The 271675-nt window shown below is 44.1% G+C and overlaps 6 protein-coding genes and 1 pseudogene across 14 annotated transcripts; 6 read left to right on the top strand and 1 right to left on the bottom strand.

Moving 5' to 3' along the window:
- Positions 17067 to 44490, top strand: CGN (cingulin). The gene is made up of 21 exons (XM_018046081.1): positions 17067 to 17176; positions 23713 to 24587; positions 25323 to 25423; positions 25567 to 25636; positions 25741 to 25830; positions 27761 to 27888; positions 28804 to 28936; positions 29442 to 29654; positions 30091 to 30239; positions 30488 to 30620; positions 33439 to 33639; positions 33971 to 34177; positions 34948 to 35205; positions 36216 to 36386; positions 37468 to 37629; positions 40863 to 40952; positions 41413 to 41496; positions 41610 to 41728; positions 42046 to 42154; positions 42545 to 42708; positions 42988 to 44490. Exons 2-21 carry the CDS (start codon positions 23727 to 23729, stop codon positions 43127 to 43129), a joined length of 3585 nt encoding a protein of 1194 aa, XP_017901570.1. The 5' UTR covers positions 17067 to 17176; positions 23713 to 23726; the 3' UTR covers positions 43130 to 44490.
- TUFT1 (tuftelin 1) lies at positions 45833 to 93486 on the top strand. Of its 3 annotated transcripts, XM_005677592.3 has the most exons (13): positions 45833 to 45984; positions 70858 to 70932; positions 71344 to 71445; positions 76043 to 76129; positions 76683 to 76772; positions 78750 to 78815; positions 81912 to 82025; positions 86042 to 86170; positions 86917 to 87011; positions 89090 to 89195; positions 90035 to 90118; positions 91042 to 91142; positions 91967 to 93486. In XM_005677592.3, exons 1-13 carry the CDS (start codon positions 45925 to 45927, stop codon positions 92028 to 92030), a joined length of 1173 nt encoding a protein of 390 aa, XP_005677649.1. In that variant the 5' UTR covers positions 45833 to 45924; the 3' UTR covers positions 92031 to 93486. The 3 variants fall into 3 exon arrangements, with proteins under 3 accessions (XP_005677649.1, XP_013817868.1, XP_005677650.1); XM_013962414.2 differs by lacking the exon at positions 76683 to 76772; XM_005677593.3 differs by lacking the exon at positions 70858 to 70932 and having other exon boundaries at positions 91967 to 93485.
- Positions 114518 to 115909, top strand: LOC102168504 (40S ribosomal protein S27-like). The gene has a single exon (XM_005677591.2). The coding sequence runs from the start codon at positions 115507 to 115509 to the stop codon at positions 115756 to 115758; it is 252 nt and encodes an 83-aa protein (XP_005677648.2). The 5' UTR covers positions 114518 to 115506; the 3' UTR covers positions 115759 to 115909.
- Positions 122704 to 205845, top strand: SNX27 (sorting nexin family member 27). Of its 3 annotated transcripts, XR_001917871.1 has the most exons (13): positions 122704 to 123228; positions 149444 to 149675; positions 170910 to 171102; positions 172664 to 172728; positions 174796 to 174900; positions 177857 to 177935; positions 183879 to 184042; positions 193255 to 193344; positions 199675 to 199824; positions 200146 to 200274; positions 200647 to 200706; positions 201952 to 204907; positions 205063 to 205845. XR_001917871.1 is itself a non-coding variant. In XM_018046083.1 (12 exons), the coding sequence occupies exons 1-12, from the start codon at positions 122918 to 122920 to the stop codon at positions 201997 to 201999; spliced, it is 1626 nt and encodes a 541-aa protein (XP_017901572.1). In that variant the 5' UTR covers positions 122704 to 122917; the 3' UTR covers positions 202000 to 205845. The 3 variants fall into 3 exon arrangements, 2 of the variants coding, with proteins under 2 accessions (XP_017901572.1, XP_017901573.1); XM_018046083.1 differs by having other exon boundaries at positions 201952 to 205845; XM_018046084.1 differs by lacking the exon at positions 201952 to 204907.
- Positions 187246 to 188677, top strand: LOC102174991 (annotated as a pseudogene).
- CELF3 (CUGBP, Elav-like family member 3) lies at positions 210887 to 226100 on the bottom strand. Of its 5 annotated transcripts, XM_018046090.1 has the most exons (14): positions 226035 to 226076; positions 225173 to 225278; positions 223884 to 223966; positions 218713 to 218761; positions 218248 to 218376; positions 218048 to 218127; positions 216549 to 216692; positions 216293 to 216434; positions 215800 to 215949; positions 215322 to 215387; positions 214903 to 215031; positions 214534 to 214677; positions 213474 to 213611; positions 210890 to 211896 (listed from the first exon to the last, which is right to left on the bottom strand). In XM_018046090.1, the coding sequence occupies exons 4-13, from the start codon at positions 218759 to 218761 to the stop codon at positions 213484 to 213486; spliced, it is 1161 nt and encodes a 386-aa protein (XP_017901579.1). In that variant the 5' UTR covers positions 223884 to 223966; positions 225173 to 225278; positions 226035 to 226076; the 3' UTR covers positions 210890 to 211896; positions 213474 to 213483. The 5 variants fall into 5 exon arrangements, with proteins under 5 accessions (XP_017901575.1, XP_017901579.1, XP_017901576.1 ...); XM_018046086.1 differs by having other exon boundaries at positions 210887 to 211896; positions 214903 to 215028; positions 225173 to 226100; XM_018046087.1 differs by having other exon boundaries at positions 218248 to 218373; positions 225173 to 226100.
- RIIAD1 (regulatory subunit of type II PKA R-subunit (RIIa) domain containing 1) lies at positions 232527 to 240581 on the top strand. The gene is made up of 5 exons (XM_005677589.3): positions 232527 to 232637; positions 233136 to 233212; positions 238611 to 238657; positions 239754 to 239880; positions 240463 to 240581. Exons 1-4 carry the CDS (start codon positions 232554 to 232556, stop codon positions 239822 to 239824), a joined length of 279 nt encoding a protein of 92 aa, XP_005677646.1. The 5' UTR covers positions 232527 to 232553; the 3' UTR covers positions 239825 to 239880; positions 240463 to 240581.

Here is a 271675-nt window from a genome sequence, read left to right on the forward strand (position 1 = left end):
CATGCAGTGTAGGAGACCCAGGTTTGATTCCTGGGTCAGGAAGATCCCCTGGAGAAGGGAATGGCAACCCACTCCTGTATTCTTGCCTGGAGAATCCCGTGGACCAAGGAGCCTGGCAGGCTACAATTCCTGGGGTCGCAAAGAGTCAGACATGACTGAGCGACTAACACACACATGTATACCTACATATATATATTTACTAGCATATATAAATTCATCTAATTTATCTTTCCAATCCAAGAGAAAGTCATTTTGAAATAAATTATTTGAGGGGAAAATAAAGGTCAATCTAGGGAGACAAGACACAAAGAGAAACACTGTAAGATTTCCAGCCACATCCCAGGATAAACTAAGGAATTCCTTCTCTCAGGGGGAAGACTGAAAAGGAGAAAGAAAGTTTTTGGTTAGCTGGGGGTGAGAGTGTTGTGTTCTTTTTGTAAACTGTTTGTAATTCTTCTTGAGGTCATGCTCTCCTTATTATCTTCAATCTATAGAAGACCCTCTCTTCCACAGCCTGGAGAGAAAGATGGCTTTTTCCTAGGAAGGCCTGTTGCTCTGCCATTCTGCTGCTGCCAAGGGTCACATTCCTGCATCCTCCTGATACACTACAGAACTCGAGAGATACCGGTACGACTCGCCACATAGATGGGTCTGGGGCCTCAGCGGTGAACCAAATCCTGGCTGAGGCCAGTTCACTTTAAACTTTTCTGAAGAGGTTTTGTAAATCATTTCCAAAGGAATTAAATTTAATCAAGTAAGGCTGAAATTACTCCCACTGTGGTCTCTGCCATCACCTGGCAGTCTTAGGGTTTTTATGCCAGACAATATGCCTGAAATAGTGCTGGGTGCTGTTCTTATCCCTAAAGAGGCAGGCTTGGTTCTTGATCTCGACTTGAAATTCAGAAAGCCTAGAGAAGAAAAATCCCTGGGGTGGGGGTAACAAATCAATATTTACTTTGTGAGTTGGAACTGGTCTGCTTAATAAAGCTCGTTCATAAGTGAGGAGGGTTAAATATCAACTCACTTCCTGAACTAACAGGCCCCCCAATTCACCAAAAATCTCCAAAGGACTAGAGGGAAAAGAGCCAAGTGTGCTAGTAATTGCTTTCTAATCCTTCAGGCTGTGCCTCCAAAGCCAGTTCCTGCTTTTGGTCAGATCAGTCCCCAAAACTTGTCACCATCATGATGCCCTTTAAAAATTGTCTTCATAGCACTTCCAGTGTTTCGTCAATTACTTTATCTGTTTATTTTCTGTCTCTCCTACACTGGAAGAGAATCTCCATGGGAGCAGGGATCTTACCTCCTGTTTTTGACATTGTATTGCCACAATCAGGTAGTGTAATGGCTTCCCCAAAATGGGCTTCCCTTGTGGCTCAGTGGTAAAGAACTTGCCTGACAATGCAGGAGATACAGGTTTGATCCCTGGTTGGGAATGTTAGGTTGTTAGAATAGGAAAAAGGAGTCCAAAATGGTGGTGGCTGAAAGACAAAATGGGCTTCCCTTGTGGCTCAGTGGTAAAGAATCTGCCTGCAATGCAGGAGACCCGGGTTCGATCCCTGGGTTGGGAAGATCCCCTGGAGAAGGAAATGGCAACCCACTCCAGTATTCTGGCCTGGAAAATCTCATGGACAGAGGAACCTGGTGGATTGCAGTCCATGGGGTCGCAAAGAGTCGGGCACAACTGAGCGACTAACACACACACACACACACAAGACAAAAAGAGGAAAAAGTCCTTGAAAAGGGAGCAAAGGAAAAATTTATGGACCCAGAATGGGAACCTCCGGTGAAATAAACACTCCCTCTTCCTGATCATTGATAGGTGTTACGCTAGTCTTAATTTGCAAAGGGCAGGCTCAGGGGGTGGAGACAAAAGGTATAAAAAGAGGGAGCCAAGACAGGCTGAGGCCTTTCCTTCCAGGGTTGGCCTGCCCTCATGCCTCCGGGGTGTATTATCCTTTGTTTACCAAATAAAACTCTGAGCTGTAACCCTGGTCCTTCGTTTCAAATCTTCGTTGTGGCAAGGCTGAACAGAGGAAATTATGCACTCTCCCGACAGGAAGATCCCCTAGAAAAGGAAATGGCAACCCACTCCAGTATTCTTGCCTGGGAAATCCCATGGACAGAGGAACCTGGTGGGCTACAGTCCGTGGGGTTGAAAAGAGTCAACCATGACTGAGCGCGTGCACACACACACACACACACACACACACACAAACACACGCGCGCGCGCGTACAAGTCCCAGGGGGAGTGATGGGCAGGGTTCTTTCCTCGCCTGTCTTGTTCAGTACTGTATATCTGCAGTCCAAGGGTCGCAAAAGAATTTGATGCAAACTTAGTGACTAAACAACAAACAAAAGACAGCCACGTCCTAATTCTAGGACCTCCTGAGTATGCTACCTCAGGTCATTAAAGGGACTTTGCAGATTTAAGTTAAGGATGGGGGTTTAAAAGTAGGGAGAATATCCTGCATTTTCCAAGTGGGTCCAATGTAATCACAAGGGTCTTCATAAGAGGGAAAGAGGATCAGTGTCAGAGGAGATAAGACAACAGAAGTAGCTAATCAAAAGTGGGAGAGGGACTGGCAGGTGCTGTGCTGCTGGCTTTGAAGATGGAGGAAGGGGCCACGAGCTAAAGAGTGTAGACAGCTCCTAGACGCTGGAAAAGACAGGGAAATAGATTCTCTACTAGCCTTTAGAAGGAATACAGTCCTGTGACAACATGATTTTAGGATTTCTAATCTCTAGAACTGTAAGATGATAAATTTGTTTGTTTTAAGCTGTTAAATTTGTGCTAATTTGTTACAGCACCCACGGAAAACTAACAAATGATACCTGATGCATAACAGACTCTTAACAAACATTTATCGGTTGACCAACTTCCTTATATATGAGATTCCAGCCAACAATACAAACAACACTTTGCAAACTTCATGGTGGTGTATAATAGCCAAGTGTGTTCATAATCCTAAATTCATTTTATTTTCACAATTATTCTTATGTTACAGACAGGGAAATTAAAACTCAGTTGTCCAAATTCCCATAGGTTTTAAGAGGCAGAAAGTAGACTCAGAACCAACATTCTTATTTTCTCCTTATTTTTGTGTAATCTATAAACAATGTTAACAGTAAAGGACAGGTTGTTAAAAATTCGTTTGCAATCCTATTATTCTAATAGATCAATCAGTTTTATTTTTCTATGTTTTCTTCCAGGTTTTATCTATGTAAATGTAAAAAATCTTTGTAATTATAGTATGTGATATATACATATGTAGTTTTAATTTTTCCTTGTTAATATATTTTACTGCCTGTGTGTATTGGTTTGGGCCTTTTGGGAAACAGATGCTAAGACAAAGTTAACCATAGAAGAAGTTTATTGGGGATGATACCTGAGAAAGATACAGAGCGAGGAAGCAGGATTGGGCGAGGAGAATCCCAAATCATGGTGCAGCTCTGACAATCTCAGCAGGCCCAGCAGGGAGGTCTGGGACAAAGATGGCCAGTGAGAGGAGTCTATGGTGCAGAAGCTCCATGAAGCTAAAGCTCTAATACCTTGGCCAACTGATGTGAAGAGCTGACTCACTGGAAAACACCCTGATGCTGGGAAAAATTGAAGGCAGGAGAAGGGGATAACAGGATGAGATGGTTGGATGGCATTACTGACTCAATGGACACAAGTTTGAGCAAGCTCCAGGAGATGGTGAAGGACAGGGAAGCCTGGCATGCTGGAGTCCATGGGGGTGCAAAGATGCGGACATGACTGAGCAACTGAACAACATGGAGCAGAAATGGCCAGTCCTGGTACCCACATTGGGCTCAGTCATTCCTGGGGGCTGCCTGGGAAGAATCTGGTCTCAACCTGAATATAATAATGAATCCTGAAGCTGCTGCAGCTGGAAGCTGTGAGGTCATTGTATTCTGGCAGGTGAACACAAGTACTTTCCTGAAGGGAATCCACGTGGGGCACCTCCAGGGTTACGACAGTCCACTCCTTATGTCATGAGGATTCACTTCTCCCTACATATTAAGTGTTCCCTGGACCTCTCCTCCTCAGGAGAAACTTGGACAAGGGAGGTTAGTGCAGTAATGTGCAGTCCCATCGCTGCAGCTGGTCTCAGGGCTGCAACTTGTGCTCACTGTTTCCTTCCTCTGCTCCAAATCCCCTTTGCTCTCAGCCATTACCTCTACTGGTCTCAGTGGCTTACCCAGTGGCGCAGCCCAAACCCCAGCCCCTGAGGGGTGTGAGGTACCTTCTCAGGTCAAAATTGCTACATTTGTCCATTCAAGGTCAAAACTAGGCAAGATGTGCCCGGGTGGGTCACTGCACATATTCCTCCCTGCCCAAACTGGGTAGTAGCAGGTTACCTCTTCCCTAATCAGGGCCAATGACCCCCAGACAACATGGTCATTTCTCTTCTTGCTTGCTGCTCCCTGTGTACAAGGAATCCAAAGTGACCAGGCGGCAGCCATAGCATGAAACTCAATGTTACCCTTCTGGGAAGAATATAACCCTCTGGGGATTAGAACCGCAAACCCTGCAGAGCCCAGAGTTGCAGAAACAGTCAGTGCAAAGTGCCCAGTGAGTCACTGAGAGTGATGGTGATTGGGTGCTATTGTCTGAATGTTTTCGTCCCTCCGAAATTCATAGGTTGAAATCCTCCTGCCTGGTGGTGATGGTGTTAGGAGGAGGGGTCTTTGGGAGGTGAGTAGGTCAGGAGGGTAGAGCCCTCATGCATGGTATTAAGTGTCCTTATTAAAGAGGTCCAAGAGAGACACCTCCTTGCTTCTATGTGAGCACACAGTGAAAAGACAGACATCTAAGAATCAGGAAGCCCTTACCAAATACTGAGATCCTGGGTTTCCCAGACTTCTGAATCATGAGAAATAAATGTTTGTTGTTTATTAGCTACCTGATATGTGGCATTTTATTATAACAGTGTGAACTAAGATTTTGGGTCTACTCCTTTCCTGCTCTGGGCCCCATTCAGAGCTGGCAGTTTTTCGTCACCCAGTATGTGGGCCAGAGCACTATTCCTAGTGTGGAAAGCATTGTCTTCACAAGCTGAAGAGGCCTCCCAGGTCTGTGATCCCTTCTTTGCGATAAGGCATGGAAGATGAAGCAGTATGTCTTTTCCTTTGGAAGGGATGTCCTGGCATGTCTCTTCAACACTGGAATCTTAAGAACTTGACTGATGTAGTAGGCTCCTGCATTTCTGTAGGGATTATCTTCCACGCTCTGGTGTGCATGTGTCTTCCCGAGGCTTTTAGAGCTGTGCCAGCTCTTCTTGCTCATCTTGACCGATCGGCGTGATGTCATCAATGCAGTAGACCAAACGGTGCTCCGCAGGATGTCCACACAGTCCACATTGCTTCTGACTAGACAGAGTGGATCCACAGGACCCTGGACTTTGACTGGGACTCTACTTACCATCTGACTCACACAGGGTCCCACCCCAGCAGTGGGGTAAGGATGATGCTTTGAGTCTCCAGGGGTCAATGTCAAATGAGATTCTGTGTCCCACAGTCCTCAATACACCAGGGGGTTCTTTCCGATCTTTACAGTCACCTGAGTAAATAGTCATAAGTCCCTTTCTGGAAAGACTGGGGAATCACTACAATATATACGTACTGTGGTGTTGCCAGTCTTGGAGACATGGACATCTCTTTAATCAGTGAATTCTGGGTCTGGAAACTGACTAAGGCTGGGGAACTAGATAAGAGATCATCATTTCTTTTTATTTACTGGGACCTCCATCTTGAGTTTCTGCTAATTTATGTTTGCTTTCTTTTGATTACATATATTCAGTAATACCCTTGTTTTGACTGCCCCTAGGGATGCCATGTTCTATTAGCCATCTACACAACTCCTTGTGTCAAGCTCCTGGGCTGTCACTATGACCTTGCTAGTCATTACGATCATTATAACCCCCAGCCTACTGGCAGTTAAATGTTGCCATTTGGCCTCGATTGCTTTGGGACCCCATTATCCCTGTTGTTGTTGGAGAGCCAGACTGTGACAGCATCTTCTCTTGCTAGCTCTGGTTTGCAGAAGAAAACTGTCACGTGAGTATATGTTCCTCGGTTCTTTGTCTCGTCACAACAAAGATGTGGAGCGACGGACATTAAAGTCCTCGGCGCGTCACAGCTCTCGGGTCTTGGACAAACCGTGTTATAGCTCTTAGGCAAATCAGTGTTACAGCTCTATTTTATTTAGAAGATAGCAGGAGAATCCATCCTTGAAGTGTGAGGGCATGCCAACCCAAAGACTTGAAGAGAAGAGAGTGGAGGAGCACGTGGGAGAGGGGGAGAGAGAGAGGGGGAGAGAGAGAGAAAGAGCGCACGCATGCAGGAGAGGAAGAGAGAGAGAGAGAGCACACGCACGCGGGAGAGAGCGAGCGAGCACTTTGGCTCCTCCTTTTATATGTTTTCCTCCACCTGGGCCTGCCCTATGCAAATTGGGCTTAGCCAGGAGCGCTGTTCGTTCTACCTGAAGTCTTCACTCTGGTCCTCGGACCTTCTTTTGTTCTATTTTCGCGGGCTTTTCCCTTCCTTGTCTTTTAGCCACCGCCATTTTGGACTCCTTTTCCCTATTCTACCTACCTAACAAAAAACCAACACCGAGCTTCTTAGCAATGCGTGACTCCTCTCACCAGCACATTCCTGATGGCACTGGTAAAGGGACTGTTCTAGCCCACTCCAGTATTCTTGCCTGGAGAATCCCATGGACAGAGGAACCTGGTGGGCTACAGTCCATGGGGTCACAAAGAGTCTGACATGACTGAAGTGAATTAGCATCCATGTAGACCTTCCATGGAACATCCTTTGGTAGGGTTTTTGGCCTCTTATCATTGACTCTGGCATGATCATTTCACTGAGCCATTTAATCCTTTCTTCCCCCAATTGCTGTGGCAATCCAGGCAACTGAACTTCACTCAGCAAAGGTTATCACATCCTCCATATTCTTAGGAGCCACTGAGGCAGGTCCTTAAGAGGAAGTTAAATTCTATTGCAGGAGAGGGGCGGGGTGGTCCCAGTCAATAACCTCTTCTTTACCCAGTCTTGTATTGCAGCCCCTTGATTAAGCACCATCAAAAATCCAATTCTATAGATAGTCCCCAACTCTTACAGTTCATATTGGTCAGTTGTCACAGCTACTTTGGGGGTATGTACTTTTTTTCCCTCATCAGGACCAGTATGTTCCCACTGGACTATGCTGTAACTTAACCTTAATAAGATCCTGGCAGTCAAGAGAGGAGGTGGAGACAAATTCTGAGGGCATGGGGGTGGAGGTGGCGGGAGGCCTCTGCAGTATCTTTCCACATGAAGGGAATGCTAGGTCCTAATAGGAAAGGGTGGGCCCCCTCTTAAGGCACTAAGGAGTTCAGAAGATTGTAGGGAGTCAAAAATCTTTGAGGGAACCCCCTAGATACCTCCATTCAGTGTGTCAGGGTCCTGGGTTTTCCTAACTAGGATCCTGACCTTGAGTACAGATCTACCTCCCAGAATTCTCAAGTCCTGAGTTTGGTCTTCAGCATTTTTTCTTTTTTCTTTCCTCCCCCACTGCAATAGATAAGGGCCTCTTTGTAACCCATCAAAGAGGCTCTCTGGCCTTCACAGTCAATTTTCAATGTTTGGTAACTGCTCTCAGCTTTTCATTATCTTTTGGCAGGGCTCAACCCTACTTAATAGCAGTCAGCCCATTCCATTGTCCTTGGATTCACTGCTATCCCTCCGCCTACCACATATGTCCGAATTGTTGCACCATAGGAATATTTTCCTGCTTCACCATCAGTGAAAGTTTTAGCAATTGGATTGCCTTCTTGTCTCAGAGACTATCTATCTGTACCCCCACAAACTATCCAGGAGGGGTTCTTTTTTTAAGGTTCAGTGAGGCAAAATGGCAAAATGTTTGTCTGAGGAGGCCTTACAAATAGCTGTGAAAAGAAGAGAAGCCAAAGGCAAAGGAGAAAAGGAAAGATAAACCCATCTGAATGCAGAGTTCCAAAGAACAGCAAGGAGAGATAAGAAAGCCTTCCTCAGTGATCAGGGCAAAGAAATAGAGGAAAACAATAGAATGGGAAAGACTAGAGATCTCTTCAAGGAAATTAGAGATACCAAGGGAACATTTCATGCAAAGATGGGCACAATAAAGGACAGAAATAGTAAGGACCTAACAGAAGCAGAAGATATTAAGAAGAGGTGGCAAGAATACACAGAAGAACTATATGAAAGAGATCTTCACAACCCATATAATCACGATGGTATGATCATTCACCTAGAGTCAGACATCCCAGAATGTGAAGTCTAGTGGGCCTTAGGAAGCATCACTACGAACAAAGCTAGTGGAGGTGATGGAATTCCAGTTGAGCTATCTCAAATCCTAAAAGATGATGCTGTGAAAGTGCTGCACTCAATATGCCAGCACATTTGGAAAACTCAGCAGTGGCCACAGGACCAGAAAAGGTCAGTTTTCATTCCCATCACGAAGAATGCTCAAACTACCACACAATTGCACTCATCTCACACGTTAGTAAAGTAATGCTCAAAATTCTCTAAGCCAGGCTTCAATAGTACATGAACCGTGAACTTCCAGATATCCAAGCTGGATTTAGAAAAGTCAGAGGAACCAGAGATCAAATTGCCAACATCCGCTGGATCATCAAAAATGCAAGAGAATTCCAGAAAAACATCTATTTCTGCTTTATTGACTATGCCAAAGCCTTTGACTGTGTGGATCACAATAAACTGTGGAAAATTCTGAAAGAGATGGGAATACCAGACCACCTGACCTGCCTCTTGAGAAAGCTGTACACAGGTCAGGAAGCAACAGTTAGAACTGAACTTGGAACAACAGACTGGTTCAAAATAGGGAAAGGAGTACGTTAAGGCTGTCTATTGTTACCCTGCTTATTTATCTTATATGCAGAGTACACCATAAGAAACGCTGGACTGGATGAAACACAAGCTGGAATGCAGATTGCCAGGAGAAATATCAATAACCTCAGATATGCAAATAATGCCACCCTTATGGCAGAAAGCAAAGAAGAACTAAAGAGCCTCTTGATGAACGTGAAAGAGGAGAGTGAAAAAGATGGCTTAAAACTCAACATTCAGAAAACTAAGATCATGGCATCTGGTCCCATCACTTCATGGCAAATAGATGGGCAAACAGTGGAAACAGTGATAGACTTTATTTTCTTGGGCTCCAAAATCACTGCAGATGGTGATTGCAGCCATGAAATTAGAAGCTGCTTACTCCTCGGAAGAAAAGCTATAACCAACATAGACAGCGTACTAAAAAGCAGAGACACTACTTTGCCAACAAAGATCCATTTAGTCAAAGCTATGGTTTTTCCAATAGTGATGTATGGATGTGAGAGTTGGACTATAAAGAAAGCTGGGTGCCAAACAGTTGATGCTTTTGAACTGTGGTGTTGGAGAAGACTCTTGAAAGTCCCTTGGACTGCAAGGAGATCCAACCAGTCCATCCTAAAGGAAATCAGTCCTGAATATTTGGAAGGATTGATGTTGAAGCTGAAACTCCAATACTTTGGCTACCTGATGCGAAGAACTGACTCACTTGAAAAGACCCTGATGCTGGGAAAGACTGAGGGCAGGAGGAGAAGGGGATGACAGAGGATGAGATGGTTGGATGGCATCACTGACTCAATGGACATGAGTTTGAGTAAGCTCTGGGAGTTGGTGGTGGACAGGGAGGTCTGGTGTGCAGCAGTCCATGGAATCACAAAGAGTCAGACATGACTGAGCGACTGAACAGAGCTGAACTTCAAAGTCACTTCAACATGTCAAGCTGTTTGCAAGTCTCTGGACTGTAGTCCACCAGGCTCCTCTGTCCATGGGATTCTCCAAGCAAGAACACCAGAGTGGGTTGCTGTGCCCTCCTTCAGGCGATCTTCCTGACCCAGGGATCGAACCCACGTCTTACATCTCCTGCATTAGCAGGTGGGTTCTTTACCACTAGCACCACCTGGGAAACTACCCAATAAATCTCGTGCACTCCTAAATTTGTCTCAGCATCTGCTTACCAGACCACCTGAACTGACTCACTTGGTTCCAGGACAGGTCTGAGAAAGCAGACAAGATGGAGTTTGGGAACTATATTATTCACCACCTGGCTGGCAAAAAGAACCCCTCCTGGGCACTTCCCCGGCAGTCCAAGGGTTAAGACTCCTCATTTCTAATGCAAGGGGTACAGGTTTGATCCCTGGTCAGGGAACTAGATTTCACATTCTGTGGGTGGCCAAATAAATAAGTCAGTCCTTGCCTCACAGTTCAGTTGCTCAATCGTGTGTGACTCTTTGTGATCCCATGGACTGCTGCACACTAGACCTCCCTGTCCACCAGTTATCTGTGGTTATCTGAATTATTAAAACCTTTTTTGTATACTTCTGTGTATTCTTGCCACCTCTTCTTAATATCGTCTGCTTCTGTTAGGTCCTTGCTTTTCTGTCCTTTATTGTGCCCATCTTTGCATGAAATGTTCCCTTGGTATCTCAAATTTCCTTGAAGAGATCTCTAGTCTTTCCCGTTCTGTTGTTTTCCTCTATTTCTTTGCCCTGATCACTGAGGAATGCTTTCTTATCTCTCCTTGCTATTCTTTGGAACTCTGCATTCAGATGGGTATATCTTTCCTCGTCTCCTTTGCTTTTTGCTTCTTCTCTTTTCACAGCTATTCATCCCCAAGGAAAAGAAACGCAAAAAGGCAAAATGGCTGTCTGAGGAAGCCTTACAAATAGCTGCGAAAAGAAGTGACTTTGCACAAAGGCACAAAGATATAGGGGAATGAAACACGAATGGGTAAGTTAAGTTTTCGGATGGTGATACAGATTTGATAACTGAAAGAAAAGGAAGTAGGAAGGAAAATTGGGCAAAGAGAATCTCAAACCATGATGCAGATAGAGCCTCCAAAGTTGCAGTTGACCCAATGGGCTAAGAGAAAGGCTTAATAAGAGAACACTGAGCAGAAATGAGCAGTGAGCAGAGAACAGTGAGCAGAACCGGCCAAGCCCTAATGCACACACAGTGCCTAATCATAGGCTGAGAGCTGCTCAGGGGGAGTGGGGCCCCAGCTCTAACACTGCGAGTGCAGTTGCTCAGTTGTGCCTGACTCTGCGACCTCATGGGCTGTAGTCCACCACTCTCCTCTGTCCATGTAATTTTCGAGGCAAGAATACTGGAGTGGGTTGCCATTTCCTTCTCTAGGGGTTCTTTCCGACCCAGGGACTGAACCCAGGTCTCCTGCACTGCAGGCGGATTCTTTACTGTCTAAGCCACAGGGGAAGGTGATAGCTCCTAAGATTACGTCACTGAAGGCTGACGGCTAACAGCATTCTGGCAGTTGAATGGCATGTTTTTCTTAAAGGGAGATCTCAGTTACATTTCTCTGTGGCTGCTGCCTCAGGTGTTTTGTTTTCGAGTCTAGTGCTCTGTCCGTGTGTCATCTCGCCTCTGTATTTAAGACATATACTTTGAAAATCATTCAGATAAAGAGCCTAAGTAAATTAACGTGAGACTCTGCTGAAACTCTTTGCCACAATGGACTGTGAGAGAAAGTGGGGCTTCGGGAAAGTGTGTATAGGTTTAAGCTGTCTAGCTTCTGCTTCCTTCACTGATGAGGAAAGGAAAGGAGGGTGGGAGGTGGAATCAGCTGTTGTTTGGGTGTATGGAAGAAAGCTGGTTCTCTCCTCAGAATGGCGATTTACCAGCTCAGAAAAAAAAAAAAAAAAAAAGTAAAAAGTATGCAGAAGGAATCTGTTCCATTTAGTTTCCATTGGAATTGCAAGTATGTAGCTTTCTTGCTCTATTTTTCTTTTAAATGATACTCATGTTTTGAACGAATGCTGGAGACTGAACATACTGGAGTTTCATTGCTCAGAGCATTGGAAGCTGGGACTGATGAAAGGGTTTGAGGTTAAGGGGTCACGTCACAAGCTGGGAGAGAAGTCTTTCCCTTATCAGGAAGTGACTCTGATTAGACCCAAAATGTTGCTTGGAATTCTTTGTCCCAAACAGTTACCTTGTTATATATCAGATATTGTTACACATATTCATGTTTCCAGCTGATAATAAAAGGAGGAGCTGCAAGACCAACATGATTTTTTCCTTCCAAGGAGCACAAAAGAAACAATATAATTAAGGAATTTTAGAATTATCTTAATTTCTCAGAAGAAACTGAGCTCCAGATTTAGGAAATTTGGCTAGGATTATAGTACTCTTGCCTGGAAAATCCCATGGACAGAGGAGCCTGGTAGGCTGCAGTCCACAGGGTCACTAAGAGTCAGACACGACTGAGTGACTTCCCTTTCACTTTTCACTTTCATACATTGGAGAAGGAAATGGCAACCCACTCCAGTGTTCTTGCCTGGAGAATCCCAGGGATGGCGGAGCCTGGTGGGCTGCCGTCTATTGGGTCACACAGAGTTGGACACGACTGAAGTGACTTAGCAGCAGCAACATAGCTTTTTCAGACTCAAAATTAGAATACAGGTTTCTTGACTCCTGACTCATGCTCTGCCTCAGTGATGTCCACTCATAAAATCTCTGTGGACAGAGTGGAAGATGTGAGTCAGAAGAAGTGAAATATCTCTGGGGGACTCTTGGAAATCCTGAGCCCCAAGATTGGAAGAGTGTATCAAGTGAGTATATGAAGTGACCATTTCTTATCTTCCCTAACAACACCCATAATAGAAATTTTACTCAACCAGGAAAAGCCCTAAGCATGAGTGCAATTACATGTTGTTACTGCTGTTGAAGAGCAAAATATTTGTAATGAAAGTTGTAAAGAAATGATGAGTAATGTGCTAAAAGGACATTCCTCCCTTGGTCTCTACTCTAGCGCAGGGCTTACCACCTCAATCAAGACTTGCCATTGCATTCATCATCCCAACCTAGGTTCACCTTCTGAAGTACACCTTCACTTTCTTGTTCAAAATTCTACAGTAGCTCTCCGAGATCTATCAATAAAGCCCACATTCCTTACCTTGATGTTCATAAAGAAAGTGAAAGTGAAAGTTGCTCAGCTGTGTCCTACGCTTTGCGACCCCATGGACTAATTCTCCAGGCCAGAATACTGCAGTGGGTAGTCTTTCCCTTCTCCTGGGGGATCTTTCCAACCCTCGGATCAAACCCAGATCTCCTGCATTGCAGGTGGATTCTTTACCAGCTGACCCACCAGGGAAACCCAGGAATACTGGAGTGGGTAGCCGTTCCTTCTCCAGCAGATCTTCCTGGCCCAGGAATCAAACTGGGGTCTCCTGCATTGCAGGCAGATTCTTTACCAACTGAGCTATGAAAGCAAGGCCTTGAATAATTTGCCCTACAATTTACCTTTCTGGTCTGTTTTTCAATACTCGTCAGTCCCTCTGCTCAGCCTGCAGGATCTCCTTCCAGTGTCCACAATAAACATTGTGCCTTCCTGCTCCAAGGCCTCTCCCTACCCTTTCACCTACCTGCTTTTTTTTTTTAAGGTCCATATTAGATACCTTCCCATTCTAGTTGAAAGGAAGACTTTTCAGTAGTATTTCACTTGTGCCATTCATTTGGCACTTTCCATACTCTTCCTTAGGCTTATGGGTAATTCCAACAGCTTCCAAACTTATTTACAAAGTCTCCAGGCCTCAGAATCACTCTGCTTGGGACTTCCCTGGTGGTCCAGTGTCTAGGACTCTGTGCTCCCAGTGTAGAGGGGCAGGTTCAGTCCCTGATCGGGGAACTATATCCCACATGCCACAACTGGCAGTTCATGTTCCTCAGCTAACAGAGGCTGCATGCCTCAACTAAGACCCAGCACAGCGAATAAGTAAACATATAAATATGAAAATAATAATAACAATAAATAATTTAATTTCTCCATCAATCTGGTGGGCTAAAGTTATCTGACTCAGCTTCTGCAACTCCTCACTCCTTCATGTCTGGTCTTCCAATTTAAGTTCCAGAACACAAAATTTACCTTTTCTTCTATGTCCATGCTTCCACTGCTCTCTATTTCTTGAATCTTGCTCACTCTTCTGGCTTATTCTTAAAATACAACATAGTCTCTCTTTCTTGAAAACAAAACCAACATAAAACTTCCCCTTTCTTTCACCCTGTTTTTCTTTAAGTCAAGGTACATTTTCCTCTTTTCTTGATATACTTCTGTTATTGCAGTTTGCCTTAAGGGTCTGCCACTCTGCTGAAACCAACATGTAGAAGATCAGCCATAATTTCTAAATCCCAAATTTCAGTCTCTTCTACTTAAACAACCCTCTTCTATGGACTTTTTCATCTACCTCTCTGCCTACTCCATCACTGGTTTTTATTTTTGCTTTTATCCACCTACTCCATACTTCTCAAGGTTTGTTCTTTGGTCCTGCTTAGAAACTTTCACATCTATGAGGAGGATTCTTAGATCCGGTCTCTACCACTAACTCTATCTTCATTTCTAGTTGTCTGCTAGACTGTGTTTGTGTGTGAAGAAGTCTTTGGGCCTAGAAAAGAAAACAACAGTCTCAAAGGCCCTTGCTGAACCAAACTTTAGGTCCCGCCCTGATGCTCCAGGCGGGTTGTATCTACCTGGGACTTATCACTCCCTGTCCAGAAACCTTCCACCCCCTACATCTGCCAGGGACTTATCACCCCTTGCCCAACTACAAATGCCATCTCAACTAAAGAATACCCAAAACATCCCACCTGACTAACGTTTCCCTTATTGCTTCCACAAACCTCCCTTTAAATATGAAGCTTCCCTGATCCCTCTTGTGCTCAGTCTGGTCTTTGGCTATCTGTCGCCCCTCCTTGCCTAAATAAAGGTAACCTACCTCTGTTGAGGTCGTCTCTCATCTTCTGCCTCGGCCTGAACTATACCTTACAGTGTGTGTGTGTCCCGCCTCCCAAGATGTAATTTCCAAAGCTAATTTATTTTATTCTTCCTCTTTTAGGTTATCCCCAAATCCCTTCTGTCTCCTGTCCTTTTAAGCTCAGCCAGTGGCATCACTCCTTTTCAGTTATTTACTTAGATTTAATTACTCTTCCTGTTGTAGCCTTCCTGCTGCTCCATTCAGGAACTGGGCACAGAATAATAGGTGACCCCCAAGACGACGATTTCAGCAGAGTTGTTAGTGGTAGTAGTGACAGGCTTGGATAACTCAAGAAGAACCGAGGAAAGAATTGTAGGATAAGAATTTGGCTCCAAATTCACTTTTCTCTCATGAAGCCTTCTCCAGTTTACCTATATCATTCTCTTCTATTCCATTTCACAAAAGTAAAATTGCCCTCTTGAATATATACCAAAGTAATTCATTTCTTCTTCCTGGATTCTATGTTTTGCTCTAATTTTCTGCCTTTGCTGTATTTATAAACTGGGGAGAGAGAACACAAACTCTGAAAAAGGCCTTAGAGTCACCTTTGCCCGGTGTGCCTGGGAAGAGTCTCTCTGAGATTGTGTGCTTCCTTGAGGAACAGGTGACTATCACTGTGACTCAGAGGCCTCCTGGTTTTTCCCTGTAATCTGTATTCATACGGTTGGGGTGGGTGTCTCCTTTGTCACTAACTTTACAAGTACACTAAGTAGCCTAATGATTGAGGCGTTACCTTAGGAGAGTTTAGGCATTTCCATTTCCCAGTATTTAGGACAGTTAAACAATCTTATATTAAAAAAAAAAGAATCTCTTAAAAAACCACCCCAGGGGTTTGAAGGTACTAGGTCCTGAAGAGGCACTTCCTTTTCCGATCCCCAACCCCCCTGCTTTCCTTTTCTGTCCCACCCTGGGGCATGGGCCAGTTTGATGACTCTAATCCCCACCTTAAGCTTCCCTTGGAATGCAGATTTGCTTCCCAGCCTAGGAACCGGGAGATGGACTTTACTCTCTAGGACCTACACCTAGCCTTCAAAGCTTGGGGGAAGGGGAGGGAAATGAGCTCCCTCGAAAGCACTACACTGTCAGCAGCATATAGGATTCCTCTTCAACGCCAAATAGGTACACAATCAATATGTGTTGAATAAATGCGAATATCGGAACCTAGCAGCGCAAACTAAGTCTATCTCTTTTTCATATACCTCAACCATTAAAATCTCGAAAGTTAGCTTTCCCGCTGTTTAACTGCAGCTAGCTGATTAGCCGGCGTGTCTGCAGTTTGCGGAGCACCCCGACTTTACTGTTCCGGGTTCTGGGATCAATTTCCCCACTTCTTGAAACGCTAAAGTCTAAAATGGATTTACAATCTGGGGTTGAGATCCCCTTCTGTTTAGAATGAGAGTCATTCGTAGTCCATGTAAATTTACCCCGCCCCTTCCCATTCATTCACTCGACAAATATTTACTAAGCGCCTAACAGATGCCTGTCCCAGTTGTAGGCATTTGGGATAAAGCAGAGAACAAAACAAGAGATTTTTGCTCTGGTGGAGCTTAGAGTAGGGCGAGAGACGAACGACGAATACGAATTTTAGATTATATAATCTGGAAGGTGATACATACTATGAAGAAAAAGGTGCCAGGCTGAATGGTTTGTGGAGGCCAGGAGATTAGGGAGAAGAATCCAAGATTGGGATCCGGCTCAGGTTGGGGGAAAGGGAGACGGAGCTGAAGCGGAGGGCCTGCTGACGTCTGGGGACCGGGAAGGTATCTTCCGCAGGATGCCACGGAAGAGTATTCTGGTTTATGCGGAGGTAGGGGAAAGGCAGAAAGGAGTCTGGACAGAGGTTCCGGCCGAGAACCCGGCAGCCGAGGCACTGCTCCGCAGCTGAGGCGACAAGATGCTCTGGCGGGCGGCTCCCAGTCCAGCGCCCGGGCAGGGGCCGGTCAAGGGCGACCAGCCACTACGCCCCCAAAATGGCCTCCCGATGCCCCTCGCCGCCCCACCCCCGCCCCCGCGCTTCACCGCCCGCCGGCCCACGTGACCGCCGGCCCCTCCCGCCCCACCCCGGCTGGCGACCCCGGGTCCCGGTCCCTGCGGCGGCAGCCCCGCCCCTCGCGGGAAACGGACCAACCGGAGGAAGGGTAGGGCGGGGCGGGTGGTGACGGCCAATGAAGGTGGAGCTCCGGAGGGGAGTAACAGGTTGGTGGGAGGGGGAGAAAGAAGGAGGGAGCGCCGAGGGACAGAGGGGGAGGGCCCGGGAGCTGATCGTGCAGCTCTCCCCGAGCCCGAGCCCGAGCCCGAGCCCGGGAGCGCCGAGCCCGGCTAGGGTGAGTGAACCGGGCGGGAGCGAGGGCACCCAAGAGGCAGGCGAGCCCTCAGGTGTACCCTTGAGGGGCGGGAGTCAAGGCGATCAGAGATACCCAGGGCACAGGTGCTGTGTTGGCGAGAGGAGGAGGGGAGGTCAAGGTAGGGTGGGAGTACTACTGATAAAGAGCTGGCTTCTGCTCTAAGATGCCAGACGCAGGTGCTTGGGAAGGTGCCAGGTGAGGGGCACCTGAGGCTAAGGCTATTCCCAGGGCATGAAAGCGTTTCAGGGCCAAGATATCTCTGGAGGTCAGACGCCAGTCCCTGGGGCAAAATTTCTCCTGGAGACCGGAATGGTAGGGGGAAGGAGTCAGTCTCGGTAGGGTAAAGGGGACTTGCTGTCTATGGTTCAGAGACGGAAGGGAGAGGGCGTGGAAAGGTGCTGTTTCTCTGAGGTTCTTTCCCCGACTGCCAGTCTGAGCCGGCCCTGATACCTCTCTTCTGGCTCTGAGATGGCTCTGAGGTGTGGAGTCTTTAACCTTTCACCTATGGGAGGAGACAGGTGCAATTAATAGACACAGAGGTAAGAGGAGAGGATACCCCCATCTCTTTGCTAGGTGTGAAACTAAGGCTTTCGACATTTGTCCTCCTTTGCTTTCTTGCCAGAGAGGATTTTTCCTTCTTCCTCTTGAGAGAGTGCTCTATGAGAGAGGGATTTGAGTAAGCACTGATCCCTAGGCCTACAAAATATGTAGAAATACTTTTTTCTAATGAGGCCTTTTTCTGGGGGCTAATGTCAAACCCTCCCTCCAAGCACACATACTTCTGGGGTTCTAGATGGAGCCGTTGGGTGAGGTTTGGGAGCCTAACCAATTTTCTTGATGCCTCTTGGAAATTCTCCATTATTTGCTGAGACCCCACCAGGCATCCCTGACAGCTGGACCGTGGTGGCTGTCAGACTGGCGGAAAGCACTGGTGCAGGAAATAAGCAGGGCTCCTCGGGAGATCCCAGGACTAGGAGATTCAGCACCTCCAAGTCTTCAGGCTGGATGAGAGGTGCGCATGAGGGCCTAGACTAAACTTCTGAGGCAGATTTCCTTGCCTTAGGCGGGTGAGGGAACCAGAGCCAGCCATAACTTGGCCCCTTTGATGCCCTGCCTGAGAAGAGTTGTTGTAATTGGGCAATAATTAGCCACCGCTATGTAGTCGACAGGCTGCCTACACATGCCTCCATACCTCTTTTTTCATCCTGGGTATTTGGGAATGGGGGGCTGGCCCTAGGGGACTGCTAATCCCGAGATTTGCCTGACCCTAAGAGGATTCTGGCTTCCTAGAACCCTTCCTGCTTTCCCCAGGCTGACCTGCTTGTCACCACCCTTGTGTGAAGTGAGGAGAAGAGGAGGGCAGCTGGTTTTCTTCAGGCTAGGCGAGGGAGAACCAAGAGCCAGGGAGGTGGCCCAGGTTATGTGGGATGTGGAATGCAACCTTGGGAACTCTCACGAGGGAGGGGTAGAGGGAGACAGCCTTCCTGTCACACACTGGGCTGTCGGCTTTCTCTCACTCACCAGGCTCATTGTGTATCTGTTCGTGTCTCTGTTCCTCCTGCCTGTTCCCTTCCCACCTTCTGCCTTGGCATCTAAGCTGGACAGAGTCCCTGCCCCTGGTTTTGCCCCTCTGCCTCCTCTGTGGTGTGGAATTTCTCTGATTTGCTTCACAGACTGCCAGTGGAGTCTCCCTGGCCCTCCCCTTCCTCTTGCCTCTCAAACCTGTCCAGCCAGTTTGCAGGGGCCCAGTTCCTCATTGTGTCCCCCCCCCGCACCCCCCCCCCCCACCGCCCTCGCCACTGGCCCAGCAGCTCCAGCCTGGCGCTCAGGTTTGGCTGTTTCAGTGGACTGAGCCAGGAGTACACTTGGCGGGTTCTTTTTGGATCCTCAGTCAACCTTATCTCATTACCTGTATGAGAAAACAGGAGCCAAAAGATCAAGGTCACTGAGTGGTCCTTTTCTATTTTGTTTTCCTCGTTACCTCCAAGGGGGGTCTAATCAGTGTACCTCTAGTTTACCCATTTTCTGCATCTGCCAATTATATAGCATCTAGTATATTGCAAGGCCCTCTATATACCAGTTCTTCCTGGGCACACCCGAAACCACCCCACCCCCACTTCTGCCAGGAGTCCAGAGACCCTGTCACTCCTAGGTGGAAGCCAGACGCTTATGGCTGGGCCAGAGATGATGGAATTGGGGCAGGGCAGGCTAATGAGTAACTCAGTGAGAAGTGGCTGCCTGATACAGATGCTGTGTCCGCCCCCTCCTCGCAGGCAGGAATGACAGGCACACACATGAAGCTGAATTAACTTGTGGTCTAGTCTTCTTCCCAAGTCCAGTTGGTGAAGAGCGCCCTGGGCACTCCCTGGAGGTGGGAAAAGCAGGGTCAGGCATCCGGTGAGAGCAGAGGCTCTGGGCTCCCTGTTGCCTGGCACTGGATCACTGTTTACCTGCCTCTGGCGCTTACGCAAGACCTTGGAGCTGCCCTGCTCCCTGGACCCGCCCCGCTGTCCTCTGTAACTGAAGGCGGATAGGTTTCGGGTTTTCCATGTTGAATCATTTAGAGCCCTGCTTTCTGACCCACCTCAAAGATCCCTTCAGCCCTCCTGGCCCTGGATTCATATGTTCTGGGGCTGCAGAAGATTGAGTTTTGGGAGTCCCTGGGACCTAGAGGTAGGCTTGGTTCCACCTCTGAGCAACCTGATGCTCTTGGGTGGGCAAGGGGCTATGTATTCTCTGGGACTAGGCTGAGAACTCCTTGACCAGAATCTGGAAGATCAGTTGATACACTATCATGGTAGAGCCACATCATGACTTCTGATAGCTGGCAGTCTAGGCACATTTGGTTCCAAAATTATGACTGAAGAGGGCAGGGAGTCCAGGCCAGGAAAAGGTTCTGTTACTAGGGCAAACAACAAGTGGCTGTGTGGGATCCTTGGGACATCTCCCCACTGCTGTGTGAGTTCTCCTTGGTTCAGGATACAACTTTTAATAGATATATGTTGATGTCTGCTATCTGGTAGGCCCTGGGGACACAGGAGTCAGCTGAGAGCAATGTTTTTTTCCCCTCCAGGAGCTTATAATTGAGTGGAGGAAACAGGAAACAAATTGTCACTCTGATAAATATATAATTATGGTACATGTATACAATGGAATATTACTTAGCCATGAAAGGGACTGAATTTGAGTCAGTTCTAGTGAGGTGGATAAACCTAGAGCCAGTTATACAGAGTGAAGTAAGTCAGGGAAAAATAGATATTGTATATTAATACACACATATGGAATCTGGAAAAATGGTACTGATGGACCTGTTTGCAGGACACGAACAGACGTGGATGTAGAGAACAGACTTAGGGACATGGCTGGGAAGAAGAGAGCGGGATGAACTGAGAGAGTAGCATGGAAACACATGTGTTACCATATGTAAAACAGATCGCTCATGGGAAGTTGCTGTATAATGCAGGGAGCTCAGCCTGGTCCTCTGTGGCAATCTAGGGGAGTGGGATGGAGTAGGGCATGGGAGGTAGGTTCAGGAGGGAGGGGATATACATATACTTACAGCTGATTCATGTTGTTGTATGGCAGAAAGCAACACAACATTGTAAAGCAATCATTCTCCAATTAAAAATAAATTAAAAAAATAAATAAACTGAGGCAAACTCATGAGGCCATCTGTGGAGCATATAATGTGCATCTGATCTAGTCTGTGGGAGGGAAGGGTCAGGAAAGGCTTCTCTGAGGAGTGACATCCTTTTGTAAACCAAAGTGAAGCCAGGAAGGCCCTCTTGGAAGAAGCAGCATATGTGCAGGATAACATTTGTTGACAACTTTGTGACAGGCTTTTGCTGCTAGGTGATGTTTACCATCTTGTCATTTTCTCTATTTTTACTGAAGTAGAATCTAAGTAAATAAAGGGCAAAAAATCTTAAGAGTATAACTTAATAAATTTTTATAGTTGCGTATACCCAAATAATTGTTATTGTCTAATTCTCATGGGCAGCTACCTTGTGAGGTAGTATCATTATGTCCATCTTACAGATGAGGAAACAGGCTTAGAAAAGTTGCGATTTGTCCAAGGTAATATACATTGAGTGAAGAACAGAAACGAGGATTCCAGGTCAGATCCGGAGTCTGGTCCAGAGCCTTTTCTATCGGATGAGTGGCTTGGAGAGCTTGTACCTTTGCCTTGTAGCTCCTTTTCTGGTCCCATTTCTTTTCTTTTTAAAAAAGAAGTATTTATTTATTTTTGGCCATGCTGTGTCTCCGTTGCTTCTTGAGCTTTTTTCTAGCTGTGCTGCATGGCCTTCTCATTGGCTTCCTCATTCCCTTGTTGTGGAAGATGGGCTCCAGGCTGCCTGGGCTTTAGTCATGAGGCTCCCAGGCTCTAGAGCACAGGCTAAGTAGTTGTAGCACATGGGCTTAGTGGCTCCACACCCTGTGGGATCTTCCCAGATCCCTGAATCTGTGTCTCTTGCCTTGGCAGGTGGATTGTTTATCATTGAGTCTCCAGGGAATCCCTCTGGTCCTGTTTCTTACTTGAATTCCAGCATAGGGTCCTACCAACTAAGTATCTTGCTTTCTGGGGTGTCTGAGTCAGAGGTTGGTTGGTCCAGAGAGGTTGGTCTACCCCATTGTCTGGACAGTGGAAGGATGGGGTCCTTGGGTTCGTGGGTGGGCTTTGAGGACCTTTTGAGATGCTGTGCCAAAAGTTTGGTAGAGCTGTCACCTGGGGGAAGGGTGCATTGCTTTCACATTTTCTCAAATACCAAAAAAGGTGAAGAACCATTGCTGATAAGGGGTTCCGCCCCTCTATATCTTCCTCTGGAGGGGAGGGACTGGGAATGTTAGGAATGCTCTTCCTCCAAGCCCTGTCTCACCTAGAGCTCTGCCGCTCCTTTCCTTGCTCCTGCTGGTTCATGGGCTTCTTAGCCCTTCTATAGTCCCTGCCTGAAAGAGGCCTTGCCAAGTTTCCTTGGCCCAGAGCTCTTCTGAGGGGTTGAATTGGGTATGTTTGCCTCTCTGGCACTTCAGAGGCTCCTCCTCCAGTTTGGTGCTAGGCCCTGGTGGAGGTTAGCAGAAGGGGCGGGGGAAGCTGGTTTTTTATTTACTTAGAGGAGAAACTCTCCTCCCCAAGTTCCTGGAGCCAGCGCATACCTGGACTACATTCCATCTGCTGACTCTGGGCTTAGGCAGTATGGACCCAGGGAGGCAATCTGCGGGTGGTCTTGGCCCTGGCCCTCAGATGGACAAGTCTGCCTGCCCTGGGGCCTCTTGGACTCATCCCACATGGCCTGCAGGATCTCAGTTCCCCAACCAGGGACTGAACCCTGGCCCCGGCAGTGAAAGCATGAACTTCTAACTACTGGACCGCCAGGGAACTCCCTGGACTGGTATTCTGTTAAATGTTATTTAAATCTTTTCTTGAGTGGGCTTCCCTGATGGCTCAGATGGTAAAGAATCCTCCTGCAGTGTGGGAGACCTGGGTTCCATCCCTGGGTCAGGAACGTCCCCTGGAGAAGGAAATGACAACCCATTCCAGTATTCTTGCCTGGAGAATCCCATGGACAGAGGAACCTGGCGGGCTACAGTCCATGGGGTTGCCAAGAGTTGGACTTGACTGGGTGACTAACGCTTTTTTCTTGAGTAGGCAGTACTCAAAAGGGACCAGCTTCAAAAGGTAGCAGATACAAAAGGAACCAAAAAGTACTTTCCTGGTGGTCCAGTGGCTAAGACTATGTTCCCAATGTGGGGGGCCTGGGTTCGATTCCTGGTCAGGAAACTAGATCTCATGTGTCACAGCTAAGATCCTGCATGCCACAGCTAGACCCGGCACAGCCCAGTAAATGAATAAATAATATAAATAAACAAAAAACCCCAAAGGGACAAAAAGATGTCTAGGAGAGAGCCAGTCATTCTCCCAGCCCTGTCCCCTATCCTCACCCCTGATGCCATCACTGCTATCGGTTTCTTTGAGTATCCTCCCAGAAATGGGATGACATACCCTGGGGTCTGCTGTATTTGAAATCAGCTCTGGGAATGGAGGCCCCTGTTCTCCACTGGGCTGGAGGCATTTGCATATGGGGGTTGTGCCTTCCTTGGGGTTGGGGGAAGCATATGGTAGTGCTATATGTATATGTGTGAAGATGAAGAAAAATCTTTAAATTTTGGCAAAGCCAAGCTCCTCAGGACTGTATTAGAGGAAAGGAATTCTTCTGGGTCAGTGGGTCTCAAAGTGTGGAATCTGGATGCGGCACCAGCATCACCTGGGAACTTGTTAGAAATGTAAATCTGCCCTTGGGGGCTACCTCCTGAGGCTGATACTCTGCAGGGGGTGGGGGGGTGGAGTCTGTGTTTTAACAGCTCCTTCAGATGATGCTGCTCCAATGAAGTATGAGAACCACTATTTTGTATAGAGGGAATTGGCAGGCAGTCAGCCTCATAGAAGCTGGGCAAGAGGAGGTTTCTGGGTTTCTATTTCTAATCTCTCAGCTTAAGCTCTTTCCTTTATCTTCCAGGACCCCTCCTATCCATGGAGCAGGCGTCCACCATGGCCGAGCCCCGGGGCCCTGTTGACCATGGAGTCCAGATTCGCTTCATCACAGAGCCAGTGGGTGAGGCAGAGATAGGCACCCTACGTCGTGGTGGGCGACGGCCAGCTAAGGATGCAAGAGCCAGTACTTATGGGGTTGCTGTGCGCGTGCAGGGCATCGCTGGGCAGCCCTTTGTAGTGCTTAACAGTGGAGAGAAAGGCAGTGACTCCTTTGGGGTCCAGATCAAGGGGGCCAACAACCGAGGGGCGCCAGGAGCTCTGAGCTCTGACTCAGAACTTGCCGAGAGCCCCTACTCTCAGGCCAGGGAGTTGCCTGCCCCCTCGCAGGGCAGCACCTCAGATGAGGAGCCCGGGGCCCACTGGAATGGAAGGCTACTCCGCTCCCAGTCCCAGGCCTCCCTGGCAGGCCCTTCCCTGATGGATCTGGACAATAGGAGCACCAGCCTGCTGGAGCTGGCCCCACAGGGGACTTCCCTGGGCAACACCATTGACACTGCCCCCCTGTCTTCGGTGGACTCACTCATCAACAAGTTTGACAGTCACCATGGGGGCCAGACCCGGGGCCGGACTGGCCGCCGCGCGCGGATGCTGCCCCCTGAACAGCGCAAGCGGAGTCAGAGCCTGGACAACCGGCTGCCACGGGCCACCCTCCAGGAACGGGAGCGCCAGTCCCCCGATCACTGGATCCCTGGTGCAAAGCATGACCAGCGCATGGGCAGCTCGAAACCGTCAGCCCAGAGCTCTCTAGGCGGCTTTAGCCGTGCCCGTCAGACCCAGGACTGGGTCCTTCAGAGTTTTGAGGAGCCACGGGGGAGGCTACAGGACCCTGCAGTGTTACAGGTCAGACCCCACCCTTCTGTGGCTTCCAACCCCTGGCCCCTTCTCATCAGTCCTGACCCACCAGCCCTGGGCCCCCAAGTGGACTCATGATCTATAGCAGTCTACATTTTGTCTTCCACTTTATCCATCTGCTTAACATGATATTCACGTGTACAAGATACTTCCATGGGCAGAATTCTAAAGGAAGTGGAAGTAACTGTGAAATCACCATTCACAAGCCTGGAGAGCTAACTCGTTCTTGCCAGACCACTGTGTGTGCCTCAGTCACTAGCATTTGCTAGGGCTGCCACAGACGTGAAGCAGGCTTGGGGGATATGAGTGGCTCTCTGCTGCTCTGGCCAAAACTCCCACCTTTGTCTCCCACTCAGGAATGTGAGTGAGTAGGGGAGTGACGTTACTCTGAGACAAAGTTAAATCTATTCTAAAAGTAAATCATTTACACATTCTAGTACATTAACTGCCATTAGTGACAAATAGCCTGTGACACAGCTCACAACTGGTTGAGAGCTGCCTGTCGAGCAAAATCTGGTTTGCAGCAATAGTGAGAGGTGGCTCCTTCCTGGCCTGTTGCTCTGGCCTCAGAAGTATTGCCTCTGTACCCCCTTTTCAGGCTCGTTCTTCATGCTTGAAGGGCCTCATCTCCCAACTGCCACTTCTCTTCCACCTGAACCCCATACACGCTTCTGGCTTAATCTTCTCAAGCTCCCAATTTCTTTGGGTTTACTTCTTGTGTAGTTCAAATCAACTCCAGACCTTCTCCGAGACCAGCAGGAGGCCGCCCCACCAGGCAGTATGGATCACGTGAAGGCCACCATCTATGGCATCCTGAGAGAGGGGTGAGTGGGGACCCCTCCCAACAGCAGAGTCACTTTCTTGTTCTAGCTTTGTTCCCCATCTTCCCTGCTCATAACCCTCCCTTCCCTCCTCTCTTCCATCCCTTGCCTCCCCTTACCTTTGCATCTGTCCTTTCATCCTCCAGAAGCTCAGAAAGTGAAACCTCTGTGAGGAGGAAGGTCAGTTTGGTGCTGGAGCAGATGCAGCCTCTGGTGGTGAGTGGCCTTCTCATGGTGGAGTGAGGGGGCAGGCTTAGGGCCTTGTGCGCCTCAGGATCTGGATGTGGACTCACTTCTTTCCCCCACTGTGTCTCTGGCAGATGGCTTCTCCTGGTTCTGCTAAGGCAGTGCAGGCTGAACTCACCCAAAAAGTGGAGGAGCTACAGAAAAAGCTGGATGAAGAGGTGAAGGTGAGGAGAGGATCAGAGGTGCAGGACGGGTAAAGGACCGCATGGGAGAAGAAACTTGGCCTGGATGGGCCCTTCCAAGCAGTGGGAAGAGCGCTTGTGTGTCCTGTGAGATGAGACAAGAGTGTGTGCTAGTCCCAGGAAGGACTCTGGGGGTTCTCCGGAGCTCGGAGAGGAAGAACACATTCAGCAGGGGTCCAGCTACTTTTCTTTCTGTTCCTCTGGACGGTCCTGTCCTAGCTCCGCCCCTTGTGCTGTGCTTAGTCGCTCAGTCGTATCCGACTCTCCGCAACCCCATGGGCTCCTCTGTCCATGGGATTCTCCAGACAAGAATACTGGAGTGGGTTGCCGTGCCCTCCTCCAGGGGATCTTCCCAACCCAAGGATTGAACCCAGGTCTCCCGCAATGCAGGCAGATTCTTTACCATCTGAGCCACCAGGGAAACCCAGCTCTACCACTTACTGACTGTATAAATCTTGAGCAAATTATTTACCTCAGTTCTTTTCATCATTATCATAATGATAGCAGTAATAATAGCTGTCATTTGTTGAGCTGAATTATTGTAGTAGGTACTATCAGAGAAGGCAATGGCACCCCACTCCAGTACTCTTGCCTGGAAAATCCCATGGATGGAGGAGCCTGGTAGGCTGCAGTCCATGGGGTCGATAACAGTCGGACTTGACTGAGCAACTTCGCTTTCACTTTTCACTTTCATGCATTGGAAAAGGAAATGGCAACCCACTCCAGTGTTCTTGCCTGGAGAATCCCAGGGACTGGGGAGCCTGGCGGGCTGCCGTCTATGGGGTCGCAGAGTTGGACACGACTGAAGCGACTTAGCAGCAGCAGCAGCAGCAGCAGGTACTATCCCGAGTAATATATAATGATTATAGTGACCCTGTAAAGTAGGTATTCTGGACCCTTGTATGATAAGAAAGTTGAAGATCAGAAAGATGAAGTGAATTGCCCAAGGTGGTAAATTGTAGAGGAATTTTAAAATTCAGGTCAGTCTTATGCTCAAGCCTTTGTACTCATTTTTTTTTTTTTTAATACTGCTTCTGCCTTGGCACAGTGGTAAAGAATCCGCCTGCCAACACAGGCGGTGCAGGAGGTGGGGGGTTCTTCCCTTCCCAAGGGTTGGGAAGATCCCCTGGAATAGGAAATGGCAACCCACTCCAGTATTCGTGTCTGGAAAATTCCACGGACAGAGGAGCCTGGTAGTCTACAGTCCATGGGTCACAAAGAGTCAGACCCAACTGAGCATACACACACAGTTATTACTGTGTAACAAATTACCTCAAAACAAACATCACCCAGTATCTGAGTGTCCAAGATCTGGGAGCCACTTAACTGGGTAGCTGTGGCTCAGGGCCTGTAATGAGCTTCCAGTCAAGATATTGGCTGAGGGTCTAGTCATTAGGATGGAGTTGGAGGATTTACTTCTAGCATGGCTTACTCAGTGGTGGTTAGCTGGAGGCCTCAGTTCCTTGCTACGTGGACCTCTTCATAGGGCTGCTTGAGTGTCTTCACAGTACAGTAACTACCTTCCCTCAGAATGAGTGATTCAAGAGAGAAGGTAAAAAGGACGCTGCAGTGCCTTTTTATGACCTAGTCTTAGAAGTGATACATCCCTTCCTCCTTTTTCTGTTTGTTAGAAGAGATAGACTCCCCTATACTATACTAAGTCCAGCCTCTGCTCAAGGGGAGAGGTTTCGCCTTTTGAAAGGAATGGCAAAGAATCTGTGGACATATTTTAAACCATTACAAGTACCAAGGTTTCATATGAGGCTTAAATGCAGATAATATACATAAGGTTCCTAGTTCAGCGCCTGTCACATAGTGAATATCAATAGGTGTTAGACATTTCCATTATTCCTGGTCCTTCTGAGAGGCTTGACTTACCCTTCACCTGTTTTATTCTCCTTTCTTTTTCCAGAAACGGCAGAAGCTAGAACCGTCCCAGGTGGGGCTGGAACGGCAGCTGGAGGAGAAGGCAGAAGAGTGCAGCCGATTGCAGGAGCTGCTGGAGAGGAGGAAGGGGGAGGCCCAGCAGAGCACCAAGGAGTGAGTGCAGCTGCTGGCGCACACAGGGCCATGTGGGGACCTCAGCCAGATTCAGAGACTCCCCCAGCACTGGGGGAGACAGGCAAATCTCCAGAAGCTGAAAGGGGCAGACAGAGATGGTTAAAGATGGGGCCTTTCTCTTTACCTTTTCTATCAGATATGCTAATAGTGCATGAGTTAGGCTGCCTGGGTTTGCCTCTGTGGATCAAGATCTTAATCTGTAAAATGGGGTTAATAATAATACCTGCCTCACTGGATTGTTGTGAGGATTCAATCATTCATGTAGCAGAAGTTTTGCGATGAGTATTATGTAGTAGGTACTGATCTAGATTCCTGTGGTTCATCTGCTAAGTCGCTTCAGTCGTGTCCAACTCTGTGCAACCCCATAGACAGCAGCCCACCAGGCTCCTCTGTCCCTGGGATTCTCCAGGCAAGAACACTGGAGTGGGTTGCCACTTCCTTCTGCAATGCATGAAAGTAAAAAGTGAAAGTGAAGTCGCTCAAGTCATGCCCGACTCTTAGCGACCCCACGAACTGCAGCCTACCAGGCTCTTCATTCCATGGGGTTTTCCAGGCAAGAGTACTGGAGTGGGTTGCCATTGCCTTCTCCATGTGGTTCATCAGTGAACCATAAAGATGAAGCAAAGTTTCTAGTGAGGAAAAACAGACAGTAAACAATAAGCATATTATATAAGTAAATGTGTAACATGTGAGAAGGTGGTAAGTAGAGTAGGTTAAAGAACCTTAGGAGGGCTGGGTTGTAGGGGAGCAGGTTACAGTATTAAGTCAAACAGGGGAGACATTGTTAAGATTTGAACAAACGCTTGAAGGAAGTTTAAAGGAATTAGTATATGTATAGTGTTTAGAAAATGGACTGACACTTAATGCTCAATAATGTCTGTGATTGATTATTAGGCTCCAGAACATGAAGCTTCTCCTGGACCAGGGTGAAAGGGTACGGCATGGGCTGGAGACCCAGGTGATAGAGCTGCAGGACAAGCTGAAACAGGCCCAGGGTCCTGAAGCTGCTAAGGAGGTGCTAATGAAGGTAGGGAGGAGGGTGTGTGTATTAATTGCTTCAGTCATGTGCAACTCTGCGGCCCCATGGACTGTAGCCCCCACCAGGCTCCTCTGTCCATGGAATTCTCCAGTCAAGAGTACTGGAGTGGGTTGCCATTCCCTTCTCCAGGGGAATCTTCCCAACCCAGGGATCAAACCCAGGTCTCCTGCTTTGCAGATTCTTTATCATCTGACACCAGGGAAAGCCCAGGCATATCTGTAGTTTCCCCAAAGTATGGGGAGGAAGTAGCTGACTGCCTCTTTAGGGTGCTTTCAGGCAGGCTCAGTGGTGGGGTGATCCCAGAGACAGAATGGTGGGTTTCCTTTAGCCTAACTAGGCATTGTAGAGGGCAGAGAGCACCTGTTCACGTGCCTAGCAGATCGGAGGTGCTCAATACATATTTTTTGACTGACTGGATTAATGAATGGACGAATGAACAGACAGGTGGATTCTAATGTGGTCACCTCTGTACTTCCACCTTCACTTTCCCCAGGACCTGGTAGAGACCCGGGAGCTTCTGGAAGAGGTCTTGGAGGGCAAACAGCGGGTGGAGGAGCAGCTGAGGCTGCGGGAGCGGGAGCTGACGGCCCTGAAGGGTGCCCTGAAGGAGGAGGTGGCCTCGCGGGACCAGGAGGTGGAGCACGTGAGGCAGCAGTGCCAGCGGGACACCGAGCAGCTTCGCCGGAGCATGCAGGACGCGACCCAGGCATGTGGCGAGAGCAGGGCTGGGAAAAGAGGGCATCCCGGGGAAGGGGGCTGCCTTGAGGCCTTGGTATCTGGGGATTTTTTTTCCTGGTCATCACCAGAACTCCTGCTAAAAGACACGTGTGAGATGTAATGAAAACCTTCGTCAGGAAACCTGTAAGGGTGGAGAGAAGGAGTGCGGGCCAGAAGTCCCACGAGGGTGTGTGATCGGAGTCCCGTGGGGAAATAATGGAGGAGACTCCCTCTAGATGACAGAGGCACACTGTGTCTTAGGACGAGAGCCTTGTACCAGCACTGCGCCAGGCTCCCTGGGTGTCAGGGTGTGCAGCTGGCACAGTGCCTCTGGACCTGAGCCTTACCATCTGCACTCTCACACTTTGCTCTAGAGTTAGCTCTTGCCTCTGAACCTCCTGGCCCCCGACTCTCCTCTTCCTTAGGACCACGCAGCGTTAGAAGCCGAGAAGCAGAAGATGTCAGCCCTGGTGCGGGGGCTGCAGAAGGAGCTGGAGGAGACCTCAGAGGAGACCGGGCATTGGCAGAACATGTTTCAGAAGAACAAGGAGGAGCTTAGAGCCACCAAGCAGCAGTAAGGATAGTCCCCCCCAGGAAGCTTGTCTAGGATTCTTCCATCCCTGCTCTTCCCGGTCAGCGCTGTGCTTTTCCCTCTTCCGTTTCTCAAACTGCCCTTCTCCATATCCACCTTCCTCCCTCCTGAGGGTGAGGGCCCAGTGTATTAACCTCCAGGGAGGCGGTGCTCATTGTTCTGCTAGCCTCTCCCCAGCAGGTGGCCTCACTCTGTTCCCCTTCCCTTTTATCTCACCTTGCTGGGCTCAGACTCCTGCAGCTGCGTATGGAGAAGGAGGAGCTGGAAGAGGAACTTGGGGAGAAGATAGAGGCCTTGCAGAGGGAACTAGGGCAGGCCCGAACTGGTGCTGGAGAGACTCGCCAGGTGGAGGAGCTCAAGAAGGTACTTGGAGGCTGGGGGACAGCAGGGCAGGTCGGGGTGATGGGCGCATGCCTCACGCATCCACGAGGGCCTTCATGCTGCCTCCCACGGCTTTGTTTTCAGACTTCCTCCTGCCTGCTCAGCCTTATCTTCCCAGCACACACTCCGGCAGCACTGGTCTCCTCATTCACTGTAGACATTTCTAATGGAAAGAACTCTCCGTGGCCAGCTTGGGTTATAGCCAGAGGCTGCTGGCTGACTTCCAAGAGACCTCATGCGTAGCAACACTGAGGTGAATTTGTGAAACTCCAGGCTCATTTTTGCAAGCTTGGAAACCTCATTTGGTCAGCATAGCAAGGGTTACTTCATCTTTTAGAGGGGACTCGTTAACTACACTTATGAAACTAACATTTACAGTTAGAACACTGGCTTATTAACTCACAGTGAGCAGTGTTGTCACATGGATTGGAACACTGGCAGTACATGGCCAGCTGACCTACATGGGAAGCCAAATTGTAATTTGAAGGCTGCTGCAGAATCTAGACCCAGGGAACTAAGTGTTTTTATCATGCGTGGATATTTTATAAACAATCTCATAAAACTGAAATGAACACAGAAATAATTTCTTCATATTCCTGGCATTAGTTTATGAAGGACAAGAAAGCAGTGCTGTATTTCAAATGATTTGAAAGTTAGAAAATATTTTCGTTAATTATAATTATGGAGAATTGGCATTTACAGCCTCTTGAGAAACCTTCCTGGTCTACATTTCTTTGATGGTCTGTGCTTGGTATGTAGTAGGTAATCAGTTAACAAGTATTAATTAATCAATGCTTATTGATCGTGCATTTACTATGAGGCTACCTAACTGTAATCAGTAAGCATTGTATTTTTAAACGAGTAAAGAAATATACCTCTGAGTGATGATTTCCCAGATAAGTAAAAGCTTGAGCTTATAAAAAAAAATTATGGTGGAGAAAAAGATAATAAATGTTAACCAAGTATACTTTGGTGGTTGTCAAATCAGAAGTACTCCTAGTTTTTACTGTATTGTTATTAAGTTAACAAATAAAGATAGTCTGAAGTCTGTTCATTATATTAGCTGACATAGTGAACTTGGACATTCCTCTGGAGAATCTCAATTAATTTATTATGCTAGGTAAAGCTAAAAAGTAATAACTACTGTTTCATTTATCTCATATATTAAGTACATTTTATTAAATATTTAATCAGCCTATAACATATACATTAGGAAAATAAACTAACCCAGTCCACTGTAAACCACACACTGGTAGTTTTCTTTTTGTTTGTAGTTAGTATGTCAGAGTCTTATATAGAAGACTCACTATATATATATATATAAATAACCTTTCAGCCTAATTGTGATACTTTCTGAATTTCAGAATTAGCTACTAGATAATTAGAACCAGAAATCATATTTTAATATTTTAAAAAAGAAATCAGAGCAGCAAATCACACTAATATTTATTGTGTCACATACTTTGGTTTTCAGCATTTGAAAAAAAAATAGCTATTTTTATTTTATTCATACACTCATCTGTTCCACATAGATTTTTTAAAGTAGAGATTTAGTTCATGTACCATAAAAGTCACCCTTTTAAAGAATACAGTTTAGTGGGGTTTTGTATACTCATACAGTTTTACAACCATCAGTTCAGTTCAGTTCAGTTCATTTCAGTCGCTCAATCGTGTCCAACTCTTTGCGACCCCATGAATCGCAGCAGGATATTCTAATTACCCCAAAAAAGAACCCTGTATCCATTGGCAGTCACTCTCCTCATTCCCAGGAGCCACTAATCTACTTTCTCTCTCTATGGATTTGCCTGTTCTGGACATTTCATATAATTGGACTCCTATAATATCTAGCCTTTTGTGTCTGGCTTCTTTCATCTAGTATGTTTCTCAAGGTTTATCTGTGTTGTACCAAGTAACAGTATTTCATTACTTTTTGTGGCTGAATAATATTCCACTGTATGGATATACCATATTTGTTTATCTTCATCAGTTTTTAAATATTTTTTAATTTATGGCTGTGCTGGATCTTCATTGCTTTCCTTGGTGTTTCTCTAGTTGTGGCAAGTGGGGGCTACTCTTTGTTGTGGTGCGGTGGCTTCTCTTATTGTGGAGCATAGGCTCTAGGCAAGTGGGTTTCAGTAGTTGCAGCACACGAGCTTAGCACTTGTGATGCATGGGCTTAATTACTCTGTGGCACGTGGAATCTTCCTGGACCAGGAATTGAACCTGTGTCCCCTGCATTGGCAGGTGGATTCTCAGCCACTGTGCCACCAAGGAAGTCTTATCTGTTCATCAGCTGATGGACACTTGGGTCATTTCTATATTTAGCTATAATGAATAATGCCACTATGAACTTTTACTTACAGGTTTTTTGTGAACATATGTTTATATAGTTCTCTTGGGTATATACCTAGGAGTGGAATTGCTGGGTCGTATGGTCACTTTATGGTTAACTCTATGAAAGTGGAAGTCTTTCATTCGTGTCTGACTCTTTGTGACTCCCTGGACTATGCCGTCCATGGAATTTTCCAGGCCAGAATACTGGAGTGGGCAGCCATTCCCTTCTCCAGGGAATCTGCCCAACCCAGGGATCAAACCCAGGTCTTCCGCATTGCAGGCAGATTCTTTACCTGCTGAGCCACAAGGGAAGCCCAAGAGCTCTTGGAGACATTGCCAAATTATTTTCCAAAGTGGCCATACCATTTCACATTCTCTCCAGCAATGTATGAGAGTTTCAGTTTCTCCACTGTCTGGTATCCCAAGCGGGTTCTCTCTGCCCTGTCACCATTTCCCTTCCTTCTAGGAGCTGCGCCGGACACAGGAGGAACTTAAGGAGCTGCAGGAAGAGCAGCAGAGCCAGGAGGTGGCAGGGCGACACCGGGAGCGGGAGTTGGAGAAGCAGCTGAGGGTTGAGGCTGAACGAAGCCGGGGGCTGGAAGAGCAGAACCTCCAGCTACAAAAGACCCTCCAGCAACTGAGACAAGACTGTGAAGAGGCTTCCAAGGCAAGGGGAGTGGGCATAGGGCTTAGGAGGTGGAGGCTGAGGGGTCTGGAGGGCTGAGGAGCCAGAGGGCATGGAAAATTACCTATCATGGGTATGTATAGACCAAATACCACGGTCCTAGGTGTGTGCTTAAACGTAGCCAGGATGTGGCTGGGGAGGCCGGGCTGTACCTTGTGACACCCACTGCTTCTCTGTAGGGTGGGGTTCTCAGGGAAGCCTCTGGCTGGCGGTACCACCCCTCTTTCAGTCGCTCTCTGTGTGGTGGTTTTCCTGGGAGTCGTCGATGACTTTGAGCCCCGGGGTCTGAGCCACCTCTCTGAACCGGCCTCAGGCTAAGATGGCAGCAGAGACAGAAGCGGCAGTGCTGGGGCAGCGTCGAACAGCAGTGGAGACGACGCTTCGGGAGACCCAGGAAGAAAATGACGAATTCCGCCGGCGCATCCTGGGTCTGGAGCAGCAACTGAAGGAGGCACGAGGCTTGGCGGAGGGTGGGGAAGTGGCGGAGGCTCGGCTTCGGGACAAGGTGCAGCGGCTAGAGGTTAGTGCTTTCGCTAACATGTTTGGCTTCCTCCCTGTCCTCTGTCCTCTCATCCCTGGCTACATACTGGTGGCTTAGATGGTAAAGAAACTGCCTGCAATGCAGGAGACCTGAGTTCAGTCCCTGGGTCAGGAAGATACCCTGGAGAAGGAAATGGCACCCACTCCAGTATTCTTGCCTGGAAAATTCCATGGATAGAGGTACAGTCCGTGGGTCGTGACAAGTCAGACATGACTGAGAGACTAATACTTTGACTCTCATGGCTGAGATGGTAAAGAATCTGCCTGTAATGCAGGAGACCTGGGTTTGATCCCGGGGTCAGGAAGATCCTCTGGAGAAGGGAATGGCGGCTCACTCCAGTATTCTTGCCTGGAGAATCCCATGGACAGAGGAGCCTGGTGGGCTACAGTCCATGGGGTCACAAAGAGTCAGACATGACTGAGCGACTAACATGAACATGGGAATACTCAGCCGTTGCTTTTATTTTGCCTGTAATGTGTTTCTGTTTGCCTCCCTAACCCTCTGTTGACCTTGGGTTTGTTTCCGGAGTGTGCTTTGGTGTGCATGTCTCAGCCTTTGCACTAGTGTTTTTGTCCACCTCCCACTCTACATGGCCTCTGATCTTGGTTGGTTCCTTTGAGCCTGTTTTCATTGTCCACCTTTTTCAGAAATATCTCTTCATCTTCCCTCCCTTCTGCTCACCTCCAAATGGCTTGAGCCTGAGCTTTGCATCCTCTTGGTCCAACATCCCTTACCTTCCCCTCTCCCAGGCAGAGAAACAGCGGCTAGAGGAGGCCTTGAATGCAGCTCAGGAAGAGGAGGGGAGCCTGGCAGCAGCCAAGCGGGCACTGGAGGCGCGGCTAGAGGAGGCCCAGCGGGGGCTGACCCGCCTGGGGCAGGAGCAGCAGGCGCTGAACCGGGCGCTGGAGGAGGAGGGCAAGCAGCGGGAGGTGCTCAGGCGCAGCAAGGCCGAGCTGGAGGAGCAGAAGCGCTTGCTGGACAGGACTGTGGACCGGCTGAACAAGGAGGTGGGGCACGGGCTGGCCCCCGCTCAGGAAGAGGCTCAGCTCATACAGAAGCTTGCCTGGAGCAGTGGGCAGGGGAGGGAATGGGGTCACAGCGTGTGGTGTTTGCTTTCCTCAAGTTCATTGTTGGGGAGGCCAAGGCCAAAGAGGCAGAGTGGCGTCCTTCCTGTGTCCCCTGAGTGTTCTCGCCCTCCCCTGCCATCCCATTCCTTTATGGTCTAATCCTCGGAGACCGTCTGTCTCCTGGAGTTCCTTTTAGAAGTTTATAAGACCTAAACATAGGAATCTTCAATGGTAGAGTTTTATATTTAGAGGAAGGGGAAAAAAAGGCCTATGGTCCCTTCTTAGACATCTGTAAGACCTAAAAACAGGAATTTTCATTGGTAGAATTTTATATTCAGGGGAGGGAAGGAGAAAGGAAGAAAAGGAAATAAATTGCTATTTTTTCCGGTAAGGTTATCCACCTAGTCTCTTATTTATAAAAATGGAGCAAACACCTGTTTCATCAGTTCTAAAATGTATATTGTATCATCTCTGGAATTGATTTGTCTTATAATTGATGGTATGTTATAGTTCAGTTGGCAACTTTTCCTTTCAGTGGTATACCTTATAATAATCATTGGTATCATGGGTTTGCTAAAATATGGTCATTTCAGGCTTACTTTGTATCAGGCACTGCTATAAGTATGTATATAATTAATTAACATAATTCTCGCAATAACCTTGTGATGTACTATTATTATCCCATTTTACAGATAGGGAACTGAGATTGAGAGAGGATAAGTAACTTGCCTGTCGTCGCACAGCTAAGTGGTAGAGCAGGATTTGAACCCAGGAGATCTATATATTACTCCCAGACATACTAGGGACCTAGATCCAGGAGAGAGCAAGAGAGGGCTGCTTGGGCAGGAAAGAGGCTCTGGGAGAACCTAGGGAGTCTGGGCCCAGAGAAGGGACAGAGGCATCTGTTAAAGAGCTTCAGGGTTGAAAAAGCTCTTCCCTCTGTGTCTTAGCTGGAACAAATTGGGGATGACTCAAAGCAAGCCCTGCAGCAGCTCCAGGCCCAGCTGGAGGATTACAAGGAAAAGGCTCGGCGGGAGGTGGCAGATGCCCAGCGCCAGGCCAAGGAGTGGGCCAGTGAAGCTGAGAAGACCTCTGGGGGGCTAAGCCGGCTTCAGGATGAGGTAGGAGCCTAAATGGCAGGATACTGGGAATCCTCCCAGTGTTCTTATATTGAAGGTCATTCATTGCCTCTTAATTAAGTGTGTCTGACTCTTTGAGACCCCATGGACTACACAGTCCATGGAATTCTCCAGGCTAGAATACTGGAGTGGGTAGCCGTTCCCTTCTCCAGGGGATCTTCCTGACCCAGGGATTGAACCAGGGTCTCCTGCATTGCAGGCATACTCTCTACTTTCCGAGCCACCAGGGAAGTGAAGTGAAAGTTGCTCAGTTGTGTCCGGCTCTTTGCGACCCCACAGACTACACAGTCCATGGAGTTCTCCAAGCTAGAATACTGGAGTGGGTAGCCGTTCCCTTCTCCAGGGTATCTTCCCAATCCAGGGATTGAACCCAGATCTCCCACATTGTAAGTGGATTCTTTACCAGCTGAGCCATGAAGGAAGCCTGCCTCTTAATTAAAGCTGTTGCCAAAGGATCCTAGGATCTGGGTTTAGGTCTAATCACTTATGTGGAGGAGGGTGGAGGGAGTTGTCCACCCTAGATGCAGACAGAGGATGCATTCCCCAGTGGCTCAGCGGTAAAGAATCCGCCTACAATGCAGGGGATATAGGAGATGCAGGTTCGATCCCTAGATTGGGAAGATCCCCTGGAGGAGGAAATGGCCACTCACTCTAGTGTTCTTGCCTGGAGAATCGCATGGACTGAGGAGCCTGGCAGGCTATAGTCCATAGGGTCGTGAAGAATCAGACATGACTGAATCAACTGAGCATGCATGCACTTAGGTAGGGCTGTACTCTGTAGTGATGCACTTAAATCATTCCTGTACAGACAACACATCCTCTACTGATGCGTTTTCAAACCCTGCTGCACATTGGGGCACCTGGGGAGAGCTTTAAAAATCTCAATACCCAGGATGCATCCTGTCCACTTAAATCATAAACCCTGAGGCTTGGTTTCAGGATCAGTTGTCTGAAAACTCAGGTGATTTAAAGTGTTGAAGAATTTTCCCCCGCAGGGTAGACTGCTCCCACCCCACCTCCACCTCACTTTATCTGAGCTGCTGCATTTTTCTCTTCTAACCAGACTCAGAGGCTGCGGCAGGCCCTGCAGGCATCCCAGGCTGATCGGGACACAGCCCGGCTGGACAAAGAGCTACTGGCCCAGAGATTGCAGGGGCTGGAACAAGAGGCAGAGAACAAAAAACGCTCTCAGGATGACAAGAGTCGGCAAATCAAGAGCCTTGAGGTGAGGGGTTGACATGTGGAGGCAGGGTGGGGGAAGATGGGGGGAGGTCTGGATCCTGGTGCAGGTGGGACTCCTGTGGGAAAAAAAGCCAGAACACTCCCAGCCTCTTTCTGTATTCAGTTCAGTTCAGTTCAGTTCAGTCACTCAGTCGTGTCTGACTCTTTGCGACCCCATGAATCGCAGCACGCCAGGCCTCCTTGTCCATCACCAACTCCCGGAGTTCACTCAGACTCACGTCCATCGAGTCCGTGATGCCATCCAGCCATCTCATCCTCGGTCGTCCCCTTCTCCTCCTGCCCCCAATCCCTCCCAGCATCAGAGTCTTTTCCAATGAGTCAACTCTTCACATCAGGTGGCCAAAGTACTGGAGTTTCAGCTTCAGCATCATTCCTTCCAAAGAAATCTCAGGGCTGATCTCCTTCAGAATGGACTGGTTGGATCTCCTTGCAGTCCAGGGACTCTCAAGAGTCTTCTCCAACACCACAGTTCAAAAGCATCAATTCTTTGGCACTCAGCTTTCTTTATAGTCCAACTCTCACATCCATACATGACCACAGGAAAAACCATAGCCTTGACTAGACAGACCTTAGTCGGCAAAGTAATATCTCTGTTTTTCAATATGCTATCTAGGTTGGTCATAACTTTCCTTCCAAGGAGTAAGCATCTTTTAATTTCATGGCTGCAGTCACCATCTGCAGTGATTTTGGAGCCCCCAAAAATATAGTCAGCCACTGTTTCCACTGTTTCCCCATCTATTTGCCATGAAGTGATGGGACCAGATGCCATGATCTTCGTTTTCTGAATGTTGAGCTTTAAGCCAACTTTTTTACTCTCTTCTTTTACTTTCATCAAGAGGCTTTTTAGTTCCTCTTCACTTTCTGCCATAAGGGTGGTGTCATCTGATATCTGAGGTTATTGATATTTCTCCCAGCAAACTTGATTCCAGCTTGTGCTTCTTCTAGCCCAGCATTTCTCATGATATACTCTGCATAGAAGTTAAATAAGCAGGGTGACCGTATAGTCTTGACGTACTCCTTTTCCTATTTGGAACCTATCTGTTGTTCCATGTCCAGTTCTAACTGTTGTTTCCTAACCTGCATATAGGTTTCTCAAGAGGCAGGTCAGGTGGTCTGATATTCCCATCTCTTTCAGAATTTTCCACAGTTTATTGTGATCCACACAGTCCAAGGCTTTGGCATAGTCAAGAAAGCAGAAATAGATGTTTTTCTGGAACTCTCTTACTTTTTCGATGATGCAGCAGATGTTGGCAATTTGATCTCTGGTTCCTCTGCCTTTTCTAAAACCAGCTTGAACATCTGGAAGTTCACGGTTCACGTACTGCTGAAGCCTGACTTGGAGAATTTTGAGCATTACTTTACTAGCGTGTGAGATGAATGCAATTGTGCGGTAGTTTGAGCATTCTTTGGCATTGCCTTTCTTTGGGATTGGAATGAAAACTGACCTTTTCCAGTCCTGTGGCCACTGCTGAGTTTTCCAAATGTGCTGGTATATTGAGTGCAGCACTTTCCCAGCATCATCTTTCAGGATTTGAAACAGCTCAACTGGAATTCCATCACCTCCACTAGCTTTGTTCATAGTGATGTTCTAAGTGACTTCACATCCCAGGATGTCTGGCTCTAGGTGAGTGATCACACCATCGTGATTATCTGGGTTGTGAAGATCATTTCTGTATAGTTCTTCTGTGTATTCTTGCCACCTCGTCTTAATGTCTTCTGCTTCTGTTAGGTCCATACCATTTCTGTCCTTTATCGAGCCCATCTTTGCGTGAAATGTTCCCTTGGTATCTCTAATTTTCTTGAAGAGATCTCTAGTCTTTCCCATTCTGTTGTTTTCCTCTATTTCTTTGCATTGATCGCCGAGGAAGGCTTTCTTATCTCCTTGCTATTCTTTGGAACTCTACATTCAGATGCTTATATCTTTCCTTTTCTCCTTTGCTCTTTGCTTCTCTTCTTTTCACAGCTAGAAAACTGGCAGCCCGCAGCTGATGGGTTTTACTTGACTGCAGTGCTTTAAGCACTACTGTATGTAGTCTGAATTATTTGCCACTGTTTAGAAGTTTAAAGATGGCAAGTAAAATTTTGGATTTCTGGCCTCTTGTTTACCTTTGAAAAATATAACAGCGAGGGGCTTTGAGTCCCCAGTTGTCTGCATGGTAATAGTTGGCTGGAGCTGAGCAGCAGCTTCTCCCCTCTAGAGTCAACAGTGGTCTTCAGTTTGCTGTATTTGGCAATAACAACAACAGTAATCATAGCAGCAGCAGCAAACACTTAATATATTGTGCTATGTGCCAAGTACTTAAGAATCATTTAGTCCTGAGCAACGCAGGAGGCCCGGGTTTGATCCCTGGGCCTGGAAGATCCAATGGAGACGTGAATGGCAACCCACTCCAGCATTCTTACCTGGAGAATCCCATGGACAGAGGAACCTGGTGGGCTACGGTCCATGGGGTCACAGAGTCAGATATGACTGAGCAGCTAACACTCATTTACTCACTCAGTCCTGAGAATAGCCCTTTGGAATGGGTAGTTTTGTTTTATCCATTTTACAGATGTTGAAAACAGACACAAACAGGCTAAGCGACTTGTCCTTGGCTCCTTTGCTAGGAAGTGGTGAAGTGAAATGAAGTGAAAGTTGCTCGCTCATGTCCAACTCTTTGCAACCCCATGGAGTATACAGTTTATGGAATTCTCCAGGCCAGAATACTGGAGTGGGTAGTCTTTCCCTTCTCCAAGGGATCTTCCCAACCGAGGGATTGAACCGGGTTCTCCTGCATTGCAGGCGGATTCTTTACCCGCTTAACTACCAGGGAAGGAAGTGGTAGATCTGATTTTTAAACCCCGGCAGTCTGGCTCTGGTGCCCATGCTCTTAGTCTGTATGTGGTACTGCCTGGCTTGAGTTTAGAAGCTTGGGTTTCTATTTTCCCATTAGGGAAATAGGGCTGCCCCAGTGAGAAACAGATTCTGGGGTTTGTCCTCCTGCCAAGGAGTCAGGATCAAAGTGGGCCTGCTCCTTCCTCTTGATGACTCACTTGGGCAGCAGAGGGCGCTAGCTGCATGGAGGCTCTGGGCAGGGGGCGGGACCAACGGGTTGTGGGATGGGGAGAGACAAGACTCTCTGGAGGCTGGGGTCTGAGAGAGTCCAGGTGAGAGTGGCATTGTGGTGTCCAGCATTTGGGGCAGAATTAACCCAAACTGTTGGCCCTCTGCCACAGGAAAAAGTCTCACGGCTGGAGGCAGAGTTAGATGAGGAGAAGAGCACAGTGGAGCTGCTGACCGACCGGATGAATCGTGGCCGAGATCAGGTAACCCCTTCCTGACCCCTCATCTATGTTTATGCCTCTCAGCCCTTTCAAAAACAACCCTACCTTCTCATCTTTCATGTCTGGAGAGATCTAGCTGCAGAATTGGTGCGTGACTAGTTCTACTGCAGAGTCTCATCTGCTTCCGGGAGGGGTTGGCAGGTTTCCTCAAGTGGAAGGAAGCCAGGAATTTGAATGGAGGAAGGAATCCTGGTGGCCTGGGCTACTGACCTGAGTCTGGACCATTTCCATTCAGAAGGGATTCTGGTTCCTGGTGAGACTGAGGAGGCCATGTTTCAATCCTTATGGCTCCTCCCATTTGAGTAGGCTGTGATTTCTTAGTTGCCTGGGAATTTGGGGGATTCAGAGAGCACCCTCCATTTACTCTGCCCAGCTTGGTTTCAGCTTGCTGGTTCATCACCAGTCCTCCCCAAGCCCAATTCCTCTGGCCTACTCCTGCTAGGTGGACCAGCTGAGGACAGAGCTCATGCAGGAGAGGTCAGCCCGGCAGGACCTGGAGTGTGACAAAATCTCCTTGGAGAGACAGGTGTGGGGGTGGGGTGGGCAGTCTCAGGGAGAGACCTTGGGAGGTGGGTAGAATGACCGTGGAAGCAATTGGAAGTAGAGTGCAAACCAAGGAGGCTTCCTGTCCCCTCTCAGAACAAGGACTTGAAGAGCCGGTTGGCCAGCTCAGAAGGCTTCCAGAAGCCCAGCGCCAGCCTCTCGCAGCTTGAGTCCCAGAATCGGGAGTTGCAGGAGCGGCTGCAGGCAGAAGAGAGGTGACACGAGCCATCCTTTCTCTCTCCCTCTGGGCTTTTCTCCTCTGGGGACCCCCACCTTCTGCCTCAGTCATGGCAATCTGGCTTGATCTTTCGGGAGCCCTCTTCTCTTGATAGGGAGAAGAGAGAATTATGGAAATTCTGAAATGTGAATGGCCTCTGTCTACCCAGTTCTTTGGATCTGCCCTGGATCCTTCCCAGCCTAATGGTGGGGCTTGTGGCTGAGCCCTTGGAGCCCTTGGAGGCAGTATGGGGCCAAGTAGCAGCTTCTTTAGAAATGACAACAGCCTAGACATCCCCCTACCCCACCCTTTTAGGGAGAAGACAGTTCTGCAGTCTACCAACCGAAAACTGGAACGGAGAGTTAAAGAGCTATCCATCCAGATTGATGATGAAAGGCAGCATGTGAATGACCAGAAAGACCAGGTAAGGATGGCAGCCAGGGCCAGGCAACCATAGGGCAAGTATATACTATGCATTTTCTTGAAGTCCAGGGGAGGGCCTACCTCATATGTGTTCTATCTTAGACTTTTTTTCCATAAGGACAGAGAAACTAGAGCAAAAGAACTAGATTAGTGCATAGTAAGCGTATGTACTGAGTACTTATGATACACTGGGTACATTTTCTAAGTGATGTATTAACTCATTTAATCCCCAAGACAAACCTGTGAGGTTAGGGAACTTGCCTATGGTCACAACATTTTTCTAGGGGCAACTACATATACCTTGTCAAGATTGCTACGGGGGGGGGGGGATGTCTCAGGCCACGGTAGCAGCAGCTGCTTTTCTAATGGGGGGACTTGGTATCCTGCCTAGCTAAGCCTGAGGGTGAAGGCTTTGAAGCGGCAGGTGGATGAAGCCGAAGAGGAAATTGAGCGACTGGACAGCCTGAGGAAGAAAGCCCAGCGTGAGCTGGAGGAACAGCATGAGGTCAATGAACAGCTCCAGGCCCGGATCAAAGCCCTGGAGAAGGACTCTTGGTATGGGTTGCTCTTCTGCCCCCTGCTCCGTTGGGAATGAGCACTCCTGAGCTGGGTGGGGAAAAGAGGACTTCACAGGCACTCATTCCTGGATGAAAACCAGGGTGGTTGTCTTTTAGTACCTCAGTATCCATCCTGTACCCCATCTCCCCTACTTCTTAGGGGAATCTTACGGGTAGTTTTAGGCTTTAGGAGAACTGAGTTTCTTTAGCATGAGAAGGGAGGCTGTTTAAATCTTTCTGTCATCTTCTCTGACTGGTATTCCTCTCTTTGACTCAGGCGCAAAGCTTCCCGCTCAGCTGCTGAGTCAACCCTCCAGCACGAAGGACTGAGTTCAGATGAGGAATTTGACAGTGTCTACGATCCTTCCTCCATTGCCTCACTGCTTACAGAGAGCAACCTGCAGACCAGCTCTTGTTAGCTTGTGGTTCACAAGGGCCCATAAACCACACCTGAGGCCTGGCCAGTTCTGCTCTGCTCTGTCCAGCTTCAGATTCCTCATCTCTGGCAGGGAACCAGTTATTAAAGACCTAAGATGGGAAGGGGTTTGAATGATGGTGATAAAAAAATGCATCTGCGCTAAACCAGTAGAGGGACATTCCCCTTCCTCTGGGGGGAGTGGGCTCTTTAGGCCAACTGAGCCCCCTCCTTAAGTGCCGATAACCCCCTCCTCTGCTCCCTCATAAAAGCAGGCTGGTCAGGGGGATTGAGTGGGCTAGGAAGGGATAGAAATTGCCATGTATATAAAGCTTGCTTTCTTTAGCCCTTAACCCTAGGCTCAGGGAAATACCCTATGTGATTCTGCCCCCTTGACTCCTGCAATTCATTTCCTTCCTATTCTGGAGTGGGGTTAGGGGAGCATTATGGGTAATGGACATGCTGGCGTGACTCTGCCCACTTCTCACATGCTCTTCTTTGCACAGTCATGGGGCCCATGCGGTAGTCCCCACCTGTCTCCATTACTATATTTTTTGTCTTCCTTAGGCTAGGATCCAAGGGACCCTTTCTCCTTCCCTTCCCATCTTTACCATTTCTATGTTCCTCCTTCTCAGTGCCTTAGCCAGGGTGAGGAGATACGGATGCTCTTCTTGCCCTTTATACCTGCACATTCATACCTCTCCAAAGATCACCTTTTCCCCAGCTGGGGCCCTCTGCCTTCCCTGCTGCCCCAGTGACTGGTTGAGAGATCTGCCGGCTTCTCTGCCTATGAGCCCCTGTGAGAGGGGCTTTGGTAGGGCTGTAATAAAGTGGTGGAGCCTGCTTCTGCTCAGGGTTTCTATCCTTCCTCCTCTCCCTCTGGACTATGATGTGTTTATTAGATGGTTGGACCTGGGAACCCTGACAACTCTCTACACAACTTTGAAAAGCAAACGTTTCGGTCTCTATGGCCGTACTTGTGGTTTCTCTTATCAGAGGTGCCCAAGCCCAGTAGGGAACTGAGGGACCCTCATTAATCTCAGGAGCCTGGACCTGATACACAGGGGCTAGAAGCTGACTCTTGGTAGAAATGGGAAGAGGCAATGGAGGATTTGTTCCTGTTTTGGGATTTGGGGAGAGCCAAGTTCTGGTGGGGAGGAGGTGAGGAAGATGATTCACCTCTCTTATTTCCTAAGCAGGCTCTGTAAGGAGCCTAAAGGAGGGAGAAGCCTGTTCTCATCAATGACTTGTAATTTCATCATTTAGAAAAATTCCTCTATTCTGCAAATCATATATTCTCTCCCAATCCAATCAAGCATTGAATTTTTATTTTAAATTAAATAAAAATTATATATCTATACTGAAATCCTTGACTTGTCTTCTCATTCATTTTCCTGATTTATTTGGAGGTCTAAATTATATGAAGAAACCCATCTTACTCTGCAACTTAGAGGCTGAAACTGGAGTTTTCTTACCTCACTTTTAAAAGGTCTTTTACAACAGATCAGATGGGATCTAGGGAGACTAGAAGTTTATAGCAGCTCCATTCTTGGGAATAGCAAGACCAGTAAATGCCTTCTTTGAGAATTAAAGAAGACAGGTTAGAACTGAGTTTTATTCCTATGGAGCATAAGGATACCCTAAATATTTGCCTTCCAGGTGCAAAGATACCATCCATTCCTACATTGCATGTGACCCAGTTCCTACCTGGGAAGTTTCTGTCATCCCTGTCCTTGTGTTCCCTTGAAGATGGGGTGAGGTGTTCACCAAAGTCTATTGCCAGATTCAGAAGTTCTGCCCACTCAAGAATGGGTCAGACCTCCTCCTGTCTGATGTCCATGAATATCATAGCCCCACTGAGAAGCCACCTGCCAAGAGCGGTTGGGCTGGAAGAAGCTCCAAGGTCCTGCTTGACCAACCTCTCTTATGGGCCCTTAAGATGCTAACCTGGGCTTAGGGAGCAAATGCCACTGGAGAAATTGAGATTTATCCCTTCCCAAGAGTACAAATTCCTTTTAAGGCAATGTGTCCCGCCTCTCCCTTCTATATAAGGGCAGCTTCGATATAATAGCTTCTGCCAAACAAGCCCCACCCATAGCCAAGCTGGCATTGACTTTGGCCTGGGCTTCCTGCCAGGGAAGGGCACTTGCCAGACTGGCTTAGGCCAGTCTGAGTGAGCTGGTCCTGGAAGTCTGTAAGGTTTGCTCAGCTCCGCAAACCCTACAGGCTGGCCTATATGCAGGAACAGGACAATGTATGGGAGATTTTTCAACTCCTCATCCGCTAGGGGCTGGCAGGGTGATTCTATCTTACAAACACTGGCCTTAGAATTGAAAGGTGAAGGCAAGACTAATGTTTGAGGTACAGCCATACACACATATGTGCTTACTTGCTCAGTCATGTCCTACTCTTTGCGACACTCTGGACTGTAACCCATCAGGCTCCTCTGTCCATGGGATTTTTCAGGCAAGAATACTGCAGTGGGTTGCCATGTCTTCATATAGGCGTAAAATGCTATACAAAACTTCAGTTAAGCAAATAAGTTGCTCCCAACCCATAAGCCCCACCTCTACGTAAATCAGGCCGAGCTCAGATGGGCGTATCCTGATACATCTAGACCACACCTATTGCACCCTTTCGCCCACTCGTTGACCAATGGAGTCTTCGGGGCGTGTCCTTTCTTGCCCCCGCCCCTGACGCGACTATACAAGGTGGGGCGGTTAGGCGCGCGCCCGCTTAGTAGGAGCCGGACTGCAGGGCAGAGGGTTGGCCTTTGTGCTGCGACCCCCGCAGGAGAAGATGAACGGGACGCATAACTGGTGTACATTGGTGGACGTGCACCCGGAGGGGCAGACCGCGGTAAGTAAAAGTGTTCGCGCCGCCTACCTAGCTTGGTATTCTCGTTTTCGAATTCTTCCTTTCCAGTGCCCCGCGAGGAGTTCGCTGACATCACCTGATGCCGCGCTCGGTGTGGTCAGCTCCTCGCGGCGCTTCTCTTTCTTCTACCACTTCGCGGCGGGCAGTGGGGTCAGCAGGATAAAGACTCTTCTGAGGCTCGAGAACACGGGGCTTCCCTGCCCTTTGGGAGGACACTGCGGCTCCTGCCCGGGACTCGGCGCTGGTCGCCGGTGCGCGCTGCTGAGGGGTCCTATGGGCTGTTAGGTTGTGTCGTAGTAGAATGAGCTCCAGGGACGGGATTCCTGTGCTCTTTTGGACTTTGGTTCCTATCGAGGGGCATTAGGCTTTTCTGTGGGTTCTGGTGACTTCAGGGGCTCTTCAAAGAACTTCGTAGTGCTTTGGGCGAGCAGTAGCAAGACAAAGGATACAAAGTGAAATTCTAGGGCTCGGACTGGAGGGTAGGGGAGGTAGAACTCCAAGTACGCCGAGATTGGCCAAGGACTCTTACCTTTCGCTAGGAGGCTGTCTGCTTGGGGTCGCCTCTCTGCTATGATTTCTGCTCTTTCCCATGCCGCTTTTCGTGCTCCCCTCCTCCCATCGGTCAGCCGATAGCTTCCTGGGACTTTTGGTTGGTTTTGCCTCCGTCTCCAAGCACGGAGCAAGCGGATGGAAAGGATGCCAGAACCTGGGCTGAGAAGGGGAGGGAAGTGACCTGCACGAGCTTCTAGATGGAGTGAGAGTAGGGGAGCGAGGAGCCCTTCCCATCTGCTCCAGTGCTAAGCGATCTGCCCAGCTCCCCTCACTCCCTTGGTCTCCTCCCCACCACAGCAGACCGTATGATTTTTCCTCATACCCTCAGAGGAGGGTAGCTTGTGGCTCTGCTGCGAAACCTAACCCAGAATGAACGTGTACTATTTCATCAGTTTTCGAGCTGTTCTGGAGGAGAATGAAACGGGAGCCAAGGTGACAGGGAGTTTGTATCCATCCCTTTCCCCCACTGCACTCTGATTCCATTCTGTCTTCCTGTCTCAGCATGCTCTTGAGATAGAGCTAATCCATCTGCACCTGGATTATGGCTTTTCAAAGTATATTTGTAGAACAGTTGGTCATTTCAAGTTTAGGGTATAAATCATCACTTAATTCGCCTCACAGTCCCCTCTCCGTTTCTGTCCAGGCTGTGTCTATCAGATTACAATTTAAGTATTGCTACTGCCCAATCCCAATACCCCCATCCGTGTCTTCTGTTACTTACCACTCCCCCAGTTCTGGGACACAGCAGAGATGGGGAAAAAAATCTATCCTCTATTGTGTTAGACCCAAGTCCTTTTCCACATGCTGGCTCACTGTTTTGGAATGGCTGAGGCAAGGAACAGGATATGAGGGAAATAAAGGAGAGGGATGACTGGACTTTTTGCTTGTTGTAGAAAAGAGATTCAGAGAAGTCTTAAGTCTAAGGCATTGGCAGTGTTGAGAATGAATTGACACTCTCTTCTCTCCCTTGATGTTTTGCTGCTTATCTGGTGGGGCAGAAAGAATGGATTGGAAAATAGCAAGAAATTCAGACATTCTCCAGCTGTAGATTAGTTTGAAGCTAATCAGAGGCCTCTAGAACAAGAGAGAGACAGAAATTCTCTTTTATTCCTTCTTACCAGGCTGAACTTGAAAGTTATTTGACTTCAAAGGTGGGAATGAAATCACTATTGCCCATATCTGGTGTTGGAGACATTCCTGAGCTCTTACGGAAGAGGAGATGGTAAACAATCAATCAGTCAGGAGACAGGCTTTGTCCTGGATTCCTTTCCTCTGAGCCATCTCAAAGACGGAATTTATGGCTCTGGACAGTCCCCAGAAACCTCTCATATATTCACACTGTTGAATGAGTGCTCAGTGCATGTGCAAAGTCAGTGAGTAAATAAATGAATGAAGAAGTTGTTTCTTTTGGTGTTAGCAGTGCAGACAATTTAATTGACTGGTGTGTCCTGCTGAGCGTCAGGATCCTGGGACTGTGTTGGTGTTTCTCCAACAACCAGGCCATGTGCCTCAGTGCACCACACATGGTCACTGGAAATATGGCTGCTGCATTCTCTGGGTTGTTTTTATTGTCGGAGGCAGTTGCGGCAGGTACAGGGAGCCAGTGCTTTCCAGCTGCTGATCATAATCACATAGTCACTAAAAATCAACTTAATGGGTCAGAACCAGCCTTAAAAAAGAAATAGATGTGCTCAGAGCAGGAGGCCTGAAGAAATGGCCCCTCTATTTGTAACACACCTAACAGGGATCTGGGTTCATTGTAACAAGAGGCACAAAACTTGTGGCCTTCCTGTGAATAAATACCCTACACATGTCCCCCTGCATCTCCACTGGGCAGGGACAGTGGGACAGGGCTTAGTATTGGAAGAAAAGTTGCAGTATTTAGTGGAAGAGCTTGTCACCTACAGCCTGTCTAGCCTGTGCATGGGTGAGCCATGAATGGTCTTATAGTCATAAAAGCTTTGAACCTCTCTTTTCAGGAAAAAAGAAAGAAATTTCAACTGTATGCTATTCTGGAAACGGTAAAATCATGGTAGAAACAATAAAAAGATCAATGGATGCCAGGAATTTGTGGGGAGAGTACAGATGAATACACAGAGTACAGAAGTTTTTTAGGGCAGTGAAAATACTTTGGTAGTATGATGATGGATATATGTCATTATACATTTGTCCAAACCCATGGAAGGTCACTTGACTTAGAGTCACTTGACTCTTAAGATGATCTGTGGATCCTGGGTGGTTATGATGTATCAGTATATGTTCATCTTTGGTTGTAAAGTACCATTCTGGTGAATGATACTGATAATGGCTATGTATATGTGTGGGGAGGGGTATATGGGAAATTTCTATATCTTCCTGTCAATTTTGTTACAAACCTAAAGCTGCTCTAAAAAGCAACAAACTTCTTATTTCTTAAAATAAGAAATAAGAGTTAACGGGCTCAGAGTGTTAGGGTAGACATTTTTGGTGAAACTTTTGTTTCAGTTATATCTTTGTTTACATATTATATATGTGTATGTGTATTTATCTGATTGTGATGTAAAATGTGTTTTTTAAGGCTAAAAAAACTTTGCAAGCCACTGTACTAAATTGTACTGGCAAATAAAAGCACAGATTAACCTCATACTCATTTTTAAAAAGACATTTCCATTAAGTTCCGTTATTATAAACAACAGAGAATGGCTTCAACTAACTTAAGCAAAAGAAGAATTTATTAGAAGGAAATGGGCAGCTCACAGAATTTAAGTTTAAAAAGTCCAAACCAAGGGAGTCCTGGGGCCTGGGTAAATGGAAGGAGAGAATGGAGGGTTTCTAGTTCTGGGTGCACTGTTTCCAGCTGTGTTAGGTCTTTTTGCCATTCTGTTCAAGATTCCAGGGAGAAAGTGTCATTGGCCCCTTTCCCGCTTGGCCAGGGCTTGGGGTTCCTTGATTAACAGGCCCACCAGATAACCCAGTAAAGGAGGGAGATTCTCTGAAACAAAACCCAAGTGCTGTTATCAGTGGAGGAGGATGGAAATTGCTAACAAGGGCAGCAATAGACTTAATTTAAATGATCTCTGATTGTCTTTCTTTTCCTTTTTAAATCATTTTTAATCAAAGGAATGTCTGTGTATGATTTTAAAAAGATCTAGTAATATCAAAGGCCTTTAAAAGAAAATAGTAAGCAATTCCCTACCTATGGCTGGCTGAGCAGTAAAAAATCTGCCTGCTGAGGCAGGAAATGCAGATTCTATCCCTGGGTAGAGAAGATCCCCTGGAGAAGGAAATGGCAACCCACTCCAGTCTTCTTGCCTGGGAAATCTCATGGACAGAGGAGCCTGGCAGGCTACAGTCCATGGGGTCGTAAAGAGTCAGACACAACTTACACTTAGCGACTAAAACAATAGCCACCCAAAACCACCCAAAGTGGAAGTTTCCACTCTTAACTCTTAGTTCTGTCTAGTCTTTATGGCCATGTTTCCAAATAGTTTGCTTATGATTTATCAGTTTTAGACATTGTTGACTTCTTGTTGTAGGAATTATAGGAAGGTTTATACTGGCACCCCTTACATGCTTCCTTTTCCTTCTCCCTTCTTCCCAATGAAATTATGTCACAGTTTTTGAGTAAATTGTGGTTCTGTTCATAGCATTGCAGGTAAGAGCCTGGTTCTGGGAGTCTGACCCACTGGGCTATAGTCAGAGCCTCAGTGTTTGCTTTGCCCCAGATCACTTTGATAAACTACTGTATCTCTTTAGTCTCAGTTTCCTCATTTGTAAAATGGGGGTAATAATTACATCGTTTTCATAAGGTTGTTGTGAAGAATGCATATGAAATATTAAGTACAATGCCTGGCGCGTGGTAAGTGCTCAGACGTTAGTCATTATTTTCTCTTTGTTACTTACGGTGAGACTGTTTTAACTCCCCCTGGTCAAGGGATGGAGAAAGAACACTCTGGTCTGGTCAAGTTTTGCTCCTTCTCATTATGTTGATGTCTGCTCTTACCTGTTCCTTTCCCCTTTCCTCTGCCAGTGGAGGGTCTTGAGGGTCAAAAGGGACATCTAGATAGACCCAGAGTGAAGACCTGAGTAAGCTCGGCTGGTCTCAACTCAGCTGGGACTGTCTTAGAGTGATGGTCAGGGTTCATGTTTTAGCATCCTGTTCTGGTCTCTTTTCCTCCTCCTCCTTTTTCTGAAATCATAGCCAAGGCAGCTGGTGTCCCATGATGCTCTGGACTCTGATAAGGTCCCTTTAAGCGTCCTATCAGTGTTACCCTTCCTTAGAATATCTTCTCCCCACCTCCACCCCAGGACTTCCCTGGTGGCTCAGATGGTAGAGAATCTGCCCACAATGTGAGAGACCCAAGTAGTTCAGTCCCTGGGTTGGGAAGATCCCCTGGAGAAAGGAATGGCTACCCACTCCACAATTCTTGCCTAGAGAATTCCATGGACAGAGGCTACAGTCTGTGGGGTTGCAGACAGTTGGCCAGGATTGAGCAACTAACACTCTCCTCCACCAGCACCCAGTCCTCTACGTGTTTTATATTGGTCAGTCTAGCTAGAGAGGTTTTCTCAATATCTAAGTGGATTTGAAATTTTATATCAGCTGCAGTCTGAACCTTTGTCTTTACCCTGAAATAGGTGTCATTCCTTTAGGACCTCAGAAGCTGCATTAGTTTAATGCCAAGTCTTTCCTAACTTAGAGTTTTTTTTTTTACTAAAGTTATGATTTACTGAAGCCTCACTATAGGCCTCATTTTCATTTTCTTTTTATAATAGCTTTATTAGTTCCCAAGCTTACCAAATGGCTCAGAGATTAAAGTGTCTGCCTGCAATGTGGGAGATCTGGGTTCGATCCCTGGGTTGGGAAGATCCCCTGGAGAAGGAACTGGCAACCCACTCCAGTATTCTTGCCTGGAGAATCCCATGGACAGAGGAGCCTGGTGGGCTACAGTCCATGGGGTCGCAAAGAGTCGGACACGACTGAGCGACTTCACTTCACTTCAATAGCTTTATTGAGATACAATTCACATGCCATATATATCACCCATTCCATATACAATTCAATGGGTTTTAGTATATTCACAGAGTTGTATAGTCATCAACACAGCTGATTTCAAACATATTTCACCACCCCATAAAGAAATCCTGACCCGTTAGCAAGCACTCCCCATTTTCCTCCAATAGTCCCTGACCCCAACGCTAGCAGTCTACTTTCTTTCTCTATGACTTGCCTATTCTAGATATTTTATGTAAATGTAATCATATAATATGTGATCCTTTGTGACTGGCTTCCTCTAGTTGGCATGTCTTTAAGGTTGACCCATGTTGTAACGTGAATCAGTATTTCATTCCGTTTTATGACTGAATAAAAATATTACATTGTATGAAAATATTTTGACATGTTCATCATGGATAAATGTCAGTGGGCTTTTGGGTTGTTTCTTTAAAAAAATGTTTTGACATTGGAGTATAGTTGATTTACAGTGTTGTGTTTATTTCAGGTGTATGGCAAAGCAAATCACTTACACATATATCCACTCTTTTTTAGGATCTTTTCCCATGTAGGCTGCAACAGAGTATCGAGCGAAGTTCCCTGTACAGTAGCTTCTTATTAGCTGGTTGTTTCTTCTTTTCTTCTTTTATGAATAATGCTCTTGTGAACATTTGTTGACAAGTTTTTATGTGGACTTATGTTTTAATTTCTCTTGGCAGGAAATACCTAGGTTTGGAATTGCTGGGTCTGAATATTTGCATTTTAAAAGAGGATTTTTCTGGAGCCATTGAGGCTTACTCCGAAGGAATGAATGAACTCTAAGCCGGTGGCAGCCCTGGCTCTGTGACACCTGGGTGGGGAAAGAAACTCCTGGGCAGAGGAACTGCTCAAGTTCAGTGACTGCCTGTTCTTTTCACTCATAAGCTCTGCCACAAGCTCAGCCCGTAAATTCCTCCTCACACCATTCCATCTCCCCCATTCGTTGCCAATTTCTTACCTTTAGGAGCACTACGGGCGGCTGAGGATGTCTCCAAGCGTGCTGGGAATTTGGGGAATGCTGGGCTCTGTGGGAGGATCTGAGAGGGGAGGCTTGCGGAGCCACCAGGCATTGGGCGCCAGCGTTTGTACATACTTCTCGCAGGTGGGAGTGGTGGGGTGGAGTGTGCACCCAGATGGTTTCGGTTCCATACCCATGTACTCAGAGCAGGTGGGACAAGCTTCCTCGCCTGCTGGTAATTATGGTATGTGCCTCTTTGGGTCACGATTCAGTCTTGTGAAATACCTTTGTCTCCTGGGGTGGGGAGGTTTAGTTGAGGGAACAAGGATGTGCCAGGGAGACTCTTGGCCCAGATTGAGGCCTGGCCAACAGGGGCAGGAAGAGGAAAAGAAAATAGAGAGGAAGGAAAAGGAAATGGTCTTCTAGGGCTTGGGGGCAAAGAAAGCAAAAATCACAAAGCAAGGTAATCAGAGACTGGAGAAGGGCAGGGGGTGCCAGGGAACTGGGGATTCCAGGCTGGCTGGGCACAAGGTGGGTTTCCTAAAGGAAGATTGGCTGAGCAAAAGGGTGTCTTCCTCAGAGTTGAGAGCTCTGGAGCCCACCTCCCTCTCACTGCTGGCCCCTGTGTTTTGCTGTGCCAGTGGTCCAGAGCATGAGAACAGCTGCCCTGACTTAGGGTGCCACCCTAAATCCCTTTTTCTCATTCCACCTCCTAATCACCTTGTTCAGCTCTCTGCATAGAGCTTGTCCAGCCCATGCCTTTGGGCAGGGAACCAGACAAAAAGCAAACAGCTGTTTCGTTGGTCACTCTGCGGGGAGGAGCAGGAATGCAACAAAGGGCCAGCTCTGACCGAGAGAGAGAGCCCTGCAAGCGGGAGGACAGCAGTGCCCTGGGAGACCTGGGAGCCAAGTGGGTAGGAGTCTCGGCCGGGAGAGAGGGGTCCCCCAGTCGCTGCACCTGGCCTCTGGCTTTTCTGGGGCTTTCCTCGACCTGACCTCTTGGGAACCATTGTTTCAAGAGGCTGGCTATTTCTATTTCTCAGAAGGGAAACATTGAGGTGGCTGCTTGAGAGACCACGGACATTCCAAGTGGAAACAGGGAACAGGGTCAAGGGTGGAGGAGTGGCTTATAGGGTGTGGATAAATTAAGGATGCTGGTTTCCAGCTGAGGGGCAGTCTTACTCAGAGGCCCTCTCACCTGCCGTTCAGTCCTCATGGCCCTCGTAGCAGCCTGGGGTGTGGGAGCTGGGGAGACATATTTTCCCATGGATCTTTCCACTATTCACGTGAGCCTGAGGTGTCAGAACCTCTGGGGCCTCCCTGTTTATCTCCCTATCACTGTTCCTTAGCGTCTTGATCTCTAAGCCCTTAGCTATGTGTTTACCCCCTCCCCGCTCTGAGGAGTGAGTCACAGCTGGAGATTTGTTTGAACAGAGTGGAGAGGCTGCCTATAATTTAGAGGTGGCTGGGCTTCTCCCCAAGAATGTTTATGAGGTTAGAGGCTGCTTACCTTGTGATTAGCTCTGTTCCTTTTTCCCTAGAGAAGATGGCTCCCCTTCCTATCTTGCTGTTCAGAGAGTCCCCAGAGGGGACCCCCCTGCTAGATATTTTGGGGTATTCCTAAAGCTCCCTGAGGCCCGCTCACAGCCCTGGGGTCCCTCCAGCCCCAGAAACCAGTGGCACCAAATAGAGAGGGGCCTGGGTTTTCCCCCTTGGCTATGGTTTGGGGTTGTGGGGTGAAGTCTGTGGTCTTACAGACTGGATCCTCTGGTTCTGGAGGATGAAGTGCCAGAAAGAACCCTAGATTTATTCATAGGCTCCTTTTATTTTTTTATTGTATAAGGCGCACAGGCTTAGTTGCTCCATGGCGTGTGGGATCTTCCTAGACCAGGGATAGAACCCGAGTCTCCTGCATTGGCAGGCGGATTCTTTACCATTGAGCCACCAGGGAAACCTTCGCAGGTTCCTTTTAGACAGTTGGTTTCACCTAATCCCCTCCCTTGAAGTTTTCCTAGAGCTCCTTGGGAAAGTCAATGCTGCCTCACTTTTGGGAAGTGATTTATGGTTTGCAAAGTACTTTCACACTGTTTCTAAACATCTACTACCTACTTGCCTAAAGTACAGGCAAGGTAGGTATTACCCCCTATTTTGCAGATGGGAAATTTCCCAGAGAGATAAAATGATTTGCTCAAGGATTAGTAGGTGCCATTTGTACTCAAACCCCACCTCTGTCTCGAAGTTTAGTACTTTTTCTTTCCTTCTCTTTCTTTTATGTATTTTATATAGGAATGTCACACAAATACATTTTTGTTGCAGACATTTAAAACGCAATAGAAGTATTGATATATGAACTGAAAGTCCCTTTACTCCTCTGACTTTTTCTGTGTGTTCAGTCATGTCCAACTCTTTGTGACCCCACGGACTGTGGCCTGCCAGATTCCTCTGTCCATGGGAGTTTTCAAGCAAGTGGAGAGGGTTGCCATTTCCTTCTCCAGGGGATCTTCCCAACCCAGGGATCAAACCCGAATCTCCTGTGTTGCAGGCAGATTCTTTACCACTGAGTAGACTTTTTCTAGCTTAGTGTGTGAGTTCAGTGCTTTTCTGTTGTGCTTACTTTCAAGAAATGTCAGTGTGGCATGGTGGTTAGGAGTGCAGACTCTGGAATCACAGGGCCTGGGTTTGAATCCTGACTCTTCTTACTAATTATGTGACCTTGGGCAAGATACTTATGTGACTCAGTTTTCTCATCTGTAAAATGGGGATTTATACCTAACATATAGTTGTCTTGTGAGGATTAAATGAGTTAATACCTATAAAGCACTTAGACCCAGTGGGGCTGAGCATGTAGTATTTGCTTTATTTAGGAGTTGACAGTTACTAATACTCTGAACATATACATGCACTTAAGTAAATAGGAGGTCATATTTTATGAATTAAGTTGTGACTTGCTTTTTTCACTTACTACGCCTTTTTAATACCTATGTGGCTGCATCTGGTCTTAGTTGTAGCCTGGGATCTTTGCTGCATCACGTGGGACCTTTGTTGCGGTGCACAGCCTCTCTGGCTGCGGTGCATGCAGTCTCTGTCTGTGGCGTGCAGCCTTCCTAGTTGTGGCGCTGGGCTCCAGAGCACATGGGCTTCTGTAGTTGCAGTGTACAGACTTCGTTGCTTCATGGCATGGGATCTTAGTTCCCCAACCAGGGATCTAACCTGCATCCCCTGCATTGCAAGGTGGATTCTTAACTACTGGACCACCAGGGAAATCCCTCACTTAATAAATCTTGGAGGTCTTTTCCTGTCAACTTGCAGAGATTTATTTATCAGCAGTGTAGTATTTCATAGCATGGATATTACCGTACTTAATTCACTCACTTGAGACTATTTGTGCTGTTTCCAGGTCTTTAAGTATTGTGAAGAGGATTGCAGTTAACGTTTTTACACACATATCTTTGGGTAAATGTGCATGGATTTCCATAGGGCATATTCCTAAAAGTGGAATTAGTCAAAGGGTTTAAAAAAATATGCACTCTTAATATTGGCCAAAGTGAAGTGAAGTCGCTCAGTTGTGTCCGACTCTTTGCGACCCCATGGACTGTAGCCTATCAGGCTCCTCCATCCATGGGATTTTCCAGGCAAGAGTGCTGGAGTGGATTGCCATTTCCTTCTCCAGGGGATCTTCCCAACCCAGGAATTGAACCCAGGTCTCCTGCATTGCAGGCAGACACTTTACTGTCTGAGCCACCAGGGAAGCCCATTGACTTCTAAAAATACTTTAATAATCTCTGATGATATACATGTGAAATTAGTCTTTTTTCCTGCATCCTCACCAATCCTAGGTATTATCAGTATCTTTAAAATTTGCCATTCACTTGATCTAAAAATGATATTTCTGCAGGATTTACATGAAGTAACTCACTCACTTTACTGAAAAGCAAGAAAGGATACCTTTGTATATGGGAAGTTTTTTTTTTTTTTCCTGTCACACCATGTGGCATGCAAGATTTTAATTCCCTGATCCCCAGGGATCGAACTCATGCCCGTGCCCCTGCAGTGGAAGCGCAGAGTCTTCATCACTAGACCACCAGAAAAGTCCCTATACAGGAAGTTTTAAAACATAGCAAATAAAATGGTCACCTGTCTACTGAACAGCCACCTTCAGAAACAGAACATTACCAATACTTTGAAGCTCCCTGGGGTCCCTTGTGGATCCTAACCCTTCTGCTTCCTCCACAGAATTTTGGAATTTTGTGTTTTTATATTTTTGCTTATTATTATACTTTTACTCCATACGCAAGTAATGTATTGCTTAGTTTGATGTGTTTTGAACTTTGTATACATGGTATCATCTGTATTCTACTGCTTACTTTTTTGCACAATATTAATTTTGAGATTCTTCATGTCGATGCATGTAGCCGTAGTTCATTTATTTTCACAGCTGAATATACTGGTTCATTGTATCACTGTGACGGAGTTTATTCATCCATTTCCTTGTCAGTGCACCGTTTGGGTTGTTTCCAGTGTTTTCCCGCTGCAAACAGTGCTGCTGTGAGCGTACGTCTATGTGTCTTATCTTACCCTTTTCAAATCAAAATTTGATGAAATTCCCCCCAAATGATAACTCATTATTATTTTAATTTTTGCATTTCCTTTATTACTGGACTTCCCTGGTGGCACAGACGGTTAAGGTTAAGCGTCTGTCTACAACGTGGGAGACCCGGGTTCGATCCCTGGGTCGGGAAGATCCCCTGGAGAAGGAAATGGCACTCCACTCCAGTACTATTGCCTGGAAAATCCCATGGACAGAGGAGCCTGGTAGGCTACAGTCCATGGGGTTGCAAAGAGTCGGACACGACTGAGCGACTTCACTTTCACTGTATTACTGGTAATGTTGAGCATCTTTTATATATTTTTTAGCCATTTGTATTTCTGTTTTAAATTTATTTATTCATTCATTTATTTATTTGTTGGCTGTGCTGGGTCTTCATTGCTGCCCGTGGGCTTTCTCTAGTTGCGGCAAGCAGGGGCTACTCTTCAGCTGTGTGCATGGACTTCTCATTGCAGTGGCTTCTCCTGTGGGAGAGCACAGGCTCTTGGGTGCCTGGACTCAGTAGTTGCCGTACACAGGCTTTAGTAGTTGTGGTTCATGGACTCTAGAGCACGGGCTCAGTAGTTGTGGTGCATGGGCTAAGTTGCTCTGCAGCATGTGGAATCTTCCTGGACTAGGGATTGAACCCATGTCTTTATTGGCAGGCTAATTCTTAACCACTAGACCACAAGAGTAGTCCCTGTAGTTTTTCTTAGTGTTGCCTTTCTTGGTCTTTGCTCATTTTTTCTCTTGTTTCCCCCCTTTTCATGTCTGCTTTTTTCCAGTGTTCCGTACCGCTTCTCTAAACTGAGGAGTCTAATGTTCTCAAAAGAAAAGGAATTGGGAAGATCCCACATATTCTTTGACGTGCCTACTCTAAGCAAGGCACTGTGCTAAATAAGCCATCAAGGTCTTCAGGAGCTTATGATTTTATCGGGGAGAAGAGTGAATAAGTAGTGATGAAGGAATGGGGCCTGTGTTACAGTGTAGGGTATGTAGGATGCAGTGGGTGCAGGAGCAGGCTCTGACAGAGGGGTGCTGGGGTGGGACTGTTAGAGCGGAGCCTTAAGGTTGAGTGCAGTTCTCCAAGGAGGCAAGGGAGGGGAAGGGAATCTCAGCGGAGAAAACGACGGGCACACCTTTGGGGAGGTGGAAACATGTATTGCATTGGAAGGCTCATCAACAGAAATTTGGATTTGGGTGCTTTGCTACCGTTGGATCAGGAAAGTTTGGAATAGCTCGTGTCGGGTACAGGTGAGGTCCTGGTGGGAGTCAAGACATTATGTGATGCAGACAGTGATAATAGGTCTGATCATAAGGGAATTTTAATGCTATGATGAGCAGTTTTTAATTTTTTTGTTTGCTTTTAAAAAAGGCATACATTTATGTATGTATGCAATAACATACATACATAAATGTACAATCAAGTACTTTTCACAAACTGGACACTAACCATCACCCAGATCAAGAAACAAATCATTACCAGTATCAAGGAGTCCCCTTCTAGTTATTACCTACCCTCTATCCTCACGGGTAACCACAGTCCTGACTTCTGAAAGCATCCTTAATTTTGCTTGCTTTTATGCTTTTTGTAGAAATGCAATCATACGGTATGCTTTATTGTCTGACTTCTTTTGCTTAACCTATCTAAAAACATCTCCATAACATATCCATGTTGCATGTCCATTAGTTCCTTCTTTTCCACTGTTGTGCAGTGTTCTGTTGTGTGGATGGCTATGTCACAATTAATCCATTCTACTCCAAAACATTGCTAATTTTGGCTATTGTGAAAAATGCTACTCTGAACATTCTAGTGTGTGTATTTTATGGGGAAAGTATATGTGCATTTCTATTGAGTCGATAACCAGGGCTAGAATTGCTGTGTTATAGGATGCTTATACAGAGAAGACAATGGCACCCCACTCCAGTACTTTCGTCTGGAAAATCCGATGGACGGAGGAGCCTGGGAGGCTGTAGTCCACGGGGTCGCGAAGAGTCAGAGACGACTGAGCGACTTCACTTTCACTTTTCACTTTCATGCATTGGAGAAGGAAATGGCAACCCACTCCAGTGTTCTTGCCTGGAGAATCCCAGGGATGAGGGAGCCTGGGTGGGCTGCCGTCTACGGGGTCGCACAGAGTATCGGACATGACTGAAGCAATTTAGCAGCAGCAGCAGCAGGATGCTTATAAGATTGAAGACAGGAGGAGAAGGGGACGACAGAGGATGAGATGGTTGGATGGCATCACCGACTCGATGGACATGAGTTTCAGTAAACTCTGGGAGCTGGTGACGGAGAGGGAGGCCTCGCATGCTGCAGTCCACGGGGTTGCAGAGAGTCAGACACGACTGAGCGACTGGACTGAGGGAGTCATTCATGTGTTCATCAGTGGTAGATACTTCCAAAGTGATTGTGATTGATTGTGATAATGAGCAAACCCTCCATCAGTGTATGAGAGTTCTGATTGTTCTACAGCCCCTAACACTTGGTTGTGTTTTTTTTTAACCCGTCATTCTGATGGGTATTTTGTGGTATTGCCTTGTGGTATTAGTTCCTAGTTCTTTGATGACATGGCTAATGAGATAGAACCCTTTTCATATGTTTTATTGGCTATGTGAATATCCTCTTTTGTGATGATTCTATTGAAGTGCTTTGCTCATTTTTCTTTTGGGCACCACTCTTTCTCCCCTTCATGTTCCCTCCCTCCCCTTCTTTCTTCCTTTAAATATGCTCTTTATTTTGAAATAATTTTAGGTTTACAGAAAAGTTGCAAAGATAATACTCATATACTCTTCACCCAGTTTTCTCCAATGCTAGCACATTTGTCATAACTAAGAAGTTTTTAATTGATACAATATTAGTTATGTAAATTGTAGACTTTAATTGGATTTCACCAGATTTTTCACTAATGTCCTTTTGCTGATCCAGGATTCAGTCCAGGATATCATGTTGATTTTGTCTTATAGGAATTCTTAATGTATTCTGAATATCCTTTGTCAGATAGTCATAGAATGAATGTCTTCTACTCTGTGGGCTGTCATGCACTCTCTTAATGGTGTCTTCTGATGAATGAAAGTTCAAAATTTTAATATAGTCCAATTTATCAATTTTTTACAAGAAGGATTTTTTAATGCTATGTTTATGAAAAATTTTACCTTTGTCAAGGCCATAAAAATGTTCTGAAAGAAAGAAAGTAAAGTTGCTTAGTTGTGTCCAACTCTTTGTGACCCCATAGACTATAGCCTGCCAGGCTTCTCCATCCATGGGCTTTTCAGGCAAGAATACCAGAGTGGGTTGCCATTTCCTTCTCCAGATCTTCCTGACCCAAGGAGCCAACCCAGGTTTCCCACATTGCAGGCAGACTCTTTATCGTCTGAGCCACTAGGGAATCCTAAAAAAAAAAAAAAATTCTATGAAAACCTTTATTTTTCTGGGAATTCCCTGGTGGTTCAGTGGCTAAGACTCTGCTCTCCCAATACAGGGGGCCTGGGTTTGATCCCTGATCAGGAAACTAGATCCCATGTGTCACAACTAAGACCCAGTGCAGGCAAATGAATAAAAATTTAAAAAACCTTTATTTTTCTGCTTTTCACATTTACATCTGCAATCCACTCAGAATTAATGTTTGTATATAGTATGAAGTAGGAATTAATATGCATTTTTCCCATAACAAGGCATGTTTACTTTAACCTATATGCTTATGGAAAATATTTTAAGGAGGAGCATTGTCAAATTTTGAGGAACTGGCATTTTTGTACGTCTATGTGTGTTAGTCACTGTGTTCTCACTTAAATGTTGTACTGTCCATCTTACCAACTAGTAAAGTAAGGCTGAGGGAGAATAAAATTAATACACGCAACAAATGAAAGTCAGAGCTAATGTTTGGGCCAAGGTCTAACAGTTCTAAATGCTATTCTTTTTCTGCAAAGAAGGTGGAAAATCAGTTTGGGCTTGAGGGATAATGGACTAGGCAACAGGCCTGGTGGTGATTTGGGTACTGTTTCTTACGTATCATTTCATTCTATGGAAGTAAAATATATTTTCTAAAATAAAAAATAAGTATATGAAAAATAAAATGAAAGATTTTGATCATATCCTACACTGAAGCTGGGGGTCAGTTAGGCTGAATAAATTAGTCTGATCTATTCATGGAGTATTAGTACTAATGGTCATTAAAAGCCAATTCTGAAGAATGCTTAATGTGATGGAAATTAATGATGAAATATTAAAGGGGGGAAAGCAAGCCTCTAACTGTATATAGTAGTATGCCTTTCAAAAATGTGCATAGAAAAATTGTAAGGAATACATCTTAATAGTGGCTATTTTAGAGTAGTAGGATAAGAATTACTTATTTCCTTCCTTATTTCTTTAAGTTTTATCTCTGTAGGTATTTTTTTAACAGTTGTAGATTCACGTGCAGTTATAAGAAATAATAGGGATCTTTTGCATTTACTTGGCATTCCTCAGTGGTAACATCTTACAAAACCATAATGCACTGTCACAGCCAGGATAGTGCCATCAATGCAGTCAAGATACAGACTATTCCCATCACTACAAAGATACTTCAGATTGCCATTTTAGAGTCACACCCACTTCCTTTCCACCTCCTTCTTCTCCCTAACTCTTGAACCCCTTTGCCTGTTCTCTGTTTCTATAATTTTGTCATTTTGAGACTATTAGAGTTATGGAATCATATAGGATGTAACCTTTTGTGATTGGCTTCTTTCATTTAGTTTAATTCTTGGGAAATTGGTGTTGCCTGCGTCAGTAATTAGTTCCTTTTTATTGCTGAATAGTAAGCATTCCATAATATGGCCTTCATAGTTTGTTTAATCATTCACTTACTGAAGGGCATCTGGGCTGTTTCTGGTTTGGGGTATTACAACTAAAGCTGCTATGAGCATTAGCATGCAAGTTTTTAAAAAATATTTATTTTTAATTGGAGGATAATTTCTTTACAATACTGTGTTGGTTTCTGCCATACGTCAACATGAATCAGCCATTGGTATACATATGTCCCCTCCCTGTTGAACCTTCCTCCCACCTCCCACCTCAAGTGTGCAATTTTTTTGTGTGAACATAAGTCTACATTTCTTTGGGATAAATGCCCAGGAGTATAATCCTGGGTCGTACGGTGATTGTATGTTTAGTTTTTAAAGAAGTTCCAAACCATTTTTCCGAGTGGCTGTGTCACTTTATACTCACACCAGCAACGTGTGAGTGATCCGGTTTCTCTGCAGCCTTGCCAGCCTTTGGTGCTGTGGTCTTTGTTTCAGCCATTCTAATAGGTGTGTGATGATATCTCACTGTGGTTTTAATTTGCCTTTCCCTAATGACCAATGATGTTGAACATCTTTTTACATGCTTATTTTCCACCCGTATATTTTCTTCGGTGAAATATCTTTTTATGTCTTTTACCCATGTTCTTACAAAATGTTAGGGAATAAAATCTTTGTATTTATGAGAGATATTGGTTTGTAGTTTTTTTTGTTTTTGTTTTCTTTTTAAAATTGTCTTGGGTCTTGGTGCCACAATAAGATTAGCTTCATAAAATGAATTTGAAAGTGTCCCTCCTCTTATTTTCTGGATGAGATTATGTAGAAATAGTATTGGTGCTAATTTTTAAAATACTTCATAGAATTCTCCAGTGGAGCCATCTGGGCCTGGATATTTCTTCTTAGAGAATTTTTTTTTTTGGCTGTGCCACGTGGCTTGTGGGATGTCAGTTCCCCAACCAGGGACTGAACCCAGGCCATGGCGGTGAAAGCCTGGACTCCTAATGACTAGGTCACCATGGAACTCCTCTGAGAATTTTAAAATTATGATTTTAGTTTCCTTAATAGTTATAAGGCTATTCATATTACCTTTGTCATATTAGATTAAGAACTTCAATACTTCATATTTTTTTGAATAATTGATTCATTTTTCTAAATTGTCAAATTTATGCTCATAGAGTTGTTCATCATATTACCTTATACTTTTAATACCTCCAAGTTCTGTAGAAATATTGTGTTTTATTCCTGATATTGGTGTTTATGTCTCTCTCTCTTATTCTTTGTCAGTCTTGTTTGAAGTTATGCATTTCATTGATCCTTTCAAAGAATAGCTCTTTGTTTCATTGGTTTTTCTGTATTGTTGTTCTGTGTTAGATATTATTTATCCATGCTCTTATTTTTATTGTCTTTTTCCCTGTTTGCTTTGAGTTTTAGTTTAGTTTTTTTTTTTTTCTAGATTCTTGTAGTGGGAGCTTAAATTATTGTATTGTATCATCTAATACATACATTTAGTGCTATGAATTTCCCTCTCTTTAGAGGGAGTTTAGAGAATTTCTCTCACTTTCCCTCTCTAAAGAACTACTTTAGCTATATCTCACAAAATTTGATGTTTTGCTTTTTCATTTTCATTTAGTTCAGCGATTTTTAGAAATTTCCTTTGCGAGTGTCTTTTTGACCCAAAGATGATTTTTAAAAGTATATTGTTTAGTTTCCTAGTGTTTGGAAAATTTCCCATTATCCTTCTGTTATTTATTTCTAGTTTGAATCCATTGTGGTCATGTAACGTACTCTGTATGATTTCAGTTCTTTCAAATTTGTTGAGATTTCTCATAGTCCAGATTATGGTCTGTCTTGGTATATGTTCCATAGATCCATGAAAACAATGTGTATTCTGCCGCTGTTGGGTAGAGTATTCTATAAATGTTGATTAGATCTTGTTGGTTGATGGTGTTGTTGGGTTCTTATATATTCTTGCTAATTTCCCCCACCCCAATTGTTCTATTAGTTGTTGAGAGATAGGTATTGAAGTCTCTAACTACAACTGTGGATTTGTGTACTTGTTCTATCAGTTTTTGTTTCACATATTTTGCAGCTTGGTGTTTGGTGAATATACTTTTGGGATTGCTCTGTCTTCTTTGTGGATTACATTACATAATGTCCTTTTCTATTTATGGCAATTCTCTTTGCTCTGAAGTCTACTTTATCTGATATTAACATAGCACTCCTGCTTTCCTTTGATTAATATTTGTATGACATATCTTTTCCCATTCTTTTACTTCAACCAGTCTATATTTTTATATTTAAAGTGTTGAATATGTTTCTTATTGACAGCATGTAATGAGTCATTCTAAAACATCTATTCTGCCAATCTGCTTTTTATTTTTTGGTTGTGGTTGTACAGCTTACTGGAACTTAGTTTCCCAATCAGGGGTCTAACCTGGAGGAAAGTATGTAGTCCTAACCATTGGACCAGCAGGGAATTCCTGCCGATCTGTATTTAAGTGACGTATTTAGACTGTGTACATTTAGTGTAATTATTGGTATGGTAAGCCTGCTATTTTATTTTTGTTTGTTGTTTGTTTTCTCTGTCTCTCAGCCATTATTTCTTTCAGCAGGTTGAGTACTTCTTCAACTTTCTTTCTTGTCTCCAACTGAGATTCTGATGACATGAATAGAGGAGATGACCTCTCAAGGCCCAAATCCAGACTAGTCGTCTGTGCTTTTCCAGTTAAAATGCCATGGCTGAACCCGGGACATGGCAGTGAAAGCATCAAATCCTAACCATTGGACCATCAGGGAATTCCCGAGACTATGCTTTAGTCAAAGTGCATGTCTGTGTACTGGGGAAAAGAGTTAGCAGCCACTTTGGCTATTTTGGGCTTCACTGGTGGTTCAGTTGGTAAAGAATCCGCTTGCAGTGCGGGATACCTGGGTTCGATCCCTGAGTTGGGAAGATCCCCTGGAGAAGGGAATGGCTGCCCACTCCTGTTTTCTGGCCTGGAGAATTCCATGGACTGTATACTCCTTGGGGTCACAAAGTCAGACACAACTGAGTGACTTTCACTTTCACTTGGCTATTTTGAAATCATTTCTTCTTTCTTTTGCAATGTTCTCTTGACCTAGATGTCATGGAACACTCACTATGCATTCAGAAAAGGCTTACCTTTGTTAGGGGCTGTGGCAGGCAGCTGCCCACAAGGAGTTGACAGCTAGAAGATCACATGGCTCACAAATCAGTGAGAGGCACTTGCCCCCAGAGGCCTTGTGAAGCAGAGGGAGCACAGGGAAGGCAGTACGTGTTTCCCGCAGGATGTAGGGAAGTGTCATGGGAGGTGTGGCAATTGAATGCAAACTCTTGAGGGACTCACAGCTGCCCCTGGTGAAAATGAGAAGATAGAACATTTAGGCAAAGGAAATTAAGAGAGCGAAGTTACTCAAGTAGGAAAGCATGGGGCGTTTTGGACCAGGGGCAATGAAGACCAGTGACAGCAGAGGCGAGTTGACTCAGATTGTAGAGAGCCTTAAATGCCACACTAAGGGTCTGGCTTTATTTGGTGGGAATTAAGTGTTTTTGTAAAAGCTAGCTACATTGCCAGATTTGGTAAGTCTTAAGGGCCATGTGGGAGTGTCTTCAATCTTTCTTACATCTGGGCTTGTTCCAAGAAGTGGGAATAGGCTAATATTTGAATACTTTCCTCCTATGTGGCTTCCCCAACGGCTCTGCTGGGAAAGAATCCACCTGCAGTGCAGCAGACGCAAGAGACTGGGCTCCATCCCTGGGTTAGTAAGGTCCCTGGAGAAGGAAAGAGCAACCCAGTCCAGTATTCTTGCCTGGAGAATCCCGTGGAGAGAGGAGCCTAGCGGGCTATAGTCCATGGTGTCTCAAAGAGTCAGACATGACTGAATGACTAAGCATGCACTGTTATGTGGCGGAGAACAACCTCCATATATTTTCAGTTAATCTTAAACAAAAAAGCTCTCAGCTGGATGGTAGCTTCCCTGGTGGCTCAGAGGTTAAAGCGTCTGCCTGCAATGCAGGTGACCTGGGTTTGATCCCTGGGTCGGGAAGTTACCCTGGAGAAGGAAATGGCAACCCACTCCAGTATTCTTGACTGGAGAATCCCAAGGACGGAGGAGCCTGGTGGGCTACAGTTCACAGGTTGGCAAAGAGTCGGACACAACTGAGTGACTTCACTTCAGTGTAAACACAGTCTATCTGATTACAGAGACTGATTACTTCTCCACCCATTTGTTCTTTCTTGTGTAGGAAGATCTGATGCCTCCCAGAGAAGCTTTTCTCAGCCTTCTGGGCAGAGTCTATTCTTTCTTCCTCCTGTTGCTCCATCAAATATTTCGAAGGTTAGGAGGATTCCTCAAAACTGTTAAGAGTTCAGTTAAGTTCAGTCACTCAGTCATGTTTGACTCTTTGTGACCCCATGAACTGCAGCACACCAGGACTCCCTGTCCATCACCAACTCCCAGAATTTACCCAAACTCATGTCCATTGAGTTGGTGATGCCATCTAGCCATCTTATCCTCTGTTGTCCCCTTCTTCTCCTGCCTTCAATCTTTCCCAACATCAGGGTCTTTTCAAATGAGTCAGCTCTTCACATCAGGTGGCCAAAGTATTGCTGTTTCAGCTTCAACATCAGTCCTTCCAATGAACACCCAGGACTGATTTCCTTTAGGATGGACTGGGTGGATCTCCTTGCAGTCCAAGGGACTCTCAAGAGTCTTCTCCAACACCACAGTTCAAAAGCATCAATTTTTTGGTGCTCAGCTTTCTTTATAATTCAACTCTCACATGCATATACAACTAGTGGAAAAACCATAGCCTTGACTAGATGGACCTTTGTTGACAAAGTAATGTCTCTGCTTTTTAATATGCTGTCTAGGTTGATCATAACTTTCCTTCCAAGGAGTAAGCATCTTTTAATTTCATGGCTGAAATCACCATCTGCAGTGATTTTGGAGCCCCCAAAATATAAAGTCAGCCACTGTTTCCACTGTTTCCCCATCTATTTCCCATGAAGTGATGGAAGCAGATGCCATGATCTTCGTTTTCTTAATGTTGAGCTTTAAGCCAACTTTTTCACTCTCCTCTTTCACTTTCATCAAGAGGCTCTTTTCTTCTTCACTTTCTGCCATAAGGGTGGTGTCATCTGCAACTCTGAGGTTATTGATATTTCTCCCAGCAGTCTTGATTCCAGCTTGTGCTTCATCCAGCCCAGCATTTCTCATGATGTACTCTGCATGTAAGTTAAATAAGCAGGGTGACAATATACAGCCTTGATGTACTCCTCTTCCGATTTGGAACCAGTCTGTTGTTCCATATCCAGTTCTAACTGCTGCTTTCTGACCTGCATACAGGTTTCTCAAGAGGCAGGTCAGGGGGTCTGGTGTTCCCATCTCTTTCAGAATTTTCCACAGTTTATTGTGATCCACACAGTCCAAGGCTTTGGCATAGTCAAGAAAGCAGAAATAGATGTTTTTCTGGAACTCTCTTGCTTTTTCAATGACCCAGCAGATGTTGGCAATTCGATCTCTGGTTCCTCTGCCTTTTCTAAAACCATCTTAAACATCTGGAAGTTCACGGTTCACGTATTGCTGAAGCCTGACTTGGAGAATTTTGAGCATTACTTTACTAGCGTGTGAGATGAGTGCAATTGTGTGGTAGTTTGAACATTCTTTGGTATTGCCTTTCTTTGTGATTGGAATGAAAACGGACCTTTTCTAGTCCTGTGGCCACTGCTGAGTTTTCCAAATGTGCTGGCATATTGAGTGCAGCACTTTCACAGCATCATCTTTCAGGATTTGAAATAGCTCAACTGGAATTCCATCACCTCCACTATCTTTGTTCATGTTGATACTTCCTAAGGCCCACTTGACTTCATATCCCAGGATGTCTGGCTCTAGGTGAGTGATTATACCATCGTGATTATCTGGGTCGTGAAGATCTTTTTTGTACAGTTCTTTTGTGTATTCTTGCCACCTCTTCTTAATATCTTCTGCTTCTGTTAAGTCCAGACCATTTCTGTCCTTTATCGAGCCCATCTTTGCATGAAATGTTCCCTTGGTATCTCTAATTTTCTTGAAGACAGCTCTAGTCTTTCCTAGTGTATTGTTTTCCTCTGTTTCTTTGCATTGATTGCTGAGGAAGGCTTTCTTATCTCTCCTTGCTATTCTTTGGAACTCTGCATTCAAATGGGTAATGCTGCTGCTGCTGCTGCTGCTGCTAAGTCACTTCAGTTGTGTCCGACTCTGTGCGACCCCATAGACAGCAGCCCACCAGGCTCCCCCATCCCTGGGATCCTCCAGGCAAGAACACTGGAGTGGGTTGCCATTTCTTTCTCCAATGCATGAAAGTGAAAAGTGAAAGTGAATTTGCTCAGCTGTGTCCAACTCTTCGCAACCCTGTGGACTGGATCCCACCAGGCTTCTCTGTCGATGAGATTTTCCAGGCAAGAGTACTGGAGTGTGGTGCCATTGCCTTCTCCGTCAAACGGGTATTTCTTTCCTTTTCTCCTTTGCTTTTCGCTTCCCTTCTTTTCACAGCTATTTGTAAGGCCTCCCCAGACAGCCATTTTGCTGTTTTGCATTTCTTTTTCTTGGGGATGGTTTTGATCCCTGTCTTCCATACAATGTGACGAACCTCCATCCATAGTTCATCAGGCTCTCTATCTATCAGATCTAGTCCCTTAAATCTTTTCTCACTTCCACTGTATAATCATAAGGAATTTGATTTAGGTCACACCTGAATGATCTAGTGGTTTTCCCCACTTTCTTCAATTTAAGTCTGAATTTGGCAATAAGAAGTTCATGATCTGAGCCACAGTCAGCTCCTGGTCTTGTTTTTGCTGACTGTATAGAGCCTCTCCATCTTTGGCTGCAAAGAATATAATCAGTTGGATTTCGGTGTTGATCATCTGGTGATGTCCATGTGTAGAGTCTTCTCTTGTGTTGTTGGAAGAGGGTGTTTGCTATGACCAGTGCGTTCTCTTGGCAAAACTCTATTAGCCTTTGTCCTGCTTCATTCTGTATTCCAAGGCCAAATTTGCCTGTTACTCCAGGTATTTCTTGACTTCTTACTTTTGCATTCCAGTCCCCTATAATGAAAAGGACATCTTTTTCGGGTGTTAGTTCTAGAAGGTCTTGTAGGTCTTCATAGAACCGTTCAACTTCAGCTTCTTCAGCGTTACTGGTTGGGGCATAGACTTGGATTACTGTGATATTGAATGGTTTGCCTTGGAGACTAACAGAGATCATTATGTTGTTTTTGAGATTGCATCCAAGTACTGCATTTTGGACTCTTTTGTTGACCATGATGGCTACTCCATTTCTTTTAAGGGATTCCTGCCCACATATTGGTCTTCTGAGTTAAATTCACCCATTCCAGTCCCTTTTAGTTAGCTGATTCCTAGAATGTTGACGTTCACTCTTGCCATCTCCTGTTTGACCACTTCCAGTTTGCCTTGATTCATGGACCTATCATTCCAGGTTCCTATGCAATATTGCTCTTCACAGCATCGGACCTTGCTTCTATCACCAGTCATATCCACAACTGGGTATTGTTTTTGCTTTGGCTCCATCCCTTCATTCTTTCTGGAGTTATTTCCCCACTGATCTCCAGTAGCATATTGGGCACCTACCAACCTAGGGAGTCCCTCTTTCAGTGTCGTATCATTTTGCCTTTTCATACTGTTCATGGGGTTCTCAAGGCAAGAATACTGAAGTGGTTTGCCATTCCCTTCTCCAGTGGGCCACGCTCTGTCAGACCTTGCCACCATGACCCCTCTGTCTTGGGTGGCCCTGCATGGCTTGGCTTAGTTTCCTTGAGTTAGACAAGCTGTGGTCTGTGTGATCAGATTGGCTAGTTGTCTGTGATTGTGGTTTCAGTCTGTCTGCCCTCTGATGCCCTCTCTCAGCGCCTGCCGTCTTACTGGGGTTTCTCTTACCTTGGATGTGGGGTGTCTCTTCACGGCTGCTCCAGCAAAGTGCAGCCGCTGCTCCATTCTTTCTTCCTCCTGTCGCTCCATCAGGTATTTGGAAGGTTAGGAGGATTCCTCAAAACTGTTAAGAGTAAGATGGCATTTATACTTCTGGACCTCATGGCAGGATATGACCAGATGACCTGAAAGTCACTATTGTCTTGGCTAGTTCAGCACCCATCTTCCCATCTAGCTGCGAGAGGCATGTACTCCTCTTTTGTGCTGTTACAATATCAAATATGGAAGGAGCCTTAGAGATACTTAGTTCAAGCCTTATTTTTCTAGTTAGATCCACAGATCCAGAATCGCTAAGCCTCTTGTCTGCCTGTGCGTGTTACACGGGTTCCTGGCAGGGTTTAGTGCGTTCTGCCCTGCTGATCCTCTCTCATGTTATCTCCCCAGATCTCCAGCCCCCCACTTTCCCCTCTTCTTGCATGTTTTCCCCCTCAGGCTTTCTGTTTTCCTCACAATGAAAAGAAGGTTTTTAAACCTTCTTTAAGTTATGAAAGAACACCTGCTTCTTCCTTTGAAATTAGGCTGATCTATATTGTATTGCCTGCTTTCTTCTGGATAATTTCTGTGTGGCTCATAGAAATAAGGGTTTGGATTCAGGTACCTTCCTATGATTTGGTTCAGGAAAGATATCCTAGTCTTGCAAAGGGAATCAGTAACTTCGTGGGTGGATGTCAGGTACATAAATTCTGAACTGGGGATGACCAATCCAGGGATGCCTTCCAAACAGTGGGGAAAGGAGAGCACACACAATGTGCTGTGTAAAGAACACTGTCAGAGTCCCTGGAGACATCCTCATCACCCAGGAGTGAACTGACCTTGGGCAAGCTGATGTACCTCTCCAGACCTCAGCTTTTCTTGCCTATGAAATGGCAATAATAAAACCCACTGTACAGGACTGGCAAAACTGCACGTGTACTGGTAGCAGACTGTAAAGGTGAGAGATTATTGTTGCTGTGATTGTCATTATTAGGGCAGCGTGGACGTGCTCAGGCTGACTCTCCAGAGTGAACTGACAGGAGATGAACTTGAACGCATAGCCCAGAAGGTATCGAGGTTGCTGGTGGAGCGAGGCCTCCTCATCTCCGCCAGTTCTCCTTCCTTGCTGCTGACCTCTCGGCCCAGTGCTGGCTGGAACCATCTCCTCTGCTGCCTGGGAGCATCTCCTTTCAGACACAGCCAGCCGACCTCAGCATCGTGCCTTGCTTTGGGGATGTACAGGCCCCCATTACAATTAAAACTAACCTGCAATTTCAACTAATTCTCCCCATCCTGTGTTCTTGCTGCTGCTGCATTCATCCTGTGGCTTTGGGTTGAGGTTCTGAGATGAATTTTTGGCGGGAAACGTTGGACTAACCCTTCAAGTCTTTTGAGCAGCAGTTCTGTATTGGTTGAGGGGCAGAGGTTCAGCGCCGGTCGTATGGTTTCTGATCCACTTTTCTTTCTCTCTCCCTGGCAGGCGGGCAGGAAGACCTATGCCATGGTGTCCAGCCGCTCAACTAGTCATTCCCTGGCCTCAGAACTGGTGGAGTCCAATGATGGACACGAAGAGATCATTAAGGTAGGCTTAGCTCCCCTCCACGGTTTCTCCCTCCTCTCTTTTTCCCTGCAGGCAGAGGAGAGGAAGTGGCTGCCTTCACCAAAGGGCCCTTGTGGTTTGACTGGGAAGAACCAGATCTGTGAGGCTGGGTCTTGGCTGTGTGTCTCCTGGAAAGATCTTAATTAACACCAGGAGACCACAGTCAGGCTGTAGTGGCTCTAGTGCCACCTGGCACTCGGCAGGGGAATGGATGAGATCAAGGTGCTTATCTACTGTCTGTATTCATTTCAGCTGCTGAAAGCTGTAGAGACAGGGAGAAAGTGTGTTTACGGAACTTATTATTTTTAATTAAAATAATTTGTTTAATTAAGGCAATTAAAACAATTTTAAAAAATTAAAAGTTTCTTTCCTAAAAACAACTTTTTGAGATGTAATTCACATACCATACAGTTAACTCAGTTAAAGTGTACAATTTAGTAGTGGTTTTTAATATATTCACAGAGTTGTGCGGCCATCACCACTACTAATTTCAGGACTTTTTCAGTCACTCCTTGTAGCCCCTGGTGATCACCACAGTCTATCAGTACCTTCTGTCTCTGTGGATTTGCCCTTTCTAGACATTTTATATGGGCCTCCCTGGTGGCTCAGAGGTTAAAGCATCTGCCTGCAACGTGGGAGACCTGGGTTCGATCCCTGGGTCGAGAAGATCCCCTGGAGAAGGAAATGGCACCCCACTCCAGTATTCTTGCCTGGAAAATCCCATGGACGGAGGAGCGTGGTGGGCTACAGTCCACGGGGTCACAAAGGGTCGGACACGACTGAGTGACTTCACTTCACTTCAGACATTTTATATAAACGGAATCACAGCGCAACATGTGGCCTTTTGTGTCTGGCTTCTTTCACTTAGCAGAGTATTTTCAGGGATCAGCCATATTGTAACATACATCAGTACTCACTGCTTTTAATGGCTGAATCATATTCCCTTGAATGAATATATTATATTTTGTTACCCATTCATAAATTGATGGGCATTTGGGTTGTTTCCACTCTCTTGCTTTTATGAATAATGCTGCTTTGAATATTCATGTACAGGTTTTCAGGTGAACATGTGTTTTCAATTCTCTTGGTATATACCTAGCAGTAGTGAAATTGCTAGGTCATATGGTAATTCTATATTTATATTTAATCTTTTGAGAAACTACCAGATATTTTTCCAAAGTGTCTGCTCTATTTTATATTCCCACAAGTTATATATGTGGGTTTCAATTTCTGTATATCCTCATTAACACTTGTTATTATCCATTTTTTTGATTATTGCCATCCTAGTGGATGTGAAGTGGTGTCCTATGGTGGTTTTAATTTGCATTTCTCTAATGGCATCTTTTCACGTGTTTATTGCCTGTTTGTATATCTTCTTTGGAAAAATATTTATTCAGATCCTTTGCTTTTTAAAAATCCAATTGTGCTTTAATTGTTACAGTGTAAGGGTTCTTTTATATATTCCAGATAGTAAGTGCTTATCAGATAAATGTTTTGGAAAAAATTTTTAATTTTTTCCCATTCTGTGGTGGTTTTTATTTTTTTTTGCTTGCTTGATGATGTCTTTTGAAACAGAAAATTTTAATTTGTTAAAATCCAATTTATATGTATTTTTTGTTTTGTTACTGTGCTTTTGGTATTGTATCTAAGAAGACTTTGCCTAACCAAAGGTCACAAAGACTTATCCCCATACTTTCTTCAGAGAGTTATAATTTTAGCTCTAATGCATAGGTCTATAATCCATGTGGGTTAATTTTTGTGTATGATGTGACTTCATTCTTTTGCACCCATTTTTACCAGCCTCGGTTGTTGAAAAGACTGTTACTTGGCACACTTGTCAAAAATCAGTTGACAAAAATCAGAGTATGTAATTATTATTTCTGGATACTTTATATACCATTGATCTACATGTCTATCCTATATCAGCCCCACACTGTCTTGACTTCTGTACCTTTGTAGTAATTTTGTTTTTTTTTTCAAGAATGTTTTAGCTATTTAGGGTCCTTGGCATTTCCATATGAATTTTAGGATTAGTTTGTCAGTTTCTGCAAAGAAACCAGCTTGGCTCTTGATAAGAATTGTGTTGAATTTGTAGTTCAATTTGGGGAGTATTGCCTTCTTAGCAATATTAAGTTTTCTAATCCATGAAAATAGGATGTTTGTTCACTTTTTAAGGTCTTCTCTTATTTCCTGTTCTGTAATTTCTTGCCTCTGTTATGTTCTATAATTTTCAGAATGCAGGTTTTGAACTTTGTTAGATTTATTTCTAGATTTTTTTTCTTTTGGATTGTTCATTGCTATTAATAGTGTATAGAAAAACAACTTTTTTTCATATATTGTGCTTGTATCCTACAACCTTGCTGAATTCATTTATTTGTTCTAATAGTTTTTTATTGAATTCCTTAGGTTATTCTGTAGACATGATCTTGTTATCTATGAATAGTTTTACCCTGTCCAACCTGTATACTTTCAATTTTTTTTATTCAAAGTCATTACATGGCCTTTACGTGGCCATTACATTACCACCCCATAATTCTATTAATATAATCATTGTTAACATTTTATTGTGTATCCTCTCAGACATTTTCCTATACATTTGTAGTTTTAAAAAATTGTATTGTCTATTTATACTACAATTTTCTTGCCTCCAGGGATTCCCTGGTGGCTCAGACTGTAAAGCATCTATCTGCCCACAATGCCGGAAACCTGGGTTCGATCCCTGGGTCAGGAAAATCCCCTGGAGAAGGCAATGGCAACCCACTCCAGTACTCTTGCCTGGAAAATCCCATGGACGGAGGAGCCTGGTAGGCTGCAGCCCATGAGGTCGCCAAGAGTGGACGCGACTGAGTGACTTCACTTTCACTTTCACTTTGCTTGCCTCCCTTTAACGGTAGTTTGTAATAGCTTCTGTATCCATAAATGACTTCATAGTATTCTATTATACACATACCCTATAATTTCTTTAATCCCCTATTGTTGAACATTTTGTCTATTTCTACTTTTTGCAACCATAAATGATATTTTGTCAAGTATATATATTACTAACTTGTGTATGTGTTTTATAGTATGAATAATAAAGAAATATTTTCTCAGTTGTAAAAAATTCAAGCATGGTATACAGAGAAAAATGTGTAAATCCCCTTTACAATCCCCTTTTCATGAGTTTACATGTATGTATGTAAGTATTTATACTAGTTTTTAGCTAAATTTATTTCATTAGGATAAATTTCCAGAAATAGCTTTGATAGGTCAAATATAGTTTTAAGTCTTCTGATCAGAGCCACCAAACTACCACCCAGAAAGGTGGTGACAATTTACCCTCCCACCAGCAGTGTGAGATTCGGACACGACTGAGCCACTGAACTGAATGGCAGTGTATGAGGCTACCTGTGTGGAGTTAATTTAACTGGAGGTTTCTTTTCTTTTTCTAAAATTTTTATTGAAGTATAGCTGATTTATAATGATGTGTTAGTTTCAGCAAAGTGATTCGGTTAGAGATACATTTTTCAGATTCTTTTCCCTTATAGATTATTACAGAATATTGAGTATAGCTCCCTGTGCTATATAGTAGGTCCTTGTTGTTTATCTGTTTTATATATACTAGTGTGTATATGGAGAAGGTGATGGCACCCCACTCCAGTACTCTTGCCTGGAAAATGCCATGGATGGAGGAGCCTGGTAGGCTGCAGTCCACGGGGTCACGAAGAGTCGGACACGACTGAGCAACTTCACTTTCACTTTTCACTTTCATGCATTGGAGAAGGAAATGGCAACCCACTCCAGTGTTCTGGAGAATCCCACGGACGGGGGAGCCTGGTGGGCTGCCGTCTATGGGGTCGCACAGAGTCGGACACGACTGAAGCAACTTAGCAGCAGCAGCAGCAGTTTGTATATGTTAATCCCAACCTCTTAGTTTATCCTTCCCTCCTCTCCTTTGCTAACCATAAGTTTGTTTTCTATCTGCAGGTCAATTTCTGTATTGTATATAAATTCATTTGTATCATTTTGTTTTTCTAATTTTCACATGTAAGTGATCTCATGATATTTTTCTGGCTTACTCCACTTCGTATAATCTCTAGGTTCATCCATGTTGCTGCAGATGGCATTATTTCATCCTTTTTTATGACCGAGTCATATTTTACTGTGTGTGTGTGTGTGTGTGTGTGTGTGTGTACCTAACACCTCCTTTTCCCCCCAATTTTTATGTTTTTATTTAGCTGTGGCTGTGCTGCGTCTTTGTTGCTACTTGGGCTTCTCTCTAGTTGTGGCAGGCGGGGGCTACTCTCTAGTGTGGTGCGTGGCATTCTCATTGCCGTGTCTTCCCCTGTCGTGGAGCACAGGCTCTAGTATGTGAGGGCTTCAGTAGTTGTGGCGCATGAGCTTAGTTGCTCCATGGCACGTGGGATCTTCCTGGATCAGGAATTAAACCCGTGTCTCCTGAATTAGCCGGCAGATTCTTTACCACTGAGCCATCAGTGAAGGCTCTGTACCACATCTTCCGTATCTGTTCATCTGTCAGTGGACATTTAGATTACTTCCACCGGAGATTTCTTAATTAGTGTTGTTTTCCTTATTTCAGGTGTACTTGAAGGGGAGGTCTGGAGACAAGATGATCCATGAGAAGAATATTAACCAGCTAAAGAGTGAGGTCCAGTATATCCAGGAGGTGGGCATCCCTTCCCTTTGTGGAGATGACCAAAGTCGTTTCTCTAAACCTCACATTTTTTGGCTCCCTTCTTTCATAGGGTCTGATGTTCTCCCTTCTGCTTCCTTCATATCTCCAAAGTGCCACCATGCCCCCTCATGTGTTAATATCATTTCTGACCCTTCCATTAATCAACAAATACTTATTAAACACCATACGCCTAGCGCTGTCCTCCAGTCATCCTATCTAAAGTGCCAGCCTTGCTTCTTCACTTTTCTTAAGCCTTAACCAGTCTCGTATTTCTTCTTGGCACTTGTGGCCATAGCGTATCACGTTGGGTTGTGTGTCTCCCCAACTGGAAAGTTAAATACACCGAGGCAGGATTTTTTATTATTTTGTTGCTTCTGTAGGAGATACTGGACTACAGCCCCACTTGAATAGAGTCTCTGCTTTCCCAGCCAGTACTGAGAACAGTACTTGACTCATCGGAGTATGGGCTGGGAAAGGGCACAGAGGTGGGTGAGTTGTTGTGCTCTCTTTCCCGAAGCTAAAGCCTCTTGCCCTCTCCTCCCAGGCCAGGAACTGCTTGCAGAAGCTCCGGGAGGATATAAGTAGCAAGCTTGACAGAGATCCAGGAGCTTCTGTCCATAAACAGGAGATACAGGTAATAAGAAATGGTCCATAGTCGGGTCCAAACTAAGGAGGTGGAGTTGTGCCATTTACCAATCACCCATGGGTTGCCAAATCTAATGCCAGTGCTGGGAAAGTTGAGAATACAGGTGATGCTGGCTTCTCTGAGCATTCACACCTTGTTAGGGCTGTCCAGAAGATGGACACTTGTAATCACACATGTCAGCCTATATACAACCACACCTGTCCCTAAAATATGTACAAAAGAAACTGGATATATATCAATAAAATTATCATTCAATTAATGGCAAGCCATCTTGTCCATAGGGAGTCTGTGACCAATCTTCTTATAATACAAAGTCTTATAAAGCAGACAATCACCTAGAAATCCAAACTTCTCGTAAGTTGATCTTGCTTAATTTGGTGATGCTTGTGGTGTAAATTGGAAGTCTTGGTCCTGGCCTGTTACTGTATGTGTCTAGAGCTATCTCTACCCTAGCACTGGAAGCTTCTCCAGGTGAGAGTTCATCCTCCCACCCTCGTCTCTGTGCCCTCACACCCCAGCCCAGGGTCTGGGATACACAAAGTGAAAGTCTCTCAGTCGTGTCCGACTCTTTGCAACCCCATGGCCTATACAGTCCATGGAATTCTCCAGGCCAGAATACTGGAGGGGGTAGCTGTTCCCTTCTTGAGGGGATCTTCCCAACCCAGAGATCGAACCCAGGTCTCCCACATTGCAGGCGGATTCCTTGCCAGCTGAGCCACCAGGGATGCACAAGGTCATCCGTAAATGTTTGTTGGACCAGACTGATTGGAGAGTCCTTCTTGGCATGGATGGTCCTGGGATCCTGCTTTTCAGTCCTTCAAAAATTTGAGGATAGAAATGTCCCCAGGAGAGCAGAACTGTCTCTTCCATGAGTTCACCCTCATCCTCCCTTAGATTCCGGGCAGTGTCTCCTTCGCCTGCTTTCAGTTTGGGTGGGGTGGTCCTTCTCCAGTGGCCCCTGCCTTTGTTCTCCTAAGGGGAACAGTGACCTTGCAGCTAGAGCCAGCACAATTACCCTTCGCCTTGGGGATGTGCCAGGCTCGTGTGGCGGACACCCCCTAATTCACTTTGCTTTGGCTCAAGGTAAGACTTTCTCTGCCTGAGCTCACATCTAACTGGTGGGTGGTGCCTTGTTTTGTGATTGAAGAGCCTAATGTGCTCAGAGCCCAGAAGTCCAGGGCCCTTGTTTATATAAACCAGCAGTCATATGATGACTAATTAGGCTTTGGGTTGGAAAGAATGGCAGCAAACTCCGCTTCCCATTTGATTTATGTTTTGTCAAACCTTGTCAGGATCCCCGAGGGGCAAGGAAAACTCTTTGTTTATGACAGGCAGCTGCTTGTGTTTCCTGGGCTTCGGGGAATGGGCCGGCACATTTTCCAGTCTGCTGAAAGGTTTTAGCCTGGGGTTTCCTTCCTCCTCCTGATGAGGCTCAGGTATTTTCTCTCAAGGCTGTGCGTGTTTCTCCACTCCCTCTTTTCTCCATTTTCCTACAGAGCACTAGACGTCTTTTCTTCTTTTCTTTCCTCCCTTCTTTTCCTTTCCTCTTCCTCTCCCACCACTCCTCCTTTTCCCTTTTAATCTTTCTAAGATTTGAACTCTTAGAAAAATAATGTTCTTCAAGATATCATGTAATATGGTTTATATGGAATCTTTAAAAAGTGATACAAATAAACTTATATACAAAACAGAAATAGACCCACAGACATATAGAACAAACTTATGGTTACAAAAGGGGAAAGGAGAGGAGGGATAAATTAGAAGTTTGGGATTAACATATACACACTACTCTATATCCCTGGAGGGGAGAGCATGGCAACCCACTCCAGTATTCTTGCCTGGAGAATCCCATGGACAGAGGAGCCTGCTGGACTCCAGTCCATGGGGTCACAAAGAGTTGGCCATATCTGAGTGACTAAACAACAACAGCAATTTTCACTACCAATCTGATTTTTCTTTGAACAGGTGGTGCTAGAAAAGCCAAATGGCCTTAATGAAGGTCCCCTGACCACGGATAGCAGCCCACCCGAGGTAGGTAACAGGGAAAGTAGTGGTAACTACTGGTTAGCCAAGAGGCAGGAAATACACCTTCCTTATCTTTCTGTTTATTGCTTGCTCTCTCTGTCTCACTAAATATGAAAGTGATGTTTACTGGCTGTAAAATGCAAACAAAGGAGAAATATATGAAGTGGAAATTCTGCTTCCCCAGTTCCACTCCTTCTAAATACCCGTGGTTAACAGAAGTGGGTAGGTCCTTTTATTTATTTATTGTTTTGGCTGCACTGCATGGCTTATGGGATCTTAGTTCTCTGACCAGGGATCAAACCTGTGTCCTCCTCAGTGGAAGTGCAGAGTCCTAACTAGACTGTCAGGGAAAACCCATGGGCAGGTCCTTTTAGAGCAGTGCTCACCGTTCATTATTATGATGGCCTTGGGAGCTTTAAAGGATGCAATACCTGTGTGCCGTCCCTAGAGACTGTAATTTAACGGACCTGAGATGTGGCCTATGCATCAGGATTTTAAAAAAATTTTATTGACCACGCATGCCACGCAGCATGTGGGATCGTAATTCCTGACCAGGGATCAAAACTTCACCCCTGCAGTGGAAGCAGGGAATCTTAACCACTGGACCACCAGGGAAGTTCTGCACTAGGACTTTTAAAAGCTCTTCACTTGATTCTAATATTTAGCCTGTTCTATTAGTTCTAATATTCTAGTTTAAAGTTCTAGAGTGTTTTTCTGTTCATAGGGATCCATATTTAAAAGCCATGTGTGTGTGTGTGTGTATACTAATATATAAACATGTATCATATATATATAAATATATGTATATAATATGCACATGCTTTTTACAAATACAGGGTTGTGATAAATAATACATTATTTCTTCTTGTTTTTTTATTTCTTTAAACTGCAGAGTATAGCCTCCTTTCCATGTTAGTACATGTAAATCTGGGGCTTCCCTGATGACTCAGAGGGAAAGAATCTGCCTGCGATGCAGGAGACACAGGTTCGATCCTTGGGTGGGGAAGATCCCCTGGAGAAGGAACAGGCAACCCACTCGAGTACTCTTGCCTGGGAAATCCCATGGACAGTGGAGCCTGGCAGGCTACATACAGTCTGTGGGGTTGCAAAGAGCTGGACACGACTGAGCGACTAAACAACAACGATATATAAATCTGTCTCATTCTTTTGAATAACAACATAGTACTTTTAACCCCCCCCAGCTTTATTAATGTATAATCAACAAACACATGGCTATACTTTTTTAAAAAGGACTTTTGTTGTTGTATTTCTTGTGATTATGTAATAATATAAGACATGCACACTGTAGAAAATTGTGAAAGAAGAAAAAGATATCAATTGTAATCTACTCAGAGAAAAATCGGTTTGGTGAACTTTCCTTTGTTTTCCCTCCAGTGCAAATATGTATTTACGATATTGAGATTAGACTGTCTATAGCAGTTCTTTGTACTTATTTCTTAGGCAGTTATTTTTTGTGTTGGGTGTGTCTGGCCCTCAAGTGCAGAGCTGACTCAGACCTTCCCTTCGGTTCAGGGCTCGTTATCATCACTGGGCCCACAAAGGCTTCTCACTGCTTCGGTTTTTTTTTTTTTTTTGGTCTCCCTGACCGAAAGGTGCTCACTCTAACGTATTTAATATATAATTTAAATATGCCTATTAAGTATGTTTTTAATTTTCAAAATAGACTTGCACTCTATTTCTTTTTTCCTTTTTCATCCAACACCATATGTTTTAGGGCTCTGTTGACATTGCTGTGTTAAAATCTGTTTTGTTGTCTTTAGCTCCTACATGTAAAATTTTATAACTCCCTTTTATTCTCTTTGTACTGTATCATGAAATTTTTCCATGTCATTAAAGAGTCTTACGAGAATGACATTTGGATGAATTTTTTTTTTAATTAATTTTTTTGGCTGCCCCAGGTCTTGATCTCTATTTGCAGCATACAAACGCTTACTTGTGCCATGTGAGATCTAGTTCCCCGACCAGGGGTTAAACCCGGGACCCTGCATTGGGAGCACAGAGTCTTAGCCACTGGACCACGAGGGAAGTCCCTAATGGCTGGATTGGGAATGTTATGAGTCTGGCCACTCACTTTAGATGTGCAGTTTGGATTTTTCCCTTCCCCTGAGTCATCATATTTAGCAAATATGCTGTTAGCAACAAGTTTTAGTAACACCTGGCACTGTCTGTTCAGCCTTTCTGCTTCCAAGCTCCAAGATATTATCTGGCTTAGTTTTGAGGCAGCCTTGAAGGCAGGGTGTGGTAAGGAGTGTTCTCCCTGTTTCCCAGTTAGAGAAGCAAGGCCCACAGTACTCAGTGATAACACACCACCTGGGACACTGTCCTCTCCTCCCCGCTGAGCTCTGTGCTCTGGTTTGAAGGTGCTGCTGCCTCCCACTGTGCAAGGCAGGGAGAGACTCTCCTGTCAGACTCGAGGGAGCTGGTAACTGTGTGGCAGAAATGGAGGCGAGATCCTACACGCCAGTTCAGCCTTAACCACCCCCAGTTTGGGTGTGTCTGGGGGAGATACTCACAGTAACATCAGTGAGATACCTTTTCCTATATCGCATCTGATTCCTGGATTCACTGGGTCTTTTGCCCTAAGCTGCCTATCTGTCAGTAACCCTTAATCTGCTGATCTCTGTGCTCAGCGCAGAGAACCACAAAAGATGTGCCTCGTGGGCTGCGCCCCTCTTGACCAGCATGGCACAGCCCTTGCCCTTGGGGACTGAAGTCTAGAGAGGATCATGGTCCCTGCTCTCAGAGGGCCCTAGTCTGGAGGAAAAGCAGGACACACGTGTAAAGGTGGGATAAACATACCTGGTCATCAGTCCGTTGACAAGTATATAAAAACTACTGCAGTGTGTCCTAAAATAATGAGATGATTGGAAGCTAGTTGAGTTCTTTAGGGCACAAGTATGTTTTCACATGAATAATGTAGAATGCCTGAGTGCCTCAGACTAACTTTACTCCCTTATGCGATGTAAATTCCTTCACGAGGGTGGTCTGGGCCAGTCAGTCTAACAAGTGTGTATTATGGGGCGACCTTGTCTTACCAAGTCACATAGTGGTTTCAGCTTCTCGTCCCTCTCCTGGCTATAGGTGGACACCTATATAAATGAAGATGTTGAGAGCTTGAGGAAGACGGTTCAGGACTTGCTTGCCAAGCTGCAGGAAGCTGAGCGGCAGCACCAGTCAGACTGTTCGGCTTTTAAGGTGAGATTTGGGATTTGAGGAGAAAGTGCCCTAAGGGCAGGGCCACTGGATGCAGGTGCAGATGAATTTCTTCCTGGCGGAATGCCGTCAATCAACTGGAAAGGCTAGGTTTGGTGGCCCGGGGCACTTCCTGTCAACTTTGCTCTTTCTTGGATATCTATAGTTTTTGCTGTCCAAGGCTAGCCCATAGTTTGAAGGTCAGCTTTTGAGTCTCTGCTCTACTGGAGTGGAGAAATGGCGCTGATTTAGGAGAGCAGGTAAGTCAGAAGTCCTTTCTGTCAATTCATGGAAAGAACTGCTGGGCTGGATGTGCCATGCAGGCAAAGATTGTTGCTGTAAAGTTCACCATTGTATCCCCAGTGTCTGGAACAATTCTAGGCATCGGATGGGTGCCTCTTAAGTGTGGATGGGATGAGTGGATGGATTGGTGTGGTCTTAAGAAGAAATGTGCCTGTGGAATCAGGAACCTTTAGATCAGTCTTGGCTTTACTACACAGAGCTCTGTGATTTTTTTTAAAATTGAGGTATAATTTATTAACAGTGTTTCAAGTGAAAGCAAAGTCACTCAGTTGTATCTGACTCTTTGTGACCCCATGGATAGTAGCCTATGAGATTCCTCCATCCATGGAATTTTCCAGGCAAGAGTGCTGGAGTGCGTTGCCATTTCCTTCTCCAATGGATCTTCCCGACCCAGGGATTGAACCCGGGTCTCCAGCATTGCAAGCAGACAGTTTTACCGTCTGAGTCACCAGGGAAGTTCCCCAACAGTGTTTTAAGTGTACAGCAAAGTGATTCAGTTACACACATACACATACACACACATATATATATTCTTTTTCAGCTTCTTTTCTATTATAGGTTATTATAAGATATTGAATGTTCCTGTGCTATATAGTAGGCCCTTGTTGTTTATGTGTTATATATAGTTAGTGTGTATCTGTTAATCCCAAATTCCCAATTTATCCTGCTCCCCACCCAGAGCTCTGTAACCTTGAGTATCTCAATTATTGTTATAAAAGGTTATTATAGAAGATTTTAAAAATACAGAAATCTATATGTATAAAGCCCCTTCCCCAACTATTAAAAGTGTGCGAGATGTTCCATGGTTTCCAGAAAATTCTTGGGGTAGAAGATGAGGTACTCAAGACGAACATAGAGCAGTTTCCCTACTGCTATGTGTGAGAGGAACCATCTGGTTGTTCACTCAGTCATAAACAAGCGATGATAGGATTCTGCCCTGCCCAGGCTTGCCTGGGTCTGATGGAAGGAGAACTCCCAGCCTGAACTCTTCTCTTTCATGGACTAAAGAGAGAGAATTTTTGAGAGATGTTTTGAGGGTGTGGACCAAAGGTAGTGAGAGTGATTAACTGCCTCAAGAGTAGTTAAAGTCTTATCTGGGTAATTTAACCTCCCTAACCATCAGTTTTAACTTTCGTAAAAAGGGGTCATGAGTCGTGATTATTTAGGAATATAGTATATGATGGAGGTGTCCTTTTAAACCAACAGAGATAGATGAGAATATTCAATAAATGAAGGTGGAATTAACTAGTATTAAAAATAAACTACATAGATCCTTAATACGTCACTGTTTACAAAAATAGAATCCAATTGGATTAAAGAGTAAATGCAGAAAAATAAGATTATGAAGATATTAAAATATATATAAGGATGTTTTTTTTTAAAGGGTCATGAAATATACCTCGCAAGTTTGGTGCACTGATTGAGTGAGGTAATATTTGTAAATATATTTATTACTTGAAAGAGTTTTAGAAATAATAAATATTCTACATTTTTCTTAGTCATCAGTTCAACAGGTGGGTTTTCCTGTCCTAAATAAATTAGACTTAGGCTCCCCAGTGGCTCAGTGATAAAGAATCCATCTGCCAATCCAAGAGAAGGGGGTTCAGCCCGTGGTTTGGAAAGATCCCCTGGAAATGGAAATGGCAACCCACTCCAGTATTCCTGTCTAGGAAATCCCATGGACAGAGGAGCTGAGGGCTATAGTCCATGGGATCACAAAGAGTTGAGCACAACTTAGTGACTAAATAACAATGACAACAGGGTACTACTAAGATTAACTTGGTCTCAGAACAAAGTAGCTGTGTGGTAAAGGAGTTTATTGAATCTACTTCAGATTCTACAGTTTGGATAGTTCCGTCGATAATGAATCAGTTTAGTGACCCTTTCTTACTTTCCTAGAATAGAACAGGAGGAAGGGGAGGTTGAGGCTGTAGCACTGACCAGACTGTGAATGTTGGAAATAAATTTCTACATTGAGAAATACTGTGAAGTACTAGTTGGTTTTGGCAGCAAATGGGAGAGCTCTGCTAACCCTGGGTTTCAAAACTTGAGCAAAAGTATCCTCAGTAAAAGCCCAAGGCTGTAAGGCCTGTGACTGCTGGTAGACACACACTCGTGGCTTCTTACGAGGAGCTGCCCTTTAACCCCGTGATGTGTAGCACAGATCCACAGTAGGAGATGGTCCTTGGGTCGCTCCCACTACTGGGGTAGGTCCCCACACCCTCATGATTAAAGGGTTCCTTTGGGCAGGGCTGGCTGGAACTGTGGGACCGACGTAGCAGAGTCTGGCTTTTTTCCTTTGTGACTTTACAGCTGCGTGTGAGGATCATCTGTGGTCCGTTGGTGCTGTGCTCCAAGCACACAGCAACCTGGGTGCAATGTTTGTGTACAGAAATGAGAGGCCTTCTTTTTATACTTCTGCCCAAGGAACGGGCCTGTTTCAGGCTAATATGGGACGTTGGAAGGCTTTTCTCAGTCTCTCTGGGTGGATTAGACTCTCTGGTCTGTTTTTCTGAAGCTGGGGGGCAAGAAGGGCAAGATTGTCTATTACCACGAAGACAACCTGTCATTAAGCGTGGGTTTCCCGTTCTACTGGCTCCTGGCTGTCAGGAAGGATTTACTCTGGATGGGGCCGTGTACAGTGTGGACAAGTCCCATCACACGTCATCCTTTGCTTTGCTTTCTTCTCCTTGATTCTGACTTCGGGAGGAGCCAGACAAACTGGTTGCTGGTGTTTCGTTTTACCAGGCCTGGTTAGGCTTTCCAGAGGTTACCCGAATTCTTTTAGTCTCTGACTGGGGAGTCAGAGTGGGGTACCTGGAAAGCATTGAAATCGATGATGAAGCAACTGAGTTTACTGTCATTTACTGGCCGTGTAATCTTGAATAGGTCACTTTTCCTTTAGTTGTGAAAGGAGAAGTTTGGACTAGATGGTCATCCAGTCCATTCATGATGTTACAGAGCTCTGGCTGTGTGCTCAGTGCTGTGCTAAGCTCTGGAAAGGGAGTGGTGCCCAGCGTCTCTGCCGTCGTGAAGCTGACGGTCTCCTGGGGGGTGCGCACAAGCGACCAGGCAAAATCTGCTCGGTGCATAAGAGGGTAGACACACAAAGGACACACACCTCATCCGAGCTCCAGCTCCCTGGAAGAAGGGTGTCTAAGCTGAGACCTGAAAGATGATCAGGAGTTGGCAAAATGTACACAGGAGGAAAGGAGGCAAGTTCTTATTTTACTTTTTTACTCTAAATTCCACTTCTATGCTTTCCATATTGCAAAATTCTTCCTGGTGCTAGTAACGCTCTGGGTGCTGTTTTGGCCTTTCCAGGATTGCTGGAAGTGAGGATGAGGAAGAGTGGGAGACAGAAGGAGGGACACAGAGATTCCTCCATTGGATTCTTTGTATTAGAAAGAAAGTCATGGCACTGGTTTAAGCTTGGGTGACCCTGGAGGGCTGGTGGGGATGCTGAAGACGTCAGCTATCTGGAAAGCAGAGCTTGTGGGTTCCAGGTGTCACTCTGATTATGTGACAGTTTTCCTTGGGAGTGGAGTTAATCTGCTGGTCTCCTGAGTGGTCCTGGAACAGTGATGGGGAGACGGCGGTGTGCCCATCAGGGTTGCCTCCTCCTCCCATCCCTGCACCCTCATTCCTGGGTTTTTTCCTTTTTATCTACGTTTGTCCTTCCACACAGTTCACAAAGTCCCCATCCTGTGTCCCAGGTCACACTCGGCCAGTACCAGAGAGAAGCCAAACAGAGTCAGGTGGCCCTACAGAGAGCGGAGGACAGAGCGGAGCAGAAGGAAGCAGAAGTCGGGGAGCTGCAGAGGCGCTTGCTGGGAATGGAGACGGTAACTGCTGGGGTCTTGCTCTTCAGCACCCATACTCCTGGGCTGGAAGGTGCGGGTGGACTGCCTAAGATGGTTGCAGAGACCTTCCTTTTCTTAGCGGTTCCAGAAAAGCACATTTCACAGCTTCGTTTGGAGTACTGTTTAGCCCTTAAGGAATGGGAAGATTTTTTTAAATCTTTTATTTATGTATTTGGCTGTGCTGGGTCTTAGTTGCAGTGTATGGGATCTTTAGTTGTGGCATGCAGGATCTAGTTTCCCAACCAGGTATCGAACCTGGGTCTCTACATTGGGAGCACAGAGTCTTAGCCACTGGGCACCAGGGAAGTCCCAGGGAAGGTCTTTCTTTATCTAACTTAGCTCTTGGTAACTCGACTTGAACCCATTTCCATTTTAGGTGGGTTCTGGTAGAGCTGCCCTTTGGCCTTTGAAGACAGTTCTTCAGGAGCCACTCAGCCTAGTTCCCTGGGGATCGGTAGCCAGAGCTGGCAGGTGGACCCAGCTGATGCAGGGCCAGATTCTCCCTTCGGGCAGCTGGGCGAGGCTGAGAAGTTTCTATGTGCTGAGGGTGGGAAGGGTTATCCCTGTTAGGGGAGAGCACCCCATCAAACCAGCTTGACCTGCTGCTCCCTGGCAGCTGTCCCAGGCCCCGCAGGGGCTGAGTCCCAGCCCTTGGTGCCCATCTTACCCCGAACACAGATACCGTCACCGTCTCCTCATTGTAGATTTTCTTTCCTTTGGCCCACCAGGAGTATCAGGCCTTACTGGCGAAGGTCAGGGAAGGGGAGACAGCCCTGGAGGAACTTCGGAGTAAGAACGTTGACTGCCGAGCAGAACAAGAAAAGTAAGGGCCCTGGCTCAGCGTGAGGTCGGGGTGCGGGGAGGAGAGGGTGCCGTCCTGGGGAGGAAGCTGGTGCTGATGTCAGGTCTTCCAGCTCTGACTCACTGTGTGCCTGCTCGGGGTGGGGCCCTGCCCAGGGAGATACTGTGGGGAGGCTGCCATGTCTGAGGCACTCATTTTCCAATACCTGAAGAAAAGGCTTCTGTGGTTGTAGGGACAGGGGCAGGTGGGAGCGGGTGAAATGTCTACCGTTGCTGCACATCATTTTGAGATTCTGAGGTTGTTACACTGGATGTGTTACTGGATTGCACCATAGCCTACTCCCCCCTAAACACAGTGTTAGTTGCTCAGTCGTGTCTGCTCTTTGTGACCCCACGGACTGTAGCCTCCCAGGCTCCTCTGTCCATGGGATTCTCCAGGCAAGAATACTGGAGTGGGTTGCCATGCCCTGCTCCAGGGGAATTTTCCTGATGCAGGGTTTGAACCCACATCTCTTACATCTCCTGCATTGGCATGTGGGGTCTTTACCACTTGCGCCACCTGGGAAGATCACAAATGGTTAATCAAATGTAACATTAGCATATTGGGGGACTTCCCTGGTGGTCTAGCGGGTAAGACTCCACGCTCCCAATGCAGGGGGCCCAGGTTCTATCCCTGATTGGGGAACTAGATCGCACATTCTGCAACTAAGATTTCACATGCCACAGCTAAAGATCCTGCATGCTGCAATGAAGACTGAAGATCCCGAGTGCCGCAACTGAGACTTGATGCAGTCAAATAAATAATTAAAAACCTGGACCTTTCTAAGCTCAACAGACATTACCTGTCGGGCCTTCTAAGGCATTCCAAGACGAACAGACCCAATCCTTGCCTTCTTGGACCCTTGGTCTGCTAGGGTCATCTTCTCTCCTTTGGGATAACCTGATCTAGGCCTTCCTGGCATGGTAAATGCAGACCTCTTATTGTAACCTTCTTTCAAACTTCGTAGCAGAATTGCTTTAAATTACTCAGCGCTCCCTCACCACTCCTGTGGTGGAGGTGCTCACAGGCGGGAGCCTGAGTGGAAGGAGCAGGAGAGACAAAGAAGACCAGATAACTGAGATTTGGGGTGGGCAAGTGACCGTTGCACATCAGAAACACTGATTTTCTCAATAAAAGGAGACCAAGGAATAGAGTGCTGGAGAGCTGAGGGTGGGAACTTAGAATGCTTGAAATTAGGAAGCGTGAGTTGGGCTCGGATTGCATTGTCCCCCACCCCTAGAGCTGCCCATCTTCTAGCAATGTGCTCTTGTCTGCTTCCTCAGGCAGACCCAGAGAATAATGGGTATCAGCAATTCTTAAATGCCCTGAACTCCTGGGCATTCTCCCCAGCTGCCTGATCTTTGGAGATCTTGACCCAGTTTGCTTAGAAGATGGAAAGGAATCAGCAGTGTCTGGGAACTAAGAGACTTAGACTTGGGACTTCCCTCGTGGTCCAGTGGTTATGACTTCTCACGCCCAGTGCTCTGCACTGGGCATGGGTTTGATCCCGGGTCAGGGGACTAAGATCCCACATACTGCCCGGCACAGCCGAAAAACAAAACAAAACCAGACTTGTGTGAAGAAGTGTTAAGGGTCCTCAAATCTTATCTCCCTCTTGGTATAAAATCCCTGCTAACAGCTTGATGGTCTTGGGTATCATAATCCCAGCTCGTACATGAATCTTTCCAGGAATAAGGAGCTCATTAGACATGAGGCAGTCCACTTTCTGACAACTTTAATTCTGAGAATGTCTTTCCTATGTTATTAAATAACATAAGAACTGCTACCTTGGTACATCTACCTATCGGCTCTAGTTTTACTGGTGAAACTTTCCAGAATGATTTATCCTGTCTAACCTTTCTGAGCCTCAGTTCCCTTGTTTGGACTGGATGATCTCTAGTATGCTTCTGATGTGTGTTCCCACTGCCTCCTCCTTAAAGCAGAGCTGGGGTAGAAGGAAACACACCTGACTGGAACCTCCTGAGCTCAAGGTCCTTACTGTGACCAGGTGGAGAAGGCACCTTTTCCTCTTACCTCGGCCTTTCGGTCTTAATTCCCAGGGCTGCTAACCTGGAGAAGGAAGTGGCTGGGCTGCGGGAGAAGATCCACCACTTGGATGACATGCTTAAGAGCCAGCAGCGGAAGGTCCGGCAGATGATAGAGCAGGTACATGGGTAACCCTGCTCTGGGGGCCACTCTGGGAGTCTCTGCGTTGTGTCTAGCCCTGTTTTCCTGTCAAGCCTACACCTTTATTTATGTATTCTCCTGGGTATCTTGTCTTACATTCTTGAGTGTCCCGTAAAACACTCAAGTCTGCCTATTAAATTAGGGTGATTGGGATTCGCTGTTCTTCCATCTTTCCCCTACTTTTTTGGTCATTTGCCTTGTGGTTTTCCATGGGAAAAGAAGGAAAAGGTTAGTCTTCCTTGCTCGTTAAAAAGTGCTGGTAAATAAGTAATTAAGTCGCAATAAACTCACTTATCTGTGTGTAGATTTTCAACCTTTGCACCTCGTGATGTATTTTCTGCTTTTCCTTGCCTGAACTTCCGGCGGTCAGAATGTGCTGTTTTGTGGAGTTGTTCTGAGAATTTCAGAGCCCCTAGTTGGGGGGCGTAGCTGTGGCACGCCAGCTCCATGCGCGCTAGGATTTCTTCCATCTTGTTCACTGCTGTTTCCCATTGTCTAAAATAGGGACTGTCATATAGTCTGGCATTCAGTATCCCTTTCTTGAACCAATACATCATTTGCATTTCCCAAAGGCAAATGAAATGGTTTTTGAGCCGTCCATTATTTTGGATTATGAGGGTGGTGTTCCCCCTCACCCCCCTCACACAAATCTGGAATAATCAAGAGTTTAGTGTTTACTGAAAAGCTAAGGAAGTCACGTGAGAGGTGCAGTACTCTGCCCTTTGTCTCCGCTGGCTCCCCCAGCAGCCGGGCAAAGTTGGATGAGTATGTCATGAGTCATTTCAGAACGAGCCCTAGTGTCTCCCACATCTTTGCAGCTCCAGAACTCAAAAGCTGTGATCCAGTCCAAGGATACCACCATCCAGGAGCTCAAGGAGAAGATTGCCTACCTGGAAGCCGAGGTGTGTGTTCCGGGCAGCCCTGGGAAGGGAACAGACTCTTGAAAAAGAATCTGGACACGGGGAGGGGGAGATTCTGGAGGGGTCTTTGTCGTGTCTTGCTGCTGCTCAGAAGTGAGTATCTGAGGTGGTTGGTTGATCTCCAGCTTTTCTGCTGACTAAACATTTTCTGAGACTCTTCAGGGATTGCGGGCAATGGTAAGACCTGTCCCCACTCTGAAGGGATCATCCTTGTGGTGCCACCCCTGTGCCACAGCAGCATGGAGGCCGGCCCTTCATTCTGATTCTGCAGGCTTAGCAGAGGAGCTGAGAGTAGAGCTGAGCCTTGAAGGAGAACACATCCTATAAATGGAGTCTTCTCCACGGCTAAGGTGATGGGCTCGACTGGCTAAGGAGTTCTTCTTAGTCTGATGTCCACCGTACTTCAGAGGCCTTCCTGTCCATTGACTGGCTCCCTGAGATTGCTTTGCAGCCATTGTGTGAGGGTGTCTCAGATAGAGGGGGAGATCAAAAGAAATAGGAGACAGAGGTGTTTATCTCCAGGGAGTCTGCAGTCTAGATTTAGAGATAAAATCCTTTAAACGTATACCTAAGGATACGTTATAGAAAAGCATATCAGCAAATGCAAGTAAATTTCTCGACAGACTCTAGGAGATTATATGTAGGAAATGTGTAGAGGGGAAGTACAGGAGATGATCGGTGTTTAACAGTTATCGAGAGAACACATCCTCAGGGAAGGAGGCTGGAGCAAGTACTGAAGGAGTGCAACCTGGAGTGCTGAAGATGAGGGCTTCCTGGTGGTGGCAGGCGCAGTGGGGTGGGGGTGACGGCAGCACCTAGAGCTGGAGACCAGGATGAGCTGGTTAGATGTGACCCACAGCAAACCGGAAGAGACCCAATTCTAATCTCGTAAACTTGCGTTACAGAATTTAGAGATGCACGACCGGATGGAACACCTGATAGAAAAACAGATCAGTCATGGCAACTTCAGCACCCAGAACCGGGCCAAGACCGAGAACCTGGGCAGGTGAGTGAGGGCGCGTGGAGCGGAGCCCAGGAAGGAAGTGAAGGAAGGCGGGGCAGAGCCACAGGAAGGAAACCTTCAGTACCAAGGCCAGGACGAGGCTCTCCAAAGTCCAGGTTCTTTCTCTCTGTCTCTCATCTGACCCATTCTCCACCTGAACCACTTTCTAACCAGGTTAGAGTAGAGCCTGATACCACAACCCCAGGGAGGCCCATGGACAACACGAGAGGCATATGAACCCCTGAAATTGGAGGCAAAAATTGTGACTATTCGCAAGGGCATATGGAGCTTCCCAGGTGGTACAGTGATAAAGAACCCACCTGCTAATGCAGGAGGTGCAAAGAGATGCAGGTTCGATCCCTGGGTTAGGAAGATCCCCTGGAGTAGGAAATAGCAACCCACTCTAGTATTCTTGCCTGGAAAATTCCATGGACAAAGGAGCCTGGCGGGGGACAGTCTGTGGGGTCGCAGAGTCGGACGTGATTGAGCACACACATACACAGCAATGGCTGATGTCTAGGGAGAGGGCTTTTTGTTTCTGCGAGAGTCATAGAAAGGTCTAAAACTTTGGAAAAAAAAAAAAAATCAGGAATCACAGCCATCCCGTTCCTTAGGTGTTCAGCTGCACCCTCTGTGTTCCCCACCCCTGTCATGAGATAAAAGCACCAGTCCCCTGGCCGCTTAGCCCTGGCAGTGATGGTTTCAGGACATTCAGGACCAAGAGATCAGTGGGCCCTGCAGGGTGGGACCTGGAGGCAAGCCAGAGGGGTGGCTCTGGGAAGGCTGGGCCATGACAGGGCACTTAGCATTTCTGACTTTCTTTTCAGCATCAGGATATCCAAGCCCCCCAGCCCAAAGCCCATGCCTCTCATCCGAGTGGTGGAAACATGAGCCCAAGGAGGTGGACGTTGCTGCCGCCTCTGGCCTGCGGAGGAGCCCACCATCCCTGGAGGCCGCCAGCCCTGACTTTGACCTTCCAACTGCTCCCTGGCTGTGCTCAGGCCCGGGCTTCACGGTTCTGTACGCTGGGCAGACGGAGGACTAACGCCCCTCTGGACACTGTGGCCTCTGGAGGCTGGTACCCGGCCTGCAGGAGCCAGGGTAGTAGCCTTGTTCCCGTATTTACTATTTCTCTCTGTAGCAGAGCCTCCCTTCTGTTGTAGATTGGAGTTCAGCTGCCCCAGAAGCAGGCCCTCCGTGGGTCAGGTCGAGAGAGGTGATGAGATCTGCCCTAGAAGCTGGAGTCCTGGGGGAGCAGAGTTCCTTCCGTAAACATAGCTCAGTTCTCAGCAACAAACTGTTTTTCTACTTGCTCCACCCTCAGCCCGTGCTGAGCAGGGCCTCCTGCAGACAGACTGTGGGGCTACCTGTCATGGCCTGGTCAGAGTCAGTGAACCTCAACTTTGACCAGATGGTCTTGTCTTTGGGGGAGGGGAAATGTCCTTCAAGGCGTAGCTGTGAGCAGAAAGGTTCTGTGAGGCCATGGACAGTTATGGGCAACTTCTCTCTGCTGTGAAGGCTCCCAGAACCTCTTAGGGTTTCCCCCATGGAGGTGCAAGATACACGTCATTCTTCTTGACTCAGAGCCTAAAAACTGTTTTCACTGGGTTACATCGATCTCAGCGAAGAAACTCTGTGGTATTTATTTTGCTAAGTTATTGGTGTTTTTCCTTCCATCTCACAACTGATTTAATCCCAGAGTTCTGCAGTCTTCTCTTGCGGTGTTTGGATTTACTTGACAGAGGGAAAAGAGCATTTCTAATGGACTCATCGATTTCAGAATGATGTTATAAGTCTTTTCCTCCCTTTCCTCTACCTGCTGCCTTTCCCTTCCTCCTCCAAACCTCAGGAAGGCAAGTATATTTACCCTGAGGCATCAGGGTTTGCATGTCTGTTGTTTGGGGGAAGACAGCAATCAGGAGGGATTGAATCCCTCTCTTAACCCTGCTGTGCCCGGGTGCTCCACCATCAGTTATCCTGGCTCTGAATGAACCTGCCACTTGTCTGTGTTTTCTTTAGGGCTCTTCCTGCAGCCTTAAGAAGAAGTTAAGCAGCAGAATGTGGTACTCTAGGACACAGAAAATGAAAAATAAACATTAAGTCTCTTCAGGTTCTCCTTGGCTCAAAACCAGAAGCCTTAAGTCTGTGGTTTCTGTGCATTGGGGCTGAGCTCCCATGCTAGCTTTGTTCATCGTGGTGTTCTGGTGTTCTTCACACCATTCCCATTTGTACAATGAGGGGGTTGCACCAGATAACTTCCATGGGTCCTTCCAGTTCTGATACTCTTTCCCATGGCATATTCTTTGTATGGTGAGTTTAATAAATTATGTTAATGTATCTCTTTGAGCTCCTGGTGTGGTTTCTTTTCACTTTTCAGGGAGGATGAAAGAACATAATTCTAGTGCTTCTTGCAGGTGGGCACCCTGTTGTCCATATCTGGAAGGTGTGGAGACAGCCCCAGTATTATGATTTGGGGACTTAGAGGCATTCAGAGGAGTTAAGAGTGCCTCTGTTAAGCAGCTCAGCTCCATGGTCTGAGTCCTTATTGTAGGAGGTAGCCCCTAACTTTTGCTCTGACCCATCTGGGGTTGTGGCCTTGTGGGATCCCTAAGCTTGGCCAGTTGGAAAAGAGCTGCTCGCAGACAGAGGTCTCGTGATTATTCGGAGATTTACCGATCTCAAAACTTAGAGATTTATTTGCAGACAGAGGTCCTGTGATTACTTAGAGTTTTACCAATCTCAAAACAGATTGACCGATCAGCACTGGAGAGAGGTGACTAACACCATATCCTTCGCAGAAATGAAAAGCTGACTGCAGCTGTTTGAGGCTTTAGGTTTTGGCATCTCTAGGTGTTGCATTCAGTTAATCCAATGATTATCTTTTTCTTTCTGCCAAAAAAAATGTAGTTGACTGCAGGGCCCAACTGACATAGCTAAATTTACAGGAATCTTCCCTGGACCAAAGGAACTAGAAACCCCCTTCATCTCTGGCCCCAGTTCCTCTCTCGTCCCCTTTCTCCTTCAGTCAGAAAAGTGTAATATTTTTCTCTTGTGACTTTTCTTCCCCTTTTTGTTTCTCAGCTAATTCACGGCTTCAGAATGCACAGGAAACCTCCTTCCATTCCAGACCTGGGTTTGTCTTTGAGCAGCCTGAGTTCTCTGCCTCCTCTGGCAGTCTTGCCTGGCATGGGAGTATCTAGACTGTGCTTGTTTTCAGAATATTAAGAGGGTGGAAGCAGGGTGGGGTTGCCTAAGGTGCCAAGATGACTTGCAGAGTTGGAAGAAGATGGAGTGAGGAAGAAGATGGAGTGAGGAAGAAGATGGAGTGAGCCCAGGGAAGAGAAGTTCTGGACTGAACCTCAAGGACCTGGTGAGACAGCAGAGATCGGACTTGCAGATAATGAAACGGCCTGGAAATGTTCTGGGGAACAGAGCTAGAGCTCTAACGGGAGTTCCCTGGCGGTTTGGTGCTTAGGACTCTGTGTTTTCACTGCCATGGGCCTGCGTTCAATCCCTGGTTGGGGAATTAAGATCCCACAAGCTACACAGCATGACTGGAAAAAAAAAGAGAGCTCCGGGAGATTCCTGGGACCAAAAAGTACCTGTGGTGTGCATTTCCCCAAGTTTAGTTGTACCACTGCCAAAAGGAACGGGCTAAGGAGGTTCTATGGGAAGAGAAATAGGCAAGGAAAAGACAGTTTATATCCTGGCAACCTTTTCAATTAGAGATGGAGAATGGGGACTGGAGAGCGGGTAGAGGCCCAGGCCTGAGAAAGGGCGTGGTGAGAAGCTGCTCCTGACTAGCAGCCTGTTTATTGCCTGTGTCATGTCATGTGTAAGCCCCTCCTCTGTGCTCGCTGAATGTGCTGTAGAGAGAACATTGAGTCTGACTCTCTGGGACCTTTGCCATGATGGCCTGTTTCTTTGAGCTGGGTGCTGAGAGCTGCCCGGACACGCAGCCGTCATCAGCAGCACCCTGTAAACTGGGAGTATCACCTCAACGTGGGAAAAGCTTGGAAGAGTGCTCCCTGCCTCCTGAATAACTGCCCCTGTCCTCCCACCTTTTTATTTGTCCCCTCCCTGGGTAGAAAAAAAGCCTAATCGGGACCTGGTATTTCAACTAAATGATGTATTGGGCCTTTGTTTTTAAACTTAATACCTGAAACCAAAAATTGATTGACTTATTTTCATCTCTGTTTCAAAAAACTTTGCATTATGAAATGTTCCACGATGTCCTCTGGAAAGATGCTTTGACATGAGGTGGCTAAAGCGACTTAACTTGACTGAGGAGGGTAATACTCTGTCTCTAATCAGCACTTTGATGTCTGTTGCTGGTTTTTGTGGGGCCTCTGCTAATCCCCTGGGCTCCCTCGTTCCTCAGAGCCAAGCATTGCGGAGCGCAGGCCTGAGTTTGTTCAGGCTCTGACCCAACAGCAGATGTTCGCCTAGGGCCCTTGGCCTCTTTTCCATGCTTCGATTTAGGACTCTAGCTTTGCATAGAGAAATCGTTTCCTATCTTCCTTGTCCCAGTTCTAAGCACCATGGCCTTGAAACTCAAAGTTGGAGACCTAAATATTCTCTCGCTCCTCTTTCTCCAAGGAAAATCCTTATCCAGGCTGAGGCTAAAGAAGATCTTTTTTTTTTTTTCAAAAGGTGAGAAATTCCTAGCTCTGTGTGCTCTTATGGATTGGCAGTGAGACCTACACTGAACTCTCAAATGTGTGGGCCTTTTCTCCTAGAATCTCTCTTCCTCTGGAGCCCTCTGGGACATGGGCTTGAGGATAGATGGTGGCAGGATAATTAATTTCCTGACCAGTTGTTGGCCTCCAAGTCTTAGACCTCAGGACCTCAACAAGCCGAGGGGAAGTCATTTGTCCTCATGACTTTATCTATCAATTCAGTGCTGATTACGCATCTCACCTTTCCTCCCCCTCACTAGTATTCCAGGCCAGACTCGTGCATGTCTGCAGGAGTTGGGGCACCCTTATGTCTGTTTTATATCTATTTCTATGTGTTTGAACTGGCCTACTATGTAAAATATATAATTATGGAGGAAAATCAGAAAAATACTAATATTTAGGGAAAATACTAGTTTTTATAATAATTTATCAGTTATAATTATAAAATAATATAATAATACTATCAGTTTTTATAATAATTGTTTGGCTGTGTTGAGTCTTAGTGGTGGCACACATGATCTTTGTTAACACTTTCTTTCATTGTGCATGGACTTGCTAGTTGCGTGCTTGGGCGTACTTGCTTCTCAGCATGTGGGATTTTAGTTCTCTGACCAGGAATAAACCTGCATCCTCTGCATTGCAAGGTGGATTCTGAACCACTGAACCACCAGGAAAAACTCAGTTTTCCACCTGTGTGTCTTCTTTATAACATACACAGACCACTTCACTTGTGGTCACCAAGTATGTGGGGTTTTCTGCCCCCCACAACAGGCAATTCTTAGCAACCACCAGCTGGGTTTAGCTCAATTCTGACACCATCTACCTGGAGATAAAGTGAAGTCGCTCAGTCGTGTCCAACTCTTTGCGACCCCACGGATAGTAGACTACCAGGCTTCTCAGTCCATGGGATTTTCCAGGCAAGAGTACTGGAGTGGGTTGCCATTTCCTTCTCCAGGGGATCTTCCCAACCCAGGGATTGAAGCTGGGTCTCCCACATTGGAGGCAGATGCTTTACCCACTGAGCCACCAGGGAAGCTCACCTGGAGATAAGGTTAAGGGCTAAATTGCAAGACGCTGCTGCTAAGTCACTTCAGTCATGTCCAACTCTGTGCAACCCCATAGACGGCAGCCCACCAGGTTCCCCTGTCCCTAGGATTCTCCAGGCAAGAGTACTGGAGTGGGTTGCCATTGCCCTCTCCAATGCATGAAAGTGAAAAGTGAAAGTGAAGCCGCTCAGTCGTGTCTGACTCTTAGCGACCCCATGGACTGCAGCCTACCAGGCTCCTCTGTCCATGGGATTTTCCAGGCAAGAAAGAGTACTGGAGTGGGGTGCCATTGCCTTCTCCTAGCCCGTGCCTAAATCAGATGCCAAAGGTAAGTAGCAGGTCCCTAGCTGGATTTTTGCCTGACTTGACTGCGAACCAGAGATTCCCATAACCCTCTCCTTAGGTTCAATTAATTTACTAGAGACTCACAGAACTCAGGGAAACACCTACTTACCTTTACCAGTTTATAAAAAGATATAATAAAGGATGCAGATTAATAGCCAGGTGAAGAGATCCATAGGGTGAAGTCTGGGAGGGTCCCAAATGCAGCTTTCGTTTTTGTGAAGTTGAGGTACATCACCTCCCTAGTGATGTACCCCAGTATAAGGGTACCCTAGTATAAGGATGTGTTCACATACCAGGAAGCTCTCTGAATCCCATAGTGTTGGGATTTTATGGACTTCCTCACGTAGGCATGATTAATCACGAATTCCATTTCTAGCTCCTCTCCCATCTCTGGATAAGTGGGGAATGGAGCTGAGAATTCCAAGTTTTTATCATGGCTCAGGCTCTCTAGTGACCAGCCCCCAACCAGCAATCCATCCAAAGTCTCCTCATTAGAGTGGAAGATGATCCCAGTGTTTTTATCACTCAGGAATTTACAAAGGTGTTAGAAACACTGTGCCAGGAACACTAGGTCACAGAGCAATACGTATGTTTTTTATTATTGGACAACTAGTCTATAGAGCTGTCTCCTAGGATATATTGTACTTTTTTTTTGACCACTCCATGTGGTGTATGAGATCTTAGTTGCCTGACCAGGGATTGAACCCATGCCCCCATATTGGGAGCATGGCGTCCTAACCACTGGACCATCAGGGAAGTCCCTGGATATACTGTAATTTCAGCATCAAGAGAAATGAAACCGACTGCCTTTGAAACAGACTTCCCTTTCCAACTCTCATACTTCGTCTTAGTAGAGAGAATCACTCTCTTCAGTGATTCAAACCAGAAATTTAAAGCCACTTTTGACTCTTATTTCCATTTCTTTATCCCTTCTATCTAGTTTGTCAACACGTCCTAATGTTTCCTCTATTGAGAAATATCCCAGACCTTCCCTTTCTCATGTTCGCAGTCTCGTTGCACCCCATCTCTCTCTCTCTCTCTCTCTCTCTCTCTCTCTCGGTCATGCTGCATGTCATGCAGGATCTTATTGATACAGTATTTCCCTGACCAGGAATCAAACCTGTGCCCCCTGCATTGGAAACTCAGAGCCTTAACCACTGGACTGCCAGGGCAGTCCCTGTAGCCCGTCTCTGTCAGCCTGGATTACCACCGAAACCTTACTGGCCCCTTGCCTCTAGCCCAACCTACCCCACATCTACTCTCCTCAGCACTGTCATTTGAATTCTTCCCAGATACTATTTTCATCCTACCAGATGGGTTTATTTAGTCAGGACAAAAGAAGGCTGATGGAGATATGATAGCAGTCTCCGAAGAGATGAAAATCTGTCTCATAGAAGGAGGTGCGGTTTTACTCCATCTAGCTCCAGAGGGCAGAACTCAGACGTGTGGGTGGTACCTGCAGGCACATGGCTAAGAAACAAAAGGATGAGTTGACAATGTGAGTGTCAACTGGACTGTCTTGACAAGTTAGCACGTTGCCCTACATGCACAAGTATTTTCCCAATTAGAAAGCAATCTAAAATAAATATTCAATACAATATACCAAGAAATGAACTTTATTTGAAGTGTCAGTGATCTATGTGAGAAAAATGAACATATTTTGTTGAGAAATATGGGAAACTTAATGAAGAAAAGCTTTCCCAGATGGCAAAGTTAAAATTGTAAAGATGTCATTTCTTCCTTAATTTACTTTAAGGCTTTGTGTAATTATAATGAAAATTCCAATAGAGTCCTTTTAGAATTGGATATAATTATTTTCAAATTTCATCTGGAAAAATAAACAAGGGAGATGGCAAAGGAAATTTTGAAGACAGAGTTTAATTAGGGGATTATTAGCCTTGGGGATACTGAAACATTACATAGCTTACACATCAATTTAACACGCTTGCAAAGGCGGAAGTAGACCCAATTTTATAGAAGCATTAAAAAAGGATAAAAGAAGCATTGCAACTCAGTGGGGAAAAGGTATTTGAACAATTGGTTAAGAATCTAGAGAACAAAAAAAGAATTCTAAACTTAAACAGTATACCTGAATAAGTTCTAGGTAAATCAAAGAAATTAAATATTACACCTTAACTGTAGGAAAACTGGAGGAAAATACAACTGAATGTCTACTCTGAGAGATCTATTTAGCATTTTACTATTAAAGGTCAAGAAAGTATATGTCAATTGCGTCTCAGTTAAAAAAACAGAAATAAAGGCCATGAATGAAAATATTTTAGTTCATAAAAATGTAAGAGTTCTAAATTAAAAAACTAAAATAGGCCAAAATATGAGGAATTATTGGTGGCAAATATGATGAAGAGGTAATGTTTTTGTTGATAAGCTCAAAATGATAAAAGTACCAAGATCCTTAGAGATCAACAGTGAGGATTAGAATGGATAATTCATGCAAGAGTTCATATTCTTTTTTCTGCACATTTTTATGAGGCTCCTACTCCATGTCTTGGACTGAGGATTGAGGTAGGGTTACGACAGTGAGCCAGACAAGCACCGTCCTGCCCTTGGAGTCCCTGCGTTAGGTGGGTTGCAAATCAGAGAAAATGCAGCTCAATTGGGTTAAGCAATAAAGGATCAGTTTGATTGGCTCAGGTGACTAGAAAATCCAGAGACTTTTTAGGCTTAAGTGAGCCTTCACGGAACAGTTTGAGGTCTCACCAAGGACCCATCTCCTTCCATTTCTTCTCTCTGCACAAGAGATTTGTGCTTCTTACATTAATAATAGCATAAAATGGGAAACAATGTGTCCAATATAAAAGAAATGGACAAGTACCTGTGGATGCAGCCACTCTGGAATAGTATGCATTTACAAATGGCCTTTATGTTACATCAGGGAACTGTGCTTAGAATGTTAAGTGAAAAAAAGTAGGACACAAAATTTTATGGATACTTATTTCAGCTTTGCAAAAAAAAATAAAATTTCTCCAAAAGGCTAGAAATAAACATACCTAACTACTAATCATATTAGTGTTCAGGCAGGATTTATTCTTCTGTTTGTTTTTTGTTATCTTTAATCTTCATTTTCCAAATTTTCTATAGGGTTCAGCCTTCCGTTTCCAGCAAGGCTGTTTTCCCACACTGCCTTCCACTCATGCCAGGATCATTACTCCCTTGTACATTTGCTGGTGTTATTTCCTTCACCAGAAATGGCTTCTTCTTTTGACCTCTTAATCCATTAAATATTTATGGATAATTGATACAAGGGTATTGTGCAGTTTATGGAGTATAATGTACATGAGAGCACTATGTGAAGTGTTTTACAGATGTTAATTGTTATTGTTAGGAGGAAAAAAAATGAGGAAGAAAAGGAAGAGAAAAAACTATTATTTAGACAATATTGTGCTGGGTGCTAGGGGAGGGCAGGATGGAAAAACAGAACATTCTGTAGTCCTCCAGAAGCTTAGGATCTTATCAGATGGGAAGAGGGGAAAAAAATACCATGTTGTGGAACAGAAATGGATAGAAATGAAATGAATAGAAATAGATAATGGAACATGTGAGGTGCAGCTATGAGAGAGGCAGTCTGTGCTATAAGAGAAAAGCAGAGAAGAAGGGTTGGAGGAGGGAGAGCTAGAACTAGACCCTGGGGGGTTGGGCACAGGAGGGTTCAAAGAGAAAGGACACAAAGAAAGCTTGAGTTGGAAATAAATGAGGCATGTGGGAGGGCGGTGAGCCTGGCTGAAGATCCCGCTGGAAAGTAGTAGGAGGTTAGGGGGAGGTAAGCCACATCGCTGGAATTTTTATTTTATTTAATTAATTTACTTATTTTGGTTGCACTCTGTGGCATGCAGAAAGTTAGTTCCTCTACCTGGGAGAGGACTCATGCCCCTTGCTTTGGGAGTGTGGAGTCTTAACCACTGGACCATCAGGGAAGCCGGGTCCTTTGGAGTTTTAAAACACTAATATGCACGTCCCGGGGTGGGCAGGGTTCTTCCTTGCCTATCTTGTTCAATACTGAGTACCTTAGTACATAAAGAGTGATGCCTAGAACCCAGCAGATGCTCAATAATAAATATTAGTTGAATGGAAGTTGGGATGAATGCATCATAGGAGTGACATCATAAAATACAAAGGTTAATCAAAAAAAGGTAGATGGCACAGACTGAAAAGGTAGAGGCTGGCAGCAAAGAGAGAAGTTAATAGATCATTAGGGTACTTCCAGGCATGAAATAATGAGGGGCTGAACTAGAATTATGGCCACTGGACTTGAAAGTAAAGGACTGGTGTGAGAATCATTTGGAAAGAACCGATAGGCCTTGGTGACTGACCAACCAGATCTACAGAGATGGAGAGAAAAGAATCAAAGACAATATCAGGAAACCTTAAGCATGGTTCAAGACTTAGCCTGAATTCCTCGTCTAGGAAGCCTTCCCAGAATTCTCAAGCCTGTGCTGTGTGTTCTGTTTCTGCAATCAATTAACACAAATAACCTATATCATCTTCTATTAGGATGTAATAATTATAATATTATAATCCAGATTTTGCATATGTTTGTTTCACCAACTAGATTGCAAGCTTTGAAAGGTCAAGGAAATATTTAATCCCCACAGTGCCTGGCCCTGGTACTGCCACAAAGTATATGCTCTGTAAATCCTCACTGATTAGAAGAAATCTGTATTCTCTTCTGTACTGAAGAGGGCACTTACCTCTGTTTTTTGTTTTGAATTGTTTTCATCTTCTCTCTTAATTGGTCCCAGGTAGTGTGGTAAATGGGGCTTCCCAGGTGGCACTTGTGGTAAAGAACCTGCCAGCCAAGCAGGAGACATAAGAGACATGGGTTTGATCTCTGAGTTGGGAAGATCCCCTGGAGGAAGGCATGACAACCCACTCCAGTATTCTTGCCTGGAAAATCCCATGGACAGAAGAGCCTGGCAGGCTATAGTCCATGGGGTCACAAAGAGTCAGACATGACTGAGCTCACCCCACCAGTTTTAATTTCCTCATCCATAAAATCAAGACAACCATGTCTACCTAGTGAGAACATTTACTGAAAACTTATGTGCTAGGCACTGCTGTTTAATTCTCATTTTACAAACGAGGAAACTGAGACACAGAGAAAGGATGCACACGTAGGAAGTATGGAACCAGAAGTCTGTCATCGACAATCTGGTCCCAGAGTCCCTATGCTTAATGCTGTGCTTTATTATTATTATTATTATTTTTTAATGCTGCGCTTTATAACCTCCCAGGTGTGGTGACTGTCAATACAAAACCATATCTAAATATCCTATGTAATGTTTCTGGCAGTGTCAGTATATACTGAATATGCTTATTATTATTATTGCTATTCTAAATATCTATTTATTTATTTGGTTGTTCCGGGTCTTAGCTGTGGGATGGGGGTGGTCTTCCTAGTGTCATGTGGGATCTAGTTTCCTGACCAGGGATCAAATCTGGGCCCTCTGCATTTGACACAGAGTCTTAGCCACTGGACAACCAAGGATGTCCCAGAATATGCTAATTATTGTTAACAAATATTTTCGAGCATGTAATATGTCTGTGGTTTGGGTTAGGCTCTGGGGATGTGAAGAGGAAAAGATACAGACTCAGCCCTCAAGTTTCTCCCAAGTTTAACAATGCCACCAGATATTCCTATGCCAAGAGGCAAACAGACAATCATAAACTGTCAATACTAAAGGAAACTTTAGAAAACATCCAATCCAAGAATAAACAAATGGGACCTAATTAAACTTAAAAGCAATGAAAGAAACTATACGCAAGGTGAAAAGACAGCCCTCAGAATGGGAGAAAATAATAGCAAACAAAACAGCTGACAAAGAATTAATCTCCAAAATATACAAGCAGCTCATGCTGCTCAATACCAGAAAAATGAACAACCCAATCAAAAAGTGGGTAGAAGACCTGAAGAGACATTTCTCCAAAGACATACAGATGGCTAATAAACACATGAAAAGATGCTCAACATCACTCATTATTAGAGAAATGCAAATCAAAATGACAAGGAGAAAAAAAAAAAAACGACAAGGAGGTATCTTACACCAGTCAGAATGGCCATCATCAAAAGGTCTACAAACAATAAATGCTGGAGAGGGTATGTAGAAAAGGGAACCCTCTTGTACTGTTGGTGGGAATGCAGACTGGTGCAGCCACTATGGAGAACAGTATGGAGATTCCTTAAAACACTAGGAATAAAACTACCGTATGAACCAGCAATCCTACATTACCATATGTAAAATACATAACCAGTGCGAGTTTGATGTATGAAGCAGTGTACCCAAAGCTGGTGCTCTGTGATAACCTGGAGGGATGGGGTGGGGAGGGAGGTGGGAGGAGGCTTCAGGATGGAGGGGACCCATGTATTCATACTGATGTACGGCAAAAAGCATCACAATAGTGTAAGTATCCTCCAATGAAAATAAATAATAAATTTTAAAAAGAGAAAACATCCAATCCAACTCCCTCATTTTTCAGAGGAGAAAACTGAGGCCCCAAAGTGGGAGTGAGGTATGAGTAATTAAAAAGTGAAGCTTGGACGAAAGTCCTGATCTCGTGCACTGGAGTGCTGCGTCCTTGGCATAAGGCAGTGTTCAAAAAAGACCTGTGTGAAATGACAAAGCAGCTTTCCTTGGCAAGTAGAAAATGGGAGGAGTGGTCACTGACGGATGGAGAGAAGCCCACCAGATCCTCCAGACTCAGCTGACTCACTGCATCTGCCACTCTTTAGCAGCCGCTGTCTTTCTAAATTTCACCTGGCAACTTCTTTTAGCTTTCTTGTCTTCTAATGAGGGTGAGTGTTCCATTCCAGATGACTTCTCTAACTAGGGTGTGTCCTTAACTAAATGACCAAATCTCTCTTATCCTTGGGCTCCTCCTCTTAAGAAAAAACAACCTCCACCATCAAAAAATAGGGCTGGCCCCAGGCCTCTTCCAGTTCTAAAATTACATGAATCTTTGTTGGGGTGAGGGTGGAAAGGGCCCTACAATGTTCAGCCAGTGAACTTGAAAACTAGAGGAGGTTTTTTTGTTTGCCAAGAGGAGGTGCTACTACACCCCAGGCTGCAACCACAAGAGGGCAGCAGGTCCTTGAGCACCGCCTACCGTGGGCCTCACAGGAAGAAAAGCATCCACTCTCCACAGACCTTGCCTGGTCCCTGGAGCTTTCCTGTTGTAAATCCCAAACTCACTTATTTAGTGAAGGGCAGCCAGCCAGGTTGTGGTGAGATATGGGAGCAGTTTTTCAAATTAAGTCTAGCACCAGAAAGATGAAAGATGAAAGACTGGGCCTAAAAAGAATTGGGATTCTAGGAAAGTAAATATTTTATGAAAAATTGAAAACGTATCTCTGTCCTTGCTTAAGTTGCCTACAGCTCACATCATCAGAGGCAGTGCTTGGAAAAGAGCTGGGAGCTGGGAGAAAAGAATTGGTGCTTTTCAACTGTGGTGCTGGAGAAGACTCTTGAGAGTCCCTTGGACTGCAAGGAGATCAAACCAGCAATCCTAAAGGAAATCAACCCTGAATATTCATTGGAAGGACTGATGCTGAAGCTGAAGCTCCGATATGTTGTCACCTGATGTGATTCATTGGAAAAAACCCTGATGCTAGGAAAGATTGAGGGCAGGAGAAGAGGGCGGCAGAGGATGAGATGGTTAGATGGTTAGATAGCATCACCGAGTCAATGGAGATGAATCTGAGCAAAACTCTGGGAGATAGTGAAGGATAGGGCAGCCTGGCATGCTGCAGTCCATGGGGTCGCAAAAGAATCAGACACGACTAAGGGACTGAACAAAATTTGTAGCAGGCAGAAAGATGATTGTTAAAACTCATCTGTAAGGCTTGTGTGTTAGACCATCATTTCTTAGAGTTCCTTGAGAAGTCTCTGTTCATTCTGCTCATGTTTAATAAGCTCTTACTCAAGAAAGAATTGGCTCTGGAAGTTTCCAGAAAGCTCAGCTAAACCAACACTTTTTTTTTATCAATTTTTCTGGAAAGGATGAAAATAACCAAAAATTATCATGTGTGTATTGAATGAAGAGCACCAGCCTGGGCACGTGAGGGGTCTGAAAGGATGGAGAGGGAGGGAGTTCAGTGAGGGTGGTAAGGACTGTGGGGCACTGGCCCGTCTTGTTCTCTTCAGGGTTCCATCCAGGAATAATCACATTTCAGATCAACTCAGCAGCCAAAAATTCCACATGGCCTGCTCAGGAGTCTTTTAAAATATATAAAAGAATTTGATTCCTTGAGAAGACAGTTTCTAGTAGAATATAACCTTGCAAAATACCTAGAACACCCACAGAAAAGGATATATAAGGATATGAGGTTTCTATAGAAAGATAACACTGCTTATTCACCAGCAATAGAACTAGAGCTTTGTCTCTTGCCTCCCTCCCCCAGGGTCAAGGAGGGGTCATGGTTGGGATTAAACTGCCCACTAGCTTACTCGCCTCATTTCTGAGCGTCTGCCACCTTGCCAGTTGTTTCCGAAACACACCACGTCCTTCCTCATCTCTCTGCCTTTGCATATGCCTCTGCCTGGAAATCCTTTCCCTGCTTTAGCTTTCCAGCAAACTTGTGAAAGGGAAAGTGAAAGTCGCTCAGTGGGGTCTGACTCCTTGCCATGGACTAACTATGGCACCCCACTCCAGTACTCTTGCCTGGAAAATCCCATGGATGGAGGAGCCTGCTGGGCTACATTCCATGGGGTCACTAAGAGGTGGACACAACTGAGTGACTTCACTTTCACTTTTCACTTTCATGCATTGGAGAAGGAAATGACAACCCACTCCAGTGTTCTTGCCTGGAGAATCCCAGGGACGGGGGAGCCTGGTGGGCTGCTGTCTATGGGGTCTCACAGAGTCGGACACGACTGAAGCGACTTAGCAGCAGCAGCAGCAGCATACAGTCCGTAGAATTCTCCAGGCCAGAATACTGGAGTGGGTAGCCTTTCCCTTCTCTAGGGAATCTTCCCAACCCAGGGATCGAATCCAGGTCTCCTGCATTGCAGCTGGATTCGTTACCAGCTGAGCCACAAGGGAAGCCCAAGAATACTGGAGTGGGTAGCCTATCCCTTCTCCAGCGGATCTTCCTGACCCAGGAGTCTACCCGGGGTCTCCTGCATTGCAGGTGGATTCTTTACCAACTGAGCTATCAGGGAAGCTCAGCAAACTTTTACCCATCCTTCAAAACCCCATTCAATGACACTGTTTGGTGAAAACTTCCCTAACTCCCCAGAGAATCCCCAGACAGTTAATCATCCTTTATCAGTGCTCCCAGAGCAGCTGGTTCAAAGCTTATCACCCTGTGCAGTCATTGCTTGTTTTCACGTCTGCTTTTCCCCCGCAGACTTGAGAATTCCTAAAGGGCAGGGGCTGAGAAATTCTCTCTGTGTCTTCAGTCCTGGCCCATTGCTTACTGTGCAACCTCAGTCAAGGCTGGCGGAACAGAAACGGATTCTCTTTCCTGTAACCAGCAGGGTGTTTTGCAAGGTGACCAACCAGGATCACTGAACAAAAGAAAATCATTCCTGGAGGGAGCCCTGGGGCGATTGCCTAGTACCAGGAGCTAAACGCATATAACTGATTGCTAACATTCAATTGCATTGGAAGGCACACATCACTCAAAATTTGATGGAGGCCATTTGCCCAGAATCCATTTTAATTACAGTAGAAAGTTATATGGAAGGAGACACCTTCTGATAGTGTGATTAAGCTCTGAGACATGAATTTAATGGAGTGGTCAGTGCTCCGTGTTGAAGGTCTTTATAATCTAAACGTTTTGGAAAAGACCATCCAGAGTGAGTAAGATAAATATGAATAAATGGTGGGACTTCCCTGGCAGTGCAGTGGTTAGGACTCCGCACTTCCATTGCAGGTAGCAGAGGCTCAGTCCCTGGTGATAAGATCCTGCATGCCCTGGCCAACAAAGTAACAAAACAAACAAATACGAATAGATGATCTCTGTTTTCAAGTTTATGTAATAGAACTGCCCAGCTCTGGGCATTGGACACAGGACGGAAGCTTTAGTAGCTGCACGTGGAATTACCTGGTCCTCCATAAATGGGTGTTGGGGTTGGAAACATAGCTACCACTTCTCTACACAGCTCCTCACAGCTCTGGCTCATTTGCAAACATCTGAGGGATCAGTAAATATTGGTACATATTTGCTGTCAGTAAATAGATTTTGCGAGAGCTGCCAACACCCGCTGGTGCTCTCTGCTTGTGCTTCTCTCTGGCTCCAAGTCTTCCTCTCTGCCTCCTTGTCCCAAAGCCTCTTGGCAAGGATGTGGGGAGAGCCAGTTATATGGAAGAGGACTAGAAGACAAAGGAAGGAAGGGGAAAGTAACCTTCAAAGGGCAAGTAAGTGGGCATCGTGGCTGATTGCATTCTGGGCATGTTTTGGAGACGGAATTTCTTGATCTGTGCCTTGGTCACAATAACTGCTAATGTGAGGTGAGAGGAGAGAATGGCACACGATTTGGACAGAAGTGATAGCTGAGGCTGGGAAATGGTTCCCACCCAGAATTCAAACTAAGCAAAAGTTCAACATTAAGGTACCAAGAATTTATATTGTACATTTTCAAGCTTAGCGCACTATCTTTGCTCTATCGATGCTTTCGAATTGTGGTGCTGAACACTCTTGAGAGTAACTGAACGGCAAGGAGATCAAACCAGTCAAGTTTAAAGGAAATCAACCCTGAATTTTCACTGGATGGACTGATGCTAAAGCTCCAATACTTTGGCCACTTGATGCGAAAAGCCAACTCACTGGAAAAACCGCTGATGCTGGGAAAGATTGAAGGCAAAAGGAGAAGGAGGCAGCAGAGAGTGAGACGGTTAGATAGTATCACTGACTCAGTAGACATGAATTTGAGCAAACTCTGGGAGATAGTGGAGGACTGAGGAGCCTGCAGTGCTGCAGTCCATGGGGTTGCAAAGAGTCGGATACAACTTAGCAACTGAACAACAACATATCTTAAATAGACTCACTGTTTTATAACATTTTTTGGTGATAGAATATACACAACATTGAACTTACCATTTTAACCCTTGTTAAGTACACCTTTCCATGGCATTAAGTATTTTCATGTTGTTATGCTGCCTCCAGAATTTTTTCAACCTCCCTTACTGAAACTCTGTATCCATTAAACACTAACTCCGCATTTCCACCCCCATTCAGTTCAGTTCAGCTCAGTAGTGTCCTACTCTTTGCGATCCCATGAACCGCAGCACGCCAGGCCTCCCTGTCCATCACCAGCTCCCGGAGTTCACTCAGACTCACGTCCATCAAGTCCGTGATGCCATCCAGCCATCTCATCTTCTGTCGTCCCCTTCTCCTCCTGCCCTCAATCCCTCCCAGCATCAGAGTCTTTGCCAATGAGTCAACTCTTTGCCTGAGGTGGCCAAAGTACTGGAGTTTCAGCTTTAGCATCAGTCCTTCCAAAGAACACCCAGGACTGATCTCCTTGAGAATGGACTGGTTGGATCTCCTTGCAGTCCAAGGGACTCTCAAGATCTTCTCCAACACCACAGTTCAAAAGCATCAATTCTTCGGCGCTCAGCCTTCTTCACAGTCCAACTCTCGTATCCATACGTGACTACTGGAAAAAACATAGCCTTGACTAGACGGACCTTTGTTGACAAAGTAATGTCTCTGCTTTTGAATATGCTGTCTAGGTTGGTCATAACTTTCCTTCCAAGGAGTAAGCATCTTTTAATTTCATGGCTACAGTCACCATCTGCAGTGATTTTGGAGCCCAAAAATATAAAGTCTGACAATGTTTCCCCATCTATTTCCCATGAAGTGATGGGACCAGATGCCATGATCTTCGTTTTCTGAATGTTGGGTTTTAAGCCAACTTTTTCACTCTGCTCTTTCACTTTCATCAAGAGGCTTTTTAGTTCCTCTTCACTTTCTGCCATAAGGGTGGTGTCATCTGCATATCTGAGGTTATTGATATTTCTCCCAGCAATCTTGATTCCAGTTTGTGCTTCATCCAGCCCAGCATTTCTCATGATGTACTCTGCATAGAAGTTAAATAAGCAGGGTGATAATATACAGCCTTGACGTACTCCTTTTCCTATTTGAAACCAGTCTGTTGTTCCATGTCCAGTTCTAACTGTCGCTTCCTGACCTGCATATAGGTTTCTCAAGAGGCAGGTCAGATGGTCTGGTATTCCCATCTCTTTCAGAATTTTCCACAGTTTATAGTGATCCACACAGTCAAAGGCTTTGATATAGTCAATAAAGCAGAAATAGATGTTTTTCTGGAACTCTCTTGCTTTTTCCATGATCCAGTGGATGTTGGCAATTTGATCTCTGGTTCCTCTGCTGTTTCTAAAACCAGCTTGAACATCAGGAAGTTCACGGTTCATGTATTGCTGAAGCCTGGCTTGGAGAATTTTGAACATGACTTTACTAGCATGTGAGATGAGTGCAACTGTGTGGTAGTTTGAGCATTCTTTGGCATTGCCTTTCTTTGGGACTGGAATGAAAGTTGACCTTTTCCAGGCCTGTGGCCACTGCTGAGTTTTCCAAATGTGCTGGTATATTGAGTGCAGCACTTTCACAGCATCATCTTTCAGGATTTGAAATAGCTCAACTGGAATTCCATCACTTCCACTAGCTTTGTTTGTAGTGATGCTTCCTAAGGCCCACTTGACTTCACATTCCAGGATGTCTGGCTTTAGGTAAGTGATTACACCATCATGATTATCTGGGTCATGAAGATCTTTTAAGCCCCAGGAAACTACCTTTCTTTTTGTCTGCATGAATTCAATAATCCTAGAACCTGTTTTTTAATTAAACTCTTTTCATAAAAGCGTTCTTGTGAAAAATCTTATTTCCAAAAGTATCTCTACATATAGATGAAGTAGATACTATCATGTCTAGTTTATAGTTGGACAAACTAAGTTAAGAGAAGTTCAGTGCATAAGAAACACGTGGCTACTGATCCAGATCTATTCTGCCCTTCCCTTTCCCCCTTCTTTATTTTGGCAAGTCCCAAATTTTGTCCTGCTATTCACAAGCAAGGTATGTACACAGGGAAGAGGGTACTTTTAGCCCTAGGAATAAGTCTGGATACATTTGAGTCATTCACAGTAATTTCAGTCCCTTTGCCAAAGATTGATATAGGGGATTAGCAAGTGATACACTTCGAGCCTATGAGACATGAGAGAACGCTGATGTAAGGATTCTAAAAAGGATTTCTTTGCTTGGACAAATACACTGTTCCTATTTTCTGCTTCTCAGTTTGGTGGCCATGTGTGAAGTGGTGCCTGGAGTTTAGCAGCCATCTTGCCTCCATGAGGAGAGTTAGCCACATCACCCAGATAATACACTGAAGATGGCAGAGGGGAAGATGGAAGGAATCCGGATCCTTTATGATGTGAATGAGCTTCTGAATTAACCAACTCTGGAACGCCCCACCTTTAGTCTTGCTGTTTATGTGAGATCATACATTTCCTTTTTATTTAAACCACTTTTGCATTTTCTGTACTTGCAGCCAAAAGCATACTGAGTAACTTGTTAAGGATTAAAGGTAAATAAGAACCAGTGCAGATGACCCAAGTTTCACAAGCTTTTCCACTGGATGATGCTATTGAGGCAGCATTGGTCTTTTTATTATGAGAGAGCCCATCCTACTGTATTATTTCTGAACTGTTGGCTCTGGGAAAAGATTTCTAGGAAAAAGTACTCCTGAAAAATTGAGTTTGATTTTGAAAAAAGAAAGATGTGGGGAGATATGGGAGAAAATGGAGAGAGACACAAATAATAGAGTGAAATTTGTGTAGGAAGTTGCAACTGGAAGGATGGAGAAAATTTTTATCTGAGAATGGTCCTTTGAAATACGATGGTCAGGTGTGGTGAGAGGGATAAAGAAAAAAAGTCAGTCAGTATAGCTGTAAGAGCCAGGGAGCTTTTCTCTCCAATGAGAAACCCAGGAAATCTCAGAGAGATGGTGTATGACAAAGTGGAAGACAAGGGCGTGATATGAAGATGACTAGGTAAAGGGCTTTGAAGTACTGCAACTACAGAAAGCTGACAGGGTCCTAACAGAATTACACACTGAGCTGACATCAGTGCTCACTTACAGTGAACTTGTGGCCGATTGGATTCTTTAGAGTCTACCCAGCAAACTTTCTCTTAGGCATGTGAGCTGGGCATGTGATCTAAGTTTGGATAATCATAGTTCTTCATTCTCCAGGCAACTTCAATCAGTCCAAGTGGTAGGCACATGACTCAAGGAATGGCCAGAGTCCTTCCCTAGAAAATGATATACAGATGCTGAGAAAAACAAGGTCGGTTTTTTTTTTTTTTTTTTGCTAATAGATAAAGAAACAGAATTGAGCAGAAACAAAAGGCAGAAGAAAAAGAGGGAAGCGACCTCGAGTTCTCTGTGTCAGACCTTAAGGCCCAGGCTCCTATAGCATTTGCTTTAAATCTGTGAACTACCCCAGAGTGGCAGATCATTTTCTTTAGAAATGGCCACCAGGATCTATCCCATCCCACGTACTCTAATTACAGTGCAACACTGACACTCCTTCTGTGGAGTGGTGGTGTCTGTATCCCTGCCTTTTGCACCTGGACAGACCTTTGTGACCACTTGATCTGAAAATGTATGGTGGAAGTGGTGCTATGTGACTTCTGACAGTGAATCATAAAAATGCCATACACTATTGCTTTATTTTCTGGGGACTTCTGACTTTGGAACCCAGGTACCGTGCTTGAAGACGCCAGGAGCTACATGAAGAGCCCATAGGGGTCATGCCAACAGCCCTAGATGAGGTCCCAGCAGACAGACAGCCTCAACCAGAAATGAGACATATCCAGATGAACACAGGCATTGAGTCACCTTGAGCCTCAGTCTTCCCAACTGAGGTTCCAGGCATCGAGGGGCAGGGACAAGTCACCTCTATGTATCCTATCTGAATTCCTGACCCATACAGTCCATAGAATAATAAAATGATGGTGCCATATCACTAAACTTTGGGATGGTTTGTGACATAGCTACATTTAACAGAAACACTCAGTGTCTTTCTTAGCTATGTGAACCAACAAATTCTCTTTTTTGCTTAAGCTAGTTTGAAATGAGTTTCTTTCCTTTGCAACTAAAGGAATCTTGACTCATAAACGCTCTGTGCTCAGTTGCTCAGAAGCGTCTGACTCTTGAGACCCTATGGACTGTAACCCACCAGTCTCCTCTGCCCATGGAATTTTCCAGGCAAGAATACTGGATTTCCTACTGCAGGGGATCTTATTCTTTACCACTAGCGCCACCTGGGAAGCCCCCATAAACCCTCTGTGCTAAGTCACTTCAGTTGTGTCAGACTCTTTTGCAACCCTATGGACTGTAGCCCACCAGGCTCCTCTGTCCGTGGGGTTTCCAGGCAAGAATACTGGAGTGGGTTGCCGTTTCCTTCTCCAGGTGATCTTCCTGAGCCAGGGACTGAACCTGGGTCTCTTCTGTCTCCTGCATTGGCAGGCGGGTTCTTTACCACTCGGGCCACCTGGGGAGCCTCTGTGCTGTGCTCAGTCGCTTAGTCCTGTCTGACTCTGCTACCCCATGGGCTGTAGCCCACCAGGCTCCTCTGTCCCTGGGGATTCTAGAGGCAAGAATATGGAGCGGGTTGCTATGCCCTCCTCCAGGCGATCTTCCCAACCCAGGGATCGAACCCAGGTCTCCCGTATTGCAGGCGGATTCTTTACCAAGGTAGCTTGGGAAGCGTCCAGTCTCGGAATTATCCGTTCTTGCAAATCAGTTACTGAGTTAAAAAAAAGGTGTTTTTTCACATGGTCTTCACAGAAAAAAAGTACAGAAAGATAGTGAAAAAGAAAGAAGAGTCAGAATTAGGGCAGAGGCCTAAAAAAGGGGTCCTCTTTCTGTTTTCTTCAATCAATGACTTCATGGGATATGGCATGCCTTATCTCCTCATTCAAATCATGTCATTTTTCTACTTAGGATTGGGTGCTAGCCACTGATTTACTGAGTGACTTTTGACAGTCATTGTTACCTTTCTGGGTCTATTTCCTTTTTCAAAGGGTGATAGTGGAGGCAGCTAGCTCTTTATGAGCAAGATGAGGAAACGGGCCTAGATGTGGTACTTATTAGCATTCTTAATAATAGCCTGTGCTAAGTATTATGTTAGGTGTTTCCCACATATTCCCATTTGCTCCCACCATGTCGCTAGGCAGCAGATATTATTAGCCACTTTATAGTCCTTCCCTTAACTAACACGCTATCCACCCTGTTGAACTTCTTCCCTAGTGCCTCTCGCTATGATACACTCTGAGGGCGTGACAAGTCACCTGGGACAAGTTCCTAATTTTTAAGAAGCTTATGTTCATATTGGAAAGGTAAAGCTAAACTAGGTAATACATTGTTACAATCTAAACTGACCATAGATGCAACATTTATTACCTATCATCATGGAACAGGTTACCACAAATCCAGCAGTTTAAGACCACACACATAATCTCACAAGTTTTGTGATCCAGGATTCTGGGTTCAGTTTAGCTCAGTTCTCTTTAGGGTCTCACAAGCCTGCAACAAGGCATTGGAGGGGTTATGTTCCCGAGTGGAAGCCAGGATCCTCCTCCAAGCTCATGAGGTGGTTGTAACAATTTCTTGCAGATATAGGACTGAGGGTCCTATTTTCTTGCTGTCCACAGGGGGCAACTCTCAGCTCCTAGAGGCTCCTGCAGTTCCTCCCACGAGCCTTCTCCACAAGCCGTTCACAACATGGCAGAGTCCTTCTTCAGGGCCAGCAAGGGACTCTCACGCCAGTCAGCAAGAAAGGAGTGTTATATAACGTGTCTGTAGCCTTGGGAGTGACACGCCATTATCTTCACCATGTTCCACTGCCTAGAAGCCAGTTACAGGTCCCGCCCACACTCAAGGCAAGGGAATTACACAAGCATGTGACTCACTGAGGGGGTGATGGGGTCACAGAAAGGTGTATTTGCTGCAGGAATTTAAAAAAGAGAGAGGGATCAAAGTAAACTGGAATCCTCGGGGGAGGTTTCGGGGAGGGACTTAGGCTACAGTTTGAAGGATGAGTAGAAGTTAGACCAGCAAAGAGGGGAAGAGAAGAGGCAGGCCGTCAAGGACCAAAGAACTATATGAGTGATGGTGTGGAGGTGGGGTTCTCCTCACAGTACACAAAAGCTAACGGAAACCTGCTGACTTTGTACATCATAAAGGATAGGAAGAACTTTAAAAAAAAAAAAAAACACCAAAAAGGAAGCTGGATAATGGAGAGCAGATTCAGTTGTGCTATTAGCTAGCAGTGTGATTGGGGTCTGCTGGTTATCCAAGTTTAGTTTCTCAAAAACGCTTTTATTTACCTGGTTATTGTGAGGACTAACCACGCGCTTGGCTAGGTGCTCTGCGAAGTGTCCTATTTCCAAAGGTAGCTTCATCAACTTTCGAGTCCCTGCTCTCTCTGGGTCCCCCAACTCTCTGACTCCTTTTTCTCAGTCTTTCCCCCGATCTCCTTCCTCTTAAAGTCTCCTAAATTTGACGAGGGAGAGCATTCTCTGGGCTCTGACCTTGGTCCTTCTCTCACTCACTACCCCTCTGCCTTGGGACTCTCAGGAGCCCCACCCCAGACAGATGGCTCCCAAATCTATGCTCCAGCCCAGACCCTTTCCCCCAATGCCAGACTCATGCATCCAACCAGTAACTGATCAATTCTTCTTGGGTCTCCTACAGGTCACTCAAATCCAACATACCCCAAACTGAATTCATTATCTTTCCGCCCAAACTTTTTCCTCTTCCGTTTCATATCTGCTCTTAAAGAATTCCACTGGTAAGTCATCATTCTTTCCTCCCCCACCCACCTGAGAGCCAAATGATCACCAAGTCCTTTTTCTTTAGCTTTTCTCCCCTCCATCACCACTGCCCTAGCTTGAGTCTCATCAATTCTCACCTGAATCACTGCAGTCGCTTCTTAACTGATCTATCTCATTCTATCTCCACACTACACAGAATAAACCTTCTGAAGCACAGATCTGATGATACTGCTGCTCTGCTCAAAAACATTCAGAGGCCTCCAAGTAATTTGGAATGACATGCAAACTCCTGGGCACCCTCTTCAGTATCTGAAACCCTCCCGGATCTGACTCTTGCCCACTTCCCCTGTCTCCTCTGTGCCTGCTTCCTCCCTGTCACCTCTGCTCTAGCTTGCAGTTCTCACACTGCTCCATGTTCTTACAAATCTCTGTGTGTCCTGCCACATTTAAAATGGATAACTTTCCGGCAGTGACAACCTCGTGAGAACATGCCTCTCGCAAAGAGTCTTCTTTATCCCTCTCCAGAAGAGGAGAAGAAACACAAGAAGTGCCTGGTGCAGAGCCCCAGTTCCTATTTCATGGATGTAAAATGTCTTGGATGCTATAAAATCACCACTGTCTTTAGCCATGCACAAACAGTAGTAGTTTTTTGTGTTGGCTGCTCTACTGTCCTCTGCCAGCCTGAAGGAGGAAGAGCAAGGCTTACAGAAGGCTGCTCCTTCAGACGGAAGCAGCACTAAAAGTACCTTCTATCAGGATGAATGGGAAACCATCCCAATAAACACCTTTTGGATACATCCTGTCTATTGTCTTATTTTACTGCTAGGAAGCTATTCAGGGGCAACCAGTAGTGTGGACTCTAGAGTCACTCTAGAGTCTGGGGCAAGCAAGGGGCCAAGTACTTAAAAAGTCCATTTGGGACATTGCTATCCCTAGGTTCATGGAGTAAATCTGCAGAGCTTGATTAAAAACTGGAATAGTATGTAAATGGGGCATTTCCTTTCACTTTTATGTTTTCTTAGAATTAAGAACTGAGAGTTGATACTTAAAACGCAATCCAACACACCACTTTAATATAGAACAGCTTAGGATACTTTATCTACAGTTCTCAGAAGCCTTGTTTGGAGGTGTATGAGTGCTGCTAGGCGCCTGATCTGGGGCTAGGAATCTCCAGTCCCCTATAGTTAAAGACTTGTCCAAGCAGAGGTTAGTGTCTTATACTCCACAGCCAGTGTTGCAGCTGATTCTGAGCTGGTGGGAGTTGTGGACTCATGAACGGAGGTGGAGAACGTGTGGATGTGTAAGAACCTAGAAGCAAAGGAGGAAAGGAAACAGAAGGATGAATAGAGGTGAACGAGGGTGATACCTGAACTTTTCAAGATACAGATGATGATTCTTTACCTGACTGTGTACCTAGAGTTGGTACGTAAACAACCAAAACTGTCTGTATCTTGTTTAGGAAGGCATTGTATGCTGGAAAAAGAATAAGAGAGATGTCAACAAGGAGATTTATTTTCACTGGAGTAAGGATTTAAGGGTCAAGTCCGTTCGTAAGTATTGCTATAAAAAAGTAATGCTTCAAAATAAATAACACTATATACTTAACAGGAAATTTTTATTCAGTGATTTTTAGAGGTATTCCAACTTTTGTCTGAAAGATGGGAAATGCATGTGTAGATAATGGTATCTGCTGTGTTGCCTGAATCATCTCTCACTATGCATTTGAGCAAAATTAGCTATAATCTACGGAGAAGGCGATGGCACCCCACTCCAGTACTCTTGCCTGGAAAATCCCAAGGACAGAGGAGCCTGGTGGGCTGCCGTCCATGGGGGTCTCGAAGAGTCGGACACGACTGAGCGACTTCACTTTCACTTTTCACTTTCATGCATTGGAGAAGGAAATGGCAACCCACTCCAGTGTTCTTGCCTGGAGAATCCTAGGGACGGAGGAGCCTGGTGGGCTGCCGTCTATGGAGTCACACAGAGTCGGATACGACTGAAGTGACTTAGCAGCAGCTATAATCTAAAGTTTAGCAGTGATTTCCACTTCTGAGTGGTAGCTGTTTGCCACATGCAGTTTATTGCTTCTCAGTAAGTTGGGCAGGATCTTTGGTCCACCAGGTGACTGAGGGTAGGGAGGCTACGTCAGTTTCAATTGCATGTCCCAGATTAGATGTGATAAATAGCTAGTTTGTGAAATAAAATGAAGGTAGTTTCCAAGTTTAAAGTCCACAGTGCTGAATATAAGGACTCCTTACCTAGAAAGAGGAAAGCTGTTGATGCCCACACCATAGAGTGGTAAAGAGGAGACTCTGGTAAGAAACTGTGAACTTCTGGAGAACACCTGAACCGTCACATTGATCTACGCACTGGCAGAATAAAAGAAGACAGTTTTTTGATATATCCAGGACAGATGTTGCATTTGAAAATTGTGTGATCCTGAGATGTCTAGCTGAAACACTCAAAACCTAGCCCTTTGGGAAATTCTTTTTGTTTTTTACCAGAGGAAAAGGGGTGAACTGTACTTGGTGCCTCTACCTCTTTTTGGCTTTTTACCACTCTAATGTAACAAACTACAATTCTTGAGCTTTTCTTTTCAGCTTGCAACTGCTAAGTCACTTCAGTCGTGTCCGACTCTGTGTGACCCCATAGATGGCAGCCCACCAGGCTCCCCTGTTCCTGGGATTCTCCAGGTAAGAACGCTGGAGTGGGTTGCCATTTCCTTCTCCAGTGCATGAAAGTGAAAAGTGAAAGTGAAGTCGCTCAGTCGTGCCTGACTCTTAGCGACCCCGTGGACTGCAGCCTACCAGGCTCCTCCGTCCATGGGATTTTCTAGGCAAGAGTACTGGAGTGGGGTGCCATCGCCAGGAATGTTTAAATGCTCTGCCGCTATAAAATGCCTGTTATCTTTCCTATGTACTTTAACTCCAGGTGACATCTTTCAACTTTTAATCCCTCTAATCTGGAACAATGACCTCTTAAATCCAGGAGCCACTTGTCCTTTTTTATTCTGCTGTCATTTCTACGGAACATAACTTTGTCCTCAATAAAACTTCAGACTTACACCTCTGGAAGTGAAAAAATAATAATAAAAAATAAAATAAAATATAAAATGGATAGCTGTCAAGGGCCGACAATACAGCACATGGAACTCTGCTCAGTGTTGTGTGGTGGCCTGGGTGGGAGGAAAGTTTGGGGAAGAATGGATACATGTGTATGTATGGCTGAGTCCCTTTGATGTTCACCTAAAACTGCCACAATATCATTAGTCAGTTACACACCATACAAAATAAAAAGCTGAAAAAAAATTCTCTCTGCCTTGGCAGAATGTCCTTCCACCACTACCCTTCCCTGCCTTGCTAACTCATCTCTGACCAGTCAGCCGTTCCATGCGGAAGCCCTCTCCAACGGGCACTCTTAGCAGCTGGTGCAGCCTCCGTCACAGCTCTCATTGCTCCGGAGTGCCAAGGCTTGTACTATAATCACTTTTTCTTTTGCTGTCTCTCTTGCTAGATTCTTGAGAATGGCAATGGTGTCTTACTTTCCGATATTGATGCTCTGATCACCTTTTCTTCTGATCTGATCCTTCTAAGTATCTTCTGTATTTATTTTGTGAGCAGGCAACACATTCATCTATCTAAAAGAACTTACAAAACGGCATAGAGTGAAGTGTCTCCCACTCCTGTCCTCCCTGCTCCCCACAGTTGTCCAGCCCCCCTTCCCAGAGGCAATCGATGTTATTGGTTTCTTGTAAATGTGTTGCGTATGGGCTCAGTCGTGTCTGACTCTTTGCGACCTCATGGACTGTAGCCTGCCAGGCTCCTCTGTCCATGGAATTTTCCAGGCAAGAATACTGGAGTGGTTTGCCATTTCCTACTCCAGGGGATATTCCCAATCCAGGGATTGAATCTGAGTTTCCTGCGTCTTCTGAATTAGCAGGCGGATTCTTTACTACTGTGAAACCTGGGAAGACCTTCTTGTGAATACTGCTAGAGACATAAACATATCTATGGTTCCCTTTTATGCAGAAGTGGTATCATACTCTACAGACTGCACCTTTTCATTTAACTGTGTATAGTGTCCGTGAGGTCATTCCTCTTTAGTAAAGAACTTCCTTATTCTTTACTTACAGTTTTTCAGTTTTCCACTGTGGCTGTATCTTAACCAATGAACATTATTTCCTAGCTTTTGTGAAGACAAACAATACGGCAATGACTAACTTCACAAAAATGTCATTTCACACATGTGCAAGTGTGACAGTAGAGTGAACTCCTACAAGCGGAACTGACAGATCAAGGAGTGTGCACATTTGTAGGTTTGATCATGTCATATCGCCTGCATGGAGTTTGTAGATACCATGTTTGGATCCCTAGCCACTATTACAGAGTGTAAAGCAGATAGACAATCAGTATATCTTTGACAAATACACAAATGAAGAAAAAACAGAGCCCAGCTCTTTTAGTGGAAGTCCTTGTTTCCTTTCTCTGATGCCTTGCTTTGTTGGATAAATTTCTTCCCATCCAGTGCTCTGTTCAAACCAAATGATTCATGTTCAATCTAAATGCCATTATTATTTTGGAGCAAGATTCTCATTCCAACTTCTATTCATTTCCATATTTATCTAACTAATCAAGATCCCTCTTTGTTAGCTTGGTTATAATATATGACACATTAATTTTGTTATAATATGATAACTGAGTCCTCATCCGACATTTTAATAAGATATCTTAGTTATTCTACTGCGGTTGTTTTTTTGGCTGCATCTCTTGGCTTGTGGGATCTTAGTTCCCTGACCAGGGGCTGAACCAGCACCCTCAGCAGTGAAAGCAGAGTCAGCAGGGAATCCCCTATTCTACTGCTTTCCCCCTGCCTGTGCCTGTATAGTCCATAAATTATTTGGAGGGGTTGCTTGTTGTTTTTACAAGTCATCAAACCTCTGTAAATTAACTTTTATTCTAACTATGTATCCCTGTTGTTTTTCCTAGATTCACAGCTTGTTAGCTGTGTGAGCTCTCTCTGCCTGTTTACTTAATCTATGAAATACAAGACATTAAAGAGTTGTGAGGACTAAATGAGATTATAGATATAAAGTGTTTAGCACTGAGTGCTTAGTGTTTGGCACATAATAATGTCGAGAGAGACAGTCCTTCATGGGTTTTTTATGCTTTTTACCCACCTTCCTGGGGCGTCGCAGGTGGCACATTAGTAAAGAACCTGCTAGAGACGTGGGTTTGATCCCTGGGTTGGGAAGATCCCCTGGAGTAGGAAATGGCAACCTGTTCCAGTATTCTTGCCTGAAAATTTCCACGGTCAGAGGAGCCTGGCAGGCTACAGTCCATAAGGTTGCAATAAGTCAGACACAACTGAGCACGCACGTACTCACATCCACCTTCCTGCATACGACAAGAACGCAAGGCCCTGACCAGTTTTTACCAGGCTCATTTCTCAGGGTTATGTTCACAGTGAGCAGATGTGAGGAACAAAATTAGCTCTCCCTCCAGAATAAAGAATACGTTTGCTTACTACTCCCTACAGAATGGTGTAGGTTCCCCAAGCTCAGTGTTCCTCAGCTGTGGAGTTTAAGTCCACCAAGTGCACAGCATTCATCTGAGCCTTCATGTCAGACTCGTGGCACGTGGTGGGGCAAAAGGAATTAATACAAAGGGGCTGAAGTTGTTGCTCCTGTCATGAATAAAATTCCTTTGTCTCTGACCCAGGAATCTTGGATCTTTTTTCAGCATTCATGAAACAGTAACAGACTTATTAGCTTGCCAGACTTGAGCAGTAAGTGCTTAAGCAAGCTATTTTTCATATTTTTGTTCTTGTTCTTCTTACTTGGCTTGCCAGGCATTCTGCACAATATTTGTAAGCTTGCGTTTGTGTAGTTAGCCAAAAAACATCAATTACTGCTATTTGCAAAGAACACTACTGTGCTGTTGGGGGAAACAAAATGAATTTGAAATAAAGGTAACTTCAAAATCATTGCTCAATACTATGTTATCATTTATATATGAAATCTAAGATATAAAACACAGTAGTGAATATAACAAAAAAGAAACAGATTCTCAAAAGAAAGAAAGAAACAAACAAACTCTCAGATACAGAAAACAAACTAGTGTTACCAGTGTGGAGAGGGAAGGTAGGAGGAGCCTGATAGGGGTTAGGAATTAAGAAGTACAAACTACTGGGTATAAAATAAGTAAGTTACAAAGATAGATTGTGCAGCACTGAGAATATAGCCAATATTTTATAATAACTATAAATGGAGTATAATCTTTAAAACTTGTGAATCACTATGTTGTATCCCTGAAACTTACGTAATATTGTAAATCACTATATTTCAGTAAGAAAAAAAATGAACATTTTAAAACTAATAAAAAAAAACCCCAATAAACAAAATCACTACTCAATTGAAATTATTACTTGGCCACTCTAATATCCAGGTCTAAATCACTGAGACTATAGTCTCCTCTACACAAGCTTTTTACATAAATGGGGCACTCTGGGTTGAGAAGATCCCCTGGAAAAGGATACGACAACCTGCTGCAGTATTCTTTTTTTTTTCAAAGCAACATTTATTTAAAGGTTAATCAAAATTCTTAGAATAGCATTTATTATAATATGATTTTTGATAATTGACTAAATCAGTGGCTCATAAGAAAAACACCCTTGTCTTGATCCTGCTCAGTATACACCCCAGTGCATGGTTTCCTTGGATACTGGATGATGCCATTCAGGTCTATGTTTTTATCTGAAAGCGGTGCCCTGAGGATGTAGATGTAGATTTGGGTCTGTCTCATAACTTCATATCCAGTGATTTTTGTTTTCTTCTGTTAGACTTAAACATGTGGACTGTCAAACCCCTGCGAGCTGCTTCCGAGCTCTACAAACGCTCCTAGGGAGGGAGCCTCCCCTCCCCGCCCCCTCGGCTCCGTCCGCGCGAGGGGGTGGGGGGTGGATCGTGGGTAGGGGGTAAGTGGAGACTCTGCTGTAGTATTCTTGCCTGGAAAATTCCAAGGACAGAGGAGTCTGGAGGGCTATAGTCCATGGGGCCCCACAAAGAGTCAGACACAACAGTTCTTATGTAGTTGCAATATAAGAAAAGAACGTTGCACAAAAATAACTGGGCTTTAGTTCCTGTTACTTAATAGCTGGATGACTTTGGTTCAGTTTCCTCATTCATGACCCAGTTGTCTCACAAGATTGTTGGAGTCCTGAAATACAATAATGTATGTAGGGACTTCCCTGGCAGTGCAGCGGTTAAGACTCCTGCACTTCCACTCCAAGAGGCACGGGTTCCATCCCTGGTGGGGGAACTAAGATTCTGTATGCTGGCAGGCAGGATTTAGGGAAGAAAAGAAAGTAATAATGATGTATGTCGACACAAAATACTGAGCAAACGAGTTATAATTTAAGACTGTGTTGAATAACAAATGTCAAATCTGTCCTAATAGAATTATTTTTAGAAGTTATGAAATGAAAAGAAAATTAAATTTGCCCCTCACCGAAAGATGATTCTGTCACCAACATTCTAGGCCGGATTAGGGACCCCGGTCCAAGAGGATAAAACGAACAAAAAGACGAACTACAACCCCCAGCAGGCTTTGCGCCCTGAATTGCGTCGTAAAACCTCAGCTCCGGCCCGGGCCCAGCCCTCTCCCCGCCCCCACCAACCAGAAACTACGTCTCCCAGGAGGCTTCACGGCGTCTAACCGTCCTCTTTTTCCCCCGCCCCCTGTCTCCCCTTAACCCGCGCCGGTAGCTCCGTGGCCGACTAGGGTCCCGCGGTCGGCGGAGCGGGCGCGCGCGCCGGGGGTCGCGCGGCGGCTGAGAAGGGCGAGCACGCGCGGAGGGAGTGGAGGTGTAGGGCGGTGGGAGTACGGCTTGCTAGCTCGCAAGATGGCGGACGAGGACGGGGAAGGGATTCACCCCGCAGCCCCTCACAGGAACGGAGGTGGCGGCGGCGGTGGGGGTTCTGGGCTCCACTGCGCCGGGAACGGCGGCGGGGGAGGCGGCGGCCCGCGGGTCGTGCGCATCGTCAAGTCCGAGTCCGGCTACGGCTTCAACGTGCGGGGCCAAGTGAGCGAGGGCGGGCAACTGCGGAGCATCAACGGAGAGCTGTACGCGCCGCTGCAGCATGTGAGCGCCGTGCTGCCCGGGGGGGCAGCCGACCGGGCCGGGGTGCGCAAGGGGGACCGCATTCTGGAGGTGTGAGTATTGGGGCTGCCCGCTGTCTCACCCCGCCCCCTCCCCTCCGTCTGTCCCTGCATTTCTCCTCTAACCCTGTCACCCTCAGGCCGCACCTCCCTGCAACCCCCGGACCGGCCCTCCGGTCCCCCGCCCCTCCACGGAGGTTGACCCTTTTACCTCCCCACACCCTGGGTTTCTGGGACCCCCACCTCCCTCCCTGTAATCTCCCAGCGTCCCTCCTGCTGTTACCCCTGCCCCCATTGCTTTGGCTTCTTTTCTGCCCCGCTTGCCTTCCCCCTCGGCATGCTGCCGCCTTCTCCGCTTTCCTCTAGTTGAACCTCTTTCTGCTTCTGACTGACAGCATCTCTTTTTCTGACCCAGCCACTACTGTGTGCCCACCCCCGCGCCCCCGCCCAAGTTCTCATCTTGAACATGATAGTTTCTTGCTCTCTACCGCTCTTTTCAGCCCCCGTGGACCGTCCCTTCCGTCCTCTCGACCAAAGAGGCAGGACCTTTGGTCTGCTCCTACTTTTCTCCGAAAACATATCCCTCCACGCCTCACTCCCTTTTCTTTCCTTAGTTACCCTATCCTTATGGTTAAGCACTCTCTGTATTTTTGTATCCTACCGTGTGTCCCCTCATTTTTTTGTATTCATACTCCAAGAATACCTTTTCTCTGACCCTTGCGTTTTTTGTTGGTGGTGGCGGCGGCGGCGTCTTTGACACGATGGTTTGTCTTCACAGTAGTCCCTGCATCACATCAGGATTTTGAATCTAGTGTTCCATCACACCTCTCTGAGAGCACCCCTGTTCTGGCCCTCGTCTTCACTCCTGCACGGTACTCATACTTCTTTTGAGTCAGAGCTTTATGGTAGAACTCTCCCTAGCTGGTACTTCCTCCAAACTACACCCTTTTTGTGTCTTTGACGTCCGCACTTTTACAGGGCATGCCGTTTTCATTCTCTGCTGTATTCCCTTGTTATCTCATGCTTTATTTTTTAACTTAGTCTTTCTCTTCTCCGGGTTGCTTTCGCTTTCTTCTCTTTTTAGGCTCCTTCTGCTGTTGCAGCCCTTCCTCTTTCCTGGCTGCAACCCCTCTCCCTTCATATTCCTTCATCCTTGCTTCCTCACTGCATCCCTTAAAACTCTGGCAGGATGCTGCCCTGTTTTGCAGTTTTTTTGCAGACCTCCTCCACTCCTTTAATCCAGCTGTTACGTTTGTGTTTTTATACTTTGTATTAAAATTTGTATAGTGCTTGCTGATTGACTGGTAGATGGTGTATACGCTGTCTCCATTCTCCTCAGCAGTCTTCAATCTTGCTGACTCTTGTATATTCCTTTTTTCCCACACTTCTGTTCTTCCTTTCAGAGTTCAGATTTGCCCTCATCAATCTTTCTCTTTTCTTATCTTTTTGACCTTGCTTTGCTCCTTGCAGGATCTCAGTCCCCTTACCGGGAATCTAACCCCCCGCCCACGGCAGAGAAAGCTCAGAGCCCTAACCACTGGACCGCGAGGGAATGCCCTCTTTCTCATTTTTATAAATGTTATTTTAACTATAATTTCCCTGACCTTCAGCCTTTCCTCTAGTAGAACAGTAGGTTTGATCAGAGTTTCAAGGGAATAGTGTTTTGAAGGACCTGTAGAGGGTCTCCTTTCTTATTCAGCTCGTGCCTTTATCCTTGACATTCTTACTCTGTGGTATCCCTTCATTGTTTCCTCTTACCTTACACTTCGAGAAAGAGTAGCTCACCAAAGTGTTTGAAGCTATTATACCTTTCCTCTGTCCTTTTTGTAGATGAATGAGTTATTTTTCTGTTAATGTCCTACAATTTTTCTGGTTCTCTCTGGCAGTATATTCTTAATCTTTTGAGGTTTTATTCTCAACCTTTTGTTTTATACCTGGGCACCTAATTCTTTGTTTTTTTTTTTTCCTAGATAACTCAAAGTCTGTGACTGACATTTCCTTCTGGTAGAAGCTCTTGGAATTGTCATTTTCCTTTCCTTTTCAAAGTTAATTTTGGATCTACCTGTTTATTTTTAAATTTAAAACTGAAGTGTATATTTAAAATTATAAATCTATCATAGAGTTCTAAATCATTTACTCTTTACTGGAGGTAAAACAACTAAACTGAAACAATTCTGTAGAAGACAACAGCTAACATGACCATTTTATATATACTAACTAGTGTAGTTGGTGGCTTCTTGCCTTTTCTGTGGTTTTTGCCACAGAGTTCAGATATAAACTAGGTATTGTAAAGGAGACCTCAGGTGATTCCCCAGGGAAGGACTTGCCTCAGGCACAGGTTCCAGTCTAGGCCCATTTCTCCTTCTAGAGAAAAGACATTACATTTTAGCACATCATTAGTGGTGAGTAGAGAACTTTATTTTCGTGGGCAGGGCAAAAAGAGCTCTCTTTGCTTAGAGAGCCTTTCTTGGAAGGTTGTGATGATCAGATATCTTCCAGACATTGGTTTCTCACCTTCCAACTGTATTTTGATTTCCAAATTCTTTGAGGCACCTCTGCTAATAGTGGAAACAGTGATAGCTGCACCACAGAGCCAAGGTAGTTGGTAAGTTGTTTGGGTCCTCAACTATACAGCTTCTTTCTCTTTCCTTCCTTCTAAAGTCTACATTTTCTCCTTAGTTTTCAAGTGAGAGGAGGAAATCAAAGACATGGTTCTTGAGGGATATCTGTATCTGGAACTTGTTTTGATCTTGGTTAGGTTGATGCTGATTTTCCTAAAGCATTCTTTAGGCAATACTTTTCTCTGTTCCCTCACCCAGGTTCGTTAATTAAGCTCTCTATTGTCCCAGGAAAGTTTTGGATGTTGATGAAATGCCAGGTAGGGTCAGGGTAGGTCTAGGTAGGTCTTGGTAGGTCTAGGTAGGTTATTATTGTGTAGATGTAGTTTGTATTGAGTCAAAGGTGGATGTTTGGACCTTGATAATTGCCCTTTCAGACTTTTCTGCTTTTTTTCAATACATAAATTATTACAATTTCCATATGTTGCAGTAATTTTGACAATTGACAGAGGTTTGAAATAACAGAATAACTTTGAGATTTAAGAGAATACAGGCTTGGACCAAAAAGAACATTATTTATGTGCATTTCTTACTATGGCTCCTTACTATGGCCTTGTCCTCATTGAATCCTGGAAAAGTCTTTAAACTGAATTCAGTATGGTTTGGTTTGTCGTCTTCACTTCAAAACTGATTAGATTCTTAACTGTTTTGGGAAAGAGTCATGTTGCAAGGCTAGATACTAGAGCATGAACAAGCCTCTGTGACTTTTACTGCAGATGGAAAGTTTTCTCAAATGACACTGTTAGTTTCCACCTTGTAATTTTTCACACTGTAATATATATTGAATGTCTTCCCTGTGATGTGTATATACCTGGAGGCTAGTGAGAAAGGATGCTTTCAGCAAGTAGAACCAAAATAAATACGTCTTTGCACTAATTATATAGCATATGAAATATTTGACTTCAGGTTGATTTTTCTTAAGGTAGTTTCATGGGCTCTTGATTGATTTCTTAAGAGATGCCTTTAGGAGGGTCTGAGTGTGCACTGGACATGGATATAGTCCTGTCTGTTTTTGAGAGATTAGGTCTGTCTGTTGGCTAGTTTGTTTTGTCCCTTTGGTACTTGTGTAATATGGTCTTTAATAAGCATGAACCCTAAGGCTGGCTTGTAAGCATTCAGTATCGTGATATGTTTATGCTAGGCGGAGGGTGTATGCCTTACTTCTTGATAGCTGCAAGGTAATGTAACTTTCCTGTGTTAAACCATAAGAAAAATTGAAGATGTTTGTGTGTATATATTTGTAATTTATTTTTAAAACTTATAAATATGTCATAGGCATTCTTTCTCTCTTTTTTTGCTTCATTTTATTTGAAAATTGACTAAAAAGAGGTTAGGGCCACAAGTATTTTTATGAGTTAAAAAGTACCTTCTTAAGATCTGCTTTCTCAGTTGTAGCTGAATTCTATTTAGCTTAGATTTTCAAGGTAGATTTTGAAAATGGTGTTTGAAATCATGGTTATTGATCAAAGGAAGTTTTTATGGCAGTGATTCTCAAGCTTTAGTGAGGATAAGAATCACTGGGTGTGCTTGTCAAAAGTATGGATTCTCGGGCTCACCCTTTAAAGATTATGAGTCAGTAGGTCTTGGATGGTGGCCTGAAGTCTTTATTTTTCACTTCCTTGCTAGGTGTGGTTAATACAGTCTACATACCGAACCTATACCTGGAGTGAATCTACAGGCCTTGAATTCTCAGTTCGTTTTATTGTCATGGTTATGTAGAGAGTCATTAGTCAAGAAACAAACAAAGTGAAATCCCAGCCCTTAGGACAATCAGTTCAGTAGATAATGGACTAACTATTATATCTAGTCATCTGTACTTTATTTATTGAATCTTGCTTGTAGTTCAGTTGCTTAGCCATGTCCAACTCTTCGTGACCCTATGAACTGCAGCACGCCAGGCTTCCCTGTCCTTCACTATCTCTGGGAGTTTGCTTGAACTCATGTCCATTCAGTTGATGATGCCATTGAATCCTGCTGAGCTGTTGTAATAAAGAAGAGGGTTAAGAGGTAGAACAAGGCAATAGTAATAATAATCATGTCACTTTGCAGTTTGTATAGTGGCTTTCCTGGTGGCTCAGATGGTGAAGAATCCACCTGCAGTGCGAGAGACCTGGGTGGGGAAGATCCCCTGGAGGAGGGCGTGGCGGCCCACTCCAGTATTCTTGCCTGGAGAATCCCATGGACAGAGGGGCCTGGACGGCTGTGGTCCATAGGGTGGCAAAGAGTCAGACACAGCTGCGCAACTAAGCACACGGCACACTTTGCACAGTGTTTTTATGTTTGATTTGATCTTCATAATAGCATTGTGAGACAGGGAGGTCAACTATTCTTGACTGAAGTCACTGAAAATTCTTAAAATTCAGTCACATTCCTGTGCAGCTGGGTAGCAATTGAACATTAGTTCTGTAGTTTTGAAGCAGAACTATTTTATAACTTTATTTACCCTGAATCTCTTACTGTTGAATTGGGTGGAAGACAGGGACAAAATAGTCATTCTTTGCTGTTATTTTTTGCTATCTTTATCAGTGAAGAGAACATGACGATTGTAACTGTAACCCCGAGAAATACTTTTAATTCCATAGGTGGTAGAGCAGCAAAATGATACAACTAAATTTAAAAATAGCATTGTCTTCCCCTCAGAAATGACTTCCACACCATTGCTGTTACCAGGAAAAAGATCTTTTGTTGGTAACATGAAGATTTTTGTCTGGGTCATGTAAGTCGCTGTGGAGGACAGTCCTCTTTGCAGCCACTACTTTACAGTTTGTTTCAGGAGAGAGTTTGTTGCCATGCTCTCAAGGATAATTGTGTTTTTAGATAAGTCCCATTGGGAATAATTCTTATGATCCGTAGATAAGCAAAGAGGCTCAGTTGACAAGCAAACATTTATGATTTATGATCACAGCAGGGCGCTTAGGGAGCATGATCTGTGGTGAGTTCATCTGTTAGATGATGGCACAAAGGATATTGTAGTGGTTTAGGTTAGAGCCAGTTAGGGTCATTCTGTTCTTCGACTGTCAGCTGTATAGATAATTTCTGTGCTTCCCTTGGGGGGTCTAGGAAGAGCCTATGTATGGGTCCACATTTGGGGAAAAAACTATTCCAGGCCTACATTTGGAAAAAACAGTATCTAGGCAGTTTAAAAATATTAATTGGAACTCATAGTAAGAGATAACATTTTGTATTTCAATCCAACTAAAAACGACAACAACAACCCAACAACCCACCTGAAACAAGTTTCCCCAAACTGTATTTACTAGTATCTTGCACTCTGGTATTTTTTAGTCTGTTCAGTGTTTTATTTTTTTGTTTGAATGCTGATGGTGACCCACTGCATTAATGTCGTGACTCATTAGGTTGTAATCCACTGTTTGAAAACAATGACTTAAGAGTGTCACTTTTCTGATATTGGCCCACTAACATCACCTCATATTCAGCCTGATACCACAGTTAAGCACAAGCTGTGTGTAAAATACTGTTAGCCTCATATGAGTCACAGAGTCCCAGCATCCCTGCCCTTGAGAAATCTACACTGCAGGTGGGTTAGATCTAACTGCTTGAAGTTAGATCAAACAGGGTTTTGAGGCATGCTAAAAAGTTTGGATTTTATATTGTTTTTGAGGTCAGAATATGGTTGTATGTGTATTAATATCCAGGATTCCCTGTGCATTTAGTTTTTATTTAATTATTGATCTGAAAAGGTTGAATAACATTTACAAGACCAGAGAGAATCACTGTGAGGAGAATTTCAGAGCATCTGCTCTCTCGGGCTGTCTTGTGCTACTGTATAAAGAAGGGAACGAAAGACAACTAAGTTCCTATTCCCAGAGGTGAGCGTGGCGGATGAGGCGCTCGGTGGCTTTCGTTATGTGTAGTTACCTCACAGCCCAGTTCAGCTTCTCAAGTGTCCGTTTCTCTTTCTCTTATGCTTTACGTGACTGTACTTGCTGTTGTGTTTACAGGTACTGTAGGCCCCCTTGTGCTCTGACCCACAGATGTTCTCTTTTAGCTGCGCTCCTCTGAGTTGAAGATGCCGCCTTTAAATCTTTTATTTTGGCATATACAGCATGTTTGGGAGTTGAGGGGGACTGAAGGAACTTCATACATACAGTACTAAGATTTATACCTGCAGTCTACCTTTAGAATGAAAAAATTCTTACGATTCTTCAAATAAGTTTTAAGAATTGATGGAGACTGTACAGTGAATTTCTGCTGTCAGTAATGTGAGGGGTACTTAAGAATTAAATTATGTGATATAACGTTAGTAAATGCTAAGTAGTATGTGTGTAGCTTCTTTTGTTTATTACTCATTTTTCCTGCTAACTAATAAAGCTCTCATATAGTTGAGGAAATACACCTGTCTGCAGGGTAAGGTACTGTATTTGAGTACCCTTGTGTGTACTTCCTTCAGTGAACTTCCGTTATTATGAAAACATCTTTTAAAAATGATTTGTTTTTGCTTAAGCTCTCTGAAACTGCAGATTCTTGACTCAGGCCTTAGAGCAAGACTAGAATGGCAGGTTTATGTATTCTGTGGACTTCAAGCACAAGGAACTAGTTTACTTCTGTTTGGAAAAGTGCAGAGCAGTCTGCAGAGAGTCAGCTGCTTGCGTGGATTTTCTCTGCGCTGAAAAGCTTGATTACTCTTAGGGAGAGCTACTCAGTGAATTAACCAGGAAGTTTTCTCTCTACTGCTCCACCTCCCCCACAGCACTTTTATATCTGTGTGTCTGTCTAGTTCTGGTTATATTTATTTAATATGTTCTGAAAATTGGGAGGTTGATTAGTTTAATGGTTGGAGATCTTGGAAAATTGTGATGACCTCTGTGAAAGTTCTGAAAACATTTTTGACTTCTTTTGCTGATCAGTTTAATCATGATAAAATTTGTAATTTATAAAGTATGTAGTTTTTCTATTGAATGTACCATGAAGGTTACTTAATTCTTTTTACCCGTTATGATTATTTTGATTCTGGTAGGGTTAAAAACGTTTTTGGATCTGTTTTCTCAAGGTATGTAGCTTACATCTCTTTTCTTAGAAATGACAATGAATTTTGTTCTGTTTGGTGTTTTGAATATAAAGAAATGTGATACTGAAGTTTCCCTTTATGAATTGTGTGCTGACAGATTATTTTAGATTTCCCTGGCCTAAAAAATTATCTTTTATGTTAACTAATTTGGAAAAAGTCTTACTGTAACTTTTTTCTCACTCAATATGTTGAAATAGATTATAGCTTACAAAAACTATACTGTAGTCTGTGTTCCTCAGCTTTCAAAAGAAATGGCACAAATTTAATTTGGATTAAAGGATGCATTTAATTGCTAGTGGGTCATTATCACTTCAAAAGTATCTCTCTTTTTATTAATTTCTAAGGGCTTCTTTCAAAGATGAAGGTATTTTGAGCTGCTTTTTCAATAGTAGTGATAGATTTACACTTCTACTCACACTCAAACACAGTACCTCTGAATACTGGTTGAATATTTAGGAAATGGGTGTTGGGATTCAGGGTGCCATCTGTCACCCCAGAATGGACTTATCCGATCACGTGAGGAATCATGCTTTTAATTGCTTTATGTGGTAATTCAGAAATAGTAATGAAACAGAACTTTAGAATATTAAGATGCCTTCTTTGGTAATTTACCCGAGTTGCAAACTCAAAGGTTGTTGGTAAAGCAAGTATATCTTATTCTTTAACTTTCACCGTATATCAAACTAAAAACATCTGGGAGTTGCATTTAAATTGGCTGTAAAGGCTATGGTTCAAATTATAGCAGATCTCAAGAGCCTGAGTTGGTGTTGAGAAATGATTTAGGGCTGATTATGTTTGTTTTGCTGGTGAATAACTGAGTGAGGTGTCCTCAGAAATAGGGTACATGGGAAGAGAATGAGTTAAGTTAAGGAAACTATTATGGCTATTAGCAACTTTCTTCCCTGTAGCATTCATTATCCCATGCTGCGAAGAGGTAACCCATTTTCACATCCAGCTGGTGGCTTAGACGGTAAAGAATCTGCCTTCTATGTGGGAGATCTGGGTTCCATCCCTGGGTTGGAAAGATCCCCTAAAGAAGGGAATGGCTGTCCACGCCAGTATTCTTGCCTGGAGAACCCCGTGGACAGAGGACCCTCTGAGAGCAGTAGTCCATGGGGTTGCGCAGAGTTGGATACGAGAGAGCAACTGCCAGTTTCACTTTCATAGAGCTGTGTATGCTGATCAAGTTTTTAAAGATGAAAATTGAAAAGTAAGTAAGCAAAATAATCTTACCCAGACAAAATAAATGTCTGTCTTTACAGCTTTAGCATCAGGAATTTTTTTTAAGACTTTACTGGTAATATTTAGCCTTTATTATTTGAGGAAACCCACTGTGTTTAATTTTTTCTTACTAAGTGTGGTGCATTTGTTTTTTATGAGATGAAACAGTATAATTATAATAGATTTTATTCCCAGAATTAACATAAAATAAAGGCTACTTTTTAAATATCAGCATGTTTGTTTCTTATTCCTTCTTCTTACCTCATTTTGCTATCCTTGGAATTAAGGTTTATTTTTTAAAATTAATAAAAACTTTTATTTTCAGTGTATTTCAGTAAAGGAAAACATAGCCTCACTTTGAAATTGCTTACATAATTGAATGTCATATTTTATTCTTAAGCATTATTTTTATTGCTTCCCATAATAGGAAACAAAACTGTCACTAATACTAAAACTTGAAAAATGTAGAGCTTGCATATTTTTAGTACTTCCCTCTAAATAGTGAACAGGATCTTCTGGTGGCTCAGTTGGTAAAGAATCTCCTGCAATGCAGGAGACTCAAGTTAGGTCCCTGGGTTGGGAAGATCTCCCGGAGAAAGGAATGGCAACCCACTCCAGTTTTCTCGCCTGGAGAATTCGATGGACAGAGAAGCCTGGTAGGCAACAGTCCACGGGGGTCACAAAGAGTCAGACACAAGTGAGTGACTAACACTTTGACACTTTCACTAAACAGTGAAACCAGTATAAAAATTAAAAATAAGGAATGAAATTATGAAAGTGCATGAAGGAAAACTAGTATGTGTTTATATGCTAGCCTTAATAATCACCTTTCATTCATTCAGGGACATTTAAAAAAAAATTTTGTTTGCTTATTTATTTTTGGCTGTGCTGAGTCTTGTTGCGGTACACAGGCTCCTCATTGAGGTAGCTTCTCTGTTGCGGAGCTGGGCCCTAGAGTGTGTGGGCTCCAGTAGCTGCAGTGCGTGCTCTCAGTAGCTGCGGTTCCCTGACTCTCGAGCACAGAGGGTCAGTAGTTGTGGCACTTGTGCTTAGTTGCTCTGCGACATGTGGAATCTTCCCGGACTAGGGATTGTATCTGTGTCACCTACATTGGCAGGCAGATTCTTTGCCGCTGAGTCAGCAGGGAAGACCCCCAGGGAAAATTTTTAATGAGTACTTACTACATGACATATACAATATTGGACACTGGGGATGGGAAGCTGAATGACAAGTAGTCTTTGCCCTAAGGAATTTTAGGTTTAATGGGGAATCTGGCAGCCTCAGGTCATTCCTTAAGCCCGGTTGACCTGAGGTCTCATTCCTCCTTGCTAACCTTTCCCATTCTGCCTCCCCACAATGCAATGAACAAGTTTAGAGCAATTCCTCCAAGTCCCGGTAAGTACTTTTCTACCCTTAGTATCAAAACTAGTAATGTAGATGTCCAGAGACCATGTGCCTATTAACAGGAGCCTTCCAGGCACAAAATGTACTAAAACTGGGAAGACTGTGTAGTACAAACCAAGACACTTGAGGATGAAAGGGACCCATTGGTTAAGCTAGGAAGGAACATGTAAACTAGTTGTGTCCTGGCCGCCTGGAACACAAATCTATAGCCTTGGTAATTTTAAATATAGGAGGCTGTTTTAAAATTCTAAGACTAGAGTTTTGTATTCTATTAGGAGGGAAATGAACCAGTTCATTTTTATTCTTGGTGTCAAGTTGTTCCATTGGCCTTGTAGGTAATTATCAGATAACAAATGAACTTTTCTTCTGAATAGCTCGATTATAATTTTATATTGATTTTAAAAAATGTCTGAAAACCTTAATCCCTATTATACTTTTTTTTAATTGAATGACAAATAAGATTTATTTATTTAGAAATAAGTCTGTCTGTGCCGATTATGTTTGTATCCTGATTACCTTGAAACTAAAAGGTTTGAGGAATCTATTACTCCTTCCCAAGTAATCAACCCTTGTTAACTGTGGCTGGAGGTATTATGGTTGAAAGTCAGATGAGGTTTATTTGTGCTTTTACTGCCTCAGACCGCATTCTTTGTGAATAGAACACCCAGCCAAGGTTAAAAAGTCCCAGTGATGATGAGTAGCTTATTTGACAAGTTATTTATTCTTTTTTCCCTCTTTAGGAAGACCAGATGCACATTGACATACCTCTCAGTTTCTCAGTCCCGACAGGGCATACTCTATTGTTATAATACGGTACTCTCTTTAGCCCAGCATTAAAATTTTGGATGCACTTTAAAATATTGGTGTAAATATTGCATTTTGCTTTTGATGCTTAGAAAAGGCACCAGGGTTTGTGATTTAGGGGTCTCCATAGAATGCATAACCTCCACCATTGTAAACATCCCCCACCAAAGATGGTTAGAATTGATGAACCTACATTGATACATCATTGTCACTCAGAGTCCATGATTTATTTTAGGGTTCACTCTTGGTGTTGCGTATTCTATGGGTTTGGACAAATTTGTAATGATGTGTCTGCCATTGTTGCATACAGAGTGCTTTTACTGCCCTAAAAATCCCCTGTGCTCTGCTTATTCATTCCTTTCTCCCCCTAAGCACTGGCAACTAATCTTTTTACTGTCTCCGTAGTTTTGCCTTTCCCAGGTTATCATATAGTTGGAATCATATACTGTGTACCCTTTTCAGACTGTCGTCTTTTACTCAGTAATATACATTTAAGTGTCCTTCATGTCTTTTCCGGAGAAGGCAGTGGCACCCCACTCCAGTACTCTTGCCTGGAAAATCCCATGGACGGAGGAGCCTGGTGGGTTGCAGTCCATGGGGTCGCTAAGAGTCGGACACGACTGAGTGACTTCACTTTCACTTTCACGCATTGGAGAAGGAAGTGGCAACCCACTTCAGTGTTCTTGCCTGGAGAATCCCAGGGACGGGGGAGCCTGGTGGGCTGCCGTCTCTGGGGTCGCACAGAGTCAGAAACGACTGAAGCGACTTAGCAGCAGAAGCAGCATGTCTTTCCATGGCTTGATAGCTCATTTCTTTCTAGTGCTGAATAATATTCCTTTGTCTAGTTCTACCACAGTTTCGGCTTCCGAGATAGTATAGTTCCCATACATATATCCCCCACTCCTCCCAAACAGTTTCTCCTTATGAACATCTTATATCAGTATGATTATTTGTTAATTGTTTTAACATTTATTAAAATAAATCAGTGTTGATACATTATTACTAACTGAAGCTCATAGTTTACTCTGATTTCCTTAGTTTTTCCCTATTGTCTTTCTGTTTCCGAATCCCATCCAGGACACCACGTTACATTTAGTTGTCGTGTCTCCTTAGGCTCATCTTAGCTGTGACAGTTTCTTAGTCTTTCCTTGATTTTGATGACCTTGACATTTTTGAGGCGTACTGGTCACGTATAGTACATCTGACTATTAGAATTTGTCTGCGTTTTTTTCCTGATTAGATTGGAATTTGGGGAAGACAGCCACAGAAGTAAAGTGCCATTTTCATCAGTTCATATCAAGGGTGTATTTTATCTTCATGATTTTTGACTGTTTATATTGACCTTGATCATCTGGCTAAAATAGTATTTGCCAGGTTTCCCTACTATATTCTCCTCTCCCCCCTTTTCATACTGTAGACTTTGGATAGAAGTCACTATATATGCAGCTCATACTTGGGCTCTTCCCTTTTAGTATGAAGTAACTATATAATTTATTTGGGATTCTACAGAGGAGTAGAATGTCTCTTCTTTGTGTATTTATTCTGTCATTCGTTTGTATCAGTATAGGCTAATGAATTATTTATTTCATACTGTGTGTTATGTAATGGGCTTCCCTGGTGGCTCAGACAGTAAGAATCTACCTGCAGTCCTGGAGACTTGGGTTTGATTCCTGGGTTGGGTAGGGAATGACTACCCACTTCAGTATTTTGCCTAAACAAGTCCATGCAGTTGCAAAGAGTTGGACACAACTGAGTGACTAACGTTTTGGCTTTTCACGTAGGTTATAAAATCTGATACTGCCCGTGTATTTTGTTGCTCCAGAATTGGCCACTGGTAGCTTTCTCATTTGGCTTGTGTGCTTTTCTGCCATCCTCTCATCAGTGTGTGTTTTTTTGTTTTGTTTTTGAGCACTTTCTTACTTTCTGGTACTACAGAATGCTCTAGGCTCATCTTGGGTGTTTCCTGCTCCAGTCCTAGAATCAGTCATTTCTCCAGGAGGCGCTGGTTCTTTTTACTGAAGCATATTATAAGAAACCAAGATCTGGGCATTAGGTATGATTCTTGGTACAAGGGTGTACCTTCTTTTAGACCCTCTCAGATGACAAAGCAAAGAAATATATGTGTTTATAAACCCCTGTGTATATTCATGAGTTGAGTTCAGTGGCTCAGTCATGTCCAACTCTTTGCAACCCCATGGACTGAGCACGCCAGGCTTCCCTGTCCATCACCAACTCCCGGAGCTTGCTCAAACTCATGTCCATCAAGTCAGTGATGCCATCCAACCATCTCATCCTCTGTCACCCCCTTCTTCTCTTGCCTTCAGTCTTTCTCCAGCATCAGGATCTTTTCAAATGAGTCAGTTCTTTGCATCAGGTGGCCAGAGTATTGGAGTTTCAGCTTTAGCATCAGTCCTTGCAGTGAGTATTCAGGACTGATTTCCTTTAGGATTGACTGGTTTGATCTCCTTGCAGTCCAAGGGAATCTCAAGAGTTCTCCAACGCCACAGTTGAAAAGCATCAAGTCTTTGGTGCTCAGCTTTCTTTGTAATCCAACTCTCACATCCATGCATGACTATTGGAAAAGCCATAGCTTTGACTAGATGGACCTTTGTCAGCAAAGTAATGTCTCTTTTTAATATGCTGTCTAGGTTTGTTGTAGTTTTATTTCCAAGGAACAAAGCATCTTTTAATTTCATGGCTGCAGTCACCATCTGCAGTGATTTTGGAGCCCCCCCAAAATAGCGTGTCACTGTTTCTGTTGTTTCCCCATCTATTTGCCATGAAGTGATGTGACCGGATGCCATGATCTTAGTTTTTTGAATGTTGAGTTTTAAGCCAACTTTTTCACTCTTTGAGTTGTAAGCCAGCTTTTTCACTCACCTCTATGTATCTATAAATATTTCTCTATGTAACCATCTGTATCTATAGAAACTTAAACATGACTTCTTTCTGATGTCTCTGGCTTTTCTTCATTACTATATGGATGTTTTGTCCCCCTTCCCTTGCTGATCTGTTCATTTTCACTCCGACATTGAGGAACTTGACTCCCTGCATACACCCTTTATTTACTTAATTGTTCAGTTCCAGTATACAGATGTAGCAATACCAGAATTGTTAACCTGTACCCCGTGGGAAACAACTTTATTGACGAATACAGTACTTTCGTGCAGTCCCTTTGGCCTTGAATTCATTTCCAGATACTTAGGTCTGTATCTCCCTGCCCCAACCCTGTTCAGTGAGACTTTTTGAAATAGATTTGAAATATAGTTAGACTCTCTTGTCACAACTGGAATTCTCTGGACTTACGACTTAAGAAAAAGTTGCAAATCTTAAGGTTTCAGTTCAGTCGCTCAGTTGTGTCCGACTGTTTGCGACCCCATGGACTGCAGCATGCTAGGCCTCCCTGTCTATCACCAATTCCTGGAGTTTACTCAGACCCATGTCCATTGAGTTGGTGATGCCATCCAACATCTCATCCTCTATTGTCCTCATCTCCTCTTGGCTTCAGTCTTTCCCAGAATTAGGGTCTGTTCCAATGAGTCAGTTCTTTGCATCAGGTGGCCAAAGGATTGGAGTTTCAGCTTTAGCATCAGTCCTTCCAGTGAATATACAGGACTAATTTCCTTTAGGATGGACTGGTTGAATCTCCTTGCTCCCAAGGGACTCTCAAGAGTCTTCTCCAACACCGCAGTTGAAAAGCATCAATTCTTCGGCGCTCAGCTTTCTTTATAGTCCAACTCTCACATCCATACATGACTATTGGAAAAACCGTAGCTTTTACTAGATGGACCTTTGTTGACAAAGTAATGTCTCTACTTTTTAATATGCTATCTAGGTTGGTCATAGCTTTTCCTCCAAAAAGTAAGCGTTTTTTAATTTCGTGGCTGCAGTCACCATCTGCAGTGATTTTGGAGCCTGACAAAGTAGTCAGTCACTGATTCCACAGTTTCCCCATCTATTTGCCGTGAAGTGCTGGGACCAGATGCCATGATCTTTGTTTTCTGAATGTTGAGTTTTAAGCCAACTTTTCACTCTCCTCTTTCACTTTCATCAAGAGGCTCTTTAGTTCTTCTTTGCTCTCTGCCATAAGGGTGGTGTCATCTGCATATCTGAGGTTATTGATATTTCTCCCGGCAATCTTGATTTCAGCTTATGCTTCATCTCATGATGCATTCTGCATATAAGTTAAATAAGCAGGGTGACAATATACAGCCTTGATGTACTCCTTTCCTGATTTGGAACTAGTCTGTTGTTCCAGTTCTAACTGTTGCTTCTTGACACACATACAGATTTCTCAGGAGGCAGGTCATATGGCCTGGAATTCCCATCTCTTGAAGAATTTTCCACATTTTGTTGTTTTCCACACAGTCGAATGCTTTGGCATAGTCAATAAAGCAGAAGTAGATGTTTTTCTGGAACTCTGGCTTTTCAATGATCCAGTGGATGTTGGCAATTTGATCTCTGGTTCCTTTGCCTTTTCTAAAACCAGCTTGAACGTCTGGAAGTTCACGGTTCACATACTGTTGAAGCCTGGCTTGGAGAATTTTGAGAATTACTTTGCTAGCATGTGAGATGAGTGCAGTTGTGTGGTATTTTGAGCATTCTTTGGCATTACCTTTCTTTGGGATTGGAATGAAAACTGACCTTTTCCAGTCCTGTGGCCACTGCTGAGTTTTCCAAATGTGCTGGCATATTCAGTGCAACACTTTCACAGCATCATCTTTTAGGATTTGAAATAGCTGAACTGGAATTCCATCACCTCCACTAGCTTTGTTCGTAGTGATTCTTCCTAAGGCCCACCTGACTTCACATTCCAGGATGTCTGGCTCTAGTTGAGTGATCACACCATCGTGATTATCTGGGTCATGAAGATCTTTTTTGTACAATTCTTCTGTGTATTCTTGCCGCCTCTTGTTAGTATCTTCTCCTTTTGTTAAGTCCATACCATTTCTGTCCTTTATTGTGCCCATCTTTGCGTGAAAAGTTCCCTTGGTATCTCTGATTTTCTTGAAGAGATCTCTAGTCCTTCCCATTCTGTTGTTTTCCTCTATTTCTTTGCACTGATCACTGAGGAAGGCTTTCTTGTCTCTGCTTGGTATTGTTTGGAACTCTGCATTTAAATGGGTGTATCTTTCCTTTTCTCCTTTGGCTTTTCTTCTCTTCTTTTTATAGCTATTTGTAAGGCCTACTCAGACAACCATTTCACCTTTTTGCATTTCGTTTTCTTGGGGTTGGTCTTGATCCTTGTCTCCTGTACCATGTCATGAACCTCCATCCATAGTTCTTCAGGCACTTTGTCTATCAGATCTAATCCCTTGAATCTTTTTGTCACTTCCACTGTATAATCGTAAGGGATTTGATTTAGATCATATCTGATTACTCTGGTGGTTTTCCCCACTTTCTTCAATTTAAATCTGAATTTGGCAATAAGGAGTTCATGAACTGAGCCACAGTCAGCTCCCTGTCTTGTTTTTGCTGACTGTATAGAGCTTCTCCATCTTTGGCTGCAAAGAATATAATCAATCTGATTTCAGTATTGACCATTTGGTGATGTCCATGTGTAGAGTCTTCTCTTGTGTTGTTGGAAGAGGGTGTTTGCTATATCAGTGCATTCTCTTGGCAAAACTCTATTAGCCTTTGCCCTTTTACATTCTGTACTCCAAGGCCAGATTTGCCTGTTACCCCAGGTATTTCTTGACTTCCTACTTTTGCATTCCAGTTCCCTATAATGAAAAGGACATCTTTTTTGGGTGTGAGTTTTAGAAGGTCTTGTAGGTCTTCATACAACTGGTCAGCTTCAGCTTCTTCAGCATTACTGGTCGGGGCATAGACTTGGATTACTGTGATATTGAATGGTTTGCCTTGGAAACAAACAGAGATTATTCTGTCGCTTTTGAGATTGCATCCAAGTGCTGCATTTTGGACTCTTATAGACTATGATGGCTACTCCATCTCTTCTACTACTAGGTTCTTGCCTAGTAGTAGAAATAATGTTAGTAGTAGTAGTAGCTATAATGGTCATCTGAGTTAAATTCACCCATTCCAGTCCATTTTAGTTTGCTGATTCCTAAAATGTTGATGTTCACTCTTGCCATCTCCTGTTTGACTACTTCTAATTTACCTTGATTCATGGACCTAACATTCCAGGTTCCTTTGCAGTATTGTTCTTTACAGCATTAGACTACTTCCATCACCAGTCACATCCACAACTGGGTGGTGTTTTTGCTTTGGCTCTTTCTCTTCATTCTTCCTGGAGTTATTTCCCCACTGATCTCCAGTAGCATGTTGGGCACCTGCTGACCTGGGGAGTTCATCTTTCAGTGTCCTATCCTTTTGGCTTTTCATACTGATTATGGGGTTCACAAGGCAAGAATACTGAAGTGGTTTGCCATTCCCTTCTCCAGTGGGCCACGTTTTGTCAGAACTCTCCATCATGACTTGTCCGTCTTAGGCGGCCTTACATGGGTGGCGTGGCTCATAGTTTCATTGAGTTAGACAAGGCTGTGTTACATGTGATCAGATTGGTTAGTTTTCTGTGACTGTGGTTTTCAGTCTGTCTGCCCTCTGATGGAGAAGGATAAAAGGCTTATGGAAGCTTCCTGAAGGGAGAGACTGAGGGGGAAACTGGGTCTTGTTCTGATGGGCGGGGCCATGCTCAGTAAATCTTTAATCCAGTTTTCTGTTGAAGGTTTAAGGTTTACACTTTGTGTTTTAAAGTTCTGTAGGTTTTGACATGTGCATCCTGTCATGTATGCAGTGTTACAGTATCATACAGAGCAGTTTCACTGCAGTAAAAATCCCCCCTGCTTCACTTATTCATCCCTCCACCGTCCAAAGCCCTGGCAGCCTACTGGTATTTGCCTTTTCTGAAATGTCATGTAATTAATTGGAATCATACCATACCATTTCAGATTGGCTTCTTTCCCTTGGCAATATGCATTTAAAATTCCCTCATGTCTTTTTGTGGCTTGAGAGCTTATTTCTCATTATAACTGAATAATATTCCATTGTCTAGATGTACCTTTTTTCTATCCATTCACTTATAAAAGACATCTTGGTTGCTTTCAGGTTTTGGCAATTATGAGTAAAATTTCCATAAACATTTATGTGCTGGTTTTTGTGTGAATATAAGTTGTAAACTCTATTGAGTAAATACCTAGGAGTGTGATTGTCGGATATTACTGGTGAGACTATGGTGAGACTTTTAAAGAAACTGTCAAACTGTCTTCCAAAGTGGCTATACCATTGAATGAGTTGCTGTTGCTTCACATCTTAACCATCATTTGATATTATCACTTTTAAAAAACCCATTCAAATAGGTTGTTTAATGTTATTTGCAGTTCTTGGAGAGGGAAATGGCACCCCACTCCAGTGTTCTTGCCTGGAGAATTCCAGGGATGGTGGAGCCTGGTGGGCTGCTGTCTGTGGGGTCGCATAGAGTCGGACACGACTGAAGTGACTTAGCAGCAGCAGCAGCAGCATGATGAATGATGTTGAGTAACTTTTATATGCTTATTTGCCATCTGTATATGTTTTTTTCAGAGGTGTCTATTCAGATCTTTTGCCCGGTTTTAGTTTGTTTTCTTACTGTTGAGCTTTAAGTTTTAAGGTTCTTTTATATTTTGGATACAAGTCTTTTATCAGATGTGTTTTCCAAATATTTTCTCCTAGTCTGTGGCTTGTTTTTCATTCTCTTAATAGTATCTTGAAGAGTAGACATTTTTAATTTTAATAAAATTCATCTTAGCGGTTTTTTTTTCATGGATCATGTTTTTGTTGTTTAAAATCTCATTGTCATAACCATCACTTAGATTTTCTCCCATGTTATCTTTTAGAAGTTGCATTTTTATAATCCATTTCTTAGCATTGACTCAAACATATGTCTAGATTATCTTGTTCATATTTAAATTTTTAAATGATTGCTTTATAGTCAAATTGTTTTACCATAATTTTCTTGACCATTCATTTTCCCCTATTGTTGACTTTTTATAAGAACAGAAATTGGGAAACAACCTAAATAATGATGAGCATACTTGCACTTTGCTTTTTCTGTGTTCAGAATTGTTTCGTTTCTTCCCACAAATACTTGAGAATGGTCTACATGCCACTGTAAAGTTCTTGTCTTCATGGGACTCATATTTTGGTGATTTCCTTAAGATAAATCCTCTGGCCACTTGGGGTTGAAAGAACATGAACATTTTTAGGACTTTAGATGTATATTACCAGTGAAATTGCTTTCCAAGAGTATTTTACCTATTTATATGGTCATCATCTCATTTTCCATATGTTAACGTTAAAAGTAATTGAGATAATAGTTTTGCACCTTTAAAATCATTAACCAGATTTACTGTTTATTTAAAAAAGTGCAAACATTTTAGAAACCTTTGATCATTTACTTTCTCTAGTTGTATTTCTCCTTTCCTATCAGTAAATTAGGTGTTCTAAAATGTTATTTCTGCAACAGAATTCCAAAAAGTTCTTGATATTTAGTAATCTGGAATTACACATTGGTGTGAACACGTTCAAGCTTGAGTTCCTTTGGCTATTTTCATTGCTTATGCATGCCTGAGTCCTTTATCTCCAGAGTGTAAGGGCAGAGTACAGTATCATTCCTGAGACAATTAGTCAATAAAAATATTCTCTGACTTGATTGTTCGCCTAAGTAGGGTAGCAAAGAGGCAGAGGTGGATAAAAAGAAGTCAGCCTAAACCAGCCAGTTTATTTAACTGCAAAATTTAAAAGGACGTGTCTTTATATTTCAGTAGAGTGGTTTCTTTTTATAGTCTAGTATAACTACCGAACTGGGGAGTCACAACCAGTGAAAAGTCAAGGGAAATATCTTTCTTTTAAAGTGTCAGGGGACTGTTTTTCTCTAACTTGTAAGGTGCTCACCCAGTTTCTAAGAAGATATATTAAAGAGAAGATAGAGAGTTTGTTTAAAAAGATTTGTATAATTGAAAAGGTAGAAAAACTTTGTTAAGTCTAAAAAATTACCCATAGTTCCATAATTACCCTAACTCAGTTATTTTAATATTTTGCATATCATGCCTATTTTTGGCACAAAAATATCTTATGTGCTCGTAATCATAATGGATATTTTTATATTTTAAATGCAAAAACCTCCAAAATAGATAGTCTTTGCTTTTTACATATTGCATACTGGACAGACTTTTCCATGTTTGCATATAGTTTTCCTGAATATTTTTCAAAAGTTGTAAGTTCATTTCCTTGATGTACTTCAGTGTCATTAAAAGCTTTTCTAACGTTAGCTATTTGGCTGAACAAATTCTTTTTCAAATACTCTGTGAGAAGAAGATGCTTTATAGTTTTGAATGCTTAAAAATCTAACAAGGGGATTCTAGGACTCCTAAAAAGATCGATTGTATTTATAATATAATAGTATTAGTCAAGTGTTGAGTGAGTTTGAAGTTTGTTTCTTGCATTATGGTTTTAATAAACTTGAGAGAGATGCTGTTGTTCTCTGGCTTAACTTTATAATCATCCATTGCTGAGGTTCTTAGCTACACTGTGCTCAAAATAACATGCGTGTTCTGTTGTTTATAGGAGGTTAAGACAATGCCAAATCAGTAGTAGGGATAAAACTAGTTCTGGTGTAATTTTGTCTTTATTATTTCTGTGAACTAGGCTTGTAAGACATGAAAGTATTGAAGGCTTAGTTTATTTTCCACAAAGATACGGGAGGTGAAGGAAAAAGGATGTGTTTTATCCATTAAACAATTTTGTATTGCAGATATGTGTATGGATTCATCTACTCATAACATTATTCAATAACAGCAAAAAAAAAAAAAAAAATTCGGAGTAACCTAAAAGTAGAGTAGGGGCTCTTTCACTCTGATGACTACTATTTCACATTTACAAATGAAGATCTTGTATAATTTTAAAATCAGCTTTATTGAGGTTTAACTTATATACACACTTAGTTTACATGCACACATTTTGACAATTTTAAATTTGAGAAAAAGTATAGATTACCAGTCAAGATACAGAACACATCTGTGACTTTAGAAAGCTTCCTTGTGTGTGTTGTTCCCTACCATCTGATTATTATCACTTTAGGGTAGTTTTGTCTATTTTGGAACTTCAAATAAATGGAATCAAATCAAACAGATTCTGTTCTGTCTTCTTTGCTCCGTGTGTTTTTGGGTTTCATCCATGTTGTGGACATCAGTAGTTTGGTCCTTCGCATTGCTGAATAATACTCCAGTTCATGGATATACCACAGACTTTCTGTTTACCTCTTTTTTTTTAAAAAATTTTTATTTTTACTTTATTTTACTTTACAATACTGTATTGGTTTTGCCATACATTGACATGAATCCGCCACGGGTGTACATGAGTTCCCAAACATGAACCCCGCTCCCACCTCCCACTCTGTTTACCTCTTGATAGACATTTGGTTGTTTTCAGTTTTGGACTGTGATGAATAAAGCTTCAGTGAGCATTTGACTCTAACTGTTTGTATGGACATGTTTTCATTTCTTTTGGGTAGATACCTATGAGTGGAATTACTAGGTCATATAGTAAATGTATGTTTAACATGATGAGAAACTGCCAGAGACTTCCCTGGTGGTCCAGTGGCTAAGACTCCAAGCTCCCAGTGCAGGGGGCCTGGGTTCAATCCCTGGTGGAGGAACTGGATTCCACATGGCACAACTAAGTTTGCATGCTGGAAATAAAAATCCAAAGTATTACACCTAAGACTAGGAGCAGCAAAATAAAAAAAAATAAGTATTAAAGAAACTGCCAGATTGTTTTGACTTTATGCTCCCATCAGCAACGTAGGAGAATTCTGATTCTTCCGTATCCTTGGCAAAACTTCTTTTTTAATTTAACTGTTCTGTGAACATGTAGCCGTTATGTTTTAACCTGTAGAATTGAAGTGTGCCCTACTGCTTGCAGCTATAGGAGTTTATTGTCTGTTTTTTACAGGCTGCAGACTAACTACACTTTAATTGCTTTCCTGCATGTCACAGGGGGTCAAAGTAATATTGTGCTTGCCACATGGAAGGGCTTCTTCCTGTGCCACATGTAGTGATTGACTCTTATATTTCCATCCATACCTACTTTCATGATATATATATAGGTTCCTTCATGAACTGTATATAAATCCTGACTATTTAGAGCACTTTTTTCGTGCTTTTTGGGAGTATTTATATTAGTTTTGTAGGTTCCCCAGCTGGCTAACTTTGAGAAGTGAAAGTATTAGTTGCTCATTCATGTCTGACTCTCTGTGACCCCATGGACTGTAGTCCACCAGGCTCTTCTGTCCATGGAATTCTGCAGGCAAGAATACTGCAGTGGGTTGCTCTTCCCTTCTCTGGTGGATCTTGAAGACCCAGGGATTGAACCCAGGTCTCCTGCACTGCAGGCAGATTCTTTACTATCTGAGCCACCAGGGAAGGCTTGAAGTCACTCTTAGTAGCTAGTTAAAGGCCTCTTGATGGGGCCAAATTTTGGTCTTATGTAAAAATTTAGGGGCATTTTATTAAAATTATCAAAGTGTATCTTTAAAATGCTGAAGGCACAAATTAATTGGATATCATCTAATTGCCTAAGGGGGAAAAAAATTGGCCTTAGTTGTGGATTTTTTGAAGGCTTGGAAAGAAGCCTTCTTTTTTCCCTCCACAATGTATTATGAAAAATTTCAAACATACAGAAAGCTTGAAGGATTGCACAGGAATACCTGTTTTACCTGCCATCTGATTCTTTAATTAACATTTTGCTGTGTTTGTTTAATCATGTATCTGTTGAAAAATTTTGATGATGTGTTTAAGCCTTTCTTTGTGGAACAAACATTGATGGGTAGAACCTACTGGATGGTTAGTTACTTTTGTGTGGTGTAGGATTTAATGGTTCTCTGATGTGGTAGTTTGCTTTTGAAGTTGATTATGTTGTGATTCCTATTATCACTGGCTGAGAGTTCAATCATTTATTTTCAAATGAATGGCAACTAGATTATGTTATGTAGACAAAAGAAAAGCAAGGGAAATTGTTCGTAGAAAGGGTTTGATCAGGACCCTTAAATACTACCAACCTGCCTTGCCCAGCTGATATAATTAATATCACATGAGTAACTACCATTTGTTGAGTGACTGCTATATTCTAGAACTTTATCTCATTTGAGGTCTTACAGCAACTCTGTTAGCTGAGGGTATTATTAGCCCCACTTGGGTTAAGAAATTGAAGTTAAACAAGATTGAGATTGAATTATTTACCTAATGTCTCATCTGTTAAATGGCACAATTGGTATTTAAACCGAAGTCTCTCTTAACTCCAAAACCCACACTTTGAACCAGAAGTCTGTAGTGCTTAAGTTCCCTTTATTGCAGAATTTATATTTTACATTCATTTATGTCTTCAGAATTGATCAGACTGGGCCACACCTAATATGAGCCTGGTATAGCAGCATTCCTGTAGAAAGGGGGTATCATAAATATTTTTATGAGTATGAAGGCCTCTTAATTCTTGAGGATGGAGGACTCTTTGAAATCCGACATCCTGGGGTTTTTACTGACCTATTTCATTCTCTGAAGAAGTTTCCAGCTTGTATTAACTTGTTGAATGTCTAGTATTCCTTCTGTAAAGAACCAGATAAGTATTACCAAGTGTGTTTAGAATATGACACTGGTAATTCTTTCCTGTGTCTGTTTTTTTTTTTTTTTTTAAGAGGAATTTGGGATGATAGCCAATTTGAAGTGTGGTCTTACTGTTAAAGAAGTGAAACCCAAGCAAATTTCTTTGCTTGATGGCTGCTCTTAGAGTAAGCCTCACCTAAGTTTCTCTGCCGATTTTCAGGATTTATTTCTGTGAGGGACCCATAGGAGCAGTGTATTCTAACTTGAAAACTGAATGAGTGGAGGTGTGTATTGAAAGCAGTAGTTCTTAACCTTTCTGAGATTACATACTCCTTTTTGAAGCAGATGAAAGCTGTTAGCCCTCTTCCCTGAAAAAAAAAAAAAAAAAGCATATATGTAGACAAATACAATTTTACATACAATTTCTGTAGGTGTTCACTGATTTTCCTCTGCCGCTGCCACAAGCCTATCAACAGAGTACCCCAGATTAGGAATCGTTTAAAGGGGAAGAATTAGGGAGCTGAAAAATAAGAGTGGGGCATTGCTCCTTAACTTTTTTCACGAGAGCTCATCTCATAAAGCTGATTGTATTCACATAAAAATAACATTTTTAGTATATAAGGTGTTTTCTTCAGTCTCTGAAGTGCTAGTTTTTCACTTTTTTTTTTTTAACTTAAGGATATTTGTAAGTTAAGCTAATTCCTAGGGATAGATCAAATTTTCTATGTTGATTTTTTAACTTTTACTTTTTCAATTTTGTTTTTTCTACCATCTAAACATTTTCCCAGAACTGCTAATTAGATCGAAGAGTTAGTTGAAATCCTTTACCAGTCCCCAACTTTAGTTGTCCATTTCTTCTTTAACCAAAACCTCTTCATAACACATAGCTACACAGTACTTCTTTCCTTAATACACCTTCTAATGTGAGTGTTCAGGCATTGATCTTAGCAAGTTACATGTTACATTACATGTAATGTTATGTTACATTAATCTTCACTGTGATCTGTTAGGGACTTATTGTCTCCATTTTATAGATGTGGAAAGCAATGGTAAGAAAGATTAAATGACTTGATTAATATCAATTCTGGCAGGGCCAGGATTTAAGCCCATGTAGATCTTGCTCCAAAGCCCGTTTTCTATTTTATCATCCTGCTTTATGGTCAAAGAACTGACCGCTGCCTCTGGTCACTGGTCTGAACTTTAAAAGCGGAAATTTCCATCAGTGGAGGGGGCTGATTTTCTTCTATAGCTGGCCAGTTGTAAAATTGCTATATTTATGTGTGTTTGTGTATGTGTGTAAGTTAGGTTTTAGGTTGTGAAATGTCAAGAGTGCTGAATTTACTGGCTAGATTGTTAGACCTGAAATAAGGAAAGAGGCTTGGCTGGATGATCTCCTGCCTGTTCTGTTTATATAAATGGATAGCATCATTTTCAAGAAGGAAAAACCCTAATGGTTTGGAAGAGGACTGAAAAAGTTTAAAGGGTAAATAAGCTTTTGTCAAATTGACTAAAGGCCAGGTGTGTATTTCCTCACCCTCTTGGGATAGCCATGGAGGGAACCTCCAAGTCAGCTAGCTGCCTAGTGGTTTTTGCTGAGATAGCAGGCTGGGTCAGCATTCTGGGAAGGTAGCTCAGTTTGCTGAGTGACTTTTGTGAGACTCAGCATCTTTCTTGACAAAATTATTGTTATTCCAAACCTTGTACTTTTCCTAGTTTTAGCCTTTATATACACAGTGGAACAGGAAGGAGAATGTGTAGGTTGATTTACTATGTAACCTTAACTGTACATTTTTTAGTTTGAACTGGTTACACAAGGCTTTAAGTGAGACAGCACAGAACAGGAAAAGTAGATAGACTCCTAAAAGAGACTAATTGAAGTGATTGGGAGAGAACAAAGGATGTTGGGTTAGATAATAAAATTTTAGAGATGTTATCTCCTTACTTTTCTTAAAATTGAGTGATAGAAGAAACTAGTGTGTATGAAGATATGATCATTTAATTCCCAAGGTAATGAAACTTGATATAAGGGAAAATGAAGTTGACTGACTTGAATATATGGGGAGAAATCAGATACCAATGCCAGATAACTATCTTAAGTCAGCCACACTTTTTGAGTCTTTACAAATTAAGGAAGCGTGTTTTGTAAAATTTTTCTTTTAATGAAATTACCAGTTCCAGGAGGTTTAAAAAGGACACAGAAGAGTTCAAATGGCAGGATTGTTAAAAGTCACTTTATTGTGTTGTATACATGCTTAGTTAGGATGAGGAACTTGGACTCTTTAGCTTTAAAAGCTTTGTTTCCTCTTCAGCCTCACCTTCCTTCCCGTGTGTTTTCCTAAGGCTGTGTGTGGAGTTCTAGTATAGAGGAAGAGTAGGTCTTCTCACCTGTTACCATTTTTTTCCCCTGCCTTAAGTTCACACATGCTTTTTCACATTCTGATTTGTAAAAACATAAACAGCTTTTGTGGAACCAAACTGATCCTTTTTCTTTTCTGGTTCACACTTCGTGACACTGGAGTGGGGGCAGGAGGGTGGAGCTATAAGGTGTTTGGACCCTTCTGGTTTATGGGATTGTCTTTCTCCCTTTTTCCCCTTAGGAACGGCGTGAATGTTGAGGGGGCGACACACAAGCAGGTGGTGGACCTGATCCGAGCAGGCGAGAAGGAATTGATCTTGACAGTGTTATCGGTGCCTCCTCATGAGGCAGATAACCTAGATCCCAGTGACGACTCGTTGGGACAGTCATTTTATGATTACACAGAAAAGCAAGCAGTGCCCATATCGGTCCCCACATACAAACATGTGGAGCAGAATGGTGAGAAATTTGTGGTGAGTGTCAGCCCAACTCGATCCTCAAACACTTAGCTTTTGTTTCTCCCAATCTTATAATTTATGATATATGTTAGCGCACTGGGATAAATGACTGCAACCTAGGTCAGTTTGCCTACCAGGAATGTGGGTTTACACATAAGTAAAAGACACTGACCCTGATTTATTGCAGGGGTCAACTGCGGTAATGAAGAGGAGTCCTATTTCTGCTCAAGTATTTCTAGATGGTTTTAAGTTTCCGTTCGGGCCTATTGTGATCATGTGTACGTTTGTTTTGCTTGTTCCCTCATTGGTCGTCATATCTCCTCCTGTCTCACTCTGTAGAGCTATAGAGCAAGATTAATTTTAAAATGGGGTATCTTCTAAAGCATTTGGATAATACACTTTGTCCATGTTAGAACCTACACCTATACCCCTTCCATGTCTTGTTCTTTTTCATTTTCTTTGGAGATATCTGTGTGAATGGTTAATTCAGGTTTTCGCCAAGGTCCTCGTTATATTCTGAATGCAATGCACATGGGCTACTTTTTACATTTCCAATTTCTGCTGTTGTAGATACGCAGGAAAGCCCATCTTGAATTTGGATGATATGTGCCAGCCCCTTTCTTAAATGCCTTTGTTTGTTCTTCAAAACCTAATTGCAGTGATCGCCCAATCTGCTTAATTTTTCCCTTGGTTGCAGTATTCTTTATTTACCTTTGATTAGTCTGGGAGTAATGGTACAATGAGAAATTCACTAATCTTTGTGAAAAATACAGTATGTTCTGTTAGGTATTGGCAAACAGACTACATGTATTTAAAGCTCTTTAAAGTTGCAGTCTCTGAAACAAATTTGTCCTTTGTATAGGAATGAGCTACTAGAATTTTATGTAGATTTTATGTCAGTCTGGTGTATGTATTCTCAGAGCCATACACACAAAATTTAGAGTTTTGTTTTATAGAGGTGCTATACCTTTTGTCTTTAACCATTTTAAAAATTGAAGTATAGTTAATTTACAATGTTGTGTTAATTTCAGGTGTGATTCAATGATACATATACATATATATCAGGTTGGCCAAAAGTTCATTCTGGTTTTTCTGTGACATTTTATGGAAAAACTCAAATGAACTTTTTGACCGACCCTCTATCTATTCTTTGTCAGATTCTTTTCCATTATAGGCTATTAAAAGATAACTGAATCTGGTTCCCTGTGCTATATAGTAGGTCCTTGTTTATTGTATATACATTAGTGTATATATGTTAATCCCAAACTCCTGGTTTATCTCTGTCCCACCCCCACCCCGTGCCATCACACTATCCCCTTTGGTAACCATTAAGTTTTCTGTGTCTGTGAGCCTGTTTCTGTTTGTAAATAAATTCATTTGTATCATTTTTTCAAATTTCCACATATAAGTGGTATCATATATTTGTCTTTTTCTGTCTGACTTACTTCGTTTAGTATGATAATCTGTGGGTCCATCCATGCGTGCTGCGTGCTAAATTGGTTCAGTCGTGTCTGACTCTTTGTGATTCTATGGACTGTAGCCTGCCAGGCTCCTCTGTCCATGGGATTTCCCAGGCAAGGACACTGGAGTGGGTTGCCATGCCCTCCTCCAGGGGATCTTCCTGACCCCAGGATTGAACCTCCTTCTCTTCTGTCTCCTGCATTGACAGGCAGGGTTTTTACCACTAGTGCTGCCTGGGAAGCCCTAATAGCATTATTTCACTCTTTTCATGGCTGAATAATATTCCATTCTATAAATGTTCTATGTCTTTTTTATCCATTCGTCAGTGGATATTTAGGTTGCTTCTGTGTCTTGGCCGTTGTGAATAGTGCTGCTGTGAACATTGATATGCATGTATCTTTTCAAATTAGAGTTTTCTCCAGATATATGCCCAGGTGTGAGATTGCTGAGTCCTGTAATAACTCTATTTTTCATTTTTTAAGAAACCTCCATACTGTTTTCCATAGTGGCTGCACCAATTTACATTCCCACCAATGGTGTAGGAAGGTTTCTTTTTCTCTACACCCTCTCCAGCATTTATTATTTCATTGTTAGTGTATAGAAATGCAACAGATTTCTGTGTGTTAATTTTGTATCCAGAAACTTTACCTAATTCATTGATGAGCTCTAGTAGTTGTTTGGTAGCATCTTTAGGATTTTCTGTGTATAGCATCATGTCATCTGCAAACTGTGACAGTTCTATTAAGTTGATGAAACAGTAATTGCAGTTATGCATTGTTGAACTTTACTGCTTGAGATTGGAATACATTCTTAAAGAAATGTGGTCATGTTGTCCATCATGTTAATGTGCATTTCTTGCTGTGTGTTTTTTTTCTGATGACTTATTATTAGCTGTGTATTTTATATTTATTTCAGACTATAGAAATGATGTTAGACAAAAAGCAAATTCAAGCGATTTTCTTATTTGAGTTCAAAATGGGTCATAAGGCAGCAGAGACAACTTGTAACATCAACAACACATTTGGCCCAGAAACTGCTAATAAACTTTCAGTGCAGTGTTGCTTCAACAAGTCTTCACAGGGGACGAGAGCCTTGAAGATGAGGAGTGTATTGGCTGGCCACTGGAAGTCGACAGTGACCAACTGAAAGTAACATCAGAGCTGATCCTCTTACAACTACATGAGAAGTTGCTGAAGAACTCAACATTGAGCATTCCATAGTTAGCCAGCATTTGAAGCAAATTGAAAAGGTGAAGAAGTTCAATAAATGGGTACCTCATGGGCTGATTGAAAATCAAAACACTCATTTTGAAGTATCGGCTTCTCTTATTCTACGCAACAACAGTGAACCATTTCTCAATCGAATTGTGACTTGAGATGAAAAATGGATTTCCTATGACTGTAGGTGACAACCAGCTCTGTAGTTGGATTGCGAAGAGGCTCCAAAGTGCTTCCCAAAGCCAGACTTGCACCAAAAAAGGGTCATGGTCACTGTTTGGTGGTCTGCTGCCCGTCTGATCCACTGCAACTTTCTGAATCCCAGTGAAACCATTACATCTGTAAAGTCTGCTCAACAGATCAATGAGATGCACCGACAACTGCAGTGCCAACAGCTGGTGTTGGTCAAAAGAAAGGGCCCAGTTCTCCTCCATGACAGTGCCTGACTGCCCATTGCACAACCAACACTTCAGAAGTTGAGCAAGTTGGGCTAGGAAGTTTTGCCTCATCCACCATGTTCACCTGACCTCTCGACAACCGACTGCTGCTCCTTCAAGCATCTCAACAACTGTTTTGCAGAAAATGCTTCCACAACCAGCAGGAGGCAGAAAATGCTTTTCGAGAGTTTGTTGAACTGGGAGGAATGGATTTTTACATTACAGGAATAAACAAACATTTCTCATTGGCAAAAATGTGTTGCTTGTAATGGTTTTTGTTTTGATTAATAAAGATATGTTTGAGCCTAGTTATAATGCTGTAAAATTCACAGTTCGAAACCTCAGTTATGTTTGCACCAACCTAATACTTCCTAATATGCTAGCAAAGTAAGGCTCAAAATTCTTCAAGCCAGGCTTCAACAGTACGTGAACCATGGACTTCCAGGTGTTCAAGCTGGATTTAGAGAAGGCAGAGGAACCAGAGATCAAATTGTCAACATCCATTGGATCATCAAAAAAACAACAGAGTTCCAGAAAAACATCTATTTCTGCTTCATTGACTACACCAAAGCCTTTCACTGTGTGGATCACAACAAACTGTGGAAAATTCTTCAAGAAATGGGGATAGCAGACCTCCATACCTGCCGCCTGAGAAATCTGTATGCAGGTCAAGAAGCAACAGTTAGAACTGGACATAGAACAATAGACTGGTTCCAAATCGGGAAAGGAATATATCAAAGCTGTATATTGTCACCCTGCTTATTTAACTTATATGCAGAGTACATCATGAGAAATGCTGGGCTGAATGAAGCACAAGCTGGAGTCAAGATTGCTGGGAGAAATATCAATAACCTCAGATATGCAGATGACACCACCCTTATGGCAGAAAACAAAGAAGAACTAAAGAGCCTCTTGATAAAAATGAAAGAGGAGAGTGAAAAAGTTGGCTTAAAACTCACCATTCAGAAAACTAAGATCATGGCATCCAGTCCCATCACTTTATGGCAAATAGACGGGGAAACAATGGAAACAGTGACAGACTTTAATTTGGGGGGCTCCAAAATCACTGCAGATGGTGATTGCAGCCATGAAATTAAAAGATGCTTGCTCCTTGGAAGAAAAGCTATGACCAACCTAGACAGCCTATTAAAAAGCAGAGATATTACTTTACCAACAAAGGTCTGTCTAGTCAAAGCTATGGTTTTTCCTGTACTCATGTATGGATGTGAGAGTTGGACTATAAAGAAAGCTGAGTGCTGAAGAATTGATACTTTTGAACTGTGGTGTTGGAGTAGACTCTTGAGATTCCCTTGGACTGCAAGGAAATCAAACCAGTCAATCATAAAGGAAGTTAGTCCTGTATATTCATTGGAAGGACTGATGCTAAAGCTGAAACTCCAATCCTTTGGCCACCTGATGTGAAGAACTGATTCATTGGAAAAGACCCTGGTGCTGGGAAAGATTGAAGGCAGGAGGAGAAGGGGGCAACAGAGGATGAGATGGTTAGATGGCATCACTGACTCAATGAACATGAGTTTGAAAAAGCTCCAGGAGTTGGTGATGGACAGGGAAGTCTGGCGTGCTGCAGTCTGTGGGGTCGCTAAGAGTCAGAAATGACTGAGTGAGTGAACTGAATACTTCTTCTCCAGTTTGGATTCCTTTTATTTCTTTTTGTGTCTGATTTGCTTTTGGCTAGGGCTTCTAAAACTGTTGAATAAAAGTGACAAGAGTAGGTATCCTTGTCTTATTCCTGATCTTATGGGAAATGCTTTCTTTCAGCCTTTCACTGTTGAGTATGATGTTAGCTGTGGATTTGTGATACATGGCTTTTATTATGTAGAAGTATGTTCTGTCTGTGCCCACTTTCTGAAGAGTTTTTATCATAAACGGGTGTTGAATTTTATCAGAAGCTTTTTCTGTGGTTTTTATTATTCAGTTTGTTAATGTGGTGTATCACATTGATTGATTTGTGAGTATTGAAAATCCTTGCATCCCTGGAATGAATCCCACTTGGTCATGGCTTTTGATCCTTTCCATGTATTGTTGGAGTCGGTTTGCTAGTATTTTTTTGAGGATTTTTATATCTGCCTGTAATTTTGTGTGTGTGTGATATCTTCTTTTGGTTTTGGTATCAGGGTGATGATGGCCTCATAGAGTGAGTTCAGATGTGTTCCTTCCCCTGCAATTTTTTAGAATGGTTTCAGAAGGATAGCTGTTAACTCCTCTCTAAATGTTTGGTAGAATTCACTGTCTAAGCCGTCTGGTCTTGGACTTTTGTTTGTTGAGAGTTTTTAAATTCCTAATTTAATTTCAGTACTAGTAATTGGTCTGTTCATATTTTCTATTTCTTCCCTGTTCAGTTTTGGGAGATTATACTAGTCTAAGAATTTGTCCATTTCTTCTAGGTTGTCCATTTTATGGGCACATAGTTGCTTGTAGTAGTCTCTTGGGATCCTTTGTAGAGGCACTTTCAATTGTAAGACACGTAAGAAGTAGAAATCAAGGTCAGGTTCTAAAAATGGATCACAGTGAATGCTGGCACCTTTGGGGAATTGCCTAAGACTTTGAGAACCTCTGTAGACTTAGAAAAGGAATGAAACTACTAATTGTTCTTTTTAAAAAATAAACTTCATTAAGCATAATATATTTGCATTAACATTCATCACTGTTAAATGTCCAGTTTCGTGAGTTTTAATTAATGTACATAGTTTTATAATCACCACAGTCAATATAGAACATTTTCATTGTCCCAGAAAGTTGCCTCACACCCCTTTGCAGTCATCTTCACTCCCTCCCACTGCTTTTATCAACCACTGATCACCTTTCTGTCACTGTATTTTGTCTTTTCTTGAATGTAAACTAAATGAATAAGCAGGGTGACAATACACAGCCTTGACATACTCCTTTTCCTATTTGGAACCAGTCTGTTGTTCCATGTCCACTTCTAACTGTTGCTTCCTGACCTGTATACAGGTTTCTCAAGAGGCAGGTCAGGTGGTCTGGCATTCCCATCTCTTTCAGAATTTTCCACAGTTTATTGTGATCCACACAGTCAAAGGCTTTGACCTAGTCAATAAAGCAGAAATAGATGTTTTTCTGGAACTCTCTTGCTTTTTCGATGATCCAGCAGATGTTGGCAATTTGATCTCTGGTTCCTCTGCCTTTTCTAAAACCATCTTGAACATCTGGAAGTTCATGGTTCACATATTGTTGAAGCCTGGCTTGGAGAATTTTGAGCATTGCTTTACTACGCGTGAGATGAGTGCAATTGTGCGGTAGTTTGAGCATTCTTTGGCATTGCCTTTCTTTGGGATTGAGATGAAAACTGACCTTTTCCAGTCCTGTGGCCACTGCTGAGTTTTCCAAATTTGCTGACTTATTGAGTGCAGCATTTTCACAGCATCATCTTTCAGGATTTGAAATAGCTCAACTAGAATTCCATCGCCTCCACTAGCTTTGTTCTTAGTGATGCTTCCTAAGGCCCACCTGACTTCACATTCCAGGATGTCTGGCTCTAGGTGAGTGTGAGTGATCACACCTTCCAGATTATCTGGGTTGTGAGGATCTCTTTTGTACTGTTCTTCTGTGTATTCTTGCCACCTCTTCTTAATATCTTCTGCTTCTGTTAGGTCCATACCATTTCTGTCCTTTATCGAGCCCATCTTTGCATGAAATGTTCCCTTGGTGTCCCTTATTTTCTTGAAGAGATCGCTAGTCTTTCCCATTCTATTGTTTCCTCTATTTCTTTGCATTGATCCCCGAGAAAGGCTTTCTTATCTCTCCTTGCTATTCCTTGGAACTCTGCATTCAGATGCTTATATCCTTCCTTTTCTCCTTTGCTGTTCGCTACTCTTCTTTTCACAGCTATTTGTAAGGCCTCCCCAGACAGCCACTTTGCTGTTTTGCTTTTCTTTTTCTTGGGGATGGTCTTACTCCCTGTCTCCTGTACAAGGTCATGAACCTCTGTCCATAGTTCATCAGGCTCTTTGTCTATCAGATCTAGTCTGTTAAATCTTTTTATCACTTCCACTGTATAGTCATAAGGAATTTGATTTAGGTCATACCTGAATGGCCTAGTGGTTTTCCCCACTTTCTTCAATTTAAGTCTGAATTTGGCAATAAGGAGTTCATGATCTGAGCCACAGACAGCTCCTGGTCTTGTTTTTGCTGACTGTATAGAACTTCTCCATCTTTGGCTGCAAAGGGTATAATCAGTCTGATTTCAGTGTTGACCATCTGGTGATGTCCATGTGTAGAGTCTTATGCTGTGTGGTTGGAAGAGGGTGTTGGCTATGATCAGTGCGTTCTCTTGGCAGAACTCTGTTAGCCTTTGCCCTGCTTCATTCTGTACCCCAAGCCCAGATTTGCCTGTTACTCCAGGTATTTCTTGACTTCCTACTTTTGCATTCCAGTCCCTATAATGAAAAAGACATCTTTTTTGGGTGTTAGTTCTAGCAGGTCTTGTAGGTCTTCATAGAACCATTCAACTTCAGCTTCTTCAGCGTTACTGGTCGGGACATAGACTTGGATTACCGTGATATGCAGAGTACATCATGAGAAACACTGGGCTGGAGGAAGCACAAGCTGGAATCAAGATTGCCAGGAGAAATATCAATAACCTCAGATATGCAGATGACACCACCCTTATGGCAGAAAGTGAAGAACTAAAGAGCCTTTTGATGAAAGTGAAAGAAGAGAGTGAAAGAGTTGCCTTAAAGCTCAGCATTCAGAAAACTGAGATCATGGCATCTGGGTCCATCACTTCATGGCAAATAGATGGGGAAACTGTGGAAATAGTGGCTGACTATATTTTTCTGGGCTCCAAAATCACTGCAGATTGCAGCCATGAAATTAAAAGACGCTTATTACTTGGAAGGAAAGTTATGACTGACTAGACAGCATATTAAAAAGCAGAGACATTACTTTGCCAACAAAATTCTGTCTATTCAAGGCTGTGGTTTTTCCAGTAGTCATGTATGGATGTGAGAGTTGGACTATAAATAAAGCTGAGTGCAGAATTGATGCTTTTGAACTGTGGTGTTGGAGTAGACTCTTGAGAGTCCCTTGGACTGCAAGGAGATCCAGCCATCCTAAAGGAGATTAATCCTGGGTGTTCATTGGAGGGACTAATGTTAAAGCTGAAACTCCAGTACTTTGGCCACCTGATGCAAAGAGCTGACTCAACTGCAAAAACCTGATGCTGGGAAAGATTGAGGGCAGGAGGAGAAGGGGACAACAGAGGATGAGATGGTTGGATGGCATCACCGACACAGTGGATGTAGGTTTGGGTAGACTCTGGGAGTTGGTGAAGGCCAGGAAGGCCTGGCGTCCTGCGGTTCATGGATCGCAAAGAGTCAGACACGACTGAGCGACTAAACTGAACCGAACTGAAAATAAATGAAACCATACAGTATATAGTCTTTCATGTCTAGGTTTGTTCGCTTAGTGTAGTTCTTCTAAGACTGATGCATGTAGGTTGCATAGACCAATAGATTATTGCATTTAATTACTGATAGTATTCCATTGGATGAATTTGTTACAATTTATTTATCCATCCACTTGTTGTTGCCCATTTGTGTTGTTTCCAGTTTGGGCTATTATTACTGAAGCTGCTGTGAAATAACATTAATGTACAGGTTTTATGTAGATTTATGTTTTCATTTCCCTTGAATATATATATAGCTAGAAATGGAATTGCAGGGTCAAATGCTAAGTGTAAGTAACCTTATAAACTGTTTTTCAAAGAGGCTGTACTATTTTTTTTTCCTCATCTGTAGTGGAGTGTTCCAGTTGCTCCATAACCTCTTGAACACTTCACATTTTCAGTTTTTAAATTCTGGTCATTCTGAGTATAATGGTAGCTTAGTCTGATTTTAATTTGCATTTGCCTAATGACTCATGGTGAGTGTATTTTCATGTGCTTACTGGCTTTTCTTATATCTTCATTGTTGACGTAGCTGTTCTACTCGTGCCCATTTAAAAAATTGGGCTGTTTGTCTTGTTATTTTGTGTAAGAGTTCTTTATATATTTTGTATATGTCTTCTATCAGATAGAAGCCTTGTGAAATATTTCTCTCAGTCTGTGGCTTGCCTTTTTATTTTATTTTTACCTGCCTTTGAAAAAAAAAAACCATAAAGTCTGATGAAGTCTGGTTTGTCAATTTCTTTCTGTTACGGATATTCCTTTTTTGTGTTCTGAGAAATCTGCCTGCCCCAAGGATGCAAATCTTTTATGTTTTCTTAAGAAAGTTTTATAGTTTTACCTTTCTGTTTTTGCAATTACTTTATTTTGGGGTTTGAGTCACGTATCATAAATTCACCCATTTAAAGTATACAGTTCAGTGGTTCTTGGTATGCTCAGCATTGTGCAGCTATCACCACAATTTCAGAACATTTTCATCCTCTCAGAAAGAAACTTTGTACCCTTTAGCTGTCACTCTTCAAACCTCCTATCCCGGCTAGTGCTAGACATCTACTTTCTATCTCTGTAGATTTGCCCATTCTGGACGTTTCATATAAATGAAGCCATGTGTGTTTTCAAGGTTTATCCATGTTGTAGCATGTATCAACCAAATGGCATTCCACTTTATGAATGTACCACATTTAACTTATCTGTTGTTCAGTTGATGGACATTTGGGTTTTTTCCTACACTTTGCTTCTTATGTATAATGCTGGATTGAGCATGTGTATACAAGTTTTTGTGTGGATACCTGTTTTCATTTCTCTTGGAAAGTAATACTCAGGAGTAAAATTGCTGGATTATATGATAACTTTTATGATGAACTTTTTGAGGAAATGCCAAATTGTTTTCCAAAGTGGGTGGATCCTGGTTTTCTTGTTTGTTGTTTTTTTTCTGTCTGCGCCATGCTTGACACGCAGGATCTTAGTTCCCTGACCAGGGATCAAACCCACACCCCTTGTATTAGAAGTGTGGAGTTTTAACCACTGGACTGCCAGAGAAATCCCAGTTTTATTCTTATGTTTAGGTCTGTGATCCATTTTGAGTTGACTGTTTTATATGTATGATCTAGGGGTCAAGGTTATTTCCCCCTCCATCCCCATGTGGACATCTTGTTTCAGCAGTTGTGTTGAAAAGACCATTCTTTCCCCATTGAAACGTCTTGACATTATTGTTGAAAATCAGTTGAACAAATATGTGTGTGTTTATTTTTGTATTAATTGAGTATATGTCTGAACATTTTAATATTTATGTCATTTTGAGTTTGTCCTCTGTTTAGTGTTTTTGTTTTCCTTGAGAATGGCTCATAACTTCTGAGTTCTTTGTATAGTGAGTAATTTTGGACTGTGTCCTGGGTAGGACATTGTGTAGGCTCTGGATTCTGTGATATTCCTCTGAGGAATGTTGATATCTTTATTTAACCTGGCAGTTAACTGAGTAAGCTGTCAGCTTCTGTGAGTTGTACAAGTCTCATTACAATTCTTCAAGCTTTTGCTGTGCTGCTTTTGAGTCTGTCTTGTGTGTATATCATTTAGGGAGGAATCATCCTGAGGAGTATGTGATGTTTGTTCACAGAGTTAAGGCATCTCTTTCTCTGACTCTCTCTCCTTTGTAAATCTCCACTCATTTTGGTGGCATCTGTGATTGCCCAGAACCTGTCTCTCTTTCCTCCAGCCAGAAAGAGGTCTATTGGAGTTTTAGTTGCTTAAGTTATGCTACTTTGTGACTGATGTCCACTATGAAAGCAAAACTCCCCAAAGTAGGAAATTCCCCAACTCTTTGTCAGTTGCTTCATGTTTTGACTCCAGTCAACAATTTTAGAGTACTATTCAGAATCATCAAGTAATTGGGTTTTGTATTTTTTTCCAGAGTTTGTGGTTGTTCAGTGTGAGGGTTGGTCTATAGTGAGTTTACCTGAAGCATGATCTTCAGTTCTACCCATTTTTAGTGTGTAATGAAGCCATTATGTCGTTTTGATGAATTGATCCCTTAAACATTCTCTCTTGTAACGTTCTTTGTTCTGAAGTCTTTCTCTAATGTTAACATATAGCCACTAATAGTCACTTCAGCCTTCTTTTGATTATTGTTTTCATTGGATATCTTTTCCATCCTTTTTAACCTATCGGTATAATTATATTTGAAATTAGTTTACTGGAGATAGCATATAATTGTGTCTTGCTTTTTGATGCAGTCTGGCAATCTTGGTCTTTTATTTACAGTGTGTAGTCTGCTTCCTTAGTGTAATTATTGATATAGTTAAAATTAAATCTGCCATCTTATTTTTTGTTACCTGTATCTCATCTGCTCTTTAGTCCTCCTTTTTTGCTCTTTTCAATTAATAGAATATTTTTAATGATACCATGTTGTCTCTATATAATTTGTCTAATTTTGTTAGTGGCTGTGTTAGGTTTGCAGTATGCATCTTTATAAATAGTATCTTTAATACGTTATTGCTTCTCAGTGTAAGAATTTACTATTGGTATATTTCACTTCTACCTTTTATCCTTTGTGCTGTTGTTACACATTTTTCTTCTATATGTATGATAAATTTTATGAGATTTTGTTGTTGTCTTTGCTTTAAGTAATTAAAGAGATTGAAAATGAGAAGAGTTTCTTTATATTTAAGCACATATTTCCATTTCTTGTGTTTTTCATTCCTTTGTGTAATTGTAGTTTCAGTTTCCATCTGGTATCATATTCCTTCTGCCTGAAGAAATTCCATTAATATTCTTGTAGTGTAGATCTGCTGGCAGTGATGTCTCTTAGCTTTTGTTGATCTGAAGAAGTCTTTATTTCACCCTTATGTTTGAAAGGCGTAAAATTCAGGGATGAGGATTTTTTTCTTTCAGTACGTTAGAAATGTCATGCCAAAGGAACAGCTCTCAGTTTCACCAGTCTTTTCTATTCTGGTGTTATTTAGTCTCTGTTTCATTTATTTCTGCTCTGATCTTGATGGGGTCTTTCCTTCTACTAACTAGGTTTTGTTTGTGTGTTTTTCTAGTAACTTTAGGTGTAGTTTACTTGTTTATTGGAGATTTTTCTTGTTTCCTAAAGTAGACTTATATTGTTATAAACATCTCTTAGAACTGCTTTTGTTGTTTGCATAGGTTTTGGATCATTGTGTTTTCTTTTTTTTTTTTATTCTTTTTATTTTTTTAATTCTATTTATTTTTTTTATTTTTTAAATTTTAAAATCTTTAATTCTTACATGCATTCCCAAACATGAACCCCCCTCCCACCTCCCTCCCCATAACATCTCTTTGGGTCATCCCCATGCACCAGCTCCAAGCATGCTGTATCCTGCATCAGACATAGACTGGCGATTCAATTCTTACATGATAGTATACATGTTAGAATGTCATTCTCCCAAATCATCACACCCTCTCCCTCTCCCTCTGAGTCCAAAAGTCCATTATACACATCTGTGTCTCTTTCCCTGTCTTGCATACAGGGTCGTCATTGCCATCTTCCTAAATTCCATATATATGTGTTGGTATACTGTATTGGTGTTTTTCTTTCTGGCTTACTTCACTCTGTATAATCGGCTCCAGTTTCATCCATCTCATCAGAACTGATTCAAATGAATTCTTTTTTATGGCTGAGTAATACTCCATTGTGTATATGTACCACAGCTTTCTTATCCATTCATCTGCTGATGGACATCTAGGTTGTTTCCATGTCCTAGCTATTATAAACAGTGCTGCGATGAACATTGGGGTACATGTGTCTCTTTCAATTCTGGTTTCCTCGGTGTGTATGCCCAGAAGTGGGATTGCTGGGTCATAAGGTAGTTCTATTTGCAATTTTTTAAGGAATCTCCACACTGTTCTCCATAGTGGCTGTACTAGTTTGCATTCCCACCAACAGTGTAGGAGGGTTCCCTTTTCTCCACACCCTCTCCAGCATTTATTGCTTGCAGATTTTTGGATCGCAGCCATTCTGACTGGTGTGAAGTGGTACCTGCATTGTGGTTTTGATTTGCATTTCTCTAATAATGAGTGATGTTGAGCATCTTTTCATGTGTTTGTTAGCCATCCGTATGTCTTCTTTGGAGAAATGTCTATTTAGTTCTTTGGCCCATTTTTTGATTGGGTCGTTTATTTTTCTGGAATTGAGCTGCAGAAGTTGTTTGTATATTTTTGAGATTAGTTGTTTGTCAGTTGCTTCATTTGCTATTATTTTCTCCCATTCAGAAGGCTGTCTTTTCACCTTGCTTATATTTTCCTTTGTTGTGCATAAGCTTTTAATTTTAATTAGATCCCATGGATCATTGTGTTTTCATTTGTCTCCATGTTTTTTAAAATTTCCTGTTTGATTTCTTCACCCATTGTTTGTTGAGTAGCATATTGTTTAGCCTCCATGTGTTTGTGGTTTTTGCAGTTTTTTTCTTGTAATTAATTTCTAGTCTCCTAGCATTGTGGTCAGAAAAGATGTTTGATATGATTTCAATCTTAAATTTCATGAGACTTGTTTTGTAGTCTAGTATGTGATCTGTTCTGAAGACTTCTGTGTACACTTGAAAAGAATGAATAATTTGCTTCTTTGGGGTGGGATGTTATAACTGCTAGCAAAGTACTGCTCAGAATCCTTCAAGTTAGGCTTCAACAGTATGTGAACCAAGAACTTCCAGATGTACAAGCTGGATTTGGAAAAGGCAGAGGAACCAGAGATCAAATTGCCGACATCTATTCATAGGAAAAGCTAGAGAATTCCAGAAAAAGCAACTATTTCTGCTTCATTAACTATGCTAAAGCCTTTGACTGTGTAGATCACAACAAACTGGAAAATTCTTAAAGAGATGGGAATACCAGACCACCTGACCTGCCTTCTGAGAAACCTGTATGCAGGTCAAGAGGCAACAGTTAAAACTGGACATGAAACAATGGACTGGTTCAAAATTGGGAATGGAATACGATAAGGCTGTATATTGTCACACTGCTTATTCAACCTATATGCAGAGTACATCATGTGAAATGCCAGGCTGGATGAAGCACAAGTTGGAATCAAGATTGTGGGAAGAAATATCAGGTATGAAGATGACACCACCTTTATGGCCGAAAGCAAAGAAGAACTAAAGGGCCTCTTGATGAGAGTGCAAAGTTGTCTTAAAACTCAACATTCAAAATATGAAGGTCACAGCATCTAGTCCCATCACTCCATGGCAGCTAGATGGGGAAACAGTGACAGACTTTATTTTCTTGAGGTCCAGAATCTCTGTGAATGGTGACTGCAGTCATGAAATTAAAGGACACTTGTTCCTTGGAAGAAAGGGAATGATAAACCTAGACAGGATATTAAAAAGCAGACGCATTATTTTGCCTACAAAGGTCCATATAGTTAAAGCTATGGTTTTTCCAGTAGTCATGTATGGATGTGAGAACTGGAAAATAAAATAAGCTGAGTGCTGAAGAACTGATGCTTTAAAACTGTGGTGCTGGAAAGGACTCTTGAGAGTCCTCTGGACTGCAAGAAGATCAAACTAGTCAATCCTAAAGGAAATCAGTCCTGAATATTCATTGGAAGGACTGATGCTGAAGCTGAAGCTCCAGTCCTTTGGCCGCCTGATGGGAAAAGCTGACTCATTGGAAAAGACCCTGATGCTAGGAAAGACTGAAGGCAGGAGGAGAAGGGGGTAACAGAGGATGAGATGGTTGGATGGCATCACCAACTTAATGGATATGAGTTTGAGCAAACTCCAGTAGATGGTGAAGGACAGGGAAGGCTGGCGTGCCGTCCATCTGGTCTGATGTGTCATTTAAGGCTAGTGTTAATTATTGATTTTCTTCTTTTTTTTTTTGGCCATAGCACTTGGCATGTGGAGTTTCCCCCCCAGGGATTGAACCCACAACCCCTGCATTGGCAGTGCAGAGTCTTAACCACTGGAATGCTGGGACTATCCCTCATTATTGATTTTCTGTTTGGATTATCTCTCCATTGATGTAGGTGTGGTGTTAAAGTCCTGTACTATCATTGTGTTACTGCCAACTTGTCCCCTTTATATTTATTAATATTTGCTTTATGTATTTAGGTGCTCCTGTGTTGGGTGCATGGGCTTCCCTGGTGGCTCAGATGGTAAAGCATCTGCCTGCAATGCAGGAGACCTGGGTTTGATCCCTGGGTTGGGAAGATCCCCTGGAGAAGGGAATGGCAACCCACTCCAGTATTCTCGCTTGGAGAATTCCATGGACAGAGGAGCCTGGCAGGCTATAGTCCATGAGGTGTCAAAGAGTCGGACATGACTGAGCGACTAACACAGCAGCAACAGCATGTTGGGTACATACATATTTACAGTTGTTATATCTTACTGGATTGATCCATTGATTGTTATGTAATTTTCTTCTTTATCTCTTATTACAGACCTTGTTTTAAAGTGTATTTGGTTTGATATAACTATTGTTACCCTGGCTTTCTTTACATTTCATTCATACGGCATACCTTTTTCCATTCCCTCCTTTTCTGCCTGTGTGTCTTTAGATCTGAAGTGAATTCTCTTAGGCAACATATATATGGTTCTTGTTTGTATATCCATTCAGCAGCTCTGTGTCTTTTGATTGGAGTACCTAGTCGATTTATATTTAAAGCAATTGGATAGATTTGTACTTAGTGCCATTTTAATTGTTTTGGGGTTGTTTTTATGACCCTTTTTTCTTCTTTTCTTTGTCTTTTGCTTTTTACGGTGTCTTTAGCATTATGTTTGGATTCCTTTGTCTTCTTTGTGTGTATATCTTGTGTAGACATTTGGTTTGTGATTACCATGAAGTTTATATATAGCAGTCTGTCACTCTATATGATTGTTTAAGTTTCTGACCCCTTAATTTTGAATGCATTTTAACAATCCTGTGTTTTTACTCTTCACCGTGTTTATTGTTTTTAACATCATATTTTACATCCTTTTTTGATGTGTATATCTCTTAACTGCTTATTGTGGTATTGATCATTTTGATACTTTTGTCTTTTAACCTCCCTACTAGCTTTATAATTGACTGATCAACTAAGTACCTTTACTGTATGTTTGTCTTTAACAATGAGATTTTCCCTTTGCTAATTTCTTATTTGTAGTTGTGGCCTTTTTTGCATAGAGAAGTCCCTTTAGCGTTTCTTGTAAAGTTGGTTTCATAGGGCTAAACTCTTTTAGCTTTTGCTTGTCTGTAAACCATTTTTGATTTTCTCCCTCAAATCTGAAGAATACCTTTCCAGGTAGAGTGTTCTGGGCTGTGGGTGTTTTCCTTTCATCACTGTAGTATATTGTGTCACTCCCTACTGGTCTGCGGTTTCTGCTGAAAAGTCGACTGATAGCCTGATGGGAGTTAGTTCCCTTGTGCATAACTAGTTGCTTTTCCTTCATTGCTTTTAATATTCTCTCTTTATCTTTAATTTTTGCTGTTTTAATGACAGCGTGTCTTGGAGTGGTCCTCTTTGGGTTGGTCTGTTTGGGACTCACTGTGCTTCCCAGATCTGGATGTCTGGTTTCTTTCCTAAGTTAGGAAATTTTTTAGTTACTACATCTTCAAATATGCTCTCAGCACCTTTTATTTCTTTTCTCCTTCTGGGACCACTGTTAAATGAATGTTATATGCTTGATGTTGTCCTAAAGGTCTCATTTTTAAAAAATTATTTTTCCTTTTTTCTGTTCAGTTTGAGTTATTTTCTTTACTCTGTCTTCCAGTTTTCTGATTCATTCCTCTGTATCATCTAATCTCTTATTGAATCCTTCTAGTGTATTTTTTATTTTAGTTACTGTATTTTTCATCTCTTTGGGTCTACTTTATATTTTCTAACTCTGTTAGAAAAAGTCTAACTTCTCACTGTGTTCATCTAGTCTTCTCCAAAGTTCTTTGAACATTTTTATGATCATTACCTTGAAATCTTTGTTGTATAAATTGCTTATCTCCATTTCACTTAGTTCTTTTTCTGGGGTTTTGTCTTGTTCCTTTGTTTGGAACATATTCCTCTGTAGCCTAATTTTGCCTAATTCTGTGTTTTTATTCCTATGTATTTGGTAGGTTGGAATGTTTCCTTATCATGGAGAAGTGGCCTTAAGTAGGAAATGCTTATGGGCCAGCAGCATACTTGCTTCTGGTCTCCAGACCTTTATGCTTTAGGGGTGCCATCTATATGGGCTGCATGAGCCCTTCTGTTGTGGCAGGCTGACTACTGTGAGGCACATCGGTAAGCATGGCTGGCTTCTGACTGGGTTGGTTGCCAAGCCTTGCCTAATGCAGAAGCTGTTACCTACTGGTGGGTCGGGCCATGTCCTGGGAGGGTTCTGGGTCAGATATCAGACTGCTGGTAAGTGCGGCCAGTTCCTGACTCAGCTGGCTGAGGGGTCTGGAGTTTTCCACAGTTGATGTTGGCCCACTGGTGGGTGAGCCTTGATCCCTGGGCAGCTGGCCAATAAATACATATGGAGAGACGATGATCAACATCATTAATAATCTTGGAACTGTAAATTAGGACCAGAGCAAGAAATCTTTTCATACCCATTCCATTTGCAAGAGTTAAGAGGATCTTTTTATATTATTACTGAAAAGGAATGTAAGGAGTATAAATTTATGTAATTGCTTTAGCTTATAAGTTGGCATTGTCTCCTTAGGTTGAATATTCACATACCTTATAATTCTGAAGTTCCTCACATAGAGTGTATCCAGGAGAATCTCTTATATTAATGTATGTACTACAGGCGGCGCATGCACAAATGTTCACAGTAGCATTGTTCATAATAGCTAAAACCAAGAAATATTAAAACCCAGAAACAACCTAAATGTATGTCAACAGAACAGACTTTTTTAAAAATGCAAAACAACAAAGTGCTATGTACAGTGGAATAAACCACAAAGATATATAGCATTGTGGATGAGACTATGTGAGAAAATAAGTGCCAAAAGTCTTATTCTGCATGATAGACTTTTTATAAAACTGAAATACCCTTTGAAAATTAAAATGAGGACTTCCTTGACGGTCCAGTGGTTAAGAATCTGCCTGCCAATGCAGAGGACACAGGTTCGATCCCTAGTCTGGGAAGAGTCCATGTTCCCTGAGGCAGCTAAACCCACGCACCACAACTGCTGAGCCCGCATGTCACAACTGCTGAAACCCGTGTGCTCTAGAGCCTGTGCTGTGCAACAAGAGAAGCTGCTGCAGTGAGAAACCCACGCACCACAACTAGAGAAAGGCTGCACACAACAACAAGGACCCAGGGCAGCCAAAGAAATTACCATGGAAAATTAAAATGTGAAGATTACATGTAAACGTAGTTTGTGCTTTTGTGAGGATTTATCAGTTACCACCTCCTGGCATTCATTCCACAGAATTAAGTCATGAGGATAAAGTAAAATGGTATGGCATGGATTTTCAACATTTACATATAGAGAAATTTAGAAATTATTTCAAAGCGAATTTTGAAACTTTTATTTGCAGAATCCAGAGAGACAAAATCAGATCACTGATCAGATAAGTTTTACAGTTTCCCCGCTCATAATTCATTCCTTTTCCCTCGTTGGGGTCGAACTCAGCAAAGAGTATCTCAAGAGGGCAATAACTTGGTACCCTTGGAAGCTGGCTTTGCAATCTGAACATTCCAACTTTTGAAGTTTTGTAGGATATGGTCAGTTGGAGAAGACAGTGATCAGTGATCGTTAAATTCAACATGTTCTCGCAAGCTAGACAAACTGTCTAATTTCCATATATGAGCCAGCCAGTCTGGGGTTTACATTAAGATGGAAAGATCCTAGAAGTACTACCTGCCTGCCTATATCTTTAGTCCCTATTTTATGATAATCTCCTTCATGTCTGGCAAATATATTTTTTGACTGACCATTTTCATTTGTAATGAGTCTGTGGTCATTTCTCATGGACCATGGACCTTCACAAGTTGATTCACCAGGGAATCCGTCATTTTCTTTGCAAATGAGTGTGTCCAAATCAGCGAAATGAATACTGATGGATCATAGGTTAATTTTAAGGACAAATGAAAAACAAAGCATCACTGTTGTAATATCTTTTTGTATGCTTTTCATTTGCTAAGCACCGCTAATTTAAAAATGGTTTAGCTCTTGTGGAAGCCATTCCTACCTGCATGAATGTATTACTGAACTGTCAGGCATCCTATTTATAGTTCTGTTCCCTTTGACTTTACGTTTAAGTGGGAAGAGGTGAGTGGTGAGAGGCCATTTGATGTTACTGTTCTCACCTTATGAGAAACTGAAATTTTAGGGTTGAAATTGTCACAAAGGCCTCTTAAATTTTAAGGTTCTTTCTACCCTGAGAAATGTTTTGTTAGACTTGAGATCACTCAAGTGATCATCATTGGGGAAATGTAGTCATAGTCTTTAGAAGGCAGTGATGGAAATACTTGGTATTACATGTGATTCATTACAGTCAGTTACAAATTTACATGATAATTATAAGAAGAAAACTCATTGGTCAGGATCGTATTCATTCCCTGGACACTGATAGTAGTTAGAGGATTTGCTTAGGGGAGGATCATAGGAGGAGAGCTGTGAGAGAGGAGTTTTGAATGACTAATTATTGTTACATTTAATTTATGCTTCTTAAATCATAGAAGCATGGAAGAGATTCTTCTTGAGACTGAAGGAAGTGCTTTGGTGTTTACATTCTCAGTGACAGTCTTTGTTTATTTATTAAATTGAAGTGTAGTTGATTTAGAGTAATTGTGTTAACTGTATCTGTACAACAAAGTGATTCAGTTATATATATATATTCTTTTAAAAGAATATATATACTTTTTTGTATACATTCATACATATATATACACACTTTCTTTTTTATATTCTTTTCCATTATGGTTTATCATAGGATATTGAACATAGTTCTCTATGCTGTACAGTAGGACCTTGGTGTTCATCCATTCTGTATATAAAAGCTTACGTCTGGTAACCCCAGCCTGCTACTCCCATCCCTCCCCCAACCCCTTCTCTCTTGGCAACCACCAGTCTGTTCTGTGTTCAGTGACTAAGTCTTGATTACCTGAGTAGATGACCTGTTTTGTGCACATTTAAATTTGTGAGTGATTTTTGCTAATCCAGTAAGTGTGATTTGGGGCTAATTTTCCCATCTCTGTGTAATTTGATATGTTCTGAGACTACAAAGTTACTTACTTGATGTTTTTGGATCATGTATCCCACCACTTTCCTTTATGAGGACACATACCTAAGAACTGCACATATATACATTCGTTTCTTCATCAAATATTTACTGAGTGCCTACGTGTGCCAGGCCCTAAACTGTCGACTTTTTAATGAGGATTATTAACTGTTTATTATTATGAGGAGGTCCTTAGAGTACTTTATTCTTCAGCTTTTTGTTAACTCTGTTTTAATGTTGGAAAGGAGAAGACCAAAACCAGGGACATCTGATTTTAAAAAGGAGCTTTGGCAAAAACGATCTTTTTGGTGGCAAAAATGATCTTTTTGGTAGCAAAAATACCAGTATTGCTTACATCATTTTTTAGACCTTTTCTTTGGAAATGTGGTTCACACACAAATGTCAGTCACTTTGCCTTATGATCAATTCTAACTTTTTACATCTCTCTCCAAATTTGCTTGCTTGTTCATTCACATTGGCTTTGAATGATTTTTAATTTTCTGAAAATAAAAACTGATAATTGGCTCCAAAGATATTTAAAACAGTGTACTGGAGTTTAATTGTAATAGCAAAAATATGATCATGGGCCCCTTGAAGGCAGCATCTGTCTTTTTTACATACAATTTCTGGCACGTTTATTAAAAGTAAATTTTGTTTTATGGTCACCTTGAACATAAATTCTCTGTTAAGTGTATAGGGAAATATACCTGCTGCTGCTGCTAAGTCACATCAGTCATGTCCGACTCTGCAACCTCATAGACGGCAGCCCACCAGGCTCCCCTGTCCCTGGGATTCTCCAGGCAAGAACACTGGAGTGGGTTGCCATTTCCTTCTCCAGTGCATGAAAGTGAAAAGTGAAAGTGAAGTCACCCAGTTGTGTCCTACCCTTTGTGACCCCATGGACTGCAGTCTACCAGGCTCCTTCGTCCATGGGATTTTCCAGGCGAGAGTACTGGAGTGGGGTGGCATTGCCTTCTCTGACCTAACTAGTGTCAATCTGAGCCTGACTCTAGGTGATTCTGTGATTTAATATGTAGTAAGTAGGCTTTTTTTGTTCTTCCCCCTCACCAGGTCTACAATGTTTACATGGCAGGGAGGCAGCTGTGTTCTAAGCGGTACCGGGAGTTTGCCATCTTACACCAGAACCTGAAGAGAGAGTTTGCCAACTTTACATTTCCCCGACTTCCAGGGAAGTGGCCATTCTCTTTATCAGAACAACAATTAGATGCCCGACGTCGGGGGCTGGAAGAATATCTAGAAAAAGGTAAGCCAGCCTATTAAACTCTATTATCTTGAGTAAACATCGGGTCGAGATAGTATGTTGTGGCTCCTAAGCTGCATAGCTAAGTTTCTAGAAACTCAATAGTGAAAGTCACATTTCTGACTATAGATGTTGATTGATCTGAGTGTTAAAGCCCAACACTGAACTGTTCAGTACAGCAGTTAATAGCCTATGTTATTGACTCACTGAACACTTAACAACAATAGAAAAATGCATAATTATTTTGTTATGCATTAAGGACCTTTATTTATAGGGTTATATTATTTGCCAGCAAACAACATACACACTCAACATGCTAAATTTATTTGGAAGCTAGGTATTTAAGACATTTTAATGAAAGTGATTCTTAGTTTACTGACACAGCCTACTTGAAAATTCCTTATTCCTTTTGGACAGGTTTGCTGAGTTGTAAGTGAGCTAAAGTCCCCTTGTTCTTAGCAGGTTATAGGTAGAAATACTAAAACTAACTTGTTATTAGTATCTCAGAACTTGCAAACAAGACATTAGGAATCTTTGGATGTGGAAGCTGAAACATTCATTTGTCTAGAAGGGCAGGGAGAAATGACAAAGATCTCCTAAATATGATGGTTCAGTTTGTGGCCCAGAGAAGAGACCTTGCTTTGATATAGAGTTATATAATTTGCTAGGCATGCAAATTTTTTCTTTAAAATACTCATTTAATAGAATAATGGTCTTATGTGGTATTTAGTAATTCTGTGTCCTTGTAGAAGAACTAATTGACCTAATTGAATTTTTAAAAACTTTGGTGGAGAGCTTTCCCTGAAGAAAAACCATTTCCTCCATAGAAGGTAGTTAAACTTTATCTATTTTTAACTTCTCTAACGTGGAATGGCCTCTAAACACAGCCCTTGGGAAATGAAAAAGAGTACAGGTTTTCTTTTTAATAAAATGAAGTAAAATCAGCAGTGTAATTTATTATCCCCATGAGAATGTTAGGAAATTGACTCTCTTAGATGATTACCTACCTACCTGCCTATTTTCCTTTCCTTCCTTTTCCCTTTCTCTCTTTCTCTTTTTTTCAGTTGTAGTTGTTGTGAAGTTAAACTTAGTGAGATGAGAAGAGGTACTCAGCTTAATACTTGATTACCCCTTTTTTCCCAAAGTGGCTTTAAATGTTAATGATTCTCTTACGGACCTTCTCCTATGCCAAATAGATATTTTCTTTGTATTTTAATTGTGCATTTGATACATTCCTAATTGTCTGTACTTTTGCTCTATTCTCTGGCTTATTAACATAAGCCAGCAAAGTTGGATTTACTGAACTTCTATTTCTCTTTTATGAGTGACTTCCTTTGTGTATGTTTAATGTTTTTAGCAAGCTGTATCTTTGTACATCCTATTATTCTTCAGTTCTACTTCATATATAAATGTTTGTTGTGCCTTAAAATACTGTGTGTCATGGATGGCATACTACTTCAGCATTGCCTGCTACTGATGATTTATATTTAAATCTTGATATGTTCTTGACTATATATTCTTAATTTTAAGGCCTCATGCCAGATTCTATCTTTGTTTTCTATAGTGTGCTCAATACGAGTCATTGGCGAAAGTGACATCATGCAGGAATTTCTGTCAGAATCAGATGAGGTAGGTGAATACCCACTACAGTGATTATTTCCCTCTTGGCTTCTTGTGGGGAAAATTGAAATTATTGATTCTGGGTTGAATTGCCATAAATTCTCCAAATGACTAATTTTTCAACTTCCTTTTTTTACGTGTTCCGCTTATGCTTCAGGTCCTAGTGCTAGGTCCACCTTCTCTTTGACCCCTTCCCTGATGCTCAAGTCATTAATTTGCTATTCCACCAAGAACTTCTGCAGTCAGTACCACTTAGTTAGCACTTTGTTGCTATCTCATTCTCTAATTTTTTATACATATAGTCAGGTTATCACTTTATAATTTTACTTTACTAGAGTATGAGCTACATGTAGGTAAGAGCTAAATCTTAATTATTTTCTTTTCAGCTTTTTGACATATAATTGTCAGATAGGAATTGTATATATTTAGGTGTGTGATTTGATGTTTTGATATCTGTGTAAATTGTGAAATGATCACCATAGTCAAGTTAACATGTTTATCACCTCATTACTATTTCCTCCCTTCTTTCTTGTTGTTTTCTTCCTTCCATCCTTCCATCTTCCCTTCCTTCCTTTCTTCACTTCTGATCTGCCCCTTAGCAAATTTCAGTACTGCCCCTTAACAAAATAGTATTGTTAACTATGATCACCATGCCGTACATTCGGTCTTCAGAACAAGAGCTAAATCTTGATCATCTCTATATTCCCGGTGCCTTAGCACAATGTTAAACATATTGTAGGTGCTTAATAAATACTAATTGAATAGACAAATGGCTGTGTAATGCTATTATACTAGTATGTTATTTACTGATTATTTTATATGTATATATTTTATTTTCCCAACTGGATTAAAAGTTCTTGCAGACAAGGGCTTATAACAAAGTGATGCTTAGGATGATTTTAGGCAATTTTACTCTTTTAAAAGTGGATTTGTTCCTAAATAGTTGTTTCTCTATAGTAAAAATTACAAGGTCACAGTTTGTTAGAGGAATGTGTAAATTTATCAAAAGCAGTAAGAGAAAAGGACTTCTTTTGAATTAAGGAAGATAAGAATTGTTTACTCTTTGTTTGAAGAAAATTGTGCATGTACCAGACTAATGCAGATTCCTGAGTTTCATCAGTTTTTCCTTTCAGAGATGTGGTGATTATTTCAGAGTCTGGAAAGGAACTTAGAATTCCACTTGAGCCAGTCTGATATTGTTGTTCAGTTGCTAAATTGTGTCCAACTCTTTGTGACCCCATGGACTGTAGCCCCCCAGGCTCCACTATCCATGGGATTTCCCAAGCAAGAATACTGGAGTGGGTTGCCGTTTCCTCCTCCAGGGAATCTTCCCAACCCAGGATCAAACCTGTGTCTCCTGCATTGGCAGGTGGATTCTTCACCACTGAGCAGCTACCAGGGAAGCCCATGCCGGACCATTTAAAACCAGAGAATAGTTGTTGAAACTTCTGCTTTCAGTTGTTTTCTTTTCTCATTTGTGAGTTCTGAATGTTTGAAAGTAAGCCAAAATCTCATCTGTGTTTGACCTAGAGTGCTTCACACAAGTTTTCTGTTTTGGATGTGAACACACTGAGTTTAATGTATTTCTTTCCTTCCTGTTTCTCTTAAAGGTTAACTTTTGCTACAGCCGAAAGTCAGCTTAATGACTGACTTATAAAATGTAAATGTATTGATTTATAAGATGTCTTTTTTCCCCTTTTCACTGAAACTCATTTTCTTTCTGTCACAAGTTTAGGAGTTGTTTAGCATGTTGCAAGGAGAGTGAAGATACACTGGGTCATAATTTTTTTTTTTTATTCTTCAAATAATTTTATTTATTTATTTACTTTATTTTACTTTACAATACTGTATTGGTGTTGCCATACATCAACATGAATCTGCCACGGGTGTACACGTGTTCCCCATCCTAAACCCCCCTCCCACCTCCCTCCCCATACCATCTCTCTGGGTCATCCCAGTGCACCAGCCCCAAGCATCCTGTATGCTGCATTGAACCTGGACTGGCAATTCATTTCTTATATGATATTGTACATGTTAATTTTTTTTTAACTAATTCTTTTTCTGTCCTTTCCCCAGAATTACAATGGTGTGTCCGATGTAGAGCTGAGAGTAGCATTACCAGATGGAACAACAGTTACAGTCAGGGTTAAAAAGAACAGTACTACAGACCAAGTATATCAGGTAAATTCAACTTGAACAAGTAGACTTATATTGGTTGGTTTAAAACTGAGAGAGAGAGATTAAATGAGTTAACACATATGAAGTGCTTGGAGTATCTGGCATGTAATAAATGTATTAAATATTAGCTGCTACTGTTGATGTTAATTATTATTAACTTGAAAGTACTTTGTCTTTCTTAAAAGAAAGGCAATAAATATCTTAGGTTGTATTGGTTGTGATTAGTACCCCCTCTTTTTAATTGTAAAAACTTTATAATGTACATTAAAATAGAATAGTACCATGAAGTTCCATGTTCTCATCACTCATATTTAATAATCCTGAAGATTTTGTCACATTTGTGTTATAGATACAGTTTTCCTTTTCCTTTGTTTAAATATTTTAAGACAAATTCCATGTTATTGGACCTGTATGCATTTCTGTATGCATCTGTGAAAAATACAGACATTTTTTTATATAATCACAAAACTATTATCAAACCTAAAAAATTAACTACTTGCTTGGTATTAACTAATAACAAATCCATAGTCAAGTTTTCCCAGTTGTCTAAAAATGATTCTTTACAGTTGGTTGTTAAAATCTGGATCTAAACAAGGTCACTCATGTGACATTTGGTTTTTATGTTTGTTTTAATATAGGGCCAGCTCCCTTTCCTTCCCTTCCCCAACTTTTCCCCCCAGATTATTTGCTTTATTGCAGAAATTGGGTCTGTGTCCTGTGGAATGTTCCACATTCTGAATTTACCCATTTGTTTCTTTTGCCTATTTATGTCATTTAATATGTCTTTCTGTTTCCTTGTATTTTCTATAAATGGAATTTTGCTCTAGAGGCTCGATTAGGTTCTGCTTATCTGTTAAGAATACTTCATAATCTATGTTATATACTTTATATTACTTCTCAACAGGAAGAACACAATATCTGGTTATCCACTTTTAGTGATTAATTAGTAGCTTTAGGTGGTAATAATTTGATATCTCCATTGTTTACTCCACTGATTTTTTTTATTCATTGAGTTTTTCACTGATGATTACTGTTGGAACCAGTGATTTTATTAAGGGTTGCAAAAATGCTGATTTTCCAATTCTCTCATGTCTTCACATTTATTAACTAGAATTCTTCTATAAGAATGTTCCCTTATCAACTAAGGCTATTTGGTATCCTGAAATACAGTTTGTAGGGAAGGGGGGATAAATATGTAATTCTTCCCTTTTATTGCCAATTCGTGGCATAAAGAAATGGTGCCCTTATTGATTCCAGTGATATCCAATGAGATATTTTTTTTTTTGTATTTGTGGGTTTTTAGATACTCAGTATGATTTAATCAAAATCAGTATTCTTTTTGGTGTTCACGTTGTTCTGTCTTTGGTCATTGGAAGCTCCTTCATGTCTGCTCCTGTGGGGTTTTTTGGTGCAACTCATTTGTTTATGATAGCAGCCTTGCTTTTTGGTACAAGATGCTCGGGGCTCATCTTTGTGTATTTCCTATACTAGATCTAGAATCAGCCATTTTCCCAAGGAGTCCTGTTTCCTTTCAGTGAGAAATGGTATTTAAAGTTCGTGATCTGGGTGCTGGGTATAATTGTTTCTTTTAGGCCTTTTCTTTGGTCGTTAATCTTGATTTGATAAAGAGACTAGCAGATGCCTGGATATTAGTGCTTATTTCTACTTTGTAGCAAATAAATTATCCCCCAAACATTTACTGTATACCATGGCAAAGGGTATGTACAGATCTGAGGTATTTCAGAAATTATAAAATGGTAGATTGATTACAAGGAAAACATTAATTTTATATAGCTTACCGATGTTTTGTTTTCAGTATTTCTCTACAAAGGTGTAATTTTTTTTTCATTTCTCTCCTTACCCGATTACTGAGACTTCTAGCTATAAGCCATTTTCCAGACCCTGAGAAGATACCAGTTTCTGTCTGGTGCAGTATAGGATTGTAACTCAGAACTCTTACAGTCTCCAGTCTCTGCCTCACTTCAGGGATGACCCTAGGTCTGCTTCGTGAGCAGATCTGGGAAGAAGGAAGGATATACTTAGGTTTGGCTTACCGAGACACTAATACTCAACAGTTTTTTCTTGTTTAATCAACACCTCATTTATACATTTTGGGATTCACCTTGGAAAGGAATTTTGATACTACTAGTTTGTGTTTTTTGCTTTGTGTTTTGTTGTTGTTTGCATGTAATTTCGGTTTTCTTTTATCTTTATATGGATCTTTCAGTTTCTTTTTATTTGTCACGTTAGGACCTTGGTTTCTAGAGAGAAGGACTGATACTTGTTCAAAGTGTCTTTGTTGTTCCAACAATTTGCTTTTTTCATGTGGATAAGAATGACAGTAATTCTTAGGAAATGGAAGTACTGAACATGAGACATGGATTATCTGAAAAGTAAACAAGAATAATTTGTGAAGTATGAAAAAAATTGGTAACCACTGTTTTAAGCTCAAGAACCAAAGATGTAGATCTTGTATGGTAACGACCTGTATTAAAATGTAGGCTAAATGTGTAAGACTAGATATTTATAAGAATTTATTTTCCTCTTAAAATCTGTCCTTGTGAAGCACATGTCTTGCTGCTGCTGCTGCTGCTAAGTTGCTTCAGTTAAGTGCTGTGAAAAAAGACCCTTATGAGATGAAGTTATATTTCAGAGAGCAAAGCTGATATTTAAGGAGAGACTATTAATCAGCTTTAAAATTTGTATTGAGAGGTCATAGCTATTTGGGTCGAATACTATAGGTACTTTTACTCTTTTATTTATTTGATGCATGTATATGCATGTGTGTGTACATACATACAAAGAAGAGCAGCTGTAGACCATGCATTTCGTTTATATGAAGCCAAGATAGTCAGGCCCTTTCCTTCTCCCTGCTTCTCATGCACACACCTATCTTTTCCCAGCCCCGTGAAACTGTGCTTAGTTTCCCTAAAGCTAATCTGTTTCGTTTACACTTTAGGCAATTGCAGCAAAGGTTGGCATGGACAGTACAACAGTGAATTACTTTGCCTTATTTGAAGTGATCAATCATTCCTTTGGTAAGTGCCAGTGACTAATACTAAGTTTGGGAATATTTTATTCTAATACTAATGTACCGAATTTCCCAGAAACTGTCAGATTGAAACTGTTGGCCTAGAGAAGAAGATATTGAAGACACGGGGCAGTCCCACTAATTGGACCTGTTTCTAACAAGCAGAAAGGACAAATCCCATTAAGCCCAAGTCTAGGTATCTGATAGCCTTTTTCCTCTTCTGTCAGTGTTGATTACTTGCACCCAGCACTGAAGCAGATATTTTCATGAGATTTTTAAAAATCAGAGATTCAAACTTAATATATTCTAATGAAACCACCTTAAAAAGAGGAGATTTTATTTAACTACAACTTGTTTTAGTGTTCTTTATGCTTTTTGTAGATTTTTAAGAATAGCTTACTCTTTTCAAGAGTTAGAAAGAGATACACTAATTAAAAGGCTTTGTTTTAATGCATGTATTTAAGTTTCTGTGTAAACAGGTATCCTTTTTCTAGGAAGTTTTATTGCATGGTGACAGAGATTTTCTCTTACATATTATTTTATAAAAGCTAGGGACAGTTTCATTGAGACCACAAAGGCGGGGAAGTCAGAAGGCTTCCTCTGACTTCCAGTGGTTTTGGAAGATTGACAGATTTCCAATGGTTTATGGGTTTTTTCCCATCATACGTATATAGGGGTAAGGGCAGAAACAACAGATCTATAGATCAGAATTTCCCCATTCTGGAAAGGGAGAGAGTATGGGAGATTTGAATTGCCCTGTCATCCCAGGTCAAGGTAAAACAACTTTGATTCCCCCAAAGCAGCTATTTCTCAATTATTTATTGTCTTCCCAACTCTCTGTAGTCTAATAGGCAGACATAAATGTTGCAAAGGATTGTTAAGGAACCAGGACACTTGGATTCAAATCTTATCCTTCTTTTCTAAGCTTTTCAGTTCAGTTCAGTTGCTTAGTCGTGTCCGACTCTTTGCGACCCCATGAACTTCAGCACACCAGGTCTCCCTGTCCATCACCAACTCCCGGAGTTTACTCAGACTCAAGCCCATTGAGTCGGTGATACCATCCAACCATCTCATCCTCTGTTGTCTCCTTCACCTACTGCCTTTAATCTTTTCCAGCATCAGGGTCTTTTCCAATGAGTCAGTTCTTTACATTAGGTGGCCAAAGTATTGGAGTTTCAGAATCAGTCCTTCCAATGAATATTCAGGATTGATTTCCTTTAGGATGGACTGGTTGGATCTCCTTGCAGTCCAAGGGACTCTCAAGAGTCTTCACCACCACCACAGTTGAAAAGCATCAATTTTTTGGTGCTCAGCTTTCTTTATAGTCCAACTCTTAGATCCATCCATGATTACTGGAAAAACCATAGCTTTGACTAGATGGACCTTTGTTGGCAAAGTAATGTCTCTGCTTTTTAATAAGCTGTTTAGGTTGGTCATAGCTTTTCTTCCAGGGAGTAAGCGTTTTTTAATTTCATGGCTGCAATCACCATCTGCAGTGATTTTGGAGCCCCCCAAATTAAAGTCTGTCACTGTTTCCATTGTTTCCCCATCTATTTACCATGAAGTGATGGGACCAGATGCCATGATCTTGGTTTTCTGAATGTTGAGTTTTAAGCCAACTTTTTCACTTTCCTCTTTTGCTTTCATCAAGAGGCTCTTTAGATCTTCTTTACTTTCTGCCATAAGGGTGGTGGTATCTGCATATCTGAGATTATTGATATTTATCCTGGCAAAATCTTGATTCCAGCTTGTGCTTCTTCCAGCCCAGCATTTCTCATGATATATTCTGCATATAAGTTAAATAAGCAGGGTGGCAATAGAGAGCCTTGATGTACTTCTTTCCCGATTTGGAACCAGTCTGTTGTTGTTCCATGTCCAGTTCTAACTGTTGCTTCTTGACCTGCATACAGATTTCTCAGGAGGCAGGTCAGGTGGTCTGAAATTCCCATCTCTTTCAGAATTTTCCACATTTTGTTGTGATCCACAAAGGCTTTGACATAGTCAATAAAGCAAAAGTAGATGTTTTCCTGGAACTCTCTCACTTTTTTGATGATCCACTGGCTCCTGGCAATTTGGTCTCTGGTTCGTCTGCCTTTTCTAAATCCAGCTTGAATATCTGGAAGTTCACAGTTCACATACTGTTGAAGCCTGGCTTGGAGAATTTTGAGCATTACTTTGCTAGCATGTGAGATGAGTGCAATTGTGTGGTAGTTTGAGCATTCTTTGGCATTGCCTTTTGCCGGGGTCCAGCCCCGGTGGATCCAGGGTGATTCGAAGGTGGGGGGACGGCGTCAATGTCTTTGGAAAAATACATATTTAATTACAGATATATAGAGAGAGTGTGTAGAAAAAGAGGCTGAATAACTTGGTCTACGTGGAATAGCATCCATGCTCCAGATGGGAATTCAGCCAGAAAAATGGGAGCAAGAAAGAAGCGATATGGTGGAATCAGTCTTTCCGGAAACTTATCCGATTTCTTTATTTTGGGGTTTGCTTATATACCTTTTGTTACGTATAGGGATGAATACAGAGTCACGTGGGGGTCAGCAGTCCTGACCTTTATCAAAATCAGGTGCTTCACTTAAATGTATAAAAAAAGGTCTTAGGGATATTACATCATCTTCTGGCCATGAGTGAGACCTGCTGACATTTTATGATCCTTTCTTTCTGATAACCAAAAAACTTATTTCTTCCAAGGGTGTTTTTTCTTAAACCAGGCACCACCCTCCAAATAAAGTTACATTCCTATAGGGTGAGGGTGTAGTGAGTTACAATCAAGAAAGGAATTTATTTAACCCAAGGTTAACATGATTAATCTTAAAGGTTAATACTTATTTCTCCTATATGCTTAAAGGTTAATGCTTATTTCTCCTATATGCTAGTTATATTCATTATAAGGGCAGGGAGCATGGAGATTTAGCAGCAAACATCAGCTCAACAAATGAAAATCCTTTCACCAATGTTCCCCTTAAGATCTATTTAGTCTTAAGATAGTGATAAAGTTACATTTTTACATAGCAAGGACACAGTGATTTATAACAAAGTACAGTGGTCTATTACAAAAGAGAAAAGTCATTAACTCAGAAAGTCTAGTATTGCTAACATCAAAAACTACTATATTTCCTTATCTATATTCCAAATACATTGATTAATATATTCTCAGGTGCCTAAGGATATGGAGGCCTGGCAGCAATCATTGACTCAACAAGAAGAAAAAGCCCTATGCTAATTAAGACTCTCAAAATACTCCAAAGCTCTCTGTGCTGTTTATGGTTAAGAGGTAGTAAACAATCATGTGGCAGGAGTATGGATAATCCTGTCACACAAGCTAGTCTGTCAGCAGAGAGGTTTGACCTAACACATCCTTGTCCCACCCAGAGCAGGGAATTAGCAGCAATTATTGACACAACAAATGAAAAAACCCTTCACTAATATAATTCCTAACCAACCCACTATACTAATAATTTCCAGCTCCCCAAAAGAATTTGCCTTTAGTAAGTCTAAAACATCTCATGCCTCTCAGATTGGGAGACTGTAAACAATCACATGTGGCCCGACGAACCTATGCAGGTGGGCTAGGTAACCTTCAGAGGAGTCCGTAATCTGAAACACTCTTGTCATGCCCAAGGAATTTTTATTGCCTTGGAGCTGCACGTTTACTCCTTCTCCGAGAGAAATGGTGATGGGGGAGAGCCCCCATAAAGTCAGAGGTGTAGGTGAGAGCATAAAACAGACTCTGGTTTTGGGGTAGATGCTCGGGAACAGGGGGTTTCCTGAGGCTTGATCATGTCTTTGCGTATGCCAAACCTCCTTCCTCATGACCTTTGCCATGGGCGGCATTCCTCACGCTGGCCCCCGGCAGCCTTTCTTTAGAATTGGAATGAAAATGGACCTTTTCCAGTCCTGTGGCCACTGCTGAGTTTTCCAAATGTGCTGGCATATTGAGTGCAGCACTTTCACAGCATCATCTTTTAGGATTTGAAATAGCTCAACTGGAATTCCATCACCTCCACTAGCTTTGTTCATAGTGATTCTTCCTAAGGCCCACTTGACTTCACATTCCAGGATGTCTGTCTGGCTCTAGGTGAGTGATCACACCATCGTGATTATCTGGGTCATGAAGATCTTTTTTGTATAGTTCTGTGTATTGTTGCCACCTCTTCTTAATATCTTCTGCTTCTGTTAGGTCCTTACCATTTCTGTCCTTTATTGTGCCCATCTTTGGAAGAAATGTTCCCTTGGTAGCTCTAATTTCTCTAGTGTTTCCCATTCTATTGTTTTCCTCTATTTCTTTGCATTGATCGCTGAGGAAGGCTTTCTTGTCTCTCCTTGCTATTCTTTGGAACTCTGCATTCAAATGGGCATATTTTTCCTGTTCTCCTTTTCCTTTCGCTTCTCTTCTTTTCATAGCTGTTTGTAAGGCCTCCTCAGACAACCATTTTGCCTTTTGCATTTATATTTTTGGGGGATTGTCTTGATCCCTGTCTCCTATACAATGTCATGAGCCTCCATCCGTAGTTCTTCAAACATTCTATCAGATCTAATCCCTTGAATCTATTTGTCACTTTTGCTGTATAAGCTTTAGTTAGCAAATAAAATGAAAAATACAAAAACTTTCTTTTGCAGTGTTATAAAGACAGTAACACTGGCTTCCCTGGTGGCTCAGAGGTTAAAGCATCTGCCTGCAATGTAGGAGACCTGGGTTTGATCCCTGGGTCAGGAAATTCCCCTGGAGAAGGAAATGGCAACCCAGTCCAGTATTCTTGCCTGGAGAATCCCATGGACGGAGGAGCCTGGTGGGCTACAATACACAGGGTCGCAAAGAGTTGGACATGACCGAGCAACTTCACTTCCTTCAAAAACAGTAAACATCAAGAGAAAGAACTCAGCCTTTTTCAAGAGAAACAGTATAGAAATTAAAAGTGGTGGTGTTTTATCTTGCTTGAGCATTGTTGCTGCTGCTGCTAAGTCACTTCAGTTATGTCCGACTCTGTGTGACCCCATAGATGGCAGCCCACCAGGCTCCCCTGTCCCTGGGATTCTCCAGGCAAGAACACTGGAGTGGGTTGCCATTTCCTTCTCCAATGCATGAAAGTGAAAAGTGAAAGAGAAGTCGCTCAGCCGTGTCCGACTCTTCGCGACCCCATGGACCGCAGCCTACCAGGCTCCTCTGTCCATGGAATTTTCCAGGCAAGAGTACTGGAGTTGGGTGCCATCGCCTTCTCCGTGAGCATTGTTAGGAAGAGGAAATAATGCTACCCAGAAGACACTTTTCACTTTGATGAATGTCTTATATTTGTGGAGGGATAGGGAGAGCCTTTCAGTTCTTACGAATAAAAGCACCATAAGTAAATAAAATGCACTGTAGCTGGATAAAAGGGGAGACTTGCTTTAAAGAGGTTCAGTGGTCATTGGCATAGTGAGTGAAGTTGCGCAGTTGTGTCCAGCTCTTTGCGACCCCATGGACTGTAGCCTACCAGGCTTCTCCGTCCATCGGATTCTCCAGGCAAGAATACTGGAGTGCGTTACCATTTCCTTCTCCAGGGGATCTTCCCGACCCAGGGATCGAACCCAGGTCTCTCGCATTGGAGGCAGACACTTTAAGCTCTGAGCCACCAGGGAAGCATAACTTGCCCAATAATGGATCAGATATTTTAACTGACTTTGGAGTAGGTGCTGTCCACAGAGTCAGCATGTTAGTTGAAGGGCGTGTCATTCAGGTGATAGATTTCAGTTAGCTTGAGGCTCAACTGGCCAGTCATATTAGAAGGCATAGATTTGGCTAGACAAATTGGATATTTTGTGGTCCCAAGACAGAGCTCCTTGATGGTCTAAGCTGATGTCCCGGTTAATGATCAACTCCATTCTTGTCTGCTTTACACAGTTCATACTAAGGAAATGCCTTATATGTCTTCTCACTCTGGCTTGCTTTGTTTTGTCTTCTCTCTAGTGCGTAAGCTGGCACCTAATGAATTTCCCCATAAACTCTACGTCCAGAATTACACATCAGCTGTGCCAGGTACCTGCTTGACCATTCGAAAGTGGCTTTTTACGACAGAAGAGGAAATCCTCTTAAATGACAATGACCTTGCTGTTACGTACTTCTTTCATCAGGTAGGTAAACTGATCTCCCTGGAGAGTCCTAATTTCTTTTTCTGTTTGTATATAGTGGTCATTTGCCAATCCTGTGTGAATCCTTGAGTAAGCTGTTTTGCCTCCTAGATTTTAATTAACTTTGTAAAATGTTCTTTTTTGTGAAATTCATAAAATTTCACAAAAGATAAGTTTAAGAAAGGGGTATCCTGGAATTCAAAATGTATTTGTTATTATTTTTTAAAGCAATAGCAAATGAAGATAATGGGGCTGTGTACTTTTTGAAAAAGATCTTCATCAGATGGTATGGAGATTCCTTTAAAAACTAGGAATAAAACTACCATATGACCCAACAATCCCAGTACCCTGAGAAAAACCATAATTGAAAAAGGCACGTGTCCCCCAGTGTTCATTGCAGCACTATTTACAATAGCTAGGACATGGAAGCAGCCTAGATGTCCATCAACAGATGGATGGATAAAGAAGCTGTGCTACATATATACAACGGAATATTACTCAGCCATGGAAAGAAACGTATTTGAGTCAGTGCTAATGAGGCAGATGAATCTAGAGCCTATTATACAGAGCGAAGTAAGTCAGAAAGAAAAATAAGTATCGTATATTAATGTATATATATGGAATCTAGAAAGATGGTGCTGATGAACCTAATTGCAGGGCAGCAGTGGAGATGCAGACATAGCGAACAGACTTATGGGCATGGGAGGCAGAAGGAGAAAAAAAGGGTGGGATGACTGAAGAGAGTGGCATGGAGACATATACACTACCATATGTAAAATAGATAGCCAGTGGGAATTTGCTGTATGACTCAGGAACTCAAACTGGGGCTCTGTGACAACCTAGAGGACTGGAATGGGGTGGGAGATGGGAGGGAGGTTCAAGAGGGAGGAGACATAGGTATTACCTATGGTTGATTCATGCTGATGTATGGCAGAGACCAACACAATAAGGCAATTGTCCCTCAATTAAAAATAATAAGTTTAAAAAGTTTTTCATCAAAACTGTATATCCGTAGAGCTTAAAGCATCAAATAGTTCTACACAGGTTATTATGAAAAATATTAGTTATTCCCACTTCTTTCCTCTCATAGGCAACCACTTTCACCTCTTTTTAGCTTTGTTTTTCTGTTGTTATTTATTCCATCTTTTTAAAAAAAATTTATTGAAGTATAGTTGATTTACAATGTTGTATTAGTTTCTGGTGTACAGCAGAGTGATTCAGCTATACATATATATATTCTTTTTCATAGTCTTTTCTATTATGATTTATTGCAAGATATTGAATACCGTTCCCTGTGCTAAATAGTAGGTCCTTGTTAATTACCTATTTTGTATATAGTAGTGTGTATCTGTTAATCTTAAACTCCTAATTTATCCCCTGTACTTTCCCCTTTGGTAAGCATGTGGGATCTTAATTCCCTGACCAAGGATCAAACACATGCCCCCTGTACTGGGAGCATGGAGTCTTAACCACTGGACTACCAGGAAAGTCCCCTGTTTCTGTTCTTTAAAGAAGTTCGTTTGTATCATATTTTAGATTCCACAAATAAATGAGATCATATGATATTTGTTGAATAATGCTCTATTTCTCTCACACACACACACACACACACACATACGTTCTTAATCCATTCATCTATCCATGGATATGTAGGTTGCTTCCATGATGAAGGGGATAAATTAGGAGTTTAAGATTAACAGATACACACTACTATATACAAAATAGGTAATTAACAAGGACCTACTATTTAGCACAGGGAACGGTATTCAATATCTTGCAATAAATCATAATAGAAAAGACTATGAAAAAGAATATATGTATGTATAGCTGAATCACTCTGCTGTACACCAGAAACTAATACAACATTGTTATAAATAGCACTACAGTGAACATTGGGGTTCTTGTATCTTTTTGAATTAGTTTTCTCCATATATATGCCCAGGAGTGGAATTTTTTGATTGTATGGTAACTCTGCTCTACTTTCAGTTTTATGAGGAACCTCCATACTGGTTTCCACAGTTCAGTTCAGTTCAGTTCATTGGCTCAGTCGCATCCGACTCTTTGCGACCTCATGAACTGCAGCACACCAGGCCTCCCTGTCCATCATCAACTCCTGGAGTTTACTCAAACTCATGCCCATTGAGTTGGTAATGTCATCCAACCGTTTCATCCTCTGTTGTCCCCTTTTCCTCCTGCCTTCAATCTCTTCCAGCATCAGGGTCTTTTCCAGTGAGTCGGTTCTTTGTATCAGGTAGCCAAAGTATTGGAGTTTCAGCTTCAGCATCAGTCCTTCCCATGAATATTCAGGACTGATTTCCTTTAGGTTGGACAGGTTGGATCTCCTTGCAGTCCAAGGGACTCTCAAGAGTCTTCACCACCACCACAGTTGAAAAGCATCAATTCTTTAGTGCTCAACTTTCTTTATAGTCCAACTCTCAGATCCATCCATGACTACTGGAAAAACCATAGCTTTGACTAGATGGACCTTTGTTGGCAAAGTAATGTCTCTGCTTTTTAATAAGCTGTTTAGGCTGGTCATAGCTTTTCTTCCAAGGAGTAAGCATCTTTTAATTTCATGGCTGCAATCACCATCTGCAGTGATTTTGGAGCCCCCCCCAAAGTTGGTGTAGCTGCTTTCCTCAGTCGCTGCACCAATTTACATTCCTACCAACAGTGTAGGAGGGTTTGTTTTTCTCCACACCCTCTCCAGCATTTCTTATTTGTAGACTTTTTAATGATGGTTATTCGGACCATTGTGAAGTGATACCTCATTGCAGTTTTGATTTGCATTTCTCTAATAATGAGTGATATTGAGCATATTTTTAAAAAATTCATTTTATTGAAGTGTTGACTTATAATTGTGTTAATTTCTACTGTACAACAAAGTGATTCAGTTACACATATGATACACATGTTCTTTTCCATATTCTTTTCCATTATGGTTTATCACAGGATGTTGAATATAGATCCCATTGCTATATAATATGACTTTGTTATCTATTCATCCTATATATGATAGTTTGCATCTGCTAATCCCAAACTCACAATCCTTCCTCCCCTGTGGTGACTGCAGATCTGTTCTCTATGTCTGTGAGTGTGTTTTTTGTTTCACAGATATGTTTATTTATGTCATATTTTAGATTCTACATACAAGTGATGTCATATGGCATTTGTCTTTTTCTGACTGACTTTTCTTAGTATCATAATCTCTAGGTCCGCCTATGTTGCTGAAAATGTCACCATTTCAGTCTTTTTTATGGCTCAGTAATATTTCACTGTGTGTGTAAGTTATTTTCTAGAAGTCAGACTATCTGGTTTAAGTACAAGCTCTCCATTGGGTAAATACTTAACATAGCTTTGTTAAGATCTGTTTTCTGGAAAACAAGAGGCGGAGGATTGCGATAGTGATGAACCAGTTCACGCCGGAGCCAGAGGAAAATCTTTCGCCAGGTGGACACGCCGCCTCCACCGCCACAGCAGCATCATGGGGAAGGGCGATCCCAACAAGCCACGGGGCAAGATGTCTTCGTATGCCTTCTTCGTGCAAACCTGCCGCGAGGAGCACAAGAAGAAGCACCCTGACTCCTCAGTCAATTTCGCAGAGTTTTCCAAGAAATGTTCCGAGAGATGGAAGACCATGTCGGCCAAGGAAAAGTCCGAGTTCGAAGACATGGCAAAAAGTGACAAGCTCGCTACCACAGGGAGATGAAAAATTATGTCCCTCCTAAAGGTGACAAGAAGGGAAAGAAAAAAGATCCCAACGCTCCGAAAAGGCCTCCATCTGCCTTCTTCCTCTTTCGCTCTGAACATTGCCCAAAGATCAAAAGTGAACACTCTGGCTTATCCATTGGGGATACTGCAAAAAAATTGGGTGAAATGTGGTCTTAGCAGTCAGCCAAAGATAAACAGCCTTATGAACAGAAAGCAGCTAAGCTAAAGGAGAAATACCAAAAGGATATTGCTGTGTACCGTGCCAAGGGCAAGAGTGAAGCGCGGGAGAAAAGGGCCCTGGCAGGCCGACAGGCTCCAAGAAGAAGAATGAACCGGAGGATGAGGAGGAAGAAGGTGAAGATGAGGAGGAGGAGGAGGGAGATGAGGAAGAAATGGCTATCTTGTAATGATGTGTGTGGAGTGTGCATGTGTGCTCAGGCAGTTGTTTTGCTAAGAATGTGAATACAAGTGCAGCTCAATATTAGCTTCAGTATAAAAACTGTACAGATTTTTGTATAGCTGGTAAGATTCTTTGTAGAGAAAATACCTTTTAAAAAATGCAAGTTGTGGCTTTTTGAGGGGCTACTACATACAGTTAGAGTTTCAAGCTTCTGATGTTAAATGTTTCTAAATATTTAATGGTTTCTTTAATTTCTTGACTTGTGTATGGTAGCACAGCAAACTCATAGAAATTAGCATCAATAACACCTTTTGGGTTTTCTAGAACGAGAATGTTGTGTTTTGTTTTGTTTTGTTTTTAAATTTTGTAATAAAATTGTATATATTATTCCTATTGTTCTTGTCTTATAAGCTAAATTAGCTTTTACTTTCATGGTCTGGAGCCATATCACTTTTTTTGTCTTTCTGCCTGATAGTTCTTAGACATGGTTGATTTAGTAAAATGTTTTGTTAAAGTCAAACATGCCAATATTCATATTTACACAGAGAATTCTTTAAAAATCAATTCTGGAATTTAATGAACTTTAAAAATTAAAAAAAAAATCTGTTTTCTGATCTGTTAAAGGGTAATAGTAGTACTTCACTTTTAAAAAAAATCAGTATCAAACTTTAAACAAAGCAGAGCTTGTGAAATTACTTTTTGAATTCTAAAACTGTAAAACAAAAGTAGGGCTGGCTTCCCTGGTGGCTCAGTGGTAAAAAATCCACCTGCCAATATAGACAGAGGTTTGATCCCTGGGTCGGGAAAATCCCCTGGAGAAGGAAATGGCAACCCCTACTCCAGTATTCTTGGCTGGGAAATCCCATGGACAGAGAAGCCTGGTGGGCTGTATACATGGGGTTGCAGAGAATTGGACACAACTTAGCAACTAAACAACAATAGACCGAAACATTTAGGTGGAAAAGCTTTAGATAGAAAAGCTTTTATTTTTGTATCAGTGTCTCATACCCCAGAACTTTTTGAACTCTCCTGTTTCTTCAGTTTTTTAAACAGCTTTATTGAGGTGTAGTTGACACAATAGACTGTATATATTTATAATTTGGTAAGTTTTTGTTTTTGTTTTTTACTCTCAACCGTTTAAAAATGTGCAGTTCAGTAGTGTTAAATTCACTTCATTATGCAATAGATCTCCAGAACTTTTTCCTCTGCAAAACTAAAATTCTCCCCATTAAACAACTCATTTTCCTCTCCCCTACTTATGGCAACTCCCATTCTACTTTCTGTGAACTTGACTACTTTAGTTATCTCATGTAAGTGGAATAATACATTTGTCTTTTGTGACTTGCTTATTTTATTTAGCATAATGTCTTTAAGGCTTATTCATGTTATTAATGACTGAAGCGACTTAGCAACAGCAGCAGCAGCATGTTATTAAGGCTGAATAATAATATGCCATTATATGTGTATATCACATTTTGTTTATTCATCTGTGGATGGACATTTGGGTTGCTTTTACCTCTTGGCTATTATGAATAATGCTGTTATGAACAGGGTTATGTAAATGTCTCTTCAAAATTCTGCTTTTAATATCCCCAGAATCATGGTCAATGGCTGGATCGTAGGGAAATTCTATTTTTAATTTTTTGAGGAACCGCCTCACTGTTTTCCATAGCAGCTGTACCATTTTACATTCCCAGCAGTACACAGCAGCTCAAATGATTTTATGATTGACTAGGTAAACAATTGTGCCTTTTGGAAAATAATACTGAAAATTTTCCCTCACTTAATTTTAGTTGATTTTTTGCATCATATTTTGATGGTGGGACTGTCTCATGCATCTCATCAATTCTAAGATGCCATCAGTTGTAAGATGCACTAGTATGTTATGTACTGCTAAGAGAAAAAAGCTACCAATTAAACAACATGTATCATTAATTATAAGATGTGTCCCAATTATGGGAATGATAAAATGTGAGAAAACTATGCACCTTAGAGTTGATGAAATACTAGATAATAATGATAGTAATGTGCCTTTTCCTTAAAAAATAGATAAAGTCAAAATCCATAGTAGGATATATTTAATTTCTGGCTAAACCTAGCAGATTAAACACACATTTAAACTACTTTTTGAAAGCTTACTAGAATAATCATAGTGGATTTTAAGAGGCGTAAACCTTGTGAAGAGAATAGGCGGAGACGTAATAGATGAGAATGGTCAACAGTTTTTAGAAAATGAATGTTTGAATGAGTCAATAGGCGTTTGGTGTTTGGTTATTGTGGAAGAATTGGTAAGAGGCATGTGGAAAGTTACAAACATAAGGCGGTTAACCTAAAAGGAGAACAAAATGTATAAGAAAGGAAGCCCTGGTAACAGCACGTGATTTAGTTGTGAACAATGTTTACATGCTTATAATAATGTATTGAGTACAGTATTCAATACTGATTACTGATTTAGTTTTTATTGAGATAGAGGAAGAAGAGACAGTGCAGGAGTGGCATATGAAAGCTAAAACGTTGCTGGTTTTGGCTGCACATTATGGTATGCGGGATCCTAGTTCCCCAACCAGGGATTGAACCCATGCCCTCTGCAGTGGAAGCATGGATGCTCAACCACTGGACCACCAGGGTAGTCCCTAAAACTTCTTTTTTTTAACTCTTTATATTTATTTAAAAAAATAATTTGTTTATTTATGGCTATGCTGGGTCTTCGTTGCTGTGTGAGGAGTCTCTCTAGTTAGGTGAGCAGGAGGCTACTCTCTAGTTGTACTGTGGTGACTTCTTTTTTTGTGGAGCATGGCCTCTAGGGCATGCAAGCTTCAGTAGCTGTGGCATGTGGATTCAGTAGTTGCAGCTCCTGGGCTCTAGAGCACAGGCTCAGTAGTTGTGGCACACGGGCTTAGTTGCTCCGAGGCATGTGAGCTCTTCTGGGGTCAAGGGTTAAACCCATGTCTTCTACATTGGCAAAAGGATTCTTCACCACTGGGCCACTAGGGAAGCCCAAAACTTATTATTTTTAACACGCAAGTCAACATTGTCTAAAATTGACAAGTTAAGGAATTAGCATAAGCATGACATTTAGAATTATGAAAGGAATATCACAAAAAACTGCTTACAGTGCTTAACAATATCTGGAATGAGGCTGTGCGATCAAACTTGTTTTGGTTAGGCGCCTCTTAGTAATACATATTTTTAAAAACTATGTTATCTCTTTTATTTCATAAATTTTTTTCAATGAAGAGAAAAAGGAATCTAGTGTCCTGATACTTATGTTTTCCACTCAGCTAGTCAAGCAATATAATCTTGGTTAGAAATGAGTGAGGGGAGAACATTTTTGCTGCCCCACACGAAAATAGTTCACTTAGAGTTGCTGGAGTAGATGTTCACTCTGGCCCACCTCTGCCCAGGGGAAATGGTTATCAGTAGGTACTTAAGTGCTGTTACCAGTTGGACAGTTCTAGGTATTAGAGATACTGAATTGACAAACCAGTATTTGTTTGTTTTCCCTCTTTACTTCTCTCACAACTTTTTCAGTCTAACTGATTTAAATTTGATCTAGCTGGAGCACCAGGTCTTTTGGTGATCGCGTTCAGGTTCTGCAGGATGTTGGTGGCAGTTCTCGTTGAACATCCCCTCTGTGAATATAATCTCTCTGCCTAAGTGAATCCTCGCTTGTGTGGCTAGGATCGGGGAGACACTGGGATACTCTTTCCAGTGGCAGTCCCAGGGAGGATATATCCTTGTGTGGTTCTTAGAACAGGCAAATGATGCCAATATCAATGATAGTAATAATAACTATTTATATATATTTCACAAAGCTATTAACATCTTTTATCTTGTTGTCTACCTTCAAGATGGATTTTATTCTTGTTTTGCAGACTGAGAGGGTTTAAGTGACTTACTCAAATGTATATGGGTAGGTGACAGCTAGAATTTGAACTCGTCTCTTGACTTCAATCCTGAATTCATTCTAATTGGCCAATGTTTTCCTATAAAAGACTGTGGCGAATGATTTCTACCTGAAGGAAATCTGCAGTTTTCTGATGAAGATTCAGGTGGTTCCCTGCCTGGTGTCTGCATAGGGTTGTCTTTGGAATAACTCACTGAGGGTAGATCCTGAATGCTCTGGACAAATGATTCTGTTTGTTCTTTTTCTTTTTTTTCCTCCCAAAGATCAGTTTTCCCTTCCATTGGATTTTTAAAGTTTTTCTTAAGAGTGGAGGAGAGGTGGAGTAAGGTTGGGAAGGGGATGTATGTTTCATACAGCTGAACCAGGAATAGTTTAGTATATTATATCTGGATACCTTCATTTCTATATCAGATCCTTGCTGGAAGCTTTTCTGTTTATGGTCTCAGATTTATCACTTCTCTCTTCCAGTTGCTACCCCGCTGGACTAAGGTCTTGTTTCACTTCATGCTTAAAGTACCACAGTATCATTGCTCTTCCTTGTTTCATTCTCTTCTTAGCTTAAGTCATTTGGCAATCATGTAGAGATCAATCTTTCTGAAACAACAACTTTTTACTATTTATTTCAGCTCTCTACTGTCCTTAAGTCTAAATTCCTATGCCTGCTCTTTGGGATCCTTCATGTTCTGTTAACCTGTGCATCCAGAGTTATTTTTCATTGTCCACTAACATGTATCCTTGATTCTGACCAGGCAGGTCTGTCTCCTGAGTATATTTAAATTGAAACCCACTTCTGTTTGCTGACCTTAGCCTGAAGTTTCTCCTGTTCAGCCTGTCCTGCGGGGTCCAGGCTAGACTTCTTGATGACTCCAGTCAGCAGTGAGCTCTCCTCTTCTGGCTGCATGCACCACTCACAGTTTATGTCGCACATTTTTGCTCCTTCATCGCTGTTTTTAACACAGTATTGTGAGCTAGTTTCCAGTGTGCTGTAATTATTTCACATGGATAAATTAACCTGAATTTAAATCTCTTAACAGGACAGACCTAGAATAAGAGTTGCAGAGTTCACAGGCAGTGATGATGATGGTCCAGATGGATAGGAATTATTGTGAAGATGAATCTGTATCCCTTTATTTTTATCAAGAATGTACTTGATGATAACTTACATTTCTTTCCTCCTTGCCTTTGTTTTGGTGACAGGCTGTTGATGATGTGAAAAAAGGTTACATCAAAGCAGAGGAAAAATCCTACCAATTACAGAAGCTGTATGAACAAAGGAAAATGGTCATGGTAGGTTTATGTTCCATAATCTCTTTATAAAATGCCCCTTATCCCTTTTAAAATTTAATTTAATTTTATATTGGAGAATAGGTGATTTACAATGTTGTGTTAGTTTCAGGTATACAGCAAAGTGATTCAGTTGTACGTATATCCATTCTTTTTCAGATTGTTTTCCCATATAGGTTTATTACGGAATATTGAGTACAGTTCTCCGTGCTATACAGTAGGTCTTTGTTGATTATCTGTTTTATATATAGTAGTTTCTATATATTAATCCCAAACTCCTAATTTGTCCTCCCCGCCCCCACCTTTCCCCTTTGAAAATTTTAAGTTTGTTTATTGATGTCTGTGAGTCTGTTTTCTGTATATATTCATTTGTATTATTTTTTATATTCCACATATAAGTAGTTGTGATAAGTCCATTTGTAGCCTTTTTTTAGATTCCACATGTAAATGAAATCATATGGTATTTGTCTTTCTCCTCCTGACTTACTTCACTTAGTATGATAATCTCTTTTTGAATTTTAGTTTTGTCTGGATATATGCCCAGGAATGGGATTGCTGGATCATATGGGAATTCTATTTTTAGTGTTATGAGGCATCTGCATACTATTTTCCATAGTGGCTGCATCGGCTTACATTCCCACCAACAGTGTTGGAAGGTTACCTTTTCCCCACACCCTCTCCAGCGTTTGTTATTTGTAGACTTTTTGATAGCCATTCTGACTGGTATGAGGTGATGCCTCATTATAGTTTTGATTTGCATATCTAATAATTAAAAATGTTGAGCATCTTTTCATGTGCCTTTTGAAAACTCCTCTTCTTATATTTTAAATGTTGTGCTAGTCATTTTTGAAAGATGTTGCAACCTGGTCAGTGACTTAACTGATTTAAAAAGGAGTGGGGTACTTACTCAGTAGTCCAATAGTTAAGACTCTGCACTCCCAAGGCAGCGGCATGGATTCAGTCCCTGGTCGGGGAACTAAGATTCTGAGTGCCACATGGTGCAGCCAGAGAAACAAAAAAGGAGGGGGATATAGAGCTTGATATAAAGTCTATTGTATTCCTCTATTTAGCACACAAAGAGCTTATTGTTTTATATATGGGTATATAACTTTATTATTAGTGATTACTAAACAATATTCTTTTTTATAATAAAAAGGCCTAAAAGATGTGCAGACATTTAATATGATAAAAAATAAAATTCTGTGAGAATTAATATTTAGGTGTTTAATATTAGAAATTATTTTAGTTGTGGTTTAGCAGTGGCGAAGTCATTTGTTTTCACAACTCCCATCTCTGCAGTTGCTCATTGATGCTCAGTAGTGCTCTTGGTTAGTGTGATATCCTAGAGCTGTGCGGTTTGATTCCATAGCTACTAGCCTCGTGTGGCTACTTGAATTAAATTTATTTAACTTAAATAAAATTTAAAATTCAATTCCTCAGATGCATTAGCACATTTCAGGTATTGAGTGAGTTGTTAGTAGCTACTGTATTGGACAACTCAGATATGGAACATTTTCATCACCACAGAAAGTTCTTTGTGAATATCTGTGGAGGGCTACTACGATATTCTTAGAATATTTCAAAAATAGTTTTGAATTTATATCTACCATAAATGGAAAGATGAAACTTCTCAAAAATAAAATGTATAAAGAATATTTATAAAGACTCTACTCATCATTTTAAAACTTCTTTCCTCGCCAGTTCATATAGTTGAAAATTTTCCAATTATAGTTTTTCCTAATAGTTTTTACACAATGGAGTAGGAAATCACAGTTCACTCCAGTATTCTTGCCTGGAAAATGCCATGGTCAGAGGAGTCTGGTGGGCTGCAGTGCATGGAGTTGCAAAGAGTCAGCTACAGCTGAGCAGTTGAGCACAGTGTTTACAGAACGCAGTAACTGCATTGGTAATAATTCTCATAGGCCGCTTGAGTTTCTTTTGTACTTTCTAAGAAGTTTTTAGGAGGGAATGTTTGAAATAAGAATGCAACAAGTTAGCCACTGAACTTATTTAGCTCCTAGTCTTATATCTAGATGGGATATTTATTTTATCACTCATATGACAAAGAGGGAACCATCTACCAGTGTTCTGCATACCAACAGGCTGAAATAGACATTCCCCAAATCTTTTAAATGGAATTAAGTCTTGGCAGAATTTTGGTTAAGGAGATTTCACTGTGTGGGAGACAGGATTTTAACACTCAGCTTCCACCTCTTATTTAATGGTATTGTCTTCTATATATTAATGCATAATTCTGACCAAAACGTCTGCATCTTTTGGTGAAAAGGGCTGTTAACCCCTGCAGTAGTTGTTTGCCTTTGTCAAAACCAACAGAATCAAAGTAATTTCATAAAAGCTTCTGAATGTGGAATACATACTGTTTCTTTGTACATGTGCACTCTAAATACACTATCTTCCATTTATACATTTACAAAAAATATTTGTTGAGCACCAAGTGTGTGCCAGGCACAATGCAAGGTGCTAGAGAAATAAATAAGTTTGAGTTGTTTTGTGGCAAAATATAGCAAGTCTGAGTTTAATAAACATAGTAATCTGTTATGAAGTTATTTCTTAGACTCGAGTTTGTATCTTGTCACACAAGGTGAAGAACTCAAGTGCAGTCCGTGCGTCGCTCCTCCCCCGGGTCGTCTTCACTGAGCATCCATATAAGCATGCGTAAGCATTTATGGGATGTGTTCTCCTGAAAGCCTGGTGCCTGCGCACAGTTTGTACTGGCCACGTAATATTGCAGCCTGAGACTTTAAAGACCTCCTGCTGCTGCTGCTGCTGAGTCGCTTCAGTCGTGTCCGACTCTGTGCGACCCCATAGACGGCAGCCCACCAGGCTCTCCCATCCCTGGGATTCTCCAGGCAGGAACACTGGAGTGGGTTGCCATCTCCTTCTCCAGTGCATGAAAGTGAAAAGGGAAAGTGAGGTCGCTCAGTCGTGTCCAACTCTGCGCGACCCCATGGACTGCAGCCTACCAGGCTCCTCCATCCATGGGATTTTCCAGGCAAGAGTACAGGAGTGGGGTGCCATTGCCTTCTCCTACGCCCCCCAAAAAGTTTGGATTTTACTCAGGTGTTAGTGTTGAGAGACGTTAGCCTAGACGGTGGTCGTGGTCAGCACACTGACACTTGCGCCTCAGATGGACCCCTCAGAGCCTGCGGGGCTTGACACCATTATGTATAATAGCTTAGCATGTTGAGAGGCCCAAGATTGGGCCCGATCACGACAATGTTTTGCCAGATAACTGTGAGACTTTCAGCCATTCACAAACTTCTCACTTTCAGTTTCTTTTTTGTAAATTGAGGATGTTAGGATTGCTTGCTATCAAGTGGAGTCTTGACGAAACATCGCAAAGTTCTTAACAGATGAATAAGCTTTGTGGAAGTTCCTTTGCTCCCCACATACAGAGGACAGCTCATACCTTTGCCATAGTTTGTAATACCCAGGATGATCAAAATGGTTTTGTTTCTTACTTATTTACAAAGTTAGATTGAATCTCAAATTTGGATGGTTGAGAATAGAATGTATACAAGACTTGTTTTTTCTTTTTTCTCTCTGTGTCTTTTTTTACTCTCTTTCAAACAGTGAACGTGTATAACTTACGTCTTGCCATTATTGAACTGACAAGTAGAAGTTTCTGGGTTTGTGTTTGTCAATGTAATTTTTAATAATGTCACACAAGGTGGTATATGTGGAGGTCACTGTTTCTCAAAGTGTATTCCCTAGCTCAGTTACACAGGAGTCACTTGTGAAGCCTGCTTCAAGTGCATAGTTCTGGACTCTACCTCACATATACTAAGCTAGAATCTCTAGGGGCAAGATCTAGAAATCTTTGTGAAGATTTTTACAGAAGCACCCGAATGAATCTGAAACTTCAGGTGCTTGAGAATTGGTGCCCTTGAAATTTGGGAGAGTTGGTTCTCATGGTTCCTCTCAGGCCTTGATTTCAATGTTAGATCTGGCTTGACCCTCCACAGGAAGTTTGGGAGAACAGAGAGTTTTCCAGAATGGATCTCCATCCCTGCACCGAAAGTGTTTGCTCTGTTAAGTACTTTGTCTCTGCCTTAATAACTGCCCTATTTTGGTATTTACCTATCTTGCTGTACAGTGAATGTTTATAAAATGTCCCAGGCCATACCTGTCCTCTTCTCTTGCCTAATGTGGGGCCATCATCTAAGTGGTATGCAAATCAGAGAAGCTAATTGAGGATACATATTTATTAAACATTTCATATGAAAGGAGAATGGACAGGGTAATTTTTGTTTGAAATTCAAACAGATACATAGTTATACCTTTAAGTAAATATGTTTGAAAACAAAGGTTAACTTCCCTTTTGGAAATTTTGATACATGTTAAATTTTAAATATTTCCTCTCTGTACTTTCTGCAAATCCTGGAATATAGAGATTGCCCTCTTAAAGCTGAGAAATACTACCTGACCTGATAATTTGGGGAAAATCTTAAGTTTCCCCAGTGACACTTTACCTTAATGGAGCCTTTAAAATTATTTTTTGTAGCTGTCAGATATTGGATACCTAATTATGTACTAAGTACTATGCTTATGTACTAAGTACTTTCAGAGATTACAAATAGCTATATGGTATAGATGCTATTTAATATTATTATTTCTGTTTCTCTGGAGGAGGAAACTAAGGCTCCTAGGTTTAGTAATTTGAGTTCAAATAACTTGCCCAAGATTGCGTATTTAGGAAGTGATGGGGCCAGGATTCAAGCCCAGGGCCTCTGGGCCCAGGAGCTGGCTCACTCTTCGGTGCACTGTCTCCTGTCTTGTCATAACCCCAGAAGAGTTCTTTCCTGTATCGTCCACTGCCTGTCATATTTGCCAGAATGAAGTAGCCAGAGATTTCTTTTGATCATAGTGCCAGTAGAAGGGCCAGGCAGTTTATCGCTGCCTCAGGGAGGCTGATGATAAAGGGTGGTCAGTGGGGTAATGGAAGGAAGGAGACAGAGGGAGAATGACGCAAGCGAGGATTTTGGTGCTTCTGCACGGACACTGACCCCGTGTTCCTGCGCCCCTTTTGTAAGTTTCCACCTTTAAAGTGGTGGTGACTTTACCTGAGCAGACGTAACTGCAGAGTAGGGAAGGGAGCCTGTGGTGTGACTCCTTCCTGCCCGGCCCTCAGGCCTCCCCAGACAGGCCCTGGCGGCAGCAGAGAAGTGCTGGGCGCCGCCCCTCGGCACCAGGTTGCTAGTCTCTTTTGTGCCTGTGTCTCTTCTCTTGGTGAGGCAGAGGGCAGCTCTCCAGCGTGTTCTAACTTCCTTACCCATCTAGTTGAAGTCAGCTAGGGGGCTCCACCTTTGTCTTCTCTCTACCTCTCTCTGCACACATTCCCGCCATGCCTGCTCTTCCTGTGTGACACGCGGATGGTGGTGTCACATGGATGCAAGACTGTCTGCTTGTGTCCCGGCAGTCTGGGAGGAAACCAGGTCAGAGTCCATGCGTCGTCTTTTGTTCTTACCATCTTCCCTCTGTTTCTCTCCCTCTTTCCTTCCCGCTCCTTCTCTTTTACGCTGTCCCCGCTCAATTCCAAGTAGTGTTAAGGAAGAGAGAGGCTAGCCTTAACTGTGGAGGAAAAGAGTCAAAAGAGTTCAGAGGTCTCTCTGGGGAGCATTGCACCTGTGAGGGTCACATAGGTCACTTGATTCGGGTCCAGATGCTTTTTAAGGAGACATATATGCTGGAGACCCAGGGGACAGTGGGGCTGAAGGGGACTAGTTGGTAATAGAGAAAAAGGATCAGAGGCCTACAAATTAAACCTGATTTGTAACCCTGGTTGCACCACTTATTACTGCATGTAACATTAAGCAAGTCTCATTATTCTGGGTTTCTATAAAGTGACTAACTTTTAAGTTTCCCTCAGCTTAAACCTTTTATGAATATGAGATTTGGTGGTTTAATCCTCATCACTGAGATCACTCTTAACTTTTGATTGGAGAGGGCACGAGAAACATTAGTTCTCAGATTTTATTTTGTTGCTTAGGTACAGTGAAAATAGAGGGCTGGACTGAGTGGCATTATGAGTTCCCTCCTCAGAGTCTTGGTTGCAGTCTCTCTTCTGGCTTCATTTATTTATCTTCTTTAAGTAGAGAAAGAGACAAGGGTTGAAGTATGGAGGTGAAAGTTAGAAGGAGGCTGAAAGATCATCCAGGAGTTCTGTCCCAGCTTAACAATGAATGTGAGCCCAGAGGCACGGTCTATAGGTTGTGAGGGTTTTCTTGGTTCTTATGTACCTTCTCAGCAGCTCTTGAGGATGGTATAGTTCCAGAGTAGCACTGTTTCTCTTTCCCTTTTTTTTCCCCCTAGTACCTCAACATGCTAAGGACTTGTGAGGGCTACAATGAAATTATCTTCCCCCACTGTGCCTGCGACTCCAGGAGGAAGGGGCATGTTATCACAGCCATCAGCATCACGCACTTTAAATTGCATGCCTGCACTGAAGAAGGACAGCTGGAGGTGAGAGCCCACTGAGCACGCACCAGGAGGCCAGGGGGCAGGACCAGGAACACCGGGAATGCTTGGATGCTCACTTGCTATGTTTTAGTTCCTACTTGGGGTGGAGGAGAGTGAAATCAAAACTGTTTTGACTGGGATACCTAGGCTCTGGGTGCACACTGCTCCTCACCTTCACTGGCTGTTTACGTTGACTTTTATTCTTCTGTCCGTCTTTTCCATGAAATGCTATAGACATCTCTACATTTCTTTTCTGCTGCCTGGTTCAGAACCATCTTACCTAAGCTCCCCAGCATTCTCAAACTTATGCTCTCGATTGTTCAGAACCAGGTAATAGCATTTGAATGGGATGAGATGCAGCGATGGGATACAGATGAAGAAGGAATGGCCTTCTGTTTTGAATATGCACGAGGAGAGAAGAAGCCTCGATGGGTTAAAATCTTCACACCATATGTGAGTGATGGTTGGGGAAACATGCTTGGGGAAAGTAGATTGGGTTTAAAGTTCTCAGAAAGCTAAATGCATAAATGGAGCTGTAGGGATAACAGTTGAGATCTGAACCTGTTTAAATCCTAGATCCCCAGGTTCTTCTGTCTTTCCTTTAAGCCCTAGTAGGATTAGCAGTTTCACTTTCCTCTTGACTCACAGTTACCACTAGAAGGAGCCAGAGAATAGCAGATGAGCCAGGCCTGAGTTTTATGGAGTCTCTTAAGGTTTTTCTCAGGCTGAGCAAGTTTGGAAGGTGACTCTGGGTAGGAGTTCAAAGGGTGGTTTTGTGATGCCTGGTCTGGAGAAGGCAGTGAATGTTGCTTTGTCTTTTTTCAGTTTAATTACATGCATGAATGCTTCGAGAGGGTGTTCTGCGAGCTCAAGTGGAGAAAAGAGGTAATTCTAAACAATCTTGAATTGACCTTTTCATCTTTGTTTGTTTGTTTAAAATGTACACTCCTTTATCCAAATACCTGGGGCCCTCATTTCCATCTTTCTAGGAATATTGGTTAGAGACTGGTTATCCCACATGAGCCAGGATGCTCTTCTAGGAGTATTAGTTAGAGACTGGTCATCCCACGTGAGCCAGGGCACTCTTCTAGGAGTATTAGTTAGAGATCAGTCATCCCACATGAGCCAGGACACTCCTCCAGGAGGATTAGTTAGAGACCGATCATCCCACATGAGCCAGGACACTTTCTAGGAATATTAGTTACAGACTTGTCATCCCACTTGAGCCAGGACACTCTTCTAGAAGTATTAGTTAGAGACCAGTCATCCCACATGAGCCAGGATTCTCTTCTAGGAGTATTAGTTAGGGACCAGTCATCCCACATGAGCCAGGATTCTCTTCTAGGAGTATTAGTTAGAGACCAGTCATCCCACATGAGCCAGGACACTTTTCCAGTGAGGTCATTAGCCTTGGATGCTAAACCAGACTGTGCGAAAAAGCCCTGTTTCCCTTGTCAAGAGGGTGGCTGTTGGCCACAGGCTGTTCATCTCCTGTGACTTCATGGACCCTCCTCTGTCTGCCTTTTTATCAGTCGCCCTCCATGTTGTTCTGATGCAGAAGGGCAGTTGTACTTAGCTTTAGTCCTGACTCGATGAGATGTTAAAGCGTGTGTAGGGTAACCGAGAGTGTGTGTGTGTGTGTGTGTGGTGCTGCTGCTTTCCTGCTGTCTGTACCTGCTAGTGATGGAACAGAATTTAAACGATTCTGAATAATTAGCTGCTTACTCTCCAAGAAGATGTTTTTGAGGTTCAGAAAGTAAAGTAAGGAATATGAACATTTATATTCTTGGTTTTGTAGGAGGCACACAGGGCTCTGGGGATCAGATCTGGATTCTCTCCTAGCTGTTTTTCTCTCTGTGATTCTGTTCAAATTGGCCTCCCTGGATGTCAGTTTTCTCATCTTTTCTTATCTGTGAGACTGAAAGACTGAGCCAGATAAGTAACATCCTGGGTCCCTTCCAGCTCTAAAAGGCTGTGACTCTTGGTGGAAAGTTGTGTCCAGTGAAGAGGCCCATCGTGTCAAGTAGAGTCATCCAGTCGTACATTTTCTGTATGAGGGGTCGTCTCTGGATGGGAGGAGGTGAAGACACCTGAGGCTTCCCAGTAACTCTTGTCTTTTTTTCCTTTCAGAACATTTTCCAGATGGCGAGGTCACAGCAGAGGGATGTGGCCACCTAGCCTCTCATTACCCTGTTCCTTCTCTTCACCCTCATCCTCTTATCCCTTTCATCTCCCATGTCAGACAGAGTAACCATTAACACAAAAGAAGAGAAAAAGGAAAAAAGTCATTATATTCAAAAGCCCTAAACTAAGTGTCATTAATAATCCCTCTGAGTTTCATATCTCTGTAATTGAGCTGGTAGAGAACAATAGATGGGTCAGCACCAGGAGTCAGCTGAGTTAAGACAGGAAAAGAAACAAGCCCAACCAATTCGCCAAAGGGATCTTTGTCCTTTCCTCTGGGCCTCATACCAACAGACTCTCCTTGTACCATATTTTTAGAACTGGAACTATGAACTCCATCCATTTGCACTGTTCAGACATATATATGTATGTATGTAAAAATTATATATACGCAAATTAGCTGCACGTATATACATATATATATTTCTTTTTAAATTTCATATTGATGGCAGTACCTTTTTTAGCTTGTGTTTTTACACACCTTTCACTAGAACTCATGATTTCTCTCTTGCTCTCTTTATTTTGAAACAAACTTTAAAAAGGAAAAAAAAAATTTTACAGGGAAAAATACCTCTCCTCATGAAGGACTCGAAAAGTTTACAACCTGCTTGGGTTTTCCCCCTTTTTTGTATTGAATGAAGATTTTGGACCATGGGTTGCCATAGAGTCTGAGGAGCAAGGAGCATAGTTTCTTTTATCTTCAAGAGGCTGCTGGGGAGGAGAAAGAAGTGTGTTTTTCAAGGGCAGTGGGGCTGCAGACCTGCAGGGAGCATCTGAAGACTTGGTGTGGTCTCTCTTGATTCCAAGACAACGTTCCTGGTCCGTTTCTTTCTCTTCCACTCATGGCTCTTAGCCACATTCCACATCTTCCTGCTTCCCATGGGCCCCCTGTGTGCTTCTCCTCAGCAGGCCAAGAATGAAGGGGAAGGGGGGCTCAGGAGGTTGATGCCCAGACCCCTGAAACACCTCATGGTCATGATTGCCCATCTCTGCTGTTTGTAAAGCAGGGATTGTGCTCGGGACCAGAGTCAAAGCTGATACCTTTAGGCACAAAGATTGGACTTAGGTAGGGGAGGAAAGAAGAAAGGCGCTGTGTACGTAAGCTTCTTCCTACTCCGTTCCTGACCGGTAACACCGTAACTTAGGTTCTCTGTGACTTCCTTAAACAGCCATGTTGGGGAAGGATCTGACCATATCCCCAAAGCCTTGGGGAAACTTGGAATGGGTCAGTGATCTGAGCCAAGCAAAACCATAACCCGTCTAAGCCAGCTGAGGACCCAGGAAGGAACAGTAGGAATATGGTTAATTTGGGTTGGATCTCAACTTTTAATTAAAAGGAGATTGAAGGAAAATATTTTTGCCCCTTAAAAGATCTCCTCATCTGACCTTGCAGTTAGACCTTTTGAGACCTAAGAACTGCATTCCTGGGTCTGGGGCCAGGGCTGACTGGGGGTTGAGAATGGCGCTCTCGCAAAGGCTGCCCTCCTGACGTGAGAGCAGCAGGAGCAACATTCTCAACCCCCAGGCTCCAAAGAGATGGTGTTGAGAGCTCTTAGTCAGGCTCTGCTGCGTCTGAAACACATCTTTGAGCCTCTTTTACTTTTTTCTTTCTCTGCCTTCTGCACAAAAGCCTTCACAGAGTGGCATCTTTTGCTTTGTCTAACTGGGAGGCAACCATAGTTGGCTGTAGTCACTGAGCGGTGTTGGGGTGGTTTGAAGTTCTTTTTCTGTAACTTGTTTCTGCAGGTGGTTGTGAGGTGCTTTACTTTCTCTCTCACTCTGTTACCCTGGCAGGCACTTGCCCCGGGGGGTGTGGTATCGTGTAGGACATCCTGTCTTTCCTCGCCTTCTCCAAACCAGGCGGGATCGCAGAGTGCAAACTGTAAGGAAGCTGTGTTTAAAGTCGCAGAGAGTGAGCCCTGCTTTGGAGGCTTTGGCACAGAATTTACTTCTTCTGGCATAAATGAATTTAATAATGAGCCAGAGGACCATGGGAAGAAGATATGTTGATTGCCCACTCCAAGGAGCTGAAGAGGTTTTTGGCCCCAGCTCTGTTCACACTTTAAAAATAGCAGTTTGCTCCTATTCTGTCAAAGTGGGAAAGGAATGAACAAATCCTGGAGTCCATGGGAAGCCCAAAGGCTGCCCTCCAGATGTGAGAGCAGCGGGGGTGCTCGTAGTGTGTGTTGTTTCCTCCCTCCTGCCCTGACCTGGCACTCACTTGGCACTTGGAGATTGGGTGGGGCCCATTGGATGGTTAGCCTGTTGGGAGAATATGTTAAGGGCCAGCCCCTACTAGAGGCTGCCCCAGCTTGGGGAGAAGGGGAAGGAGGGAAGGCCCAGAGGAAGGCTTTCTCGGCTCTCCCGCTCATAGCAGGTGTCCTGCGATGGAGGCAGAGGTCTCGGTGGCTGTGCAGCTCCTAGGGTCAAGCTCTTCTTTGCATGAAGTAGTGTTCGTGTGATACCCTTTTCCTCTTAACTCTGCACTTCCTTTCTCGAATCCCTACTATCTTTCTCAGTCCTGGGTTCTGCTCAGGGAGGCTTCTCCACAGTCTTTTTTGTGCAAATTGTCTCCAGGAAATGGAGAGGTCCCCCTGCACCCTGCTTTGCCTGCAGCAAAGCCAGCAGGATCGCCCTGGTCTTCTCCCCTTTCACCCCCCACAGAGAGTTCCCATCCTCTTTGATAAAAGCTCAGAGTTGTCATGGGTCAGGAGAAAATGCAGGCCCTGAGAAGCTTATCTCTGTAGGAAGTTTACCTTGGCCTGTGCTTCGGGTTTTCTGCTCTTCATAGTTTAATTTTACTCCCCATTTTTCTCCCCTCCCCTTGCTCTAGGTCTAAGCTCAGCACAGGTGCGTGCTCAGGGCAGCTTCTAGGCCTGGACAGCTCTCAGGGAGGAATTAGGTAAATGTTCCGCATCCCCATACCTGGCCCATCTGGTTTCATCCTTTGCCCAGGCCAGTAGCTTTGGGTCACTCCCTCTTGTACCTCCAAATCCAGTGCTTGGAGCAGCAGGATAGGGCTCTGATGGGAGGTGACACCTCTGTCTCTCATTTCAGAATTTGCCAACTCGGGGACCTGGCTCTGGAAGGCAGTTTTCTTAAAGGGGATGGCATCCTGGGTGACCCGAAGTCTCCAAACCTAGAGGGACAGCGGTGCCCTCCCTTCTGTTCTTGGTGTTCTCTGGATTGATTCAGCAGTAGAAACCACTTGGTCTGTTGGGCCCCAGCATACCCGCTATGTTCCTTCCAGATTCACGGTGTCACATTAGCTTCCCTTTGGGAGGGTGATGTGGTTGAATACTCAGAGAGGAGAGGTGGTGGGTGTGCGTCGTTAGTCCCCCACCTTCCGGTTTCACCTCCTGCCTTCTTCTTCCTCTAAACCTGAGCACGTCATGCCAAGGCTCACTCATATACACAGTGGCGTCAGCTCATTCCTCAGGAGTCATCTAGGATGTGTGGGAAGCTTAGGGTTGTGGGGAGGAACAGAATTGAAGAGGGGAGTGATGTGGGTAGAGGCACTGGCCAACTGCTAAACTTGGACACCAGTTTTATATCACGCCCCCTTTGTAAGCCAGTGAACTGGGCTTCAGTTTTCCCCAAACCATGCACACTTTTAATTTATTTGAGAGAAACTCGAATTGTATTTTCACTGCAGTATCTTGTATTTTTTATTTGTGATTTAGGAAATGTGAAGAGAAAATACACAGACACGTAATGGCTAACAGTGTTTCTTTCATTCCTTGTTATAGAGCTAACCACTCTAAAATTGTTTGGTAATGTCACTTAGTGTAATTAATTGTAACATATTCTTTTAAATAAATTGACTTATTGATGAAACTATTCTCTGGTGTTCTTGACTACAATCCTTTGGGTTGTGTGGGAAGAGGTGAGGAAGAATGTTTGAGGTTTGAGTTTGGGTGATGCATCTGAAGATGGGGAGGAACGTGTAACTGGCTCTCCTGCGCAACTAGTGAGGCGGATGTTTGAGAGCAGGAGTTGGGGAGAGGCGGAAGAAGGAGGAGAAAGGAGAAACTGGGAGGCCCCTGGTCCACAGTTCGGTTTCCAGAAAGCTCCTTCTCCAGCTCTCAGGATTGGTTGTGCCAGTCCACTTGAGCTCCACGCTGACTCACAGGACGTCGCTCCCTCAGCCTGATGTAGAGTCTGGCAGAGCCCTTGGGACAGGTTTTAGCACTGTCCCCCTGGCCCAGCAACATGTATTTTCTTTTTCGCTTTTCAAGTAACAGGAAACTTCCCTCTGGAATCTGAACTGAAAGGTACATATCACCTCTCCTGAGTGCCAGCTCAGTCCTGTGTACTCCGGGTGATTGGAGTCCCTCACACATGTGGTCTTGCTTGTTTTTTGCTCTTGCAGAAGAATCTCAGGTGCTATGGACTGAGTACCTATACTTTAGAATCTCTGTGTGTTAGTTTCTGGGCTGAATCTGTTCTGAAAATTTCAGTGTTTTTGTTTGGTTGGATGTTTTAAATTATTTTTATAAGCCCTCCTGTTTTATTTTTATAATCCTGAGCCACATGCTTTTGCTCCTTGATTAGAGTGCATGAGAGCAAGAAGTAGTTTGACATTTTGTTTGGCAGTTGCGGGCAGAGACATTGCGTGGGTCTCTCACTCAGCTGCCAGTACTAAATAATTGAAATTTGGTACATATTAAAGTCCTTGATGCTGGGAAAGATTGAGGGCAGAAGGAGAAGAGGGCGTCAGAGGATGAGATGGCTGGCTGGCATCACCAATGCAATGGACATGAACTTAGGCAAACTTCTGAAAATGGTGAGGGACAGGGAGGCCTGGCGTGCTGCAGTCCATGGGGTCACAGAGAGTCGGACACAACTGGGCAACTGAACAACAACAAATACTACTGTGTTAATTGGGAAAAGCAGTTTTTTTATTTAATGACGAATACAGGTAGAAGGTGGAACTCTAGAGTTAGAATAACAGAAGGTAAAGTCAAACTTTTACTGATTATCTGCTTTGTGCAGAGTGTTGTGTTAGATGCTGCAATAGATACAAAAGCAAAGTGAGGAACTCTACCAACTTTGAGGCTCCTGGAGGAATGGCCGTGATCCCCAGCTGCGGAAGGATTCAGTGGCAAAAGGACTAGAAAAGATGGGAGAAAGAGCTTTGGATGAAAGCAGTTAAATCTTGATGAAGAAAATGGTGTTTTAAGTGAACTGTTTAGAAGGAGCAGGATTTCAACAAGAAGGCATTCAGCGAACCTCGTTGAGCTGTTATGTGCCAACACTAGTAATTAGGAATGAAAATACATGGGTTGGAGGCATTAAATACTTGTCTAGACAACAACAAACAGTTCTATTTGATTAGAATTTAAGGTGTGTATAGGACTAAAATGGAAGATAAGCCTCTGAAGAGCCTTGAATGCCAGGTAAAATCTCTACTTTTTTTTTTTTAAAAGAGAATTTCCCCAGTGATCCCCCCCGGTTAGGACTCCATGCTCTCATTGCTGAGGACCCAGGTTCAGACCCTGATTGGAGAACTAACAAACACCCCAGAAACCGCACAGCATGGCCAAAAAATAAAAAAGAGAAGTTTCATCTTTCATCAGCTGCAGTTGAGAAACTTTGATGTTGCAGAATACATACAGAGGGATCAGTTAGTAGGAGACTCTCTTGATTAGTAAGTGGATGCAGTAATAACTTGAAATGAGGGAAATGAATATGAAAAAACTATGGAAGGAAAATCATTTATGATTTAGCATTAAACATTGAGTATACTTGAGAGTAGTAAAAGATTCTCAAGGTTTCATGGCTCAGTGGCAAATGGATATATTTAAGATGTGAAACTTTGGGAAAGAAAATATTTTAGCTTTGGACCTGTTACAATTTTGGTGTGTGTGAGAAATCTAGATACAGGTGTCTGGCAGCTATTTCCTATTTACCGAGCACCTCCTAATGTTCTGGGCACTGATTAGGATGGTGGGGACATGGCAGATGAACAAGGCAGAGTAGATATCTGTGAATGAATTTGTAGAAGATGGATGACTTCTCTGGAGAACAGGAGGGGAGATGTGGAGATGGGTGGGGAGGAAACTAGATCTCCGGTGGGTGAGGAGAACCTGGACAGTGCTGATGGCGGTGAGATGGAGAAACAGACGTGAGTGAGAGCGAGCCGGTAGGGCTTTGCAGTTGGGTTGGATCTGAGACATGAGAGCAACGGTGTGATTGCAGTTTGGGCCGGGCCAGTTCACAGTGAGGCTCTACTGGTAAGGAGGACGGAGGGAGGAAAGGCACCACCAAAACGGAGTTCAGGAGAAACAGCAGGTTAGAAACATGTATCCGGCCGTCATCATCTTTGAGTAAAGAGAAGATGCAACCCCATTTATGAGGAGCAAGAGGAAGCCGACTTATCAGGAAGATAGACTGAAAGAGGAGCCAGAGAGGGGAGAATCTAACAGCTGGGAGCTTGAGCCAGGGCTGCTCAAGTTCTCAAATTTGGAAAAGGGAATGAAGTTTGCTTGGCCAAGAGTGAGAATTGCTTCAGTCACAAACTCCAGCGGCCAAGGCTGTGAAAGCCTTGGAAATTTTAGCAGGAGAATGAAAAGACATTGGAGAGCCTGAAAATCATAGAGGGACTCAAGCTACTGAAGAGTCCAACCCTAAAGAAGCGAGACACCTTGTATTACATTCATATATTTTAAAGATCTGAAAATACAGATGGGATGGGAATGCACTGAAGGAATGGTGGGACTTTTCCCTTACCACATACCACAGGCCCCTCCCAACTGAGGATATTTTCCTAAATGTCTTTTTATCTCTAAAACTAGAAGTCTTCCCCAATCCCTGCTATTAACCTGTCCGCTCCACTCTTCTGCCTTATTTTCCTTCTCTCTTCTCTTCATGCTGCCATAAACATTTGAACAGTAACTTGATTATTTTAGAAGAAATTCATGTTGTTTCCTCTTGTTTGGCTTGAAGGTAAGTGATCCTGTTGTCATCATTTCCTGTTTCTTCTGCATTTTATTACTGAGGCCTCTTCTGCTCAGAAGAGAGGTTAGTGAACTTCATTAGCTAACAGAACTACCTCTTCTTTATACCTTTCCTGCTATGTTTGAAGCAGTATGCTGTCTGAAAAATCTGTGTTCATAAAAGTTAGGAGCCCCCTTTTCGGTTTCAGGTGGCCTCCTTCGTTTTGCCATCAAAGGGCCTGGAGAATCTTGGTCCAGATGTTCTGATTCCTCAGAAGAACCCTGTGTCTTCTTCATCCCCATCATTCAACCTGACTTGCCTAATGCTTCTCTGGAGAAAAACTGGCTGCAGCCTTGAAGGAGGCAGGACAGCACCAAGCAGTGACAAGCAATGAATGCTGCCTTCCCTGTTTGTGTGAAGGGAAAGATGCCAGGAAGGGGACCTTCCTAGTCCCCCCAGTCCCCAAATCTCAGGAGATCCCAGCTGTCAGTAAATCACTCTGGAGGTGCCTTTTGGTTTAAACCCAACCTTCCATCTTTCTGTTCTGACCCAGAAACTGTTGCAAAGCCACAGTGAGCAGCTCAGGGGAAAATTCACAATGTTAATTCCAACTCTGGTGATTCTCCTTGTGCACACCTCATCCCATCTCTGACCACACACACACCCCCATGTCTCTGTTTGAGATTTCATATGCTGAGGACTTGGCTCAGAATCCTGAGTAAGTCCCATCCCTGCTGTCTTACCAAGCCAAGAGACGTGTTTTTTTCTTGAAACAGTGTCCACAGATAGTCCCTCCAGTGCCACACATGTTACTTCCCTTTCTGCCTCTTCTTAGTTTGGGGCAGTTTAAGAAAAGGCAGAAGTATGGGAGCATAGATGGGGGGTGAGTTGTGGGGATTCACTCATCCTTGTCCTCTCACGGAACAGCTCTGGCCTGAGGCCAGATCTAGGCTGGAAAGTGAGCGAGTTTATAAGTAGAAGGCCATGAGGGTGAGGTTGCAGGTAGCCGCCTAGAACCAAATGGCCCATATGTTGTGAAGTTGAAGACAACACCTGTGTGAACCCCAGCAGAAAAGCAGTTTACAGAGTGGAATCTAGAAAAGCGAGAGACCTAGGGCTAAATGCATCCATTTTCTGCTTGATAGGAGTCACTGCTCTGGCCTGCTAGATACTTCTTGGGATCTTTGCCTCAGGTCACAGACAGGTGGTTGAAGGCGTGAAACAAGTGCGTCTTGGGCTTTGGGGCCTGGGTTCCATTGCTGCACCATCCCTTCATCACTCTGTGACGCTGGGTAAGTGAGCTCACCTCCACATCCTCCATTTCCCTGTCTAAAATAATATCCTGCCTCATGTCATCAACTCAATGGACATGAGTTTGAGCTGAGCAAACTCCAGGAGATAGTGAAGGACAGGAAAGCCTGGCATGCTGCAGTCCATGGGGTAGCAAAGAGCTGGACACGACTGAGCAACTGAACAACAAGAACATAGGGTTGTTGAAATGAGGAAATGCACATTAAGGGCCTAGAAGAGAACCAGGTAGGTCCAGAGCAATCGCATTATAAACGGAGGTGGCACACTCCGCTCCCAGCATCCCACAGCTCCCCCATGTGAATGAGGGACAAGTGGAGGTCTGAAGTGTGAGGCCGCATGTCCTCAGCCTTCAGATGGACAGGTCCGGCTATGGGAAAGAGGCCTGCTGACCTGCTTTCTCCCTTCTGTGCCTGCTCTGTAGAGCATTCCAGAACTAAGCCCAAAAGAAGGGCAGAGGAACAAGATCATGAAGGCATGATCAAGGCCTAGACTGTGCTCAAAGGACTTCCTATGAGGAAGTCTGGGCCTTCCTCATGGAGTTTTCTCTCCCCAACCTCACCCTCTGTACCTCCTTCTCCCCCCACCCCCTGTGGGCACCAGATACCCTACCTCCATCCTTCCAAGACACTTATTTGAAGCTTTTAAACTTTTTTCTTTATTTAGACAGAAAAGACCAACTCTTTAAAAGTAAAATGCAATAAATAAATAAGTTAAGCATAGAGAAGTGTCTGAAACTGACTCCCCACTCTCCCCTTACCACTCCCCCCCACCCCATTTCTGTTCCCTAAAACCTCTTTCTAAAGAAAATGATCAGGTAATAAACCCTTTGAGCCCGCCCCGCACCCCTCCTCCCAAATACCCAGTTACCCCCCAAAGCAAAGGGAGAAATCAAGAGAGAGAAAAAATCCAAGGGAAATATTGTCTAAACTCCCAGAAAGAGAGATGGCAGCGTCCGGGCTGGGCCGGGCTGGATAACGCACGGGTGGTAGTGGTATTTACACGGAGGGGACCAGCAGAGACTGTAAACATTTTTAGGGGTTTGGGGGAGGTCTTTTCCTCATGAAAGGAGGAGGGTCTCTGTGGCTGACTGGCGGAGAGGCAGCCCTCAGGGCTCCCCAACACCCTCCTTAGGGGGGCCCTCAGGGGAGGCAGTGTTTTAGGGCTGGGAGCCCAGGGTTAAGGGTTATCCTACCTCAAGCTGAGGGTGGCAGGGAGTGTGAGAACCAGCTTCTGAGAAACCCCTAATGTGGGGAAGAGGCTGGGGTGAGGTGGGTGGGGAGCGTGTCGGAGGCCCCCGCTGCCCTCCCGGGCCATACAGGTAGACGAGGCCCACTGGTCGGGGAGGCGGGTGCGAAAGCTGGGCACAGGAGGCCTGTCACAGGAGCCTCAGCAGAAGGCAGATAGCCCCGAGCCTTCGAGCCTGGTCCACGCTCCCTCACAAAAGGCCAAAAGGGCACCTGGCAGGAAAAGGCCCTTTGGGGGAAGCAGGGTGATGGGAGTGGGCCGGTGTCCTGTGCCCCCAGGGCCACGAAGCAGCGTTTGCCCCAGAGCCCAGACAAGGCCCAGGGCGGATGTGCAGAGAGGGCCGGGGCCAGCCGTGGGGAGAGGGGTGAGGCGCCCCTTCCTCTGGTGTCTCCAGACCTGTGAAGGAAGGAAACAGAGGTGAGGCTGGGGGGAAGACGGCAGCTGATGCAGGTCACAGGCCCTGGGGTCAGAGGGAGCCGGGGGCGCTGAGGAAGGCAGGTCATCAGGAAGGCCTCGGTCCAAACTGAACCGTCTGGCCCCCCAGCCATTCGACAAGGGGCCAGGGTGGAGGAGAGGAGATGGGAGGGGTGGGGCAGATGATACCGGAAACGGAAGGATGTTAGGAAGGAAATACTCAAACAGCCCGTGAGAAGAAAGGCTGGAGGGTGTGGAGACAGGGGCCAGAGGAGGAGAGGCAAAGACACAAGGTGACACAAGGCAGGCAGAGGGGACTCGGAGGAAGGAGGGCGAGGTATAGGGACGGACACCTGGAAAAGAGCAAGGGGGCGTCCGCAAAAGGGCGGCAGAGCAGGCCGGGGCGGAGCCGGGGCTGCGGTCTCACGGGGTGAGACCCGCCCCAGCCCCTAGGGGGTGCTCTCATTCCTTTTAGAAAAGGAACAAAGAAAGCCAGAGAGAAATGCACGGAACACAGACCACAGTCACCAACCACTGTTGACCAAGCACGTCCCGCGAGCTGCCCCCGGCCCTGACCCTGGGCTGGGGGGCGCTTCCCTCCGCGGCCCCCTCCCCAAATAACAAACAATCGGCTCCAAAGACAACACGCTCGTTCCATGCAACTTACAGGGGCCCGGAGCAGGGGTCCGGGGATGGGGGCTTCGGCCGACAATGGACACGGGCCCTGGGCTGGGGGGCCCCCAGGGTGGGGGGGAGTTAAGCAGCCAGGATTGGGGGGAAAGGGGGAAAAACAGAAAATGTGGGTATTGTTCTTGGGTTGTGTTTTTTTCAGGGGTTTGGTCCAAAAGAGATTAAACAACACAAAAGTAATCAAAGCTCACAGCTCTGTGGCCATGAGGTTGGGGTGGTGGCGGGCAATGGGGAGGAGGGGGCCTGTTATGTAAAATTCACAGGCTGTCCAGCATTCCAGCCACCTCACCTGAACCAAAGGTACTTCCCAGAGGCCTGGCACTCAGACTCCCCCCAATCTGTTCTGTCACTCTCCCCTGTCCCCTGGGTCTACTGCTACCACTTGGGGTCCAGGGCACCAGGACCTGATGTCCCCACTTCTCAGGACAACAGATATTCTAGGAGCCAGTGATTTTAGGACCCTCCAGTACCCTAAAGCAGTCCCCCTAGTCCCCAAACCCTACTCCCCTAATTCTACTCCACCCCAAAGGAAAACCAGAAAGAGAAACACATAGACACATGGACACTGACCAGACAAACGAGACCAGATACTGGGGAAGTTCTAGGGAGTGGACACAGATAGATACAGACTTGGCTCTCTCTGGGGTCACAGTGTGCGTGTGTGTGTGTGTGTGTGTGTGTGTGTGTGTGTGAAAGAGAAAGTGAAAGAGAGAGACCTGGGTGATTGAAAGCAGCTGAGGAAGCTGCTCCAGGTCCATGAAGTGCCCAGAGCCAGGGGTGGGCATCCCTGAGGGGGCTGGGAAAAGGGGTGGGGGCCCTGGCTGCAGTGTGAGGGGCTAGAGAGCTGACAGGACGGGAGCGGGACCCACCTGGGTGCCCTCAGTAGGGCCGATTGGCATCCTTAGGCCGCTTTAACTGGACTTTGAGGCGCTTCATGCCAATCTGGAAACCGTTCATGGCCTGGATGGCAGCCTGGGCGCTGGCTGGATTGTCGAAACTCACAAAGCCTAAGGTGAGAGGATCATAAGGCCTGGCCTAGCCCCCCTCATTCCCCTGAGCTTAGGCCAAGGCCTACCTTTGCTTTCCTGGAATCACCCTACTTTTTCCATGTCTCCCAAATGCCCAGAAACTGCCCAGCACACCGGAGGCTTTCAGTAAGTAGTAGTTGAGTGGATGAGTCCAGTCCACCCTCTTGCATACCCCAGGACCTTCCTTTCTGCATTCTTTGAGGGGAAGCTCCCTCCTTGGCCTGGATAGCTCAGAACCTGCCTTTTGAAACTTCCACTCTAGACCCTAAATGACATCTGAAGCCCAGAGGACAAGTACACCCCCTTTCTACCCTGAAGCAGCCTTTCAAAGAATAAAGACAACTAAACCCTGCTCCCTAAGCCTTCCTTTTGAAAACTGAACTACCCCAGCTTCTGAGCCTCTTCCAGTCCTCTTGGAGCATGGATTTGACCAGCTCTTAAAGGAGGAAAGATGTGGTTTCTGGAGGAGGGGATGGGCTTGGGCAGCAGCTGGTATGGGATATCAGGAGTGGAAAAAATGATTCTTTCAGACTCCTAGATGATCTGGATTTCAAATACTGGGCCCATTGCAACGACATGTGCATGTGTGCACGCTAAGTCGCTCAGTCGTGTCCGACTCTGTGCGACCCTAAGGACAGTAGCCTGGCAGGCTCCTCTGTTCACAGGATTCATCAGTCAAGAATACTGGAGTGGGTTGCCATGCCTTCCTCCAAGGGATCTTCCCATCCAGGGATCGAACCCATGTCTCTCACAGTCTCCTGCATTGGCAGGCCGCATTCTTTACCACTAGCGCCACCTGGGAAGACCCACTGCAACCCAAAGTGCCTTCAAACGCATCAGACCTTGTCCTCATCTGGCCAAAAAGCGCCCTATTTTCTCTTTTGGATCGTTGTGTACTTACCAAAGCACTTGCTCTGATTGGTGGCTCTGTCAACAAAGACTTTGGCTGAGATGACATGGCCAAAGGGGACAAACATCTGGAGGATCTCCGAGTCCGTGAACTCCTGGGGCAGGTGGTAGATGAAGATGTTGCAGCCGTCAGGGCCTGGGTGGCAGTAGAGACGGAAGGAGGCGCTCAGTGATGGGGAGACAGACTGCAACGGGCCGGGGAAGGCAGCCCCCAACGTGTAGGCCAGGGTGCCAGCCACCGCATCTGTCCCCTACCCACTCATCCCCACGCACAGGGCCAGAGGTGGCCTTGGAGCCCACGACAAGGGCACCCCCCTGAAAGCTCTTAGCTGGGATCCCCCCACTCCAGGCCATACCACACCTTCCCGTTGCTGCTGCTGCTGTTGCTGCTGCTGCTGCTGCTGTGGGGGTGGCGGGGGCTGCTGGGCCACCAGAGCAGGAGGCTGTGGGAACGCAGGTGCCACCAGGCTGTAGGCTGCTGGGTAAGCTGCTGGGGGCGGGGGGAGTTGTGGAGAACAGACAGAGTTGATGGGGTTCCTGAGATGCCCCTGCCCCTGGCCCTCCTAACCAACACTGCCCCTCTGCCCAGAGGCTGGCGGATGGAGCTGACAGGGATGAGAGGTGTCAGGGGAGGGCTGCCTCAGACCATGCCCATAAAGGTGTGTCCTTGCAGGTATGGCCTGAGGTAAGTCTGAGGGGGCGACTGGCAGAAAGCAGGAAGCCCAGGCCTCTTTCACTCTCTTCAACCCTTCCACCCTGGCTGAGGCCGGGGCTCCTCACCTGTATAGTGCTGCATCCCCGCGTAGGCCTGCTGCAGGGGGTCCACGGGGGCCGCGGGGCTCTGGGCTGGGGAGAGCAGTGCTGACCATGAGGGGGGCTCCGGCAGCGGGGGCCCCACCTGTGCTTCTGGGAGCCAAGGCCAGGCAGGAGTGGGGGGAGAACCTCATGGGAGGGCATGGGGGTGAACTGAGAGGGTGGACATGCACCGAGTCATGGGCAGAGGGGAGAGCCTGGCATGAGCGAGACTTGAGTCATGGCTGGCCATGCTACCCTGGACAAGTTGCCTCGCCTCTGTATGCCTCAGCTTCCCTGGCCAAGACAGGGAAGGAACATCCCTGCCCTGGGTGACAGAGCAGGAGAAAGCGCCTTGTCACCTCGGAGGCTGGAGAGGAAAGAGGAGTCGTGACTGCCCACAGTGAGAGTGGTAGGGGGGATGGTTGCTGAGGAGAACAGTGGGCAGGCGGGCAGAGAACCCCACCTGGGTAGGGGTGAACCCCGTTGGGATATAGAGCGTCAGGGGCAGGCTGCCCAGTGGGCTGGGTGGGCACTGGGCTGTAGCCGTTGACGCCCAGGGCAGCAGGGATGGCAGAGACAGGTGTGGCAGCGATGGCAGGAGGCGTGCTGGTTCCTGGGGAGGAGAAAGCAGCACAGACAGGGCAGAAAAGCAGATACACACACAGAGAGATGCAGAGAAATGGTCAGCAAGTCTGGAGGCGGAGGGGAGGAGCAGGCTACTGTCTGACCCCTGACCCCTCCCAGACCCCACGCTTCCCTGAGCGATGCCCGATGCCCTGAGCCCCCCTCCTCACCTGCACCATGTGGAAGCTCCCATGAGCTGCCTCCGGCACCCCAGCCCAGCCCAGCCCAGCCCAGCCCTGCCTGGACCTTACCTGAGGAGGGGATGATGGGGTCCCTGTGTCCCCCTCCCCACCTGCACCCTGTCCCCTCCCCGTGTGCTGCCTGGGCCTTACCTGAGGAGGGGGTGATGGGGGTGGCGATGAGGCCGTTGGCATTGACGGCGGCCATGTGCTGCATCTGCACGGCGGCCATGGTGGCCACGGGGCTGAGGTAGGCACTGTGAGCCGCCACCAGGGCCGCCTGCTGCTGCATTAGCTGGGAACAGAGGAAGGGAGGAGACTGGGGCCCTGCACCCTGATCCGGCTCCCCTCTCCACCCTGGGCCTTGGCACTGGGAGGTGGGGGCAGGACCCCGGAGGGAGATGCTCACGGCCTGGGTGTAGGCGCTGTAGGCGCCGAACTGGAGAGCGATGGGGCTGAACATGCCCAGCTGGGTGGCCACCTGCTGCATTCGGCGGAGACCGCGCTCCTTCTCCGTGTCGGCAAACTTCACCACCAGGCTGGATGAGGCACCCTGAGCACCGGCCCACACGTGGTCAGAGGGATGGAGTCAGCGTCTCTCCTCCCCAGAGCCTTGAGGACCTGGCCTCAGTTCCACCACCCTGGCTTGGCCTCGTTTGGAGGGCAGCCATCATAGCGCCAATGTCAAATGGGGAGGCTTTCATCCTGCCCTCCCCCCATGACAGGTCGTGCAAGAGACCAGGAAAAGTCGAGGAATATGAAGCCATGTTCTGGAAAGGGGAAGATGCTCCCAGAATGCAAAGGGCACCCCTGGCCTCTCCATGCAGATCCTGAGCCGGAAATCATCCCCAGGGTGGATCAGCTACACCAAATGTTTAACCTCAAGCTCGTCTTGCCTTGTAGCTGCTCCCCGGGGTCCCAGTCCTCACGGTGTGCTCAGTGGACACAGCTCGACATTGAATACCAGCCTACGCTATTAGTAAGTAAAAACTAGCCTGGAACATTTGCAAGGATCCTTGTAGAATCCTGGGCTCTGGAACGCATTTCTCTCTCTGATGCTGTATCCTCTCGCCCAGGTCCCTGCTAAGTGCCTGCTTGCCCAGCCTCTGTTAGAGAACCTGATGCAGTTTGAGGAAACCAAACTCCAAACTTCCTTGGGAGCTAGCTAGTTCCTTTTGAGGGGTTTGCTCTGCTGGGGAGCCCTCTGTGAGAGCAGTCAGCTAGCTGCTGCTGCTGCTGCTGCTATGTCACTTCAGTCGTGTCCAACTCTGTGCGACCTCATAGACGGCAGCCCACCAGGCTCCCCCATCCCTGAGATTCTCCAGGCAAGAATACTGGAGTGGCTTGCCATTTCCTTCTCCAATGCATGAAAGTGAAAAGTAAAAGTGAAGTTGCTCAGTTGTGTCCGACTCTTAGCGACCCCATGGACTGCAGCGCATCAGGCTCCTCCGTCCATGGATTTTCCAGGCAAGAGTACTGGAGTGAGGAGTCAGCTAGCTAATCCACTGCCAATGTGAGGGGAGGGGGTGGGGCAGCAGGGTGAAGGTGTAGAGGGCACGTGGGGCCACTAAGCAAGCATCCCGATGCCTAGCCAGTGGGGGTGGGGGCTGTGGGGGGGAGGAGGGAGAAGAGGTGAAAAGTGAAGAGGGCTGACGGCTGGAGAAGGCTGGAGAGGAGGGCAAGGCCTTTTGGACTGAAGATGGGGGATGGGCATGGGGACAAGGGGCAGAGCGATGGTCTCTCCAAGGGGAATCGGTCCCTAAGAGGTTTGATTCTTCTGCTAGAAAATTCTTTTTTAATAAATCCAAAGATCCTATCCAGAACAGACTGCCCGCTTTGAGGCAGGGTCTGGTTTGGGCCCAGTGAGGCTGGAAGAGGCCTGAGGGCTAGGGCAGCGGTGAGACTTACCGGCAGGGTCCGGCTGCTGTGGAGGGTGTTGATGGCCGCCTGGGCCTCCGCGTGGGTCTGGAACTTCACGAAGGCGCAGCCTGAAGAGTTCAAGAGGGAGGAGGAAGCGGTGAGTGCCCACCCTGGAGGGTGCCCCCGGGGTCCCCGTTGCCCATGGAACCAGGGGGGAGGCCCCGGTGGGGGGCGTGCCAGCGGGCTACCTTTGCTGGTGCCGTCTGGGCCCCGGAGCACAGTGCACTCGTCTATGGTGCCGAAGGGCTCGAACATCTTCCGGACGTCCTCATCTGTCTGCTGCTTCCCTAGCATCCCCACAAAGAGCTTCCGGTCTTCTGGCGGGGAGCGCATAGGAGGAGGGGCAGATGCAGGGCCTTGGGGGCACCTCCCTGCCCTGCTCCAGCCTGGGACAGGCAGAGACCCCTTCCCTTCTCCCCTTCACCTCCGCTCTTCCCTGGGACTCCCCTCACCCTGGGGATCAATTGCTCTAGAGAGTGAAACGGGGATGGTTGGGGGATAGGCTACAGTTACATAGAGAGGACACCCCGGTTCTGAAGGGCTGACTTACACTCCCCTGTGGGCCTCAGTTTTGCCATCTCAGCAGTGGGCTGTATCACATCCCCTCTGGCCACCCTGATTCATGCCCACCTTTCCAAAGGTACAGAACCTACCTCCTCGGCTCTCGCTGTCGGCTGGCTTGACCTGGATTGGCCTGTTCATCTAAAGGAAAGAAGAGAAAGAACTGCTGGGGACCACTTCTGACTGCCCCAGGTGCTCTCCCCAGGCCAGGACCTGCAGAGAGGCTAGAGGGAGTAAGCCCCAGGCCCAGCCCTCTAAACTCTTGGTGGGAAGGAAGGGATGGGGTTCAGTCTTGTTTGGGATTAGAGGGAGAGGAAGGAGAGGAAGGAGAGGAGGGTGCTCGTGGGGCAGGACTCCAAGCTCAGGTAGGGCCCCAGATGATTTGGCCAAGGAGAGGTGCTGCTCTCCTTAGGGGGAGAGTCGGGCTGCCCACAGGACCCGGGTCCTGAGATAGAGCCCAACCAAGGGCTATTCAGCAAGGCTGCCTCAGTTCTACAAAGTAGGAGCAGCAGAGGCCACCCCATCAAGCAAGCCCCAAAGAAGACTCTAGACTGAAGGGGACCCCACAGATGCTCCGACTTCCGTCTGACCCCTGGAGGTGTGGCTGCCTCTTTTTCTGCCCCCCTATACCCCTTGACCCCAGGGGGAAGGCACTCGGGCAGCACAAAGGGAGCAGATGCCCAGTCTCCGTGGCAACGGGAGAATGCGCGCCATGGCAACCGCCCACTCAGCCTGATTTATCCGTCCCCGTCGCCCTGGCGACCGTGGTGACGTCATCACTTCTGCTGCTCCACACACCCGGAGAAGGAGTGGGGAGGGGGGTGGGAATAGAGTATGTTGGGGGTGGAGGATTTAGTGGGGGCTGAAAGGTGGGGGAGGGGCCCAGGAGAGCTTCCTGATTCTGGAGGGAGGCGCTGAGTAGGCTCTACAGAAGCCATGCTGTCCAAGCTCCTGTCTTCCTCTTCCAGATCAAATCCTTGGTGTCTCACTGTCAAGACAGCTCTAGGGGGGGAACGGCTGTCCCGTGCTCTTTTGAGATTCTCTGGGCACCCAGAAGTCCTCCTGAGCTCTCCCTACCCCTGCAGCATCTCCCTTTGTTCAGCTTCCGGTGGAAATGCAGACAGTTCCCTTCTCTGTGTTCCTGTCTGGTGAGAGGACTTGGGAATGACTCCTGCAGGTTGATCTCCTTCACCAGGGTGGGGAGCATCTTAGGAACTGGAGAGGACTCACTATTTCAGGTCTGAATATATTTTGCTGTTTTTGACTGTTGGGGCCACACCTGGTCACCCCACTCACCTGCTGGTGGAGCTGCCCTTGTTCTTGTGGCCAAAAAAATAAACAGAAGTAACCATTCATCCACATTCCAAGGGTGGGACCAAAGTTACCCTCAGGAAAAGCACTAGATAGACTTTGAGGGCTGGCCCTGCCACTCACTAGCTGGGTGACCTTGGACATTTCTCTCCTCTAAGCCTCAGCTTCCTCATCTGTGAAATGGGCTGGATCTGGCGGTCTAGAGTCAGGTTCCCCTCAGCCCTAGTATTCTAACCTTGAGACTTCATGTGTCAGCGCATCACCCAGAGACGTGCAGGAATGATAGTTGTCCCTGCCCACTTCTCACATGCACCTTGTTCCCAGGTGGCAGATCATGCCAGTCTGTCCAGCTGGACTCTGCAGGTGAGGTATCTCAGCTCCAGATCCAATCTAGGCCCCGCCTCAACCAATGCCTTCTCCCTGTCCACCCCTCCCCCTAGTCTCTGGATCTGAGAGCAGCTGGCAGGGGTGGGTGGTAACAGACACAGAAATCCTCTGGCCAATCTGCCCCAGCTTTATCCTTCAGCAATCTGGGATTATCCCATCGGAGGCTCAATCTCCTCAAGGGCGTGTGTGTGTGTGTGCGTGCGTGCAGCAAGGGGTAGTGGTCAGCCACTCAGGCCTCTCGCTCTTTCACTCTCCTCTTCTGTTCTCTGGTCTAAGTGACCAGGAAGTCCCCTCATGGGCATCTCAGCAGCCAACCTCTCAACCGCACTACAGGAGCAGTAGGACCCGAGCCACAGTGCTGGAGTCACAGCTTTGGGGAATTCTTAGGCTTAGTACTAACCCTTCCCAACAGGACCCTGGGGATTTGCTGTTCTGGTTGAGGATGGGGAACCTGGGATCCAGAGAGAGAGAATGGTGTTCCTGCCCTGCAAGGCTCCCAGGCACAAAAATAGCATATCAATAAATATCCACAGCTGATATAGATTCGCACAAAAACACCCAAGTGCACAGACCACAGCACAGACCACGTTGACGGAAGGCTCTCCCCACTCCCCCGCAGACAGCCTTCTTCTTTGATAGCCCCCAGTGCCCCATTCCCAGCCTCTCCTTCTTGGCCTGGCACTTCCTGTGGGAAGCTCAGCCTTTGTTAGCTCAGCTCGGGCACACCTGCCCCCTCCCCTGAGTCCAGCTGGGCCCTGTTTACCTGGCAACCAGGTGCCGGGTGCCTCTCTTCCCTAGCTACTACCCGCCAGGTGATAAGTCCTCCCCAGGGCCTCCCAAAGAAGAAGGGGCTATTTATACTCCAACCAAGTATCTATAAGACCCCCACCAACATGGTCACTTATAAGTAAGTCCTTCTCACCAATAGCAAAGACCCCACTTCCATGCCCACAGATCTAATTTTTCTGAAGGCAGAGGCCTGGTGCCCTGCCATTCCCAGCTTCAGACTCAAGCCCGGTGTCCCAGGTCACACACAGGCCCTCTCCGTGGAGTCATAATCCTCCTGCCCAACAGTAAGGTGAAGGGGGGACTCATGTCCCCGCCATGGGATTTTGGCCCAAGTAGAGCAGGAAAGGCAGGCCAGATAAAAGGAGTCCTTCATGCCACCACCTCCAGGAGGCCACAGGGAGAATGCTCGCGGAGAGAATTCAGGGTCCTGTGACAGAGCCTCTCCTGGGAACTCTTAGGGAGGAGAGAAGGAAATGGGGTTCCATGGCCATAGGTCCAGCTCCCATTCTTTAACTCTGCAGCATTGAGCATCACCCAAATATGGCAGTGCCTTCCAGATTCTGGGGTGACAAAGATGGGGGAAAGGAGAGAGTGTCAACGCCCCCATTAAAGAAAGAACCTGCAGAAGGAAGCATGGAGATTAGACAGTAGGGGGAACTTCCCAACACAGCTGTGCCAGAGCTGGAGACTGGACACACACATACATTCACACACACACACACACACACACACACACACACACTTGCACACTCATCTGAAGGAAAACACTGCTGCCAGAAAGGCAGGTGGCTGAGAAAAGACCTGGGGCACACAGGATCAGGCCGAGCTTGGCTCTCCTAGGCTGCCCTGGTCTGCTCCCCCAAAACCCCAACACGGGCCCCCCATTAGAGGACAGAATCCCTCATTCCCTACTGAAAGCTCTGTGAGGTGCGTCTGGATCCTGTCATCTGGGGCAGGGGCCAGAGTGAGAACTCAGCATCACCTGGGTGCTTGGGGCAGGGCTGGACAATTATTCACTGGGGTGCCCTCCTCACTCACCTCTGAGCCCAGGCCTTACTTCCTCAGGAAGAGGAGGCAGCACCTTTCCATACCCAGGATGGAGCCATGCCCGAGCCACACAGGCGGCTGGAGGGGGACAGGGCCAGGGAGGAAGCCCCCTGCTGGCATAGATGGCCCAGGGGCTCCTGCCCATCCCTGCCGTCTCTCTCACCCATGACCCCCCAACCCTGCTTTCTACCACCTCCCTTGGCCCTTCCCACTCCTCTTTTCACAGGAATTCTGAGATGGGAGACAACAGAAAAAGAGAAAGAGCAATGGAAATGAAAACTGTTGATCTGTGCGGGGCTTCCACAGAAGAAAGAAAAAGGAGGATCGTGAGGTCATGCAATGGAAACCAGGCTTCCTGGAGATGCTTGTGCCCAAACACAAACACACACAGACACACGAGCACACACACACACACATGAGTGCACACACACACAGACACACAGATACACACAAATGAGCACACACACACTCACACGTGCTTCTTAGAAGCTGAGCCTGCTCACACACGCCCAGACCCTTCACATCATGGGCCGTGGCCGGGAAGAGAGTGGGTGCAGGCGGGGCCTGGCGGTGGATCTGCTTCCCTAGGGATACTGAGGGTCGAGGGCCACAGAGGGTCACTGAGCCATGGAGGGTGTGAAGTTGGGAGTGATGGAGACAGTTCTGTTTTCCTGGATTCCCCCCAACCCTCTTCCCTTCTGTTTTGTCTATTTCCCTCCCTGGCAGAGCTGGAAAAACAGGCTGCATCTCCATTTCCCACACAAGGGAAGGAGAAGGGGATGTGACAGGTGTGTCTCCAGCACTCAGACTGTTCAGCAAATATTGGCAGGAGGGAAGGATGGAGTTAGCTCTCAAGAGGCACTTTCCAGGGGAGACTGCAGAAGCCGAGAGATACGGAAAAGAAATAGCACATCCTTTCCCCCCAGGATGAATAACTGGGGGCGCAGTCTGAGAGTCGTTATTCTTGCCTTCACCCTCCCCCTACCCAGGCCTGGGACGAGCTGCAAGGATGGCTGAGAGGAAGACAAAGAGCTCTGACCTTGCAGGAGGGAGGCCACATTAGAGGCCACCCTGCCTCCCTAGGCACGCTCGGTGGGGTCAGGCCGGATCCTCCATGCTGATGGCTGCCTGCTCTTGCCTGTTGCCCCTTGCCCCCCTCCTCAGGGCTTACTCCCAGCCCAGGCCCACCAGGCCCTGATCCACCCTGATGCCCTGTGACACTGTTCCTGTGGTTTTTCCTAGGAGATACGAGGTGAACTTGTTCAACCTCAGAAGTAGCTCAGAGATGCCCATCCAGCGGGCACCAGCTGCTCATCTCGGGGTGCAAGCACCCTTCCCCCATCTCACAGTCAGATTTCCTCCCCAGAGCCAGAAAGAGTGCCTGAGCGCCTCCTGCCCCGCTCTGCCCTGCACTTGGTGCCCACAGTCTTCTCCTCACACCACCCAGCCAGCCGAGTCCTCCCTCTACATGTGGCCCCAGGGGCGGGTGGGTGGGTGGGGAAGGGGCTGCCTCTGCTGCTGGCAAAGGTTGTGTTTACTCCACTCATCGCTGTTTTCCTTCCATATCAGTGGGAAGAAACGCATGCATCTTCAGCAAGGAGGAGGGGAGCTACCAGGAGGAAGTGACCTCCTAGTGACCAGAGGAGGCAGAAGATATGTTCAGTGTCTTGGGAAGGTGGTGCCCCTTCTACGGCCCTTCTCAGCCCTCTGGCCCTGGAGTGGGACTCACCCCTGGAAGCGTCTTCTGTTCGTGCAGGGCGCTCTGGGCCTTCAGGGCTGAATCGCGGGCACAGTATGTCAGGAAGGCACATCCTGAGGAGGGGCAGGGGCAGAGAGGCCGGGTGGGGGTGAGTTCCCATCTCCCCTCCCTAAAAGGCTCTCCTTCCCCATGAGCCTGAGGACTGGGGAGCTGCTCCCTTCTTGCTACCTTCTGCCTGCTGGGGCGGGGAGGTGTCTGAGAGGGGGTGCATGTTCTTCCCAGGAGTCTCTGGGCTGAGGAGGACGGGGCAGAGACCCCGAGACCGGGAGTCTTCCATGGTGAGGTGATGGAAGAGAGAGAAGCCTGAGCTGTCGGAAGCTGGGGCTTTGTGTGGGGGGAGGAGAAGGGGCATGTGATCTCCAGACAAGTACGTGTCTGTGGTTTCCTCTCTTCCTTAGCTGGTCTTCTTTCCCCTTCCTCCTTCGCCTCCACCTCCCTCCATCTTGGTCATCACCCCTCCCCTCTCCCATTTTCCCTGTTTCTTCCTTTCTTTCCAACTCCGAGGGTGGAGAGCAGGCTAGAGAAGGAAGGGAAGAGCGGGGCACAGGAGTCCCTGGGCTGGTGGACGGGGAGGCAGTGTGGCCCCTTTGAGCTCCACCACCAGGGGCTCTCCAAAGCCTGACCCCGGACCAGACTGACCCTGGGCCTGACCCTGCTTAGCGGCACAGCCCTGAGGCCTCTCTTCTCCCCCAGCTCCCTTAACTTCCCAGTCCCTATACTTCCCGCATCTTCACCAGCCCCTGTCATTCTACAGTCACTCCAGGCCCCTCTCTAGTTCTGGAGCTGCCCTGCCCAGTCCATGAACATCTGTCCACTCTCTCCAGGTTGAGCACATGACCCGGGTCCATACTTCTGTCCCAGTAGTATCTGAGGCTACTAAGACTCTCCTCTTGTGCGTGACACCTCCCTCACACACACACCCCTGCCCACCTTCTGTCCCTCAAACCAGCTCTCTCGTTCCTCCACCCTTCCTTGTGTACACATCCACATCGTCTGCCTCAGCTCGGGGAGCCACACCTCTGCAGCCCCTTGACAACTCTTACCCCAAAGAGGCTCTTCTGAGTCCTCCACCTGGAGTCCCCTGGTCACCCGAGCTGAGTTCTCTTCTAGCTCTTCCATCCACATTCCCCATCCCAGGAACTCTTTTCCTTCCAGATCAGCCTTTTCCAGCCACTCCATCCCTCCAGCCTGGCCTGTCCCCTCCACCCAGCCTCCCAGCCCACTCCCTGAAGCCTCTCCAGCCTGGCCTGACCCCTCACCCTTGTGCAGCCCGGTGTACTTGTCCTTGATGACAGTCAGCTCGAAGATCCGACCGAACTGTTCAAAGATGGGTTTCAGGTCCTTTTCCTCCAGGTGCCTCGGGATCTGCCCCACAAACAGCTTGATGGCATCCGGTTCCTTCATCAGGGCGGCCCAGGAGAAGGGGCCGAGGGGAGCAGGGAGAGGCCCGAAGGCCAGGGGGAGCTGCCCAGCAAGGAGGCAAGTGGCCGGGGCTGGGGCCCAGCCGAGGCTGGCTTTCCCTGTGGCCCCAACCACAGTGCTAGCAGAGGGGCAGCTCTTCACACAAAGGAGGCCCAGGGAGTTGAAGGCTAGGGGTCAGGGGTCTAGGCAGACACTGTCATGCCACCAGGGGGCATAGCCCAAACAAATGATCTCCCTCCCAGAGAGCTGGCAGAGATCCCAGGATGGGGGGCAGTGTGGCCAAGACCTGGAGGGTCGAGGTGGTAGCAGAGGCACTGGGAACTGGGGGTTGAGATGAGAGCTGGAGGTGGAGGGCAGGGGGGGCCTGAGGAGGGTGACGGGGATGGGAGCTGAGGGCTGAGGATCCTGGTATGGTGGCCAGCAGCGCTGGGAGGGGGGCACTCCTGATGTGGGGCAGGTGGAGTTCTCCTTGGCTTTCCTGGAGGACACCTCCCCTGTGGCTGGTCCTTCTGCTGGGTCCGAAGATCCCTGATGCCAGATGCTTGGTCTCTGATGGCAGCAGGGCTCCGGGGGTCCCTTTGGCCCTGTCGCCCCCCTTCAGGTCCTCCCCTCAGCCCCCCTCCCACCCCCACCCCGGTCCCCGGGCCTGGGCTGCTGCTGGCTGCTCCCGCCGCTGGGGCTGCCTGCTTTCCCGGTCACCTGGGTCCCGGAGCTCTGCTCTCCGGCCGCGCTCTCCTCAACAAAAACCTCCCCCCTCCACACCCCCTCCCCACTCCCACCTCCTTTCCCCTGACATCAGTGATGTCAGTCTCAGGGGTGGAATACAAATTCTCTACCCTGGAGAGGGACGCACAATCCAGACGAGAGCCACGCCCTCTTTCTGTCTCCTTCCTCCCTGACTCCCTTCCCACCCCCAGAAGAGCAGCTGGTCCTGTTGATAATAACCCTTCCCCCATCTTACTCCCCAATCACGAGTTGGGCAAGGCACTAAGATGGAGAATTTACAGAGGAGCCCTTAGGTGGGGTCCATTGTTCCGGGGGCTGGAGCTGTCCCCGGTGCTGGAAGAGAAGACCCAGGAGAGGGGAGCAAGGGGGAGGAAAAGAGGGGAACCGGCGTCTGGGGAGACTGAGAGTGGGGAGCCAAGGAAAAAAATCAGGGGAAAGAAGAGGGCATAGAGACAGTTGGGCAGGTTAGGGGCTGGTGAGGAGAAGGGTGTAGCTGGGGAGGGAAGCAGGTCACGGAGCCTGGGGGAAAGGGCAGAAGGGACCCAGAGAGAAATATAGAAACGGGGTTGTGGAAGAGAGAGCAGGGTGAGAAGAGTACAGAGAGGGAATTGTATGTTTTCCAGAAAAGAAAGCAAGGAAAACTCGATCTTGCTGGCATTTGCTGACGCCCCCTTCTTGCCCTCTGGGGGGTTTGTGTGTAATGCGTGCGTGGGCAGCGAGGCAGCAGCGGCTGTAACAGCCGGTGGTGACAATGTCACGGGTGGTGACAGCTTTCTAGCTGGGAAGCTCCTTGAAGACCAGAACCCCGTTTAATTCAGCATTTTACCATCCACAGTGTCTAGCACGATGTCTTGTTTACACATAGTAGGAGCTTAACAAATATTTCTTGAAGAAATAGTCAACGCAAAGAACCTCTGATGAGAGTAGATTCCTGATTGCTTCAGTGGGCAGAATCACAACGGTCAAGCTCCCCTTTAGTGCAGAGGAGACCCAAACACCCCTTCCTTCTCCACCCCCTGCCCCAGTTAGGTTCCTTGAGTGGGACTCTGAGACCAAGCCAGGTCGTACGGAAGCACACTTGGGGGCCAGTGCTCCCCTAGACAGCCCTACTGCAGATCAGTCTGCCGGATGATGTCGAAGGAGCTTGACCCCTCCATGCACTGGGCTTGCTCACCGCTCCCCCTCAATGCAGAGAGTATCTGCTGACCTCAAACCTCCTGGACGGGGGGCAGCCCTTGCCTGCCATCTGGTGCTCACCTACCAGGGCTCACAGCTTTTGTGGGACACCCTGCCTCCTTCACCCTTTCGTCACCCCAGAATGAGGCTGATGTCTCCAAACCTGAAATCTGTCCCACCTGAATGCCAGCACCCGCTTTCCTAGGCTCTCTGGGCAGGCCAGCTTCTATTCTGGAAAGGGAAGTGATAGTAACACCGCTTAGAGGGCTCTTGTGTTGGTTCACGTTCTAGGCATTGTTCAAGTGCTTTATACTGACTAACTTGTTTAACCCTCGGCACCACCCTATGATGTAGGCTCTATCATTATCTTCCAGTAAAGATGAGGAAATCAAGGCACAGAGAGATTAAATGAATTGCCTAAGGTCGTGCATTAGAAAGAGATATAGCTAGCTGAGAGTGGAGGCTGGACAGTCTGGTTCCAAATCCACGGGTTTAACTCCCCTATCACATCTCCTAGTGGGAATGCAGGGAGTGGTTGAGCCTGGCTTTTCTTCCTCTGGTGTCTTCATCTGAGCCCCGGGTGAGATATATCCTTCCTTCTACTGCTCAGTCCTTCATTAACCCCCTTCCACCCTTCCCTCCTGTGGCCTGAAGTCACATTCTGCCAGGTGCGTATGTTTGAGAGAGAGAGAAAGTGTGTGTGTGTGTGTACAGACATGATTATACTTCACTGTATGAACGTCCAGGTCCTCCCTGTAGGGTCCTCTAAAATGGGTGGGTGGCGGGAGATGGTAGAGGACCACCTGACCACCATTCTGACCAGAGTGGTCAGAATACGAGGTGGCTATGCCAGTGAGTCAAGAGTGCAAACACATCTGAAAAGTAACTTTCCGCTCACCGCCCCACCCCCGCTGCTCCTTCCCTTGCCTCCTAATCTGATCTTGGTATTTATGGAGATGCTAAACAGATCTCGCCCTCTGAGGACAGAGCCTAGGAAGACCCCATGGCCCTGTTGATCTCATTACTCTGTGTCTTGTCAGCAGACCTGCCGCCCTGCTGCTCATTCAGGCTTGGGGCTAATCATATTAATTGAAATATTAAACATTCACAAAAGCGAATTATAATGAACTCCCCTCACTCCTCCTCCCAGCCAGCAATTGAGGAGACAGCTGCAGGCAGCAAAATGTCTTCAACCCTTCGTGTAGTTTGTGCTCCTCACATGGAAGGTTTCCGTCTGAGAGGAGGCAGGGTTTAGGGGAAAAGAGGTGGGAGCTCTCTCTAGGCCCTCATTGCTAGGTCACTTTGGGCACACCTCTGTGTTCTTTCCAGCCTTGGGGGAGGGTATCCCTATGAGGTAAATGCTGGGGTGGGGGTGGTGTGTGGGGAAATGATCCAGAAGCCTATACTGGGGAATTGCTCTCCTGGAGGAAACGAGGCTTCCAGCTCCTGGTTCCTCCAAGGTACTTTCTCTTCCCACCATCTCAAGCTCATCCTCCTTCTTGTGCTTTTGCGCTCGACATTAAGATGTCCTACATTAAAAGATTATTGACTTTATAAAGGAGAGCACACTCCTGGTTTTAGAGTCTTAGGAACTAAGAAGTGCTAAATAACGGATGCTTTTCAGAAAGGACAAAATGTAGTGATGGCATGTGTGGGCAGAGTGACTGGTCACCAAACACTTGCTGGCCTCACTAATTGAAAACAAGAGTGAAGACTTCTGCAGCAGACTCTATAAGACTGTACAGAGAGAATTGATGCTATAACCTTCCTTCCCGCAAGTGGGGAGGTAACGCAATTTACAATAGTGAGAACTGGCCCTTCACTCGCATGCACGCTCAGTCATATCTGACTCCTTGGGACACCACGGCTTCTCTGTCCATGGAATTCTCCAGGCAAGAATACTGGAGTGGGTTGCCATTTCCTACTCCAGGAAATCCTCCTGACCCAGGGATCGAACCCAAGTCTTAGGCATCTGCATTGTCAGGCGGATTCTGTACCATTGTGCCACCTGGGAAGCTGTTTGAAAAAATGAAAGTAGCTTCTCTCATTTCCACATATGTGTATTTGGGGTTTAGGTCATGGGATGTGGTCAGTCAAGAAAGGCTTGATTGATTCTCAAAGCACAAGAAGATCATAGCCTAGAAGGAGGACATTAATCATTTTATGCACGAGGGTGGGGGGCGTGGAGGGAATTCTGCATGTATATGCCTATTATGTGTGTGTGTGTGTAGATTTTCCAGTCCAGACCAGCACTGTTTTCTACAATGCAAGCTATATATATATATCTAAATAATTTAAAAATTTCTAGTAGCCACATTAAAGAAAGTAAAAATGAAAAGTCTTTTCATAATATATTTTATTTAACTGATATATTCAAAATATTATTCAATGAGATTATATGACATATCCAAAATATTCAACATGTAATCAACATAAGGATTAATAATGAGATATTTTACATTTTAAAAATACAAAGTCAGACTTCCCTGGTGGTCCAGTGGTTGAGAGTCTGCCTGCCAGTGCAGGGGCGTGGGTTCAGTTCCTGGTCCAGGAAGATTCCACATGCTGCAGGGCAACTGAGTTCTCAAGCCACAGCTATGGAGGCCCTTGCACGCTAGAGCCCATGCTTTGCAACAAGAGAAACCATTGCAATGAGAAGCCTGAACACTGCAAACAGAGAGCAGCCCCCACCCTCAGCAACTAGAGAAAGCCCACGCACAGCAAAAAAACGCGGTGCAGCCCAAAATAAATAAACAAAAGATTAAAAGAAATAAAGTCTTCAAAATCCAGTAGGCACTTTGCACTTACAGCTCATCTGACGCAGCGGATTTCAGCCACAGGTGTCTGGCGATGACCACAGCGGACGGAACCAATCTAGAGGCTTTACTACTAACTCCTCTGGGGAGTGGAGGGGTGGGCAGAGACAGGTCTTGGCCGGGAGAAGTATCCCCTCTGATGAACCTCTGCTTCGGCCAGAAAGAATCACTTCTGACAGATGGCGGCTTATCTACCTCTCACTATAATTCACGCTCCTAAAAAACAACCCAAATGATTACTAACCCAGATGGGGTTTCTGGGAAGAAGCTTTTAGGCCACTATTTAATCTACCTCTGGAGGTTTTCTCCTGGCTTAAGAACTGCCAACATTTTCACTTCTTTTCCTCCGCCCTTTTTTTTTTTTGTCCACACTGCAGCTTTCAATATCTTACTTCCCTGACCGGGGATTGAACCTGGCCCCAGCAGTAAAAGCACCAGGTCCTGACCACTGGTCCACCAGGGAATTCCCTCCTCAGTCTTTTCTGAGAAGCAGATGGCAGAGAGACCCCTCCCAGGCCATGGCCTGATACTGGGTTTGTTAAGCTCTTTCCTTGCTCCTTGGGTGTATGTGCCACGTGATGCAGTTGTTCATAAATCTGAAAAGACTGCCTCCTTTTGTGCTCTCTTCCCTGCCTCTCAGGCAGTCTGCTGGGCATGATCTCTGCGGGTGTAGAAACTCAGCACTTGTGTGTACTGTCAGACAGCCTCCTGCCCTTTCTAGGTGCTACTTTCAGCTCTCTGACTTTTTGTCTCACTTTCTCTTCTTAATTATCTAGTATAAGAACACATCTTGAAGACCAACTGCCTTTCCCCTCCTGTGTATCATTGGGAGTGGGAGACATGGTTTAGAATTTATAAGGAGCAGTTAATCTACACAAGAAAGTCAGTCCAAGATGAGAAACTTTTGGCAAGATGTCCTCAGGTCCCGTCCAGCATTTTTAGTCTGAGAATGTTCCTTCCTTTGTAGAACTCAGTTCATTCCTTGCTACAGGGTGCTTTCATGTTTTGTTAAGAACCCAAGACTTCAGTGTCAAGTGTCTATAGGACAGATGGAGGGGTTTGACTTCTGGGCCAGTGGAAAGGGAAGAAGCCTAGATTCTCCTATACTACTACTAAGGCTTTAAGTGAGAGGGTCAGGAACCAAATTTTGGGAGATTCTGCCGTGAGGAATCCCTTTTCCAGTTTCGCTCTTTTTTTGTTCAGTCACTCACTCTTGCCCAACTCTTTGTGACCCCATAGACAGCAGCACGCCAGGTTTCCCTGTCCTTCACCATTTCCAAGAGCTTGCTCAAACTCATGTCCATTGAGTTGGTGATGCCATCCAAACATCTCATCCTCTGTCATGCCCTTCTCTTCCTGCCTTCAATCTTTCCCAGCATCAGGGTCTTTGCCAATGAGTTAGTTCTTCCAATCAGGTGGCCAGAGTATCAGAGCTTCAGCTTCAGCATCAGTCCTCCCAGTGAATATTCAGGACCGATTTCTTTTACGATTGACTGGTTTGATCTCCTTGCAGTTCAAGGGACTCTGAAGAGTCTTCTCCAACACCACAGTTCAAAAGCATCAATTCTTTGGTGCTCAGCCTTCTTTATGGTCCAGCTCTCACATCCATACATGACTACTGAAAAACCATAGCTTTGACTAGATGGACCTTTGTCAGCAAAGTAATGTCTCTGCTTTTTAAGGTTTGTCATAGCTTTTCTTCCAAGGAGCAAGCATCTTTTAATTTCATGGCTGCAGTCACCATCTGCAGTGATTTTGGAACTCAAGGAAATAAAGCCTGTCACTGTTTCCATTGTTTCCTCATCTATTTGCCATGAAGTGTTGGGACCAGATGTCATGATCTTAGTTTTTGGAATGTTGAGTTTTAAGCCAGCTTTTTCACTCTTCTCTTTTACCTTCATCAAGAGTCTTTGGTTCTTTTTTTGCTTTCTGCCATAAGGGTGGTGTCATCTGCATATCTGAGGTTATTGATATTTCTCCCGGCAATCTTGATTCCAGCTTGTGCTTCATCTAGTCCAGCATTTCTCATGATGTACTCTGCATATAAGCAGGGTGACAATATATAGCCTTGAGGTACTCCTTTCCCAGTTTGGAACCCATCCGTTGTTCCATGTCCAGTTCTAACTGTTGCTTCTTGACCTGCATACAAGTTTCACAGGAGGCAGGTAAGGTGGTCTGGTATTCCCATCTCTTTAAGAATTTTCCACAGTTGTCTTTCCAGCTTTGCTCTGAAGCTAAAGAAAAAACTATTCGAGGTTGGGTGGGGTCAAGAAGAAGGGCTCATTTTCACACAGAGTCAAGCTGGAAATCCAGTCTCCAAATCTGGGGAAGGGGGTCCTTTAGAGTCCCACCAGAGCTTACTCAGTGACTTCAGAATGGCCCCCTCATTGCTTCTTTCAGCCCCGCCCCCTGCTGGAGAGGGCCGGGCTTGAGGGCGGGGCCAGGCTGTGGGCGGGTCCTCACCTGCGGTGCCTCTCGTCTCCTTGACAACCGCGACAAGATGGCGAACCTGACGGGTGCGATTAAGGGGCTGTACCCCGAAACACTGAGCCCAGAGCAGCTGGAGAAGCTGCGCGGCTTCAAGGTGGGTGCGGTCCCAACTCCCGCCTCCATCGGAGTGCAGCTCCTCCGCGGGTGAGGGCCGGGCCCCAGAGAGAAGGGACTCGGGAGCCTGTGCCCAGATAAAGGGCGGAAGGCTGGGAGGTGGGGACACCTCCGGCGGACCCCTGGCTTCTAGGTCCTTGAACAGATCCTGGCAGGCGCTTGAAAGTGCAAAAAGAACTAAAATAGGAATGAACCAGAAAAATGGACCGAATTGACTGCCGGATACTTTAACTTAGATACAGACAAGAACTTCCCAACGGTAGAGACCCGACTTTAGTTAAGGCGCCTAAGCCTGAGCCTGAGACAGCACTGGAGATGTTATAATCTGTAAAAAGAGAGAAGGCTTAACTGTTCAAAATATCCTGGGAAGAAACCCGGGTTAAGGGAGCCCCTTGTTTCCCCCAGCCCTCTGCACCTCCACCTGGAACCCTGAAATCTTTCTCTTCATGAAGGGTGAACTTTTGCTCTTGTCCCCCAGATTCAAACTCGGATTACTAATGAAAAGTACCTTAGGACCCACAAAGAAGTGGAATTGCTCATAAGTGGTTTCTTCAGGTAGGTGGTTTTCCAAACTGGCCTTGAGTAAATAGGGTAAATTTTTACCAAATCTCATTGGGGATACATGAGTGTGAGTCACCTCCTCTTTGTTTAAACACTGCTTATTGCTTCCTTTAGGGTCTGAAGATTAGAAAATATCCCAAGCTCGAATGTTTTCTAATGCTGGGGCCTGTGACACCCAGGATTTTCTTGTTATTTCTAGAGGCTTCCTTCAGTTATCTCAAAAATATTAATATGCATTCATTTTAGCTGTGAGGATAAATATATACCTTCTGACACTTGGAAGAAGGAATTTGGCATTGAGAAACTCAGCAGACAGCTACTGGGTGTAAAACACTATTCTCCACAGTGGTATTAAACAAGATCATTAGAACTTAAAAAAAAAAAATTACGGATGTCTGGCCTTTCAGATGTACCAGAGAACATTGTTGTAGAAAGACTCCAAGGGTTGGAAGCCACTCCCCTGTAAGTCCTGGGGAAAAGAAAACCATTTTCCACCATATCTTGGAGAACTTTTCCCTTCCCCCACACTGCTTTTCAGCATGGCATTTGCTTGAATGGAAAATTTTCCTAATGGGATGAAAAGCAAGGAACTGAAGGGGGGTGGAAATCATGGTGCATCAATGGATGGAAACAATAGAGCTATCTTAAAAATACTGGCTACAGACAGATAGACAAGATTTAAATAATAATGGCTTCCATATCCAGGCACTGCGTTGGTTTCCTCCATTAGCAGTTATCACACTGTAGTGTAATCGCATTGTCCATCTTTTGTCTCTCTCCCTGGACCAAAGCTCGAAGCTGGTGGAGCCATGGTTTTGTCCCCAGGGCCCACACAGTGTATGGCAAATTGGTACATTTGTGCTGATTCTCCCAGCAGGTCTACAAAGATAATTTATTATCAGTTGCATTTTACACATGAGGTACTTTCCCCAGGTGCGGAACCAGGATCCAAACCCCTGGTTTTTGCACTGTGTTTCACTGTAAAAGCTGGGAGCCAGAAGTTGTGCTGTCCTTTGTCTTTTTAAAGATTTTTTTTTTTGCTCTTACTGGAGTGCATGCAGGATCTTAAGTTCCCTGACTAGGAATCGAACTCAAACTTGAGCCCCCTTTTGCAGAAGTGTGGTAACCATTGGACTACCAGGAAAGTCCCTGTCTTTTTAAAAGTAGGCCTAGATGGGTGTCTGGAGAAGGCAACAGCAACCCACTCCACTACTCTTTGCCTAGAGAATCCCATGGACAGAGGAGCCTGGTAGGCTGCAGTCCGTGGGGTCGCTAAGTCGGGCAGGACTTCACTTTCACTTTTCACTTTCATGCACTGGAGAAGGAAATGGCAACCCACTCCAGTGTTCTTGCCTGGAGAATCCCAGGGACGGGGGAGCCTGGTGGGCTGCCATCTATGGGGTCACACAGAGTTGGACACGACTGAAGCGACTTAGCAGCAGCAGCAGCAGCAGCAGCAGCACCAGAGGGGTGTCTTTCTTCATGCTTCATTGTTCTTCATATTTTAGCCATTTGTCCAAATGGCAGTGGAGTCTCAGAGGGCAGATAGGGGAAGGGGAACGGGCAAATGGAAACCTATCTGTAAAGTTTGGTTTTATTTCGGCTAGGGGTAAGGCTTGGCCAAAAGATCGATTAGGGGTCCTCTGGCAGTGTGAGCCCTGGGGATCGGGCCATCACTTTCTGTACCTTTTCTTCTAAAGGGAGATAAAGGAAGACATCTATCCTGTCCTGGGGAGCTCACAATCCAAGTTAGAAATGATTCCAGCATGGAGATTGGGAATAGATGGTAAAACCTGAAATATCTCACTATTTGCAATGTTCACAGACAAAAGGATTAAAAGCAGCGGGGGTGGTGAATGAAGAGGGCATTGTTTTAATCACATGGCAGGAATGGCCCTGCTTCTCTGCCCAGGAACAGTTTTCAGGAGTAGCCTGGCATCTGCAAGGACAGCCCCAGGCAATTTTCCCTCTCCTTCCTTATTATCCCCCTCTTGGGCCAGGTAGGCCATAAGGCCTCTCCTTTTGCTGTCCCTCAAGCTCCTCTCATGAAATCCTCCTGGCCCCTTTTAGGCCTTTCTCTTTCTGGGATGGAGGTGGGAGGAAAGGAGAAGTGTTTGAAGTTTGAGGGTTTGTTTTCAGGGCTTGTGTGTGTGTGTGTGTGTGTGTGTGTGTGTGTGTGTGTGTGTGTGATTGTTATTTCCTTTGGATGGTACCAGAATGAATGAGAATCAGCCTGTCATCAGCCCTGGATGCTTCTGATGGTCCTTCCTATGAGAAAAGAGGAAGGGAGAAGAGGGGACAGAGTCCCGGGCGGCGTGCCTGTCCTCACCTGTCTGCAGGTCTCTGCTGTAGGCTCACTGCAAGCCATGAGAAGCCCTACAGTGTTTTTGCTGGGAAACTGGCTCCCCAGATCCTAACAATTTATGGCCATTCAGCCACAGCTTTCTGGTCTGTACTTATATATACAGTGTACGGAACTCTTCCTACCTTGAATTTGGGAACTGAAAAATGGAAGGAGTAGGGATCTAACCTATTTTTAGGAACCCAGAGATCTCAGGTTTTAGGCTGGAGATAGGAAACAAAGTGTGACATTGTAGGAAGGCTTTACTAGGTGTTTCTGTAAACAGCCAGGCAGATGAATCTTCCAAAACCATGGCACCAATCATATCATTTCTTGGCTGGAAAAATCTGCAGTGGGTCCACAATATCGCCTTAAAAAATTCTATTGAAATATAAAATACAAAAAAAGTGGCATGAACTTTCACAAGCTGAGAATACACATGGTGCTAGTGTCCAGATTAAGAACTAGAATCTGACCAGCACCTCAGACCCTTTGTGGCCCCTTCCAGTCACTTCCTCCAAAAAGTTAGTCAGTATCCTGACTTCTGGAGAAGGCAATGGCACCCCACTCCAGTACTCTTGCCTGGAAAATCCCATGGACGGAGGAGCCTGGTAGGCTGCAGTCCATGGGTTGCTAGGAGTCGGACACAACTGAAGTGACTTAGCAGCAGCATCCTGACTTCTAATTGCTCAGATTCATATTGCCTTTCTAGGAGAAGGCAATGGCACCCCACTCCAGTACTCCTGCCTGGAAAATCCCATGGACAGAGGAGCCTGGTAGGCTGTAGTCCATGGGGTCGCTGAGGGTTGGACACGACTGAGCGACTTCACTTTGATTTTTCACTTTCATGCACTGGAGAAGGAAATGGCAACCCACTCCAATGTTCTTGCCTGGAGAATCCCAGGGATGGGGGAGCCTGGTGGGCTGCTGTCTATGGGGTCGCACAGAGTCGGACACGACTGAAGTGACTTAGCAGTGACTTAGCATATTGCCTTTCTGTGTCCTTTGAAAGTGAAATGAAAGTCGCTCAGTCGTGTCTGACTCTGTGCGACCCCATGGACTATATAGGGATTCTCCAGGCCAGAATACTGAAGTGGGTAGCCTTTCCCTTCTCCAGGGAGTCTTTCCAACCCAGGGATTGAACCCAAGTCTCCCACATTGCAGGTTGATTCTTTACCAGCTGAGCCACAAGGGAAGCAAAAGAATGCTGGAGTGGGTAGCCTATCCCTTCTCCAGGGGATCTTCCTGACCCAGGAATCAAACCAGGTCCTCCTGCATTGCAGGCGGATTCTTTACCACCTGAGAGATGAGGGAAGTCCTCTGTGTCCTTTATATAAATGGAATTCCACAGTATGTGCTCCTTTGTGCCTGGTTCTTTTGCTCAGCAATATCTTGTAGCCCCTCCATTCTCCTTGCTATATAGCGTTCCACGGTGGCACTTTACCACACTTTGTTTATCCATTCCCGTCGTCTCTTTTGGGCTTCCCTGGTGGCTCAGACGGTAAAGAATCTGCCTGCAATATAGGAGCCCCAGGTTCAATCCCTGGATCAGGAAGATCCCCTGGAGAAGGAAATGGCAACCCACTCCAGTGTTCTTGCCTGGAGAATCCCCAGGAGCAGAGGAGCCTGGCAGGCTGTGGTCCATGGGGTCATAAGGAGTTGGACATGATGAGTGACTAACAACATCATCTCTTGAACTGAGTAGAAATGTCTCTCCCTGGCCTTTAAGGCCCTCCATACCAGGCCCTCCTTCACTTTCCTCTATTTCCTGCACGTGCCCCCACTCTAGCCAGACTGGACCCCTCTGGTTGCTTCACTGAGTGCTCTTCTAGACACTGGGGAAACAAAAGTGGAGATGGCCCGGTTCCTATCCTAGAGGAGTTCACTGTCCATAGAATGTGAGCTGTTCCCTTGACTTTCCAGACCTTTGCTCCTGCTGCTTCCTTGTTCTGGAAGGCTCTTGTCCCTCAGCCTTTGTCCCATGTGTACCTCAAGGGTTCTCAAACGCCAGATGTTGTGTGATGACTTGGGGGGTCTTGTTTGAGGAGGCTGCCCTCTCTCCTCTGATCGTTCAGCACACTATTCCGAACCCTCCTGTAGCACTACCTGGAGGTTACTTGGCATTTTGGGAACTTACCCATTTCCTTGTGCTTGACTGTCCTTTTTTTGAGATGGGGCTGTATTTATCTTTTTAAAATCAACCCCTCATATCTTATATAGTGACTTACACCTAATTTGTGCTCAGCAGTTCTCAAGTTGAATTGAAGGAAAAGAAGGGAAGCGAAATTGTTGAAACTTGGAAGGCAGGGGCCTCCTGGGCAGGCAGGGCAGCTGTGGCCACGAGGCTATGTTGCAGAACCCTGGCCTTGGAGCCACACGACCCGGGGCGCCTCTCCTTTATTTACTTGCTTTATGAACTTGGGCAGTGGTCAACCTTTTGAAAGCTAGGCTCCTTCCTGTGTAAAACGGGGCACAGTCATTGCTGTCTCACGGGGTTGGAGAGTGAGGTAATATTTGTGGACCTGCTTTATGAGCCATAAAACTCCGTGGGATGTGAGGCAGTTTCAGCTTCCCAGTGGACTGGCGCTGCGGGTGTCGTCACAGCGTCCACGGGCCTGCCGGACCAGCAGCTGCCTCACGTCTGTCTGCTCCGCTTTGTTTCCCGTGCTCTCTCGCCCCACCCATGGCAATTTCTGGTTGCTCTTCCTCAGAAGGTTGTGGGTGGCACACCTGTCCCCCCACACGTGAGAACCTCAGGGACGAGGCAGCGAGCTCTTCAGCCCTGGCCTGGCCTTGGTTTTGTGAAATGATTGTCGAGTGAATGGCAAGCTTCACTTGGCTACAGCACTCGCTGTCTCGTGAGCTGAGCATTCCCTAGGCTCCTTGCTTCTGGCCCTGGATCCTGACTTGAAGGAGAATCACACTGGAAAGGGTCCTTGGCAGGAGGCCTCTGGCTCTCTCCCCGCGACGACAGGTGTGTCTCAGGCCAGCAGCCGACAGACAGGTCAGGACCTGCTTTACCTCCACCCCATACCCCTTGTTGTTTTCCAGAGAAATATTTTTGAAAAGACCAGACAACATTCCCGAATTTGCCGCAGGTGAGTAAGGCAGCATCCATTTTGGGTGAGTGATCAACACGCACCAGGAGTGTTCCTGTGAACCGCGACTTGGACGAGGCAGAGCCTGGGCTACCACATCACCTGATGTCTCCCAAGGGAGCTTTCTTCAAAACGCTCTTTCCTCCATCATTTCCTCAGAAGGAGGACAGATAAGAAATGAGGCAGAACTTCCTGGTGGTAAAGATGGTTAAGAATGTTGCGATTCCCAAAGGGACAGACAGGCAGCTCTTTTCCCGGGAATCTTAAAGCAGGGTTCTCAGCCGGGTCTGTGCATTAAAGTCACCTGGGGAGCTTTTAAAAATACCGATGCCCCGGCACCCCTCCCCCGGGTTTTATTTAATTAGTCTGGGGCGGGGCCTGGCAGTCACTGTTTTAAAGGCTCCCCAGGTGATTCTAATGGGCTCCACTGCCCTGAGAGGGCTTGAGGTCAATGGTATTTAAAGGGAAGGGGCTAGGCCGACTGATTTCTCAGGTCCTTTTAGCCCTGGGAGTCCGTTACAGCCTCACAAGGTTTCTGATTGAGTCTAAGTACGTCTTTGCTGCCACAGCAGATGCTGCCTCTGATTCACATTATGCCGGGTGTATAAAAATCCTCCTTTGTCGTCATCCTGCGAGAGCCTGGCCCTCCTTGGAGAGGATATTCTCAGAGAGGGCGTGACGTCTCAGACAGGAGCCGGCAGGCCGAGTGGAGACAAGAATAACAGTTGGTATTTATTTGGGCCCCAAGATGGGCCTGGAGCAGAAAGCCAGAGACTCATCAACCCTCTGACGGCTTCCTGTGCGTCAGCAAGCTGATAAGCCAGTGGCAGGGTGGTGTGGTGGGGACCGGGGCCACCCCGTGTCCCCCTTCCCAGGAACACTGGAGCTGGAGGCTCAGAAGTGCTGGGGGTCAGGGCAGTGCTGATGGTGACCCTGGAATTTGCTGTGACACCTCATATCACATCGTAAAGCTGGACCACAGGAACAGTCCTGCCAAGACAGAGCCATCCTAACTTTTTAGCAGAGTGAGCTGTCTCTCTCCTCATCTGCTTCCCCTTGGGTTTAGATGATTTCTTCTTTTTGATTCTCATCCCAGACTATTTCACGGATCCAAGACTTCCCAACAAGATTCACATGCAGCTAATTAAGGAGAAGAAAGCGGCTTAATTAGCAAAATCACGATGCTCAGCTGTTGAGAGAGACCAGAAAGAATCCAGCCTCTGGTGGGTGTTAACCTCACTTACAGACAGAGGCTTCTTCACTCCTGTGAAAATAAGCACTGGCTCCTCGGCCTGGGGTGTGAAAGAAACCAAACAGTCTGCAGAGAAGTTTGTGCAAGTGTTGAGTTTTCCTGACACTACCTTGGGGAATTAGGGGCTGTGAAGAGAGGCCCAGGGTTTGTCTGGCATATCTGTGGCAGAGACATCCGTCTTCTTAATCTAGTGACGTGGTTGAGGAGAGTGGAAGTTGGAGTAGTTCTGGAGGAAAGAGGGAGGCAGGGAAGCGGGGGTGGGATCTGTTGCCGCAGGCTTCCTGTGAGCTCCTGTAGTGGCCTTTTCCTTGTGTCCTTGGTGGTGGGAGTGGAAGGGCTTCCCCACTGCTTCTGGAAGGGGTGGAGCCGCTTCCCTCTCAGCATTTGGATAAAATGAGATCACCCCCGCCCGTCAAACCAGGCTACCCTGTGAGGGCCAGCACATATTTTCCAGGCAGGCTTTCTGCAATGATGTGGAAGGTTGGGATTTTTAAATGTGAGGTGGGAAGAAGCCGCACTCCTGATTTAGCAGCACCATTTCTTTTTTTTGCAGGGTCACCTGAAAGCCAGAGAGCTCTGCTGCCCTCAGTGTGGGTTTCCAGGCTGCCCTGGGCTTCGCCTGCTGTTGCAAAGGCTTTTAAAGATACTCATTAAAAGCAGACCTTCCTGTGCTCTCTGCTTTATTTCAATCAGGAGGAGGAAGACATCCTCCATGGGAGGCTGCTCTACCCCTCCTCTGACCTGGGAGGTAGCAGGGCCTCTTTCTGTGTCCATGGCAGAGGCCTCTCAGCTCAGCCAGTGGGCTGGTTCATGTGCCTTAGCCCCGTGTGCTCCCTGCCCCTCCAGACCCTCCCTCCCAAGGCCAAGACTGGAAAAAAGGACAGTGGCGAGTATCTGGAGAGGACCACAGCTGCCCGTGGTGGTACTCAAACAAGCGGAGTCCATGCTTCTGAGTTGGCTTTTGTTTTTTATCTCACCTCCGGGGTTACTGTACCGAGAGTACAGGTGATGATTAACTTTTATTTCCATAGAAGCAATAATCAGGAATTGGGTTGGAAGAACAGCAAGAGTGAATGAGATTAGACATAGAAAATCCACTCAGGCTTATGCATAAGAGTGAGGGACTCAGAGGTGGTGGACTTTGTTTTGGGGGATTTTTAGGAACAAGCTGCCCAGCCATTTCGTTTTGAGTGTTAGAGGCAGGAGAGCGGGCCAGCTGTCCCTGTGGAGTCCTTTCTGGGCCCAGCAGGCGGGAAAGTTTTGCACGTATGTGTCTCTGTCTCTGGCCTCCACACATACTAGCTCCACTGTAGGAAGGACCTCTCACTCGTGACACGTGTCAGCTTCACCACGGTTACAGAAACACCGAATAGTAATAATACAGACCAAAGCTGCATCTTCATTTGCCTTGTCTCTGCTGTCTTGTCCCCAGCTACTATCACCTGAAGTAGTAGCAAAGGCAACCAAATGGGGCAGTTAGAGAACTGTTGGTCTTCCCTGGTGGCTTAGAGGGTAAAGAATCTGCTTGTAAGGCGAGAGACCTGGATTTGATCCCTGCTTGGGAAGATCCTCTGGAGAAGGGAATGGCTACCCACTCCAGTATTCTTGTGTGGAGAATTCCTAGAGGAGCCTGGGCTACAGACCATGGGGTCACAAACAGTTGGACATGACTGACGGACTAACACAGAACTATTAAAACTGCAAATAATAGGCTATGTGATAGGAACCTGAGGAGTTATTTTAAGTGCTTTCAGAATCACAGTTCAGCAGCCATAGATCTGATAATGAGCTATCCCTGTTTAGAAAATCCAAACGAAGCCATCAGCCAAACACACATCCACTAAGGACCCCTGATGCGAAGTGTTCCATCAGACATTCTTGGAGCCTTCTGTGGGAGAAGAGACGTGCAGCAATGTGAAGAGAGAGCAGAGTGTTTTGCAGGGTGCTCGAATGATGATTTAATACTGTGACAGTACAACGGCCCCTGCTTGGGGAGTTTCCTGGTAAGAAGAAATGCATTCCACTGAAAATACATTTGAAAGCCTTTCTGAGTGAAGAATGCACTTAACACAGGTCGTCGTGTGAGACTATGTCTAGGTCCTGGGGGTAAGGCGGCAAGTGTCCCTCCCTGCAACGGCTCAGGGCCTGGGAGACTGGCCGCTTTACTCCCCAAACCTCAGCTGTCTACCTATCTCACCTTTTAGATCGAAAACTCCACCAGGGCAGAGGGACCACACCTAAAAGGCGATCTTGTTCACTGTTGAGCCTCTGACTTCCTATCACTGTGTCTGAATACAGGTGTTCAGTGTCCGTTTGTGGAGAGAATGAATGCTGGTATGATAGAGTGACCAATCCCACTGTGTACCTACGATGGTAGCAGGGGCGTCATGCCCGAGGCGGCAGAAGAAAGAACACCCGGCCTGCCTGTGGAGTGAGGGAGGCCTCAGGGAAGCTGGCCTGTGATGGGTAAGGGGGTTTGCCAGGCAGACGTGAGGGAAGAGGCCTGGGGCAGTCAGGGTATCTCGGCGCTTCTGTTCTGCTCAGCAGGGTGCTGGGGCCTGCTGATGCTCATCAGCCCTTCCTTCCTTGCTTCCAAAGCAGAAGAGGGCAAAAGAGGAGGGGAGGGGAGTAGCTTTGGCTCAGTCCCAAAGCAGTGTCTTCTGGCCCTTTCCTCCCTGACTCATTCTCCACATATCCCAGCTAGAATGATCTTTTAAGAAACTTAAATAAGTGTTACTTTCTTGCCTAAAACCCTTTGATGGTCTTCCATGCACTTAAAATCCAGATGCGTTTCCCAGGACTACAAAGCTTCACAAGTCCCTCCACCTTCTAACACGTCTCCCCTCTGCTCCCCTCCTGCCTCACTGGGCTCCAGCCACACCAATTGTTCCTCTCCTCCTCGAACACACCAAGGTTGTTCCCACTGTAAGGCCTTGGACCTCTGCCTGGATTTCTCTCCCGCAGAACCTCATAGAGCTACCGATGCAAGCTGGGGTGCTTTGTGCTGGAGGGAAGAGTCTGCTAAACAGGCAGGCCACGCTTTCCTCATGGAGGGCAGCTGCCAGAGCTGGCTCAGGGGCCACCCCTCTGCGGCTCCCCCCACGGTCACAGGAAAAGCAGGAGGACCTGGAAGGGACTTGCTGGTGGTACTTGCCTGTCTTTTCAGAAAAGCTCCCTCTTGAAGGATGGCTGGGAAACAGGGTTTAGCTAGTGAACACTGCCCTCAGTAGCTTCTTGTCACTTCCTCAGAGAGTCTTCTCCTGGGGATCCAACTGAAGTAGCCTCCCCCAGACATTTAAAAGTCTTTAATTAAGAAAGTATCACATCACTTTGTTTTCTTTTCAGCACCTTCCACTGTCTGATAGTATCTTGTTGGCTCATTTTCTTGCTATTGTTTGTGGCCCAGGAATGTGAGCCCCAGGGGAGCAGGCCTTGTCTGTTGTGCTCCTCACTCCAAGGCCAGCACCCGCAGCACTTGCTTGGATGGGTGGATGGTGGTTAGAAGCCTGACTATGTACCATGAAGGCTTGACTGAGGCAGTGGCATGGAAAGAAATGAGTCCTAGTTGTCTTTAGGGGGAGGAGTTGCCTGGGCTTATGATTTGAATGGGGTGGAGTTATAAGGGAGGGTGGTGGATTCTAGACTGAATCTAGAATTTACTTATGCCGAAGGGCTGTATAAGGGGCAAAGGAAATGGGGAGATGGATTTATTTTTTGGCTGTGCTGTGTGGCTTATGGGATCTCAGTTCCCTTGCTAGGGATTGAACTCGGGCCATGGCAGAGAAAGTGCTGAATCCTAACCATTAGGCCACCAGGGAACTCCCCAGGAGATGAATTAAGACCAAAAGGTTTCCACCGATGTGTAACTGGGTCATGGCTAATACTGATGGTTAGCTTCAGATGGGGTTGACAGGAGTTTGACTGCAGTGGACATAGTAGCGACTGTGAGCTGAAGATGAGGAAGTGGATGCATGCTCCCTATGGACACGACCTTCTAGGAACGTGGCTGGGAGGAGATGGAGGAAGCGCAGTAGGTGGAGAGGCAGCGTCAAGAATGGGCTTTTGTAACGGGAGATGCTGAGCATCCGGGGATCTGACGTCTTTCATTGCTGCAGGTCTGTTTTAGGCTAAAAAATGTTTGGAGCATCTTGGAAACGTCAGATGGGCCCTGACATCCAGAAGTAATGGGGCCTAATGGGCAGGCCTGACTTTGCCATCATGTGACCCAGAGCGAACTCCGTGTGTTTTCTCATCCTCATAATTGGAGCAGAAGCTCTCATGGGCTTGCTCTCCTCACCGGGTGGGAAAGCTGGGCTGGGCCCAAAAGCCTGGGCTCTCGTCTCACTGGATGGGCCTCTGCTGCCCTCTCCTGGGTGAGACGCCACTCTGAGAATCCCCGCTCCAGGCCCAAGTAGTGAGCAAGAGGAAGAGGAGCTGGGCTAGGAGTTGGGAGCATGTTCACACATTCCCAGATCCCTATAATAGAAAGTTTTTCAGAAGTTGCAAAATCCAGGGCCTTATCTCCAGCAGAGATGCTTCATGAGCTCCTTTGACATCTCCTTAAAAGTGTCAGAATGAAAGGTTGCAAGTTTGATTATTCATTTATTTGTTCACTTATTCACTATTCTACAAATATTGCTGCTGCTGCTGCTAAGTCGCTTCAGTCGTGTCCGACTCTGCAACCCCACAGACAGCAGCCCACCAGGCTCCCCCATCCCTGGGATTCTCCAGGCAAGAACACTGGAGTGGGTTCAACAAATACTAGGGTATATTATCAGGATGCAAAGTTTTGGAAATAAGACACACTCTTTCCTCAAGGAACCCGTAGTCTAGAGAGTGTCCATGGATTCGTGGATAATTAGAATCCGTTTCAAAAGTGAAATGATAAGAGAAAAGGGCAAGCCGTTGCAAGGGCACAGGAAGGGGTACCTTGGCCAGAAAACATTTCCCAGCATGTGGAGCTAAATGCTAACATGATCAGGAATCGACAGGCACCAAGTTGCTGCCCAATATCACATCTCCCCAGTATTAAATCTGAAGGGCAAGTCTTGTGTCTTCCAAGCAGACTTCTTCCCTCACTCTTATCTCTGTGCTTAACAGTCTTGTGAGCCCTCAGTTTTCCATGTCTGTAAACAGTGGGACGTGCTACTAGATTTGACCTCTGAGCACCGTTGTCATCATGAATCTGAGTCCTATGGATGCTAACACTTGCTTTTTAAAAACAACTTGGGAGCATGCTAGCACATTCATTATAGACATACAAACCCAGAAAATTTTCAGCATCCTTGGGAGGCTTCTGCTTTACCAGAAAGAACCACACGTGCTTTGCATACAGTAGCTTTTTACTAAATGCTTGTTGAAAAAAAAACAGGCTGTTGGCACTGATAAAGTGTTCCTGTTGTCCCCTTGGGTTGCTGAGTTTCTTCATCTATAAGGGGGATAACATGCCTCTTGTGGACTTGTGTGGGGTGCTGTTACACTTGCGGGCAGCATGCCCATCGTGGGGCTCTGTAGATAGCAGTGCTTGTTGCAGTGAGGTGGTAAATTTAACCTGGGTCAGGGCATAGTTACTGAGAAGAGTCTCCATGGGAAGAGGGAGTCAACTAAAATTAAATGCAAGTTGATATGTTGGCGTTTAGGGCTATTTGTGGGAGACTGAAGACTCACAGCTTTCTGGAGAAAGCTTTTTCAAGGCCCAACACAACAGCAGTAGTCATACTTTGGACTCATCTCACACAGTCCCCAGGTGGCTTGGAATCGAAGGTCCTTCAGGAGCAGGACTTCACAAAGTAGCCTATACTTTGGTCATTGAGCTGGAGAAGTGACAGCATAGAGCACTCAAAGAATTACAGCAGTAAGTGCATCTCTGGGAACTGGAAGAACAAAATCCCAATAGTTGTCTGGTAGCTGTACTCAGTTCAATTGCTTAGTTGTATCCAACTCTTTGCGACCCCATGAACTGCAGCATGACAGGGTTCCCTCTCCATCAACAACTCCCGGAGCTTGCTCAAACTCATGTCCATCCAGTCAGTGGCCATGCAGTCATCTCATCCTCTGTCGTCCCCTTCTCCTCCTGCCTTCAATCTTTCCCAGCATCAGGCTCTTTTCCAATGAGTCAGTTCTTCACATCAGTTGGCCAAAGTATTGCAGTTTCAGCTTCAGCATCAGTCTTTCCAATGAATATTCAGGACTGATTTCCTTTACAACTGCCTGGTTTGATCTTGCACTCCAAGGGACTCTCAAGAGTCTTCTCCAATGCCACAGTTCAAAAGCATCAGTTTTTCAGTGCTCAACTTTCTTTTATAGTCCAACTCTTCACATCCATACATGACTACTGGAAAAACCATAGCTTTGACTAGATAGACCTTTGTTGGTAAACTAGTATCTCTGCTTTTTAATATGCTGTCTAAGTTGGTCATAGCTTTTCTTCCAAGGAGCAAGCATCTTTTAATTTCATGGCTGCAGTCACCATCTGCAGTGATTTTGGAGCTCAAGGAAATAAAGTCTGTCACTGTTTCCATTGTTACCCCATCTATTTGCCATAAAGTGATGGGACCGGATGGCAAGATCTTCGTTTTCTGAATGTTGAGTTTTAAGCCAACTTTTTCACTCTCCTCTTTCACTTTCATCAAGAAGCTCTTCAGTTGCTCTTCGCTTTCTACCATTAGGGTGGTGTCATCTGCATATCTGAGGTTATTGATACTTCTCCTGTCAATCTTGATTTCAGCTTGTGCTTCATACAGCCAGCATTTCACATGATATACTCTGCATATAAGTTAAATAAGGTTTATTGACTACCCCAAAGCCTTTGACTGTGTGGATTACAAGAAACTGTGGAAAATTCTGAAAGAGATGGGAATACCAGACTACCTAACCTGCCTTCTGAGAAATCTGTGTGCAGGTCAAGAAGCAACAGTTAGAACTGGACATGGAATAACGGACTCGTTCAAAATTGGGAATGGAGTACGACAGGGCTGTATATTGTCACCCTGCTTATTCAACTTATATGCAGAATACATCATCTGAAATGCCAGGATGGATGAAGCACAAGTTGGAATCAAGATTGACAGGAGAAATATCAATAACCTCAGATATGCAGATGACACTACCCTTATGGCAGAAAGCAAAGAAGAACTAAAGAGCTTCTTGATGAAAGTGAAAGAGAGTGAAAAAGTTGGCTTCAAACTCAACAATCAGAAAACAAAGATCACGGCATCTGATCCCATCACTTCATGGCAAGTAGATGGGGGAACAATGGAAACAGTGACAAACTTTATTTTGGGGGCTCCAAAATCACTGCAGATGGTGACTGTAGCCATGAAATTAAAAGATGCTTACTCCTTGGAAGAAAAGCTATGACCAACCTAGAAAGCATATTAAAAAGTAGAGGCATTACTTTGCAAACAAAGGTCTATCTAGTCAAAGCTATGGTTTTTCCAGTAGTCATGTATGGATGTGAGAGTTGGACTATAAAGAAAGCTGAGTGCTGAAAGAATTGATGCTTTCAACTGTGGTGTTGGAGAAGACTCTTGAGAGTCCCTTGGACTGCAAGGAGATCCAACCAGTCCATCCTAAAGGAAATCAGTCCTGAATATTCATTGGAAAGACTGATGCTGAAGCTGAAACTCCAATAATTTGGCCAACTGATGCGAAGAACTGACTCATTGGAAAACAGTCTGATGCTAGGAAAGATTGAAGGCAGGAGGAGAAGGGGACGACAGAGGATGAGTGGTTGGATGGCATCACCGATCCAATGGAGATGAGTTTGAGTAAATTCCGGGAGTTGGTGATGGACAGGGAGGCCTGCTGTGCTGTAGTCCATGGGATCGCAATGAGTTGGACATGACTGAGTGACTGAACTGAACTGATGTACTCTTTTCCCGATTTGGAACCAGTCTGTTGTTCCAAGTCCAGTTCTAACTGTTGCTTCTTGACCTGGATATGGATTTCTCAGGAGGCAGGTCAGGTGGTCTGGTATTGCCATCTCTTTCAGAATTTTCCACAGTTTCTTGTGATCCACACAGTCAAAGTTTTTGGCATAGTCAATAAAGCAGAAATAGATGTTTTTCTGGAACTCTTGCTTTTTTGATGACCAGCAGATGTTGGCAATTTGATCTCTGGTTCCTCTGCCTTTTCTAAAACCAGCTTGAACATCTGGAAGTTTATGGTTCACGTATTGGTGAAGCCTGGCTTGGAGAATTTTGAGCATTACTTTACTAGCATGTGAGATGAGTGCAATTGTGTGGTAGTTTGAGCATTCTTTGGCATTGCCTTTCTTTGGAATTGGAATGAAAACTGACCTTTTCCAGTCCTGTGGCTACTACTGACTTTTCCAAATTTGCTAGCATATTGAGTGCAGCACTTTCACAGCATCATCTTTCAGGATTTGAAATAGCTCAACTGGAATTCCATCACCTCCACTAGCTTTGTTCGTAGTGATGCTTCCTAAGGCCCGCTTGACTTCACATTCCAGGATGTCTGGCTCTAGGTGAGTGATCACACCATTGTGGTTATCTGGGTCTTGAAGATCTTTTTTGTACAGTTCTTCTGTGTATTCTTGCCACCTCTTCTTAATATCTTCTGCTTCTGTTAGGTCCATACCATTTCTGTCCTTTATCGAGCCCATCTTTGCGTGAAATGTTCCCTTAGTATCTCTACTTTTCTTGAAGAGATCTCTAGTGTTTCCCATTCTATTGTTTTCCTCTATTTCTTTGCATTGATCGCTAAGGAAGGCTTTCTTATCTCTTCTTGCTATTCTTTGGAACTCTGCATTCAGATGGGTATGTTTCCTGTCAACAGTGAGGAAAGCTAGCTGTAGGGTACCTCAGGTAAGATGCACCTGAGAACGAAAGCTGATGGAAAGAGGCTAAATGGGTTACTGTGTTTTGTTTCCACACTTCAGAGAAATGAAAACTAGATGCCAAAGGGAAGGACTGAATCATAGAATTTCTTCAAGTAGAAATTGCTTTAGAGATCAGCCAGTCCAGTGTTATTTCACAGATGGAGAGACTTATCCCCACACGACAGTGTGGCACAGGGGCTGGCCCTCTCCTGATTTAAAATCGAATGTGATTTCAGTATTTCACACTGGAAAAAACTACCTAGACTTGTTTAGCTTGGAGAACAATAACTAGATGATCGTTCAGGAGCAAGGACGTGCTGTGTGTCCATGGATAATTAACTTACTCTAACTGTAGGTGAGGTCAAAATCCATTCATTTATCAACAGACATTTTGAGCGTGTGCCAGCTCTCTCTCTCATTCAAGGTCACTTCCGTCTCCATGCTTTTCATTTTTCAGTTCTTGCACTAGATGTTATGGGAAGACCTATCAATTGTAAAGAAAGGTAGCTCACCCCTTAGAGAGAAGGCAAGATTCACAGTGTATTTTTTTTTTTTTTTTCAGCTGAGGCACGTGGAATTAGTTCTCTAACCAGGGAGCAAACCTGCTCCCTATGCAGTAGAAGCATGGAGGCTTAACCATTGAACCACCAGGGGAGTCCCCAGCATGTAGTCTTCTGTGTCCAGCTTATTTCGCGTAGCCTATATTTAAATCTATCTGTATTCATTCGTTTGTTCCTTTATCTGCTGGATAGTAGTCCCTTCTTTATGCCCAGTTGATGGCCATTTGGGTTACTTCCATTTGGGGAAATAAAGCTTTGATGAACATTAAATTAATATTATTAATAACTTTTCATTTCTCCTTAGTAAATATCTAGGAATGGGACTGCTGAGTTAAATGGTAAGGGTATATTTAACATAGTAAAGAATTGCCAAGTTCTTTTTCATAGTGGCTACCCCATATATATTGTGGCTCAGCAGGTAAAGAATCTGGTGCAATGCAGGAGACCTGGATTTGATCCTTGGGTTGGGAAGATCCCCTGGAGAGGGGAAGGGCTACCCACTGCAGTATTCTGGCCTGGAGAATGCCATGGACTGTATAGTCCATGGGGTCGCAAAGAGTCAGACACGACTGAGTGACTTCACTTACCCCGTTTTACATTCCTCCCAACATTGTATGACCAGTTTCTCTGTATCCTCACCAGCATTTGGTATTCTCACAATTTTTTACTTGAACCATTCTGATAGGTGCATGGTAATATTTCCTTGCGGTTTTCATTTGCATTTCTCTGGCTGACTGTGTTGAACAGCTTTTCATGTGCTTCCTGTCCCTCATTATTTCCTTTCTAGTTTAGTGAAATATATGTTTATGTCTTGCCCATTTTCTGACTGGGTGCCTGTGTCTTTTTTTTTTTAAACTGAGAGCTAGTTTATTTAGCTATGTAGATAGATGGTTTGCAAACATTGTTTCCTTGTAGTCTGTCTTTTCATTCTCTTCACATGAGCTTTCAGAGGAGCACACATTTTTAACATTGATGAGATCCAAATTCTTGATTTTTCCTTTTATAGAGCATGTTTTTATTGTCAAATTTAAGAACTCTTTGTCTAATCCTAGATCTTAAAGATTTTCTCCTTTAAAAAAAGTTCTATAATTTTACAATTTACATTTAAGTCTGTGGCCATTTTGAGTTGATGTTTGAATAAGGCGTTACACTTAGGTTGAATTTCGTTTTTGGCCTATGCCTGTATAATTGCTCCAGCATCATTTGTTGAAAAAGCTATCTTTCCTCCATTGAGTTGCTTTGGTATCTTTGTCAAAAAAAAGGGAGTAGAACATATCTGTGTGTGTCTGTTTCTGAGAGCCTCATATTTTTCCTCTTTTTGATATGTCTGTCTCTCCACCTACAATACACAGCATTGATTATTGTCGTTATATATTAATAATAAAGTTGGATAGATGATTTATTACACTTCATTGGTTTTGTTTCTAAAATTATTTTAGTCCTAGTTCCTTTGCCTTCCATATAAATTTTGAAACAATACGATATTTGTCAACAAAAAATGTTAGGATTTTGATAGTAAATTTCATTAAACCTGCATATCAATTTGGGGGGAAGAATTGACACCTTTACTAAGTTGAGTCTTCTGATATATGAACATAGGATGTCTCCATTTATTTAGATCTTTATTTCAATGACATTGTATAGTTTGTATTTGTATTCGTTTTGTTATTTATACCTAAGCATGTTTTGAGCGATGATAAATAGTATTTTTAATTTTGGTGTCCACATGGGGGTGTGTGTGTATTAATGCATTGTTGATCAGAGACATTAATACATGTTTTGTTACCCAAATGTTATTGACTGGAGACATCTCAATATTCACTTACATGATAATTTGCTGGCCACAGGCATTAGTTTCTGAAGAAATCCCCCAGTCAATAATGTGTTAATTTGCTTCTAGGAGGTTTCTTGTAGGTTCACTAAGATTTTCTATGTAGAAAATTTTGCATCTGCAAATGGGGACAGTTTTACTTTTTCTTTGCAAATCTGTATGCCTTTTTATTGCCCTTTCTTGCCTTATTGCACTGTCTAGAACCACTAGCACAATTTTGAATAAGAGGGATGAGAGCAGATATACTTGCTTTGTTCCCGATTTTAGGAGAAAAGCACGCACTGAGACTTTCAGCATTGAGTGTAGTGTTAGCTGTAGGCTTTGTAGGTGTTCTCGTCAAGCTTTAGAGATTTCCGAATTCCTATTTTCCTGAGTCTTTCTTTTTTTTGTAATCACGAGTGGGTGTTGAATTTTGTCAATATATGGGCTCAAAGGTTTTTGCTTTTTTGGTGGTGGGGGAGAAGGGGACACTTTAAAATTACTTCAGTTCAGTTCAGTCGCTCAATCGTGTCCAACTCTTTGCGACCCCATGAATCTCAGCACGCCAGGCCTCCCTGTTCATCACCATCTCCCGGAGTTCACTCAGACTCACGTCCATCGAGTCCGTGATGCCATCCAGCCATCTCATCCTCAGTCGTTCCCTTCTCCTCCTGCCCCTAATCCCTCCCAGCATCAGAGTCTTTTCCAATGAGTCAGCTCTTCTCATGAGGTGGCCAAAGTACTGGAGTTTCAGCTTTAGCATCATTCCTTCCAAAGAACACCCAGGGCTGATCTCCTTCAGAATGGACTGGTTGGATCTCCTTGCAGTCCAAGGGACACTGAAGAGTCTTCTCCAACACCACAGTTCAAAAGCATCAATTCTTTGGTACTCAGCCTTCTTCACAGTCCAACTCTCACATCCATACACAACCACTGGAAAAACCATAGCCTTGACTAGACGGACCTTAGTCAGCAAAGTAATGTCTCTGCTTTTGAATATACTATCTAGGTTGGTCATAACTTTTCTTCCAAGGAGTAAGCGTCTTTTAATTTCATGGCTGCAATCACCATCTGCAGTGATTTTGGAGCCCCCCAAAATAAAGTCAGCCACTATTTCCACTGTTTCCCCATCTATTTGCCATGAAGTGATCGGACCGGATGCCATGATCTTCGTTTTCTGAATGTTGAGCTTTAAGCCAACTTTTTCACTCTCCTCTTTCACTTTCATCAAGAGGCTTCTTAGGTCCTCTTCACTTTCTGCCATAAGGGTGGTGTCATCTGCATATCTGAGGTTATTGATATTTCTCTCGGCAGTCTTGATTCCAGCTTGTGTTTCTTCCAGTCCAGCGTTTCTCATGATGTACCCTGCATAGAAGTTAAATAAGCAGGGTGACAATATACAGCCTTGATGTACTCCTTTTCCTATTTGGAACCAGTCAGTTTTTCCATGTCCAGTTCTAACTGTTGCTTCCTGACCTGCATACAGGTTTCTCAAGAGGCAGGTCAGGTGGTCTGGTATTCCCATCTCTTTCAGAATTTTCCACAGTTTCTTGTGATCCACACAGTCCAAGGCTTTGGCATAGTCAATAAAGCAGAAATAGATGTTTTTCTGGAACTCTCTTGCTTTTTCCATCATCCAGTGGATGTTGGCAATTTGATCTCTGGTCCCTCTGCCTTTTCTAAAACCAGCTTGAACGTCAGGGAGTTCACGGTTCACGTATTGCTGAAGCCTGGCTTGGAGAATTTTGAGCATGGCTTTACTAGCATGTGAGATGAGTGCAATTGTGCAGTAGTTTGAGCATTCTTTGGCATCGCTTTTCCTTGGAATTGGAATGAAAACTGACCTTTGAGGTCCTAAGATGGCGGAGGAATAGGATGGGAAGAGCACTTTCTCCCTCACAAATTCCTCAAAAGAACATTTCAACGCTGAGCAAACTCCACAAAACAACTTCTGTAGGCTGGCAGAGGACATCAACCAACCAGAAAAGTAGACCATTGTCTTCAAAAACAGGTAGGAAAAAATATAAAAGACGAAAAAGGAGACAAAGGACGTGGGGAGGGAGCTCCGTCCCGGGAGGGGAATTTTAAGAAGAGAGGTTTCCAAGCACCAGGAAACACTCTCCCTGCCGAGTCTGTGGCGAGCCTTGGAAACACAGAGGGCAACATAACAGGAAGGGAAAAATAAATAAATAATTAAAACCAAGAGATTGCAAGCCCAACAGTAACTCCCCCAGTGGAAAAGCAGCACAGACGCCTGCATCCGCCACAAGCTAGTGGGGGCAGGGCAGGGAAGCGCGGGAGGCGGGGGCTGCAGTGCTTTGTGAGAATCGGGCAGGAACGCCCCACGCGCAACCAGAACGATCTAACTTGGGCTAGCAAACCAGACTGTGGGATAGCTACCACGCGAAAAGCTCGAACATAAGACACCGCCAGGACCGAGCACAGAACAAAGGATGGAACGGAAAAAGCCGGCTGCAGACCATCCCCCGACAGGGAAAGGCAGCCAGAGCTGTAAGGACTGGAAAGGGGCAATCGCAGACCCGGAGAGACTTTACCTACCTAACTGCAAGCAGGCTCCTTTGCTAAGACTTCTGGGGGTGCTGGACAGTCACCATCTGCCTCACAAGGGGCTCCAGCTGGTCCACCCAGAAAGCTGAGCAGCAAAGCGGCAGAAAAGGTCGACAAGTCCGCAGGCGATCGCGCTCGCCAAACTCCTGAGCTACTCGGACTTGGGAAGGGCACAAAGCGCAGTCCCAACCGAATCTGTGCCTCTCAGGGCTACCTGAGCGCCGAACCTGAGCGGCTTGGACCGGGGAAGTGCACGCAGCCTAGGGCCGGCCTCAGACGGTTCCCGGCTGAGCATCGTAGAGCCGGAGCGGTTTGTGCACCTCGAGAAGGGACAGGTCCAGCGGGGCTGAGACACTGTGTGCACACGACAGCGCTATTTGTTTGCAGCATCCCCCCTCCCCACAGCGTGACTGAACTAGTGAGCCTAAAAAACCAGCATAAAGAAGAAGTTAAACAGAGGGAACATCCTTGGAAGTGACCCTACACTGCCCACAACATCAGAGAAGGGCCAGATATATTCTCACTATTTTTAAAATCATTCCCTTTTTTTTTTCTAACTTTTTAAAAAATAGTTAAGTCTTCTATTTCTCCTCTAATTTTTATTTTTATAACCTATTATTACTATTAAAAAAAAACAATTCTTTTTTTTTTTTTTTTAGGCAAACACCATATATAGTCTTTGGGTGGTTATTGGTGTTTTTTTTTTTTTTAAATAATTCTTGTGGCTTTTTTTTTCTTTTCTTTTTTCCTTTTTCCTTCTGCTTCTTTTCTTTAATATTGTATTTTTGAAAATCCAACCTCTACTCTAAATTTTTAATCTTTACTCTTTGGTTTTTGTTGTCAATTTTGTACATTTAAAAACCCAAACTTCACTACCCAATTTTACCTGAGAGCGAGATTACTGGCTTGACCACTCTCTTCTCCTTTGGACTCTCCTTTTTCTCCACCAGGTGGCCTCTGTCTCTTTTCTCCCCCATCTCTTCTCTGTCCAACTCTGTGAATCTCTGTGTGTTCCAGACGGTGGAGAACACCTAAGGAACTGGTTACTGGCAGGATTTGTCTCTCTCCTTCTCATTCCTCTCTCTTATCCTCCTGGCCACCTCTGTCTACTTCCTCCCTCTCCTCTTCCCTGTATAACTCCGTAAATACCTCTGAGCAGTTCAGACTATGGAACACACGTAAGGAAGTGACTACTGGCTAGCTTGCTCTCTCCTCTTTTGATCTCACCGCATCTCATTCCAGTCAACTCTAACTACCCCCTCCCTCTTCTCTTCTCCTTGTAACTCAGTGAACCTCTCTGAGTGTCCCTCAATGTGGAGAAACTTTTCATCTTTAACCTAGATGTTTTATCATCGGTGCTGTATAGATGGAGAAGTCTAGAGGCTACTGTAAAAATAAAACTAAAAACCAGAAGCAGGAGGCTTAAGTCCAAAGCCTGAAAACATCAGAGAACTCCTGAATTCAGGGAACATTAAGCAATAGGAGCTCATCAAATGCCTCCATACCTACACTGAAACCGAGCTCCACCCAAGGACCAACAAGTTCCAGAACAAGACATACCATGCAAATTCTCCAGCAACACAGGAACACACCCCTGAGCTTCAATATACAGGCAGCTCAAAGTTACTCCAACACCTTTGACATCTCATAACCCATTACTGGTCACTCCACTGCACTCCAGAGAGAAGAAACCCAGATCCACCCACCAGAACTCCAACACAAGCCTCCCTAACCAGGAAACCAAACCACTGATACAACCCCACCCACAGTGAGGAAGCTCCATAATAAAGAGAACTCCACAAATTACCAGAATATAAAAAGGCCACCCCAAACGCAGCAAGATGAAGAGACAGAGGAATACTCAGCAGGTAAAGGAACAGGAGAGTTGCCCACCAAACCAACCAAAAGAGGAAGAGGTAGGGAATCTACCTGAGAAAGAATTCCGAATATTGATAGTGAAAATGATCCAAAATCTTGAAATCAAAATGGAATCACAGATAAATAGCCTAGAGACAAGGATTGAGAAGATGCAAGAAAGGTTTAACAAGGACCTAGAAGAAATAAAAAAGAGTCAATATATAATGAATAATGCAATAAATGAGATCAGAAACACTCTGGGGGCAACAAATAGCAGAATAACAGAGGCAGAAGATAGGATTAGTGAAATAGAAGATAGAATGGTAGAAATAAATGAATCAGAGAGGAAACAAGAAAAACGAATTAAAAGAAATGAGGACAATCTCAGAGACCTCCAGGACGATATGAAACGCTCCAACATTCAAATTACAGGAGTCCCAGAAGAAGAAGACAAAAAGAAAGACCATGAGAAAATCCTTGAGGAGATAATAGTTGAAAACTTCCCTAAAATGGGGAAGGAAATAATCACCCAAGTCCAAGAAACACAGAGAGTTCCAAATAGGATAAACCCAAGGCGAAACACCCCAAGACACATATTAATCAAATTAACAAAGATCAAACACAAAGAACAAATATTAAAAGCAGCAAGGGAAAAAAAACAAATAACACACAAGGGGATTCCCATAAGGATAACAGCTGATCTTTCAATAGAAACTCTTCAGACCAGGAGGGAATGGCAAGACATACTTAAAGTGATGAAAGAAAATAACCTACAGCCCAGATTACTGTACCCAGCAAGGATCTCATTCAAATACGAAGGAGAAATCAAAAGCTTTACAGACAAGCAAAAGCTGAGAGAATTCAGCACCACCAAACCAGCTCTCCAACAAATTCTAAAGGATATTCTCTAGACAGGAAACACAAAGAGGGTGTATAAACCCGAACCCAAAACAATAAAGTAAATGGTAACAGGATCATCCTTATCAATAATTACCTTAAACATAAATGAGTTGAATGCCCCAACCAAAAGGCAAAGACTGGCCGAATGGATACAAAAACAAGACCCCTCTATATGCTGCTTACAAGAGACCCACCTCAAAACAAGGGCCACATACAGACTGAAAGTGAAGAGCTGGAAAAAAATATACCATGCAAATAGAGACCAAAAGAAAGCAGGAGTGGCAATACTCATATCCGATAAAATAGACTTTAAAACAAAGGCTGTGAAAAGAGACAAGGCCACTACATAATGATCAAAGGATCAATCCAAGAAGAAGATATAACAATTATAAATATATATGCACCCAATATAGGAGCACCGCAATATGTAAGACAAATGCTAACAAGTATGAAAGGGGAAATCAACAATAACACAATAATAGTGGGAGACTTTAATACCCTACTCACACCTATGGACAGATCAACTAAACAGAAAATTAACAAAGAAACGCAAACTTTAAATGATACATTAGACCAGTTAGACCTAATTGGTATCTATAGGACATTTCACCCCAAAACAATGAATTTCACCTTTTTCTCAAGTGCTCATGGAACATTCTCCAGGATAGATCACATCCTGGGCCATAAATCTAAACTTGATAAATTCAAAAAAATCAAAATCATTCCAAGCATCTTTTCTGACCATAATGCATTAAGATTAGATCTCAATTACAGGAGAAAAACTATTAAAAATTCCAACATATGGAGGTTGAACAACACACTTCTGAATAACCAACAAATCACAGAAGAAATTAAAAAAGAAATCAAAATATGCATAGAAACTAATGAAAATGAAAACACAACAACCCAAAACCTGTGGGACACTATAAAAGCAGTGCTAAGAGGAAAGTTCATAGCAATACAGGCATACCTCAAGAAACAAGAAAAAAGTCAAATAAATAAATTAACTCTACACCTAAATCAACTAGAAAAGGAAGAAATGGAGAACCCCAGAGTTAGTAGAAGGAAAGAAATCTTAAAAATTAGGGCAGAAATAAATGCAAAAGAAACAAAAGAGACCATAGCAAAAATCAACAAAGCCAAAAGCTGGTTCTTTGAAAGGATAAATAAAATTGACAAACCATTAGCCAGACTCATCAAGAAGCAAAGAGAGAAAAATCAATAAAATTAGAAATGAAAATGGAGAGATCACAACAGACAACACAGAAATACAAAGGATCATAAGAGACTACTATCAGCAGTTATATGCCAATAAAATGGACAACGTGGAAGAAATGGACAAATTCTTAGAAAAGTACAATTTTCCAAAACTGAACCAGGAAGAAATAGAAAATCTTAACAGACCCATCACAAGCAAGGAAATTGAAACTGTAATCAGAAATCTTCCAGCAAACAAAAGCCCAGGTCCAGACGGCTTCACAGCTGAATTCTACCAAAAATTTCGAGAAGAGCTAACACCTATCTACTCAAACTCTTCCAGAAAATTGCAGAGGAAGGTAAACTTCCAAACTCATTCTATGAGGCCACCATCACCCTAATACCAAAACCTGACAAAGATACTACAAAAAAAGAAAACTACAGGCCAATACCACTGATGAACATAGATGCAAAAATCCTCAACAAAATTCTAGCAATCAGAATCTAACAACACATTAAAAAGATCATACACCATGACCAAGTGGGCTTTATCCCAGGGATGCAAGGATTCTTCAATATCCACAAATCAATCAATGTAATTCACCACATTAACAAATTGAAAAATAAAAGCCATATGATTATCTCAATAGATACAGAGAAGGCCTTTGACAAAATTCAACATCCATCTATGATAACTCTCCAGAAAGCAGGAATAGAAGGAATATACCTCAACATAATAAAAGCTATATATGACAAACCCACAGCAAACATTATCCTCAATGGTGAAAAATTGAAAGCATTTTCCCTAAAGTCAGGAACAAGACAAGGGTGCCCACTTTCACCGCTACTATTCAACATAGTTCTGGAAGTTTTGGCCACAGCAATCAGAGCAGAAAAAGAAATAAAAGGAATCCAAATTGGACAAGAAGAAGTAAAACTTTCACTGTTTGCAGATGACATGATCCTCTACATAGAAAACCCTAAAGACTCCACTGGAAAATTACTAGAGCTAATCAATGAATATAGTAAAGTTGCAGGATATAAAACCAACACACAGAAATCCCTTGCATTCGCATACACTAATAATGAGAAAGTAGAAAAAGAAATTAAGGAAACAATTCCATTCACCATTGCAACGAAAACAATAAAATACTTAGGAATATATCTACCTAAAGAAACTAAAGACCTATATATAGAAAACTATAAAACACTGATGAAAGAAATCAAAGAGGACACTAATAGATGGAGATATATACCATGTTCATGGATTGGAAGAATCAATATAGTGAAAATGAGTATACTACCCAAAGCAATCTACAGATTCAATGCAATCCCTATCAAGCTACCAGCCATATTTTTCACAGAACTAGAACAAATAATTTCAAGATTTGTATGGAAATACAAAAAACCTTGAATAGCCAAAGCGATCTTGAGAAAGAAGAATGGAACTGGAGGAATCAACTTGCCTGACTTCAGGCTCTATTACAAAGCCACAGTCATCAAGACAGTATGGTACTGGCACAAAGACAGAAATATAGATCAATGGAACAAAATAGAAAGCCCAGAGATAAATCCACACACATATGGACACCTTATCTTTGACAAAGGAGGCAAGAATATACAATGGAGTAAAGACAATCTCTTTAACAAGTGGTGCTGGGAAAACTGGTCAACCACTTGTTAAAGAATGAAACTAGAACACTTTCTAACACTGCACACAAAAATAAACTCAAAATGGATTAAAGATCTAAATGTTAAGACCAGAAACTATAAAACTCCTAGAGGAGAATATAGGCAAAACACTCTCCGACATAAATCACAGCAGGATCCTCTATGATCCACCTCCCAGAATTCTGGAAATAAAAGCAAAAATAAACAAATGGGATCTAATTAAAATTAAAAGCTTCTGCAAAACAAAGGAAAATATAAGCAAGGTGAAAAGACAGCCTTCTGAATGGGAGAAAAAAATAGCAAATGAAGCAACTGACAAACAACTAATCTCAAAAATATACAAGCAACTTATGCAGCTCAATTCCAGAAAAATAAACGACCCAATCAAAAAATGGGCCAAAGAACTAAATAGACATTTCTCCAAAGAAGACATACGGATGGCTAACAAACACATGAAAAGATGCTCAACATCACTCATTATTAGAGAAATGCAAATCAAAACCACAATGAGGTACCACTTCACACCAGTCAGAATGTCTGCGATCCAAAAGTCTGCAAGCAATAAATGCTGGAGAGGGTGTGGAGAAAAGGGAACCCTCCTACACTGTTGGTGGGAATGCAAACTAGTACAGCCACTTTGGAGAACAGTGTGGAGATTCCTTAAAAAATTGCAAATAGAACTACCTTTTGACCCAGCAATCCCACTGCTGGGCATACACATCAAGGAAACCAGAATTGAAAGAGACACATGTACCCCAATGTTCATCACAGCACTGTTTATAATAGCTAGGACATGGAAACAACCTAGATGTTCATCAGCAGATGAATGGATAAGAAAGCTGTGGTACATATACACAATGGAGTATTACTCGGCCATTAAAAAGAATACATTTGAATCAGTTCTGATGAGATGGATGAAACTGGAGCCGATTATACACAGTGAAGTAAGCCAGAAAGAAAAACACCAATACAGTATACTAACACATATATATGGAATTTAGAAAGATGGCAATGACGACCCTGTATGCAAGACAACAAAAAAGACACAGATGTGTATAACAGACTTTTGGACTCAGAGGGAGAGGGAGAGGGAGAGGGTGGGATGATTTGGGAGAATGGCATTGTAACATGTATACTATCATGTAAGAATCGAATCGCCAGTCTATGTCTGACGCAGGATACAGCATGCTTGGGGCTGGTGCATGGTGATGACCCAGAGAGATATGGGGAGGGAGGTGGGAGGGCGGTGCATGTTTGGGAATGCATGTACACCCATGGTGGATTCATGTCAATGTATGGCAAAACCAATACAGTATTGTAAAGTAAAATAAAGTAAAAATAAAAATTAAAAAAAAGTAAATAAAGTAAATACAAAAAAAAAAGATGCAATAATGATTAATGATGAAAAAAAAAAAGAAAAGAAAAGAAAAGAAAACTGACCTTTTCCAGTCCTATGGCCACTGCTGAGTTATCCAAATTTGCTGGCATATTGAGTGCAGCACTTTCACAGCATCGTCTTTCAGGATTTGAAACAGCTCAACTGGAGTTCCATCACCTCCACTAGCTTTGTTCATAGTGATGCTTTCTAAGGCTCACTTGACTTCACTTTCTAAGATGTCTGGCTCTAGATTAGTGATCACATCATCATGATTATCTGGGTTGTGAAGATCTTTTTTGTACAGTTCTTCCGTGTATTCTTGCCACCTCTTCTTAATATCTTCTGGTTCTGTTAGGTCCATACCATTTCTGTCCTTTATCGAGCCCATCTTTGCGTGAAATGTTCCCTTGGTATCTCTAATTTTCTTGAAGAGATCTCTAGTTTTTCCCATTCTGTTCTTTTCCTCTATTTCTTTGCATTGATCTCTGAGGAAGGCTCTCTTATCTCTTCTTGCTATTCTTTGGAACTCTGCATTCAGATGCTTATATCTTTCCTTTTCTCCTTTGCTTTTCACCTCTCTTCTTTTCACAGCTATTTGCAAGGCCTCCCCAGACAGCCATTTTGCTTTTTTGCATTTCTTTTCCATGGGGATGGTCTTGATCCCTGTCTCCTATACAATGTCACGAACCTCATTCCATAGTTCATCAGGCACTCTATCTATCAGATCTAGGCCCTTAAATCTATTTCTCACTTCCACTGTATAATCATAAGGGATTTGATTTAAATCATATCTGAATGGTCTAGCGGTTTTCCCTACTTTCTTCAATTTCAGTCTGAATTTGGCAATAAGGGGTTCATGATCTGAGCCACAGTCAGCTCCTGGTCTTGTTCTTGTTGACTGTACAGAGCTTCTCCATCTTGGCTGCATAGAATATAGTCAATCTGATTTCAGTGTTGACCATCTGGTGATGTCCATGTGTAGAGTCTTCTCTTGTGTTGTTGGAAGAGGGTGTTTGCTATGACCAGTGCATTTTCTTGGCAAAACTCTATTAGTCTTTGCCCTGCTTCTTTCTGTATTCCAAGGCCAAATTTGCCTGTTACTCCAGGTGTTTCTTGACTTCCTACTTTTGCATTCCAGTCCCCTATAATGAAAAGGACATTTTTTTTTTTGGGTGTTAGTTCTAAAAGGTATTGTAGGTCTTCATAAAACCGTTCAACTTTAGCTTCTTCAGCGTCACTGGTTGGGGCATAGACTTGGATAACTGTGATATTGAACGGTTTGCCTTGGAGACGAACAGAGATCATTCTGTCATTTTTGAGACTGCATCCAAGTACTGCATTTTGGACTCTTTTGTTGACCATGATGGCTACGCCATTTCTTCTGAGGGATTCCTGCCCGCAGTAGTAGATATAATGGTCATCTGAGTTAAATTCACCCATTCCAGTCCATTTTAGTTCTCTGATTCCTAGAATGTCGACATTCACCCTTGCCATCTCTTGTTTGACCATTTCCAATTTGCCTTGATTCATGGACCTGACATTCCAGGTTCCTATGCAATATTGCTCTTTACAGCATCAGACCTTGCTTCTATCACCAGTCACATCCACAGCTGGGTATTGTTTTTGCTTTGGCTCCATCCCTTCATTCTTTCTGGAGTTATTTCTCCACTGATCTCCAGTAGCATATTGGGCACCTAATGACCTGAGGAGTTCCTCTTTTGGTATCCTATCATTTTGCCTTTTCATACTGTTCATGGGGTTCTCAAGGCAAGAATACTGAAGTGGCTTGCCATTCCCTTCTCCAGTGGACCACATTCTGTCAGACCTCTATTGTTATCAGTTCAGTTCAGTTCAGCCCCTCAGTCATGTCCGACTCTTTGCGACTCCATAGACTGCAGGCCTCCGTGTCCATCACCTGGAGTTTACTCAAACTCATGTCCATTGGGTCGGTGATGCCATCTAACCATCTCATCCTCTGTCATCCCCTTCTCCTCCTGCCTTCAATCATTCCCAGCATCAGGATCTTTTCAAATGAGTCAGCTCTTCGCATCAGGTGGCCAAAGTATTGGGGTTTCAGCCTCAACATCAGTCCTTCCAATGCACATTTAGGACTGATGCCTTTAGGATGGACTGGTTGGATCTCCTTGCAGTTCAAGGGACTCTCAAGAGTCTTCTCCAACACCACAGTTGAAAAGCATCAATTCTTTGGTGCTCAGCTTTCTTTATAGTCCAACTCTCACATCCATACATGACTACTGGAAAAACCATAGCCTTGACTAGATGGACCTTTATTGGGAAAGTAATGTCTCTACTTTTTAATATGCTGTCTAGGTTGGTCATAACTTTCCTTCCAAGGAGTAAACATCTTTTAATTTCATGGCTGCAGTCACCATCTGCAGTGATTTTGGAGCCCCCCAAAATAAAGTCTGTCACTGATTCCATTGTTTCACCATCTATTTGCCATGAAGTGATGGGACTGGATGCCATGATCTTAGTTTTCTGAATGTTGAGCTTTAAGCCAACTTTTTCACTCTCCTCTTTCACTTTCATCAAGAGGCTTTTTTCTTCACTTTCAGCCATAAGGGTGGTGTCATCTGCATATCTCAGGTTATTGATATTTCTCCCAGCAATCTGGATTCCAGCTTGTGCTTCATCCAGTCCAGCGTTTCTAATGATGTACTCTGCATATAAGTTAAATAAACACGGTGATAATATACAGCCTTGATGTACTCCTTTTCCTACTGGATCCAGTCTGTTGTTTGTGTCCAGTTCTAACTATTGCTTCCTGACCTGCATACAGATTTCTCAAGAGGCAGGTCAGGTGGTCTGATATTCCCATCTCTTTCAGAATTTTCCACAGTTTATTGTGATCCACACAGTCAAAGGCTTTGGCATAGTCAATAAAGCAGAAATAGATGTTTTTCTGGAACTCTCTTGCCTTTTCAGTGATCCAGCGGATGTTGGCAATTTGATCTCTGGTCCCTCTGCCTTTTCTAAAACCAGCTTGAACATCTGGAAGTTTATGGTTCACATATTGTTGAAGCCTGGCTTGGAGAATTTTGAGCATTACTTTACTAGCATGTGAGATGAGTGCAATTGTGCAGTAGGTTGAGCATTCTTTGGCATTGTCCTTCTTTGTGATTGGAATGAAAACTGACCTTTTCCAGTCCTGTGGCCACTGCTGAGTTTTCCAAATTTGCTAGCATATTGAGTGCAACACTTTCACAGCATCATCTTTTAGGATTTGAAATAGCTCAACTGGAATTCCATCACCCCCACTAGCTTTGTTCTTAGTGATGCTTCCTAAGGCCCACTTGACTTCACATTCCAGGATATCTGGCTCTGGGTGAGTGATCACACTATCGTGATTATCTGGGTCGTGAAGATCTTTTTTGTATAGTTCTTCTGTGTATTCTTGCCACCTCTTCTTTTATCTTCTGCTTCCGTTAGGTCCATACCATTTCTGTCCTTTATTGAGCCTATCTTTGCATGAAATGTTTGCTTGGTATCTCTAATTTTCTTGAAGAGATCTCTAGTCTTTCCCATTCTATTGTTTTCCTCTGTTTCTTTGCACTGATCATTGAAGAAGGCTTTCTTCTCTCTCCTTGCTATTCTTTGGAACTGTGCATTCAGATGGGTATATCTTTCCTTTTCTCCTTGTTATAGATTTGTTCAAATGATATATTTCATATTGGGTTGTTTGTAATTTTTTTTCCCAAAGATTTAATCTGTTTTGTCCAAGTTCTCAATTTTAATTGTATAGAGTTCATAGTATTCCCTTATCTTTTTAGTATTTGCGGGGTTTTTAGAGATATGCCATGTTTCATTCCTATGTTTGTAATTTTGTTTTTTTCTTGTCATTCTTCCTAGGGGTTTGTCAATTTTATTGATTTTTTTTTCTCTCAAAGAACCAGCTCTTTGTTTCATTAATATTCTCTATTGTCTTTCTTTTATAAGTTTCATTGATTTCTCTTCTGTTTCCTTATCTTTTTTTATTTCCTTGTTCATTCTTGTTATGGGTTTAGTTTGATCTTTTTCTAGGTTCTTGTGGTGAGAGTTTAGATGACTGATTTTAGACCTTTCTTTTCTAATGTATGCATTTAGAGCTATAATTTCCCCTCAGTACTGCTTTAGCTGTGTACCACAAAAATTTTTTTTTATTTTACTTTATTTTACTTTACAATACTGTATTGGTTTTGCCATACATCAACATGAATCCACCATGGGTGTACATGAGTTCCTAATCCTGAAACCCCCTCCCACCTTCCTCCCTCCCCATACCATCTCTCTGGGTCATCCCAGTGCACCAGCCCCAAGCATCCTGCCACAAATTTTAGTATGTTGCATTTTCATTTTTATTTAGTTCGATGTACTAGAAATTTTTTTTTCCTTGAGACTTCATTAAGTCATAAGTCAGTTTCCAAGTATTTGGAGATTTTCTTCTTATCCTGCTATTATTGATTTCTAGTTTGATTTCAGTTCTTTTTAACTGGTTGAGACTGGTTTTATAGTCCAGGATATGGCCTATGTTGGGAGAATTAAAAAATATGTATTCTGCTTTTGTTGGGTAGAGTGTTCTATAAATGTTGATAAAGTCCCATTGGTTGATGGTGGTGTTGAATTTTTCTGTATCTTTGCTGACTTTCTGGTTGTTCTATCAGTTACTGAGTTACTAAAGTCTCCAGATATAATTCTGGATTTGTCTACTTTTTAGTTCAGTTCATTTTTGCTTCACTTGTTTTTCACCCATTTGTTTGGGGCATGTACATTTTGGATTGCCACATTTTTCTTGCTGGACTGGTCTGTGTGTTGTTATATAGTGATCTTCTTGGGCTCTGGTAAGTCTCTGTTCTGAAGTTTACTCTTTCTGATATTAATACAACCACTCCCACTTCCTATTGTTTAATATTTGCATGGTATAACTTTTCCTATCCTTTCACTTTTAACTTGACTATATCATTATATCCCACTCCAGTATTCTTGCCTGGAGAATCCCATGGACGGAGAAGCCTGGTGGGCTACAGTTCACGGGGTCGCAAAGAGTTGGACATGACTGAGCGACTTATATATCATTATATATATATATATATATATATATATGGCTTTGGTGGCTCAGACAGTAAAGACTCTGCCTGCAATACAGAAGACCCAGGTTTGATCCCTGGGTCGGGAAGATCCCCTGGAGAAGGGAATGGCAACCCATTTCAGTATTCTTGCCTGGAGAATCCCACGGACAGAGGAGCCTGGCAGGCTTCAGTCCATGGGCACAGAGTTGGACACAGCTGAGAAATTAACCAGTTAACACTTTTACTTTCATATATGTACACATACACACATATATATATCTTCTGGTTTTATTGAGATATAATTGACATACAGCACTGTATAAATGTAAAGTGTACAGCATAGAGATTTGACTTACATACATCACGAAGTGATTATAACAATTTAGTGACAATCCATTATCTCATATACAAAATTAAAGTAATAGATACATTTTTCCTTGTGATAAGAACTCTTAGAATTTGCTCTTAACTTTTTATTTATAACGTACAGCAGTGTTAATTATGTTTATCATGTGCATTACATCCCTAGTACTTATTTATAACTGGAAGTTTGTACCTTTTGACTGTTTTCATCCAGTTCCTCTTCTGCTCATTGTATCATTATATTTCCAGTGAGTTTTCAGTAGACAGTATCTATTTGGGTCATTTTTTTTTTTCACCAACACTGTTGATTTCTGTCTTTAATTGATGTATTTAGACTGTTGCATTTAATATATTTATTGGTATGTTTAGAGCTTATGGAGAAGGCAATGGCAACCCACTCCAGTACTCTTGCCTTGAAAATCCCATGGATGGAGGAGCCTGGTAGGCTGCAGTCCATGGGATCCCTAAGAGTTGGGCACGACTGAGAGACTTCACTTTCACTTTAGAGCTTAAGGTTGCCATTTTATTTTTTGTTTTTATTCTGTTTCTGTATTCTTTTTCCTGCCTTCCTGAGGATTACTTGGACATTTTTTAGAATTGACATTTTGAGTGTTATCTCTTTGTATAGGTTTTTAAAAAGTTGACTGCTGCAGGTATTATATATACATAATTTATCATAGCCTACTGTTATCCTTTACCAGTTTGAGTTAAGTATGGAAACCCTACATCTGTATAATACCCTATTCTCTCTCATTTATAATTTTTTAAAATATTTCCTCTACGTATCATTAGGAGCTTCCCTGGTGGCTCAGATGGTAAAGAATCTGCCTGCTAATGCAGGAGATCTGGGTTTGATCTGTGGATCAGGAAGATTTCCTTGGAGAAGGGCATAGCAACCCACTCCAGATTTCTTTCCTGGAGAATTCCATGGACAGAGTAGCTTGGCGGGCTACAGTCCATGGGGTCGCAAAGAGTCAAACACTAGTGAGTGACTAACATACACACACACATATTGATAGAACCAGATCAGACGATGTTATAATTTTTTCATCAACTGTCAGATATAATTTATAAAACTCAAGAGATCTATTGACTTTACCCATATTTTCACTAACCCTGCTGTTTACTTTCTTCCTGATATTCCAAGTTGTTTTTTTTCTTTATTGTTTCCTTTCTGTTTAGAGAATTTCCTTTAGGCATTCTTTTTTGTTGTTGTTTTGATTCCCCATGGACAAAGGAACCTGTCAGGCTACAGTCCACAGCATTGCAGAGTTGGACATGACTGAAGCGACCTAGCACACATGCATGATTTTTTTTAAAATTCATTTATCTATTTTACTTGGAGGCTAATTACAGTATTGTAGTGGTTTGTGCCATACATTGACATGGATCAGCCATGGGTGTACATGTGTCCCCCATCCTGAACCCCCCTCCCACCTCCCTCCCCATCCCATCCCTCAGGGTCGTCCCAGTGCACCAGCCCTAAGCACCCTGTCTCATGCATTGAACCTGGACTGGTGCTCTGTTTCATATATGATTATACATGTTTCAATGCTATTCTGTCACATCATCCCACCCTCGCCTTCTCCCACAGAGTCCTAAAGTCTGTTCTTTACATCTGTGTCTCTTTTGCTGTCTCGCATATAGGGTCATCATTATCATCTTTCTAAATTCCATCAGTTCAGTTTCAGTTCAGTTGCTCAGTCGTGTCTGACTCTTTGCAACCCCACGAATTGCAGCACGCCAGGCCTCCCTGTCCATCACTAACCACCGGAGTTCACTCAAACTCATGTCTGTATTGGTGTTTTTTCTTTCCGATTTACTTCACTCTGTATAATAGGCTCCAGTTTCATCCACCTCATTAGAACTGATTCAAATGCATTCTTTTTAATAGCTGAGTAATATTCCATTGTGTATAAGTACCACAGCTTTCTTATCCATTAGTCTGCCGATGGACATCTAGGTTGCTTCCATGTCCTAGCTGTTGTAAACAGTGCTGCGATGAACATTGGGGTACACATGTCTCTTTCACTTCTGGTTTCCTCGGTGTGTATGCCCAGCAGTGGGATTGCTGGGTCATATGGCAGTTCTATTTCCACTTTTTAAAGGAATTTCCACACTGTTCTCCATAGTTAGTCATTCTTTTAGAGTCAGTTTACTGGTGACAAACTTTTAGTTTTCCTTTGTCTTAGACTGTCTTAATTTCCCTGTCATTCCTGAAGAATATATTTGTTTTCTAGGAATAGAATTCTGGGTCAACAGTCCAACATTTGAAAAATATGGTATCAACTCCTTCCTGCTTCCATGGTTTCTGATGAGAAGTCTGCTGTCATTTGAAGTGGGTTGTTTTCCCTTAGCAGCAGTGTCTTTTTTTTCTAGCTGTTTTAAAAGACTTTTTGTCTTTAGATTTCAGAAGTTTAGTCTTGATATGTCTTGGCATGGATTTCTTTGAGTTTATCTTGTTTGGGGTTTGCTTAGTTTTCTGAATCAATAAGTTTATGTCTCTTAACAAATTTGGAAGGTTTTCAGCCATTACTCTGTTGTATATATATATATTTTTAGCCCTGCTTTCTCCTCTCCTTCTGGGACTCCAGTGACAGAAATATTAAGTCTTTTGTTTTAGTCTCACAGGCTTCTGAGGCTCCGTTCTTCTCCCCACACTGCCACCCCCCTCCCCCGCCCCGCCAGTTGTCTTTTCTCTGTGTTGTTCATAGTGGGGAGTTTCTGTTGTTTTTTCAGCCCTTTCCTCTGTTCTCTTCATTCTGCTGCTGAGTCCATCCACTGAACTTTTCATTTTCAGTATTACATTTTATAGTTTTAATATTTCCACTTAATTCTTGGTATCGTCTGTTTCTCTAAAAGCTATTTTAATCCTGTTTGTTTAAAGCATATTCATAATTGTTGAAGCATTTTTCTCATGGCTGCTTTAAAACATGCCAGGTAATTCTAGTATCTCTGTCATCTCAGTACTGGCATAGATTTTCTTGTTTCATTGATTGAAATCATTTTGGTTCATGGTATGAGGACAGATTTTTAAAAACTGGAATCTGGACATTTTTGTATTATGAGACTCTGAATCTTAAAACTAACTTCTGTTTTAAATGACTTTCTCCTATACTGCTTTGGCACAGAAAGGGGAAATAGGTCATTACTGCCAAGTATAGTTTCAGATTTTACCCCTTACCTCCACTGACACCAAGGCACATGGGGCTTCTCTTTCCTGTTAGGTGGGGATGTGAGTTCCAGCTTCCTACATGGTCTCCACTGATACTATGGTGAATGAGGCCTCATTACTGCTGGGCAATGGTGAAAGTGCAAACTCTCCACTAGGCCTCCTCTGACTCAACCCTGTAGGAAGGCAGAAGCATGCCTTTTTTCTGCCAGGTGGGAGTGAATTCCAGGTTCCCTGCTGACACCAGGGAGGGACAGGACTCATTACTGGCTGGTGGAGGGGCAGCTTGTAGTTTCTTATTTGGCCTTCTCTGGCACCACCCTGGCAGGGGTGCTGGCCCAGGTGTTATCACCTTTATAGAGAATGGAAGGCTAGATTCCCCTCTCAGCCTCGGCATGGTGGTGTTTGGCTAGAGTAGCGCAATTAATTGTCTAAAAGATTTTTTGCTAAGGCTGCTCCTTTGCTTTGACTAGGAGCAGGCTTTTACTGAGGCTTATTATTTGTACTTTTATTTGTACCCCAATTTGGCCTTTCCAGGTTTCTTGGATAAATGAGGCAAAAAGAAAATCCAAGGGATTCACTGCAGTGTTGTTCCTTGGGCCCCACCATTCCTAGGCAGTATGCTTGCTTCTTTCCACTTCTCAGCCGTCTTTGTTTCATGTATAATTTCTAGGATTTATAGTTGTACCAGGTATGGTGAAAGTGTATCCATTCTACCTTCCCCTGAAGTAGAAGTTCTACCAGTGTATTTTTCACGTTAGGTATTGTATTCTTCATCTCTGAAAGTCAAAGTCACTCAGTTGTGTCCAACTCTTTGCGACCCCATGGACTATACAGTCCATGGAATTCTCCAGGCCAGAATACTGGAGTGGGTAGCTGTTCCCTTCTCCAGGGGACCTTCCCGAGCCAGGAATTGAGCCGGGGTCTCCTGCATTGCAGGCAGTTTCTTTACCAGCTATCAGGGAAGCCCCAGTAGAAAGATGTTCTATCAATGTATTTTTCATGTCAGGTATTGTATTCTTCATTTTTAGAAGTTCCATTTGGGTCTTATATTCTCTCTCTCATTATAGTTTTGTTTGCCTTTACAGCCGTAAATGTCTGAAGCATGTTTATAGCTGTTTTAATTCCACCATCACTGTCATTTCTAGGAAAATTTCTCTTGGTTGGGATAATATTTTCCTGACTCACTGTGTCTTTTTTTATGGTAATATTTGACTGGCTGGCTCTATGGTAAAGAATCTACCTGCCAGTCCAGGAGGTGCAAGAGACGTGAGTTTGATCCCTGTGTTGGGAATATCCCCTGGAGTAGAAAATGGCAACCCACTCCAGTATTCTTGCCTGGAAAGTTCCATGGACAGAGAAGAGAAGCCTAGCAGGCTACAGTCCATGGGGTCGCAGAGTCACACGACTGAGCATGCATGCATACTGATCGGGCATCGACACTGGGAATTTTGCTTAGTGTTGTTTGCTGCATTTCTTCCATGAGTGTTGGTCTTGGTTCTGGCATGCATGGTTATCAGTTTGATCCTTTCTAGGCTTGCTTTCAGGCTTTGCATGGTGGGTCCAGGGTAGCCTTTATCCTAATGCCCTTTTGAAGACTCCACCCAGTGCTCTATGTATTGCATGATCTACCCACACTGTCAGGAATACAAACAGAACATTCCCAGTATTGTGTGTGGGAGCTCGGAGAACTGTTTGGCTTACTGTCCTTTGGTGTTTCCCACCCCCCAGTCTCATGGTTTCACCCCACACATCCACAGATCAGTATTCAGACCAAGGTTTGAGGGGACCCCTCTGCAGATCTTCAAAACTGGTCACTCCCTCATCTTCAGTGTTCTGTTTCTCAATTTCTAGTCAGTTTATCTTCCATCAACCCTGAGACCCCTATTATAGCCAGGAGGTATAGCACTGGGTACATGACCACAGGATCCATGGTCTGATCACATAGCATACTATCTGGAAGCAACACAGTGGCACAGCTTGGAGACACCAGCTTGGAGACAACACCAGTAAAGATGAGATACCATCCTCCAGGATACAGTTTATACCCGGGATCAAGACAGCCTGGAGTGCTGTCCCTAACTAAAACATATGGGTCTGGGAAATGGGGGTTGGGTGTAGGAGCAGCCCTTTATTCTCAGTGACCCACCTGGAGGAAATCGTGTCTCCAGCTCAGGGCTCTGAATATTTAGAAGTCCTGCTTCACAGAAGGGGAATATTTTCACTAGTGGACACACTAAAAATCTCATCACATTTTAAGTTAGGGCTGTCACCAGATTTACTTCAGATCACTACCAAAAGACAGTGAGGTTAAGGGAAGGAATCATTAACCTGGCAGGAGTAACTCGTAACCATCAGGAGGTAGGGCTATTACATAATGGG

The sequence above is a fragment of the Capra hircus genome, chromosome 3, assembly GCF_001704415.2.
Source record: "Capra hircus breed San Clemente chromosome 3, ASM170441v1, whole genome shotgun sequence".
Lineage (NCBI taxonomy): Eukaryota > Metazoa > Chordata > Mammalia > Artiodactyla > Bovidae > Capra > Capra hircus.

Excerpts from the sequence above, each read along its gene's own strand:
- CGN (XM_018046081.1), top strand. The coding sequence starts at position 23,727 with ATGGAGCAGGCGTCCACCATGGCCGAGCCCCGGGGCCCTGTTGACCAT. Across the intron at positions 36,387-37,467 it reads TAAGCCGGCTTCAGGATGAG|ACTCAGAGGCTGCGGCAGGC; the intron begins GTAGGAGCCTAA and ends TCTTCTAACCAG. Across the intron at positions 41,729-42,045 it reads CGGCTGCAGGCAGAAGAGAG|GGAGAAGACAGTTCTGCAGT; the intron begins GTGACACGAGCC and ends CCACCCTTTTAG.
- TUFT1 (XM_005677592.3), top strand. The coding sequence starts at position 45,925 with ATGAACGGGACGCATAACTGGTGTACATTGGTGGACGTGCACCCGGAG. Across the intron at positions 76,773-78,749 it reads TCCATAAACAGGAGATACAG|GTGGTGCTAGAAAAGCCAAA; the intron begins GTAATAAGAAAT and ends TTCTTTGAACAG. Across the intron at positions 86,171-86,916 it reads GCTTGCTGGGAATGGAGACG|GAGTATCAGGCCTTACTGGC; the intron begins GTAACTGCTGGG and ends TTGGCCCACCAG.
- LOC102168504 (XM_005677591.2), top strand. The coding sequence starts at position 115,507 with ATGCCTCTCGCAAAGAGTCTTCTTTATCCCTCTCCAGAAGAGGAGAAG.
- SNX27 (XM_018046083.1), top strand. The coding sequence starts at position 122,918 with ATGGCGGACGAGGACGGGGAAGGGATTCACCCCGCAGCCCCTCACAGG. Across the intron at positions 172,729-174,795 it reads TTCTGTCAGAATCAGATGAG|AATTACAATGGTGTGTCCGA; the intron begins GTAGGTGAATAC and ends TCCTTTCCCCAG. Across the intron at positions 177,936-183,878 it reads AGTGATCAATCATTCCTTTG|TGCGTAAGCTGGCACCTAAT; the intron begins GTAAGTGCCAGT and ends TCTTCTCTCTAG.
- CELF3 (XM_018046085.1), bottom strand. The coding sequence starts at position 225,317 with ATGAAGGAACCGGATGCCATCAAGCTGTTTGTGGGGCAGATCCCGAGG. Across the intron at positions 216,693-218,047 it reads ACAGCAGCCGGACCCTGCCG|GGTGCCTCATCCAGCCTGGT; the intron begins GTAAGTCTCACC and ends GCCGGTGCTCAG. Across the intron at positions 213,612-214,533 it reads CAATCAGAGCAAGTGCTTTG|GCTTTGTGAGTTTCGACAAT; the intron begins GTAAGTACACAA and ends CTCTCACCTTAG.
- RIIAD1 (XM_005677589.3), top strand. The coding sequence starts at position 232,554 with ATGGCGAACCTGACGGGTGCGATTAAGGGGCTGTACCCCGAAACACTG. Across the intron at positions 233,213-238,610 it reads CTCATAAGTGGTTTCTTCAG|AGAAATATTTTTGAAAAGAC; the intron begins GTAGGTGGTTTT and ends GTTGTTTTCCAG. Across the intron at positions 238,658-239,753 it reads CATTCCCGAATTTGCCGCAG|ACTATTTCACGGATCCAAGA; the intron begins GTGAGTAAGGCA and ends TTCTCATCCCAG.